The following is a 243,793-nucleotide window of genomic DNA, read 5'->3' as shown; positions in this document are numbered from 1 at the left end:
CCCCCGAGCCTTCTGCGGCTATCGTAACAAAGAACTTAACATGATTTGTATAGGTACCTCACTTCACCACTACAAGCCAGCGTGGGAGATGCGGTTATTTTAGCAGTCAGTTGCATAAAATTTATTATTTCACCTTTATTTCCCGAGCAACAGCCCAGAATCTAAATAGCATAAATGAGAAGTAGATTGAATATTTATTTAACTTGCAAAGTTTCATTTTTATTCAATAATCTTAACGCACTTACAATTACATAAATGTAAATAAAATAGCAGAGCTGTTGGTTCATGCCTACGTCTTGAATAACAATAAATCTCATTAATATACATAAGTGGCAGTTTTCACAAAATAAGTAAATATAAAAAAAACATAAGTTTGCTAAACGAATAAAGGTAAAATTCATTTAGCAAGCAATGCTAAAAAACCAAACAACTCCAGCGCACCGACATCAACAAGCATTCAGCTTTGCCTTCCAGCGCATTATGTCAGAATGGTCCATTAAATCTTCTTAGCGCGACGCCACAGACAGTAATAGCCCAAAATGTGAAATATAAAGTAAATAGCTAAAATCGCAAGCAAATTTCTGTATAAATTGGACTCGTTAAAACTGTATTTGTCCAGCACGTCCTGACCGGTATGGAAGCACGGCAAGTCCTCACTCTCCTCAAAGCAGGCTACAGTGAATAGGTATAAAAGGAAACACGAAGAAAATAATAAATAAATTAAAACAGAAAATTAATTACAATTAAACAATGTAAGAAAGAGTGGCAGAGGGAGGGGAAATTGTATTGCATACTCGGCTAATGGTGGTATGTATGTATGTATGTATGTATGTAAGGTGCATGCAAATAAAGTAGAGTAGTAGCTAACGTAGAATTTAAATTGGTAAAGATACCACAACCTCTGTTCAAGTCAAGTAGGACAGTGAACGACACGGAAATTTAGGGATGATGCAAATATATGAATTTCAGCAAAGAAATAAATCTTAATTAATGAAAAGACGATTTTTTCTATTATCTTTTTAAAGGCATTGCTTTTAGAATAATTAAAAACTACAATTATTCCCAAAGTTTAAAGTCGTATAACAAAAGTTTGGGTGATAGAGCCTTAGGAAGCTCTGCTCATTAGACCAGGTCGGCCTGGCGCATCGTCTCTCTCGCAAAACCCTATTTTTAAAGTGGTCTACTATGATTTCTTAAAAAAATAATGCACCAATTTCGTTTTAATTTGTCATCCTTCTTCAAGATAAGATTGATTAGAATTTGAAAGAAGAATTTTTTTATAACAGTTAATTTTACAAGACAATACTTGGTGTAAATTATACCAAAAATAATAAAAAAAATGTTCATTAATTTCCTTTCGTCCAGGCGACAGATATAAAAGGTGGGGCAATATTAGTCATCTAACTTTTTTACTAAATAGAACAAAAATTATGTTGAGTGATGGAAATCTTTATTTTAACTTTTGCACGCTCCATTGCTTGTCTGTTTGGATATGTACTGCAGCTGTCTAGTTCACAAGTGCCAAATGTGATTGACGTACGATGTCATTTGTAAAAACTATAAATCTTCCGATAGGGTGATTGCTTTTGAGCCACCTTGTACATATATGCATATAGTTTTTAGTAGTTTTTTTATTTGATAAATTTATTCTGAGCGGTCACCGGAAATGAGTTTTCACCATTGGCGGTGTTTTCAAAATTTAGAACAAAAACTTCCGAAGGCATTAGGCAAATATTTAACTTTGATATCTGAGAAAATTTTATCAAAAAATATTAGAAACAATTTAGAAAATATGTATGTTTGCGTTTTTTGCCTTCGAAACCCAAATTTTAAAATATAAAGTCAATAAAGCCAATTTAATATTAAGGTTTTATCTTATTCAGACATTCTTTTTACTTCAAGTCATAATTCCTTAAAGTGGGGTGATAATACTAAAGATTTTTCGGCGAAGGATCTCTAAATTGAAGTTTTTTGCAATCGCCATTTGTGCATATACGAGAAAATAATGAGTGACTCGGCGAAATTGGCGGGACCCTTCTTTGAGACTACACCAAGCACGATCAGTTTATGCTAAAAAAAAGGAGATGTGAGCTTCAACACCATCGAACGATGACTGAAGCGGGCGAACATATCCTACCGTCCCATATCATCAAAACCACTGCTCTCAGAAAAACACATTGAGAAACAACAAAACAAGAAAATGGCGTTACAGTAATGCACTGGCCTTCCCAGTCCCCAGACGGCAACCCCATTGAAAATGTGTGGGGAATTATGAAAATGCATCTGGCCGGAAAGCCTGGTCCTCTTTGTCGATGAGCTACGCAGAAAAGCTGGTTCGAAGCATGCCGAGAAGATGCCAAGCTGGAGACGACGATGGAGAGTACACAGCTTATTGAGTAATTGCGACTTGTAGTTTTGTACATACTTGTATGTAAAAAAAATTTTAAATATATAACTTTTATACTTTATGAATAATCGCGGTTCCTTTTTCTGACACAGACTGATGTATTTCATTACGAAAAAAACCTAAATCAGGTCAATAAAGTTTGGAAAGATATGCACATATAGTTAAAAAGATTATGGAAAGTTATTTCGCAAATCCGCAAATCCGATATAATTATTAGTTTATCTACAAGTCGTTCTTGAAATATTATTCAAATGAGATTGGTGAAACTTTTCAAGACGATTTTTAAAAATAAACTGTTTTTACGAATAATCTTGCAAACTTTTAGATAAAAAGGGTAGCATGTAAAATATATGAAAATACCTGATAAAAATATACTCACTTATATTTTGGACACCAGACCACTGTGCAATCGTCATTGCCTCATTTGCATACAGCATCCACGAAAGAAATTGCGTCCAGTAAAAGGCCATAGGCAAAGTGCTGCAGGTAAATTATGCGAATACATATTTGCGTCCATAATAACGATATATTATGTGTTTGATTTGTGCAGAAACAAGTAGCCAACTCACCTAATTTTAATGAAAATTCCCGATGTTATCATGAAAATATAATCAACAGGTACCAAATATGCCAAAGCTAATGGCACTGAATTGAATGCTGTGGAAAAGAAGCAACCGCAAGCGGTAGCCACATTCATAACCAAAACGATAGATATGGCCGTTATGCTGAAGGCAAAGAATGTTGGCCGTAAACCACTTATCCAATAGCTGATTATAACGAAAAGTAATGGTTCAATAATCATGCCGGGCAACTGGAAAACAGATAATCAGTTCAATCAAAAATGTATTTGAATAGTTAAGCACATATGGATATACATATATGTAGGTACAGGGTGCCCGGTAGCGCAATTAGATTTTCAATTATAAATCTCTGCCCAACCGTTGAACGTATGAGACTATAACGAGCCCTCGTTATTCGAGCGGATTATTTATTCACGAGTCGCTGAGGATGGGTGAACAGCGTGCGTTCGCACTAGAAGCGTATTTCAAGACAAATGATTCATGTACAACTGCTCTCATTGATTTTGTTCAAGTTACAAAAGTCTATGTTTTCGTGATGGTCCAAATGAACATTTGATTTGTTCATGGGACCGAAGATTCCGAGCAACAAACAGCCCACGGTCCGGGCCTAGCCGAACATCGAACATAAATGAAATCATTAAACTCGTCGCTACAATTCCAAAAACTATTGGGCATAAAATATTGATGGACGGTTTTTGATTTCACCTCTTCAACATTCAAATCGTATAAGTGCTTAAGTCTAAAGATTACGATTTGCGTAAATAATTCGGGAAAATAATATTGGAGCGATTTTGTACCGTAAACTCTATCTTTTGGAGGGATGAAGTCTATTCTCATGTATATAGAAGTTTAAATAAGCAAAATTGGCGTTATTGGTCACCTAAAGGACAGAACCTACTATTAGAACATCTACAGCCACCTCACAGTCCCAAAGTGACGGCTTGGTGCGCATTGTCAAGGACCATATTTTTTTTGAAAATCGTCGGGGGTAAGCAATTTCTGTGGACGTTGTTCTTTATCGGCGCATGCTGAACGATTGTTTGTTGCCAATAATGGTAGAAAATTCTTCCTTCTGTCCACACACACGGTTTTAGCAGGAAGCCGCACACGACCAGAGTGACGAAGCGATATTGCGTGATTTCTTCCCGATTTCTTCTCTCTTAATAGTTAGTATTAAGCTGTTTTGTGGCCACCAAGGTCGCTCGACCTAAGCCCTATGGACTTTTTCTATGTCTTCTTCGTAACAGTTATTGAAATAAACTTTTTTATTAGTAACTTTCTTTAAATTTAGATTTTAATTCCTGATTCTGCCACTGGACTCCCTGTGCGTACGAGTATCAGAAAATAACAATTTCTTCGAGAGCAGCAGAAGAAGTCGTGATTCCTCCGAAAACGACAATGTACTTGCACACACATTTCAAAGGGCAAATCTCCTGAGATTATTGAGGCGGTATTTAAAAATTCACAAAAAGAGCCACACTCGGCATATAAAATGTTCTATGAAGACTAGAGGAAGCGTTGGGGTGTGTGTACTGATACTAATGGGGATTACTTCAGAGGGAATAAAATATATTCAATGAATAAGGAAACGCTTTCACTTTATTTGAAAATTCCGAGACTTTTTGAACTTCTATCAGGAGATTTGAATTCAGTGCATGGAAATGCTTTCAGAATAAATATACTCGTACAATGAATATACAAAGATTAGAGAGTTTTGAACAGTTAACAAAATAGCAATCCTAATTATACCCTTTAGCTGTAAAATTGTCCCGAGCTACGTGCGAATTTCGACTAAAGTGTCGTCATTGTTCCAAAGCCTTTCCTCCAAACAGCTGATGACGCTAATTCTAGCCAAATAAGGTCCTTACTGATCTTACAACTCACAATAACAAACTGGCTCCATAAGAATAAGCAGAGAACTTTCTCTGGCTACGGGAGGTTGCGAAGTTATCTCCAGCCTAGTAGCATCTTAGTTTACTTAAAATAATTGGGTATTGATGAGGTATTGTGAAGAGTAGAGGGCAGTTGAAACCTTCGATTGCTCATTTCACGTTTCCTCCTCAAATATATATCTGAGGGCTTCAGCCAAGAAGCAGAGGTATGCCCATAAACTTTAAATTCATCACTTACCATGGCCAATATATAAGCAACATAATACTGTGCCGTTGAATACATCCCAGAGCGTGTTTCACGTAAGAATAGCGGGAATCCTTGTGGAAATACATTCAAAACCGAGTACATCGGGTGATAAGTGTTTTCTGAAATCATTACAAAAAGCGCACCCTGCACCGCCTGCACTCCAAGCTGCGAGACCGTTGTAGTGCCGGCAAAACAAGCGCCAATTATGATAGCCATAGCCATTTTCTGGAAGAAACGCATACGCTGAATAGTCGGATCTCGTAGCATTGAAAGCGAGGCACGATACCAAATGACATGGAATTTCTTGTACCATGCAGCCGATTGAAAGGAATCTACTTCCGTATCGAAGGGATAATCACCCGTCTGCGCCATATGAATCTCCAGATTGACCAACATGTCGCGCTGTTTAGCCGCACCACTAACAGCAAACATGTCACACAAATATTGCGCCGAACGCTGTGAAGCTTGCTCGTAGCCAGGATCTGTGGCTAACACACCAATCAAAAAATCAGCCGGATTATAAGCCTCCGGGCAGTGATAGCCATTCTCAGCGAAAAAGTTAAGCGCATTTTGCGGTGAACCAGTGAAAGCGACGCGTCCATCGGCCAGCAATAAAACATTGTTGAACATATCGAAGAGCTGACTGGAAGGCTGATGTATGGTACACAGTATGGTAGTACCCTTCTTAGCCAAATCGTAAAGAGTCTGTACTAGTTGTTGAGCGCTAAACGAGTCTAGGCCGGTGGTGGGTTCATCGCAAAACAAGATGACCGGATCATTTAGCAACTCGACGGCAAAAGCGAGTCGCTTACGTTCACCACCCGACAACATCTTCTTATCATCACCCGAACCGATGCGGGTATGTGCCGCCGACATTAGACCGGTGCGCTCCAAGAGGTCACTTATGATTGCCTTACGTTCGCTACGACTAACTCGTCGATCCAAGCGGAGATGTGCCTTGGGGGGAGGAGGAGAAATTGATATAAATTTAAAAGCTTTGGAAATCATTTGCTCACCATGAATGTCAAGTGCTCCAGCACTGTTAATGTGTCGATGAATAAATCATCTTGATATACGTATCCGCTAATGCGATGCATAAATGGACCAATGCGACGGCCGTTTATTAAAATATCGCCCTGAACAATGGTACCGGCTAAAGATAATATATGTACATGGATAAGTTTAAGTACGTGCGGAAATACATACATAACTACGAGTACATACATATGTATGTTAAATGTTGCTTGTCTTATCTAAACCTTGATAATCTTAGAAGCGTGAGTATTTAAACATTTGGCAGAGATTGTTAGTCAAGATTAGGGGTGTCCTTATTAATAATATTCGCATTTTAAATTGTGAATCCGAACATTTGTATCTTTATAATTGTAGAAATATTTATGACAATATCTAGATCAACATTAGTCAGCTTTCCAGCTAGTGCACACCTTTATATGTAACTGCACGTCAGAATTTGGGGATTTTGAAAATACAGGGAATCATATACCTTCACTGAAACGCTGTGGAACGAGATTTATGTTGAAATTGAATTGATTGAATTGAATTGAAGATTTTTGAACTGCCGCATAGAAGAAACTCTATCAGTACGAGTTACACTGAAAAATTGGGACAAGGCCTAAAACAAAATTTAACAATGGTCTATTGGGTCACCTCAATGATATATAATGCTATTATATTATATAATACAAGCATTTATAAGCACCATTTCCTTTTCCTTGTTCACCCCCCTTTATTAGAGCTTGCACCCTTTGTTGGGTGCTCGACTGAGCTCCTCCTTCTATTTGTGGTGCGCGTCCGGATTTTTTTCCACGAATGGAGGTACCTATAATTGTATGCCTCCTCCGAGTGGCAGATGAGTTTCATGAAATGCTTTTTCATACTAGTAAATATAGCAATAAAACGAAAATACGTGGTGGAAAACGAAAAACTATATTCTTGGACGGCTTCTCTAAAAAGATCGTTTTTTTTTGTCGGGACAAACTAACAAGTACTGCACTCAGACAACATTAAGTTCATTGTACTGCTCTCGGGTTCCATTTTCTTTTCAACTTTCTTAAAATCTACCCGACCTTCGAAGAAATCTAAGTAGATCTTGTAGTGCGAAGGAGCCGTGGTCGCTTCTTTACACACCAGTGCCAAGTACTTCAAGCCTGATTCAAACGAAGGCCGGGCAGATGAGCAGTTGCCCGCCATCTTATTCTCCTCTCCATATGATGAGCAGAGTGCACTGTCTGAAATGTCTACCTTTTCCATGTACTTCACCCATAGAAAGTGGTCCGTCATCAGCCCAACCAGCTGACTACAGTCCCTTTTGCTTAATGGCAGTGGGTCAGGCATGACAGGTAACATCAGTTTTATCCATTTGCTGCCTCTCTCAACCTACCAAACTCGCTTGTGGGCTGAAGTAACGCGTTAGCTAACCGAGGCTTTCATGTTTGCAGGAGGGAGTGGCAGACCGGATTCTGGGTCAAAGAAGTTGACGTCAGAGCCCATCCTAGCCAAAGAGTCAGAGATCTCGTTACCGACGATACCCACGTATCTCGTGTCCCATGTTACCATCAGGATGTTATGTCTACTGACATATCCATCTATTCCACAACAAAGTTCATTGCTTCATGAATATAAATGTTCAAAAATTACCTAAACTTATCAGTCAGGGCGTAACAGTTCATGGTAGACTAATTGAAAACAACTTTAGATCGAGTATACCCAAGAAGATGTCCCTTTTGACAAAGAGGCACGTCGCTTTTAAGGTAAAATTTGCAAATGATCATTTGAATTGGCTCGCTGAAAAATGGCGCAATATATTGTGAGCCGATAAAAGTAAAAAAAGTGACAATCTGAATCAAACAGTGTACATGAACATAGTGAGAGAAGGTACGCTACTATATGTAAACTCAAGTGGATGTTTCAACAAGGCATCGTTTCAAAATATACTAGCGAAGTAGTTAAGAAGTGGTTATATCTAAAAAGAGCGACAGTCTCCGGACATGATATGCGGAAAATATAGTTAGGTTGACCTTAATCGTCTAGCTGCGAAAGCCGAATAATTACAGAGAGTGTGCTCAACAGTCTTCTCCTCTGAAAGGTCCCCACAGCTTCTGCAATGTGAATTAAATGGTAAACCTAGCTTTCCTGCGTGTGTGCCGATCGTTCAATGACCAGTAAACACAACTACGAGTTTGGAAATTGAATGGCGAGGAGCTCCCGGAACTATCTGCGTCCTGCGCCCTTTGTACTGGGATCAAAGAGTTTTCGAAATAGCACAGGAAGAAATGGATCTCCATGTGTCCTGCGCTTTTCTGAGAAACAAGTTATGCAATTCCCCTTTAACAGTAATCTGGGTAGAAGACCTCTGACACCAATTCAGTCGACTTCTTCCTAGCAAGCCCATCAGCTATTTTATTTCCCTCTATTTCCCTATGTCCTGTAATCCAGATCAGAGAAATGTTATCTGCACACCCAAGAGATTTATTCTCCTCCTTATAGGAGTTTACCAGTTTGGATCTGCACCACGGCATCTTCAATGCCTTGATCGCAGCGCAAACAATTTTAATATATCCGTTTGAAAAACATTTGCAATATTCGGCAGTTTGAAGGAAATAGATTGGCTGATTTAGAGAAAACCACTGCTCCAATACCCGATTCCAACTTGGAACCTTCAGTGAAGGCAGAAGTACAAGCATCAATTCAAAATTTCTCCTCATTCCAGTTCTGCCTACTTGGGAAGTTTCCCCTAAGACGCCCCTCGAACACCAATATAAATAATTATCGAAAATTTAATATAAAACAACTTCAGTCAATTAAGCTTTAGCAAGTGATTAAAGGGGTATAGGCTCAAATTCTTGTAAATCGTTGCAGGCACTTCGCTGACTCTACTTATATTATACTTCAGCCCAAGACTATTTAAAATAATAAAAATATTAGAACAAAGGAGGCATGTAGGATATAGAACATTTACTTAATTTCTTAGTTTTTTTTATAAAAGTAATTACTACTACAAGTAATTTTTTGAGCAACATAATTTTTAAATATTTCTCTAATTACACTGTGTGACAAAAAAAAAAATTAAATATACTTTTATGGAGACCTAGCACAACTTGTGGCTATAGAACAACTAAACAAAATGGTATAGGAGAAATTTCCAATACACCCCCAAAATCTCATTTTATGGCCATAAAACCGTTTTTCAGTAGGTTGATGTGAAGAATCACTCCTAACTTCGCCAATTTCCATCCGATTTCGAATTTGTTTTTTAGTTCGAAAGAACAAAAACAAGCCTTTTTGGCAGTGTGTTGACAATTTTTCTGAAATGACAACTGACGAGACTGTTGGCGGAAGTATTTGGAATTTTTTTATTTTTTCTCTATTTTTTCAACTTTGACATAATTCTTACGATATTATCCGATATTGAGGATTTTTTTTAGTACACTACTGTTATAGCAAATTTAATTTTGCGTCGAATGAGCTATATTTGACTGTAATTGAATTAAAATTAATAGAGTTGTGTGAGTTTTAAGATTTTATTTTTTTTTTTCTTTTACTAATTTGGTATGTAGGTATAACTTACGCTAAATGGGAATAAGGACGTGTTTTGATGCGTTATTATAGATACGTAATATTTTTTGAGTATATAGGTACTGTACTGCATACAACAGAACTGGTTAAAACTTACGAAAATATCTGACATATTATCACACATTTTTTTTTTCAATAGAAATATGAAAAAGCTCCCAAGTGTACCAAAGTTCACACTGTACATTGATTAACAAAAGAAGTTTGTTATTATAATTTAACCTTATTAAAACGTCAAAGTTTTATTGTTTGTTTCATTGAAATTCAACAGATATAAATCAAATCGTTGCCAGAAAAGTCGAATTTCTCCATATTCTCCGATGATGTGGCATCATCAGCCTTATCATAAACCAGATGATTTTTATTTTTATAAAACGGACGTAAACGGTCATCATTATAAAGCTCGAAAGCACATAAAGCATGCTGATGTTGCAACTGTTAAGAACCCCGTAGTCTTGGACGATATGATTGACTCAACTGCAGGAACTGAAGGAAGTTCAACTCATTGCTGATGATGATCAAACTGATAACAATAAACCTGATGATGAAGAGTACTTTCCGTCTGGTTCTAAGTCTTCAGAACGACACATTGTATCAAATTCAGATTTTCAGGATCTTTCTCGAGATTTACTTCTATCGGGAAGACGATCTGAAACGCTCGCTTCTCGATTTAAACAATGGAATTTAGTTGATGACGACTTCAGATGAATGATGATGATCGAATTTCTTTCAGAGAAGTATTCAAAACTGATGAAGAAAATGACAAATTTACCGTACCATACTAAACTCCAAAGGGCCGTTTCCAATGCATTTTTAAGTTTGGAACCAGTTCCGTTATGTACTGCACCGTACCATACCGTACAGTGCTGCACTGCACAATACTCCAATAAATATTATGTGTTTATAATAACACTTGTTATCATTTTCATGCTTCGATGCCTACATACCAAATTTGTAAAAAAAAAAATTAAATCTTAAAACTCACACAACTCTATTAATTTTAATTCAATTACAGTCAAATATAGCTCATTCGACGCAAAATTTAATTTACTACAACAGTAGTGTACTAAAAAAAATCCTCAATATCGGATAATATCGTAAAAATTATGTCAAAGTTGAAAAAATAGATAAAAACTAAAAAAATTCCAAATACTTCCGCCAACAGTCTCGTCAGTTGTCATTTCAGAAAAATTGTCAACACACTGTCAAAAAGGCTTGTTTTTGTGCTTTCGAACTAAAAAAACAAATTCGAAATCGGATGGAAATTGGCGAAGTTAGGAGTGATTGTTCACATCAACCTACTGAAAAACGGTTTTATGGCCATAAAATGAGATTTTGTATTGGAAATTTGGTGTATTGGAAATTTCTCCTATACCATTTTTCTTAGTTTTACTATACCTACAAGTTGTACTAGGTCTCCATAAAAGTAATATATAAAATCACTGTCGCACAGTGTTATGCATTTTTTGTACAAATAAGCAAATTTTTCGAGTTAATCAACCTGCATACCTCAATTCTTAGAAATAATTAATAATTACTACTTTTATACCATTTTATGCGAAAATTTTATTTTTTTCTTTTTTTAGTTTAATAGTCTCTTTTTAGAATTTAATTGTTGCCACTACAATTTTCGTGAACACAGATCTATGTGAATATTTATTTACTACAACATATAATATTTAGTTATAAATTTTAATATGACAAGAGGTACCGGCTTAAAAAGTTACCTAAAGATCTTTTATGTAAAATCGTATGATTTAAGAGTTGTACAAGGTTGCGCAAAATTAATCATCCAATTTTGCGATTGAATAACTTTTTTACTTTATAAAAAAGAACACTATTTTGAGTAATGGAAATCTCTATTTCGGCCCTTTGCTTTTCTGTATGTATATGATAACTGTCTAGTTCACAAGTGTCGAATATGATTGCCGATAGGATGATTAATTTTGTGCCACCTTGAATAATTGACTAATTGCATCATTGCTAAACTTTGAACTCACTGCACTACCATACAATTTTCCCACCTACACAAAGGAGGAATTTTAATGAACCAAATAAATACCTACAAAAACAAGGACACCCCTAATACGCATGAATTCATAAAAACAAGTACATATTTCAAAATTTATTTACTTGCACATATTTGCTTAGTTACTAACCTGGTTGACGGAAAGCGAGTGTAGACATCAGTGTGGTTTTGCCCGAGCCACTGTCAATGTAAAACAAGCATTTTATTTAAATAAATTTTTCAAAAATAGTAACTTAGAACACGTTGGCTTGCTTCGTAAATCTACTAACATACATACAAACATTTACACATGCACGCACTAAAGAACACAAACATTTTAATTCACCAAGCAAGCAACAGCATTTTAGTTGTTTGCGTAAATATCTGCCTCCACTGAGAGCTGCTCGACATAGGAGCGTGCTTGGCACACACTCACACACACGTCTATAGTTTATAGATATCTTGCTTCAGATCACTGCAGTGCACTATAGCGTTGCATATTTAGGCAAATGTTGTGCTTTTATTTTATTGTTCATTTTGTTTTTCTTCTTTTCTCTTGCAACACTCATGTTTTTGAGTAATTAATTTTTATGATGTTTTTAAATGCTTTCAGAGTTTATCTAAAGCTTTTTCATAGACACAACTTCTGTTTGTACAGACATGCACGCTTTGATATACTTACATACATATGTGGATTTTTATTTCGGGGAAAAATAAATTTAATTTTCTCTTTCTTCAGGAAGGTTACTTTAGCGCTGTTTTCTACTCTGGTATAGGATGTCCGTATTGCTCAATGAAATGCTTTGAGCTGCATTGAGAGTTTTATAAAAAGTTTGACTTTTGAATTTAAGATATTTAAAACTGCAGAAGCAGCGTCTGCCTAGTACAGTAAAGTTTCGTCTAGACAGAGCTAGAAGGTTGCCTTCAATTACGTATGAGGTACAAGGTGGCGCAAAATTAAGATTTATAATTTTTACAAATAGCGTCGTACGTCAATCATACTTAACTCTTGTGAACTAGACAGTTGCCGTCTAGTTGACTTAATTTTATTTTTAAGAATTTAAAGAGTAGGTATTAGTTCTTTTATATCATATGATCCCTATCCACCAGTGCAGATATAAAAGCCGTTCGAGAAAGAATTCGCAGAAATCCCCTTAGAAAGCAGGAAATCATGTCTCGACCAGACCCACGTCAAGACTAATTAGATATGATCTCCACATTCCATCCTTCAACTGGTAATCTTTTGACGAAAATTATACTCGACAAATGTTATACAAAAATATTCTTTTCATACATGAAAAAATGTTCATTTTTAAAGAAGTTTTTAACAAGCAAAACGACAAAATCTATTCTAAAACTTCTAAAAAAGCAAAAAAATGTTGGAAAGGTTTAGCGTGGCCACCATCCTACCTCCGTAATGGTTTGGTGAGGAGTGTCTTTTGAAAGCGTTACATTTCTTCAATTTTGCTGAAAAGGGGTTAAGACCGGGGAAAAAGTGTATTAGGATGATGTCTTCGAAAACGTGGTGAAGCAGTTGAGTGGCACTGTCTTCAATGGAGAGCGTTAGATCTTCCAGCAAGATTCCGCTATGGCCCAAAAAAACAAAAACCACCCAGCAGTGGCTAAGAAAAAAAATCTGGGTTCATAGCCGCAGAAGATTGGCCGTCTCGAAGTCCAGATTTGAATACATTAGACTAAAGTTTGTAGTCAAACTTGAAGGTTACGGCCTGTCGAAGACCTCACAGAAATTTGGGGAGTCCCAAACTATTTGTGGTTCGAGCAGCGACGTCAATATCCATGGAAACCGTGCGTGCTGCAATTGCTGAATGGCCTAAGCGTTTGAAGGCTTGTGTATAAACAAATGGTGACAATCGAATGCTAATTTAAAATTACTGACTACATTAAAAAATTTTATAATTTCATATCTATAACGGGCATAACTTGTAACAGAACTAAATGCATATATATGCATGTATGTATGTTCCCGCAAATGGCTTGACGAAAATGGAGGCTAACCTACATTTTTCCCCATTTGTTGTTTTATTTACTATGTACATGAATATAAACATAAATATAAAAATAGGTACAGTAGGCAGCTCTAGAGATGGCTCACATCGTCACTAAATGCGTGCATACTTCTTTCGGAAATATTTACACCCATTGAAAATTAACCAAAGGAATTCCTTCCCGAGGGGGTAGGGATATTGCTACTAGAGTAATATTTTCACTAATTTTGTCGGTGCCTGACTAAACCTTGAAGATGTGCTTCCTTGAAAGGTCTGAGCCTTAAAGCCTGCCGAGGGCTGGTTACACACAAAGCTTGCTTTTTAAAGCTCGCCTTTCCTTTTGAGGCGTAAATAAATGGGTGTGCTACCAAAGTGTAGTGTCCTGCCGGAAGTCGTGCGAAATTTTTCGACTCATATAAAGTATTTTAAGAGCTAGTAGAAAGGTATTAGTTTGATACAATTAGAAGAAGTCTTTGGCTTTAGCATGCTATAAAGAAAAACGAGCGTTCCAGGCAACAAGTTTCTTCCCAAACTTTCTCAACTGTACTGCCTTCACTTAATTTTGTACTATATTTTCATAAGCTTTATTTTATAGTTCGGTTGCCGAGAGTGCATTTGTGTCCATTGTTTCATACTTCTTATTATACTTTTTTTCATGGTATTCTCTTGCAGATAAAGTACAATTTTCTGGTGAGCCTTTATAATGTTTTTCTTTTTTTGGCTTTTAATTTCTTTATACTTTCTAAAGAATGGGAGAATGACTATTTTAATTTCCTATATGAAGTATAGTACATAATTATAATTATTGAATAATTATAACTTCAACAAAAGAATACTATTACAGAAAGTATTTCTAATACACAAACAAATTTAAAAATAAAATATAACCTCTTCTGAGAACACTTTCTATTTTACATAAAAAAAATCAGCATTAACGGTACAATCTTGATTTTCTAATTAATTAAATGTCATTTAACACACATTACCACACATTACTCCTTTTTCATTGGATTATTCCCAAACATATCAATTTGAGGTCACAGCTAATTTCTCCTGAAGCTGTCTAGATTTCGCACTTCTGTGCCACTGTCCTACCCTATCCAGACGAAGATTCACCACTTTAGGGAGTCGATTCTTTTATGACTTGGAAATAGTGGAAATAAGGGATCTTCCCAACTCTCTGAAAAGCTCACATAGATTTTAAGGGCGCTAGGACATAGTCACCATGCGGTATCACAATGCACCATGTGCCTGAGTGGGATTCATGGTGTACAACTGCTAAAACTTAACCTAACTTATGAACACTGCTGGTAATCAATAGAAAACAACAAAACAGCTAAGTATAAGGTTGCGCAAAATTAATCGTCCTATCGGAAGATTTATAATTTTTCCAAATGGCGTCGTACATCAATCATATTTTATACTTGCAAAATAGTTTACTAAAGTATGCCAACAGACAAGCAATGGAGCACGCAAAGGTCAAAATAGAGATTTCCATCAGTTAAAATAATTTTTTTTTTTTTAGTAAAATAATTACTCAAAACCAAATTGGATGATTAATTTTGCTCCACTTTTTATGTACATGCATATAATTTATTTATAATTTGTACGAATGTGAATGTGTTCTTCTGAATGAAATTACTTCGTGTTGCTGAGTGCATGTGTAAATACTACTAATGTGCTCAGGTAAATATTTAGTTGGGTTAGTTAGTTGGTTAAAGTGGCGACTCATCCAGAATCCAACTAGCGCTTCTGCACCATTTTGTTGCCACATCCTGGCTACCAACTTGTTTAACGGTTAATTACAGCATGCTATATCCAGCCTGTGCGGTTTAAGAAGCTTATTAGGTTATTGACATCTAAGCCAGACAGTTGTTCGGGACTCTTGAACTATTGTTTACCCACGGTTAACATTCTCTCCTTCCATAAGGCAGGGTTTGATTTGAGACTTCTAGAAAAAAAGTGGGGAGCTGAGCTCTTCAATATTTGATTACCAATATTGCATGCATTTAACTATTCATAAATCTACCACACAAAAACTATTTATATGTCATAGAGCGTTTTTTTTTAATTTAATACGACTTTCTGTTAATGAAATGAAAAATGATTTTCATTTGGCTATTTCATTGTCTTCTGCTTATAAGTCATTACTTTCTAGCTTTGCTAGCTCAAACCTCTTCCGGTATAGGGGCAATGGCATTCCATTTATTCATTTCATGTTTTGCTCTTTAACCACCAGAAGCCATAAAAGAAACGTAATCTGAAACTTGACCCGGTTTTTGCAACGAATGCAACACATTCACAGAAATCCAGTAACGGGTAATAAAGTATGTAAGTGGGAGTGTAAGCAGATTTACGTAAATACCCGGTCGGAAATGGTCATGTCTAGTCATATACCCGAAAATGTGTCGACTTTGGGCGCTAACCATTCTAGGATGCATCTTTTTCCGCACAGCGATGTTCGTTTACACATGCCAGAGTGAGGTAAGAAATGAAGATTACCCTGCCGTTGGGTGCAATGCCCTATGCAACAAGATTAGGCGCAGTGTGTCAAATTATATAAGTACACATAAATTTAAAGTTAAAGTTAAGTTGAAAAAAAATATAAATATAAATAAATAAAATATTAAATTAAATTGTCATTTTTCATATTATAAAAATCGATGGAATATATTTAAGTACCAAAAAGCGACTCATAGAAAGGTTTGATATAGTACATCATTACAGCAAAAAATCGTCGCTTTTATCAACTAGATCAGCTGCACTTAACGGAAGGTTACACGGGCATTTGCTTCGTTCGCTAATTTGTAATCTCTTCCAGTATCAGTTACCGGTCACGAACTTCTGAATCGCCATCCACTTAGTACAAACTAGTAGTCCGAGGTAAATTTACTCCCAATACTTTCGATACACATTTTTAGCATAAGTATGTATGTACATATATCTCCTTGTCCTATGCAGTTGATCATCGGCACCGCAGCATTACCGTGAAAATAGCAAAACACGCATAGGGGGACAATAACAATTAACAACTAAGAATGCAAAATAAGCGAACTTAAATTATATAAATTACCATTTTATTTTCAAGTATCTGATGATAGTTGCCTTAATTGTGTCACATAGTCATTTATAATTATACTAGGTGTGCTCAATAAGTATCGCGAATTTCGAGTTTTTTTTTTTTTTAATTATTTACTTATTCACTAATATCTATTTTGTCCTCTTCAAAGTAATCCCCGTGAAATATTATGCATTTGTGCCAACGTTTTTTTCAATCTTCGAAGCACTTCAAAACATGATTTTTTATCTTATTCAGCTCCTCCTTCGATACTGTCTTTATCTCGTCAATCGTAGCGTAGTGTCGTCCTTTCATGGGCCTCTTCAGTTTCGGGAAGAAGAAAAAGTCACAGGGGGCCAGATTTGGGGAATACGGTTGCTGTGGCGTCAATAGTGTGTTGTTTTTGGCCAAAAAGTCGCGCGCAAGCAACGATGTGTGAGCAAGGGCGTTATCGTGATGCAAGAGCCAATTTTTGTTCTTCCACAAATTCGGACATTTTTGGCGGATTGCTTCTCGCAAATTGCGCATAACTTGCAGGTAATATACTTTATTGACCCTTTTACCCTGTGGCAAGAACTCATGATGCACAACGCTCCTGCAATCGAAGAAAACTGTAAGCAAAACTTTTACATTCGACCGAACTTGGCGCGCTTTTTTCGGTCTTGGTTCGTGAGGCAGCTTTCATTGAGATGATTGAGCTTTCGTTTCCACGTCATAACCATAAACCCACGATTCGTCACCAGTTATGACCCTCTGGAGCAAATTTGGGTCGTCGCGGACAGGGGCCAACATCTTATTAGCAATGTTCATGCGATGCTGCTTTTGGTCAAAATTGAGCAGTTTTGGTACGAATTTTGCGGCGACCCGTCTCATGCCTAAATCATTGAAAAAAAATTGAATGGCATAATCCAATCAATATGTCTAGGTACTCAGCAGCTTCTCTAACGGTGGTTCGACGATTGGCCAATACCATTTTTTTCATTTCATTAATTTTTTCGTCTGTTGTTGAAGTGCTCGGGGTCCGGCACACTTTTCGTCGTTCACATCTTCTCGGCCTTCTGAGAATATTTTGTACCACCGATAAACGTTGCTGTGGTCCAAAGTAGCTTCTCCGTATGACCCCGCACTGAGTCAACATTCGGAATGCAGGTTCTTTGATCTATCTTTTGAATAGATAAAAATCGAAGACGAACCTAAACACGTGCAAGCAAAGCAGCTGTCAACAATTAACTGAACGTTCAAAATAGCCGAACTCGTCGGCATGAGTGAGAGACTTGCGTACGAACATATCGCCACAAAAAAATTTGAAATTTGAATATACGTAACCTGTGAAAATTCAAAATGTGCGATACTTTGAATACACCTCGTATTTCATGTATCTGAATAAATAAATAAATGAAATAAAATTTAGTTTTCTTCCCTACAATTTATTTTATCGAATTTTTCAGCCATAAAATGTACAATTTCTTTGTTGTTGTAAGAAGGTTTAAAATGAAATTATTTTCAATCAAAATTGATAAAATTGATCTAATTGATGGCGTTGGCCTAAAAATATATGTATGTTAATAAAACGAGAGCTATAAACATCAACATTTCTTCTGCATCTTTCAAAGTTTACGACAAACTAATTGAAAAGGTGGACGAGCTCACATATCAGGATAGCGATAGAGGAGCAAATAACGACATTTGGTATTCGAAACAATTGATCACAAATACCAAATTACGATTGTTCAACTCCAATATCAAAGCTGTGATGCTCTACGGCTGGTTGGCGTCCAAAGAAAAACCGAACAAACTGCAACAAATGCCTGCGTACAATATTGCGAATCTCCTGACCGGAAAATTGGAATTCCAACGAAGAGCTTATGAAGCGGATTAAGCAAAAACCCATCAGTATTGAAATTAAAGAAAGAAAGTACAGATGGCTGGTACACACCTTCCGGAAATCCGAATATTCTCTTAGTAGGATGGCAAAGGTTTTTAGTGCAAATCTGTCAGTTAACTAAGTGGCACAGTATTGTTTACAAGCGCGCGGAAGCATTTTGCCAAGAGTCAACGCGAAAAAAGAAAATCAGTAATGGATTTCAAACGTAATAGTGTAATTGCATTATATTTGGCTGGAAAATCACAACCAGCGATTGTTCGTGAGCTCGGGCACCTTAAAATATATTTACTTTTTATTTATCATACCATTATTCTTTACAATGATACTGGTTACATCGCGAACCGTCATGGAGGTGGTCATCAAAAGACTGCAAAGTCACGTGAAATGGTTAAAAAGGTGGAGATGGGACTTAAGCGAAATTCCCGACGAAGTGCCAATCAAATGGCGAAAGAACTGAAAATATCTGACCATAGCAAGAATTATTATCTTAAAGTCAAGCCTTACGAGGTCCAAAAGGCGCTTTATCTCACACCAAAGCAGCAACATGTCACACTTGAGGGAGCGAAAGAGTTGCTTCGCTTGGCCGAAAGTGGTCAATTTCCGAACATTGTGTTTTCTGACGAGAAAATTTTTCGAATTGAGCAATTCGTAAACTCCCAAAGCGATTGGGTTTACTTGAGCGTCCGTCCATACGAGAATTTGATTCATCGATTGGCCACCAGGAGGCAGCACCCGCAACATGGTTTGGGAAGGGATCCGATCGTTTTCATCGAGCCTGGTGTCAATATAAATGCGAAATATTATCGAGAAAGTCTTCTGGAGGTTGCTTTGAATCCGTGGGCAGACAAATGGTGGCAGATGGTGGCAGACCAACAACAAACCTTGCACATTTCAACAATACTCGGCACAAAACTCGAGCAAAAGTAAATTGGTTCTTAATTTTGTATTATTTTCAAACATTTCCTACTTGGAATTGAATAAAAGTAATTTTCCAAACTAAATTTATGGCCATTTTAATGGGTTACACTTCTAAACGTAACGCGAACATCATCCGTTCACTGCGTTTTGGGTGCATCCCTCCAACTTTTTTTAGCGGATAGCTACAAAACGAAGCGCTCAAGCCACAATATTATATAATTGTTTAAGGATGCATAGCTGCGTACACGTATTTATAAGCTACTTTACATACGTACGTCCAAAAGTCATACCTTACAAAATTTCTAAACGGGTGGCTACATCGCTGTATAATTAGAAATATTTAAATCAGCGACAGGCAAAAAGCGAATTGAAGGGGTAGTTAAGGTGGTATTTAACAGCCGTATGCCGCGACGGTAGTCGAGTGTGATTGCTTTGCGGTATTGGCGATTAGTTGGAATAACATTTGCTCCTCGGCAAAAAATGGAGAGCATTCGGGAGCAGTTATTTGAGTCATTGTGAATTAAAATAGGTATAAACATAGGTATATTTACATACATTAGGGTGGCTCATAAAAACGTCGAAATAATATATCAAATATTTGTTACCATCTCATAGATTTGTTCTTTGAAAATATGCGTTTTTATTTAATATAAATTCGGTTAATATTTAATGTTGTCGCAATGCCCATGAGATTTTTTCCCCCACTTCATATGGGAAATAATAGTTTGATAGCAATTTTATTATTTCACATTGCAATATTTTCAGTACTTCTACCGGTGTACCTAGCACTAGCATAGAATAGCACTAAAATTTAACGACTATACCATCCACCGGTAATCTGGTGAAACGATTATTACGTTGCTTGTTAACAAAATTCACCATAATAAAAAATAATATAAAAATAACGTGGCATATCATAAAAAAATTAGAGTGACTTTGTCTTTGAATACGAACGATTTATGGCCCTATTTGAAAGCCCTATATTTACAGCTTACTCATGTCGAAATGCTGATGCTTCATACCTGTGTGTATGTAAAATGTTTCGTACACATGTTGGCTATAAACAAAGTTTGAAGTGCTGTGTTTAAGGCCTATAATAAGTTGTATCGTAAATACTAACTATTATGTGGGGATTACAAAATAGGTGTAAAATTAAAAATTTTGTCGATAGCAAAATTTACGTTACCACCACAGTATATACCTGGTAGTATACGGTTGGCACAAAATTATAATTATTTTGACAAATCAGCTTTTTCATTGCTTAACGCAGTAAGGAAATTATAATAGCTCGTTTCTGTGACAAGTCGATGCAAATTGCTTTATTAATAGTGAAAAAGTGTTTTTGTAAGCATTAATCGGCAAAATGTGGAGCAGTAAGGGAAATGGTATGTATGGAAATCGGTAAATTCCTTGGGAAATGGAACCAACAATTGTTTGTGGCAAGAATAAGAAAATTAAGCGTGAAACCCGAGCTGTAAATACAGAAATTTTAATATGATAAGTAGATATTTATCTTTCTTTCAGCGAGTCTTTCAAGAGTGTCGCCTAGAAGTCAGTAGTGAATAATTCCTACCCTGTACCCTTTTATGTCATCTATGATATTTATACAATTTTACACGATAGAACAACGCGTTAAGATTATTGAAACTTATTATGAAAAAGACCGATGTTTAGAAACAACATATCGCGAAATTGTTGAAAATATGGAAATAATCGTCCGAATGAGTTGACAACTCAAAGGATGGTGAAAAAACTTCAAGAAACTGATTCCGTTGAGGCTAGAAAAAGAACTGGTAGACCAAAAACTGTACGTTCTACTGAGAATATTGTTACTGTAGTGCACAGTGTTGCTGAGCTACCTTCAACATCGATATCTGCACGTTCTAACCGATGAGGCGCTCATAAATCTACTGTTTGGCGGATTTTACATGTAGACGTGCTCCTATGGTGGGCATTTAAATAATGCTACATTTCACATATACTTATTAAGAGCTGTATTTTGAATAAAAATAGTGAAACCTGAGGGGCTCTAAAATTTAAAATGCTTTATTTTAAAAGAACATTTAGGCGCGACTTTTACTTTCTAAACATATCGCTTGATCATCGTACTGTGTGGGTCCTCTTATTCACATTTTCTGCCAGATCCAACCTTTCGATCAATATTTAGATTCACACTAAAGTTTTTCAAATTCCAGCTCACAGTTTGACGATACACTTGGTGTTGATAACTTTTATGTAACCCCATTTCGCTTTTTGTTGAAAAATTTTCACAATAAAGTCATAAGTTCAAACACTGTAAAATAACTTGTTGATTGTGTGTTTGATAAACAAATAAAATAAATGAAGTCTGAGTTTCCATTTTTAGCAAATACTGTCATGGAATAAAGTAAGATTATTTAGGCTCCATCTGACATTAAAAGCAAAGACTTGTTATATAGATTTTTACTTATCTGATACTTGATACGAAAGTAGGAAACAAAATACAATGTTGTTATATTTCATGCACACTCCTAACCACATATCGCTCAATTGTTGCAAGAGTAGCATAATCAAAAAATTAATTGTTTGTAGTTAAATATGCAGAAATAACCACCAGCTTTTCTTTTATGCTTCGTAAAAAACGGATAGCGACAGTATCTCATTACATAAAAATGTGTATTAATAGAGAGACACAGTAAATAGCAAACTTCGAAGCCGTTATTCTTCACATGTTTTTTTTTATTATGACCCTCACGCGGTCTTACTGTTCATTCTTTAGGTGTAAAGTAGTATTTGTTCATTGCACTATTATTTCTAACGGTATTATGAAATTACAGGTTCTGTACACCACTTAGTCTAACGAAAAAGTTTAAATATCTTATCGAAATTCCACCGGCACTCTCACTAGTTCTCTTACTGCTTCTTATACTTTTCTTTTCTTTCTTTTAAACACAGTTCATCCCATTTATAAAATACAACTTTTAAACCAGCTTCATTTCATTTATTTCAAGTCAGATTTCTTGTGATTTATGCAGCCTTTTATACGTAACCACAGTATCAAATATGACTGAGAGAAGGCACAAAGAAACGCAAATTTGCGAAAATTTTTAAACATGTATGGAATATTAATTTTTTGGCCGTGAATGGGTTAAGTTTACTTTTTTCCATTTTAACTATAAATGAATTTCTGCCTTCATCTGATTAAAAGCCGTGCGGACTTTTCTTTTCGGAAAAATGCACTTACTACAATAATAAAAGAAAAGCGTTTTATAGGGCCGATACTCTGAACGACATTCTGGTCTACGAACACTCGAAAACAATCACCAAAAAAACTCATTCAACATTCATTAAGATCATGCAAAGTGTTGTTTGAGTCAGCAGAAGACTATTTTGAACACAATTAATTCGCTTTGTAGGAGAAATAAAAAAAGACACTTATTGCTCTTATTTTTAAAAATTTCTTATTTTTCGAATCTTATCAGCGTAGTGCTGTCGCTGTTTTAGACTCGAATAGTTTTGTAGATAAAATCTCCTAATCTGGTTTCTTACGTTGATGTCTTAATTTTAATTTTCACTTTCTCCTTTGCACTATACGCATATAAGTATGTATATTTCCGCAAATACATACAAATTGCCCATTTAGGCTCATCCACTTATCTTTTCACTTAAACGATTCGCTAAAATCCAGACGGTGTTGAATTTATTGCAAGACAAACAAGCAGCAAAAACTGCTGACGGCATTATCAATTACATTTTTTTCTGCAATTTTTTTGCAAGAACATAAAGGCGCGCAACGTAAAAAGGTAAGTATTTTTATCTTAAAAGTCATGAGAAGTCAGAATTTTTCCATACAACCACAAATATACCATCTTTTACTTTCCACCGACGTACGTTCAACGCACAAGCAATCAATATTTTACAGAAATGCGCCAGGGCTGTGCAAAAGCCACAAAAAGCAATATTGGCAAAGGTGTTGACGGTGATAAGATAAAAGTCCTGCCATGCGAGATCACGCATACACAGAAACACACATTAACTCCTTTTTAGCACACACTCACACACACACACACACATGCACCCACCTGGAGCCCATTAAAGCCATCAGATTGCCCGGCTGCACCGCACCTGTCGAATTGTTAATGATGCGCTTCATTTTGTGCAAGCCACCACCACCGCTTGCATCATTCGGATCACCCGTCGTATAGACGCACAAATCCCGCCAAACCAATGTAGCACCCTGCTCGGTGGGCGACCATTTGCTATAGCTACGCAGTGGCAAACTACGTTCCGAGCTATTACGCGTCGATGTGGTGTGTGGGGGTGTGCTGGAAATATCGGTGATAGCAAGGCGGCTGTCAGCACCATTTACGCCAGGACTAGAACCAGCCCCACTGCCGCCATTAACGCTGCTGCCTCTATGTCCATTATTATTGTTGTACTTGTTATTGTTATTGTTCGGTGCTCCAACGACATCCTGCATCTCAATTTGCTCACCAGCATCCACGTGCTTTACAGTGTCGGTAAAGTCGGCGTGTGGCGGATTAACACTTCCCGCTTGCTCTATCATGATGAGATTATCCCTTAACATTTTTATAGTTTCCTTAAAGGATTTTTCGCTATTTTATTTCGCCTCCTTCGCTCTTGACAATTCTCACAAAATGTTAGCGTTTCTGTATGCTTGAATCTGAAATGAAAAGCGTTCACGTATTCGCTATTTATCGCGCGCGGCGAGCAACTGATTGTTAGGTTTCTGCGAAATTGACTATGAACCTTGGGCAACAAACATACGGATCTTTTAAATGGATCTACATACAAACTGGTACCACTTACACATATGTACATAAGCAGATCTCAGTGGAGATGTGTGCGCTACTCTATATATTTTATTTCTAAGTTACTTGTGTTTAGTCCAAGGCGGAAACAGTAAACACAAATTGTCTGTCCTCTAATCCCACTGCCGTCGTTGAAAGATATGCATGAGTGGCATTCTAACTGTCACAAACTTATCCCCTGCGCTTGAAAGGGCCTCTACATACTTAGTATATATATTAGGTAGATGCCGGCCGGCTTACAAAGCTGCCCAGATAAAAGTTTAGAGCAAAGCTAATGTTAGGTAAATTATTAAATTTAAATTAAAGGTACAAGTACACCCCGAATTGCAGTGTAAAAGAGGTGAAGTGCTACTTACACAGGGTGTCTCATTAATACTTTCTAATTTGAAATTACAAAAATCCCTACTCAGGGTATATTAGAAAATGTTTGATGATTTACTGTCATAAATAATGAAAATGTAAAGATATTAACTAATTAGTTAGGTCAGGTTGGATGATTGCTTTCAATGATAAGAAAGTTCACTTGTCCGTGAATCCTAAATTCATTCATTGTAAAACTGGAAGGAAAACAAGAAAGAGCGAGATGTAAGGGCAAATAACTGAGCAATGCTTAGTCATTGTAATATCCAAGCCTGATAGCTCCTCACGAATAGCTAAAAAATGAGAAATAAAAAGCATAAATTAAAATTTCAACGTCGCAAAAGCTAAGCGGATCATGAATAGGTACTGAGATGATTCCATTACATCCACCAGACAGCTGTCACAAAAGAGACTTGCAGCAAAGCTAAGTCTCCCCAGTTAAAGCACCTACAATGACGAGAATTGAGGCTTTGTTAGTCCTAGGAGTTCCGTGAAGAGCCTCCGATCCACGCATCAATAAAAACCTCTCATAACTTTACACGTAAGTATTCTTGCCCTTGCGTTAATGCGTAGACTACCTTTCCAGGTGTAGACTACAAGTAGCTAAGATAACTTGAATCATATCTTTCCCCGGTGCAACCACATCTCTGATCCGCTGCCTAGCCAACTCATCTGGTAAGTAATTTCCTGGACCAACGAATTATCATTAGCATTTTAGCAAATTGCCGAATTTGCACAAAGTTATGTGTTTCGCCAAATTGATAAGAGAAAGTTACGCAGCTGAGTACTGATAAGTAAAATATAACTCAGTCATTGCACGAAAATTTGATATACTAAGCGAAAAGATCTTAGCGGATAAGTAATGAGTTATAGGAATTATTGAAATGTGTTAGCATTTCATTTGGCTAGTTTTATTTTTTTTTGCTAAAATATATTTTACAAGTGTTTTCAAGTATCCAGGGTTTCCAGTAATAGCTTCCGTATTGGGGTAAATGTTGCGTATAATTGACATTTGTACACCCCACTACCCCGTCGGAAGATTTATAATTTTTGTAAGTGGCATCGTACGTCAATCATATTTGACACTTGTGAATTAAACAGCTGCGGTATAGAAACCTACAAACAATGGAGCACGTAAGGGCAAAACAAAGATTTCCACCACTCAAAATAATTGTTGGTCTATTTAGTGAAAGAGTTGTTCAAAAACAAAATGGGATGATTAATTGTAACAAGCCGAGACAAGTGAGCCACAAAAACTTAAAGAATGACTTGCAAATTGGGGTATAAAGATAAATGAGCAAAATTTGAAGTATGCTACATTTGCGTTAAGCTCACAAACTTGGCCAGTAAACAATCTAAAAATAATATACTTATTCCCCAAACTAATGAGGGTAAGAAACTTCATGGTATGGATGGTTTGGTCTGGTAAACTGTAGGTATAGTGGTTAAAATATTTGAAATGAAGCTAAGGTCAGGGGCAATGATTAAATAGCTGCATTTAAAGGAGAAAAAGTCATAAAGTTGCTGAATAACTGCACAGCAGCAATTTTCACAAATAGAATACGAACTGTTGTTTACACGATATGATTTCGAGAATTTATCAGTCACAGTCGAAGAAAAAGCAGAAAACGACCACTGAAAGACTGCGGAGTACTTCGACATTCGACAAGCTGGACATACTTTACAAAAATTAAAGCAGTGTCGAATGTCAATCCTTGAAAATGTTGATAAAAACATTGAGATCTTTGGAGACGAAGTGAAGGTTCGTCAAAAAACTATTTGGTACCATTTGCATTTACTGTAACTATGTTCATTTCTTCGTCGAAATAAAGCGGAAAACATATTGAGAACTTTTTGCTTTATCTAATATAAACTATCCGCTTTGGGGAAAAATAAATCCATTATTTTCTCAGTTAATGTCTGTAGTGATCGATACCTCCTAAAGCATCGACAAAACAATTTAAAGTTTATGCTCGCTCACACTAAAAAAATGATTGTGCTGTTTTTTGCTTGTTCCATTCAGTTGGGAGTTACAGGGTGTTAACAACAGAAGTCCACAAAAAGAACATTCCGTACATTTTACAGGTTTTCTTTGATAAAGGCGAAATGGTGTTTGTTGTGCCGAGGTTTTAATAGCTAATTACGTGCAATTTTTGGTCATCGATTCCGTTGAGGCATTTTTGATGTCACAGAAATAATCGAAGTTGATCGGCGTGTTAGTAGTCGTAGCATACCACAGGTACTAAAGATCAACCATAAAACGGTTTTAAACCATTTGCGCAAAAAATTGTATTCAATAATAAAGGATTTCTTTTTCACTAAACTAATTTAACGGCCGAATAGGTTGGTGTGTGCGAATACCAAAATGAAGAAAAAGGTTTTTCTTATTGCGCTCGCCCCTGGGCAGGCAATGGCAAATCTCCTCATAAAACAATATCAGCTGTTCGGAGTCGGCTTAAATCTGTAGGTTCCTCCATTTGTGATACAACATTAAGACGCACGCCATAACTTGGAGGAAGGGCTCGGTCCAGCACCCAAAAAGAGTGTAGGCGTCAATTACGTACACGAAGTGCACAAATTCGAGTCTCCAGTTATGAAACACCAAATTTTGTAATAGCAGTCGCCCCTCGACAAGAATATTATAATATGATGCAAATGAAAATTAAAAAAAATTTACTGGGTTAATTATATTTGTAAAGGGAGATCAATTCAGACTTATCGGAATGAAATACAACAACGAAAATTCAATTTTATTGGGCAATATTTATTATTTTTGTGTAGAACCACTCATATCATTAATTGTTTAAAGATGACCCCTTTCAAGTATTAGCTGCAACTGCGCCGTAATTCGGCCATCCGTAAACAAGAATTTTGAATGACTCGCTGGAGGACTTTGGCCGGTATCTCGTGAATAACTTTAGTAATGCGCCCTTCCAATGTCTCAGTCGTAGCTGGTTTATCTACAGAGCATTTAAACTTTACATATTCTTATAAATAAAAGACCAACAGTTTGATCTCTCCTGGTCTTGGTGGCCAATCCACTGGTCCGAGACGAGAGATAAATTATTCACCGAAACGACGATCCACGGGCTGTATGGAAAGTAGCGCCGTCTTGTTGGAACCACCCATGGAGATCACGGGCTGTTACATTAGATGATTCTTCCAGCCCATTTTGCTTATTGCCAAAAGTAACGTTGTTGAGACGTAAGTCTTTCAATGATGAAATGGGAAAATGTACCTCCAATCCGATCACCCATTACTTTATGTATAAAACCAATGCAAATAAACAAAAATATATCAACTTAACTTATATATATGGTATATATAATTGGCGCATACACCCATTTTGGGTGTTAGGCTGAGCTTCTAATCCTATTTGTGGTATGCGTCTTCTTGTGGTTCCACAAATGGGGGGACCTACAGTTTGAAGCCGACTCCGAACGGCAGATATGTTTTATGAGGAGCTTTTTCATGGCAGAAATACACTCGGAAGTTTGCCATTGCCTGCCGAGGGGCGACCGCTATTAGAATTATTTTTTTCTTATTTTGATCTTCCACCGAGATTCGAACCTACGTTCTCTCTGCATGGTAGTCACGCACCAACCCATTTGTCTACGGCGGCCGCCTTACGCTCTCTAAATTAATAAATATGAAAAGTTAAACAAAAGTTCTTAGTAACTTTTCTTATATACACAATTATATATCTTCACAATAGGTAATATACAGATTAACTCTGCTTAAGATAAATCATTTACTACTTCTAAAATAACCAACACTTGGATTCAGATATCGCGTTACACAAACAATACGAACCGGTTGCATTATTTAATTCATTCCTACGGCTGTTCCCTTCCAAGCAGCTTTACGGAGTGGCAAGCCACCACATTGCAACGCACGGAAGAAAATACATCACTCTCTTATTTAAATTTGCACACAGAGCGTTCACATACATTCATATGCAACATACCGGTACATGTATAAGGTGATTACATAAGAGCGCAGATGTTCCTTTATAAGTAAAACACAAACCATATATGATATTTTCTACTATATTTCATTTATGTATGAAACACAATATAAGTTAAACTCAAACCATGACTCCTAATTTTGGCATAGTTCGGGTTGTATATAATTCATAGCGTGTACGATTTCATTCTTTAGCTCTGGGATCGTATCGGTCTTATTGGTATAGAATCTATCTATACTACAGATGATAATTTGCACGTAGCCTCAGGGAAATAATCCCAATGCTATCAAATCGCAAGATCTTGGCGGCCATTTGGCCACATTCTTTCGTGAGATAATGCGTCCTAAAAACTTCATTCGCACTAGAGCTATCTCATATTTAAAAGGCTAAGTCGTCTGTATCAGACCATACATATTTGTGGTATCAACGTTCAGTGTTTACCAAAACAGCATTATTGGCTTCTTTTTCGAAGAAGTATGGTTCGGAGTGGGTGTAAAACAAAAAAAAAATTAGCAGATCACAATTAATTGCTGTTAAAGATCTGAATCACCCTATAGTTCAGACACAACTTTAATAAATACTTGCAAACTGCTGTTAAAACCGTTATGTTGAGAAGCCATTCATGTAAAACCACATGGGTTTCTTAACAGTGCCTACAGCACGCATACGAGTATATAGCCTGTAGTCTGTGGGAATTATTTTTTTGTTGTATGTTACTCGACTAAATACAGGTTTTTTGCTAAGCTTCAATTACCTACCGACGTAAAACTGCTTAATGTGTCAGTTGAAACGATCAAATATGGAAGTCCCATGTAAACGTCAACTCACCACCACAACTGTACCAAACTTATTGTATTGTATTAAAAGGAATTTACGTCGAAAGACAAATCTTTCACATTTCGCAAAAATTTAATAACACACTGCATATCAATTTCAATACTTTGTGCTTCCATCTTCCTATCGTTTTTGTACGAGTATTGTATGACAAATTTATCTACAAGCATACATACACATATGCTGACAGGAGTGAATAGCTGATCTGAGCGTTTATTCTTGAAGCACGACCTTTACCGAATTTGTATCACAGCGGAAGCCAGCTACAGAAACTATGTGCAGTATGCAAAGGTGTCACCCACATCAACCCGCTAAACGGCTCTCTTCGCATTTGAAGGAATTAACTGATTTGTTGTGGTAATATGTGAAATGACAGAAGTTTGTCTACAACAGAGGTTGACAAAACCCGAGTTTGGATTGGTCATATAAGAAAAAAGTCTATACAGTAACAATTCCTGTGACTGTTTTGCCGTCTGAATAACGACTGATTGGAAGCTAAGTGTAAAATGAGGAGGCACAATTGTTTTATCAACTCTCCTATGACGTAGCAGCCAAAGCTAGTCCCACATATTTTCTTCGGATGGCCAAAATGTAATCTCTCCTTAATACGGTACCCATGGCCGCTATGTGATGAGATAAATCAATTTAGTCATGGCTCTCACTTGGTTCGCCCATCCAAGGGACGGACGCCGGATATCTGAAGTAACTATTTGAATACCTCTAAAAATACCGACAAGAATGCAACCATTAACATAGAGAGGGTATTCATATTAGTACTAAAACTACGTAAAAGTGGTCGACGGTCACATTCCGATCACCAAAAATCCGGATATTTTGAAAAGTATTTTTCCCTAACTTAGTTAATACTTAGTTAATAGAGAGATGGTTGAGAAGTGCGCTCAGATTATTGTGTAATGATAATAAGGTAATGTCATTAGCTTAAGCATATTTTCTCGGCAGGTTAATTCCCCATTAACGCAATTAAACGTTTTAAAAGTGGAATCAATGTGAGATCCATCCGTACCTACTTTTTCAATTCGTTTGTATTTTGACTTAATTATGAAGCGCGACAAAGAACTAATTCCATATGAAGAAGTTGTGGGTCAAATTGCCCAGTAAAAAAATATATATAATAAAAATGTTGAGTTCTTGTCAGAATTTTTTGTATTCGAGGTCCAAAAAGAAATCTTCGTCTCTTTCCGAAAAGCGTTTTAGAATATTTGTTTGTGATGGCCCTTAATTTTTTGTATCACCTGCTGATAGTACAAAAGCATTCTTTTTCTGTGAGGAGTTTCAAACATTTTAAACAAGCTCAGCAAAAAATCTCGAAAAACTGGGTGGTCAAATTGACTCACAAATGGTTTAAGTATTAAATTGGAATAAGTATTGAAAAATTATTTAAAAGACAGACAATTTTGTGCAGAATAGTTAAGGAAATTTAGTTTTATCTCGGGAACACTGCGTCGTTTGTTTACCTATGTCTTGAAAGAAGGGCCCAGAACCTTTTCTAAGCGATCTCTTCGATAGCAACTTTTTAGTGTCATCGTGAAAATGAACAGTACTTACAACGTATTGCGAACAATGCAGAGCTATGGCAAAGATTAGATGAGTCCCTAGAAGGGGTAATCCAATACCAAGACAGGCGAGTAGACCGGCACGTTGCCACAACAGTCGCCTCGACGTTACTGGAAGGACCCACATTTACATCCGGCCAAGGACGGTCACTTCCGCATGTTCCGATACATGTATGTGGATCGTTTATGCTGCTCCAACAAAAACAACAAGAAACCTGGACTTATACCTCGCATAAAATTAGATAATGTGGATGTTGTAATCTAAATCTAAGCGTAATAAAAAATAATTTGAGAAAAATGATGACGAATTATGATGAATAAAACAGGTTTAGGTTGTTAAGTTTCTTGCATTATTCGCGCATTTTAAAAATTGTTGTCTTCTTATGAAACTTTCCCCCTACTAGGGGAGCTCCCAATCTGCCTACGATCTACTTCTTAAGGGCGTCAATAGGCCGTATGGAGTTGCCTGTCTCCCTTCGGTAGCGTCCCGCGGGGACGGATGAAGTAGACAACATTTAAGGAAAAATCGTAAATTCAAAACGTTATCAAGCAGCCATTTTTAATTATTAGGGCTGGGTTCAAGTTTTATTCAGGATTTTCATGAATTAACATACTTGTATGCATATATATGTAAGTACTATATATTGCATATCTAATGTAATTGGAGTCTTGATGTTGTTCCACAAATAGAGTTTAATGCTGCACTCGAATGACAGATATACTATATGTATATTTGTATGGCCAGTTTGTATGTTAACTTGTTGATACCAGGCTGATGTATGTATATGTGAATGCATTTTGTCGGTTGCATGCGTATTGCTTTTTGATGTGTTTATGCAATTGTAATTCTGGGAAGAAATGAGCGGCGAAGAGAAGAAGCAGTGATATCTGCAAATTAATTCCCAAGAATTGGAATATGTTCTGGTACCCAAAGTTTCACGATTTTATAATTTATCAATTGATTTCTAATGGCAGTAACATAATATCTATTGCGGCTTAAATTTTGTATGGCGTTAAGAGCAGAAAGTGAGGCAGTGCAGACCAAATCTTTACCACGCCGATTCTTTAATACTGATACTAATTGTGAAGTTGAAATTATGGTGTCTATAGTTGTTACGCTGTAAGATGTTAATTATAAGATTAGTTTTGGATCCATCTATGTAAGTAAATGACTATTCAGCAAACCTTGTGGTCAAATCTGTAAATAGGTTTCGGATGACAACTGGAGGAGTAAATGGATTGTTAAATTTGTATTTGAGTATCGCGGCTGTTAAGAATTATTTTAGAAGGTTTTTGGAGAGCCATGTCTCGTTGTATCTCTATGGATTTAATATTGGCCCCAAATAGTAAGTTGCTAATAAAGTGGATTGCAAGGCGCCAAAAGATAGGCGCAGAGAAGAATTTGTTATTACTTTTATTTTCTAAAGTTGAGTTTTTGGTGCAAAGCCGTAAAGAATTGTAGCATAATTAATTTTGGATAATATTATTAAAGCGTGTATTATTGACATAAGGGATGAAATAATACAATTGTATTTGATTCAAGAGATAATTAAGACATTTAACTTGGCTATTAATGAATTCCGCAAATAGCACGCATATGTATATGGTAATTCCAGTTATATTTTTGATTGAGTATAACTCCGACTACTCTTATTTGAGTAGCAAAAGTGACTGGTAAGTTTCCTGTAATGATATTGCAAGTGCAGTCACATTTTCGGCACTCATGTATGTAAGTGTTTGCATTTGTCAAAAGAAAGTTGGGCTCCAGAGTATTAACTCCACTCCGACTAAATAAATTTCGAAGGTCGATTGAGACAGCCAACGTAGCCGCTGGTCTTTATTCGCTGCGCTATGTCTATGTCGTCGTAAAGCTCATACAACTCATTGTTCCATCGCGTACGATACAGAATCTTTTTCATCCTCCACGCTTCTGCGCCATACATTGGGACGAGCATGATGACAGCCTTAAAAAGTATTACTTTTGTTCGTCGAGAGAGGACTTTACCACTCAGTTACCTACTTAGTCCAAAGTGGCACTGTTGGCAATACCGCCTTTTTTCATAACAAGTACCAGCTTTTACATGTCGGAAATACACTCGGAGGTTTGCTATTGTCTGAAAAGAAGAAAATCTATAAGAAAAAATTTTTTCTTGAAATACGGATTAGATGTATATAATACAGAAGTTGGCGCTTTCGTTTGTTTATGTGTATACTGATGTTATGGCCCTTAGGAATACGCAATCTTGCATTATATAATTTTTGATGCAAGATATCTGGCATTAATCTCGCCTCGCTTGTATGAAATATGCGCAGTACGAATGAGTACTTTAAGGAAAGGAAAAGAGAACGGAATACCTGGATTTTAAGGAATTGAATGCAACTTAGCAATAAATAATAATAAAATAATAATTTATATACAATTTCCTTCACCTTAGGAAGGAAGTCCTAAACACGTTTTAACAACGTACAGAGTTATTGACGCAACAATGGGTTGTTGTGTGTTTGTTGTTGTTAAGATGGTTGAACATTTCCACTGAAATACTCCTAATTAGTGACCAGCACCGTTTTACTACCACTGTCTCGTGTGATGATGTCTCTTTTTTTTTTTTTTTTTTTTTTTTGCTTCCAAGTCAGATCCATTTAGTGAGGTCCAAGTATAACAGCAAATCCTTTATCTCGATGTTCGAGATCTCCTTAATTTGCTGTAGGAAAGGCTTACAGAAGGAGCGAAGACGTGCCCTGGCTAGTCCCGGACATTCACATAAGTAGTGGAAAAGACTTTCCTTCGCCCCTTCCGATTGACAGCTTCTGCAGATAGGATTGAAGGGTAGATTGAGTCTAGCTGCATGATCCCCTACTTTCCAATGTCCTGTAAGGGTCGCAGTGATACGTGAAATGTTTGGCCGAGAACATCCTAGCAGATCATTCGTCCTTTGGATTTTGTATGACGGCCATGTGTTTTTTGTTGTAATACATGTAGTTATTTGCTTCCATCTTCTTTCGGCTAAAGTAAGATAATGTGAAGCAATGGATGCTTTTAATGTGGTTAGTGGGGTGGAGCCTGCCACCGCCTCTGCTATGTCTAGTGCCGAACCTGTTCTTGCTAGCTCATCCGCTATCTTATTGCCCCGTATGTTCCTATGACCGGGAACCCATATCAGAGAAATTTCAAGCCAATGACTGAGCAATTCCAGCGCCTCTCTGCACTGTAAGACCAGTTTGGATGAAATGGAGTTGGAGTCTAAGGCCTTTATAGCTGCTTGATTGTCTGAGAAGATAGCTACTCTTGCACCAACTTACTTATAGAGCTCTAGGGATTTGCATGCTTCTCTGATCGCTAAAAGTTCTGCCTGCAACACACTGGCATAATCTGGAAGACGAATTGACTGAGATAGGTTGAGTGGCTCCGAATGGAAGCCAGCTCCCATACCACAGTTCATCTTAGAACCATCGGTATAAATTTCGATATCATGTCTTCCAATCACCTTCCCTTTGCTCCATTCGGCTCTCGGTGGAAAAAGTACCGTAAAGCCTTTCTTGAAGTTATGGTCGGGGACTGTGTAGTCTGATCAGTTTTTTAGCAGCGAGGGTCCCTGTAGGAGGATCTTACTGTGACAGTACGACTTTGTTGTCCAGCTTCCTATGTCTCTGAGTCTCACCGCGCTACAAGTAGCTATTATTTTAATGTGTAAATCTAATGGCAATAGATGTGTTAGTACATTGAGCGCTTCAGTAGGACTGGTGCTAAGCGCTCCTGTAGTTAAGATACACGCTGCTCTTTGTATCTTGTTCAGCTCAGTTTTGTTGTATTTCCTTTCTGTTGCAGGCCACCAAACTAGTGCCGCATATGTTGGCCTTACAATGGCTGTATAGGACCAATTGGTTAGTTTTGGTTGTAGACCCCATTTTTTACCCAACATTCTCTTACACGTGTAAAGTGCTATATTCGCTTTCTTTAACCTGTACTCTACGTTGGACTTCCAGCTGAGTTTGGGGTCTAGGATAACACTTGAGTATTTTGCCTGTTTGGTCAGCGTGAGGCTGACGCCGTTTAGTTTTGGGAGACTAAAGCTTGGTACTTTGGTTTTCTTGGTGAATAGCATCAGTTCAGTTTTTCTCGGGTTTACACTTAAACCACAGTCCGTGGTCCATAAGCACTATGTCGTCCGCGTACGCCACTACTTTAATTCCCTTTCGGTTGAATTTGGTAAGGATGTTGTTAGCGACTAGTAACCACAGCAGAGGGGATAAGACTCCTCCCTGAAGGGTTCCCCTATTGACAGAGCGTTTTATCGTGCTGCTGCCTAAATCACCGATGATTATTCTAGTTTTAAGCATGTTCTCTATCCATTCGTTGAGACCTATGTCTCTGTGGATTTTCCTTTGAGATAGGCATGTTGAGATGGTGAAATCGTTGTGTCTGTAATCTTCTCCCTGAGATATACATCCAACAATCGCTCGAGAGTTTTGAGGATAAAGGAGGATAGGCTGATGGGTCGGAAATCTTTCGCTGTATCATGACCGCGTTTACCAACTTTGGGGATAAAGATCACCTTATCATTCCCTCCTCCAGCTTTTTGGAATATGCCCTATCATAAGGCTTTTTTTGAAAAAGACCTCCAGCCAAGGAATCGTCGTTTCTCGAGTGTTCCACAGCATGGCTGGGAATATCCCATCAGGACCGGAACAATGGGTTACTGAAAAATAGATTTCGTTGCATACTTGGTATGCGAATATTGCAGCATTCTTCACACAAAATAGTTGAAGTGCCAGTCTGGCACTCCTCAAGTAGCACTGAAGAGACCTCCAACAGGCAGATATCTACAGCTGTTGATATGTTGGAGAAGATTGATGGGATTTGGATATTCACAGAGAAAGTGCTCAACAGTCTCCTTCTCTGAAAGGTTCCCACAGCTTCTGCAATGGGGGTAAAACGGTAACCCCACATTTCCGCGTGTGTGCCAATCGTCCAGTGACCAGTAAACACAGCTACGAGTTTGGAAATTGAATGGCGAGGAGTCCAAAGGACTTTTTGAGTTTTTCGTATATTATGCAGGGGACAAAGGGATTTCGAAATGGCACATGAAGAAATGGAGCTCCATTTTTTCTGCGGTTTCCTGAGAAATAATTTGTGCTTTTCCCTTTTAACAACTGTCAGGGAGATGCCGATGACCGGGGAGAAGGTCTCAGAAGCCAATTCAGTCCTCTTCTTGGCAAGCTCATCAGCAATCTCATTTCCCTCTATGTTCCTATGTCCTGGAACCCCATTCAGAGAAATGTTACCTGCACACCCAAGAGATTTGATCTCCTCCTTACAGGAGTTTACTAATTTCGTTCTGCACCATGGAGTTGTCAGAGCCTTAATCGCGGCTTGACTATCGGAGAAGATGTTAATATCTCCCTCGCTCCCGCGTTCCCTAAGCATTCTTCATACCTGCAGAATCGCAAAGACTTCTGCCTGAAAAACACTAGCAGTATTCGGCAGTTTAAGGGAGATAGATAAATTGGCTGATTTAGAGAAAACCTCTGCTCCGACTCCCGATTCCATTTTGGAACCGTCAGTGAAGACAGAGGTGCAAGCATCGGTGCAGATTTTCTCCTCGATCCAATCCTGCTCATTTGGAAAGATTGACCTAGCACGACCCTCAAATTCTAGCTTGCGGATAGAGAAATCTGTTCGAGGCTCGGAGAAATACGGTGTTAACTGCCCGAAACTGCTACCATGTCCCTTGAGAGATTGTCTCCAGAGGCCAATCTCCTTTAACCTGATTGCACTTTGAGCTGCGATGGAAATAACATAAAAGTCGATGGGAAGTAACACTTTCAAATTCAGGATATAACTAGGGCGAATTTTTTATGCTCCAGTGTTGCCAATGCATACAGTCCTTTGCACCCTCTCTAGTTCAGTAATATTAAAGCCCTTCCGAAGAGCTTCCCACCAAACCACACATCCATACTTTAAAATTGGCAAAACAACTGCGTTGTACATTCACAGCACGCCCTGTGGCTTGAGTCGCCATTTTTTACCGAACATAGATTTGCAGGATCTAGAAAGCTATAGGCTATATGCCGATTAGCTTCCAATAGAGCTTGGAGTCAAATATCACTCCAAGATACCTAACTTCCGATGAAAGCGAGACAACATGGCTGTTTAATTTTGGGAAGTCGAAGGGTGAAGGTTTATATTTTCTGGTAAATAGCACCAGCTTCGTTTTGTCAGAGTTGACTCGAAAGCCGCAAGTGGTAGCCCAGCGACTGAGTACAGCCAGTAACCTTTCCAAAATCTCAGCCATGACTGAGGGAAACGATCGCGATACCATTAGGACCAAGTCATCGGCATATGCTACTCTTAACCCCACCCTTGTTTAGCATTATCAGAACTTCGTCAATAGTAACTAGCCTAACTAGCCATTCAGCAACGTAGGCCGCCAGCCACAAGCAGCAGTGTATATGAAATCAAGAAAATGTAGTAAGGGAGAAGATAGTTTTCTAAGTAAGAATGCAAAGCAATTCAGCAAACATCTAAATTTTAACTCTTTATATCCACATATTGACTAGTTTTCATAACGTATTTAAATATAATATACCCAAATCATTGGTTAGTTAAGGCCAAATTAAGCATTAATCTCTGCTAAGTTAGCAGTACAAGACAGTGTTCAGTATTTATCAAACTAAGGGAACCTTAGCATTTGCATACATTTGTTATACAAAATAACAAACGTTATCACATGCACAGTTTATAACGCCTCATTTAAGCCGTCTAATCGGCAATCGCCCATTATTTGTAGACAAATATGGTAGATATCAAATTTGTATTTGTATTTGACGCTGATTTTTATTTGTTTGAATAGCAAATACTAATTAGGCATATGCACACATAATTACACGGATTATTATCAGTTCCAGTTGTAATAAAGTTTTTAGTTGTATGTTAAGAGAATATTCCCATTTAAATAATTTTAATGTGATGCGTAATCCGTGATGCGATTGTGGGTATGCTTAAAGACCCGCTAAATGTATGGGACTAAGTGCTTCCGAAAAGATTTTTAGAACTGAGTTCAAAACGCTGCATGACGCTTGAAATAAAACAAACAAAAAAAATGATTTTGAGTGATATACATTTTTATTTTGTCCTATGCGCGCTCCATTGATTGTCTATTTGTATGCTGTAGCTGTCTAGTCCACAAATGTCAAATGTAATATGTTTGACGCACGACGCCGATATGATTATTAATTTTGCGCCGCCTTGTATATCTAACAAAAAGTGAGAAGTGATCCAATTATTTTGGACATTGACCTCAGAAATATTTAACTGACAAATTTTTGAAATTATTCAATGCTGAAAATTTTAGTATAGAATTTTTTAAAGTGAGGTATCATAGGTGAGGTTAACATATTTTAAATTATTGGGAGGTTGAATTAGTTTTAAAGGTGACACACAGATGGCGCTATTTATCACTTTATCGCGTTGGCAATACTGAATATATATTCATGACAAAGCCTCATCCCTAGGCTTTGTTTATCAGTATCTGTCATTTCGCTGAAGTATAAACAACGCAGTGTTTTCGTGCTCCTAGTATGTCAACTTTCGTGCCGTCGAAACGCAATTTGCGAGAAGATTTGCTTTTCTGCTTCAATTTGAAAAAAAATACAGCCCAAGCCCGTGAATTGCTGCAGGAGGGCTACCCAGACCATACTCCGTCGATTTCAACATGTGAGTACTGGTTTCGACGATTCAAAAGTGGTGATTTTCACACCGAAGACAAGGAGCGTCTTGGCCAGCCCAAAAAGTTCGAGGACGCGGAATTGGGGGAATTGGTAAACGAGGACTCGTGCCAAACCCAAGAAGAGCTTGCTGAATCATTGGGCGTTGATAAATCAACCGTTTGCAAGCGTCTAAAAGCGATGGGAATGATCCAAAAGCAAGGACATTGGGTCCCGTACGAGTTGAAGCTGCGCGACGTCGAACGGCGATTTTTTACGTGCGAATTGCTGATCGAGCGACAAAATCGGAAGGGTTTTTTGCATCGGGTGGTGACTGGCGACGAAAAATGGATCCACTACGATAACCCAAAACGCAAAAAATCATGGGGTTTGCCCGGCCACGCATCAACGTCGACGGCCAAGCTGAATATTCACGGCAAGAAAATCATGCTCTGCATTTGGTGGGATCAGGTCGGCGTCGTATATTTTGAGCTGCTCCAACCGTGCGAAACAATCACGGGGGATCGTTACCGACTGCAATTGATGCGTTTAAGCCGGGCATTGAAAGAAAAACGGCGGGAAACGGTAAAAAGGCACGACAAGGTTATTTTGCAACATGACAACGCTCGGCCGCATGTTGCTCAACCTGTCAAAAAATACCTTGGAACGCTTGTCTGGGAAGTGTTACCCCACCCGCCGTATAGTCCAGACATAGCTCCCTCCGATTATCATTTGTTCCGGCATATGAGTCTCGATTTGGCGGACCAGCGGTTCTCCTCGTACGAGGCTACCAAAATATGGGTTGAGTCATGGATAGCCAAGCAGCGGCCAGAATTTTGGAGAAACGGCATCCGGAAATTGCCCGAAAGATGGGCGAAAGTTGTAGCTAGCGATGGCCAATACTTCAAATAAAATATTTTGTACCGTTTTTTCACAATAAAGCCCCAAATCTTCGAAAAAAACCTTTAAAACTAATTCAACCTCCCAATATTTTTTTTTTTATTTTAGAATAAAATATAAAGGTGAATGTCTGTACGTTGTCCGCGCATCACTACGAAACGACAACACCAAACGACGTAAAAATTTTTTACATTCACATTTCCACCCAGTGCAGGTTATAGGCATATTTTTATGAAGGAACTCCCTTCCTACAGACCCCAGGCCGCGCCACCACTCTCATTCGTCACTAATAATCTAATATTTACTTAAATTTAATCAAAAAAATCTTAGTTTTTCTTATTTCCCACTATTTATACCACACTCTAGACTTCATAATCCGCATAAGCTGTTCAACTATGACCCAAATACAAAGTTCAAAAACGGTTTGAGAAAGAAAATTAATAAAAATAATTTTGCTTGATATTTTTCTGATTGGTTGTTTTGATTTTATTCAACGAGGCATACCAACGGATGCCGGGTGTTGTAATACTATATTATGGTTCTTAATAAAAAAATATTTTCTATGAAATTATTGTTTGTAATTCTTTTATATACATATCCTAAATCCCTCAAAACTACTCCCACGCGAGCGGGGCGTTAAAGCTAGTTTTAGAATAAAATAAACTTAAAAACAAATAGTTTGGAGAAAAAGATTACGTATATTTACTTGTTAGAAATTTTTGGGAAATTTTTTCTGTCATTTTTGAAAAAACTCTCCTCAGATTTTACCGTATTTTTTATTATTAGCTGAGACTATTCTCTGTAATCGCTGCAGTTTTCATAAATTAATGCTCATAACTTTTCGAGTTATATTCAAAATATGAATAAAGCCATTGAGGAAAGCCAGAGTTGGATTTATTTGAATGCACCCGAAAAAATGTATCTTTCTTCTTCTTCTTCTTAATTGGCACAGTGAAACTATTGAATAGCGAGCTGGTGCCCATGGCAAGAGAACAATACGAGTCAAATTTATTAACGAATTAGCAACAAACGAAATCAAGTAAATATGCTCTCTTATCAATGCCGTGTAAAACTTGTGTATAAAGGGTGTCCTAAGCATACAAATTTTCTTTTGCCATTCAATCGAGCTATTTAATTAAGTTATAGTTTAATTTCGCCTTCTATTGGCCGATAGTTGTCATGAGAAGAAGCTTTTTAATGCATAAATTGCCAACATTACATAAATAAATTAAAAGATAACTTAAATTGGCAGATTGCGGGGCAGTGGCGGGTACATTTTTTTTTTGTGGGTGGCGTAGGGTTCAAAATGCCTTCTGTGGCCACTAAAACGATCCCTCCTCCCCTTCTGGGGAGACACCCTCCCCGGAACTGTTTTCTATATTACTTCGAGAGGGCCCAGAACGGCATCCATAAAAACCAATTCTATTCACCCACGTATGGGTCCACCATATTTGTAGCCAGTTTTCATGCTATAGGCTCATCTTCTTGTGCCTCTATCTGTGTGGTTTAGCTTTGTTGCACTGTGTCGAGGTCAATCTTTTATTCGTAGTACGTTCTCGATGTATTTCTTTACTGCGTTCCAGCTGGCTGGTACATAAGCTATATATACGGAAGGATTTATTACGACTGTGATTTGCCATCAAGCCTCTCCATATAATTTTCTGTCCCCAGCTAGTTTAGGGAGGTTTTCAGCAGCAAGATTCCTTCCGACTCTGATGCGGCTACGCATTTTTCTTTATCCACAGAAGATACGCTTAAAATTATTATTGCATAGCATTGGCGCTTCGATCGGGAGCCCTAAAACCTTTCGCGGCTATTGAAATTGATTAGAAGCGCACTCTCGACATAACATATTAGAATTATACAAGAATTGATTTCTATAAGCGGTCACCCCTCGCCATCCAATGACAAGCCTCTGAATGACAAAAACCACCATATATTCGGAGGTGTCATAATATAGTAGAGCAGATTCCTTCATTTGTAGGACAGCATGAATGCACTCGATGAAAAGAATACGGGAGGTGGCCGCTCCCAATAAAGAATCCGCTGATTTGCTGACGCAATAATTTTGATTTCTCACTTTTATACCAACACGTAGATATTATTTTACATACAAATTTACCGTCAAACTGGATATTAGTTCAACACGAAATTTACTCGATTTCCAATAGTCGCTATTGCTGAGAAATACAACCGAGAAATACATTACAAAAGCCATAATGAATTCAAAGTTACACTAAACAGTCACCCTTTACATTATTGACTACTCTGCATATGAGAGCACTCCCAAATGTTTGTAGTGAACATGTTTTGAAGTCTTCAATGAAAATTTAGAATTCAGTTCGACTACGATCAATGTAGTGATAGGTGAGCGAGGCGGCTCGACTCAAAATATCGTAGAATGCAGTAGCTGTCAATTAAAGGCAATTTCTAGCAGAGAATAACAAGCTGTGTGTGGTGCTTAGTGGTGTTGTTTTCTATAATTTGTTATGATTTTTACTCGTTTATACCCATCGTTTTACTTGCACACATTTACCAAAGCCTGTATATCAATACATTGTAAAAATTGAAATAAGATACTTGCATACTTACAAAAACTACAAAAAACATGTTTGTCAATTCAATGAGATCGCAGGTGGTTTTTATGAAAATTAAAGTAGAAAATAAATTTTATTGGACTTATCGAATTTGTTGTTTCATAGAGCAATAAAGCTATATCAAGTAACAACTAAGTAATACGTGAGATACGAGTAGTACAAATGTGCGCATGTGAACAACTACTAAATTTTTTTAAATTTTTTTTTCCTACCAATTAAGTGTTTTTATTGCTGTTTGTGCGTAAATGGCTCCATAAGAAGAGATAGAAATAACCGTGATAAGTCAGCGGAATTAAAGAAAAATATATAATGGTTAATTGAAAAAATTCTGCACGGCATTTAATATTTGACATACAATACAATATTTCACATGAAAATATTATAATCGACGCGTTAGTTTGAAGAATCAATCCAGTATTAGTGTTCGAGAATTATAAAGCAAATTAAAAAATAGCAAATATGGAAAAGTGAATTAAAAGAGCCTGTAAAGCTCTCACCAAAATAAATGGTGTTTTCCAAAATCATACGTTTTTATGTCTAGCGTATTTTCGTCACAGATTTACTACCAGGAAGCTTAGATTACTAAAGGCAAACGTGCTGTAAACGTGCTGTTGAAATCCCGCTACTGCCTTTATCTACATCCATATGTATGTAATTTAAATACATATTGGCGAGATCTAATGCTGCTTCTGTGAACATTGCAAAACAATTATTACAAATAACCCTAAGGATGCAATTATAAAACATTTTAAATTTCCTGATCTACCGTAATTACGAGAAAAACTGCTTCCAATGAACAAACCACTCTCTCAACCTCCTGCCGAAGTTAGTGCTACTGTTCTAAAAGCTTAACCAGGAGGGCAACGTTTAACATGCCTAAAGGTAGTACATCACGTTACACCAATTACATAGTTGAGTTGAGTGCTAGTAAGAATGACTTGGCCGAGAAAAAATTACCCTGTTCAGTGCCCTATAATTTATACCAAACGTTTTGCTGATATCTGATCGATCAGCCGTATAAAAGCAGGGAGCTGTCACTGCATACCGATATCGACTATTTCTTGTTGTTTGCTTATTGGGTATAAAGTCCAGAAAATTTCACGGTTTTAGGCGTCTAAATGAGGGAGTTAAATTGCGAAACCTCAAATCGTACGAGTGTTCTTTTGATCTTCTATCACAGATATCGGAAAAGAAAACAGATAGGATTTTAAAATGGTGATTTTCTAGCGCATAAAATCATTATGAAGTGAAACGAAGAAAAGTCTTTTGAATTCGTTCAAAACTATTAATATGGTCTTTATATGAAAACAAGATACTCCACCTTTTCTCATATCTCCATTAACGGTGACTTGTTGCATGCGAAACCATTATCGCAGGGGCATTTTATCGTAAAACTGTTCGTTAAAAAAGCTCCGAACTAAGCCTTCCTTCCATTTTTGAGCTAAACAAAAGCGTCCGTCTTCTTTTTTAAATGTATCTTTTGATTTCAAAATAGGTCTGTTCATATAAAAATTATCCAGTAAAAACTTGCAACTTCCAGTCAAAATGAAATGTCATTTTGCTCTCTCACTTTCCCCTACTTTGCAAGTTTTTGGGTGCATGAACACCAAAACGTGATAGTTTGTAATAATTGTTACAAACTATTTGCTTCATGAACCGATTTATAATATTACCACTTCAAATGAAATTGTAGCTGTCACAACACCAAGGTAACAGTTCGTTGCATGAAGTATGTGATTTATGAAGTATGTGATGAGTGGTTTCCATTTGCATTATATCGTATGAGATAACTTGCGTGCGGAAACAGATCGTATAAGCAAGATAGATAGCTACTTTCGAGTGTGTGAATTAGTAAAGCTTGAACCAAATCGCCATTATACGCCATTTGCATAAAGTACTGCGCCCGGAATTGAGAAGCTACAAGTCAGATATTGCATCACTATAATGCTCCAGCCCCCACGCCATCGTTTGTTCGTTAGTTTTTGCTGGACAACAATATCGCAATCAATTACCAGGCTTGGCCCCCTCGAACTTTTTCTGTTCTTAAAACTGAAAACACCCATAAAAGGATGGTTATTTGCCACGATTGATAAAGAACGCAACATACAAATCAATAAAGTTATAGTCTTTTTTGCATTATACCAGATTAATGACTCTATCGGAAGATTTATAATTTGACACTTGTGAACTAGACAGCGGCATTATACAAACAGACAAGCAATGGAGCGCTTAATGGTCAAAATAAAGATTTCAATCACTCAAAATCATTTTATTTATTTAGTAAAAACGTTAAAAGTCATTCAAAAACAAAATTGGATGATTAATTTTGAGCCACCGTGTAGTCTTTTTTTCTGTTTTTTGCGGAAACACGCTCATTCCACAGTACCTATCAAGAGGTTTGTAGCCCAGGCGCAGCAACGCAGAGTTAAACCATCCGCCTTATTCGATAGATCTCAAATCAAGCGTCTTGTATCTATTCCTTGAGGTGAAATCTGCATCAAACGGCACGCGTACTAAATGAGTTGGCAGAAGATGACTTCCAGTGAATGTCAATGAGTAAATATCTATAAAATCAAAATGAAATTTTAATTTAGTTTAAGGTTCAAGATTCTTAAAATGAAATCGTTAAATCCATTTTATTTTGACAAGTTATTCATTTTTTTTTTCCTAGTTATAAAAATAAAATACAGAGTTACTTCAAGACTTTATTAATTGTTGGCCAGGTTTCTTTCAAACACGAAATTTTTTATCTTAAATTGTCAAAACATTTTTCCTAATTCCCATAGACTCTGTGAATTGAAATTATTAGAGCACAGATTGCAATAGGCCTGTTCATGAAGCACAAAATTTTAAACAATTGTTACAGACTATTATCAAGATTCAAGTTCTGTAAGATTATCAAGTGCATGTTCATGTATCCATAAATCTTGCTAGGGGAAAGAGAGAGAGCAAAGTGACATTTCATTTTGAGGGGAAGTTGCAAGTTTTTACTGGATACATTTTTCCCGCCAACAATTTAATCAGCTGTACGTAAAACTTGCAAATTGCTACTGGTTTTTCTCATATTTCTCTTTTTGAGAGCGAATTCTCGATAATTCAGTTACCAGCAAGTTACTGGATAAGTTTTAAATGAGCAAGCCTATATAACATTAACAGTTTTTAGTATAAGTGGAGAAGTGCTGAGTTAACAGAATGGTTCCAGTCACATGTTACCGCTCTGCATCATTACTCTTTATGTTTGTATGCATGTATTTATGCAATATGCATTCAGTATAAGCATGACGCAAAGAATAATGAGATGGCGCCCATCGTGGTCCCGTTACTTTGCGCTCAGCGAATTTGACAACTAGTTACGTGATTTTAGCTCCAGTATGGCCAGATTACCATTTTCGTAACTTTATTTATGATTTTTTTTTTTGTTATTTTTATTATTTTGTGTCTCGGAGTTTTAGTTCTTTCTTCATGACATTTTTCTAGTTGTTCTAATTAAAATGTCATGTTTATAATTTTGTAAAATATGCATTTTTTAATAATTATTTAAATAATTCACTCAGTTTTATTTAGCTTTACTTTTTTTTAACATCTGGTGGCATTGCCCGCGAGTGCAGGTGTTGTTGGTGTTCTTCTGCTTTCGGCAGTCAAATCTCTCTCTCGCTACTGCAGTGTTGCCTAGCTTTGGATATAAAAACGCATTAAAATGCCCATTCAAAGAAAATAACCCAACAAATTTTTATTGAATCACTTAAAGAACTTTGTATGCGTGACAAATTGTCTTTAAAATGTGCGTTTTTTTAAATAAATATGTCATGCTTATGTACAATTTAATTTATGAGGTTTTTCTTAAACGAGACTCTTTTGTTAAGGGAACGGCTTTTTTGCTATATTTGAAGTTATGTAACTAGATAAGGTACTCTTTTTGTAAAAATGTCAGTATGGTTTCTTTAGTATTTTCTGGTAGTTTGTGGCTTATTTTTACAATGAATACAACTCTTAATGTCCTATGTCTCACTAAAGATTTATGACCGGAAGAAACAATTACACCTCTAAAGTTTTAATTCGCATTCAATAAATTCAAAGGCTTTTTAAAATGTGTAAAAAGGTTTTCAATCTTAAGAAGAGTTGGGAGCGGGGCAAATAATATTTTTGCATAACCTTAAATGGAGCCAAAAATTAAATTTGCACTTTCAAATTATCAAATTTTATAAGAGTAAAAAAATGTTCATTAGCACTAAAGTCTTCTCAGAGATCTGGTCACATTGCCCATGATTGCGGTTATTGTTGATGTTTATGAATATTCGTTTCTTATTTGAAATGTGCGTTAATAAGAACAAACGGTAACAAACGTTTTAGTGAATATTTACGCAAAAATAAGATATTTCGTGAAAGTGTACTCGTATAAGTGAAAAATAAGAAAACATGAAATGTGCAGTGAAAAATTGTGCTAGTAAGAACCTCAATAAAGCGTGTGATATAAGCTTTTTTATATTATATTTCCAAAGGATGAGGCGCTCTGCAAACAGTGGATGCATTTCTGCCGGCGAGGAAATGCCTTCAATCGAAAAACGAGCTTTATATGTATGAAGCATTTTACTAGTGATAGCATTGAAGCATTCGGTAGCTTTAAATTAAACGCAAAAAGAAACAAACACGAAACTTCAAAATTTTCGCATTTTCGGTATAAAAAAGCACTAAATTTATTGCGAAGAGCAAATGGTTGGCAATACTGCACAACTCAGCAAACGTGACGACACGTGCGCTCTGATGGGCGCAATCTTGTTTCTATCATTCTTGAGTATAAGTGGCAGAGCTCTCTAAAAAGTTGTTTGTAAAACATATCAGCAATCCCCTGTTACTACATCGGTAATCGCAAAACAATTCGAATTCAAAAGTAATCTAATCACAAATGTCATCAATGTCAAAAAATACTATTGTTATTGTTGCAGTAATACAAGCCCCGTCAGTGTGGGGTATATCACCAGTCATCTTCCTCTGGCTCATCTAAAGGTAGGCCGGCCCAGGATACAAGCTGTTCCGACAGGTTGGGTCCAGAGGGAGATGGGTGTTAGATGAGCCTGTCCTGCCTAGTGAACAGTCGAAAAATACTCGTGCAGGCTTATCTAATTTAAAATTCTAGAAGTAGTTTAAAAAATGCGCTTTAAATTTTACTATTAATATACTTTAATGAAAACTTTATTCGAAAATATTATTTGGACTACGCCGTTAAGAGTGGAATACAAAGTCTTTCCAAGAGCTCTCTAGTGACATTTTTACAGACCATGATTCTAGACTAGCTATCTTAGATACATTTTCAGCAGGTATGAGATTGCACCTCCACAATGTGTCCACGGACTTTATCTTTCAAATGAATAGATTTCGTACCAAAAAGCGGAGCAGTGCTTTAAATTTTCATCGCAATGTCGCCATTTTTGAACGCTTTTATAGCATTTTGAGTGGTCCGACTGCGCATCCAGTCGCTACAAATGTACACACTTCATTGCCAATTGAATGCTTTGTTGGGCGATTAGAACGATGAGATTCACTACTTAATGTGCGATAGTAAAACGATCTATACATACATATGTATAAAGTATTGTTAAATGTCAAATATTCAACTAATAATTTGGTGCGTTTCATTAAATATGATACAGAGTTAATAGTTTCGGAAACCCGAAAAGGGTAACCCTGTAGTTCCGATAGTGCGACGCTGCAAATGTCATGATCCGGCAGTCGATACTCGTTGATACCAGAGAATCGTCAGAACAAGCGTTTAGGCGCAATGCAGCTTTGCGTTTGTTTATGAAAATAATCTTTTCGAAATTATTATTGATTTAAATATAAATCGCACCAATACAAACCTTACATGTGTGCATTCCACAAGTGAGGAAGAATTGCTGATTGATCGGCAGTTGATTCAACATTAAATATTATAATTTATTTACTAGCTAATTAGCGCTGATTAAATTACTTTTAGTAGAAAAATAATGCATATTCATGTACATATGTACATTTATATATTTGTAATGTTATTTATTTTCTCTTTCGGTATACACAAACAGTCAGGCAAAAAACTGAGTGTTTACCTAAAATAATTATTTCAAAATTACTGTTAGCTATGAAAATTACAATTTATGAGTGCTTCGCAGCTCACTTTTTCACCTTTGCTATTTGTTAAGTTACCATATAATTTTCTATATGTACATATAATTGGCACGTCAATCTTTTGTTAGGTGTCTGGCCAACAATTTTAATTGAAGTTGTCCTAAATTGACATTGAATAAAAAACTTAATCCCTATCAGTAAATTAGAAAAAATTTAAGTGTATAAAAATGTTTATATTCGCTGTCAGGACTCCCGCCATTTAGGTTTGGCTAATTTATTTTTTGTTATTCATGGAAAGCTGAATTTCCTTTCCTGACTGACTATTCGAAGAACATTCGGCCGCTGTAGCCGAATGGGTTGGTGCGTGACTACCATTCGGAATTCAGAGAGAACTTAGGTTCGAATCTTGGTGAAAGTCCAAAAATGAAGAAAAACTTTTCTTAATAGCGGTTGCCGCTCGGCAGGCAACGGCAAGCCTACGAATGTATTTCTGCCATGAAAAAGTTTCTCATAAAAAATATCTGTCGCTCGGAGTCGGCTTGAAACTCTAGGTCCCTCTATTTGTAGAACAACATCAAGACACAGAAATAGGAGGAGGAGCTTGGCCAAACACCCAAAAAAGGTGTACGCCCCTATTATGTATGTATCTATATATATTCTACAAATGCAATTATTGGGGAAATTGTTTAGTATACCAAATTCAAGGTATTTAAAACAAAACTAGCCGATACGCCACTCTGTTTCCAGATTATCTCAAGTTGCCGGTGGTGTGAATTAAAACAAAAATTGGCAAAAGAAAAACTAGGAATTCAACTGAAATGAATTGAAACCTGTAAAGGTTTTCGGAATTAATTTTTGTAATAATATATTTAAAAGCCCAAGTTGACTGAAGTTTTTTATTAACCCCCTGGTCTCCATTTAAATTCGGATACTTTTTTATTATTATGTACTCTATTCCCTTACTATCGAGGACTTAACGAGTTAAAAATTAATAATCTATTACATTCTTGTATAAAACCGTGCTTTATCACCCACTATAGGAAAAGTTCATATATATTTTGGTAAGATTCATTACACAACTAAACATTTGCCATTACTTCATCACGAAAAAAATATGCTGATAAAAGTTTTATTTAAGATATATTTGCGAGGGTGGATTGATAAGTCTTTAGAATTGCGACATCTATCGGTCATTAATTTACTTAATTATTGTGATCGTTAAAAGTGAACTGTCAAAAGCGAGCTGTTAAAATTTCATAACATATGGTCAAACGGTACTTTTTTGAGAATTAGTTTTGCAAAACACTATTGTATTTTTATTAAAAATGGAAAAGAAGTGAACTTCGTGCTGCTTCGTACTTTCATTTGAAAGGTTTAAACCAGAAACAAATTATTGAGGAGTTGCAGACAGTATTAGGGGAACATGCACCCTCAAATGCAACAGTTTACAATTGGGTAAACGAGTTTAAACGTGGTCGGATAAGCACCAAAGATGAGCCACGCTCTGGGAGGCCAAAAGAGGTAACGACTCTAGAAACGGTGGAAAAAGTGTAAAAAAAATTGTCACACAAGATCGAAGAATTAAATTGAGAGGGATTGCTGACATTGTGAACATTAGTTATGAACGTGTACATGATGAATTGGGTATGAAAAAGCCTTCAGCAAGATGGGTGCCGCATTTGCTAACTCCTCTCCAAAAAATGAACCGAATGTCGACTTCAAAAGTTGGTTTACATATGTTTCCCAGAAATCCATCGGAATTTTTGCGTCGTTTCATAAGGATGGATGAAACGTGGATCCACCACTATACACCAGAGTCTAAAGAACAGTCCAAACAATGGGTAGAACGTGGCTCAAGTGCTCCAAAGAAGGCAAAGGTCGTTGCATCAGCTGGTAAGGTTATGGCATTTATTTTTGGGGATGCACAAGGTATAATTTTCATAGATTATCTTGAAAAGGGTAAAACCATCACAGCTGAATATTATTCATCTTTGTTGGATACATTGGGCCAAAATATTAAGCAAAAACTGCCATATTTGAAGAAGAAGAAAATCCTCTTTCATCATGATAACGCTCCTTCACATTCATCTTGGAAATCGCAGGAAAAAATAAATGAGTTAGGCTATGAATTGCTCCCTCATCCGCCATATTCCCCATATTTAGCTCTCAGTGACTTTTTCCTTTTTCCAAATATGAAAAAATGACTCGGCGGAAAAAGATTTGTGTCAAATAGTGAAGTTATAGCTGAAACAAATGCTTATTTTGAAGGTTTTGAAAAAACTTATTTTAGAGAAGGAATAAATATGTTAGAAAAGCATTGGAAAAAATGTGTTGACTTAAAAGGAGATTATGTTGAAAAACAAATAAATTTTTTGTTAAAAAACCAATGTCTAGTTTTTCATTCTAAAGACTTATCAATCCACCCTCGTACGCTTTAAAGCTGTACCAGCGAAGACTTAAGACATAATTTTACCTAATTTAGGTCAATCTACCATACCAGCAGCACTTGTTTTTTTATTAGCCAAAAGTAAACTTAACTTAGAAGGCTTAGATAGCTGTAGGTTTTAAATTCCTAAGTTAAGTTTCTAAGTGTAAAGGGGCTGTGAGGGAATCATGCTGTCATATCAATTGTTCATCTATTTTTTATAAAATTCCTTCAAATGAGCCATAAAAAATTGATTTCTCAAGCAAATGTAGAACTAAATGGAAGCCAAGTTAGGTCTAAGTCTTGGCTAGCATAGCTCTTACTATCCAATAATTTTCTTAACATTGACACACAACTGTTAAGAATGGGAAAAATATTCTGCATATGCTCATAACATCCACAGCTGAGAATTTATTTTATGTTGCCTCGTAAATAACATAAATAAACATCATGTTAGTTTCCACATCCTGCGAAATACATATTTGCGTTTTTAATTTTACATATCCAAACCTCTGTAAAGTTGCAAGTCCAACCAACTGTAAAGTTAGAATTTATAAGGTTAAAGACCTTTCGAAGTGTTTAATCAATTGTAGCGTATTTATTGTACTTAATTGTATCTTAATGCCTTAAGTGACATTTGAAATTAATAAAAGAAATATAATATTAACAAAGTACAAATTCTTCGGAACATAAACAAACTCAGAGAGTCAGAGTAAATGTAAACAACAAATGAAAGAGACCAGTGGAGAACCGCAAAAAGCAAACGCACGTGTAGCTTAATAAACCGGCATTTATTAAAGAGAATCTACATACATATACATAGCAGCGGCAGCTCACCATTCATCCAATGGATTCTAAAATTGAGGTATGTAAAAAAAGAGAAGCAACTATGAACTATGAGAACGTATAAAAGCAAAGAACTGTTTCTGCTAAAATATGTTCTCTGTATGGCAGCTCAGAGCGTTCTCTGGCATACCGTGTATAATTTTCGATATTCGCAAACTCTTTCGAGCATTCTAAATAAATGTAGGGGCAATTGTAGTGTTATTATAGTATTATTGCAAACACTTATTGTTATGAAACTTCCGAGACTATAGGAGATTATTAGAAAGATACGATAAATGATAGTGAAATACGTCAACAAGAAATATGTGCATTGTGCAATTAGCTTGCAAGCTGTTAAAATTCGCAAGAATCGCCAATATGAAATCGCAAGTCAGTTAGTGTGAAAGTGATGATTAATGCTGCAGCATGGTTAAATTTCTATTTTCGAGCATCACTACGAAATAAATCTATAATAAATAAACAAAGCATAAAATCGTTTACTGTGAGTAAAAAATTGTGCGCGATAAAACTCATTACGTTTTACCAAACAACGTGGAGCGCCGGCCTAGTTTTTTGTTTCATTTAGCAGCAGTAGGGTTGCCAAGTATCGGAAACTAATTTCCAATGGCAAACAGGCCACAAGTTAAATATAGCCCCACAAATACAGACTGTGTGAGTTCATAATTATTACAGTGCTTATGCTGCAGTCACCGACGTAAACGCAGTCCTCTTGCAGCTGTTACGATCAAACTAATGAGTACCCCATGTAAATTCCCTTTCATATCGTAGCATCGTAGTTTTGTCGCAGGATTTTTGAAAATTCCTCTCAGGATTTACAAAATAAACTTGCAATTTGCACTAGCAAATTTAAATTCGTGTTAAAATAACTTAAAAACAATGTTGAATAATATTAATTATAGATATATGAACTATTTGCATTTGTTGGTTTTTGGTTTTGGTTTATTAAACAATGAAAAATTGTAACTTAACGCGGCGGTGTGAAAAAATGTGTAAGCAAAAATATCAATGGCAACAATGTGTAGATACAACCAAACACACACGCACACAAACCGATGTATTGTGTAATTATGTAACTAAACGAACGCAGTTGTTCTCTACGGGATGAGTTTTGCTCAGTTTTGTGCTCGTTAGGGGCTGCGGTAAGGGGCTACGATACGTGGGTCACTGTTTGCAGCATTACACTCACTAACGTAACTAATGAGAGCCCATGTAAATGAATTCTCACCACCATTCCGTTCCGTAGTATCCGTATATCGTTGTTTCATCGGGTCAGCTGACACGGGCGTACATTTACGGAGCTGAGTGTGAGCACAATTACCATAGGTCACCTAACGGAAACCCGTGAAATTCTCTTATACACTTGCAAACGTCTTAATCAATTTTTGAAATTTGCGCTGTCCAATACGTGCATGCATGATAGACCTACCAGAAAGAATTTATATATCTCCCTCATTGCGGCAAAGTTTTTGACTGACGAGATGTGTGAAAGCTGCAGGCGTTCCATATCATTTGGAGGTTTACTCTTGTACGTTGAGTGTACTACCTAATTGCAATGTGAAAGGAAATTTAGTATTTTATTGCATTTAATTACAAATTTCTATATAAATATAGTTTAAAAGAAGTTTCACTACATACATACATATATATCTTAGTTAGCGTCCTGTTCGAAGACAGACAACAAATAATTTTTTTTAATAGAATTTCCTTTCGCATCGCATTACAGAATGGATCTCTGTTTTCTGTGATGATACATTCGCTTTCGTTCCTTTACGCATAATTACCGATAATAAAATGTCGGTATTAATTATATATAATATCATAATTTTGCCTCTATATTTGCTTGCTTTATTTCATAAATAGTATCTGTTATTAATTGTTTAACCTAAAAAATCACAGAAAGCACTATTGCAATTGTTGATGGCAATTCTGTACCGATTTATACTGCGCATGTACGGATAGTCTGCTAAAAACACTAACAGCTGTTACCAGAGAGCTGCTTAAAATTGCTCTGCCAGTACTTATTTCTAACGCAACAGTATAAATGATTGTATATTTTTAGGATGAACGAGTGCAAAATGAGTGCACACAGCAGCAACAACAGCACAGCCGTTGGGAGAAATTCAAAAGGAATTGCATGTCCCCATGGTATAAAAATGTAAGCTATGTATATGTGTATACATATGTAATATTTTATTTGCCGTCATAAAATTAACCCTTACAATACCTATTTAACATCATGAAACATATAATATACATATCTCGCCCATTTGCTGCAAGAGTGTCGTAATCAAGAAATATTTTTTTTTATAAAACTATGCAAAAGTACCGGAATGCTATGTAAAAAATTCATAACGAACAGTAGCTCATTATATGAAAATGTGCCTCTACTTTTCTGAGGAAGGCGTTGTAAATTCAAAACTTTGGATCCGTTTTTCTCAACATTTTTATGTTTTGGATTATGACACTCCTGGAGCAAACGAGCGACACATTTTTTTATTTACGCTTTCTTTTTCTGGATTTTTTAACAGATCTCAGTGGAACCCTCTATGTTCCTGTACATGTTTGCTTTCATGATTACCTCAGTGGTGGAACAGGATTTTTTCGTACAGAAAGCATGTCGAGTGAATAATAATTTCACTGATGAAATATGCTCAAATATTCAAGCTGATGAGAATGCTTACTATAAAAAGCAAGTACAGGTGAGTGCATTTACTTATACATACATACATACATACATACATACATACATACATACATACATACATATGTACTTTGTTACTGTATGGTGGGAGTAGGTGAGGCTATACGAACGCAAGTAAACGAGCTTAACCTATTTAGTGAAAACGCAATAAAAAGCGTTAGAGCGGCGTATGCAGGCACGCAAACAGCAGTGATAAGCCTACCAGCACTGGACGCAAGGCGACTGCTTGAGAAGCAAAAATTGAAAATCGGCTGGGCAGTATGCCGAATAAGAGAAAAGCCTGACTTGAGGAGATGCTACAGATGCCTGGAGTATGGACACCTAGCGAGGGCATGCAAAAACGAAGACGACAGAAGCCAGAACTGTCTCAAATGTGGAGAAAAGGGACACCAAGCGAAAGTATGCGAGAAAAAGCCCTTCTGCGGAGCTTGTAAAAGAAATGGACGGGAGGACACAAGCCATCAGATTGGAAGCAGAAAATGCCCCCTGTATCAAGCGGCGTATATTAAAACCAAAAAATGAGGATTGAGCAGATCAATCTAAACCATTGCGAGGCTGCACAAGAGCTCTTAAAACAAAGGGTATATGAAAATAAGGTGGATGTTGTGCTCGTCAGCGACCAGCATAAAAATCTAAACGCCGGAACGTGGGTCTCGGATAGGAAAAGTAAAGCTGCTATTTGGGCCTGTGGAGGAAATACCCTGCAGGACAAACCGCACACCCACAGTGATTACTATACCCGAGCAAAAATACGTGGCATATATTTCTACAGTTGCTACGCGCCACCGAAACTGACGCAAGCAGAGTTCGAAAACTTACTGGATGAACTTGTGCAAAACGCTCGTGGTACCACACCAAACGTGATTGCGGGTGATTTCAATGCGTGGGCCCTGGAATGGGGTAGCAGATATACCAATAAAAGGGGAGATGCCTTGATTAAGGCATTCTCACTGCTTGATGCGGTTCTGCTAAACACTGGGGGAAAAAACACCTTCGAAGTGAATGGTCGTGCATCAATAATCGACATCACCTACGCCAGCAGGGCTCTAATACGATCAGCAAGCTGGAAAGTGAATGATTTTTACACAGGCAGTGACCACCTTGCCATTACGGTGGACTTTTCGCATGGAAAAGAAACCGTACAGAAAAAACAGAATAAGGGTTGGAGGGTGGAGACACTTGATGAAGAAATGTTCCAAATCATGCTAGAAAAGAACCCAACTAGCACCAACGATGTGGAACTACAGGCGGAACTGCTAGTAAAATATGTTAGCAGAGCTTGCGATGCCGCTATGAGCAGGAAAACACAGAGCGCTCCCAGAAAGCCTGTATACTGGTGGAACGAGGAGATCAGCACCCTAAGAAGCGAATGCAAAAAAGCAAGGCGCCTTTCCCAAAGGAGCTATGGGTTGGCAGAACACTTCAGGCTCCGCGAGAACTATAAAAAGAAGCGGAAAGAATTAAAGAAAGCCATTAAAAGCAGCAAGGCAGCTAGCTTTAAAGAACTGTGCCAGAATGTGGACGAAAACCCGTGGGGTGATGGCTACAAACTCGTTATGGCCAAGGTCAAAGGAGGTAGAGGACAGGCGCCGACTTGCCCCATTCTTTTGGAAAAGATTGTACAGACACTCTTTCCAAAGCAAGACATGCAACCAAGCCAGACCCAGTGCCACGCAGCAGAAAATAGTGTCACAATCAGTGAAGCAGAGGTGATTTTGGCAACGGAAAGTTTCGGCAATGCTAAGGCTCCAGGACCTGACGGAATTCCGAACAAGGCGCTGAAGATCGCTATCAGGCGCAACACAAAGCCATTTGCAGAACACTTCACCAAGTGTATAAATGAAGGCACGTTTCCGAAAGTATGGAAGAAACAACAACTGGTCCTACTTCAGAAACCAAATAAGCCAGCGGGTGACCCAAGTTCTTATCGGCCACTCTGCATGATAGATACTATGGGTAAAATCTTGGAGAAACTAATCTGCACACGCCTAGAACAGCACCTGGAGAAAGCGCCGGCTGAGCTATCCGAACATCAGTTTGGTTTCCGAAAAGGTCGTTCAACCATCGATGCCGTCAGGAGGGTGACAAACATTGCAAGTAAGGCTATTGAGGGTGACAGGTGGATGCATGGTGATAAAGAATACTGTGCAGTTATCACTCTGGATGTCAAGAACGCCTTCAACTCGGCATACTGGCCACATATTATAAAGGCTCTTGAAGGGAAAAAAACCCCAGCATACTTAGTACGGGTTATAAACAGTTACCTGTCGGAAAGAGTACTTCTGTACAATACAGATGAAGGCCCTAAGAGATATGCAGTGACGGGCGGAGTACCGCAGGGATCTGTGCTGGGCCCGATCCTATGGAATGTACTATATGATGGGGTACTGCAACTTCCAATGCCGAGGGAAGTGCAAATAATAGGATACGCAGACGACATTGCGTTAACCATAGTCGCCAAAACAATCCCTCAGATTCAGAGTATCTGCAGCGAGGCCACAACGAAGGTCAAACAATGGCTAACGGCGGTTAAACTACAGCTAGCAGGGCAAAAAACAGAAGCAGTTCTCATTACGAGTAGAAAAAAGTTAGAAACGACCACACTAAACATTGATGGGTTTAACGTCACAACACAAGCGGCACTACGATATTTGGGTGTAATGATCGATGATCGACTAAGCTTCAAGGAGCACATTAAAAAAGCATGCGGAAAGGCAGCCATGGTGACGGCGGCACTGTCAAGAATCATGGCCAACATCGGTGGTCCCACTCAGAGTAGAAGAGCGCTCCTGGCTAAAGTTACCCAGTCTACACTCATGTATGCAGCACCCATATGGGGTAAAGCCCTGATACAGAAAACATACGCGAAGAAGGCGGAAATAGTTTTTAGACTTATTTCCCTTAGAGTTGCATGTGCCTTCAGGACAGTGTCGTTTGAAGCAGTATGTGTCATATCGGGTATCATGCCACCAGATATAATGGCCTCTGAACTGGGTAGAGTGTACGACAAAGCCAAAAGCCTAAACAGGAGATTAACGGCGGAAGAGCGTAAAGAAGAAAGACTGGGGAGCATAACTGAGTGGCAAAATCGCTGGGACCTAGCGACAAAAGGAAGATGGACGCATAAGCTTATCAGAAGCGTACAGGCTTGGGTTGAGAGAGGACATGGTGACACAGATTACTACCTCACACAGTTCCTGACGGGGCATGGATGCTATAGAGAGTATCTCCAAAGACTCGGCCACGAGGACGCAGCTGACTGCTCGCTCTGCGGCAACGGTAGTGAGAACGTGGAACATGTGTTCTTCTCCTGCCCGAGATACGCATCTGAAAGAATGTGCATTGAAGAAATAATAAAAGAAAAAATAACCCCAGGCAACATTGTAGATCACATGCTGCGGTCGAAGTTGGTGTGGGCCAAGATGAGAGAATGGTCCGCAAATGCGTTACAGGAACTGCGAAAAAAGGAATGGGAACGCAGTAAAGAAAGAAGACAAAGAAATAATGAAGGGTAGACGGAGAGAGAGATATAAGTGAAGAGCCATAATGGCTAGCTTGGCCCTGCGATGCAATGCTTAAACGGCGGTACCGCAGGGCAAACTAAAGCTACAGAAGTCGGAGTTAGGGTTTAGTACGTAGGTGTACTGTTTCGCAAGTCCAGTTTAGTAGTAATACTGACTGTGCGTGGTCCCGAATGAGGTGCACCCTTAGCGATCAGTATGAATCGTGCATGCCATCTATATTGACGGTATCTATGTAAGATTCCCCCTTCGGATAAAAAAAAAAAAAAAAAAAAAAAAAAAAAAACTGTATGGTGGGAGATTAAAAATTCCTGTCTTGAGCGGCTCCGGCACTCGAAGTGTAACCAATTGAAAAGGCCATACATTTAGTTTGGAAAATTGCTTTCATTCAATTCAAAGTAAAAAATGTGTGGAAATAATACAAAATTAAGAATCAATTTACTTTTGCTCGATATGACCACCGATTGCTTTGACTATGTCCTTGAGACGGTCCAGAAACGAATCGCAAGCTGCCATCGTGTGGAAGCTATGAAGAACGGAGCGTTTTTTTCTAGCCATTCTTGGTTCACTCGAGCTTTGTGAGACTGTGCTGAGTCCTGTTGAATCGTCCATGGTCTGCCACCGAAATATTTGTCTGCCCACGGCTTCAACGTAACCTCCAGAATACATTCCCGATAATATTTCGCATCACCCTTGACGCCAGGCTCGGGTAAAACGATTGGAGAGCACCCATCTGCGGTTACAGCGGCACAACACATTACCCATGGGGGGTACTGCCTCCTGGTGGCCAATCGATGTCTCAAATTCTCGTTTGAACGGTCGGTCAAATAAACCCTATTATTTTGGAAGTTTACGAATTGCTCAATTTAAAAAATTTTCTCGTCAGAAAACACAATGTTGAGAAATTCACCGCTTTCGGTCAAGCGAAGCAACTCCTTCGCTCTCGCTAGTCTGACTTGTTGCTGCTTTGGTTAGAGATCATGCGCCTTTTGGATTTTGTAAGGCTTGACTTTGAAATCATTTTTCAGTATGCAGCGGATATTTTCATATATTATATTTTCAGTTCTTTCGCCTTTTAATTGACACTTCATCGGGGATTTCGCTCAAGTTGCTTCTACACTTTTTGAATTACTCACGTGACGTTGCAGTCTTTTGATGACCACCTCCATAATGTTTCGTGATGCCACCAGTATCATTGTAACGAGTAATGGTGCGATAAACAAAAATCTTATTTACTTTATGGTGCTCGAACTCACGAACAATCGCTAGTTGTGATTTTCCAGCCAAATATAATGCAATCACATTATTACGTTGGAAATCCATTACTTATTTTCATTTTTCGTGTTTACTCTGGGCAAAATACTTCCAAGCGCTTGTAAAAATACTCTGGACTGTCATTTAGCCAACAAACAGACAGCTGATGCCCGTGCATCAGCTGCGCGAGCGGTCTGAAGTTGGTTTCACTTCGAATGCCCGGAATGCAACGGGATGGGACAGTCGGTTCTACGTAACCGGAACCACCCGGATTTATATCCGGCCAAGGACTGCCACTTCAGCAGCGTTCCTCGTAATGCGTGAATAATGTTTATGCTGCTACAACAACAACAACGGGATGGGATCAGAGGGAGTTTTAGATTGAGTAAATTTAAGGGGTAAACGAAGGTGGTAATATGCGAACGGAGATGTTGTTTAAAGCCAAGAATGATGAATATGAGTGGAGGCTGCATTGACTTTTTCGTATATAATCAACAGAATCCCAGTTTTTTCGTAAAACACCGCTCCAGTTAAAACAAACTCCTGTTACGTCAGCAAATCGGCTGATTCGACACGTAGAACAGATTACCGGTGTGATGATGCCCGCACCTCTGCATTCTGCACATCGTGGAAGACATGACTTACGACATGCCTGTGAGCAAACGGAGAGCTACTGAGATGGTTCGAGGAAATAATTTATCTATTAATTACCTACCAAAATTTTAAAAGTCACTCCTTTGTAGAAGTGGTTTATTTAGAGTAGATTTTCTTGCTGGAGTAATACTTAAACTCGGGGTATATCTTGAAAATAGAATTTGAGAATTGATGAGTGATTGAATTAAAGCAAATATATTTTATTGCATAAAAAATTGAAACACAAGGTTGCATAAAAAGTTTGAATGTACGAATTCTTAACCTTTGTTTTGCATATGGAAGAAAAATCCAATACCATCGCAATAAAAAAAAATCAAAACTCAAAGCAATTTTTGAACCACTTGAAACTTAAAGTTCAAAGGGCCATAAAATTGTATACTCGACATTTTTCTAAAAATTTATTAAAAATTTGAAGTTTTGATGAATCTTTAATTTGTATAAAGTTTCAGAATTTGATATATTTATGGCTTCTGTAAGGGATTTAATAAGATTTGCTTACACGATTTTAAAATTTATTAAGAAACAAATAAATCGTCAAAACCTTTCAATAATTTCCTGGCCTATATTTATTTAACACGGAGTTTGTACGAGCATCTAGGCTTAAATGAATGATGGTCAAGCAAGTTGTTGTTTTTATTGTTGTAGCATAAAAATTCCCCATAAATGCAATGGGAATGCTGCTGGAGTGACAGTCCTTGGCCGAATATAAATACGGGTCGTTCCGGTAATGTGGAACCGACTATCGTGGGAACGGGTCAAGCAAGCTCGATGGGCTTGGATGTGGGAATTAGCGGTAAGGGTGAACGCTCAAAGTTTTTAAAAATATTTTTCCACGACTGAAACAGCATTTTATTTCCAAAATATCTTATTTATAGCCTGTAATTTGTTTATCTTCTTACAGGAAATTTCTAACTTACAATTTTATGTATCATAATTTTGTTTATAGATTAAAATTGGGTCTTGAAATTTTATGAAGGCATATTCAATTTCATTTTAATTGCAAATCTATTATTAAGGGGTTATATACCTTGTGAGCCCGCAAAAATGGACGATTGTCATAATTTTTTTTTAATATGTTTAAGAACTTTTATTCAAATGAGACATAATCATACTGAAGGGTAACTCTCGAAGAATACATTTTGGTGTTTTTATTTTAAAAAATGTTATTATTTATTGTTGATATCGCCCCTCCCCCGAAACGACGTTTTTTAGAAGAAGTTTGCGGTGATCACGGTATCGCATGAGCAGCTCAACTGAAATCAAAAAAAATAAATGATTATTGTAGAAAAATGTTTTTTAGTGAATCTGAGCGGTTTATTTACCCAAAAAAAATTTGTCCCGATATGAAAACCGCTTTGCACCAAAAAAACGATTTTTGAAGGGTTGAAGATTAAAAAAAAATTAATTCCAGCGAACTATGCAAATATTTAAAAAAGTGAACCGTTCAGATTCACGAGATTGTAGCTTCGAATAATTAAAAAGAAAGTTTATGCAAATCTGTCAAATAGTTTTTGATAAATAATGATCGCCGCGACGGTAATTTAAAAAAAACACCACTTCGAGATAATCGCGTCTAAAGTTTTGCGTGCACTGCTCGTTCCAAGAAAGGTCGCGCGCTTCCACGGCCTGTAACTTTCGTTCTAGTGCTCCGATCTTTTTGATTTTTTGAATCTATATTTTTAAGATTATGTAATTTTAGAATATGCCATAAAAAATGTTTCGATTTTTTAGTCCAACACCAGGCATATAACCCCTTAGCTATCGTTTACCCAGTAGCGTAAATCAGTGTGCAGTTTATTGACCTGATTGGATTTCTTCACATGAGTGCAACCAATAGAAAAAATTTATTTACGTTTAGTATTTGATTGAGTGGCAAAGGCTATTTGTATGTGATTTGTGCCTGTGACTATTTCTTATAAGAAGGACTAATCTGCATAATCTGCCCTCTTCTCTTTCCAGATCACAACCGCAAAATTCTACCAAATAGAGGCTATCTCAGCGCACATATTTCCCATCATATTAGCTCTCTTCCTCGGTTCTTTCTCTGACCGTCGTGGGCGAAAATTTCCGCTCTTAATGGGCCTGACTGGTAAATTCATCTATTCGGTTATGATCGTTGTGAATGCACGAATGAAAACATGGCCACTGGAGTATGTAATTTACACAGCTACGCTGCCTGCGGCACTAACTGGAGCAGACGTGGCCATAATGGCTTCATGCTTTGCCTACATCTCGGATATTTCAACGGTAAAAAATCGAACGCTACGTGTAACCATCCTTGATGTTTGTTATCTGAGCGCTATGCCCACGGGAGTTGCTTTAGGTGAGGCTTACTTCACGAAGTCATAAATGAAAAGAAGAATACTAAAATGAAATAAAATTTCAGGTTCCTACCTTTTTTACTATGCATTTAATCAGTCGTATGCTGATATGTTTACCGTGAATGCCACACTGTTGGCACTTTCCATAATTTACACAATTTTCGTGCTGAAAGTAAATTGAAATAAATTAATAAATGCGATGGATTAACATACAAGGATTTGGTTTACTCTATTCATTTTAGTGGCAAACGACGCCTAAGCAACGTTCCCTACGCGAACTCGGCGGTTGTGGTTTCTTCCCGGACTTCTTCGATAAGGAGCATGTAAAGGACTCCGTCAACGTTTTGATTAAGCAGCGGCCAGGCCATCGCCGCCCATTTCTCATCATATTACTGATTTCCATGGCTCTGTACACATTTCAGCGCGATGAGAGTCAGTATTTGTTCATTTACACAACATTCAAATTCAATTGGAATGTCGATGTGTACAGCACATTCAAGACATTTAAGTCGTCCGCCTATGTGATAGCAATGCTGTTGGCAGTGCCATTGATGAATAAAGGCTTTCATTGGAAGGATACAGTAAGTACTCTATGAATACAAAATTTTCTTAATTCTTATCTTATTGTTTTTTTTTTTTTTTTTTCTTTTTTTTAATTTTTCTGCCAGACTATCATCTTTATCGGCGCTTGGTCTCACACTATTGCCCGAATTTTTTATTACCTCGCCAATACTGGCAAACTATTTTATGTAGGTGCTTTAGTCTGCAGTTTGGGTCCGATTGTGGGTCCAATTATACGCGCAATGGCCTCGAAGATTGTACCTCTATCAGAGCGTGGCAAAGTGTTTGCTCTGCTGTCGGTTTGTGATAATGCTGTACCGTTTATTAGCGGCGTTTGTTATTCGCAAGTTTATCGTGCAACCTTGAATGATGATGGCAAGGGCGGGCAGGGTGTTTTCCTGCTAACCATCGCTACGCAATTAGCCGTCTTCGTTTTGATACTGTGCGTATACTCAAAATTAATCTTAACTCTTTCTCACATTCAGCCTTTCCTCTCATTTTTAGTGCTGTTCATGTTATTCTCGGCGAAAATTCATTGGCTGTTCCAGAAGTCACCGAGAAGGAGTCTCAACTTATACATGCCAGCAACGAGATTGAAGCTGCTCCTCCCCAAGTTGGTAACAACGATGGTGTTGTTGAGAAAGCTCAAATCGCTGTTATAAGCGGAAATGTTACGGAAAATAACGCCGCGTAGAATTGGAAGTTTTTATTCGTGTGAAGAGAACAATTCAGTTTTTATTTATAAGAATGAACGCAAATAGATCCGGAGTGCCTGCTTGAAAGTAGAAGTTTGAAAAAAGACTGTCGGTGTGTGTTTTGATAGAAGATCTAAATAAACAAAATAAATTTGCCATGTAAATAAAATATACAAGAATTTATAAACCTTGTATCTAACGGGATATACAATTGTTTTATTGCACAGTTACATACATGTTTATTATTGTAAAAAACATTTTTCGGGTATTGACAGTTTATTGTTGTTGATTGTTTGGTTAAAGTGGTGATTCGTCCAGAATCCAAATAGCGCTTCCGCACCCTTTTGTTGCCACATCCTGGCTACCGACTTGTTTAATGGTTATTTACAGCATCACTATATACAGTCTGTGCGGCTGAAAAACCTTATTAGGTTGTTGACGTCTAATGCTGAAAACAGTGACTGACATACGCAGTCCCTTACCGTAGCCCCTAACGAGCACAAAACTGAGCAAAACTCATCCCGTAGAGAACAACTGCGTTCTTTTAGTTACATATTTACGCAATACATCGGTTTGAGTGTGTATGTGTTTGGTTGTATCTACACAATGTTGCCATTAATATTTTTGCCTACACATTTTTTCACACCCCCGCGTTATCAGTTACACATTTTCATTGTTTAATAAACCAAAATCAAAAACCAACAAATGCAAATAGTTCATTTATCTATAATTAACATTAGTCAACATTGTTTTTAAGTTATTTTAATAAAAGTTGTAATTTTTTCAAGTTTATTTTGTAAATGATTTCAAAATATACTGCTTGGCAACACTGTGTGGTAAGAGAGCAATCAGCTGACAGGGTTCTACGGGAATTTTCAAAAATCGTGGAATAAAATTTACGATACTACGATACGGAAGGAAGGAATTTTTCATTTACATGGGGCTCTCATTAGTTTGATCGTAACAGCTGACAGAGGACTGCGTTTACGTCGGTTACTGTTTTCAGCATAAGCCAGACAGTTGTTTGAGACTCCCGAATAGTGGTTTGTCAAGGGTTAACATTCTCTCCATTCTCAGCCTGTCGAAACACCAAGTTTCCTGGGCCTACCGGTAGATGAGCTAGACGAAGACGACCGGTGTTTACACTAGACTGACTGAGCAAAATTACTGCTACAATAGTAACAAAGCCTTAACTCTGAAACGTGCACCAATATGCGTGTAAATATTATATGTATAATTATTTTTAGTACAGATAAGTACAGTCCAGTTAACATTATTAGAGACAATCATTTTTATCGAAGAAAATGGTTATCAAAGCAACCGTATTTCATCTAGTAAGCCAAGGTTTTTTGATAAATCAAGTTAAGACTGTGCTTTGCTCGAAAATAAACATGGATCAAAATATTCAATCTAATGGTATTTTGCAGCAGTAAAACCTCAGCACTGTAATACTTTACTTAATTTATTGGTTCACTTGAATAGAGGCACTAACCAAGTAAGAAAAAATATCAATAAATTAAGGGATTTTTTTCATTTATTATTTAAAGCTTAACAGTTTGTGCTGCCCCTGTTTTTTATAAATTACGTCGTAAATACGTTGATGAATGAATTTGCACAAATTCTCAACCCAGCCTAACAAAATTTCAGACCAGGCAGTTTTAATGATTCGAATTAAAAAATTTTTGTCTTCAAATGGTTACCTATTCTCAAAAACCTTATTACCAGGCCATCCCCACAGATTTTCAACAATGTTCACATTTGACGAATTCGAGGGGTCCCTGTTATATTTCGGGATTGGCAACCCTGGTGTTGCAATCTGGCAACTGACAGCTGTATCGCAAAGTTTGACATTTTTTGGCTTTTACGTACTCAGAACGTTTTGAAATACCAGCGCTATTTAACATTTTCGTGCGATTATTTTTTACAACTTTCGACGTGGATTAACTCAGCTACATTGCACGGATGAACTTAATTCATTTTTTGGCGATGAAGCTCCATCAAGGGCCAGTGTTTGTCGATGGTATGGTGAATTCAATCGTGGTCGTAGTTCACTCCAAGACGAATTTCGTGAACCATTGATGCTGTGCGTGAACTGATATTGCAAGATCGTCATGTGACCTATCGTGAGATTGAGACAATCTTAGGCATTAGTGGGACCAGCATACATTCAATATTGCATAAACATTTGACTGTCAAAAAAGTTTGTTCGTGTTGGATCCCACACAATTTGTCAATCGCTCAAAAAAAGGCTTATGTCGATTGGTCGAAGGAAATGCTCAAAAAATACGATCGCGGGGCTTCGAAACACGTCTATGACATCGTGACAGGTGATGAATCATGGATTTACGCGTATGAGCCCGAATGTAAACAGCAGTCGACTGTATGGGTGTTTCAAGATGAGCCAGATCAAACAAAAGTTGTTCGCGCACGAAGCACTTCCAAGCAAATGGTCGCCTGTTTTCTCGGAAAAACTGGACATGTCGCAACCGTACCACTAGAACAACGCAGAACAGTAAATTCTGAGTGGTACATAACCATTTGTTTGCCAGTTGTCTTCCAAGAAATTAGGAAAACCAATCGCCAAAGACGGATCACTCTTCACCAGGACAATGCGAGCTCTCACACATCGGCTCAAACAACTGCATTTTTGAGCACCCAAAACATCGAATTAATAGGTCATCCGCCGTATAGTCCTGACTTGGCACCGAATGACTTCTTTTTATTCCCGTACGTAAAAAACAAACTGAGAGGTCAACGTTTTTCGACACCTGAAGAAGCGGTTGCGGCATTCAGAATGCATGTTTTGGAGGTACCTCATTCAGAGTGGCAAAAGTGCTTCGACAATTGGTTCAAACGCATGCAAAAGTGTATAGATCTTTATGGAGAATATTTTAAAAAACAATAAAGTGATTTTCTATGATTAAAATTTGTTTTTGTTCGCTAATCCCGACATATAAAAAGCACCCCTCGTACGCTTGGCCATGCTAAAGTTTCAACGCTTTTGCCACCCATACCATAACACCATCTTCACGGCTGAGACGTTGACTCAAGTACTTTTTCTCTTTTCTAACGACATGAAAATAGTGATTGTATCCATCCGGCCGATTCAAATTTAACTTCTTTTCGTCACTAAATACTACTTTTTTCCATTCACCGGGATCGTTACTTGGAACAGAACTCCAAGTCATATGGTGTCTTGCAAAATCGAGGCGAAATTGTGGTGGTTTTTCTTGTAATTATTTACCTTCAAATGTGGCGCTTTTAGAATAGCCATTCGACCGGTGGATTTGTTGGCTGCACCATTTACCATTTCTTTAATTTTTCTGTTGGAAGAGCGGAATTCGATGCAATCATAAGGATTTTGCAGGTTTCCTTCGGTGTCAAAGCCATCAAATCTCTGCCTTTGCAGTTCTTATTAAAGGAGTCACCTGTTTTACGAAACTATCCACTAAACTTGGACCTCAACCAATCTTTTGTGAAATATGGCGATTCGAAAGCTCCTCTGAGGTCAAAATATCGATTTGTTTTTTTCGGCATCTGTCAAACTTTTTTGCTTTCACATTTGTTTAGAATTAAAAAGTTTTCGACCAAACCCAATGAATGCTTAAAAAACGATCCCTTTTCATAGCTTAATGCGCAAATAATGTAGGCAAACTGAGCGCCTCTATTCAAGTGAACCAATAAATCAAGCGCAATATTATAACTGCGGAAGTTTTACTGCTGAGGAATACTGTTAAATGGAATAACATTTTGATGCATGTTACCGGAACGACCCGGATTTACTATACATATGTACCTATATCCGGCCGAGAACTGTCACTCCAGCAGCACTCCCGTACATACATACATATATAGGGAATGTTTTGCTGCGTAGTTTAAGCATTCTTGCTTATTTTTTTTTTTTTTAACTGATGAAACTCGATTGAATGTTAAAGTTGTGACACATTTATATTTTGAATATTTCCTTAAAACTTTAGTGAAGAAAATGAAGTGGTTATGGCTATAACCAAACGAACATTCAGTGCAATTGAAAAAAAAAATAATGATGAACGGATAGAGGGAATACTAACTTCAGCAAGGCATTAACAAAAAGTGTTCATTAAAAGAATCAGCAGAATTTTTCGCAGCAGTCAAGCTCAGAGAGGAACCTCATTATCTCATGTCGTGGAATCTCATTATCGAGGAGGACGTCCTAAAGTTACAACACGACAAGTAGACTCAGAGATACTTATAGAATTATAGAAGCACCCAGATGAATCGGCACCCATCATAGTTAAAGCTCTAAACTTAAGAGTAAGCAGCAGGGCTGCAGCAAAGAGTGGACTAAAATAAAAACAGCATCTAAAAAGCCATTTATTGCATGAAAAATCTAATTAAAACGTTTTCAATTTTCTACAGAACACATCATATGGTCGGTGAAGCGCTGGACAACTGTACTCCTTTCATATGAATCCAAATTTAATTCGAAATATGCAGACGGAATGAGAAAAAACCCGAAATAAGCGCTGAGATCCGCCACATTGTCAAGGCAAACAGTTAAGCATGGCGGAGAAGCAAAAAGATATAGGAATCTTTTTCCTGGATTTATTGAGGCACTGCACCAAATAAAAAGCATAATGGATCGATTTATTTCAAAAATATCTTTGAAGCTGTAATGCTTAAGAGTGGAATATGCCTCTGAAGGTAGATGCTTTAAAATTATTGCACCTTATTATGGAAATGGTTGAACTTTGAAAGAATACTAAAAAGATTGTCATTTTTTTGGTCGAAACAATCGACCGAATGACTCGGCAAGTCAAAGGTTGATGATAAAAGTTCAAGAAACTGGTTTAGTTGAGGACAGCAAAAGGATTGACAGTCCAAAAAACTGTACATTCTGTAGAGAATATCGCTGCTGTAGCGCAAATTGTCGCTGTACAACCTTCAACCTCGATATCTCGACGTTCTCAACAATGGCGTTCGTGAATTGATTGTTTGGGGGATTTCATCTATAGACGTGCTCTTGATGGACATTTAAGCGATATAATTCCTCACATATAATTTTTATGAGCCGTATTTTTATTTAAAAATAGTCAGTCAAATAGTCAATAGCCAGACCTAACCAACTGTACGGGTAGACACTATCGAAGGGCGGGCAGGATTAAACGTTTGCAAAAACAAATAATTAAATGAATAATTGAATAAAATTATTCGTGTAATACATTTTTTTATAATAAATTATTTTATTATATAATAAAATATTTATAAATAAAAGAAATAAGAAAATTCAATTTTCAATTAATGCTTAAAAGAAACATACAAACAATTTTGTTAAGAATAGATACTTACTACAATGGCATTTTACGATATTTGTTATTATGAAATTTTCGGAGAATCATAACGATATTAATTGCACGTGTGCGATGTCTTTCAAAAGCTAAGTAGACGAGATCAGCCATGCGGGCATGGGTCATGGACAGGCGTTGCGGCCTATTAATTGCGGTCAATACCGAAAACGTTGATTCGTAAGTTGCTGTACTGCACACAAATGTCTCAACAGCTGCCATCAGCTCGAACGTATCATTGAAAGCTTCACGAAATCTGGAAAGTACCTCTAACTTTGTTCTATCGTCAGCCTGTTCCTTTCGATTCTTGAAAAAGTTTTTCACGACTGTCAATTCTTCTTCGTTGGGAACTTTTAAACCTGTAAACACGTAAATTTATAAGTGCTAGTAAAATGGAAGGGACAAATTTTGTTTTGATGGTTAATGTTTCGAATTAGCTAGTTCTCTAAAGCTATTCAAATCACCCGTTTTCAATTTGCTAATGTTGAAAATCGCAGTAACTAGCTCTTGATTCTCTGAGAAGCGTCGCTTGATTGCGTTTATTATAAGATCAAGACATTCATTGTAAACTCCTTTCAGCTTCTCATTTGACTCTTGTAGATTCCCATCAGTCTCAGTTATGTAGGTTGGATGCTCAGTTGTTTTAATTTTTCGTTTGGACATTGTTTCGTTCATGGGTTCAGCATGGGTCTGAGCTTATACGCATCTTCCAAAATGAATTCAAATTCCTTCCGGCTTGATCGCATAACTTGAAGTTGTTGAAGAACTGACTCTATGACGTCTAGTCCGTCTTTCAAGCTCGCTGTTCCTGACTGCTTTGCAGCGTCTTTTTTGCTTTGTGTCTTTTATTTGCAATATACTGGCGGAACTTTAGTCTTCCGCGAAAGGGTACAAGTGTTTCATCGATACAGACATATTCAGATAGAATAATATGTTTCTGAAATGATTCCCGAAGTTTTTCTATTAATGGTGAAAGCTTATGTAACCTATTTTCTGTCAGATCCTCATTATTATTGAAATGCAGCATTTTCAGCAATAATTGAAAACGATTTCTTGGCATTATGCTGGGCAAGCAATTCTGATAAATCGACTTTTTCTGCCAATATGATTGCAATGAAAGATATGGGCACAACCCCATCCAGATGATTATACCGATAAGTTTTTCAATTTCATTACGTTTAGTTGGTTTCCATTTTTGAATACGGGAATTCGGCAAAGAGTCTTTCTGGGCGCATTGAGAAGCATAGCGATTTGTTTCCAGAACCTAAACACAAACAATTTTAGATATTGAATATATCTACCGTCTTCCAATGGCGACAACTTACAATTAGGTCCAATATATCGTTATTTACAAACAATTTGAAGAAGTCCACTGGCTCTTTATTGTACATATCGTATAGCTTACTTTGAAAGCCAGAAGACTCTTCGGTGAAAGAAAAAGTTTTAAATTTGTTTCCAGGATACCAGTCAAAGGTACTCCTTTCGTTTGTGTGAGATCTGTTTGCTATATTTTCAGATAAATTTACTTCTTCATTTTCTTCTTCGGAATCGGAAAATTGTAAATTTTCAATAACATTCGAAAACGTTTGGTCAATAGTGTCCATTTCGCGTCTTGAAGTTGATGGTTCATCCTCAGGATTTACTTCTGCTCTTTTTTAACGAAGAGGTGGTTCACTATATTCACTACAGTCGGAATCACTTGAGCTTGGTTGATATTCATCCGATGTATCATTATTAGTAAACGGATCACTCCTCTCATTTTCCTCATCGGACATAAGTTCTTGCCATAGCGCAAGTGTATGCTCTTGTTTTTTTTCATAAGACGACATTTTTTTACTTTTTCACCGACGCACACAGAATCACTAACTAATTATTCAGTCAAACAATTTGAAATCAAAATAAACGCTAAAGCTTGCAAGCTAAAACGTTATCAAAACGGTTTAAAGTCCAAAGAAGAATGTGTGGTGACACGTTGGTCTCATGTGGCACAGAAGTTCTAACGGTCAATCTCCTGGCCCTGTGAGACCAACGTGTCACCATAAACAAAAAGTACCGCTATTTATCGAATATTACATATATTTTAAGAAAAATCGGATATTCAGAATTGTTCAACAATATTCTATTGTATTATGTAAAAAAAAAAATCGTGGCCGGACGGACCCCATTTTTTTTGTTGTATGGTGGCACTCAACGTGTTAATTAAACTATTTTTTTATATATTGATTTGAAGTAAAAATTTTGGAAAACTTGTTCTCGGGTGAATTAATTGACGAAAACAAGACACAGACTATGTCTATCTTCAGTCATGGCTGATCATCCGTAACGTTGAGACGGCGCGTTCATTGGTGGGCAGGCGGGATTTCCATTATCCGAAGAATGTGATGAATGTTTGGTGCATGCTTGTGCAGTTTAGGAACATTTGTCAAAATTGTAATACCAAATTTTCATGTCGATAGAAATAACTCGAACTCAAAGTAGTATCAACAAACACAGGTGTGCCGATTCTCCAATGCTATCCAATCACATCACTAGCACTGAAAACTTCAACCATTTATTATGCAAAATTTTGAGTGATTTTTATACCAAAATTTTTTCAAACATCGGTTTTTTCTTGTACTTACTTTCTGTACGGGCAAGGCCCGTCCACGCCCGTACGTAGGTAAGGGTCTGGAAATAGTGAAACCTTAAAGAATCTAAATTTTTAACTGTTTTATTTTAAGCCAACATCTAGGCGTGTCTTTTGAAAGACCCTTTACGATTGTTTATGTTTTGGGAATTAATTGTTTGTGAAGAAGAAGAGTAGGCGAACGCAATGGAAACAACCAAACACCGTATAAAACGGAAAAAACTGCATTGGGATGCTTTCCAAATTAAAGGCACGGCACTTCGTTTTCTTTAGTTTGATTTCTTTAAATCTCACAAATCACAATATTACCAAGCCATTCACTGAATTTTCGCCAACATGTAATTTTTCCTACTTTTGTTTGTTATGCTCGTTTGTTTTGTATTGCGAACTTAGAGACTTGTAAAAATCGCGAAAAATTAAGTAACTGTTTTTTAATGGCGCCACCGTTATACTCTATTCGCCTTGGGTGGTATCGGTAAATCAGCTGATTTCTTTTTTCTTTTTCATGGTGTCCATGTGCCGTCAGCCCAAAATGAAACAAGGCGAATTCATTCTTTGTTTTCTATAAGTACCTACTTTGCCAATGTTTTGCTTTGACAATCAAACGTCCAATACATTGTTGTTGGTCTAGTGCCACCGCCACGCAATGAATGCGTCTTGCTATTTCTTCTTTATTATTAAATAATTTTATTATATTCAGAATAATACTTGTCAGTGCAAGAAATCATAGTGTAAATAATAGGCAAAACGTTATTTTTCTGGGTGTTCTTTTGTCAAAAAACTGAGACACCTTTTTAATTAATTTAATTTTTTTAATTATTGTTTTTTATTTTTTTGCTTTGTTTTTATTTTTATTTAATATTTACCCTCGCTTCGAAAATTACCACTGATTTCCCATGAAAAAGGCAGTTTTTCGTAAATTTAGTATTGTCTACAGATCGATATTGTTGAATCTCTTCTTTCAGTTCCCCTTCAACAAAGCAAACATAACTTTTTTATAAACTCTAAAACCGTCCAAAATTAAAAAAAAAAGTTAATTAAAAAACGGCATTTAAAAATTTGTAAAAAAAACATTGAAAATTAATTTTAAAAATTAAGAGAATTCCAAGAAATTAAAAAAATTTTATGTTAATAACTTTGAAATTACAAAAAAGAATGTAAATTAAGAAAACTTTAAAAATTGAGAAAATTAAAAAGCAAAAAAAAAAATTAGGAAGGCTTTAAAAATTGCTAAATTATATTAAAACAAAGTTTAGAAAATTAAAAAAAAATAAGAAGATTTTTTAAAAATAAACTGTCTGAAACCACCCCAAATTAAAAAAAAAAAAAAGACTAATTAAAAAAAGTCATTTAAACATTAAAAAAATTTGGAAACTAAGAAAATTTTAAAAATTAAGAAAATTTCCAGAATTTAAACAAATTGTATATTGAGAAAATTTTAAAAATTTTAAATTAAAGTTAATTTATAATTGAAAACTAAAAAAATTTTAAGAATTAAGAAAATTTCAAGAAATTTAAAAATGTTTATGTTTATATTAAGAAAATTAAAAAAAATGTAAAAATTAGGAAACTTTGAAATAAAAAAAAAAACTTGGAAAGCTTTAAAAACTACAAAATTACAAAAAAAATTAAGAAAATAAAAAAAAACAAAAAAGGTTTTTAAAATAAACTGTCTAAAACCCCCTAAAATTAATTTTAAAAAATATATTTAAAAATCAAAAACTAAGTTTGAAAACCAAGAAAATTTGAAAAATTAAGAAAATTTCGACAAATTAAACAAATTGTATATTATATTGAGAAAATTTAAAAAATTAGGAACATTTTAAAATTAAAATAAATTTAAAATTAAAAAAATTTTAACAATTAAGAAAAAATTAAAAACCTTTGAAAAATTAAAAATTCAAAACTTCTTTCTTTCTTTCAAAGTTACGAAAATTTTAAAAATTAGGAAAATTTTAATATTAAAAAAATTTTTAAATTCAGGAAACTTTAACAAAAAAATAAGAAACATTTTGAAAAAATAAGAAAATTTAAAAAAATTAAAAATATTTTTAAAAATTACAAAACAAATCGGTCTTATCTCATCTCGGTTTTTGTCTGTTTTGTTAAAATTTTTTGAACATTTGTGAAGAAAATTAAGAGAAAAGACTAATTATTATCGATCTGTAGATTTTTTTACAAAATTTACGAAAAAGTGCATTAAGTTAATATATTGTCTTTTTACATTGATTTTCGTTTTTTCATATCGAACTGCATGTATTTCGAAAGGAATTTTCAATTTGCAGATTTTGCCTTTATTATAAAATTTTGGAAACTCTTCACATGTAAGAACTCACATATTATCGAAATGACAATACAAAATCAATATTTTTGTTTATTTATTTTTCGAAAGAGTACGCTGCTTCTCCGCATGCTCCACGACTTTCACGTCTACATAGAGCCCTTTGCGTCGGCGCACGCTATCCATATACACCTTGGCACGATTAGCCGAATCGGCCTTCTCGCCAAAATGCGTAATCTCCTCCTCGGTTGTTGGTACCCAAAATGGATCAATATCGATTATCTGCAACGAGAGTTGAATGTAAATTTGTAGATGAGTGTGTAGATTAAATTCTTATAGTAAGATACAATAAGAATAAGTGAAAATCTGCAACGATAATCGTATGACATGGGGCAGAGTAGATGTATGGGGTAACACTTAGGTGATAGAAAATGGTTATGACGTTACCAAAAAAAAAAACAAAAATATATTACAAAGACATTACGAAAACGTAAATGCAACCAGTTGCGCCGTTTGCTTGTTACTAAGCGACTTGTTTTTGCTTTACTTTCCTTTGGCTGCAGCCATTCTATTGAACACTCAAGAATTCTTTTCACATATTCTTTTACCAATTCTTCACGCTTCATTGAAATGCTTTGACCAAGGCTCTCAACGTTCAAGTGTCCTTTTATGAATTTCCTTGTAGCTACTTATAAATGCACAAACACTCATATATTATATATACATACATACGCATGAATGAAGGTTTATGTGTGCGCGCGTGAATTTGCGTGCCACTACTACATCGCTTGTTATGTGCTCAAGTGCCGGTATTCAATTGTTTGTTAAATTTACGTGATTTTCGAAAATTTCCTAGGATACTACACCACCTTGAGCGACACCTTTCCAGCTGTGTTCGCAAATTCAACATGTTCGTTTGTTTTCGGCACATTGCATTGTCGCCCTTTGTTGGTTCTATTACTTTCGGTGCCTGTGTGTGGCGTCATGGTCCTTTGTGTGTTTGAAGTGTTCTGGGCAGGGAAATGCTTTGCAATGACGCCGAAACGAATTTGTTTCTTAAAAAAAAAAAAATTGCAAACGGCAAACAGCCCAATGCATGGTGTGAGTTGATTAAAAGGATATGGGCGGACTAGGATTTTTTTATGGAATTCTAGAATGGACCAACGGTGACCGATTTTTCGCAGTTTTGTGGCCGATAAGCTACGGTAGAAGAGGCAGCATATCACGCGCCTACACACATATCTACATACATATGTGAGTATTTGAAGTGTGAGTAAAATGTAAAAAAAAACTATGAAAGCAGGTGAGCTGGCACTTTTGTGACCCGACAGAACAGGATCTGTTTGAATGGAGCAAAGGTGTGATTTGCCATTGATTGATGAACTCTTCTGAGTTCATTAGAGCCTACATAGGAAATATAAAAGAATGCAAAGATGTTAAGCAGATATTCATAGAAAATAGCGTGTCATTCAGTTAATGGACAAAATGTGAATTTAAATACATTTAAACAACAAGTCGTAAAAAATCATGATTACAAGAATCTTTTTCAACTTCTCGAATGACCCGTCTATCGAAAACAAAATAATTTGCACAAGTTCAATGAATCTATATACTTATATACCCTCTATTAAAAAAATAAAACAAAAAATTGATATTTTTATAAATAAAAAGAACTTGTGACGTTATTTCTTTGACAATTATATAAATCCAGCACTGTCATCCAGTATGACATTTGGCTGTAAATAAAGAATCTTTAGAATGAATTTAAAGAATAATTGTTAGAATCTTGAAAATGAGCTGCAAATAGCTGCGGTTGACTTTTCCGTTCAACTTAGCAAATATTTTACCGGAACGCACCAAATACTAAAAAAAACATATGGAGGTGATTTTGTATGCGCACGAAACAGGTGAACAAAAGACGAGTGCCAATAAAAACACTGAAGCAGGTGATGAAAAGACGAGTGCCAATAAAAAGACTGGGCCATCCACAGAGCGGACTATCCCCAGAATACTTCGACCCGGCACCCTGCGACTATTACCTTACTCCTACAAGTGCTTTTGCGATGAAAGGAAGTCATCATAAATCGATGGAAGCCATTCAGGCTTTTCTAAACAACATTAGAAAAGGACACACAACCGTTTAAAAATATTTCAGAACAATGCGTTGGCAACCCTATATGCGCATATTTTATCGAGTAGGGTGCCGTAACCGTACTTTCAGAACTTAAATATATTTGCTGTGATCTCAGTCATTAAAATGTGTTCATTTATCTATTTTTACTATAACTTTAGTAATAACACTGATATTTTTGTAAGAAATATACTTTGGTCTTCGTCCAAAATTCTGTGAATTGATTTCTGTTTTATATTTTAACTGGTAAGTATGTAAAAAATATAGTTTCTGGCGAATTCCTACAGCACTTTACTTTAGTTGAAACGATTCAATGATACCGAAAGGGAAAAATTGCACCACAACTATTCCAAAAACATTTATAGAGTTGCAAAAAACTCCCACCTATTTAAACACAAATAAACGTTTCAAAAACGACGGCTTTTGATGCTTCGAAATATTTTTCTGAGTATAAAATAGCAGAAAATGTTTCCAGAAAAAATAGAGCGCGGCATTGATAGGATCGATCGTTAGATTCTCAAAACAGCATCCGAGGAAGGGTGCTACTGACATCCATCGAGATATTATTGTTCACTTGGAAAAGCCAATAATGAAAAGAACTGTTGCGCTTCGATTGGCAGGGCTTCACGGTCGACTGGCACCGAAGATGCCATTGGCACCGGCATCGCAACGACAGCGCCGAATTGAGTTTGTTCGAAAGCACGGACTCAAAATCAGTGGCGGTATACTTTATTCAGCGAGGAAACGAAAATAAATAGAGTTCGTTAGATGAAGCATTTGACTTCAAGTCCGTCTCACCAATCATGAGCACGGGATAGGCTCAATAATAGTGTTGGGCTACTTTTCCTGGAACAATATAAGGCCAATTCCTCATATTGAAGGTAATTTGGATGCAGTCACGTACGTTGAGATACTTTAAAAATGTAATGCTACTTTATGTGGAAGAGAATCTATCGGTGATTTTGAAATTTCAACAAGACAATAATAATCCGAAGCACACTTCTCGTGTGGCGAAAAAAGTTTTTCGAAGACAATTCGATCAATTCTTTGAATTGAGCACCTTTGAGTACCCAACATAGAAAATCTTTGGAACGACATAAAAAATGCACGCATCACAAATTTGGATAAGTTGTTTAATAAAAAATAGTTTAAAAAAACTAAAAAACACGCTTTTATTGCTAATCGAACTAAAAAGTAGAAAATAAATTTTAATGAAAAAGGGAGCTATAATGAAGTAATAGCAAATCGAACGATCAGTCATAGTCAACTACCTCAGAACAGAATTATAACAAAAATTAAGATACAAATAGAGTAATTCAAATTAGAGTTAAAAGCGTGGGATGCTTAATATAGTAAATATTACAATCATTCTATTGGCAACTACCTATGTACAGAGGGTTATGAAAGTGAAGCAAAATGCATCCCAAGAAGCGGCCCAAGAAGCTCAACCGGAGAGATGTATTCCTTATTCGCAAAGCAGTGAACCAGAATCCGAAAACACATGCTACTGATTTGGCCCAGGAGGTCGCCGAGAGGTATCAAATTGTTGTCCACCCACGTACAATAAGCAGGACCCTTAATAATGAAGGTAACAACTGCAAAACTCCTCGCAAGAAGCCCCTTATAAGCGAGAAAAACTGAAAGCTTCGTATGGAGTTTGCAAAAAAGCACCTTATAAGGGAATAGAATTTTGGAAACTAGTTTTATTCACTGATGAGTCCAAATACAACATATTTGGATACGACGGCAAAGCCAAAGTTTGGAGAAAACCAAACACTGCCAATGGATCCTAGGAATCTGATTCCGACTGTAAAGCATGGTGGTGGCAGTGTCATGGTTTGGGGAGCAGTTGCAGCCACAGGAGCTGGAAACCTCGTTTTCATTGAAGGAAATATGGATCGCTTATAATACAAGCACATTTTGGAACAAAACCTGATGCCATCCGTGGACAAACGAGGCCTAGGCTCGAGCTGGAGTATTACATTTTATAATAAGTAATAAGAGGACAAAACGTTCATGGACACACGTTTTTTTCTGTAAAATGAATCCCTATTTAATAATATTTGACAAAAATTTTATTAGAATTATGTTTACAGACCTGTTTTCTTTCCCGGCATCCATTTCATTTAGTTTTTATTTTGATGTTTCTCTTTACATTCGTAATAATAATTATCGATAACACAGTAAACACAGGGTAGTATGCCAAAAAATATCGTTATTATCTAGGATTATTTTATAATCTCAGATTTTGGGAGACAAATTTTGTATGTTAAATCGCGCTTTTTAATTACAGATTTTGAGTTAAGCGCGAAAAAGTAGATCATCTACTTACATATATGTGAACGTATTATAAGACAGATTGAGTAAAAACGGTAGATGTTGGGGTTAAATACGCATAAAAGACGGATTTCATTAGAAATAAAGAGTTTTCATTTTACAACCAAATTCACCTTACTTTTTGCCCACAGGTAAAAAAAGAAAATATTAATCCTGGCAATCCTAATAAGGATAATGGAAAACTTTTATCAAATTATTGCATTGTCAACGGTCTTTGATAGGTGTGCAAAATTCCAAGTCGATCAGATTTTTAGAAGCCAGTGAAAATTAAGCTCAAAGATTCCGTTACATACATACATACATACATACAACCCGAGCTAATAAAAGAATGTTAAAAAGGACAAGGCAGCATGGGAATTCATTTCTGTTGAACGTTGTAGAGATTTAATAATGTCAATGCAAAGACACTGAGCAACAGTAATAAAGCAAGAAGGATTTCTGCAAAACGTTAATATATATTTTTCCCTTCCGCATGCAATTTTAAGATTTGATTATAATTTGGCTTCATTCTTAAGTATTTTTTTGAAGAATTTTTGAATTGCATTAACTTTTGTACACGAAGTAAAAAAAATGTTTTACTTAGATAAAAAGACTGATTCAGTTTAAAAACATTTAAAATTTATAAAATAAAACCTGATATGGCCAAGATTGATGTGATTTTATTGAAAAAAGTTTCAATAGACGAGAAGTGGGTATCGTTCTTAAGTATTTTTCAGCGTAACTTGAAACTGCCAACAAAGAATTCGCACAGATCATAGAACTGGCCGCCAGTGTTGTCGATACATATATATATATATGAGACATGTTTAAACTGCTATGACAACACCAAGGGAGGAGAGATATGGAGCGATTCCATGTCGAGTAAACCAAGTATTTTGGACATAGTGATCAATTCTTCTAAAAATTTATTTATATGTAGGCCTGAATATAAACTTCAATAAACTTAAAAAAAATTTATAATTTCGGATTTATTATTTTTTATAAGGTTTTTCAAAATTGTTCTACTTTTTTTCTTATTACACTAAAGCCTACAAAGCACAAAAAAAAATCAATTTTTAGAAGTATTGATGACAATGTCCGAAATACTTGGAATACTTGACATGGAATCGCTCTACAGACCATGTATGGGGGCCTACACATGATGAATGCTTTGCAGTTTACAGAATCCAGGGCAATGACTGAGAGTTGCACTAGTTTCAATTTAACTGCATGTAATTATGTAAGACAGTCTCCTGCAAATACGACGATAGGTCAATAAGTTACTAAAATTAAGGCAAACGGCGCTGCCACCTTAATATTTGGCTCTTTCATAATTTTCTAACTGATTCGTTAATTTTTTTTATAATTAGATGTTTTATAAAAGATGTTTTTTCTTAAACATTTCGTGTACTCACAATAATTTATTTTTTTGTGGGAAACTCCAATTACTCAAACCAAACAAACGCTTGAAAAGTATTATGGAGATTGAAGCTACAGATGGTTTGGATTACCAAATTTCGGTGTGGCAATCTAAAATCAGCGTGTTGCGATTAAATATGGACTTATCATAATACTGTACAGCCAAGGAACCTTCGAGCTTCTTGTACTGGATCGAAATTGAAGAAGACGAAGATAGGACCGTCGGTCAAAAAAGGAGTGGTTTATTTAGCTGTAGGCTGAGGTTGAAAATACTATAGATTGAGGTCTTCTGTATGATTGCTGAAATGCGAACTACGTACAAAAAATTATGTGTCGTGAACCTTTTCCAAACTTCGTATTTTACTTTTACTGAGTAGTTGTTATGTCAACTACCCTCGTCTTTGTAAATAAGTAGATCCAGTAAGTACAGACTCAGTATATAAGTATTATGTAGTGATACTGCGGCAGTGGTGGATAGAAATCACTCATTGGCGTAGATGAAGGGAGAGAAGCCAATTTATTGTGTTAATTTTTTGATAACCACACAATCATAGTATCTACGAAGCGATCGATCAATTGGTGACTAAGAGCTAAATTCGTAAATCCTGTTAGTGCTCTTCTCAGCGATGTCAATTAGCCATAGCTAAAGTACAACTAGACTCTTTTAAACTGAATCTTATTTAAATATTGTATATTGCTATTTGAAATGGAGCTTAAGCGGAGAAAAAACTCAGTCAAAAGACTCTAGGCTTTCAGATATTGAGGACGAGATATTTTATATCAAATAATAGGACTATGAATAAGTTCGTGCGGTTTTTTTTCGAAATTTGAAACTTTATTGACGTAAAATGGTTACAAATTTAATATTCAAAATATTGTCCATCGCTTACTACTACTTTTTCCCATCTTTCTGGCAATTCACGGATTCCCTTTGTGAAAAATTCGGTCGGTTTTGCCGCAATCCACGAATCGATCCATTTTTTGACTTCATCGTAATTACGGAAGTGCTGGTCAGCCAGGCCATGTTGCATCGATCGGAAGAGATAGTAATCGGATGGCGCAAGGTCTGGACTATACGGCGGGTGGGGTAGGACATCCCATTTGAGCGTTTCTAAGTATGTTTTGACCACTTGTGCAACATGTGGCCGAGCATTGTCATGTTGCAAAATAACTTTGTCGTGTCTATCGGCGTATTGCGGCCGTTTTTCTCGCAGTGCTCGGCTCAAACGCATCAATTGTCGTCGGTAGACATCCCCCGTAATCGTTTCATTCGGTTTCAGTAGCTCATAATACACAACACCCAGCTGGTCCCACCAGATACACAGCATAACCTTCAGGCCATGAATATTCTGCGCCGACGTCGATGTTGAAGCATGGCCAGGGTATCCATACGTTGCCCGACGTTTTGGATTGTCGTAATGGACCCACTTTTCATCGCCAGTCACAATTCGATGCAAAAAACCCTTTCTTTTGTGCCGTTGAAGCAGTTGTTCGCATGCCATAAAACGGCGTTCAACGTCTCTTGGCTTCAATTCATACGGCACCCAATGGCCTACCTTTCGGATCATTCCCATGGCTTTTAAACGTTTGGAAATGGTTGATTGATCAACTCCCAAAGTTTTTGCAACCTCTTCTTGCGTTTGAGCCGGATCTTGATCGAGCAATTCCTCCAATTCGGTATCCATGAACTTTGGCGGCGCACCCTCGCGTTCTTCGTCTTCCAAGCCAAAATCACCACTTTTAAAGCGTGCAAACCACTTCTGGCACGTTCGCTCAGATAGAGCATGCTCACCATAAACTTCCACCAAGATACGATGACTTTCGGCTGCTTTTTTCTTCATATTAAAATAATGAAGAAGAATTCCCCGCAAAAACACATTATTTGGCACGAAATTCGACATTTTCAAGTGTGGTAAAAATATTGTTGTTTACGCTTCAAATAAAAAACTTATACTGACGTTTGTGCCTTACGACAGTAGCTCTCCAATGAATGTTTGGAAATGTGGATCGATGGAATAATAATCAAGTTACGCCATCTGTTGTAAAACCGCACGAACTTATTCATAGTCCTATTAGCACCAAATCCAAAATGTAGCCAAGCCACTTTCAAACTGCTTAATTGGTTGAAAACTAAAAACATTCTTAACAGCAATAAAATCAGCTATAAATTCCTTCAATAAATTAATCTAATTCCAGTTCTATGGAATATAAATTATAGATTCTATACCATTAAATAAACCTATCCGATGCGAAGATAAAACAGCCAAGCGGGTTCCGCTCTTGCTACAAAAAGGCTAACCAAAATGCTTTGCTCGAATTGCTTTATATGGGAGATTTTAATGTTTTCTCATTCTAATAAAATTGTTATACAATTATATATTTTTTTCATTTAAACTGTAATTATACTAATAGAACTGGAAGCATGCATTTACTTCTACAGATGACTCAGGGCCGAATCGCGCTAAGAAAAACTTTAAATAGCTCAAAGTAGGGCACAAAATAATGGAGTAAGCCGCCGTAGCCGAATGCTTTGGTTCAAGACCCCAATAGATGGAAAATTTTTTTTAATGGTGGTCGCTCATGGGCAGCCAATGGCAAACTTCCTCATAAAAAACCATCTGCCGTTTGAAGACGGTGTAAAACTGTAAGTCCGTTCATTTATGGCAAACATCAAGACGCACACCGCAAATACGAGCAGGAGCTCTGCCAAACACCCAAAAAGGGTATAAGCGTCAGTTACAAATATTATATATAAAATGGATTTCAATTCTCGCAGATTCTCTTAATGCCTGTTAGATGTCTTGAGAGCGGAAATATCGGACACAGGTCCCCCGATAATTAAATTTTATTTCCATGAAAATATTCTACAATAGGGATTATTCCAGAGAATTTATAATTATAAAACAGGAATCGTATGTTTGTAATAAAAAATTTAAGCCTAATCAAGGGATGTCAAGCACGTCGTTTAATTTTATGCGATTATTTATATGATAATATCACTTGCACCTTCATTTTAATAGTGTGAAACGAAAAAGAAAAATCAATGACATCACCAACGATTTATCCTAATCAGCTACTACATACACGCACGCACACACAAGCACACAAGTACACAAGTGCATGCCTATCAGTAAGAGGTAAAGCAGAACAAACCCTCAAAAAGGAATCCTATTAAATTCAGGTGAAATGGAGTGAACAGTTTTGCTGATGCGCAATTTCTTCGAAGTTCGAACACATCTTCAGAAACAGGGTATTATACAAAAGGCCACTTGGCTGCCTGCAGGCACCAGCTGGCGTAACATACAACGACTGATCATTATCTGCCAACACTTTTGCTTGTTTATCACACCAAAAATCACTTGAAGGTAGAAGATGGCATACGAAAAGAAAGAAGCAACAGCAACAACAACTACAAATAACAGCCAATTGAGTATACAAGCATATGATGAACCGTGACAGCGAACAATGACGTTGGAGTAACGCAATTTAAGCAAAAAAATATATTTTACACACATATTTACATTCCATTCAAGGGTAATTTCCAAACAAAATGCTTATTTGTCGTTTCCCCGTTTAAAATTATGTATTTACGGCGCATGACCTACAAATAAGAACTGCTCGGAGAGCTTATGCGGCTCTGTATCTTTGTTCGCAGACTTTTTCAAATCGAACTTTACTTCTGATCCTGATGGCTCTGGCATGTCTCTCCAAATTGTTCGCCATTGAAAAATGATTTGGACGAGGTTTCCTTTTTTTGCTTAAAAAATGCAGCTAAGGGGGTATTCACCAACCGCTGGAAGCTTGCGTCTGTCACTCCAATCTGTAAGTCAATTAACTGCCGTGCTAGTGAGGTTCAGCACATTAGACAGGGCTAGTTTACTAGAGTTGCAGCTCTTGGTGGGTAAAAACCCGAGTCATTCCGGTACGTAGAACCGGCTGCCATGACGACGTTTTTTTAACACCTGGACGAAGGAGGTTCAACGTCGAGAACAGTAAAATGCTTAAAAAGAGCATTATTAAACTCTCGGCCACTGAATGTCGCCATCGGAGTTCAAGAGAGTCCGGAGAGCTTCAGCGTCTGGATATTGTAGCAGGTTAAACTCCTACCTATCCAGAATCGGTCCCGACATGCCCGAGATATGTCCGCCACGTAGCCACTTATTCATATGCCCTCTTCAAGCCACACAACTAACACCCCTCTCCTTCAGGGCCTAAAAAGGCGGAACAGCATTTTTTCTGGTCCGACCGTCAGATGAGCTACACGATGATAATCGGTGACTATACCGCACTGGAAAGGCTTGATGAACTTTCCAATAGTTCTTCAGTTCAACAGTGTTCTAAACCTTTCGAAATGGTTGTCAATAATATAGTAAACTACTGCCATGAAAAGAATTATAAACCGTGAAAGTTCCACAGTTACAAATCTTGTGGTGTTTTCTCAGAACTTATCTCAGCATTTCAGTTGGCAAGTTGACACTATATTAATTCAATTCTCTAAAAATTGAAAACACTAAACTCCATACCTACATATGTACCCTCCTAGGGATTATACCACAGTATTCTTAATCTTATTTTATTTTCCCTTTTTACTAAATAGATTGGGACCTTCTTTCAGTCACTGCTTATGTTTTATTGTAAGCGGATGATTTAGTTTAGCAACGTAACTTGCAATTGGTGACGAATATTTGATTTATGCATATATCCCGAAATAAAACAACAATCGACAGTATGGGTGTTCTAAGAAGAGCTTAATGCAACAAAATTGTTTGCGGAAAAAGAATTAAGGAAAAACAACCGCCGAAGACGAATCATCATTCACCAAGACAATGCGAGTTCTGCAGTATCGACACACATGAAATAGTTTTTGAATATTCAAAAGATCCAATTGATGGATCCATCTTACAGCCCTGATTTAGCACTTAATGACTTATTTTCTGAACGCCGGAATTAAAAGGCCAATATTTTCCAATGTCTGATAAAGCAATTGACGACTTTAAACAGCTCGAGCTGAGTGACAAAAGTCTATGGTTAAACATGGACTTAAATAAATGAAATGAAATGAAAAACAAAAGACCAATAATTCCAAATAATAAACCATCGCCATTTTTTCACGTTCCGATTATTCGATAATAAACAATAATAGAAAAAAAGTAAACATTTACAAGTAAACAATGCTAAAAGCGATCTGTTTTATTGCTTTATTCTATTTTTGCCGCAAAAAAATTATCAAAATAAGCGTGGCTTTCTGTCATCGCACTTTTCTAATATTGTCGTCATTTTGCATTAGTTTGCTTCAAGGTCATTCCAATTAGGAAGCAAAATAAATCATTGGTCGTATAACATACGAAACAAGTCAATGAAAGCAATTACTTGTTAGTTTTTAGTGAATTTAGGACCGCACAGCTAAATATTTCCACACTGCCACACGGTATTTCACGAAAAAAGCATTAACAACAAAAAGTAAATAAAAATACGCACACTTAGTACCATGAGTCTACGCTCCTTTGTTGGTAGTTGCAACACGGAAATTTTTAATTAAATTTTATTTTTTACCTATAACGACATTAAACTTATTAAATAAATTGCATAATTCATTTTAGATCACATTATTTAACAAATAAATAATAGATTTTATTTGAAACGTAAAAATTACATACTCCAAAAGTCTATGCACATTTATAAAAAATTTAAAATATTCAAAAAACTCTCAAAAATATGTGCGTTTTTCGTAGCTCGTTGTGTGCCCACGATGTTTCAATAATTCCCTAAATCTTTTGGGTTCACTAATTTTGTAGACTCTTCGACAGAAGTCTTCTCCCATTCCTCCCACAAAATATTTTTCAAGACCGCTTTGCTTGCAATGTTTCTTTATATTTCAAGAGCGGTCATAAGTTTTCAATAGGTTTTAAATCTAGCGATTATGGAGGTGTTGCGAATAGCTTGGTTACATTGTAGAAAAATGTTGTATTGTTGAAAGCAGTATTCATTTGATAATCCCAGCATTTCAGCACCTCGCCTTTATTTTTCCAAAAATTTTTCCCATCACTCTGCATCCCTCCTACGCTGTCACCCCACCACTACCATGTTTCACTGTAGGCAATACATTTTTTTTATGCAGCGCTGCACGAAATTTCCTCCACACAATTTTTCTCTCTTTGATACTAAAAATACAAAACTTACTTTCGGTTGAAAATTAACCTTTTTCCAGTGCATGTGATCATTTGTGAAAGTAGTGCGTTTTACCTATTTATTAAGAAAATAAATGGCTTCTTCCTAGCAACTCTTCTATGATACCCTATTTTTCTTAAGATTCATCTGGCAATTGAAGCAGTAAAATGGTATATTTTCGAATCTTACAGCTTATTTTATCATTATTTTTTGAGTAGTTATGTTTCCACCTTTGTTTAAAAGCCCTATAATACAGGGCTTTTCCCTGTACAAGGACGCCCTGCACTTGGACTTGAAGCTAAAATAATTCCGGTATTTTCGCAGTTCGAATTCATGTCCATAAAAAGCAAATCCGTAAATAATGAGTGCACACTTGACATTCGCCTCACTACGAATTACCGATAATAAGTACCGTAAGAATAGGTAACGTGGCACTGCGATAATTTTTTGTAATTGATGTCATTATATTAATAAGCCTCTTAGAAAATAAATACAAAAAATGCGACAAATCTCTTCACTGTCATCTCTAGGAATAAGAACTTTCGAAACTTCACGAAAAGTATGATAGATATGAATACTAATATGATTGTCTTATAAGGGCAATTTTTTATATTACTTTTTTAAAATAATTTTACTTTTTTCCCCCCAATATCAAAGGATGCAATAGCAGAAGCAAATCAAAAGGGAGCTGAAAAAGCAAAAAGCTACCGAGAGAAAGGAAATTTCCCTTGTCTAATTCGAGTCAAGGAATATAAGGCAAATAAATAAGGCATATAAAAAGAAAGATACTAATTATATCTGGAAAACTTGAGATAATTTTTATAAAAAGTGAGTTTAGAAAATATTTGGCAAAAAAAAACAAAAATTAGAAAAAAACAATTTTTTAAGAGAGTAAAAGCAATTTTATGTTTGGCATAGGTTTTCACGTAAATAAAAGATTTTATAGATAAATTTAGTACTTACAAAATAAAATTAAAATTACGAGTCATGCACATTTTGTTTGGGAATTGCCCATATGTATGTGTTTAAGTGTGCTGGCATATAGGATATTCAAAAGGGTAGAATTTAAATGAATCGAGAGGTGATCATCCAGTGGCTCGCAAATATTTATAAATTTCGACAAGTTGTGATTGTTGTAGTTGTTTATGTATGAGATTTCATTATATTATACCTTAACAGCAACAACAATAACAGCAACGAGGCATGTATGTCTAATACATTACACATGCATACATATTTACTTTAGCTGGGCATGTAAAATACTTATACATTTGTATGTAGTATTAGGTTGGATATACCAAACGAAATCTATATGAAATAAAAAATGTTCGCGTAGGTTGCTACATAGGTAAGTTTTCAAATATGACAAAATCTGGCAATATTAGAGTAAACGTTTGAGTTTTTACTGGTAATTGTATTCAGAACGTTTTGCCCTAAGAGTGTCATTTGAGCTGCTTGGAGGTACTTAAAATACTTATCGAGGTCTAAAAATAGAATTAAATAAGTCGTGAACGTTATCATGCTATGGTTTTCTTTGACATTCGACGTGACCGAACTCAATCGTGATTTCCCTACAGGATGAATCTCGTAAAGGTCTATGCTCTTCTAAAAAAATCGGTGCTGTGAATGAACTGATATTGCAAAATCATCATATGACATCCCATGATATTGAGACAAAAGCCAAAAGGCTCACTTCGATTAGTACAAGAAAACGTTGGAAATCGGTTGAAAAGCATGGAGAGGTATATTGAGCTGCAGAGACTAGTTAATAGATTAAATGCCGTTTCTTCATTTTACCAATAGAATAGGCTTTACAAACCCAAACGCTAAATTGCTCTTCACTTTAAAGTGCGCTCTGATTATTTGGCTTTTCTCAACAATTAGTCAAATAAACATTTGCCAATTACGAAACTATGGCAAAGCACAAGTCGTTTATTTGAAAATTCCAATCTGAACTCAAATTCAAAGCTTAAAGGCAATATACATGGGCCTTTAAGGATTTGGGCCCGATAGTTTAATAAGCGTACGAGGGATCAGAAATGTGTTTACTGCAACGAGAAAGCGACCTAATATCTTAGAGCTTTGAGAAATCAGACCTAATACATTTTTTAAATCGTATTTATTTGAGTTTATCCTTTGGAATGTTAGTCAGATGAAAAAATATTCTTTTATTTCTATAAAATTCTCTTTGAGCTGAAAACACTAATACGAGTCTAAAAAATCGTAAATTTCTGGTTACGGCGACCGCCGTAGCCGAATGGGCTTATGCGTGACTACCATTCGGTGCAACCACTGTATACATAAAACATGAGATCAAAGCAAATTATATGTAAAAGTATGCGTTACTGTATATAAATTCCGTTTTTATATATAAATATTGAGAAAAATCGTTCCACACAATTTGACCCACCCTAATAAACGTAACATATGTGGGATTTTGACCAGCTGAGTGAATTTATTTGTTTCTTATTTTTTTTATAATTTACTTTAAGAAACGAAACCAAGTTTCAAACTTTGTGGAAATTAAAAAAAAAACACTCAATCATTTTTCAGAAAACATTTTTTTGAGCAAAATTGTTTGTATGTTGTTTTATACCCGGTCACCGTAGCCGAATGGGTTGGTGCGTGACTACCATTTGCGAGCGGATATGTTCGATTCTCCGTGCATGAACATCAAATAATAGAAACAGTTTTTTCTAATAGCGGTCGCCCGTCTGCAGACAATGGTAAACCTCCGAGTGTATTTCTGCAATGAAAAAGCTTCTCATAAAAGCCATTTGCCATTTGGAGTCGGCTTAAAACTGTGGGTCCCTCCATTTGTGGAACGACAACTCTATTTTTTTATATAAAACTTGCCAATGAGCCCCTGTGCTATGTGTACCTATAGAAAACCCTAATTTGTAGGTAAAAGTCGCATATGTTACCGAATTTGCAGATCAAAACGGTAATATTTTCTAATATTGAAATTTTCTAATATTTCTAAATTTTTCCCCACAATGCCACATGCAAAAATATATACGTATTCCCTGGTTTCATATCAACTAATCTTAGGTCTTGCTATAATTCGCGGTACCGGAACACCGATATCCCGATCGATAATAATAGGATGTGTAGCGGTAAGAAATTTATCTATTCCGTAAGGATGTTGAGTGTGCATCGAGGGAAGATCTTGTAAATAGTTTAACACTAGAACTACGAACCGGTCAAAATGACCGGTTGGAACATTTATTTCCCATTTCCTCTTAAATATTCCAATTACATTTTTTTCGGTAATGTCATGATTTATATTAAATTTGTGTATAGAATAATATTATAGATTATTTTGTTCTTACGCTTCCAATTTTCAGAGTTAACTTTGTGTTAAACCTAAATATACGAACCGGTCATTTTGATCGGTCATAAAAATATCATGAATACTTTTTGTATATTCTTGAAATATTCTTTTTGAATATGGAAAATTCCCGGAATTCAAAGATTTTGCGTTTTCCATATATTATGCGAAAATTTGTATAACTGTAATATGGTATATACAGTTATACTAAATCCGTAATATGAATACAATTTCTACAGTCAGTCTGTAACCCCTATACTGATAAGTTATCATAAATCGTAGCATATAAACATTTCAATTTAGTATTCTTACTTACCGTGTATAGTTGCAAATGACAATAAATTGAATATTTTTTATATTTCTTTATAATCTCACATTATTCTTGCATACATTGCAAGTGGTTTCTGATTGAATATTTTTTTCATTATTAGAAAGGGAAATAAAATTATAGTTTTCAGTTAGAAGTTATTACCCTGAAAATGGCGTCACATTCGAAAAAAACAAAATTTCTTGAAGATATAACAAATATATGCGAAGATATATCCGAAGTTGTCTGCAAATCAACAAATATTTCAGCGGTCCAGTTTGATAAAGAGAAAGTCTATGTATCCAGTGATAGTGAAGAGGAGAACATACTCAAGGTATGTAAAAGAAAAAGTGTAAGATTTCCGTCCTATTCCGATGAGAGTGAAGATCAGCAAACTGAAATTGCTAATGGAACTAATGGAAAATTTAATTATCTTATGAATTTTTAGTTTTATTTCTAAATTTCTACTGTTTTGTGTAGTTAAACAAAAAAACCGGTCAAAATGACCGGTTAGTTGAAATAGGTATATGGTAAATCTTCGTAGTTCTAGTGTTAAAGACTAGAACGAAAAAACGACTGATGAGCATTTTCGAAGTCGGCCAATGAAGCTTTATTATCTCCAGCATAGGTAGTAGACCCGTATTAGGCACCTTGGTATACCGTTTTAAAAGTAATATGTGCATGTACAATTTCAGCCAGAAAACAATTAATGTAGGGTGTAAAAACTTGTATACATTAACAATTTAATTTCACTCAGAAGCATAAATATGCATGAAGGGCACACGCGCTGGACACATGACACAGCAGACGTAGGAAGCAAGCATTCAACATGAATTAGAAGATGCCTGCATACTAAAAAAGTGCCAAGCCAAAAATGTAAAAACACCAACAAACCACTAACAATTGAAGCAACAAATAAACGACGTGACTTAAAGAGATTATATGAAGAGGAGCAACAGGCTGAATTACAAAAAAGAGAAGCAAATAAAACTCATACATTTGTAAGTAGATATGTGTAGATGTGCTGTCTTAAGAGGATGAGGTGAGTGTGTCCTTCACGAGTACAACAACAACAGTATTAACCTAAAGAATAAAATAACATAAGAGGATTGCATACACACATGTATATGTGTAACTACCGCGACCGTAAAAGATATGCATTTGCAATAAGACCAAAATCGCCGGCATCGGGGTGATGGGCTATGACTGCCACCGCCGCCGGCTTTCAGGCTCAATTTACGCGGTCAGCTACCGAACTACGCACGGTCAAGAGCGTGGAGATTATAATCGTTCAGCAGCACTAAATGAACATTTGTATGTATGTATTTGTGTATATATGTATGAACATACAACATAGGACTATGATTTGAAAATGTTGAAGGCAAATGCACGAATTGGAAGGAAATGATCACGCGCGCATCAGAGCAGTGTGAATGCCGTTTTGACAGGCACAACTTTTGACAATCACACACACATGCATAAATGGATTTGTATATATATACATATATACCCTGCAGAGAAAATTTAAAGTAGTGAAATAAATTTATAGTTCAGAAATTATTTAATTATAGTAAATTGATGCCAGTAGAATGATAGTTCCTGTAATTTTGATAAGTGATAAGTGCTCATTTTACAGTGATGCCAAGTTCCCTTCATTTTCGATCTTACTGAATTCGTTTCCTAAGCGTATTAAGAACTCCTTGTAAACATTATGTATATTTGTTACATTCATGGATACATTTGTTGCACCTTTTAGTAGTCTTCCAATATCACCAAATATATCATATATTCTTTTTTTTTCAAGTTGCTAAGGCCCTATTTTGAAAACTCGTAATTCGTTTCGAAAATATTGACAGATCGATAAGTACATTAGGGCGGGTTAAATTTTTTGTCGAAATATTCTACTGACAATGGAGTTCTAGCCTCTTTATTTTTAATCTAAGTCATTAATCCCCAACCACTTTTCTTTTTTTCGATTTTGTATTTGATTTTTGGATGCAAGAATTGAGGTTCGTGTCCCACTTCTTTGGATTTTGTCATATCATATCAAATTATAGGCTCAATAAACTGCGTAAGACACAATAGCACTGTGTTTCGAATCGTCTAATTACATTGTACAATAAAAATAAGAAAGTTTCTGACAAAAGATGGGCCATTTTGCCTCTAACGAAATTATCCCTTAAAAACATTTTCCGTTTTAACTTATCTCTGGCATTTAGATTAATCATTGGTGAAGCAGGGTTTTGTGAAAAACATTTTGCGTTACTCTTCAATCCATTAAATCACAGTTATGATGAATAGTAATAATAATAAATGTCTTCGTCGAGCTTTGTGGATTTTAATACAATGTAAAAAAAAATTCAATTTTTCGGATGTTGTACCTTCATGCTCCAGCATTCCTCAAAATATATTAAGCTAAATATCTTGTCATGCAGTGTAATATTGTAATGAAAAATTTAGTGAATTATAGTGACTAGAAATATTTTTGGAACATTTATTGCTAGAGTCTTTTTTATTACTTTTATGCTTGTTGATATATCCTTTTAGAAATTTGAAATAAAATAATTGAATTAAATAGATTTTTTTGTGCAAAGACTTTAGCAAAATAAACATAAAAAATTTTATTTTTTTATCCAAAAGCAACATACGAACATTTTCTTCTAAAAGTAATAAACAAAAACAATAGTTATTGCAGATTAAAAGCTAACATTAAAAATATAACGGTTCGAAAAACATCTTGGAACCCTACGTCCACGAACTTTTTGTCCAGAATTGCCAGTAGAATACTTCAGTCAGCTATATTTATTAAGCACAAATTCAAACAGTGCATAGAATTTTGAGTATAATACGAACGAGTTAATACTGTATACCCCAAATATTCTCCATCCATTTGTGGGAAAAGCTGAAGCGACAATCCATGGTCGGCTATTAATCCGGACTCTTCCGGTAACTTAGAAAAGGAAAGGGTCGAGAACTGGGGCAGCTCGCTACTAGTATATTTTCTTGCAGGGCATTTATTCGTACTTGCACATGTATATGTGCACACATACACACATAGAGCCATAGAGATATGTGTGATATTTACACATGCAGGTGTTAAGTAGACGTTCAAGTGGCGATCACTCTGCATGTGCTGCTTTTGGACGCAGTGATCTAAATACTTGTCTGTTTCTATGTACATACAAATATGTGTGCATAGATGCATACAAAGATTATGGCGCATTACCTGGACAAAGTGGTGTTCAATATAGCTGTATGCCTAGAAGCTCGGTTCGATGGCAGTCAAATGGACAGGAAAAACGAAAACAAAATCAAATCTCACTTATAATTGTATTGAAAGGTTTTATTACTTTTCATTTAAGTATAGCTACGATAGGTTTTTTTTTGTGCTGCCTTCGCTTTTTGTTACCTAAATAAAAGCCGTTACAACAGCATAATAAATGATTGTAGAACGCGCTTGTGAGCTGCTTACAATGGAAAGCATATCTCTCTGAGATACAAGCAGTCGAACCAAGTGTATTGTGTATGCATACATCTTGTTTTTTTCTTTTTTTAAAGGAATGCTCCAAAGGAGAAAGAACGCTTCTGGGCATAGTCAGCAGGTAGGCATTCACCAGCAGTCGCTTTCATACCTGTCTTGCGTCGAACACATGCTGGTACACAAATAATTTCTTATCAGATTATTTATTCTTTATTCTTCAGTTTTTTCTACTGGTTTGTTGTAGTATTTTTTTATGATTGTCTTATTCGGTTTTTGTTGACTCGAATCGAGATTAAGCCTTAAGCATTTGCAATCCAACCGCCAACTGAAGTGTAGCAGCTACCGAAATTGGAACGTGATGCGGCAAAAAATTAAAAAAGAAACCTCTGCGAGGGCAGCGAGACTTATTGGAGAGCCCAGCAAATTTTACTAATTTTAGGTTTTAAATACTTAGAATAATCGATTATTTTAAGCTTAGAATTGAAGTTTTTGTATTCAATTAAAAACAATCGATTAACTCGCTTCAAAACACTTTGAATTTTATACAAGGGTTGTCTTTTTTATTTTGCACCCAATAACGGAAATACTTTACAGTAAAATAATAATGAAAATGGCGTTACTGTTTTTCAAAATATTCTCCTTCGAAGTCAATACACTTTTGCATTCGCTTGAACCAATTTCGAGGCGTAGAAAAACGTTGACCGTTTGGTACCAAATTAGGACTTTAGGGCAGATGACCCATTAATTCGATCTTTTGAGTGCTGAAAAACTCTTCTGTGTGAGCCGCTACGTGGAAACTCGCATTGTTTTGGTAAAGGATGACTCGTCTTCGGTTATTGTTGTTGTAGCAGTAAAAGAAGCCCCGTCAGTATAGAGTATATCGTCTTCGTCAGGTTCATCTAAAGGTAGGCCCAGGAAACATGCTGTTTCGACAGGTTGGGTTCAGAGGGAGAGGGGTGTTAGATGAGTTGATTTTAAAGATCATGTGAAAAGGTGGTTAGTGTCGTGCGGGGTGCCTTCACATGCCGGATATAAGTTAGGTATGTCGGAGTCAATTCTGGGTAAGTAGGAGTTAAACCTGCTACCATAAACAGAACGTAATTGTGCCAGTATTACGCGGGTCTCACGAGGAAGCTGGAGCTCTTCATCTGCAATGGGTAGTGCTTGGACTCCGATTACGGCATTCACTGGACGGGAGCTTATGAAGGTGGTAACAGTCTCCTGATGAATGTCGTTTAATGTCTAAACACTTGTTGCGATTTTGGACTTTAATGGCAATTGCGGTTGTGTGCGCAGAGAAGGAGAGCAAACTGTGGAGGGTTACACGCAAAATTTTGGGATTGTTTACCGTGGGAATTGGTGTGTCATCGACGTTTACCTTGAGAGGCAGTTTGACATCCTTTGTCCAGGTGGTAAAGAGGGTCGCCGTGAACGTAGTGGGGGAAAGTTGGAGATTCCTCACAGTGAAAAAGCGACAAAGGTCGGTGGGGTAGTTGTTCACTTTGCCATCGATGTCATTGCTCGACGTCATTATCGTGCAGCCGTCAGCGTATGTGACCAGGGAGACTCCCTCTGACACATCTCGAAACTTCCCCAGCCACCAGACGGAATCTCCCTGGTGACATACTCGTCTACCGTTTTCTTTACTTCTCCGAAAACTTCTGGCAAACAAATGGTTGTGTATCACTCATAATTCACTTTTTTAAGCTTCTCTGCTCACAATTGTAACAGGACAAGATTTTTCGAAAAAAAAAACAGTCGGTCACTTGATTTAGGTGCTTCCTTCGCGAACAAATTTTGTTGGATTAAGCTCGTATTGGAACACCCACATTGTCGATTTCGGGTTCTTAAGCATAAATCCAAGATTGGTCGCCTGTTACGATATCATTTCTATACGCAAATCGACACGCGCCTTTTTTGGACAATTGTCAAATTATGCGGTATCCATCGAGAACAAATCTTCTTGACAACCAAATGTTAACGCAATGCTGAATGTATACTAGTCCCGCTAATGCTCAAGGATATGGGTGCCTCTATCTCGCGATAGACGAGATAGCCTCACACGACGATCTTACGTTCAATTGATAACAACCTTTTTTGGACGGTCTTCATGAAATTCATCCTGAAGGATCGGTGGCCACGTTGGGGTCCATATACAACTGATTTTGTTGTCAACTACATTTTTTAAGCTCCACCACTTAGCCGATATTGTTTTTTGATACTCGTTGAGATGAATGTTTTGAGTCAAAGTTATTGAATATTTCCATTGACCAGATAAAGATGTCGTATCCTGTATATTTTGAACAGGAATCAAATGATACCGCAAATATGATTTTCAAAACTTTTCATTAAAGTATTTTTTTTGTGCTCCAACTGGGCCTAATATTTTGGCTGTGAAATAATAATACTCTATGTATATGTTACGAAACCAAGCTTTATTTTTAACTTAAAAGTTTCTTAGATTTTTATGATATCAGCACCTCCCTATTTCACCAAAATCTCTTACTACGGAGCCATTTACTCATATTTGGAAAGAAAAGGTGGTCGAAGAGGGCTAACTCTGCAAAATGCTAGACGAGAGAAGAACTCGTAACTCCATTCATGCAATTTTGTCATTCCGATTAAGCTGCGTAACTAAATGAATTAAATAGATTTGCAGGCTCACCCTTTTCAAGATAATCGACATGAATGACACCGTATTTGAAAGAACGATTGTCATGGCCTAGTAGGGTCACATACCCATTTCGATTTTTTCCGATTTTAATTCACCACGAGGAAGCCATTGTTTCGACGGGTTCTTGATCTCTGATGCGTTGTGATGAATCCATGGCGCAAAACTTATTTCGGATTCCGATTGGGCATCGAAAAATTATTCTCTGAAGTTATCAAATGATTGCGTTTGATGTCAAATCTAGTAGACCAGTGACAGGCGTTTAATTTAAAAGAAGGTCATCAACTTCTATACTTGACTTATTGACCAACTCTCATAGACTGTAAATGCGTATAGTGAAGTACATTTATACCCCATCTTATATTTAGTAAATATGAAAGAAAAGAAAGACTTAAAGCTGGGCTTTGCGAAAATACACCTCACACTAGCCTGCCGTCAATGTCAATGAGATTTGGATAGTTAAAGCACAGAAAAACTTTGATTTCTTTTAAAATAGACGATTTTTGACTTCTAAACCACTACCGCATGTTTTGTTTTACGAAAGATTGCTCAGCAGTTCCGGTATGCGATGTGCAAAATTGTACTTACTGTACGTATGCGTGGTAGAATTATGTTTGATGTGATATAAACAGGCGTATTCATACGTGAACCTCGCACAATTGCCAGAAAGCCAGGCTATATTACACACATACATGCACATGCATGCATGTAGGCATCCCGTGTTGCGCACGAGCCGGCAAGTAACACTGGTAGCTGGTAGTTGGTGCATGGTGAATGTTGGCAGTTAAATCATAACAAAACCGAGAAGTATCATTAGCAACAGAAAATTAAAGAACAGCAACAACAACCAGCATTGTCGAAAAGCAGATGAGGTAGAACTCAAACAGCAATTGGCGAAGCAGAAAATCGCATTGAGCATAAAACAAAACGAACAATCGGACATCGTCGCTAGCAACTTCGTCAAAACCAACGAAATTACACTAACAATAAATGCTTAAATAAGTAATCTCAGTTGCACCAGCAATAAACTTAAGAAATGGACTAAAAGCAGTAACTAAAAAGCAAATAAAGCGCGCGCACACAGGTTTCCTACCCTTCAGTACGCGCCACCACTGAGTCACAGATGAAATCATTGGTTCCTTGTTTAGTATCAGTAGTTATCTTGCTTAATTTACAGTATAATTACGTTTTTGATAGTTATCCAACCTTCTTCCACTCAGCGAAAGTTTTCTTTATTCAATTTCAGTTCCCTCTCGGCATACCACCAGAACGGGGCAACTTCTTCTCTATTTTCTTACGGAAATCGCGTAGTTCAATCATTTGCAGTTTTTGACCAAAAATATATATAGGTATATTTTAAGTGTTTCTATTTCAAAGAAAAATAAAGGGGAAATAGTAAAAGTGCCTGGGAAGTTTCTATTAAGAATCGGGCGGTATATGTTTTTTTTTGCTTAGTGAAAGACCCGCATGCTTTGTTTTTTATGCCTATTTTATTCTGCTAGCAGCATTTTTTTGCTGTAAATATTTAGGGGGCGAGATAAATAAAGAGCGCTCTATTAATACACTTTTCTATTTTACCATATCGTGATCGCCAACCCATCCGCTTACCATTCATGTCTGAATTCATGACCAATTCATATTGGATTTCAGCAATGAAAATATAGTGATCACTACCTACCGTACTGCAGGGTTATGTCAAGCGCTCACTGCAGCAACTCTGTAGGTTCCATATATGTACCTATAGAAATATCAATGCTGGTGTATACACACATATACATGTTTGAATGTAATGAAGTGACTCCAAGAGCAGTCGTACGTGTGTTGCGCATGCGCGTATCCCAGTAGCAGTCAATAGCGGCAAGACCGGCAGCCGTGGCTAAACAACCAAACAACCAAAAAGACATAAATAAAAACAATTCAAAAAAATAATCAACGTGCGCAGCCAGCAACACTACAAGTCATCAAGCATGGCCACAAGTAGTTGGAACAAACCATAATAATAATAGTAACAATAAAGCGCATGCGCAGTAAAAATCTGTTTTGTTTATTTTCTTGGCCGGCTTGTCTACTGCTACGTGGACATTGGTATTTTTATTTTTGTTTTCAATTTGGTCTTTAAGGCCGTGCCTCCTACAAGAAGAGAAGAACAAATTAACAGCACTGCCATGAAACTACAATATTAGACAGCAGGGACAAACAGGACTAAAAGACGTCAACAGATCCAAGTGTTGCATTTTAACGCGCGTACGAAAGGAGATGGGCTTGAAGATACGCTCACGCTTTGAATACGCGTACGTGCATAGCATTTATGTATGTATGCAAATGCGTACAAACTTATTTTAAGGTAAATTTGTATTGAAACAGGGAAATGAAACTGAAAAATATGTGAAATTCATTGAAATTTTTCGAGGTCTTCAATTCCTGCAACATGCAAAATTGTTCATGGTAAATGAAAATTTTGTGCAAAACCGACTAGTAGACTTCATCAAGTAAAATTTTATGGAAAAGCGAAAAAAATTTAAATCCTACATATGTTTTTATTTAGGGAAACACTTTTTTCCAGCCTGAAAATTTGTATTTATTTATATATTTTTCTTTTGAAAAATAACTTCTTTGGGACTTTTTATGAGATACGTACATGCGATTTATGAATGTGTTTCCCGCTGAAATGGGATCTGGTCTGAGGTTCGGATCGTTCTCGTCGGCAAAACTTGTATTGGTCAGATGAAAAACTCAATATCGCAACTGCTCATGCAACTGTGTTGACGTCTGAAGAACGATTTATTGGACGAGTGTGTGAATACGTGTGAAATTAGCGGGTACAATTCTGTTGTCAACTCCTACTCCCACAATTTTGCGTGAATGACAAAATATTATACTATATCATTGTACACTTTTCGTGACGCCATGCAACTCTTGGGTCTTTCAAGGACAATAGCAAGGCATACACTCTGCACCATGTACCACACTTTCTTTTAAAGTTTCAATATACTAAAATCTTGTTCTTTTTAGTATGAATTTAACCTCAGGAAACAGGTACAAATAGAAGTCCTACGGTACCATAATTTTGTTGATAAGGCGGTTTGCCTAACAATGCGATGTTGTTCTCGGTCAGAAGCCTTTTGACAGAAAATGGGAGTCTTTGTGGAAAATGCAAGAAGCGTAATATCGAAATTCTGATAATATTTTCCTTATTTTTATGGTGTCCAGCAAAAACGTGAACGTAGTAATGTTTTCTAATAATTTGAACTTAGGAATTCCGTTGAAAGCGGCTTATCAAACCTACTTCTCTATACTTCTCCGAACAAATCATAATAACGACTGTTTTTCGAAGTTTCGTGTGAAATTTTACAGAAATCGTTGCTCTATTCCTACACTTAAAACTCTTCCGGCGACAAAAAATTAACTCAAACGCGAACAAAGACTAAATACAGTATATCACATACATAAGATTTCACCTAGCAAAATTATGTTCAGAGTAGTAAATTTTTTATAAATGATAGCATTGAATCTGTTTTTCATAAAAAGCATAAACATTATTGAATACAAAAGTGTAATAAAGCGGAATTTATCTCCAAATATATGGGTAAATCTTATACATAAAACCAACGGGCATGTAAAAAAGCGTTGCAAAAGTTAGTTTCCACTAACATTAATAGCCCCAATGGCCCTCGGTCTTGGAAGAAATTGTATCTAAACGATTAGCGAGCGTGTTGAAAAGCTTCCTGCTTTCATCCGAAGTCACTTTACTTCACGTTGCATGAATATATTTATTTAAAGTGTTGATGTTTTGAGGTGTTTATTTATAAAATGTGCAGTTGTAATATTGTCAAAGCGTTTTCAATACGGGGCAGATTTAGTTCTTTCTTTTTAACTTGCTATACACTTGCTTTTATCCCCAAGCTCCTCTCATAGCCATTTTCAACTCCAAAAATCTAAACTAAATTTTAAAATTGCACAGTTCTAACAAAGAATCATACAGGGTGGTCCGTAGAGAAAGTAGTAGATTTTTTCTTAAAACATTATTGATATATTTGAAGGATCAAATATTTCCGTTATTTATGGAAGCTGATTTCCTGCATGTGGCTGCCTTGGCTGGCTTCGCAGTAGCACATCCTGTTAACCCCGTTCTCCAAGACTTTGACTGTTGACGGTTTCCGGCTTTATCTCACAATTGGATTTCTCGTGATTAGCACTGTGGGCCTGAATCCCTACTGTGAGTTGTTTCCAATTGGCAGCTCCGAAACAGCTGATATAACCGAACTTGACGCGCCATCGTGCTGAAATCGAAAATCGTCCAAATCCATATCTTCAATATCCGGCAACAAAACGCGCTCATTATGCCTCTGTAGCGCTTACCGTTGCGGCATATGGCATTTCCATTACATCCATTTTCTTCATCAGTAGCTCGTTTTTTCTCTAATACATATCTTTAATATTGTTTGGGGAAAAATAAATCCATTTTCTCGGTAGATGATTGTAGTGATCGATATCTCGTAATGGCGAAAATGCAAGCGAGACGGCTGAAATTGTGAATGGTGTTTATGGTACCGATACTGTAGCAGCTAATGACGAGCAATTTTGGTTTCTGTTCAGGCATTTTTGATGTTTAAGAATATGTCGAATATGTCATAAGTTCCCAGAAATAATCGAAGTTGACTGACGTGTTAGTAGTCGTAGCAATTCCCAGGAGCTAAAGATAAAACAGTTTTCAACCATTTTCGCAAAAAATGTACGCCGAAATAATGGATTTATTTTCCCCTACCTAATATATATAACTAACTTATATGTATATGTAGAACAAAAAATTATTATTGGTTTTTTTTTTTAATGATTTCGCCGTTACATTTGAAGTTTTTAAATTTTTCTTAAAAAAATATATTTGAAATAATTAATCAATTTATCAGAAATTAATTTATTAAGCTTATCGAAAAGTGATATATATACATATACAGTTTATTGAAATTTCATTATCTTTTATTTACTACAATTTATATTAAAATTGTTTAACTTAAGGCACAAATGACTATGTGAAACGAGAATTTTTTTGGCTGGGTACCGGTAAATTGCAAGTATCTGGAAAATGTGTCCACAAAAAAAAATAATTTACTCGTTTTTCGGAATCAGGGAGCGATTCTACATAGCAATTGGATATTAGCCACTTTTGCTGTCATCTAGAATTATTATTATCAATGGCAATATGGACGCAGGTACCTATTGTGTTAATAGACATAAACGCGGCTTCATCTTGACGAAGTGTTACCACGGTCCCAGGGTGGAATTCAGCCGATAAGGAGAGTTGTTATAGTCTTAGTGGGAGCATGCCTCACATACCACTGGTGCGACGGCACCTTTGATAAAAACAAAAAAAAAAAAACAAAAAAAGCCTAAGCGGTTATTACAAAAGACTATCGCATATTTTCATACATATTCAAGTGAGGTTCTTGATGCTACTTCGTGTAGATATTTTAAAGCTATTCAAATACTATTAGGTATGATTAAATAGTCCATACTGCTTAGGCTACCAACAAAACGTTTAATAAATTATAGAACTAGCTTTTTTAATCTAAACTTTTTTATTTAGTCCTTACTTCCCCTATTTCTTTAGCTTCGAGCTCTAAATGAATATTTTTTCTGGCAACACTGATGTCTATACTGATTTGTTTACAGAATTGAGAGGTACTGCCTTGGAAAGCAAAGGCTTTTCGCTAAACAGTTGACAGTCGCCGGCGAACTCCTTCTCCTGATGACTTTGCAAAAAACAACAGCAAGCAAGGGTTTGAATTAACATTTTTACGTTGTATATTTTGGTCCTAGCAATGTGCCTTCTTTACCGTTAATGTTGTATAAATAGTTATACATGCATATGTATTGCATAAGAGCGTGCTTGGGTTAATGAGCTAAGATATTCACCTGTTTGCTTAAAGAAATTTCAAAACTTTTTATAATTATGCACTTTAGCAGTGACCTCAGCCGGCTATAGAGCTGGCCCACAAGCAGCAGTCGCTGAGGCAGCAGATGTCACTCACACAGCTGGCAGTCCGGGGTAGTGATAGACAGTGATTTGTAAATTTTTTTCAGATTTACCTTCTCGTTGCTGCTCATGATTATGCAATGTGCGCACACCAAACGACAGTTGGCTTACTTAGTGAAAAAGTATGGCCAAAAGTGGTATTTTTTTCGCCTGCACACAGCCAAATGGCAAACGCACTCGGTTTAGTTGCTGGTTTGCAATTTAAGCTTGTTCGTTCGTCTCTGTGTAAGCAAATGCAGACGACGAAGGCATAATGAGGCAACAACAATAGCGTGCTGCAAAGCAATATGGCACGAACTCAGGTCGTTTTCTTGTGCCACATGTGCCAACAGCAACAGCAATAATACAAACAACATAAGCCACAAAAACAAATGCAACTACAAAAAGATTCATTGTCAACATCGGAGCGTCGCTATCGCTTTAACATCGTGGACAATATACTAAATAAATAGATGTATGTATGTATGGTAAAAAATAAACAAGCCGTGTTGGCAAACAATCAACAACATTAATAATAAAAGCATCATGCAACGTCATGTGTCAGCCCCGCCTCAACAACGATGTCTCCTGGCAATTGCGCATGCCCAACGGCTTATTAGCACAGTGCTGCCAGATGTGGGGACGTGCGCCATTTTTGGGATTTTTAAAACCATTTGGCGATTGCACAATGGTCTGAAATTCAAATATTTTGGCATAAATCCAAAATTTTTTTTTTTATTTCAAAAAAATAGGTACGCAGTATTAATTGAGACATTTGAGTGGTCTAAAATATACAAAAAATTATTTGGATATGGCAACTCTGTTCTAAATATGAGCTGTAAAACATGATGCTTCTGAAGCAACAACAAACTTGTAAACAGTTCAGTAAAATATTGTAAGAAAACAGCTGTTCGATAATAGTTAAAAAGGAAAAAAAAAGAAATAAATTTATAATGGAAGAATATAAGAAAGGTATCTATTTTTTAACTTAATGAAAAAAAATATGGTTTATTGTGTCATATCTGTATAGTATGGAGTTTTGTTTAATAGCTTTTTTAACCTGTGTTCTGTGGAGTGAAAGTTGTGTGTATTGTCCCGTATTGTTCCAGATTTTTATGTTCGGTGGAAGTTTGGGGTATGTTCTTTAAAATCATGTATGTAACATTTGCCCATTTTTGCCCCATTTAAATATATTTGTAATTTTCAGCAACCTTTAAATTCCAACACGAAGAAATGCTTGGAGTTTGGATAGAGGGCGATCGCAAAACTAATGTTGTTTTGGACTGGGTTTTTAAAAAAATTAATACTAATGAGTTGAGTTTAAAGAAAAAAGATGAAATAAGAAAAAAAAATACAAAATTTATTAGCATATGTTAGCGAAAAATTATCAAAATGTAATCGTATGGTTAATAGATTTAAAGAGAAATACCCCCAGTGGGTTTCCGCAACAACTATTATTGAAATTTCTGAGAATGATTTTGAAAAACCCTGTTCAAGTAAAGCAGGACGACCAAAGGTTAGCTATACAGATGCAAAAGATCGGCTAAGGAGGAAGCTGGCAAGTGATCTTTCTTGTGAAAACAATGACGATGTTGCTTTTTTGATTCATGCAACTACTGTTCCGGCAAAAAAATCAAAACAAAGTTAATTGCGTAATTCCTGTTGGTTGTTTTGGTGAAAATGCGTCAGAAGCTCGAAATAAATTATACAAGAGAGATCGCATTGCACACAAGAAAAAATAATATGACTGATGTTTTCAATAGAGCAATGGATTCTTCAGACCCCCTTCTTTCCAGCTTGTCTTTATCCGCTAGAGAAAAATAGCGGAAAAGAGAGAAGCTACCAGAAGAAATAATACAATTGCTTGCACCTTCAAGTGAGCTTCAAATTGTCAACCACTTGCCAGGGGGATCTGAATACGATTCGGATAATTCTAATTCCGATATATCGGAAGCAGGCGTTGTGGAGAACGCTTTAGTTTTAGATACGGAAGACTGTGATTTCGAATGATTTGCTTGGTACATATAACTTTTTGTATTATTGTATATTCAAGTGAATTTAATAATTCTGTAACTTCTCTCTCATTTCAGATGTACAGTTAATGTTATTATAAAAATAATTGTTTCAGTAAAAACATATGTATAAATATTTGGATAATAAAATCATTTGACCACTTTTGCCTATCATATACAAATTTTTCATTTTATGAAACCAAATTTTTACTATAGGTCCAAGGGAGGTACTCCTAGGGACTGGCCGATTTCAACTATTTTTGGTATCCTCGATACGTATTACGAGAATAACATATTTACCAATTTTCGTTAAGATATCGCAATTTTAGGAGCTGAAATTAAAAAATTTTTACTATAGGTCCAAGGGAGGTACCCCTGGGGAATGACCGATTTCATCCATTCTTGGAATTTTTCTTAATTAAGTCCTATATAACCTGTATGCGAAATTTCAATCGCCTAGTACCACTCCTTCTAATTTATGCCAAAAAATTTGAATTTCAGTCCATAGTGGATTGTAAGGATTTCCATACTGAAATTGAAATACATATACATATACATAGTATGTTTGTATTTTGCTGGTTACTCTTAAAAATTACTCGCATACAGATTTTGTTTGCACGTACTTATGGAACTTTAAGTTTTTTAAAGTATTTTTTATGGATTTGTTAGAGGCATTAATGCCCATTCATATTCAATGTGAGGCTTTTAAATTTTGTTGCACAGCCTTTCAGTCAACCACTGAAATGGGTATTCTGTTCAATAATACAAATTTCAAAATTGTATTCAACCAAAATGGACGAAAAAGATGAATCGGAACTGCATACATATGTATACGATACATTAATAACAAAATCATATCGTGCATACAGCCATAGCAAAAAGTATTTACACAAAGTTGAAATTGTTGACACTGTTTACGAGAAAGCCTTTATCTGTTGATGTTAAAGGACTGTATTGATAAATGATGTTGTTGTTGAAATATTTTGAGTATGCAAAGATAACTAGTGCAAATTCAAAAAGACAACCGCATATTTCACATTAAAGCAAGCGCTTGAATAAAAGCTCCCGTCGTCACAAGTATTTACACAACATTAAAAAGTTATTAATTTGATCAAATGCCGTAAAATTGTTTTATGGTCGACCTTTAGCCCCGGGGCGATGCACAGTGCGGCCGATTACCGAAAAGCTGGCCAAAACTCAAAAAATTAAGTAATTGATTCAAAATTTCTTACTCGGGGGTTGTCGGGGTCGCTGATTACGAATTTGATCTTAAAATTTTGAAAATCCACCCTCTTCCACCCCTATTGGCCACCCCCTCACGTGAAATAGCGTATATTCTAGAACATAATCAAGATGCATGTTAATTTAGGGGCGTTACTATGAACGGTTTTCACTACTCAAGGCATTACTGTAGCCAACCCAAAGACAAAAAAACTCTATCTAGAAACTTTTTTTTTCGACTTTTGGCCAGCTTTTTGGGAATCGGCCGCACTGTGCGATGCTACGACTATTAACATCCTGGTCAACTTCGATTATTTCTGCGATTTTATCGACATTTTTGACGACGAGCCTGCCTGTGCGAGGTGAATTTTTAGCATCAAAAATGCCTGCTCGGAATCGACGAAACCAAAATTGAAATTAAACACCATTCACAATTTCATAGGCCTGGCTTGCATTTTCGCCTGCATCAAAGAAAAACTGTAAAATGTAAAGAACTTTCTCTTTGTTGACTTCCATTATTAATACCCTGTAACTCACACCGGTATGGAACAAACAAAAAAAAAAAACTTTAAATTGTTTGATTGATACTTTACGAGATAGCCATCTACCGAGAAATTAATGGAATTATTTTTCCTCAAACTAATGCTTGTTTGTGGAATTAAATGCTATTTTAAGATGTTATTATGTATTAATATTTTGTAATAATATTGATTTATATTCCGTTTCATTACCTTTGACATCGATTAAATACTGTTTGCAGCGTGGAGGGAATGGAGTCTATTAATTTGTGTAGAAATGGAATGTTGAGCTTATCCCAAATGTCCTTATTCCGAAAGCTTATCCCAATCCTTTCGTCGATTGTTTTATGCATTTTCAATAATGCTTAGATCTGGACTTTGGGGTGGGTAAGATAGAACAGTTTCATTTACTGCACTCAAATCCAGCCGTTGCTTGTGATTATTAAGTATACCAATATAAGCGACTTTTTTTTAGAGTACCGTCAATGGGTACGAACTCTCCATACACGTAGAAGGGCACGCACCCCAACTACGTAGGTTTTGTGGCAAACGCATGCATTTTCTTTCAACTAAAATTGAAATGAGGACTCATCTGTCTACAACACCCTATGTCAGAACTCAATTGGCTTTTTTATGTACTCCTTAGCAAAGGCGAGGCCCTTGGATTTGTACGCTGGACTTATGTCTATCACTTTTCGTACAACATAAATTGTGATCTTTGTGTTTTTTAACTGCGCCTTACTGTTGCTTCCCTTACTGTTTTTTCAATCTATCCTACGGAGTTTGCTGCAAGGACAACAGGACTTACTGAGGGATTCTCCTCAAGGTAGTATTCTGCATTAGAATTCTGCCCTCTCTATAGTTGGTATTTGGCTTGCACCTAGTCTTTGCTAAATTTCTATATGTTACCTTTTTTTTGTATTAAATTTTAAACCGGTTTTCGTGAAATTCGATAAGAGTCCTAATTGTGGTTACGATTTCCACTCATATTTCTATGCTTAATGTAAAGGACCTAACACAAATGAAAATTTATTTATCCTCCATCTTTCTTCACATTTCTGAGTAACTGAGATTTACATAGGAGATAAGATACAAAATATTCTGGCAACACTATGTTTGCAAGGTAATGCAATTATCGTAGCCGCCGCACGTGACAACTCCACCCACGCGCGAGCAGCAGAACTGCCACATACTCTCGACAACTTAACATGTCAACAAAAACACGAACAATAACAAGCACACGAGATCAGCGGTAATAATGATATGAACTAGCAGCGCATACAAAACGCTCTTGGTTAACGGTTTTAATTGTCAAGCTGATTGTCACACTGTCAAGTGACATTTTTATTGCAAACAATGGATAAGCAAACGAAAAGAAACGAATGCGTTCATACATATGTATGACTTAGTCGTATAATACTTATAGGATGGGACATTTGGCGGATTCAATTTTTCATAAAGAAACACACCTACATACTTGCATGTAATTAATGTACATTTAAAATTATATTCGTACGCAAATATATAATTGGCATGTACAACCTTTCTAGATGCTTTAAATTCAAAATTTTAGTAAAAAATGCAAGGAAAATATTTTTATTTTTATATTTTTCTATTGGGTATTCAAATAGGATTTAAAAAATAGTTTAAATAATTTACGTATCCATTTCTTCCTTGTTTTAAAAAATTTATCATGCAGCGTTCTCATTCTCAATTGATGTCAAAAAAAGTCGAACATCTGGCATTTCTGGAACAGTGCAAAGAAAGAACCAAACGTAATAAATAAAAGTAAAATTTCAGTCATGTTTTGTTGAATAAAAATACAAATTATAAACATGGGTAGACGCCTGGACAAAGCTCAATTGAAGTCAGAAATTTGATTATTAGTCATCATGAAAAGGGTAAAACCATTCGGGAAATCGCAAAAATACTGGACAGACCCCGTTCGACTGTATACGGCGTGCTAAAACTTTTCAAAGAAACAAAAGCCGTGGAAAATGAGAAGAAATCGGGGCGACCAAAACTGTTTTCGGATGAAGATGAACGGTGGGCAGTGCAAGAAATTGAGAAAAATACAAATTTGAGCGCTCCTAAGTTCACAACAGTAGTCGCCCAACACCTTAACATTAACTGCAAACTCGAAAGTATACGTATCTTCTTCTTAATTGGCGCGATAACCGCTTACGCGATTTTGGCCGAGCTTAACAAAGCGCGCCAGTCGTTTCTTTCTCGTGCTAACCGGCGCCAGTTGGACACACCAAGTGAAGCCAAGTCCTTCTCCACCTGATCTTTCCAACGCAGAGGAGGCCTTCCTCTTCCTCTGCTACCACCAGCTGGTACCGCATCGAATACTTTCAAAGCCGGAGCGTTTGTATCCATTCGGACGACATGACCCAGCCAACGAAGCCGCTGGATCTTTATTCGCTGCGCTATGTCTATGTCGCCGTAAAGCTCATACAGCTCATCGTTCCATCGCCTGCGATATTCGCCGTTGCCAACGTGCAAAGGTCCAAAAATCTTACGCAGAATCTTTCTCTCGAACACTCCAAGCGTCGCTTCATCGGATGTTGTCATCGTCCACGCTTCTGCGCCATACGTTAGGACGGGCATGATGAGAGTCTTGTAGAGTGTTAGTTTTGTTCGTCGAGAGAGGACTTTACTGCTCAGTTGCCTACTTAGTCCAAAGTAGCACTTGTTGGCAAGAGAGATTCTACGTTGGATTTCAAGGCTGACATTGTTATCGGTGTTAATGCTGGTTCCTAAATAAACGAAGTCTTTTACAACCTCGAAATTATAACTGTCTACAGTGACGTGAGTGCCGATACGCGAGTGCGCCGACTGTTTGTTTGAAGACAGGAGGTACTTCGTTTTGTCCTCGTTCACCACCAAACCCATTCGCTTTGCCTCTTTATCCAGTTTGGAGAAGGCAGAACTAACAGCGCGGTTGTTAAGGCCGATGATATCAATATCATCGGCATACGCCAACAATTGTACGCTCTTATAAAATATTGTGCCTGAGCGATTAAGTTCTGCGGCTCGTACGATGCTCTCCAACATCAGGTTAAAGAAGTCACTCAACAGCGAGTCACCCTGTCTGAAACCTCGTTTGGTATCAAACGGCTCGGAGAGGTCCTTCCCAATTCTGACGGCGCTGCTGGTGTTGAGCAACGTCATCTTACATAGCCGTATTAGTTTTGCGGGGATACCAAATTCAGACATAGCGGCATACAGGTAACTCCTTTCCGTACTGTCGAATGCAGCTTTGAAGTCGACGAAAAGATGGTGTGTGTCGATTCTCCTTTCATGGGTCTTTTCCAAGATTTGGCGTATTGAGAATATTTGGTCGATGGTGGACTTTCCAGGTCTGAAGCCACACTGATAAGGTCCAATCAGTTGGTTTACGGTGGGCTTCAGCCTTTCACACAATACGCTCGCTAGAACCTTATAGGCGATATTTAGAAGACTAATCCCGCGGTAATTGGCACAAATTGCAGGATCGCCCTTCTTATGGATTGGGCAGAGCACACTTAAATTCCAATCGGCAGGCATGCTTTCATCCGACCATATTTTGCATAGGAGCTGATGCATGCACCTTACCAGCTCCTCGCCGCCATATTTGAATAGCTCAGCCGGCAGTCCGTCGGCGCCCGCGGCTTTGTTGTTCTTTAGCCGTGATATTGCTATTCTCACCTCGTCATGGTCGGGTAACGGAACGATAATTCCGTCGTCAACGATTGGGGTATCGGGATCTTCACTTTCTCTATGACATGCGCAGCTGTCACTGTTTAACAGGTTCGAGAAGTGTTCCCTCCATAATTTAAGATTGCTCTGTACGTCAGTCACCAGTTCGCCGTCTTTGTTCTTACAGGAAAACGCCCCGGTCTTAAAACCTTCTGTAAGCCGCCGAACTTTCTGGTAGAATTTTCGGGCGTTGTTCCTACTGGCCAGCATCTCAAGCTCCTCGCACTCACGTATTTCGGCCTCACGTTTCTTTTGTCGGATAATACGTCTCTCTTCCTTTTTCAGCTCTCTGTAGCGATCCCACATGGCTCGCGTTGCGCCCGATCGCAGCGTGGCTCTATAGGCGGCATCTTTTCTTTCGGCGGCAGCATGACATTCCTCGTCGTACCAATTGTTTTTTCGGGCTCGCCGGAATCCGATTTCTTTTTCGGCGGCGGTACGTAGTGAACGAGAAATGTTGCTCCATTGCTCGCGCATGCCGGTGTGTTGGGCAGTGCTCTCCGAGAGCAGGAGTGAGAGTCGAGTGGCGAATCTTCTGGCTGTCTGTTGTGATTGCAGCTTTTCGATGTCGAAAATTCTTTGCGTAGGTAGATGTACGTTTTTTGCTGCACAGAGGCGTGTGCGCAATTTGGCTGCAACAAGGTAATGATCCGAGTCGATGTTGGGTCCTCGGATCGTACGTACATCTAATACACTAGAAGCGTGTCTTCCATCTATCACAACATGATCGATCTGGTTTCGCGTTTTTCGATCAGGGGACAGCCAGGTAGCTTGGTGTATCTTTTTATGCTGGAATCTGGTGCTGCAGACTACCATGTTTCGGGCCCCGGCGAAGTCGATCAGCCTCTGTCCGTTGCCGGATGTTTCGTTGTGCAGGCTGAATTTTCCGACTGTGGGACCAAAAATTCCCTCCTTGCCCACCCTGGCGTTGAAGTCGCCAAGCACGATTTTTATGTCGTGGCGGGGGCAGCGCTCATAGGAACGTTCCAAGCGCTCATAGAAAGAATCCTTGGTCCCATCGTCCTTCTCTTCCGTCGGGGCGTGGGCGCAAATTAGCGAGATGTTGAAAAATCGCGCTTTGATGCGGATTATTGCGAGACGCTCGTCCACCGGAGTGAACGACAGTACTTGGCGACGAAGTCTCTCTCCCACAACAAATCCGACACCGAATTTGCGCTCCTTTACATGGCAGCTGTAGTAGACGTCGCAAGGTCCTAGGTTTTTCTTACCTTGCCCCGTCCATCGCATCTCTTGGATGGCAGTGATGTCAGCCTTTACTCTCACGAGGACATCAACCAGCCGGGCAGAGGCACCTTCCCCATTAAGGGACCGGACATTCCAGGTGCATGTCCTCAAATACGTATACGTATAGTGTTGCGAAATATAATGGAAGAGTTGCACGAAAAAACCCTTTCCTCAATGAGGTTAACCGACACAAGCGAATAAAATTCGCAAAGCGTCATGGGAAAATAATAAGGATTTCGAATAGGAAATCGATTTTTCGGTTTCGATAAGGATTTCGATTTCCGGAACCACGTTTCATTTGCAGATGAAAGCAATTTTAACATATTTAGGTCGCATGGACAATCATATATGTGAAGAGGACCTACGGGGGAAGAAATGACAACCATCTCAGGCATAAGGCACTTGATATCCGTCAATGGCTTATTTAAAATTGCCCTAAAGTACTTGAAACACCTCTACAATTTCCAGACATCAACTTAATTGAACATCTGTGGGCACATTTGAAAACCCATCTGAAAATCACGTTATTTGAGGCAAGAAAGACCTAGAAAATACTATTAAAGAAGAGCGGGGGAAAATAGATCCTTCAACATGCAAGAAGCTGCTCGAGTCCATGCCAAGAAGACTGAATGCTGTGAGAAAAAATAAAGTCTTGCCCACTAAACATTAGTTATATTGCATTTTCTTAAATATGATTTGCCTAACTCTACTTTATATAAATGTCCGAGTTCGTTTTTGTCATGTATTTTGCTAAGTTTTTATATTTGTATTTTCTATGCATGAATGAGTTGAAGCTTGTTTATGTTCTTTGCAGTTTTAAAAAATACGCTTGAACAACGAAAATAAATGTGCCACATAAACGCATTAGATTTGCATTTTAATATACAATATATTTTAATAATATTTATTTAAAACCGTATTACTTGGGGGTCCGAGTGAGCGCTCTCCAATCGTTTTCATCGAGCTTGGCGTCAAGGTAAATGCGAAATATTATCGGGAAAGTATTCTAGAGGTTGCTTTGAAGGCGTGGGCAGACAAACATTTCGATGGCAGACCATGGACGTTTCAACAGGACCCGGCACCGTCTCACAAAGCTCGAGTGAACCAAGAATGGCTATAAAACAACGTTTCGAAATTCATAACGACTACAAAAAAGCTCCCAAATTCACCAGACACGAATCCGATGGATTATTCTCTTTGGCCCATTTTGGATTGTAAGGTCCGAACTAAAAAATTCGCCAGCCTCGAGGTGCTGAAAAAATCCATTGTCCGCGAGTGGCCCAAAATACGTGCTAGTCACATTCGGACAGCTTGCGATTCTGGACCATCTCAAGCCCACAGTCAAGGCAAAAGGTGGTCATATCGAGCAAAAGTAAATTTATTCTCTTAATTTGGTATTATTTTCACACATTTTTTACTTTGAATTGAATAAAAGTAATTTTCCAAAGTACATGTATGGCCTTTTTAAATACCGGACCCTGTATGTCTGTATAAAAGTGCGTTCATACAGGATATTTCAAATACAGGTATACCTTTAAATTTTACCCTGCTTTAATGAATGAATATGAAAATGAGGTTTGCACTTCGACCTCATGGCGCAAAATTAATCACCACTTTTTTTTAATAACTCATTTACTAAATAAAACAAATGATTTTAAGTGATCGAAATATTTATTTTCTACTTTAATCGCTCAGTGCTTGTTCACAAGTGTATAGATCACAAGTGTCAAATATGATTCACGTACAACGCCTTTTGCCAAAATTGTAAATTTATAGGGTGTTTACTTTTGCGTGACCCTGTACTACTGCTATCATCTTGGTTCGCCTTCAATAAAACGAGACGTTCAAGTGCTGAATACATAATTAAAGTAAAAACAGATGTAACTGTAAGTAAATGTCAAATATAACCAGCAACTAAAGGCTCTTTCCTGCTCGAAATCTTGACTATCGATCATGTGTATGTGAATAAGAATGACCACAAAAAAAAACAATGTGTTCGTCTTGATGCAGCACCCAACATTTGCTCTATGACCAAACAAATGAGACACCTATTTTTTATTAATATATTATTATTAAATATTTTCCCACCGCATACACTTTGATTGTTATCATTGACTTCTCATGGGAAAAAATTATCTTTGGTATTTTATAATTTTATTATTTGTTTACGTATAGATACTTTTTCATTTATTTTTCGAATTTTCTTCACAAATGTCAACAGATTATACCAAAAATAAAAAGAGATAAATATTTTTTTATAAATTTTCGAATATTCATGGTCCCTATAAAAATAGTTAATTTTTTGTTTTTTTAATAAAGAATAGCGTAAAATTTGTCGAAAATAATACTAATTAATTTTCATTTGGGCCATCCTAATGCGTATCATACGTCTGGACGAAATGCATATCCTTGCGCTTAATCAATGTTCACTTCGGATTATTTACTTTTTTTCATACACCACAATAACAGGACACCACATTTAGTTTGGAAAATTAGTTTTATTCAACTCAAATAAAAAAATGTGTGAAAATAATACAAAATTTAGAATCAAGACGGTCCAGAAACGACTCGTAAACTGCCCAAATGTGATTTGCATGTATTTTGGCCCACTCGTGGACAATGGCTTTTTTCAGCGCCTCGAGACTCGGAATCTTATAGGTCGGACCTTACTCTTCCAAATGACCCAAAGAGAATAATCCATCGAATTCGAATCTGGTGAATTTTAGAGCCATTGTGTGGACGTTAGGAAATTCGGAACGTTGTTTTTTAGCCATTCTCGGTTCACTCGAGCTTTGTGAGACGGTGACGAGTCCTGTTGAAACGTCTAAGGTCTATAGTGTCACTGTTTTTGACAGATAATATTCTGATACCCACTATATGCAAATATTTAATATCCATTATTTTTTGTATTTCTATCATGTATGTATACTTACATACTTAAATCTGGCAAGCGTAATAGTCAATAAATTTAAAATTTCACAGCTGTTGCTGGACTTGCATCATACAGCTACGACAAACCATGAAAACAAAATCAAATACGGAGAAAAACCAATACGAAAAAAAGAGGCTAGCAAAAACGTAAAGCGGCAACATTAATTATCCTCATTATTATCGAGCTCTGGGCGAGACAACAAACAAAGAACTTTCCAAGCTGCTTACAGACGTCCAACTGAGAAGTTTATCATAAAAAACCACATAATATTAGCAACGCGCCATTAATTTGCAATACGAATTTGCTTGGCAACAGCGAAAGAACACTGAAAGAATGAAGGCTAAAAGAACAGAAACATTGGTTAATCATTTGGAAGGCAATTAAAACAGCTGCCTTTCGAACACCGGCCAGCCAGCCAGCCAACCAATCAGCCGGTCAGCTAGCAGAATTGAGCCACCGCACTGTGACAAACGGTGATTTAGTAGGTATATTGGTTATGCTTTCAATTTTAGTCCCTTTCATAATTAGTAGGAAATAAGGTAAATGGTATTACGACACGGTATTAATAATTTTTACGGTGTCTTCCAGACTTTGCAAGATAAAAGCGCACTTTTTCATAACTCCAGCGATTGATGGCTCGTAAGACCAACTGAATTCAGCAACTGATTTAATTAGTAGGGAAGGAGTCATTGGCTTTGGATCGATCAACCTTAACCGAATGTGTCAACGACGATAAATAAGAAGCGAAAAATTAATTGAAGGTCTTGCCAAATGGATATTAGATAACAATAATTTAGCTGATCAGCTAAATGGAAGTTAGCTCAGCTTTCAAGCGCAGGAAAACGTTATGACAATCTGTAATAGATGATTAGTTGCGCTACTAAAACAATATTAAATGGAAATTATAGTGGTTCGCAAAAACCACAGAAAATTAGAACGAATTCTAATTTTCACATGCAAATCCATTTGTAGTTGCGCTAAAATTAAGATTGAATATTTTTAAACAACAGTTTATTTAGTGAATTGATATGATGAGAGGTCTACCGATTTAATAAAGATTTATTTTTGGTGTCAAATTTGCAACAAAAAAAAAATTAAATGCAGATTTATTTGCTTAAACCATTTTCATCTTGTCTTACCTCCCAATGACTGAACACCAATTGTGGACTAGCTAAGCCCGAGGTTTGCTTGCGTATCTCTTGTGCGAAATTGAATGACTCAATGACTGGTAATATAGCCATTACTGAGAAATTACCACTGCCCTGAGTCAGATCACCGGATAGAATTTTTCCATGGCGTCGACCAATTACAGCGTACATTTTTCCTGCGAATAGAAAACAAGATTCGATTATAAAACACGCATTAGTACATGCATATGTATTTGAAATAAGCTTACATTAAAACAAATAAAATCAAATGAACAAATTCTGCTATTAATGCTGAAAACTGCAGAGAGAGCGAGTCTATAATTTCTATTAATGATATTGGGGTGAGTCAATTTGTTCTTCACCGACTTTTTTTGGTGAGTGAAGTATTCCAATGGCAACTCTAAACAAAAAATTCATGGAAGCAAAGCTGGATTTCGAGCCCCTATATTTTGAATTTTGACTATTTCTAAGGAAATAAAGAACATCAATATCCATATGACTCTGTAATATATACGAGAATTAGAATTTGCAGTAAAGGTGATGGTTTTTCACAGACTTCATTTTCGTTCTGGGTAGTTTTTTTTCTGAAAATGTAATCAGTAATTAAACTTCGCGATAATGCTCCAAGAAATTTTTGGATGAAATGCAAACCGCACAACTTCAAAATCACATAAAAATAATCCGCATAAAACGAGACCTTACACTACCTATATAACTATGTATTTTTTCTGAGGTTTAGTCAAGTAAAAAAAGCTGCTTATTCTGATTATCAAAATCTGAACTCAAAAACCAAATTTTCTTAGGTTTAAGCATAAGCTTACCCCTAACATCTCTCTTAAGAAGCATGACCGGTAAAATTTAGACTTAGAGTTCCGTTATAAAAAAATGTACATGCTGTTAGAGAGGTTTATCTTTTTCACAATACGCGTTGTGCAATTTGTTCGTCTTGTGAGAAATTTATAATGCGATTTGTAGCAGCGCTCCTCCCATGTACACACCCTAAAGGTCCTAAAATGTCACGTGCATTTGCAGCAAAATATTTTCAAAAGTCAAAGACGTTCGTGAATAAATGGGTGCAATTTATACCGAAGTTAAAAACACTGACGGATTCTCTGGACAAGCCCAAAAAAATATCTCTCCAAAGTAAGATCAGAAGATCAATTATTTTTTGGTGACATAGTCGAAGCTGAAGCAGTTTTATGGAGAGGTGGTGTTAAATGTATTCAAAGCCATGATTCAAGGTCGTTTACGTGTAGAAAACCTAATTCTTCCATTATCGCACATTGAAAAACGGCTTTCATGCGCTAAGACAAATTCAGAAGGAAATGGAGCAATTGAATTGAATCTTTCTTTTAGGCGAATAGTTGCAAACGTCAGCGTTGGGGCATTGCTTACATTCGACAACTTCAACGAACTGTTAAACATCTTGTTAAGGCTCCTGTTTGGGACTGCTTCTCCGAATAGGATAAAAAATAAAATTTATTGAGACATTTGAGCTTAGTGAAATGCTCTGAATTCACAAAAGCGACACAATAGATATTTCTGGTCGCGATGCTCATAATAATAATAACAATCGCCCTACTCTTCTTCTTAATGGGCGCGATAAACGCTTATGCAATTTTGGCCGAGAGGCTTGTTCCATATGTAGAAGTCCACTGCTTGTCATTCTTTTGGGAGTGTCCAGCAGCGCACAACTTCCTGGCTTAGCCCAAGTATCCATTGGGTAGCTTCCGAACACCCGTCTGAGAGCGAACTAATGTGAGAAGGCGAAGCAACCCAGGATAGCTTGGTTTGGGACCCGCCTCATAAAAATCCCTCCCAATGAAAACCCCAACAAAGCCTCGGAATAGCCTTATTGCACTATATATTTTGAAACATTTAGCAAGTGCTCTATGACTTTTCAAGGCGAATTCGTACAAAGTGAATCCACTAAAAATCCGAAAAAAAATAAAGCAATCAAAAAAATTGTTTGTTTAACGCCTTTAGATGCTTTGACTACTTTCATTCCGTTAATAGGCAGCTGAAATGTTGCAGATTTCAACAACAAGAAGAATTCTACACTTCCATGAATTATGTATTGAAATAATGAAATTTTCGGATTATTTATTAAATTCTTCTGTAACAATTAAAATTCTCGCATAAATATTTTGATCAATTTGTGTACACATACAAATTAAAATCAGCTGGACAAGGCTTATCCTCACGTTTTGCAAATGGTAGAACATGACAAATTTGGCAGTCTTGGTGCAGGGCGGAGCTATTGGGATCGCCTACAACTGCTATGCTTCTATAAAAGTGGTTCAACTTAACCACTTCTGAAGATCGAACTTTTTTCTTCAGCATCATAGAAAATATATAAATAACAATAAGGAGTTATTTCGTATAAAATTTATAATACAAAAGACTCTGAGAGTTCCTTTTTCGGTTCTCTTATATTCTATTCGTTTGTGGGTTGGGCGAGGATAGACAAGATGCTCAGAGATGAAGTTCATTCAGCAGCACAGATATTCCTTGTGATGACCAGCCCTATTCTTACATATCTTAAGCTAAATCTCAATCAGCGTTTCCAGGAACACCGAGCAAGAAGAAATTTGGAAAAAAGGGAATCGAATTCTGCATTTTTTTCATTCCTGCTGCTCCGACAGAAATCACTATGTCAATACTAGAGGTGGAGAACTATCGATAGTGGGCGCCATCGATATTCGACGATAGTTAATTTTGAACCATCGATAGTGTCGATAGTGCCATCGATAGTATAGCCCGACAAACAAATTTATTTTAAATGAATACAAGAAAATTATAGTTTATTTAAACCAAAAGTTACGGTTCAAAAATAAAAGAATGTTAACATTTTTTTCTTTGAGTCGGGTTCGCCTCTCTGAAATAATTTGGCCCGCCTTGCTGAAAGTTCTTTCGGATTCTACGGACGTAGCGGGAATGCAAAGATATTTGCAAAACAGCCTTTCAATAGAGGGAAATTCAGTTTGATTCACCTGGAAAAAAGTAATATATTTAATTATATAGAATTTATAATTCGTTTTTTAGGCATACCTTCATCCATAACAGAGGGTCCATATCTTGAGCGGCAATTGCCCTCTCCAGATATTGCCTTTTAGTCAGGATTGCATCCACTCGTGAGTTTCCAACTTTGTTCATCGATCACTCACCCAAAAAATCAAACAAAGAGTCCTGGGAACTTGTATCCGGTGCGACGGGCAGATTAATTAGGGACTCTTTGACGGGATATTTTGCTAGTTCATTTTCAAAAAATGTTGCTGCTAGTTCAGCGTTTGAGCTGTGTTGAAATCCATTTTTTTTAAAGCGTGGATCCAATAGCGTAGCCATCATGCAGACTGTCCTTTGCTCATATATGGAAAGGCGTTTCTTTATTGACTCCATTAATATTTTTGTCATAGTTTTTCCTTGCAAAGTTTGTAGCAGAGGTGAAACACTATCGGTTTTGCGGAAAAGTCCATATACCATGAGTATAATTAGCGATATGGTTACATACTTTCCACCAGAAATTTTCTCACTTGCTTGCTGAAAGAAAGCCAATACCTTTTCAATATCTTTTAGCGCAAGTATTTCCTCAGCAGTAAATGGCTGCGGTGCATTTGTCGTTGATAATAAGACTTTGGCAATGGCATCGTTCGTTTCTAAAATACGCTCAATCATGAAATAGAAACTATTCCATCTAGTGGGTGTTTCTTGCAACAAAGTATACGCCGAGACTTCTTGAGCTAATTTAAATTTTTCATTCGCTATAGTGCTTTTTTTTAAAGAATCGAACAATTGATTTACACTTAGTAAATAAATCTTGAAGTACTACGTCATCAACTTTTAAAGCATCTTGCACCATCAGATTAATAGTGTGCGCAAAGCACGGCAAATTGCTAATTTGCAATATTTCACATGCTTTAAGCATGGAGCTTGCATTATCTGTTACAATGCATACCGTTTTATTGAGGATGTTCCAATCAATAAATATTTCTCGCAATGTATCTGCAATGTTTTGCGAACAGTGATTAGTTGTGCTTAACAGTTTTTTCGTAGCCAATGATGCTGTTTTTAATTCGTGATTATAAACAAAATGGCCCGTCACAGTCAAAAAACTAGCATTGGCACTTGATGTCCACAAGTCACATGTAATAGCTATATCCGAAACATTTTGAAGTATTACTGATAACTTGGCAGAGGTTTCCTTGAAATAATTTAACATAAGCACATCTCGTAAGTGTGCCTTGCTCGGTAGTTTGTATCTAGGATCCAATACCTGAGTGTATTGTACAAATCCTTCATTTTCTACAATATTGTAGGGCTGCACATCTTTGGCAACCATTTCAGTTAAGGCTTTGTCAATGTTCGTCTTTCGCTTAAAATTCGAATCGTACAAGACGGCTCTTTTGAAGTAGGACTCTACAGAGTTCTTGTATTCTTTGCCGCAGTCAAGACATTTTGCAAATTTTTTGTCGTCGGACCTCTTGAAATACTTCCAGACATAGGAAATTTTACTTTTTTTTGTAATAATCTGTCTATCTGGTTCAGAGTCAGTGCTATTGCACTCGCAGTCCTGCTTGTCGATAGTTGAGGGGGACACTCGACGTTTACCTTAAATTCCACACATTGTCGATCAAAATACTTATGTATAATATATTAAACATACCTATTTTTAAAAAGCGCTCCATATCTATCTATTTTTTCTTCTTGGAAATTGCTGATACAAAACAAGCGCGAACAAGTTTTTTTGGCGATGTGAGACGCCTGCTATCGATGGCACCATCGATAGTGGATGGCCCACTATCGCAAGTGTCTGCTGCTATCGATTGTGGCTCGATAGCGCCCAACCATCGATAGTGTCGATAGTGCCGTCGATAGTTTTCCACCTCTAGTCAATACAATTAATTAAGTTAATTTTTATGAGAAGTCATATGTTTATTTTTCATTTCGAGCCTCACTAATCGAGCTTCGTGTTTTTCCTTTAACAAGAGTTGTAAATTTCCAGTCGATGCTAATGTTAATTTCAGTGGCAGATGATTTTCTGTGCCTCACAGAATACACTAGATAAAACTTTGTCTGATATTAAGATAATCAATTCCGCAGTCCCCATATTTAAAGGACGAATTTTCTAGTGGATTGTGCTGAGTGCATACTCAGGATGAAGATCAATAAAAATTCCACAAGGCTCATACCTCCTGAGATATAGTAAGAAGTAGCGAAACTGTGCAGAAGATGATGAGATGATTCCACTTCATCATTATCCAAATAGCAAAAGGGGATCGAAGTTATTTTGAATCTTACCACATAAACGCCCATCCAAAATAGGTCCGGCTAAGACACCCATTATTGGTAGTTGTGGTTTTGTTATCTCTTTTCGTTCGTTTCCCATGTCAGCCCACCTATCTAAGAGCAGACCGCAGATAGTCAAGGAACTCATGCGCACTATAGTATCAGCAAGCAAAAATCACTTCAGAGAGCACTGCCAAGGTAGCTTGTCAGATATATGTATTTGCTTGACCTGTTGTAAGAAATTTGATAGCGGTCAGTAAAACATGTTTTCTCAGTAAAGAGTAACAAATTTCTAGGTATATTTTTGCTTTGCGGCTAAAAACTTAAAGCTTAAACTTCAGATTGAAGAAGTTCAGCTTAAACACCATTCCAGGTCATCTTCTTCCAAGCACCACCCATTGCAGACGAAGAGCTCCAGCGTCCCCGAGAGTCCTGCGTAATCTTGGCACAATTACGTTCTGGATACTGTAGTAGGTTAAACTCCTACCTATCCAGAATTGACCTCGACATACTAAACATATGTCCGGTATGTGAAAGTACCCCGCATTACGCTAACCATCTTTTCACATGCCCCATCAAACTCACTCATCTAACACCCCTCTCCCTCTGGTCCCAACCTGTCGAAACACCAGACAAAATGCATAACAACCTCGCCCCTACAAAAGTGCTGCAGCTCTTCGTATTATAATTAATGTAATCCAACATCCATGACCTCGAGATCAGGTTCTTTATATTGGAGAATTCTCGCTGCATGCTTTCGTCATTAAAAGCTCTGTTTCTTCTCCGTCAGCAATTAAAACGTGTCCTTCTAAATTACCCACGCTTGCACATAAATTTTATAACTAAAACCAATAATAATTTTATAGGGAGCCTTGGAAATGAAGTGAGCTAAAGCTAATGTATACAAAAACTTACAAACCTAAGAATACTGTTACAATACAAAAACAAGGCCGGTATTTTTTTACTTACAAACAAAAATATGTTGCAACCGACAAAAACGTCGGAGACTGTCTAAGCACGCGGACAGGAAGCTCTTGACGACCAAACTATTCCTGTTTTTCATTCATTCATTCATTCATTATACAGCATCCAATGTGTTTATTGTTATTATTGCGACCGGTTTGGCATGCGCACATTTAAAACAAATGCAAACGCAGATACAAACAACCAGCCAACAGTCGCAGCTGGAGAGAATCAATCCACAGCGATGGGCACAGCCGTGGGGTTTGGTTGTTTTGCCAAGCTCCAAATGAGCTAATGGAGCGCGCTGAAAATAACAACAACAATAGATGCTCGTCATGATATCTGTAGACACATGGGCACACACATACTTATGTATGCATGATAAAGCAACAAAAAACAGCGATATACGAAGTCTTCGAGAAAGAGCCAGCGGCCAGAATATTCTTGAAAGTGAGACGAAAGTGTTGAAGCAAGTTGACCGGCGCTGGACCGGACGTTCGTTGGTCGATTGGCAGACGCGCTAACTCCTCTCATCTTGGCCATGGTTGGTGTAGTGACTAAACGAGTAAAGCCGACGATAGCGGCAGTGCGGCGCAGCAGGTAAACAGACCATTCGAATCGACGGTAAATAATTTGAAATGGAGAATACCAAATAACAACACGTCACGGCGTACAGAACGGACAGTGGTGGCAGTGACTGTGGTAATGACGACGCGACGCAGAAGCGGCAAGAGAAGCGAAAAAAAATATGTAAAAAAGTGATAGAAGAAGAAAATCAAAACATCGGCAACAAAAACAAAGCGCGTAAATAACATGACGACGAACGGACCAAACCAGCCAGAGATGAAACTAAATAAACAACAACAAAAGGAACTAGTTTCCGGTCGTAGTAAAAATGACAAACCAAGAATGTGCAAAAACAATAACAACAACTAAAATGAAAGCCACTCCGTAAAGGAAGAAAAATAGCAACAACAGTTGCATCAGCAAAAAAGGCGGGGAAACGCGTAGTAATAAGCGACAAACGCACTCTGGTCGAAGCGAACCGGGTCGGAACGTTGTTGGACGGACGAACACTCGCCGCATGAATGGACAGGCTGATAAATAAACAAGTCACAAAAACTACAAGAACAACATTGAAGTAGAAGTTATAGCAGATTACAGAGAAGACGATTCAATAAAGTGGAAGCTAAAGCCAACAAAAGATCATCAACAACAGCAATAGCAGCAGCAACGGCCACAATGGAAGAAGCATTGGCACCAAATTCGCTGGTTGGACATCCGCTGTAGAAAAGTGGGTGTACAGAAAACAGCACTGCCAAATGTGGCTCGGTAAGTACACGCGATCGAACTGCGGACGCAGAATGACCCAAGTATACTCGAATGATTATCGGAGATCGGTCGATAATGTCGGTTAAAGAATATCCGTTCTAGCGGATAATGAATTAATGACAGAACCTAATAACATAAATGTGTAGGACTCTGTATCCCACTAATGTGTAGCCTATTTTACTCGAAGCATGGACGTTGTCGATGACGTTGATTAAAGCCCAAAGTAGAGGTGTCATAACCAGTACACCATACATTTGCTGATCGAACCAACATATGGGCAACACTGTAATCGATTAGAGTTGCCATGCCATAATTCCGTCATAACCATAGAGATTTGAAGTTATTTTTTCTGTACTTCGAACTGCACAAATGTGATACTATATGTAAATATCAGCTGTTTATGACAATGTCACCGATAATTGATGACATAATATTGTTATGGCTAAGGCTATGGCGGTATGGTAGGAGCTTTGAGCTTAAACAAGTTTGAATGAGTTGGATCAACTCATCAGGCATGGCCTCGTAAAATACACATAATTTGTATGACGGATGTTGTTTCGTAACCAACTTGACTTGAAGATCGGCTAAAACTTTGTATAGCCATGAAATATATATTAGAAAAATCAGTCCGGGGGCAGATCTGGTGTCAACCAACTTTCAGAGGCTTGATAGCGCAATTGTACCCACTCACTTCATATGTATTCTTATGCTCTTCCAATCAGCCGTTGTTCATGCGCAGTGACGTAAAAGGTTTGTCAATAAGAGGTGTTATTTTGATATTCAAAGAAAAATGCTATCTTTTAATGTAAATGATCGGATGTTTATTTCATTATAAAGAGGAAGGTATGCCGTTAATAGTGGAAAATAACATCAGGCACCACGACCACACTTACAGGACAATATCCTTTCCATGAAATTTTCCATAACCGAATAGCAAAGTTGCTGCCCTATGTCCTCGATAGCCTCGCGAATTACATCTTTGAGGTACTGAGCTGTTGGCGTAGACCTCCTCTTTCACGTGGCCCCAAAGAAAAAAGTCACAAGTTGTTAAATCAAAAGTTCTCGGTGGCCAATTGTGATCACCTCCTCGAGAGATAACACGGTTTTGTTGCTTGTGTGGCTCGTAGCGCCGTCTTGTTGAAAATAAATGTTGTCCAGATCAATACCATCCAATTCCGGCCATAAAAAATCGTTAATCATCTCTCGATAGCGATAGATAACCTTTATATTTATTCGGAGTCGGCTTAAATCTGTAGGTCCTTCCATTTGTGAAAGAATATCAAGACGCACGGCACAAATAAGAAGGAGGAGCTCGGCCAAACACCTAAAAAGAGTGTAAGCGCCAAATATATATCTATAATCCCTTTCCTATGTTGACCGCAACTTCGCCGTAGTACGACCATCCGGAAACACCAATTTTGAGTGACTCGCTGGAGGACTTTGGTTAGTATCTCGTGAATAACTTAAGTAAAGTTGGATTTCAATGCCTCAATCGAAGTTGGTTTATTCTCAAAGCATTTTGACTTTACATACACTCACAAATAAAATACCAAAGGTGTGATATCCCACTATCTTGCTGGCCAAACCACTGATCCGAGACGAAAGATAAATATCTCAGCGGAACGATGACGCAGCACGGGTTTCATTTTCCGGCATCAAACATTCTTTATCATAGTGTGATAGCATTTACCGTTACTCTGCTTTCAACGGATGTAGAGGTGTTCTTGAATGGTTTCCGATTACTCTACAGCCCAAATACGTAAATTTGCTTCATGACGTAGTCATTAACCCCCTATCCAGCAAAATATAAATAATCGTCAAAAAATCATGTAAAATTTTTGTAACGCTAATTTTGGTACGCTAAAAACGAATTTTTAGTCTATTTTACATTACCTGTGTTTGTCCACTCGCCAGGTAACAAAAAAGGTAGACCATCTACAAACGGTCTTTCTGGATTAAGCGTAAAAATTAAAGCAAAGAAATTTTAAATTCAATACAATAAGAGGAAGTTTTTATCGTTCATTTCACCGTATAATGCTAGGTAACATCTAAAATTGAATGTGATTTATGTGATTAAATGATTTGGAATGGTTCCGTCATAGCCGTTTCAAGGCCGGCTCACACGAAAAAGAAAATTCCATATAAAACCAAGGAGGGTTTTATGATAACGGTCTTACTCGATAGAGGTGTAAGCCAAAAATTATGATATTTGTTTGAGTTTTTGGTGAGAAAAGTGTTCATAATATGAGCCGTGTGTGGCGGTGCGTTATCATGAGTTTTCTTTCCACAAATTGGGCAGTTTCCTTCGCATCTTCTCTCTCAAACGTCGTATAACTTCCAAATAATATTCTTTATTTACCGTAGAACCATTTGGAACAAATTCCGATTTCACAACACCATGACAATCACAGAAAACGAGTAGCATGACTTTCCCTTTTGACCCACTTTGACGTGGTTTTTAGGGTTTCGGCTCATGTAGATAGCGCCATCGAGCTGCCTGATGACTGGTTTGCATGTCAAACTCATATAGCCACGTCTCATCACCTGTTATGATGCGCTGGATAAACGTTGGGTCTGATTCACTTGCTCAAGCATGTCTTTAGCCACCTTCTTCCGTTGAATTTTTTGAAAGAAATTCAGCTCTCTTGGAACGAGCCAAACTTAAATGAGGGGTTTCCAACCATTTCCTTGACTTTGTCGACGTTTTCATCCGTTGAAGACGTTGATGGGCGACCAGATCTTGAACTACTTCTCGGCCCTCTGCAAAAGCCTTATACAACTCATAGACCCGTGTTTTTGATAAAGCGCACTCACTATAGGCTTTCTGCAATATTTTCAACGATGCGGCACACAAAATCCCATTCAAAACACAAATTTTAAGACAAATTCTTTGTTTGATATTTTTATCCATAGTGAAAATCGCAGAGCACACCTGCGGTTGACTGATATAATTAAATGCCAAAAACAAGCTAATTGACAGATCACGCTCAAACTCTGCGACACTATAGAGGACAGTTGTACCAACATTCCAGCAAAAACAAAAAATTAAGACATATGAACAATTCCCGATATTTTTTGACAGAATGTATATATATAAGTATATATAATTTAAATGTTTAACTATAGTTTAGCGCAAACTTTAAGGCTATATATGAGCAATAATCACGTGGAATAATTTAATGTTTTCCCCAAGCACCTTTCTTATATATTTAGAGGGTACAGTTTACTTGAGGAAAACTAGGAGAACAATAGACCTAGTGGAATCCTAATGTAACAATACCTATAGAAACCAATATTACAACTCACAATAGCCTAATTTTTAGCGACGATTTTAAATCTGTTACCGAATTTTCTGTATTATTCCTAACTAATTTCGAAAATAATGCATCTCGGCCGTTTTACAAAAATCTTTTATGAGATTTTCTGGCAAAAGTTGACGTCAGAGAGCTATTTTAAATGTACAAAAAAAAATAGTAAAATAACCGAACATTTCTTTTTTATTTAAATTAGTTGATATTAAATTAAATTAAATAGGTGAAAGCTACAAATAACTCGGTTCCAAGAGCTGTTGGAAAACAAATGAAGGTATATTTAAAATTAACGTCAAATTTGTAAACACCTTGTGTCATAAGCCATTCATCAGTCAAAAAAAAAAGAAATTTTGTTGGCCAGTGTTACCAATAAGAGTTGTGCTAAATAGTATCAGGATTATTTTCGCTGTACATACATGTGGCCCAGTGCATATGTAGGTATTTTCCTCTTCCATACATAACCTAAACGTATCCTCATATTCACAAGCGTATCGTAGATTCAGATGCTTCTTAACTCTGTAGTGCCCTGATTGAAAAGCTCAAAGCAATGTGAATATTATTTCCATTAAGCCCGAGTACCTATATCCCCGAATCTTTGGTCGACCATATACATATGTATATTAACCATTCTACTACTACTCATACATACGTATATCCTACTAATTTCTGTGGAGGTATTCCAGACAATTAAGGTTGTTCCAAGGCATCCTAGTTTTAGTCTGTTTTATTCATATCTAAAAGTGTGCGTTTACTATAAAGAACTTGATGACCTCGAATGAAAATTTCTTCATACGTTTTTCCAACTGATTTGCATAAACAACTGGCAACCCTACAAACGGACACTTTACGGCTGCGCAAAAGTGAGCTATAACAACCAGCCACTAGCTAGCTAAAAAAAGTAATAAAAATAATTTAACCGCAAGCACTGCGGAGAAAAAAAAGGAATTAAACGCTCTGCCTCTACTTCGTTCAGACGTGAATAAGAATGGTACTGATGTTGTTGTGGATGCTGCGAGCCAACAGCGGCGACAGCAGAAGCAGCAACGACAGACTCTTACACCAATATAATATTCATACATACTATACATACAAACATATATGCAAACATCCAATGGGTGAACAGCCAACGGACAAGCAAGTAGCGCAACTGCTTACAATTCATTCATATCTTCGAGCGCTCATTCATGAAATGTTTTTAAACAAGTGGCAGAGGGGAGCGGAAACGTATGCATGTGTTTGTATGCAATCGTGAACAGACGGCAGACGTGCAGCTGCGGCTACGACTCTGCTCCGAGTGCTGCCCGTTTAGGCATTACGGTGAAGGGTATATGTATATGGCAGACATGAATTGGAATTGCATTGATCAGGTAAACAACAGCAACAGAATGTTTGTGCATGCGAGAGTGCGCTGGTGTGGCTGTGGCCACGTTGTGCGCTTGTATTAGTTTTCATTCAAGTTTTTCATAGTCGTGTATACGTTAACCGCAAGCACGAACAGCACGACCACCATTGCGACGAATGATCGACCATTGACAACGGCTACTACCACGCCGACAGTAAGGCATTCGTTGCTTAAGCGCTAGTTGCGCCGTCGTCGCTGTCAACGTCATCATCGACGTAAGACACTATAAGCATATGCATGTATGTACGTACTTTGCGACGAACGATAAGCAAATGCGAACATTGCTGGTTTTTGTATCTTTCAGTTTGTTTGATCAGTTCGAAAAGTGAAGTCGAAGTGGCAAGCGAAATATTTGTGTTTTAATGAAACGTTACAAATTACAACACTAACGAATACGAAATAAATTAAATATAAATACGATTGGTATTAAGGAACATAAAAAGGAACTAACTGTATATGCACGCATAATTTCTAAGGACTTTGAAAACGAAGACTTCTATTAAAAGAAAATTGGATATTGAGAGTTTTTTTTCACGAAAATCTCATTCAACGACATTCTCAGTGGCGAAGTGAAGTTGATTTTCGCGCCGGCGAGGGAGTCAAAGCTCTACCAGCGTCGTTGTTGGAATGAGTAGTTGTTATTGCTGCTATCGTGTGCGATCAATGAAGTTTTTCATGAATGAATGAAAACAAGTTGTAAATGTGCGCGCGTACCTACTTCATTCAATAAATACTTGGTGACGACTCTACCTATACTACACATGTGTTTGAATGCATGCCTGTGTGTACATATGTATGTGTGTATGTATGTATGTAGTACCTATCTATAGTAGTTATTTTTTCAACGACTAGTTTTTCGAGTTACGCGGCTCGCGACCAAATGCGCCAACGACGACGACAACGGACGTGATTTCGATCTATCGAATTCATGGGTATGTGAATATGAACAAGTGTATGTATGGATGTGTTTATGTATTGTACAATCGAAGCAAAATATTTGAACAAAATTTTGGTTTTTATTTTCGAAGAAAGGACATTTTTATGCGCAAGAAAAATAGATTTTGAACGACTTCGATAGAGTATTTACTCAAATTCTAAAAACCAGCCATACTAAAGAAGCATCGAGACAACAACAATTCACGGGTTGATTGAATGACATAATGTTTAACTAATTTTCGATTGCAATCAGGCGGAAAATAATTTAACTGGCGCGGTAATTAAACGATCAAGCCTCAGAAAACAAAAAAAAAAAACAAAAAACAAAAACACCACAGCAGCCTTTAATCTCTAAAAACACAGAAGAAAGGCAGCAACAACAACAACAAGAAATATCGGAAAAACACGAAACTATTAAAAATAGAATACATAATTAAAACAAATAAAGAACTTTGGGTTCTGCATACTCGTATTTGTTAGTAAGAGACAGTCAATAAATTTTGTTTACAAAAAAAACCCCAAATAAATGCCGAAAGACTAACAACTGTTTACAGAGAATACTTTAGAAGCAAATAAAGAAAAAATTATAAAAATAGTTGCAAATAAATTATCAAAACAAAAAATTTTCATAAAAGTATATATAATAACAGTTGCAAAACGAAAAAACAAAGTAAATTGCGTCTTAAAATCTATAGGTAATTAAAAAAAAGTCAACAGAAATAGGAGTAAACAATTTTTGAACCAAATATTTTTCCTTTTTACGAAATTGTGGAAGAAAACTACCTAATAAAGAAAAGGAAACTCAAATATTATTTTACTTCTTTGGAAATAATTCAATAATCCACGTACAAAACAAAAATGAAGACCAAAGAAAGCAAGTAATAATATAAAAAAGTGTAGTTTAAAATAAGGTAACTCGAAAAATAATAATATCATAAACAAAATTGTTTAACTATAGGAGTTCAAGCCCAAAAACAAAGCTTTTGAGAATAAAAATTCGAAAAACAATAATTACAAAATTGAAAATGCAACAACTATAATTTTAATGGTAAAAACTAATTTAGAAAATAGTTCTAAACGTTTTTTTTTTTCTTAATTGAGAAAAAAATTAATTTTGAGTTTAATAAAACATTGTATAACAAATACTTAAAAACTTTTACATACACATACTCGTATATGTATTTAGATAGTAAAATAATTTTAGAAGTGTCAAAGATTTTACACAAACTTATTTTACGAATATTATAAAAAAAAAAAATCATTTAATAATGGGCAGACCCGTTGCCGAGGAAACTTTCAGGAAATTGTAAACTGTGCAGAAGCAAAATTACAGATTTGCTGAGAAGTTGTTTCACATAAGCACATTTTTACATAACTCATTTATACATACATACCTACATACATACATGCATACATTTGAATGAATGCAATCATAAGCTTGCAATGTAAACATATATTTATGTATGCAGGCAGCAACAACCACACAGTAAACCCAACCGTTTTCAGCTAAACAAAAAATCGTTTAAAAATTGTATTGATGCGAATCGAGTGCAGTTTGCGCTTGCATAGAGGTGCCTATATTTGTATACAAAATTGTGCTGACGAGACGAATAACACTTTAGTTGCAAGCAATCAAAAACACACATACACACAAATTACAAATAAAACAAACAAGCAACAAAAATTGCAAAAGTTGCGCCAAAAAGCTCAAGGTGTGCAAGTAAAGCTCCAAAGTGTCAATTACAAAAAGGTAATATACTGCAACAACAACAACTTCTATAATTATAAAATAAGAAATCAGCAATAAGTCACTAACCAGCGAATGAAATAAGAAAATATAAAAAAACTATATTGGAATAAAATCAATTTTCGTTCCGAAATTTAAAAAATAAAAAAAAATATAATAAATAAATAAAGGAAAAAAAAAACAAAATGTGGCCACACACCATCCTGGCAGTGTTGATGTGTTCCCAACAACTATGTACCGCTTGGTCGACACGTCTACCGCTTGAAGTGTACGAGCTGACGGCAACAGCAACAGCAGCCGCAGCAAACAGCGCGGCCGATGATAGCAGCATAAATAATAATACGCGACTTAGAGGCTTGGAATATTCCACAGCGAATGCAAAAGCGTATGTGCAACAAGCGGCAACAACAAAAACCGCATCAACTATACAACCGATTGCAACAGATTTGCATTATACGGCAGCAGGTGTGCCGCAACAGCATCAACAACATGAACATAATGCGGATCATCGCCGTTCACGCCAGATGTTGCAGATTATCGAACAGCAACAACAACAACGTGAACACCAGCAACACAAATATCATCGGGAATCTCTGCTGCAGCAACAACAACAGTTAAAGCTTTCAAAATTCACAAGCCCTTATGCAGTATATGAGAAGGACGACAACAGCTATAATAGGCAACGACATGGGGGGGCACACATTACAGCTCAGAACGTCCGCATACTCTATCAAGTTGGGGTAAGTTTAAGCAGGATAATAAACAAAAATCTATTCCCGTGGTTTGCTATTGAAAATAAAAAAATCTTAAGCCTTTACTGTCTAGGCTGGAATAAATAGTAAAAAATTGAATTGTCGCTTTGCTCTGTCGCTCATATCTTCAAGGAAATATGCGCGCGTTGAATGTCCTTGGATTGATCTATTGGGTGATGAGTAATTGCGTGACAATTGAAAGGTAAATAAATTCATTTAAAGGTGTGTAGATCATTCGCCACGAAAATTTTTATATATTTACAATTTTCTCCTGCAGCCAACCTGCAAAACGAATTCCCGAAATCGGTTATATTTTACATTTACTCACAGTTGCTTCATTTTGTTTCATTTTATTTGTGTATCCGACAGTTGAAAGTCTCGTTTTACTCAAAGCGAATCCATACAAGGTGATAGCAGTGGTGCAAGAACAAAATTTGCAAGTTTTGTTTTTTTTGTTTGCACGTACTTTGTTCTTGCAATTTGTTGGTTTCTGTACACAAAAACTCAATCAAAATATAAGCAAACAAGCAAAAGAACAACAAAAATTTAGGTAGTATGAATGCGGCGCGGTTTTATGTGTGTATTCCTTAGTTGGACGTTTAGTTGGAGTTTCTCAAGGACTTCCCAGTGGCTCATGCCCAATAGGATCTTTTTTTTAATCAAGTCACATAAAGTTAAGCTCCTTCAACTAAAATCCGTTGTATCAACTCAAGTAAGATATTTTGAGGTGTTGCTTACCAGATAAATTCACAATCTTCTTTTGCAGGTCGCATGCAAAAAGAATACAGGCTATATTGATAAAACATCAGGTTGTGAATTGCTGATCGCAAATCATTTTGCCAGTTATGGATTTTTATTGTTCAACATTCCAGTAGAGATCGATAGCTTTTTTTCGAGGATAAAATATAGTAAATAGATACTAATTTAACCCGTTTTGGTTGGCTTTTATACGCCACTTGTTCAATCCGGTGGTGTGTTGATTTTGTAACAAATATCATATTCATCCAAGTTTTAAACTTTATACAAGATTTATTTAAAATTCTAAAAATTTTCAGTATTCAGTGTAAAAGTGGCTACATAGCTACGCAGTTTTTCCCCATGTAGTGTAATAAATAAGTTTTATATCATAATTTTCCAACGGAATGTACTCGCATAATATAATAAATAATAAATAATAGGTACTAACAGCAGAAAAGCTTCCTGCAGGGTAATGCATTCAGTTTGTTCAGCGATGCGATACACAAAAAAGGGAATTTTCTGGGGTTTAATGTACAATTGAGACGAGGAAGAACTAATGAGGCTGCGCCCTTGGTCAAATGGTCATGAAATTCGAAGCAGCGTATATTGATTTTTTAAGAATAATAGCAAGAGGAACAGAGTGTAGATCCGGTATCCTTATGAACATATAAAAAACTGTGCAAGAATGAGCTTCGACGATTCGAACAGTATATGTATCATTTCATTGGAAAAGTTGACTAGTGCCTTATAGTAGCAACATAAAACTCTTAGATATATGTACATATGTTGTTGCAGTTGTTTTTTTTTTCGTTTTATTTTCTAACAAAAGCAGTTGTAAGTCGATATCAGTGGCATCTGTAATTGCATTCGTTTAATGCATTCGTCAGCGAGCATTTTCGAGAAACCCCACGGCAGCATGCATGTGGATCATAGAATTATTATTAAAGAGTCGTAGACGAATTGTGTAATGCATAGAAATAAATATGTAAAACTTGAACTTTCAACCCCTGCTATAATTGACTAAAGGTGCCTACGATGATAAGTTGTGTTGTTGTTGCCCAAGCTCTATCTACATCGTCATAATATTAATTGACAGCATTTAATTGAACAAGAAGACAAAAAATATACTATACATGCACACGAATGCTTTAGCACATGTAGGTGCTTATGTAGGTATGTATGTATACATTATGTATGTGTAAAAAACTAAAATACATTGATGGAAAAAAATTACTAGCGGTTGAATGTAAGCCTAAATTAGTTAAATAAATGAAAACAAAAAATTTAAAAATTAATACAATAAAAAAATTTAAAAATTAATGAAAAAAATTTAAAATTAATAAAAAAAAAATAGAGCTATTTTTTTTTTTTTTTTTTTTTTCATTTAAAAAATTAAACACCCTATATCGGCAGAGGCTAAAAATAACTAAGTATTCATTTTCTCGCTAAAGCTAAGTGGTGGCGAATGCCCACATTGAATGCGTAGATTATTTGGATGTATAGAGAGTTCAAATGCAACGAGGAACTGTGGCACAGTCACTTCGCTGGGGGTGAAGATCAACAATTGGGAACAAGTTATTAGGCAACAGAAGAAAAGAGATTAAAACAGCAGCATTAACAATAAAATTATAGCAATTAAGCGAGCATAATAACAAACACTTGTTAAGTACTACAGATAAATCTACATACATACATACATATGCACGCAGAAACTCACGAGCACACATAATTTTTTTATTTTTTCTTTTAGAGCCAAGGGACTAAGGCGCCACTAAAACAAGAGTAATAACTGTGTACTGTATTCATGCATATATGTAAGAGAGTGTTAGGAAGTACAAATTTACACATAGATACACATACATATGTACTATACGTTCATAAGAAAATTGAGTGAGGTCAATGAAGGGTCAATATGAGACAGAGTTGGATTAATATTTACGGTAATTCAGTGAGTAATATTACAGATGCATAAGTATGTATTCAACTTTTCGGGCGACATTCTTCCTGATGACGCAGTTGAAATGAACTCAAGGCCAAAGCTTGGCTTGAAGAAAGATAGGAAAATACAGACATACACATATGCACATATGGAGAGGGATATAGAGATCGCAATATTTTAAATCGATTTAGTTTGTAGCTTAACGACCTACATGCACAAAATACACACACATATATACATATATACACATAAATACACATTAAATCGATTTAAAATATTGCACTCTCTATATCCCTGACTATATAAATATGGTATATAGATATATATATATATATTATATATACTGATAAGTATATTCATACATGCATACATGCACACATACATATAGTCAATTACCAATGAATTAAATAGATGCTACTATGGTCCACAAACATTTTGTAGGCCTCCCAAAGAGTTTTTCCCCTCTCGGAGGCATAGGGCTTCGGCAAGACTCTTCCATCCTTACTGCGTGCTTATTATTACATTCACTTAGCGCGCATGCTTGTAATTCTCAACTAAATATGAAATATTTTATATAGTCAATTCGCACGCTGCTTGCTTATTGTAATCAAGCTCGATGAGTGGCAGTCGAAGCGGTTGGAGCAAGCTTTTGCCACTAACAGCCAGATTATTTTCAAAGGGTTTCTATGAATCGATGATGTATTTGTAGGCATTGCGCCATAAATAGGATGCAATGGCAAATCGTTTTTATTAACCACTTTTTCATGTCAGAAATGTACTCAAAAACTTTTCATTCTGTCGAGAGCAATCGCTGTTAAAAAATATATGTTTTGTTTTAAGCTCACAGGTTACCGTCAAATCACTCACTCAATCACGCTAACTACCCAAGGCTAACCTCATTCACATGGCGGTGACGTCTTGGTAAATTTATATTCAATATACCTTTCAGACCCTCCATTTAGTTGCGATAAAAATTCTTTGTTCAGAATTTTGCCGAAGCTGGAGCATTACAGAAATATTCCTCAATGGCTAGTTTAAATGTATCTGTCTAGTTTTAGAAATATACAACTTGAAACTTTTTATTATTATGTTTCACTTCCCACTTCGATAGTTCACAATTGAGGAAACAAACGCAGACACTCGTGTTCAGTACATGCGTGAATATTATGCCATAAACAGCGACCAGAAGAAAATAGCGGTAGCAATTTTCCACCTTTATTTCAAGACAAAAAAAAAAATATCTATAAAGATGTCTTACCATCCAACAGTTTTATGCTGTTTCTGAACGCCAGATGGTATTTTATGAAAAGATTTTTCAAATCAAAAATACACTGGGATTATTCGAAAAACCTCTTCTATCATTTATATGTATAATTGCCGCTTACACCCTTTTTGAGTGATTCGCCGAGCTCCTGTTTCTCTCTGTGGCGTGCGTCTTGATGCTGTTCCTCAAATCACTTCCATTTATCAATAGCCATAATACACTTAAAAAAGTTAGTTAAAATAATATCTTCGGTAGTGAGTAGAACCATGGAGAGAAGCTTTATACAGATGTGACAAAGATTAGACCATTAACCGCCTCGCCGTGTATTCGAAATAATCAGCTGATTGACTGACATCACATGGGTCATGCCAGCGGTGAGATAGTATTTGTGATATACGAAAAAACTCAACACAGTGTCCGCTCATATTGCTTCGTTGCCGTCTGAATAACGACAGTTTGGACGAGTGTGTGAATACGTGTGAAATAGGCGTGCAGAATTCTGCTGCCGAGTCCGATGTGCAGTAAGTGGGTAATATATCATTATTGAGCAAAGCTATCACTAATATTTTCAAAATTCAATTGCCAATTTTCCCTTTTAAAATCGACCGCTATTCCCATCCTCAAACCGCAATTGGTTGATAAAAATGAACATATAAAAAATTAACACAGAGGATACCCTTTCCTGTTCATAGCCGGCTTCCAAATCGGTAATATGACTGGGTTCAGCATGACAACCGAAATTGAAGATGTAAAAATATTGAAAATGCCTTTATATAGGCGAAATGAGTTGCCATCAGTTGATCCAATCAAGAATAATGACCATTAGCCGATTACAATTCGAAAAACCTTAATTGTAAAAAACGGTGGCGCAAAATGAATCATCAAATTTTTGAATGACTTTTCTAATAAATAAAAAATAATAATTTTTACTGATGAAAATCTTTATATTGACCTTCAAGTGCTCCATTACTTGTCTGTTTAAATAATGCAGCTGTCTAGTCAACAAGAGGTACGACGCTTTTAGCAAGAATTATAAATCTTTATTTTGCACAACCTTGTATCTGATAAGTACGAGAAGGTAACCTTCTAAAGAAAAAAAAAATATAAATAATTGGCGCGTACACTTCTGTTAGGTGTTTGGCCGAGCTCCTCCTCCTATCTGTGGTGTGTGTCTTGATGTTGTTCCACAAATGGAGGGACCTACAGTTTCAAGCCGACTCCGAACGGCAGATATTTTTATGAGGATCTTTTTCATGGCAGAAATACACTCGGAGGTTTGCCATTGCCTGCCGAGGGGCGACCGCTATTAGAAAAATATTTTTATTAATTTTGCTTTCACCGAGATTCGAACCAACGACCTCTCTGTGAATTCCGAATGGTAATCACGCACCAACCCATTCGGCTACGGCGGCCGCCGAAGGTAACCTTCTAGCTTTAATTAATTTGCGCCACCTTGTATAATTTTACTAATTTCGTCTCCGGGTCATACACACAAAAATGGTAACGAGCTTACTGACTCCGTAAATTACGTGGTCGAATTTCTAAAAAAACAAAAAAAATGGTACGCGATATAAAAAAGTAACTTGGGAAAAATGTTTTACGTGGTACAACACATTTTGAGTTGACAAAAACCCAGTGTAGGCAGATACTTCACTATCTAGATTGGATGTGGCTAAATTTGCACGAGTCCCTCTAGGTCACTCAGAACGGACGTACACATATGTCCACTTTATGGACTGCAACTCCACTAATCTTTACAAGTCTGTTTCAATCCCCCCTATTCAATGCATTTCCAACCCTAAAACCGATAATATACACAAAATAGTTGGTTACGAGAGGATTTAGCACTGGGACCTGAAAAATCTATTGTACCCCAAATACTAGTTACATCAATATACATACGTATGTAAGTAATTAACTATTTAACTTAAGAACATGCCGAAGGCCGTGGCAGCCATAGCTTTAACTTGGCTTGTAATTTATGCTTGCAAGCTTCAGTTTGTAATAAAAAATAAGCAAATTATGGTAAATGAAGAAAATTCAATTGGTGAGAAAAAAATCAATGAGGGAATGTTAACACATTAGAATTATAAGGATGAAGCGGTGATTTGGTTGTGTTATTAGTTGGCTACTATGTACATACTCGTATATTGCAATAAGCTATCGAAAAAAACTTGAATCGAAGAAACTCGAACAAAATTTACAAAATATTAAAAAAAAATGCAAATACCTACTCATATACGTATGTAGGTATTCATACTTTATAAATATCATATACTTACACACATGTATGTATGTGAATAGCTGGATATGTGCATAGTTTACATGAGTAGATATATGTTGCATTTGAACAAAATATCTACATACAATATAAATATGTGCCCATATCATGTTTTATTTCATGATTTATTTAGACAACATTCCATTGCTAGCTGTTTACGGTATTTAACACTCAGCGAGCGTGGGCTGACACAACGCCGACGACCGACGACCGACAATTACCAGCAACAGGCAGCCAATAATCGACAGCCAATAACAGTAGTAGTAATATCGCAGAAATATGTAGTAAGTTGTCTCTGCCGCTGATGCTGGCTAAAATACAAACAAACAAACACAGGCACATACACATAAATTTCGCCGCCAAGCCCAAAGATACCACGTTTGATTTTTTCAGTCAGTCAGGCAGTCAACCAATCAGCCAGTAAATTAACCAACCAACTTCGTACATATGTATGTAGATACAAAAATTCGTTGCTGGTGCATTGACGACATGACTCCTATACATATATACTGGTGTATGTATATATTTATGCATGTTTATGCGAAAGCAGGTGTATCTTAAGATTCGCACTGTTTTATTTTCCACTATTTTGTTAAAGAATTTTTCGTGTGCTGCCATTAGTAAAAACGCCTTCATTTGATTGATGTTAAGCCTTTTAGTAAGCAGAAAATTGAAACAAAGCTTACCTTCGAGTGTTCAGACTTTTAAACATAGTTCAGCTTAATTGAAGAAGCAGCACTTGAGAATAAATCATCCCCTTTGCTGTGGTCAAGTGCACCTGTGTGACAAGTAATCGGTTGGTGGAAGGTAGTTTTTAAAGGAAACTTAGAACTGATAATAAAATATTATTTTCCAATAGCGGCCACCTCTGGCAGCTAAGAGCAAACCATTTGTAATGCTCTTAGCAAGTGACCTTGAAACTAAAGTATAATGTTTTGCTTCAGCATCGCTTCACACTTTCACGTTCTAGTTATATCATTGGATAAGTTAAAAAAATTGGCGCGTACACTTCTGTTAGGTGTTTGGTCGTGCCCCTCCTCCTATTTGTGGTGTGCGCCTTTGTATTGTTCCACAAATGGAGAGACCTATAGTTTTAAGCGGACTCGGAACGGCAAATAGTTTTTTGAGGCGATTTTTCATGGTAGAAATACACTCGCAGGTCTACCATTGCCAGCCGAGGGGCGACCGCTATTCGAACAATAGCTCATCGGGTTTTTAACCTATCTAAAAACCAAAAAAAAAAAAAATTAGATAAAATAAAAAAAATTTAAGCACGACACGAAAATGGTGTACCAATTATTTATTGCTCACGTAGATATATCATCATGTTGAAAGTTGTCTCTGAGCGTAGAATAGAGTAGAGGCAAAATCCGAGCGACACAGCAATAATCGGAGTTGCTGACACGTAGGTTCGGATTTAAAAATCTATAAACGTCCCTCCCTTTTATCACGATGTAATCAAACAGGCAACGTGTTTCTCCATCCGAAATACTTGAATGTCATATAAGTATGGTTAGAAATCTTTCCTTCATATTTGTAAGTGGCACTGACTGTTGTTTTCTTTTTTTTTTATCACTCTTATACAATTGTTATTTTTAGCGACTATCATCATTATCCTTGTGTTATTTTCTATACTTATACTCCAATGCGTGTGTAGCATGAGTATGCACTTTTCTTCAGTTTTTCTAAGCATTTTTTTCGCAACCAACTAACCGATCAATGAGCGGAAACGAATGCGCCACTTAAGTGGTCAAATGAATGGAAATTATACTAAAGCATTTTTGTTGTTGTTGCCACTATTTCACACAAATACATGGATAGTATGAATGTAATATGAAAAATTGCAAAAGTGCTTTGCGTTGTTGCAACTTCCACTCCGGCAATGGAAAATATTCAACATAGTAAGTGAAGTAAGAAAAAAAGTAAAGGAAGTCAAGTGACGCACGACGACGCCAAACATAAATGTAAAAGCAAAACAAATAGCGTCAATACAATGAAACAATAACAAAAGTTTGCCAGCTTAGCAGTCCAAAACCGTGGTGATGTCCAACAACTGTTGCCGCTGCCGCTGTCGCTGGTGTTTAGTGTTGCCAACACCAATTCCAATCATGCAACAAAACATAGTCTGCGGGCGTCTGACTCAACTGCCTTACTGTATGTGCACGTCCCATAGTATGTATATATGTACACAGTGGCGGTCGGTCGCCAGTTAATTCATGTGGCAATTGGCGACAAAGAAATGGATCATTGATATTTCATTCATAAATGCATTGCCGTGCCTGTTATGTTGTTTGCTTTTTTCCTATTTTCCTTTTATTTCTTTCCTTTTGTCTTCTATCATACATACCATACATATGCTCCAATTATTGGGAGCTTGCAATGGGTTCGCGCACTAAAGTGAGCCGGAAAACTTAAAAAGTTGTTACGGAAGTTGCGAGTTTCTAAAGTGAATTATTGTGACAGTTTTTTTTTTTTAATAATTCTTGTGCAAGACGTAAAACGAATTCATTTAAGATCAGTTATTGTTGTGACTTAAAGCCAACAATAGAATTTTTTTAAATGTGAAAATAATAATAACTTTTAATATTAACAGCGCATTTTAGAAATGCGAAGGATCAAATATTAAAGGGTTATAAATATTATAAAGCACTAACAGCGAAGTACCTCGAATCTCGGACAAAGTCATGGCTACTTGTAACGGGTGATTTTTAAGAGCTTGATAACTTAAAATGCTAATAAAAAACTGAATTTTTTATTTTTTTTTTTTTGATTATGATCTGGTAGATAATTTCAAGGCATTTATTTTTTGAATTTTTTTTGATATCCGGCGTATGTCCGCCGGGGCTACGCGTTAAATGGTCAATTCGATCAGCCCGATTTTTGACTACTATTTGCAATAAATTTGGCCGTATGGCGTCAATCGTTAGATATGGCAATTAATCGATTGTTAAGCGCGCTTTAGGCAAGTTGCGCCGATTTTTTTATTAATATTTGCAAACAAACATTCAGAAGGCATGGATCGATAGCGGACGCCAGTTCCGTAACGGCAGTTCCTTCCTCCTTTCGAAAGAAATAAGTACCGAAGATGCCGCCAGCATGTAAACCGCTTGCAAAATGGACGATAGTGATCTATGAACTTCGCAAACAGATTTATGTATTATTATTATTTTTAAGTAAATTTACACAATTTGGAGGCGTTAAACGATTCATAATGATATGCTAAACCTTACTGAACAGAAATGTCAACACAGTTTGCCATTCTCAATTGTCAAACCATAGTTATGGATATCGATAGTTCCCATCGAGTAAAAAAAAACGATACTTATAGCTCGCGACAAAACGATAACGCCGCCATAACAATTTGTCCGTGAAAGCTGGTCTGTTCTGTTTCTTTTGTATAAAAGTTTACCTCATTGTTGAACATATAACTAAATCCGAATTTCTATCTTTAACCAATTGATTTACTATATTATATTCTTATAATCATAATGCGTCATTGGGATCATTTGAAATGTAGAAATTTAACAGGTGAACTTTTCCTTTCATTTAGTTGTGCTAAGTAATCTTGGAGCTCAAAACTTGTACTATTTCATAAAATTCGTTTATAATTTATTTTCAACAACTCCTGCATTACTGAGCTTTTAAAAAACCGAGATTGATTTAGGTCAAAATTTTGATGTGATTTGGCGTTGACTACGGTAGTAATACAGTGTCGGCTTTGCCATCCTGGAGAATGTTGATGCTGCATGAGAGAGGGTAATGGGAGGTGCTCAAGTATCCGTATCGTTATCAAGAATCCTTATTATCATTGTTAGTGGGAGTTTCCTTTTGTTTCTTCTGTTTATTTTGTGCCAAATTGAAAATAATATTATAGTTTTACTTAATAAAAAAATTTAATTTTTACATTTAGCTGCGCAAAGCACTATCAGCTTCCTCCCACGCAGGTTCGGCAGTTACAACTTAATACCTCAAAAAGAAACAAGAATATATTTAATTACAGCAGCAAAAGAAAGAACTATTTTCCAAAATAAGTGAAATTAAGCAGTTAAAAAATATTCAGTTCACCAACAACTACTACACAAATAAATCTGCTCCTAAAGTGAACATTTATGTGTTCCTCATAGGTTAACAGGGTTAACAATAAAAAAAAGCATCGCCATTAAAGAAACTATTATAAAAATAAGAAAGAATGTGGGTACTTGTCACGGCAAATGGAATCTTCTTCTGTGGTAGATTTGAAATAATTTAATTTGAATGAAATTCTTGACCGCCGTGCTTACTCCTAAGGCTACAAACATATGTATACATACTTATATATAGCCATGTATTTACCTTTTATATAAATACACACATACCAGGTGCCTGACTGCCAGTTCTACGGTTTGCATGTATGTGTGTGTGTGTGTTAAGAAACTCGAGACACTTATGAGCCATTCATGGAATTTAAGTAAACAGAGCCACATGGCTAAAAGCGCTCCCAAGCAAACACACACTCATGCAGTGCTCGTACATGTAAGTATAGTACGCATGTGGATTTTCGTAGAGGAGTAGGTACATGTATTTGCATGAAGGTATATTTAACCAGTTCTATGTATGCACATCCTCTGTACATACAGCCAAAATCAAATATTTACCAATGAATTCGTGGCTAACTGCTCACACACACACATACATGTATACTATTCGAGAGATACTTGAAGTTTCAAAGAAAAACAGCTACCGGTGTTACGGGCTCTCAATTTAATGACGATCATTAACATATGCCGGACAAACGCAGTAAGAGTAACAACAACAACAAACGCTATTCATCAAAAGAAAAAAAAATAAAGAAAAAGGGGTACCAAAAACTGATAAATATGCGAGTCAATGAAAAAATTGAATGAAAAAGTTTACAAAAAACAAAACAAGCCATACGAAAAATCTCTTCCCGTCCACCATACTACTCAGCAGCGTTCGCCACAGCATCATTGTGGCCAAATGAAAAAAATAAATCCAACAAACAGAAGAAAAAATCAAAAGCAAACGAAATTCGCTTCAGTTGGACCGATGGCCAAAATCAACGAACAAATGAACAGCGTCAAATAAACAAACGAGACCCATTCGAATGCAGCAACAGCCGTTTCTGATTTAGTTTTAAGGCCAAGTGTGGTTACATGTGCACATGTGGTTGCTAGAAGCTATTCTGTGACTGTTACTACATGAAGGCCGGCTGGCTTGGCTGCAAACATTAGCCAGTCATTTAGTTTGTTCTTTCATTCATTGTACTGTTAGGCAACGAATGGAGGTTAAGAAAATGCTCGAAATTCTCTCAAAGCTCCTGAACATTTGAGATTTCACCTCTATGAAGATACTATTTTGAGAACTCTGAACGTAGTGTTATTCAATGACTATATGGGACGAAGGAGGTGGGATCTATCCGCATCAGCGAGACACAAACGAGCGTGAGCTCAGTTTAAGTGCACAAAGTCCAGGGTGAATATTTCGTTCGGATTCGGATAATTATTCACCAAGTTCCGCTCAGGGTCACATGAACTCTTATCACACACCATTTTGATTTATTTCTTCTCTTCAATAGCGAAGCGAAATAACATCTTGATATTTAATTATCAAACATTTTCCTTTGCATATTCTTTTCAAGTGAGATATCATTCCGGCTCCATACAATGACATCTACCTTCCTTCGGCTCATGGCCTGGAAATTTAGGTTAGGTTAGCTTATGATTAGGTATTTGGTCGAATATTATAACAAAGCAAATGCTGTTAACTCGTCCGTTATTCGGGTATAAAATTTCACCACGCGAAATACTAAATTGTTATAATTTGGCTTCTGCTAGGTTAATTTGAAAACTGAAACATCGATACCTAAAAATACCGAATAGCAAAGTTTCGAGGAAAAAAATCAAAAACAAAAGTATTAAAAACATATCGAACCTAGCTTAGGCGTGCACATAAGAGTGCCCATTTGGACGAGAAATCAAAATGTGTTCCTTGTGATACCATTGCAGGTATAAAAGGAAGAAGGACAGACAAGATAGTACAGGGTGGGCCATATAGCGTTTGCTTTTTGAACCACCTATTTTTTTAAGAATGGTAACACAAATAGCATTTCAAATGTGTTCATAATTTACTTAAAGGTTTGATATTTACGAAATGGGACGCTATACGCATGAACAAAATTGGGAAATATTGAAAACCTATTTCCAAAGTGGTGAGTCTTCTTTTTCTTTTCTGATGAAGCTCATTTGCACATCGGTGGCTACGTCAATAAGCAAAATTGTCGGATTTGGGGCTCAGAAAATTCGCACGTTACTGTAGAGAAGCCCATGCATCCACAACTAGTCACTGTTTGGTGCGGTTTTTGGTCTGGCGGCATCATCGGACCTTTTTTTTCGAAAATGAGCGAGAAGCCGCGGTTACAGTAAATGGCGAGCGTTACCGTGACATGCTCAACGAGTTTTTTTCCAAAAATTGAAGAGGATGACATGGACGACATTTGGTTTCAACAGGACGGTGCAACTTGTTACACTGCCAAAGTTACACTCGAACTTTTGGCTACCGTTTTTGAATTCCGATATCAATTGGCCGCCTCGGAGCTGTGATTTAGGCCCGTTGGACTATTTTTTGTGGGGAGCCGTTAAGGACAAATGCTATGCGAAACATCCACAGACGATTGATGCTTCAAAACACGAAATCGAAGTTGCCATTCATGAAATTGGAGCCCAAACAATCTAAAATGTGCTTAAAAATTGGGCACACTGTAATGGCCCACTGTAAAGCCAGTCGTGGCAGTCATTATTATTTTTCATTCATAAATTACAATGTTCAATCTTCAAAATAAAAATAAAAGTTTGAAAAAATATTGATTAGTTTTTTTTAATAGCCGATTCAAATAGCAAATGTTTGATGGCCCACCTTATATAAGGGAAGTTGGGGACTATTTTTGATCGACCTCAAGAACACCGAGCGGGGACTACTTACGGTTGCGTTAATGGCTTCATATATACATATGTATCATTGATGAAATCTATCTTATCAAAACCTGCTACATCCGCAGGTGCAGAGAGTGAGGGTGAAGGTGCTGATGTGATTCCTTTTCAATCTCCAAAAAGCTGGTATAGGAAGGAGTCAACGTCTAACCGCGTTGTTGCCTATGGGCAGTCTTAGAAGATCCCTTCGGCAGCTAAATTCCACCCGTGGCCATGGATCTCGCTGCTTTGCATGTTGATGTCCTTGCCCAGTGCTCGCTGAGTTAACGCGAAGCTCACCTTTCCAGGAGCAGGCCAGGGTTTTCTTGTAAGCCCTAATCATCTCATTTCGCAAGGTACCTTGACTAACTATCTCATTCACCTAGTTGTTTTCCGCATTGCCCTTGTGATCAGGTACCCAAATGAGTCTACCATCGAAGTATTTAGATGTTGTCGAAATGGAAACCAAGCATTTTCCTCGACTAGTTTCGAGAGCACCAACATCGGACCCGGTTGCCGATTCGCCCAGGTACCTTATCGGCGCGGGATTACTCCAAATAATGCGTCTGCCTTTTGCGAACTCATAGCAACCTACTACACTTTGACATAATCCTCTCCATGAGTCCCGTTTAGTTTTCCTAATTTCCGACTTATTCCTAAACTTAACTTGTGAAGCTCTCATCCTGGGGCGACTTAACATTCTTTTCTCTATTTATTCAGAGAATTTCCTTATCCATCAAGGCGAGTTTTCCTTCTTAGGGGGCGGTCTTAACGGAAAAGAGCTGTCAAAAGTGTTGTTACACGGAGTGGTGAATAACTCTACCCTCAACTCGTCGATGGATCCCTGAAATTATCTAACCTGTGCATCCAGGAGCAGATCTTACAGATTTCTACAGTATAGATCCCGGTACGTACTTTTAAGGCTTCCGTAGGGGATCTTTTTATTACCGGATTTTATTCAAAGAGATCTGAATATAACAGTAACCCCCAATTGGAGATTCACTTCAACAGTGAGAAAGAGGCAAGAGTGAGGTCAAACGCTTTTTCCCTGACCGCAGTAACAAAGTGGGGTCCTTACGCCTTCTACAGATAATCATGTATTTGGTTAGAATGAAATCAAGAAGTGGCTCTCCTCATGCATTTATGGTTGTACTTCCACAGCAAATGTGATAAGACTTGGTGCAACTTGCGTCTCGCTTCAGTCGCGGCTCCCCTTAGCAACAAAGCAGGTGACGTCGCCTCACCTTCGTGCGCCGACATCAGTAGGCATTTTCCTAAAAAGACCTTCTAGGCTCACAGTAGCAAAATCGTCATAGTTGAAATTAATTAAAATAAATACTTATAGCTTATTCCTAATGAGTATGCAGAATCTTGGTAAGCAGGTAAACACCGCCATACAGCATCAGTTTATGGATTTTCGTCCTGATTACCGAAATGCCATTACTGCTTAGATGTGGCTCTTGAGTCAGGACTGCATACGCTCTACCTTACTTAAGGTGTATAGAAACCTAAGTATGTTGGAAAAAGCCCCTCAAAATATTATTTTAAGTAATGTAAACTCATTTAGTTACGACATAATTACTATTGAGATCAGATAAAATCATGCCCACTTTTTTATACTAAAACTGAATTTCCGTTCGTCCCTCTGTCCGTGTCTCTGATGTTATAAGCTATGTTTAACTGTCATTGTCAATGAGTTTGTTTTATTCCAAAAACTCTGACCGAATTTATCAGTTTTTGTTATGGTTAAAGACATGAAAATACTTACATATGTATACGTGGCATAAAGCAAATGTATTTTCAGATTTCATACAAACTCTCTACAAATTATTTTTGTCGAATTCAATTTAAAATGTGTAAAATCGTTTTGCTTCCTTCACCTGTTTTTAAAAGATTAAAATGCTTTGAATATCGCGTTACCTCCTGCCTCATTTCTAAAGTCATACACTTTCATTGTGACCACTTAAGTTTTATGAGAAAAAGGGCACTTAATAGCAGGTATCCTGCTGTTATAGGTATTTATGTAAAGTGTTATTGTAATCTTATAATAAATATTTAGTAGCAATAAAAACGAATGGGTTTTATGAATTCATAAGTATTTAATGCGACAAAAGGGAAGAGCAGGGAAGAGAGTAAATTGAGTAGAAAATATGTGGGTTGATTACACCTGGGAAATAAGACAAAAGAAAAATAGAATAGAGGATTCTATAACAGGGCTTAAACCAAGAACTGGAACAAATTTAAAACTTCTGGAATGAAAGTACAGTCGTGTAATGGATGCGAAAAAAAATCAAACTTAGAGTTCCGTTATAAAAAAGAATGTAAAGGGTGGTTAAGTTTTAAGGGCCGGTGTTGATTTTTAATAAAATACATTTTTTTTACGAAATTATTGTCGATTCTCTTTATTATTATAATATTGGTACGGCTCAATTGCGCATGGAACAAAATGTCGGCTAAATGGCCACCGCGGCCTCGGCGGCACACCTCCATCCGATGCTCCAAATTTTCGATAACGCTAAGACATAATTAAGGTTCTATGCCGTTAATGTGCCGAATTATCTCATCCTTTAGCTCTTGAATTGTTACTGGCTTATCGACGTAGACCTTTTCTTTCAAATAACCTCAAAGAAAGAAGTCCAACGGTGTCGTTGACGTTGAGATGTGGTTCACATTCAACATCGGCCCTTGAAATTTAATCACCCTTTATGCGCTGCTAAATAGGCGTATCCTTTTCACAATACGCGTTGTGCAATTTGTTAGTCTTGTGAGAAGTTTAGAAAGTGTACGTTGTTTTTAAAAATGAGTTCCGCGTATTAAAAAATAATTTAGAGTAGTATTAACACCATAAAAGTCTAAAAATCTCATGTGCATCTGAGGCAAAATGTTTGTTACTTATTATTGTCTCTCCCGACAGCATTTTTATTTTCACTGCAGCGAGTTATACCTATTTTTGTCATCGTCTTAGTATGGCTTAGAACTAGTATCTATGTATGTACATATGTGTATGTATGTACGTATGCATGTGTGTGCGCGCTTGTCTCTATAAATCTGCAGCCACCTGCCACTTACCGAATTGGCTGTGGCAGACGGCGTCATACTCAGTGCCAGTAATTACATACATATATACATATGTAAGTACAAACGTGCGTGCACATACGCATACGTGCGTACATATGGATGTACTCACACATATCCTTGTTGCCAAAGTGAAAGGTTTTCTGGGTTAAACCGGAAGTCCGGAAGTGATTTAATGCATTCCTCAGTGGAGGGCAAAGCAACAAAACGACACACCAACAACAACAACAACAACTTAGAACACTTGCTTACAACAAAGGCATCCGGAACAACGATGTACAACAACAAGAAACAAATGAAAATAAAACAAATCAACAGTATCCGGAAGGACAACAAGACGGAGTAGGAAGAACATATGAAACAACAACAACAGCAACAACAGAGACGATTAGCAAATGCGTGTATTTTACTGTACCAAACAGGTTTCTTTAAAACAAAAACAAAAAAACAAAACGCGACCAAAAAAGGTGGAACAAATAGAACAAATAAGTATGCCGGGAATGTGTCAGAAAAATAAGAAGACAACAACAACAGCAAACAACTTACAACGGAACGGGAATCCGGAAGTGCGGAAGTGGATTGAACTGCGTGCGTCCGTCCGTCCGTCCGGTTGGTAAACTCTGCTTGTTTATATATAGTTATGTATTTGTTGTTGTTGCTTTTTTGTACATAGGCAAGCATACTTTATCTTCTTTACTGCCATATTCGGGTCTGCTGCTATGAGATTTTTGTTAAATGTGCATCTAAATGTAGGTAGTATACATGTACATATGTGTATACGCTGCTGCCGTAATGCTGCTAGCTGTTCTCTATTGTTGGCTATTGTTGGTCTTTCTCTACTTAGCAGGGTCACACTTGCGGATTGCGTGGCATAAGCGAGCATCATTTACAGCACGAAAGTGCTTAGCTCACATTCTATGGCATTTCAAATGGTTGTACGAGTATGTGAATATGTTCGCATGTAACCTGTAGATTCCGACCTGCTGCTGCTGCTTCTTCTTCTTACTTCCGCTTGCACTGCTCCTTTTTTCCATTTAATTTTGGTTTAACATGCATTAGTTTTTATTCACTTCCGATCTTAATGTCAAATGCTCTTGGCTTCACCTTAAAGATTTTATGACCGTTCATTGTTGTTGGAATTTTCAGAAGCAGCCACAGCCACAACTGTAGTTCCGGTTTTAATTGCTTTTCTTGTGTGCTATTTTCTTCTATGTTTGGTTCTTTGTTTTTGTACTCTTGAATTTAGTATTTGATATTCACCTTTGACGATTACTTCCGGATTTATGCTCTTTAGCTACAGGAATTGCTAAGCAAACAACAGCCGGTAAAAGTACAAGACTTATTTATTTGCATAAAAACATATATACCGGCATACATTAGTACATTTTTATGCACCCTGTGGAAAAATTTGGTTGTGAAAGAAGTTTCGCTTCTATTACTAGTTTTATTACGTTGATTAGTATAAATGTCAATCAATTGATTAATAACTTTGTGAATTATAAACATGTTTTTTAGAAGTTTGGTAAAATGGTTGTGAAATGTTTTCCATAGAATAATTACAATTTTTTTTCAAATTTTAAGCAAACATCGATTGATATTCATGAATCTCCACTTAAGTTGCGCAGTGAGATGCGGGAAAGGTAAATTTTCAGCAGAAAAAAGTAAAAAATAAGTAAAAAAAGTTAACGCTTCAGAAGTAAAGGCAAAGCTTTGAAGCCGAAATGCATATGTGTGTATGCACATATATAGTATAATAAGACGATCCTTTGCAGTTAACAGTGATGTAAAAGTTGCTGCAAAGACGAAAAGATTTCCTTTCGCTTCGTTACTGGCAAAGAAAAATGGGTTAACTACGATAATTTGAAACGCAGATAAGTACGCGGAAAGCCCGGACATATTTCCCCGTCGACGGACAAACTACATGCTCACGGCCCCATATTTGGTGGGACCAACAAGCTGTGATGCATTTTTATGAACTATAACCTTGTGAAATCATTACAGGATACTGGATTCGATCTCAATTAATACGTTTGAGTCCAACTGAAGGAAAAATGTTCACAGTATCAAGAGAAGCACGATAACACTCGGCCTTATGTCGCAAAATTGTCTCATTGTAACCGAAGTCGTTGCTGCTTCCGATTACCATTTGTTTCGCTCGATTGCAAATGATCTGACACTTTCACGCTAATAAAGAAGTCATAAAATTAATCAGATTCATGGATCGCCGCAATAGATGATGATATTTGATGATGCGAGATTCGTGTACTACCCGAAAGCTGGGAAAATATAGCGCCAAATGACATTATTAGAGCAGAGCCTTAAATTTTCAAAAAAATACAAAGTTGTACACCAAATAAAAAGTTCGGTTTATTGGAATACGGCGAAGGCAGTGGAAAACCATTGGAAGGTGCGTGAGGAAAAATGCATATAAAAATGGTGATAAAATTTCACAAAAAGTTTCGGAATAATTAGTTGCCAACATTACTGGCAGCATAATATGCCTGATACTGCGTTATATAGTATTACATGGACGTTTACAATTTTATTCCATATAAAAGACTTCCGAAAACCAACACGATTTTGGAGCGAATTCAAATTTTTACGCTTTTTATACTAAATTTGAATGGACAAATAACAGCATACATACAAGCATACCCCGTTTTCTCAAATTTCGAAAGGTTTTAATTAAAAAGTTGAAAATATTCAAGACATTTTTTTTAATTTGTTAAATTTGTGAATCTTTACAAAGTTGGGAACTTTTATTTAGAAGATTTTGTATAAGACTTTTATAAAACAACTTAAGGCAACAAATTTGGCATGGAAAATATTGCGAATATTGTAAAAAAACTTAAGTGACTTAATTATGTGAGCCCAAGTGTATATCAAAGGTCAATCAAAGCTGATGCTCTGATCTTCTTACGGCTCTAAAGATATGTGGCAAATGACGACAGACAGTGTTAGGCAGCTCTTTCTTGGGTGTTTTGTCGAAACTTAAATCCCTTAGCGCAAAGTGGACTTAGCCTTGTTCACTGAGTTCATCGCTTTATATCTGGTATTATTATTATTATATGATATTTTTATTATCAGGTCAGTCCATAAGTTGGTGCGTTTTTTAAAGGTGGTTTTAAAATTAATAAAAAAGATATTTAAAGTATTTATTAATCAATGATATATTTTCCTTCATTATTTACAATGTCTTCCCAACGTTTAGGCAAATTTTGAATTCACTGCTCCATTGTTGTTTGTCCTTGGAGCCAAAATACGCTTCGATATCCCTTTTTATAGCTTCTTTTGAGGAGTAGTTCTTGTTACTTATATGAGATTGAAGTCCACGGAAAAGGTGATAATCACAAGGTGCAATATACGGAGAGTATGGTGGATGCGGAATGTTTGCCTTGCGGTACGAGGTCTTGCGATATCGTGGGGAAACAAAATTTTGCGTCTATTCACTAAAGACGGTCGATTTTTTTAAGTGCCTCATTCAGGTTTGATAGCTGATGGGAATAATAATAAGTAGTTATCGTCTGGTTTGGTTCCAGAAGTTCATAATAAACAACACCGGTCATATCCCACCAAATAGACTGGAGAATCTTCTTGGGGTGAAGGCCATCTCTAGGGGTCGGTTCTGGTGTTTCATCTTTATCTAACCATTGGCGTTTGCAAACAGGATTATTGTAAAGGACCCATATTTCATCTCCAGTAATGAAACGATTCAAAAAACTTTCATTTTCAAGCCGTTGCAGCAGCTGAGAACACACATTCACTCTCTGCTGAAGGTTGGCGACGGAAAATCTATGCGGAACCCATTTTTCCATCTTTGAAACCTTTCCCAACCGAACCAGGTGCCTGTGAACTGTTCCATGCGATGAATTTAACCTCTGAGCTATCATAATCCATTATCAAACTTGGCTCAGCTTCCACGAGTTCGAGCAAGGCGTCGGAGTTAAAGACTTCAGGACGACCAGCGCGCGGAGCATCTTCCACGTCGCAGTTACCACTTCGGAATTTTGCAAACCACTTTTGCGCAGTCCTTACACTCACGATATCTTCTCCGTGGACAGTGTTTATTTCTGCAGCAGCAGATGTTGCATTTTTACCACTTTTATAAAAAAAATGCGCCTCTTATACGTGTTCGAAGATTCCATTTTATTTTTTAACAACACGTGCTTCTATCCGCCATTAAAATAACTTGTTGAATGCACACTATATCAAAGAAAATATAATATAATATAAATAGTTCCGTTAAATTCCGCAAATAATTTTGTGTATGCAAAAATCGTACAAAAGTGAAATTATGGGTAAAATACGCCCGAACTTATGGACTGACCTGATATTTTATGCTTCTCCAATGGGTTATTATAAAAGAAATTCAGACTGCTAGAAAGTAGCTAGTTTCTTTTTCGAATCATTAAACGAGTCCTTGCTATACTTCTATGAGTTTTGCAATGTCAAAAATAGAAAAGAAAAAAACACATGAACTTTGATAGCGAAACTACAAGTTCAGCATAGGCCAATTTTCCAAGTGGCTTTTTGTATGTATATTGTCTCGCGCATACTTTATGTTCATACATACCTACATACATTTACATACATAAATAATATATGTAGCTCTTTAATTATATTAATGAATAATTTTCTGCTTGGCACGACAGCAAATGCAATTTTTGATTTTAGCTATAGAAAAGTTATGTATCAGAATAAACAAACAGCAGTGTACATAGCTATATACACGCGTACGTACTTATGTATACAAATTTACATTCGTATATTTTATAGTGGGTATCTCTACAGCATCCCTAACCTGCATTGCCAATTAACCCTTGTTGCTTATATTCTCGCATTTTCAATTTTCTGACCTAGATACATACATAAATGGGGTGCACATATGTGTTTGTATGTAGTAGTGAACACCTGCCATCAACCTCTTTTGAATAAGCTATTATATAGTATTCCCTGTACTCTATAGTTGCCACAGATTCGTTGAAGAATACGAGCACATTGAATCATGACAACAGTTTAAGAACTTTTTGCACTCCCTTTTCCGCAAGTATTTGACAAGTTTTCAATGGCGTGGTCTTCTTCCAACTTACGGGGAAGATTCGATTAAACATATGTACATATATGTATATACCTATTTTGATATGTGCTGTACAAGGTGGCGCAAAAGTAATCTCCCTATCGGAAGATTTATATCTATTGCAAATGGCGTCGTACGTCAGTCGTACATCAACTTAATTAGCATACTGGCTACTAGGTCCTTCGGTGCTTATTGTTCTTATTTCAAAATGACTTATTTCTAACTGTACATTTTTAAATATGCTATGATATAATAACATAGCATATAATTGCATACCTTAATCACCTTGCCGTAGGTAACATTATTTAACTGTGTGGATGGTACCGTAGTTTCAAATCCGGTAGTCTGTTTTGTGGTTAGGGTTAGACAGAGGTCTAGGATGTGCTGGGTTGAGAGATCCTCTCCACAAAACTAATAACTCGGGCGAGGAAGTTGAGGAGAAGATGTTCGTGTGTTAGTTTAGAATATCCGAGCCTCAGTCGTATGGAAGTTGAGATTGTGTTTCTGCAAAGCTCGTAGAGGTCAAAGTAAAGATTACCGTGTTTTTTTATTTATTTATATAGTATAAAAGTCTTTCAAAATCAAAATTAAATGATTAACGTTCCATGTATTTTGTACAGGCTTAGTTGTAGGTATAGTAGGCGTTTTCTTTGCATTCGGACTGCGAAAGAATGCTCAAAGCCGCTATATGGTGTTATCTGTTCAAAATAAAACGAAATGAGTAATTCCGGAATGTCTTTGGTCAATATATTTATTATATATTTATATTTATTTATATTAGATCATATTCTATTCGATATTATTATAAAAAAAAAACTTAGCAACGCGATTTTACTTAGTTATGCTTTTTCTTTCGTTTTATTTATGTGTCCTGCAGTTTGACGTTTATTCAAAAATTTAGTACTTTTCAGAGGTCCATTCACAATAGTCCCACTTTCACAGCACTATTAACCTTATCGATTATATCAATTCAAGATTGTTATTTTGTTTTGTGGCTTTCGACGTAATTTTATAAAAACAAAGATCAGAAAGAATAAAACCAGAAAAACTAAAATAAAAATAAGAAAAACCCCATAAATATGTATGAAAATTTATGCAAACGTGATCACCCCTTATGTAGATATAAGTATGTCGATAAAGAATTCCTTGAATAACATAGGTACATACGTATAACAATATATGTAAGTAACTAACAGAAGGAGAGAAAGATTGTGATTTGGATTTTTTTTGCTTTCAACCCAAAAAGCATACGCATGTAAGGGTTATTCGCATGAATTTAAAACTTCACAACGCAGCGAAGTATTAAAGCAAGCACTATTTATCAAAAAACTTAAGGGGTGTCTGTTGTGCACTTAAGAAGCGTGAGAATATATGTCTAGTATTTACTTCGAGAAGAAGAAGAAGAAGAAGATGTGTAAAGTTGTCCGTATTCCCATTTACATACCAAACAAAAACAGAAATACTTGCGCATATGTAGATCTGTTTGTGTGTGATTTTCTAATTGTGCACTGCCATCGAGGGTGCAGGATTCATGTTACTGGGAATTATATTTAATGAGAACTCCTGACAGGAAGTGAGTCCACAAATTAGCTTTAAATTTTCAGAAATACTCAAGTGGGTAAGGCGGTGAGCTGAAGGATGTTTGTAAAATATTCATGCGCACATATACACCTAGAAGATACCTAATAGTATATTTTGTTAAAAAAATCAAAAAATAATAATTTTAAAATAAATAATAATTAATAATAATTAATTAATGCATTATCAAAATTTTCTTTAGCAAACTTTTACTTGAAAAAAAAAAAACAAATCAACGAGTTTATAAATAGGAGAAGAAGAACCGCTTTGTATTTAAATACAAACGCAGTATTCAATTATTTTAGGATTATCAGGATGAAGTTCATGAATGCTAAATTTTTCAGAGTCGGTTGTAACAACTGTAAGTCATTTGGTTGTCCCACTGCTCGAAGTACTAAAAATATAATTTAGTTTTGTTTGAAAATTAGCCAAATTCTTTTATCTCACAGTTCACATTGTGGCGATTTCCGACCTCGTGCGAAGCCTTTAGATCAATTGAAGCGCCGAAGCTTCTCTAATTTGCTTCCACAAAAGTTAAATAATGCTCCTATTGCAACTCCTATACATTATTCGATGTGTTATTGAAATTGCTCGGATTCGCAAGAGTTCAGAATTGCTTTCGCCAAATAATTATTGATCATTCAGACATTTAAAATTTGAGCAAAAGTTACGTTGGCTTGTGCTTTCGCATGGACAAACGTAAAGCTGTAGACCACAGCCGCCTCGCTTTAGAAAAATAATCGAATTTTGATGTGAAAATTTGTGTGTGAGAGTTCGCTTTTAATTGAATGTTTTTTCATGGACGTTGTGATAGTCCACTACCCTCAAGTGGCCGTTTGAAACCAGAACAAGCCTGTTGTTTCATCAAAGTCCTCTGCCCACGGGACTGTCGCCAAGCATAACATCGTGGGCGGAAGGCGAATTAGCTACATTGTAGTCTTTCGAGGGCCCTTAGTTTCTTCATAGTCTCTGCTACGACATCACATGCTGCGATTTTCCCCTGCTTCATAGCATGAATCAGGGTTGTAATTTACGCCAAATATGCTACAAACCTTCAGTCTAGAGCCATTGAATCGCCTACATTCGAATAATAGGTTACCGCGTTTTCTCCACAATATTTACAATTGGGATCCGATTCGTATTGTATCCATGCCCGGTTAAAAGCTAAGTCAGGTAAAAATCCACATCTCCTTGTTCTGTTTCTGACCAGCTTCGTAAATCTGGAATGCAGCGATGTATCCAACGACCCTTCGTTGTATTGTTCCATCTATGTTGCCAAGTTTGGGTACTAGTTTCCCGTGTTATGAAGCGTTGCGTTTCACTCCCAGCTAACATTGTAGCTTCGTTGGCCAGTATGTTCACTGGATGCATCCCAGCGATAACTAGCGCTGCTTCTTCCGACACAGGCGAAATATACTTGAACTGCATGTAAACGATACGCTGCCTTTATACCGCAGAGAACAGACGAATATTGCGTAGCCAGATGCCAGACAGGAGCACCGTATAATATTTGGCGTCGCCACTTCTTTGTTTCACGCGGGTTTAGCATTGGCACTAGACAGGATATTCATCAAACAATTGCTCTCCTGGTTAAGCACTGGTTCATAAGCTTGCATTCTACAGAACAACTTTTTCTATCACCGCCTACACTTTCTAAATAAAGAGCACAAGAACTTGCGGCATTTTTTTAAAAAGCTTGTTGGACGGAGCTGTGTGGAAATTAAGAACTGACGAAATGTATACAGGCTAAAAGTTAATAAAGAATTTGTATATACGCTGTGGTATCAAATGGGGCTAAAATAAAAGTACGTGCTATTTTGGTATGGTTATTTAACTTAACAGTTTACCTTTGACTATAAACTTTTATATCCTTTCTATGTATTACCGTCAACATCAACTTTATTTTGACCCATACGCCCTCCATTGCGTATCTCTTTGAATATTGCAGGACTCTACTTTAGAAGTGTCAAATATGATCGACGTGTGACGTTTTTAGCAAAAATTATAAATAGGGTGATTAATTTTGTGCCGCCTTGTATATCCATAAACCCAATCACTTATTACATTTCAAAAAATAAATATCCTAACAAATACTATAAATATTTTCAACCATAAATTAACTAAATGATGGCATTCCATTAGTCACTTTGATGACATGCGATTTAGGAAAAAAATACAGAAATTGTAGAAATTCCATTTTATTTTTATATATTTATCCTCGCCTGTCGCACTAAAGAAATCACTTTAATCCGCAACAAATATTTACTTATGTGGTATAAAAGTGTCTACAAATGTATGTGTTTATGTGTGTGTGAAAATGAACACAACTTGTGATGCTCATTGCAATTGAAAGCAAAATTCTTGTGGAATTTTAGTTGCATTCTTTTGGTCTGACCGAGACCGTAAAAAGGAATTTGATATGCTAACTAACTGGTTAATTCATTCATACGAAACCACCTATATATGCAAATACTTATGCATGTATGTATGTATATAATATGTAGTAGATACTTGGGGAGTTTTAAATGAATAATTAACTAGCATGTCACTGTGACTTTAAATAAGGAACATAGATATGTACCGTACCTGCAAGGGGAGTTCAAAAAGTGCACATACATTTTTTATGTTGCGCGTTGGGGAGAGAAAGCTACTTACTATTAGCTGAAGTAAAGCAGGGGCCAAGAAAAGAGAGCATTAGGTAGGAGGTGGGAGAACGTAGAGAGAAGGAGAAGAGTAAAGTACTTTCGGATTTTTTTTTTTGTGAGTTAGTCAACTCAATTTGCCTTCAAGAACGTTGCACAGACCTTGGTACCGCTTATTCGATTCTCAGTAAATTTGACAGAATTTGCTGCTAAACTAAAGTGAATTAGAAGTTGTTTGCCCTTTTTGTTTACAAACGTCTCCCTTCTTTTATTTTACATGTTTCTTTTAATTGAATCTATTTACCATTTTCCAATTTTTGCTTACTAAAGTTTACTATTTTGGCATAACTCATCTAAGATAATGTCACGCCTGAAATTCCACTTCGATCTAAGTTATCTTGTATTTCATAAATCTTGGATACGCTCAGTCTTGCGAGGGAGCACCTTCGCAGAAGTACCTAGAAGTACCATCGCAACTTGAGAGCAGCTCTAATAGGTTGTTAGCATTAGTAACTCGATTTATGTTATAGCATTAATATGCCCAAAGGAAGTCACGATTTCAATTGAAGTGTCAAACTCTTATTCGCTAAATTTATCTACAGCAGTCTTTTGTAATCTCGGCGACATTCCAAGAATGCCTTGAACTCCCCACATGTGCACGTACATACATCACACGGAAGAAACAGTGACGTATGTAGAATGGTAGGCAGCACTGCTTCAAGCTAAATCAAGTTTGCGGCTATGCCGGTAGAGAAACACAGTACAATTATGTACTAGAGGGCAGCAAAGTGACACTGAGGCTGATATTGGTTTTGGTTAAGTTGGTTAAACTTCTTCCTATAAGCCAACAAACATGCACAAATATATACGTAAGGGTGTGCATCTATATATGGTATTTTAAGTACAAACCTTTGTTTGTTGGAATGTTTATCCATAATGAAGCTCATATTACAATTTCCCACTAAAACCAGCACTTCCAACAAACTGACAGTGTCTAGAACTAAGTAACCGTATGTCTGTGTGTAAGTGCCTCAAATTAACCAACAGTGGGGTTGAGTAAAATGAATGGAATACATGCCTGCTAGTCAGCCAGTCAGCCACTCAGCTACTGAGTCGATCGCTTTAGCTGCTTGTTAGCCGAGTTCCTGCTGGTAAGTGAATCACTGACATATCTTAGTTAAGTTTGACACTAACGTGTGAGAGAAGAAGTAACAGCAGTAGCAGCAGGAGTAATTTATGATATTATAAATTTTAGACTGTGGTTTTGGCTATGACAGCACTGCATCAACTGCTAATACGAGAAAATTAGAGCGCAGCTAAAGATCTCAGCTGACGGTGTTACGTATCAGACAGAGTGTATCCTGACGTGATTTGTATTCATGTGGGCGCTACGCAATTTTTGTAGAGAAGTCAAATAATAATTTGAAAATTTCCCCAACGTCCATCTCTTCTCTTTGATACACTCGTATCTTGCTTGATAACTCAGCATCTATGCTATATCGTACTCGCTCTACAAAGCTAAGCTTACTATACAGTCTTTTCTCAATAAATGACTGCCTTTAACTCAGGACTCTATTTAACGCTTAAGCTTAATTTTCGCTTCATGACTCAGTGAAAAAAAGCCGCGCATAATGTGGATTGCAGGCTGTGGTCCTCGCTGCCATCCACGGCGTTAGGTGGAACTAGGGTGGCCGTTGGACTTATTTTTGATATCATTATACTCCAGAGGCATATAAAGTGTAAGCTATTTCAGGCGGAATGTAAATAACGACCGCGAAGTTGTGATAGGGGAAATTGAAAAAGTACGAATTTGATTTCTCATAAGATTGGAACGCCGTTTTATGTTTGCCGATTACTGAAGTTGAATAGTGTAGCCACGGAATCCTTAGTATAAATAAGTAAAATAATGAACATAGTAAGTGGATGAGAGCATAATATTTTAACAATTGTGCATTCAGTTAAAAATATCAAAATAATAATGTTTTAATTCTGAAACATGGTTGCCATATATGTTTAATAAGTGTTAATTAAAATGTTCGTAAAACTTTTTAAATCAGGTTGTCAATCATTCAGTAATGTTTATATAAACTATTTATTTTTCTAATGGTTGGCAGCCAATTTCTAAATATAAAATATAATTTAAGAATACTTTTTCATACAAAAAGCTTAAGTAAAACATTCTGAATTCTCTGCTATTACAATATGCTATGGGGTTGAGAGTGCTTAGGAATCTGATCAGTATTCACTACTTCTACAAGCTCGTAACGTGACGCCGACAGGGATCGAGCTATCAATTTCAAACGATATGAACGATAAATAATATGCCATTTCTAGGCAATCTAGATATTGGATATTGCCAAGGACTAGCAGACTATTATTATTATTAGAAGGCCATTACGCAATGCGACCAGAGCTGATCTATTGTGAAAGGCCTATTTTGTAACCCTAGAGTTTTAGGCTTTTTAGAAATTTTAGCACAGTTTTGGGTTTGTTGTTCCAAAGATTGCATGGAGATACTACGATACCACCAAGGTGGTGAAGTCTTTGTCTGCCCAACGCAGGACATTCACAAAGCACATGTTCTGAGCTTTCTATGTCCATTTCGCAAAAGCGGCAGACATTGGTCTCGGATAGACCAATATTGTTTAGATGGTACCTCAGGCTGCAGTGACCTGTAAGGTATCCGGTTAAAAGACGCAGATCTACTCTGTTTAGTGAGAGAAATTTGTCAGATATTCCTTTGTTGGGACTTAGGAATAGTTTCGCTTGACGCTGACCGGCACAGTTTAGCCAGTGTGCGGCAAGTTTTCTTTCCTCCCATTTCCTAAGGAATTCATTAATGTGGCCTTTTGTCAGTCCACAGAAAGGCTCAGGACCAGTAAGTTGCATATTTGCTCCTTGTTTTGCAAGGTCGTCAGCCATTTCATTTCCCTCATGTCCTTCATGTCCCGGAATCCAACATAGTGTTACTGTGTTGAGGTTTCCTAACGTGTTTAGGAGGTTTAGGCAATCGTTTACCAATTTAGAGGTGATGGTTGTTGATAGAAGGGCTTTTAAAGCAGACTAAGCCTAAGACTAATTTTCTGCTCCTAAAAGCAAACCTAAAGCTAACTTTTCTGGCCCCTTTTGGCTTCCTGTGTGACAATTAAGCAACCCGACTAGAGAATACAACTTCCAGCTGGGATGTTCATTCATATACGAGTATGTAAGTATATGTGTAATCTGCATTTGTGACATATTTAGAGTGGTTAAAAGCATTGCTGTTGGCAATACACGTAACTACATATGTGTGTAGCTAGTATGTAAGTAAAGGTATGTGTCTCTGAAAGTGTTTAGTTAAGCGCAAGCTTAGTTAGTTGTGTCACTAAAATTAACCGCAAAATGCGGGCTAAGAGAAGCACACACACAAATGTTGGTATGTAGGTACGTGGTTTTCCTTACACTTTTTAAGATACATATGTATGCATGTACGATGAGCACTTCCGGTGTGTATTGCAAGTAGCAAAAATGGAATTTTATGATGCTTGAATGGAGTGTTTTTGTTGGGTGTTGTTGTAGCTGGCCGTGAATGTGTGCGCATGTATGGTTGGCTGACAAAGAATTCCTTCACTCTTCAAATGCCTGTTATCTCTGCTTTTTTAAGCTACTACAAACATATAAGCCCACATACATATAATCATATATACATTTTTATATATGTACGTAAGTACAAGCACTGTGCATTCTATGACAATAAGAGTCAGCGGCAAAAGGGACTATCCTATCTGTGTAATGTGGTTGTAGGGTTAAATTAGCATAATTATTTTCAGTTCAAAAAATATCCCTCTCAATGGTCATAAAAGCAAAAAGCACACAAGTACATTCAAGAGAGCGGCTTTTCATTGTCAGTATTGCTTTGTTGTTAAGCGTTCACACAGTCAATCAGTTGGAAAATGTAAGTCGGATATATGTACATATCCATAGGTATGTGTATGTGCTGGGAAGCTTTGCAACTTCCGTTCTAGCAACAATCCTTAAAACACACACATACACTCACAAAACACACGCAGTTATGCAATTATGCCACAGCCGCCCCTTTACGTAAAGTAATTTTTTTCACACGTTTCTATGCTTGGCTGGGTAAAAGTTAAAAGTTGAGTTGAAAATCTTTTGTGGTGGCACGTTTCGCTTCTTTTGCATTCACACGCTCGCATTGTTGCCATTACGCTGCGCTTTTTTATAGCGTAAATATTAACAAAGCGAGCTTAGCTTCCGGCTTTGAGAAAGGTGTTGGGTTTTTTTTTCTACCAGCGAAACATTTTTATCTTGCGGAAGCTGCTGATACTTGTTATGGGCAAGTATGCTTCTATTGCGTATGTTTGGTATTGGATACCAAAAAATGTTGTGAGTAAATTGCTACTAATGGGTATAAAGTCTAATATCGGCGTTAAATATTTTTAAATATGTATCAAATATCTTTTATATGAGCTAGACTTTTCTTTGCCTACATAGGTTTTTCTTAAGACTCTTAATTTAATTGGTTGGTTTAATTTTAAATGGCATTATTAATTTCTTTATCTCTTACTTTTTCTAGTCTGTAAGGTACATTGCACTGTAGAGAATTAAGACTTCTTCTTCTGGCAACTTCAGCCAACACTAAGGAAAAGTGTTATTTAGAAGATTTAAATTTAAAAAAACTTAAGTTTTATTAATTTAAATAAATTTAACAAAAAATTGGTTAATCGCTTTATTTAGTAAATAATTATTTGATTTGAAGATGAGTAGATATTTTTTAATAATTTTTAATATTTTATATTTATTTGAATTGAAGATGAGTACATACTTTTTTTATAATTTTTAATTTTTTGTTTAATATATTTAATATTTTAGCTGTTAAAAAACCGAAATTTACTTTTGGCTGAAGTTTATTGCCATAATGCGTACGCTCATAATGGTTCGCTAGTTTGAGTTCTGAAAATTTCGATGCTAATGATAAACCTCGCTCTCGTCACTCGTTTACTAGAACAGTTAAAAAAATAATTGAAAAAAATTTAGGAAAACCGATGACCGATGACACACTCATGCTTTCACTTTAAATGCAATAACTCCCCTTTAAGTCGCACAACGCGATGCAACTTTTACTGCAAATCGGAAAGGGCGCCACATGAAAACGTTCTATTTCTGGCATTGCGTCTTTTTCACTCTTAAAATCATTCGTTTCTTACTTAACACTATCACAAATTTAAAACGTCATATGGTACACCCCGTATACATATCGCCCCCCTAGTATTAAAATAGCCTATACATTTTTTGATGTTTTGAGAAAATGAATTTCAAACTTTTTGTCGAAAGTAGCTCTCACTCAAATCTCGTTATGTCTGTAAATATTTATTATTTTTAGACTGACGTTTTGACCCACTTTGTGGAACTAGAATTTGACAAAATTTTGACCACATATAAAATCGACGATGGAGAATCCAAAAATTCAATAAAAAAATAATAGCCTATGAGCACATAGGCTATTGTTATACTAAGAGGACGGTTAATAAAAGTTATTGACTTAAAGGTAATTTTACAACTTCCTTGAAAAAAAGTTTTCGCTGAAATTTTCATTAAAAAAATGTCTGTCCTAATGAACTGATTGTTTGGTGTAAGTACTTCACTTTCGGGCAGAATAAGTCACTTTATCTTTAAATTTTTATTAGATGCTCGCCACCTGAATTGACTTTATAAACGAACTTTAGGATCTTAGTACGGCAACAGCTCATCGTTCGTTGAAAGATATAGATATATTTTCATGTGACAATTTATTTTTGTTTATTTTTTTCTTTTTGTTAAACAATTGGCCAGATTTCCGGGATGCCATAAATATTCAAAAAAGCCCTGGAAACCTTTTATCAACTTAAAAACCTTTGTATTAACTTTAAACCATCTTCCGATATGCTTATCTGCCGATGCATTAAGATATTCTTGAAAAAGGGGTTGGGGAGGGTCATTAGCTCAGTCAAAACACTAAAAGTGCTCTTCTCGATTCGTAGTAATGCATTACTACGGTTGTAATGATAGATGTTTGGTTTGTAGCGCAACCGGAGGTAGCGATGCCCTTCTTTATTCTTGCTTAAAGCCTTTTTCTACAGAGCCTTAAATACAGCATTTTCGAAACTACAGATAGCTACCACATTTGAATGGCAAATATCAAAGTTTTTAAACTCGCTATTAGAATCGAGTTAATTAAACTTTATGCTATGTTTTCCCGGCACGTAATTTGCTCTCTAAGTAATTCCAACACGCATTCGCAATGCACTTTGACAGCTCTTCTCTTTGCTCCTATTGTTTTTCTTTTATTATTATTATTATTTTTTGCATATATTGGTCCTAAACCAGGGTACAACTCTTCAAACCATATGAAACATATAAAACAAACAAAAAAATAAAATGAAAAATAAAAAGGATTAAAAAAAAAAATTACAAAAAAAAAATTAATTATAATAATAAATAATAGAAAAAAAAAAATTATGAAACCAACCTCAAAATGTTAGGGCCCTCACTTCATGTTCAGTAAGTTATTTCTATCAAGAGCAAGTGGTGAGAAAATTCTTTAGGTCAACTTGAACTTCACCTATTTCGCGCTCTTGAAGACCGCACCATTAGCCTAAGTTATATATGTACATTGATTAATGTTTAAATTTAAAACATATTGCAATAAAAAAAAATTATATATTGGTGATCAAGAAAAGATGTAATTCACAACTAAGTTCGAACTTTATTTTATAGCGAAGATTGTATTATGGCTGACATTTCCCAACCATAAGAAAAAATGCAACTGGTAGCTGGTCGGCAAAAGAGTTCTAATAGAAATATGAGGCGAGAAGATAAATGAATTATGTGGCTGCCATATACTATAGAAATATAATAGCAAATAATTTACAAAAACTAGAAAACAATTTGCCTTCCTCCATAATTCTTTACGTGTTTAGCCACCTTCTCGACATAATATTTATTTATTTATTTATTTTTTTCAAAATATGCTTCTGCTATTTTTCTGTGATCAGCACTCAACATTTGTTGATTTTGTTTGATTTACTCTTACGTTTTCGGTTAACAGCTAATTTCCATAGCTCACCGATAAAAGTTAGGAGAGACCACGTCTTGTTTGTGATTCTCAAAATAAATTAGGCTGAACTACTTGCAAATTATCTAACTTACTTTCAAAACTTTGTGTGGCGAATTATATACGCAAATCGAAGTGTAAATTCAAAGTGAATTACGAATGAGAGAACGAATGACATATCGTGGGAACACAGTATTTCCCACTTTTTGAATAACTGTTTTATTATATAAAAACAAAGATTTTAAGTGATGAAAAAATCTTTACTTTGCCCTTTATGCACTCCATTCTCCTTGACTGTTTATATATGGTAGCTGTATAGTTCACAAGTGTCAAATATGTTTGACGTACGATGTCATTTGCAAAAATTATAAATTTTTTATTATTTTGCACCACCTTGTATTTTTTCTCCTTTAATCGAAGTAATTCCTTCAAATTGTTGTGTATACCAAATGCTTAAATAGCAAAATAAACACACTAAACTTGCTCACGACGCTTTTTACGTAAAAATACAGCAAATCTCAAATGTTACCAAAATTTAACAGTCTGAGCCAATTCTATGTGTAAATTATTGAATTTTTTGAAACTTGTCAGAGGTTTTCAAAATATTCCCATATACATACATACATCTTCAATGGAAAACTAGGAACTTCAACCAAAACGTGAATGCGTCAAAGGAAATTCGGCAAACAGTTAAGAAACAATGTATTTTTTGGTCCCATTCCAACATAACAGGATATCCCGCTGCATACATACATATGTATGTAGATTCTCGGCTGCATATGTAAATAGTATAATTTTTTCGTTGTAGCTACCATTCCAGCTGTTTTAAAATATCATTTTTTTATTATTTTTTGCTAAGTAAATATTTACGAGCTTGAAGCTCTACACACTTCAAATTTTTTGTTTTTCGTTTTTTTTGTGCTTCAGCCACTTTGGGTTGCTTCAACTACGGAATTCCACTGGAATGTGCGTGGTGTGAAGTGACTACGCCGCACATTAGAGCTTCTTTATTGTTCCCATCTTTCATTCATGCATTCACTCATTCATTAAGAGGTAGTTTTTACGAGCCGTGTGGCAATGATATGGAGAAAGATTTGATGCCGCTGCCACTGCGCTGCTGATGTTGCAGTTAAATGCTGCGTCTGCGACTGCTCATGTTGGCATATTCGTATATTTTGTTGAGTTGATGTGTGTATTTACGAGAGGATTGTTTCCTTACAACGTAAATTTACAAACATGCAAGAAGCATAGATGCATAGGCATACAAACTTAAAGATAATTATTTACAAATGTAAATATGTACATACATATATACATATATAAATCTATGAATGCTTTTGCATGCGCTCTTTTAATGACCTATCACGCGCCTTCTATGACGCCTTTTTGTTATTGGTCGGCTCGCGTAGGTACACATGTGTGTGTATGTATGTGTGCACAAAAGCGCTCAGTCTGTATTTAGTACTTCTTCAACTTCTTAGTTCTGCTCCACTTTTTTCAACTTCGCTTGTTTACACACACGCTGCTCTGTCCACGCATACTGAACTTTTATTTACATATGGAAAACGTTGTTGTGATTGAGTTTTTATTTTATTTTTATTTTATCTTCATTTTTGTTAGTTATTTCTATTGTTGTTGGTGTAAGAAAAGAAATGCTAATTGATGAGGAAATACGGAATTTGAATGGAATGTACTGTGCCGGAAGTGAATTTTTTTTTCATTGGCATTTTTACGTCGATATAAACAGAAAGTTTGAAATTTATTTTTTTTTTGTTTTGTACAACGTATCATATAAACACACTGCAACAAATTGAGATTGTTTGATTGGAACAGAAAAACGACTATTCATATAAGCCTGAAATGAGCAAACAATTTTGGAGTGCAAACAAAGTTATAGTCTGGCAGGCCTTTCTTTACAATAGACCATATTTTCCAAATTTTGTTAATTAAAATATTTATACCTTATGTAAAATGTGTTATAATTACATTTTTTTATACAAACTGCAATGTTCTATAGCAGAGATTCACGAGAATAAATTGTGTGGATCCCTTTTTATGGATTACTTTGACACTTTTTTAGGAAAAGCCCCTTTGTCCCATTAAACAGGACATTTGCATAGGTACGTGACTATCGTGATTCGGAAATTGCCGTTCGGAGTGGGTTTAAAACTGTAAGAAAAAGAGCTCCGCCAAACTCCCAAAAAAGATGTAAGCACTATTATATACAAGTTTATAGATATAACAATTCTAGCTTTTATCGTTCTACTACTTATCCTCGTTATTCACATATGTACATATGTATATGTGAGGATAATTCTGGAGACACATCTTTTGTGCATCCCAGTGGGCCTCTGTGGTTATCGAGTGAGCTCAACAGGTGTTATTGGTGAATGCATTGTGCTATCGAGAGATGATTAATGATTTTTTATGGCTGGAATTGGATAGTATTGATCTGAACAACGTTTATTTTCAACAAGACGGCGCTATGTACCACACAAGCAACGAACCCATTGATAATTTACGGGAAAAGTTTCCGCACCGTGTTATCTCTCGAACAGGTGATCACAATTGGCCACCGAGAGCTTGTGATTTAACACCTTATGACTTTTTTCTTTGGAGCCACGTGATAGAGATGGTTTACGCCAACAGCCCAGGGTCGATTCAAGATCTCAGAGATGGAATGCGTGAGACCATCGAGGACATAGGACAGCCACTTTGCTATTCGGTTATGCAAAATTTCATGTAAAGGATATTGTCCGGTAAGCGTGGTTGTGGTGGTCAGTTGCCTGATGTGTATGCCTATTAACGGCATACCTTCCTCTTTATAATGAAATAAACATCCGATCATTTATATTAAAGAATAGCATTTTTCTTTGAATATCAAAATAAAACCTCTTCCTGGAAAACCCTTAACAATGTTATCTGACTTTTAAGACTTTTCCACCAGGACCCCTTAACAGGAAAAAAATATTGAAGATTTGAGGAAAACTTCAAACTATATTTATCTTGGGGGATAAGCGGATCTCATAACATGTACATACATAATGTAACTATTTTTCTTATGAGGAGTAGCACTTGATCATTAAGTAAAGAGTAATTAGAGGAGAAGTTTAATAGTATTGACCTATCAGAATTGTATACCAAATTTAAAGGAAACTGACTTTTTCTCATATAAATTAAATGGTGATTTTCAAAGCGTTGCCGGTATGGGTAAGTAGGTAGGACAAATCGTTGAAGTGTCAATCTGGCGCTCTGGTATTAAACGCACCATTCTGAAACCATTATGACACCTCGAACGGGCAGATATCTATAACCAGCTAGAGCTGTTGATCTAACGGATGAAGGTTGATGGAACCTAGGTTGACTCACTACTCCAGTCTGTCGAAAAAAGGAGCACCCTGAGATCTTAATCGTCCAGCTACTCGGACATTTACAGAGAAAGTGTTCAAGAGTCTTCTTCTCTGAAAGGTCCCCACAGCTTCTGCAATGGGGATTAAATGGTAAACCTAGATTTGTTTGGTGTGTGCGGATCGTCCAATGACCGGAGTTCCCAGGACTTTCTGAATCATTCGTCCATGGTATTGGGGTCAAAGGGTTGCGAAGAAGCACATGAAAAATGCTTCCCTCAGAACTAAGTTATGCAATTTCCCTGTGAGACGAATTCATCCGACCCTTTCCTGGCAAGCTCACCAGCAATTTCATTTCCCTCTATGTTCCTATGTTCTGGAATCCAGATCAGAGATATGCCAGCCGCACACCCAAGAGGTCTGAACTCCTCTTTACAGGAGTTGACCAGTATGGGTCTGCACCATTGCGTCGCCAGAGCCTTGATCGCGCCTTGAATATAGGAACAAATGTTAATATCACCCCCGTTGTCTCGTTCACTTAGCATTTTACACTGAAATACACTAGCATTATTCGGCATGGGTAAATATAAAATAACAAAAAATAGGTGTCCGAGTTTTTTAAACCATAGAACAAATTTAGTGGGTAGCACAAAGGGGGGTAAGAAAAAATTGTTTTTGGGCCAACCTCATGTAAATACTTGAACATATGGCGGAATAAATTCCACCACAGCTTAATTCAGTTTGACTCGATTTTTTTATTCCGTTATTGTAAAGAAAAATTACCCAAAAATCGCACTTAAATTATTTCTCAGGTGTTTTCTAACATCCGTGTATTCGAATTGTGAAGTACCCATGAACATTTGTACATTCCTATAAATATGTGTGTGCTCGAATGTGTAAACATATATAATATGTATACGTATATACATAAGTGGCACGCACACCCTTTTTGGGTATTTGGCCGAGCTCCTCCTTCTATTTGTGGCGTGCGTTTTGATGTTGTTCTACAAATGGAGGAGCCTACAGTTTCAAGCCGACTCCGAACGGCAGATATTTTTTGTGAGGAGCCTTTGAATGGCAGAAACACACTCGGAGGATTGCCATTGACTGCTGAGGGGCGACCGCTATTAGAAAAATGTTTTTCTTAATTTTGGTGTTTCACCGAGATTCGAACCTACGCCCTCTCTGTGAATTCCGAATAGTAGACATGCACCAACCCGTGAATGTGTACCCAAGATATTAATTATGGCATGTGGGCGCAGCAGCAAAGTGCGCCAGGCATGCGCAGTAAATCATCTGCTTTCAATTATCTTATGCCAGTTGGCGAAGAAGCGTGGGAAAGTTTTCATTTTTTTAACAAAAAATCGTATTTCGTATTAAAACATGTTTTTAATTATTTTAAAACAAAGCAGAAATATTATATTTTGTACAAGTATTTTGTCTATTAGTAGCATCCGCCTGGCGTCAATCAGTAAGATTATCATCGCTGTTGGTGCAAGTGCATTCCTATAACTCCTACTCCTCCATCTAGATGCGTACATACCTACATACATATAATATATACAAATCCCAATCGTTTTCGATTTTCTTTGACTATACGTTGTTTTCGATATTGTCTTATTTTTTTATTCTTATTATTATGTTTTTGTATTTGCCTCATTCTGTTTGTTGCCTGGTACACAGCTGTTCTGTTGTGTTATACATCAGTTTGTTTGTTGCTGTTCTGCTCTGCAACATTTGTTTTGCGGGCACTCACACACACATACACATACCCAAGTGCATATGCATCTACAAAATGTATGTGCATTCAGATACGCTGCAATTGTAAGATTTTTATAGTGATGCATTATGTCTGTTGTTGGAAATTTGTATATTGTTATACACGCATACATATGTACGTAGGTATAAACATAAAGGTTCATATTCAGCAGCAGGTCAGCGATTGTTATTGATAGCTTTTGTTAAGAAATGCTTTGACAGCAACAGGTGTTTTTACTTAAATCGTAGTAGCTGCACTGCTCGCAACAGATTTAATGCATTTGAGTCATAGAAGAGTAATGGAGAGAGTGGTGAGGAATGTGTACAGGATAAAACATTTATGGCCCAGGATAAAACTGAAGTACAGCATTTTGCTGAATGAGAGAGAAAAGAGGATGATAGTTACTATCAACGATTATGGCTAGGGACTAAGAACTAAGATAACCTCGTTACTATCGGATATCACCCGAAAGAGGAGATTTAGATTGTGCATGTGAGGCCGTAATGACGCGAGTTTAACACATACACGGTGGCGCAAAGTTAATCACCCTATCCAAAGATTTATAATTTTTGCGAATGGCGTCGTACGTCAGTTATATTTGACACTTGTGAACTAGACAGCTGTTGTATACAAACAGGCAATCCATGGAGCGCTTGAAGATCTAAATAAAAATATCCATAACTCAAAATCATTTTCTTCTTTCTTCTTCTTCTTAATTGGCGCTATAACCGCTTACGCGATTTTGGCCGAGTTTAACAAAGCGCGCCAGTCGTTTCTTTCTCGTGCTAACCGGCGCCAGTTGGACACACCAAGTGAAGCCAAGTCCTTCTCCACCTGATCTTTCCAACGCAGAGGAGGCCGCCCTCTTCCTCTGCTACCACCAGCTGGTACCGCATCGAATACTTTCAAAGCCGGAGCGTTTGTATCCATTCGGACGACATGACCCAGCCAACGTAGCCGCTGGATCTTTATTCGCTGCGCTATGTCTATGTCGTCGTAAAGCTCATACAGCTCATACAGCTCATCGTTCCATCGTCTGCGATATTCGCTGTTGCCAACGTGCAAAGGTCCAAAAATCTTACGCAGAATCTTTCTCTCGAACACTCCAAGCGTCGCTTCATCGGATGTTGTCATCGTCCAAGCTTCTGCGCCATACGTTAGGACGGGCATGATGAGAGTCTTGTAGAGTGTTAGTTTTGTTCGTCGAGAGAGGACTTTACTGCTCAGTTGCCTACTTAGTCCAAAGTAGCACTTGTTGGCAAGAGAGATTCTACGTTGGATTTCAAGGCTGACATTGTTATCGGTGTTAATGCTGGTTCCTAAATAGACGAAGTCTTTTACAACCTCAAAATTATAACTGTCAACAGTGACGTGGGTGCCATACGCGAGTGCGCCGACTGTTTGTTTGAAGACAGGAGGTACTTCGTTTTGTCCTCGTTCACCACCAGACCCATTCGCTTTGCCTCTTTATCCAGTTTGGAGAAGGCAGAACTAACAGCGCGGTTGTTAAGGCCGATGATGTCAATATCATCGGCATACGCCAGCAATTGTACGCTCTTATAAAAAATTGTGCCTGAGCGATTAAGTTCTGCGGCTCGTACGATGCTCTCCAACATCAGGTTAAAGAAGTCACACGACAGGGAGTCACCCTGTCTGAAACCTCGTTTGGTATCAAACGGCTCGGAGAGGTCCTTTCCAATTCTGACGGCGCTGTTGGTGTTGAGCAACGTCATCTTACATAGCCGTATTAGTTTTGCGGGGATACCAAATTCAGACATCGCGGCATACAGGTAACTCCTTTCCGTACTGTCGAATGCAGCTTTGAAGTCGACGAAAAGATGGTGTGTGTCGATTCTCCTTTCATGGGTCTTTTCCAAGATTTGGCGTATTGAGAATATTTGGTCGATGGTAGACTTTCCAGGTCTGAAGCCACACTGATAAGGTCCAATCAGTTGGTTGACGGTGGGCTTCAGCCTTTCACACAATACGCTCGCTAGAACCTTATAGGCGATATTTAGAAGACTAATCCCGCGGTAATTGGCACAAATTGCAGGATCGCCCTTCTTATGGATTGGGCAGAGCACACTTAAATTCCAATCGGCAGGCATGCTTTCATCCGACCATATTTTGCATAGGAGCTGATGCATGCACCTTACCAGCTCCTCGCCGCCATGTTTGAATAGCTCAGCCGGCAGTCCGTCGGCGCCCGCGGCTTTGTTGTTCTTTAGCCGCGTTATCGCTATTCTCACCTCGTCATGATCGGGTAGCGGAACGACAATTCCGTCGTCAACGATTGGGGTATCGGGATCTTCACTTTCTCGGTGACATGCGCAGCTGTCACTGTTTAATAGGTTCGAGAAGTGTTCCCTCCATAATTTAAGATTGCTCTGTACGTCGGTCACCAGTTCGCCGTCTTTGTTCTTACAGGAAAACGCCCCGGTCTTAAAACCTTCTGTAAGCCGCCGAACTTTCTGGTAGAATTTTCGGGCGTTGTTCCTGTTGGCCAGCATCTCAAGCTCTTCGCACTCACGTATTTCGGCCTCTCGTTTCTTCTGTCGGATAATACGTCTCTCTTCCTTTTTCAGCTCTCTGTAGCGATCCCACATGGCTCGCGTTGCGCCCGATCGCAGCGTGGCTCTATAGGCGGCATCCTTTCTTTCTGCGGCAGCATGACATTCCGACACCGAATTTGCGCTCCTTTACATGGCAGCTGTAGTAGACGTTAATTAATAAAAAAGTTATTCAAACACATTTGGATGAATAATTTGGCGCCACCTTGTATTTAGATAACCAATTATATTTTTCTTATTCAGTTCAAGAACTAAACGCTAGCTTAGATTTAGACTAGATCTCTCAATTGCATTGCCAAAACACCGACCGCATTAACTAAAAACTCCACCATCCAATTAGTCACTGCGTTCGCTCTTTTAAAGAAACTCAAAATTTTGTTGTTTTGTTTTTTTTAGAAATAATCTAACGAAAACATATGTGGCTAGTCAGGTGTAACACTTCAAATAAATGAATTGTTTTTTTATAATACATAGTATAATAAATTACAACCTTAAACTGGCTCTCAAATCGTATAATTACAAAAAACAAATTATGCACAAGATAACTAGAAAAAAAATTGTAAACAATTAAATCAATTTTAAACCATTTAACATGGCTCATTTTGACACCAGAATTGGATTGGCTAGAAAACTGCATACTCAGAGTTTCACAAAGTTTAAAACATTGAGTTGTGTGGTTTTTGTTGTAGTACCTATATACTATTATCGTCCTAGTGCGTCATTGACTAGTAAATACCAGTAGCAAAATAATCAAATAGTCTGGTTATTAGTTGATTTCTTAAATATGAAAACTTAAGACTTTTTTATTGATGCACCAATGCATGAATCATCATGATTTTATCTGATATTTAAGCAAGTTCGGAATACTTGAACAATACTCTATCCAAGTCTGTCCAATAAAGGCAGAAATCAATATGTACATTACATTTTTTTGCAATAAATTTTATTTCTTTATTGGTTGGCATGGCTGCCGTAGACGAATGGGTTAGTGCGTGACTACCATTTTGAATTCAGAGAGAATGTATAATACGTTCGTACCTCGGTGAAACACTAAAATAAAGAAAACGTTTTTTCTCTCCGAGTGCATTTCTACACCTCAAAAAAAATCTGCTGTTCGGAGTCGACTTAAAAGTGTAGGTCCGTCAATTTGTGGAACAATCTCAAAGCATACGCCATGAATAGGAGGTGGAGCTCGGCCAAAAGTTAGCAAAAATCGTTGAGAAGACTTCACGTTTCAGCCAATATTTCAGAACATTAGAATCGAATTGAATGGCCGTTTTTTCGAAACTTCTTGGACTAGGATTTTTTTTTTGCCAGTATGAACTTGCATTTTGCTGATGCATGGCCGGACAATTGACATTTCATAGGGCCGCGCCCTGTTATAAATACCACTTAGTAGCATGGAGAAAAGATAGAATAAGAATTGGTAAAATTGAAAAGTGAACTGGTAGTATTCCAGTGCACAACTAGTATTTTCGCTTGCAGCGAAAGCACAGCACATGCACATACACACAAGTATAGTACTTATGTATGTATGCATAGTTGAATCACAAATTCGTATGTAGAAAATGTTGGTCAGCAATCTGTAGCCATAGTCATTACACAATGCCAGATTTCAATCGCTGGTTAACTAACTGCCATGTAAACTAAATTCAATAAATACCTTCCAGATGCGTACCAGTGTACATATATACATATGTATGCATGTATGTGAATGGCCTTATATATGCATACATACAAAAGTGATTGTGGTCGTGCGTGGAACGGAAGTGCGTTCCGGAAGTTATTAAGATTGAGTGAGTTGAAATTATTCTTCGATTTTGTGATGTCAGCAGACATGTGTTGATTTTTTTTTTTTTTTTTTTTTTTTTCAATTACTTTGTAACCCATCTTCACTGTTTTTCTTTTATACGAAATCTGTGGCCGAATTAAGTGATCTGTTAACGGGTTATTTGTCATGTAAAAATGATTTCGTTATAACAACACTCGTGACGTAAATGCCATTCGATTGCAAACCGCCATTCGCATACACAAATTAACGAACGCAAAAAACAATGTTAATAAATATTATTTAAATTGCAATGGACTTTTATGTTCCTAAGTGCATACTCAAATCTTGTTTTATTGAGCTGAAATCTTTTAATGCATTTACCTGGGTAGTTATTTTAATTTGTAATGTGACAAGGCTTATCTTTGAAATCAACTTAGGCATTTTGTGGTAAAGAAAGCGGGTTAAGCAAAGAAAGGGTAACCACTCTTAACCCTTCGCCGTAATATAACAATTCATTGGCTATTTTCATTACTTTCCCGCTCAGAACTTTCTAAACAAAGCAATTGGCGTTTTTTTTTTTTTGGGATATCTAACCCAGTATTAAGATAAATTCCCACAAGTACGATCCAGATCATTTGTATTGGCAGCACAGATATAAAACTTTTGTTTCGGTAGTAATAATGAATATAATTATATGTGAAGTGGTTGACGTAGCCGAATGAGTTTGTACGTGACTATTATTCGGTAGTGACCCGGTTCAAAACCACAGGCATAGAACACCAAATGAGAGGAAAGACTTATACTAGCTAGCGGTCGCCTTCGACAGGCAATGACAAACTTACGATCTGCCAATTCGCATTTTCAAGTAATTGACATTGTGAAAATTATTCTGGCTTAGATTCAGCGTAGCTTGAGGAGCGAGTTGAACGACATAATTTTAAAATTTTTGCCATTCATCTTTTTGTGTTGTTGTTTTTTTATATATTTGGTTTACAGGGCTCAGTGATGACTGACTGACTTAAAGTACAACAAATTTTACTAGTTTCCATATACCAAAATTACATTACAATAAAATACAACAAAATAGTTCTAACAACATTTTATGGTAAAGGAGGCCAAGGAATAGCATCTACCATTCAACATTTTTAAAGTTTACATCTAAATTTATGTAGGGACGATCAAACCACTTTTCGATTGGTATAAAAATTCGAAATTCTGTGATAACATTTATTAATAAGGAGTACTACGAGGAAGCTAATTTTTTTTCTACATACCGTGGATATTTTTTGAAATGGAACAGAGAAAAACGCACACAAAACAGACGTATAACGGCGGAAATGTTAACCCTTAAAATTTAGTATAAAAATGTTTGTCTTAATATTCATCAAAAATTGTCCCCAAATATTCCTGCTTGCCTTCATTCAGACTATTCTGCATTAATGCTGTGAAGCTCTGAAGTTCAATTCCTGAATCTATCAAGGCTGTGATGGGTACGAGTAACTCAATAGGGGTTGTACACGATAACTTGAATTCCGTATAATAAATGTGGTTCTGATTGATGTGTTACCATTCCTCTCCCACTCTTATTTCAACTACACTCTTCCTATTTATTTATGTGTCTGATTATCTACATGTGTTGTTGAATTTTAGTTTAAACTATGCATATATAAAATGGCGCAAAATTAATCATCCAATTTTGTTTTTGAATAATTTATCTATTTTTTAAATTAAAAATTCAAAAATATGCTGAGTGCCGGACTTTAACGTGCTCCATTGCTTGCCTGTTTGTGTACTGCAGCCATCTAGTCCACAAGTGTCAAGTATGATTAACGTACTACACCAAAAATTATAATCTTCCAGCCTGTATGGTATATAGTATGAGTATAAATGGGGAGTTCCACCTTGTAAGAAAATTTACAGTTATTATTTTTTAAACTGTTAGTTTTAAGTTTTCATAATATCAACGATAAATGATTATGAGTTTCGTAACTTGCAACCAGTTGATGTACCTACTACAAAATCTAAAAAGTCTTACAAATACAGCCTCATTTCTTAAACATTTTATCCACTCTTCTTTCAATCAGTTCAAGAGGTCCTCTAAAAGCTATGTAAGTATCCGTAAGTTGATATAAAATATTGAAATCCAGAAATGTTATAATTTCAAAAATTTCATAATGAGGAAACAAACCGCGTCTGGAGATTGGGAAGCCCACACAAAAATAAGCCCCCGGAGAAAATAATGCATTAAAGAGAGCGACAGTTTAATGGGGAGTTAGGAGTGATCGCATCAAGAGGCAAATTTTTTCAAAACAAAACAAAATCTGGTGGAATGAACGAGGATCTCTATCATGCGCATAATCCAGTTAGAATTCACCGCCCGCGCTAATAAAGATATACATAGAGCTGTAAGTTTTGCTTAATAGAGGTCATACGATGTGCTAATTTAAACATAGCAAACATAAAATCCTATTCCATAAAGAAAGGGCATTTTTTTTATTTCTAGTAAAACCATAAAATATAAAAAGAAGTTTAGCTTCGTTCATTTTGTTATATTTTCATGAAGATGCGCGTATTTGGACCGCACCTGTCTATACCAACTATTCGCCCATAATCGATTGACACTCTTAGACGAGACAAACCATTTCCGTTGCAGCAAACTAACAAGCAAAGTAATGACCAAAAACCCTACAATAACAACCGTATAAATTAAGCAAAACCCACAAAACAAGTTAAAACGAAATTATTAAAAAAAAAAACACAGATAACTTTTGAAAGAACGGAAGAAGCGCTGGTGTTTAAGAGCCGCTAAGATTTGGTTCCGGTTTCAGAGAGAGAGAAAAAAAAAACTACAAAATCATTTTCTCGTTTAACAAATGACAATTACGACAACAATATAAAATAAATATCATAAAAAAAGCATCAATGAAAAAGGCTGTAAAACGGAAAAGCAACTCAAAGCATAAAATGGGCAAGCCAACACAAGCTGTAAGAAAATATCAGCAACAACTCACCAACATACAAAATAATAAAGAAACAAATGCCAAGCATCACAGATCATTGCAATGCTGGATAGTGTTGACGAGTAGCGGCAAGTGGAACTAACGTGGACGGACTTAAATGGTTGTGGATGCGCGCTGATTGCTGTATGACTGAATACGGTGCCACAGCGCATGAGAGAGAGAGAAATACAAGAATGTGTTTGCGCCAATTGAATCTATGAATGAATGAACGGATATTTATATGAATGAAATACCAGTGTATGTATGTACTTATGTATGTGGCACATATGTGCACACGACGAGTTGAAAATGAAATCGTTTGAATGATTAAAGATTACAACTCTCTTACAGCGAGTGAGCGATATGTATGATTTGCCTGGCAATGTGCTCAAATTCTAATTTGCAAAGTAGCGGGTATTTTAGTAACTTCAAAGTTGCACTTTATACTACTATTCTACTAAAATTTATATATAAATTACTACTTTATACTAAAATTTGATAAGCCATAAAACTACATAGCAAAAGTCTTTCTAGAAATTATAATAAAAATTGGAATTGCGATAAATTTGGCGGATTTTTCTAAAATTTTGTATACGTTTTGAAACTTGAATTTATGCAGTTTTTGTTAGGCAATAAGCCATATTTTAGTACAAAATAATGAAGGTTCAAAACAAAAAATAAAAGTAGCCAAAACTGCTAAAGGTATTGATAGGGTTTCATTTGCCGCGGGCTGTATGGCTGGCTTCAACATTCGCCGTCTCTGTGCGCAGTGAGGCAATTGCTCAGATCACTAACGTTGTTGTTATGATTCACAAAATGTGTGCTATAAATGTATACATAAACATATTTTCAATGATCTCAGCCATAAAGTAAACAATGTGGGCTCGTCAGCGTTCATAAAAATATCGGCCAACAATTAAATAAAAATAAAAAAATCAAAGAAAATAAATATAAAAAAAACAGACAAGCATAAATAAAATTAAATAAAAACAAAAAAAAACCAATTTGATAAAACAAAGGTTGGCTAAAATATATTATTATTAAAAAAAAAAACAAATTTAATTAAAAACAGACAAGCAAACAAAAATGAAACAAAATTAAACTTATCAATTTTTCTTAGTGTGTTAGTTATTGTTTAGGGTGACCAGATAGGAACAACAGAAAAAGAGTTTCAAATACAACAACAACAGAGTAAAATATTAAATTCACTCTAACTTTACTTTGAAGAAATGTACAGTATGGAATAGCGTAATCTTTCAAATTACCGCCCCTGTTTCTCTGACAGTGCTTCAAGCGGTAAGTCGATTTTTTTCTGTTAGCCTGGCGTTCCTTCAAAAAGGTTTGTTAGCGTAGACTAAGGAATCAAGAGGCAAATCGACGCTCGTCTTTATATAACCCAGTTGTCAAATCTCTCCTTCACAACTTCAACCACAGCACATATTTGTCGATTTGTTTGGGATCTGGCGAAAGAAAGCCGGTTAACCTCACTCTACATCCATGAAAGCTGACAATAGCGGTGTATTTTCTTATTTCAGAAGACATAAGGTCCGATGTTAGTTATACACAACTGGGACGAATTTCTATAATATTTTTGAATGACTTCCACACGTGAAAAGATACATGATAAAATGGCAAACCAGATTGAATGAACTGGACGTAACTTTGACAACTACTCAAACTTAGCAATTGTAGAGTTTTAGGACACATACATATATGTGAGTATAGGAGAGTTATTCTTACTACCTATTCTATTTCGTAACCATGCGCTTGAAGAGGTCTTCTTTGGAGATAACAATTAATAATTGGTTGCTATAGAGCTGTCTGGTAGACGCCTAGTACCGTGTGGAGTTCCCCCTCGGGTGGCGGATAGTGGAATTCTGGGCAGATATGCAGGGTAGGTGGAAAATAAACTGGACCAAAAACTGGAATACCAGAAACGTCTGACCTATAGTGGGTGATTGCAAAACAAATAGCGGCTTAAAAACAAATATCGTGTCCCATCAACTACACCAAAGATGTATAGACATTCTTGGTTAACAACCTACTACTTTTAAATCGAATACTGTAACTGAAACCGCTTTTGGAGATAAAATGATGCTGAAATAGCTGTGAAAGCTGGGGTAATTTGGTAGAGATAAAATTAGAATAATCTTATAGGAAAAAACAAACCATTTGATCACTGCGAACGGAATTTATCGGCTCTAACAAACATTCATTTTGTTGAAACTTTGCACTGATCAAGATATGTTTTTGTTTGTGAGATTCCATTAAGATCGCATGCTTGTAGGTACAACAATTCAAGAAAACCTGGATAGAACTTCACTGTGAAGCTTTATGTGTTCTGTAAGTTTCTACTCTTCTGATCTTCGACTAAATTTGTCACGGGCTTTAATACTACAAACTGTACTTTGGCATATAGTCGGGTAGGGTTAAGGTGTATTTTAGGTACCTTTGCTAATACCTGCGAAACGAAATCGTCTGATTAAAATGGTGTGCGCGCACTAGTACTATTTCCCTTTCTCCTTACATTTTTTCTATTTTTCTTATTGCAAATATGCTGGCCTGACATTCCTTTTTCAACGAAGATTTATCACGCATAGGATACATTTGTAAATAAGTTATAAGTTTCAATTTTTTTTTGTTTCAAATACGAGTACTTTCTTTATACAAATAAAAACTCATTCCATCAATATTTCTGGTTTGAGTTCTGAAGCTCTTAAAAACACCTAATACATATACCTGCAATAGTTTCTACTAACGGCGCTCTATGATAGTCCAAAGAAGGGCGCTGGACTTAAAAATTTCTGAACTGCTTATAATTTCTTGCTAGTGAGAGTGGTTGTTGCTAATGACTTTAGTAAATTAAAATTGGACTAAAAATAATAGTAAAGAGAAGCCATATGGCGCTAGACCAACGCTTCTGCTTATCTAAAAACGAATGCCTCATTTTAAGCCTTACAATGATTTTTGTGTTAGTGGATCGCATTAAAATCGTTTTCCTCTAAGTGTATACATCAGTACGTGTATATGTATATGTAAATCTTGTGTAGTTTATTTTAGAAAAAAAGCTGTGAAATAATTTGCATTTACGTAACCGAATACTTTTTTGTTTAATTCATAATTTTACGTGGGACTTATATGTAGATGCATACTTGGCATTTTTAATGAGTGCAACATTTATTTTGAAATGGGAAATCACTTTAGATAGCCAAAAGAGGCATTTTCTAAGCTATATTTAAAACTTATGACAGCAGTGTGTACAGGAAATTATATAAAATATGAGGGCAAATGGTTAGTGTAGGATTGACTCGTTTAAATATAAATAGCTTTCAACAGCCCTCGTATTATAGCTGCATTCTATTAATAATACACTATTGCACACAAATAAATCTGAAATGCAAATAATATATCCATTTAACCGTCAAGTCTGTACACTTTGAAACCAGCTCTTATTTTATCTTCACTCTTATTTGCTCTTTTCATAACAGAATTCTGAGGACGATTTACCGATTTGTGCACCGAATGCTGTTTGCTCGAAAGTCGATTTGTATGACACACCTTGGATCGAGCGACAGTGTCGCTGTCCGGAATTGAATCGCCAGCCACATGTTATACTACACCATCATCCCCAACACAGCAGCGTCTCCTCGGGTGAAGTCACACACGACAAATACCGTAGCTACTATGAAAGAGAGCGTATGTTGCAACACAAGCGACTGCTAGCAGGCGACTTCAATGATAAGAAATTCGAACAGCTACATTTGAAGAAGTTGATGCAACGTTTGGGAGCTGTCTACGAAGAGGATTTACACTTGCAACCAACTGACTATGCGGCATCCTCATCGCATAGTGAGGCCAATGACGCCTTACCCAATTCGCAGGAAGACGAAGAGCTCAGTGAGCTTAGCGATAATGAATTTCCACATACACCATCGCATCGCAATTATTACTCGGTGGAGCCGACTACGGCTCATATGCGGCACTCCGGTCATAATGGGCATCATGCTAAGGAGTCCATGATCACCTTCATTGGCGGCTGTCCGAGCGGATTGCATGTGGATGATGGTCATACGATTGTCGATAAGACGCGTCACTATAAAATGTGCCAGCCGGTGCACAAGTTGCCTGTGTGCAAGTGAGTATGCGAGTGAAATTCTTCGAGGTTGAATAGTGTTGTTATATTTTTTTCTTTGTTTATTTTGTAGACATTTTCGCGACTATACATGGACGCTTACCACTTCAGCTGAGCTAAATGTGACCGAGCAAATAGTTCATTGCCGTTGCCCCAAGAATTCGGTGACGTATCTGACAAAACGAGAGCCCGCTATAGATGGCGCGAGCGGGTACACCTACCTCTTTGCTTGTTCACCCATAACAGTGAGTATGAATATTTATTCATCAAATTGCATGTCACTTTATTTTATGTAAATTAAATTATATTATATTAATTTCATTTAATTTAGCTCCATTTTAATTGGTTTCACTTTACATCAGAAAATATTTTACCTCCTTCCGTTTAAATTTATTTTTTCTAATTTCAATTTATTTATCATAACTTATACATAACATAAATACATATTGATATATGTATATATATAAGTATAATTGGCCGGGCTCTTCGCCCTCCTATTTTTAATGAATTGAGGAGAAATGGTTTTTTCATAGCAGAAATACACTCGGAGATTTGCCACTGCCTAGCAGCGACCGCTATTAGAAACAACTTTTTCTATGAATTGGTGTTTCGTGCGCGGGGTTTCGAACCTCTATACTTTCGAAGAATAGTCACGCATGAAACCATTCGGCTATGCCGTCCGCTTTTACCTGTTACCATTTCATTTTACCTATGAGGTCCTCGGTACGCAGGTTTTTCTCTAAAGAATTTTTGTTATAACAAATTATTAGAAACTCAAACACAAGTACTTCGGATAGATAAAAGTATTGTAGGTGTAAAGCATTCTCGAAACTATGAAACAATTCGTTTAATTTGCTTATTGTTTGTGTCCGCAGAAAATTATATCGGTGCTTTTTGTTTCGTTTCACTTGATTACGGCTTGTTACATATCATTTAGTTCATTTTCAGTTCATTTCTTATAGTTACCTTCCCTTTGCGGAATTTCATAAAAACAATGTAACGCGGATGTGGGACCTTCCCCTAATGAGTATTGAGCATCATTTCTCTTTTTTCCTCTGTTTTGCGAATACTGTTTGATAATTCAGCAGATGTGATTTACTCAAAAGACCTATAATTTGTCGTTTTGTATGTAGGAAATTTCAAAGTGTTTGCTTGGTATACGGCATTCTTTTCAAATTATCTGAGGAAGAATTCGCTTCAATCCACAATGCTTTCATCAGCGTCGCTTTGCAAAGCCAAAGAGATAGTCTAATTATTCATATACTTCGATTACATAACATCTAATCATGCCATTAAATTTTGAGGTAGCAAAAACCAAAAGGCCTATATAAAATCGCTACGATCGTAACGACTCAGGAGAAAGCTAAACTTGTTTATAAATTTATTTGCATCTTTAATAATAGTTAAATTGTTTAATAACTCAGTAACAGATCTTACTAACGCTATAAAGATTCAACGGAAAATGCTACGGTTTGGTTCCCTCTACTTAACAGTAGCTTTTTTACCAGACCAGAAGCTTTGAAATTCAGATGCAACAGATTCTTGCTCAAGATAGCTAGCAAAATTAATTTTTTTTTTTACCTTATTTTATATGATATTACTTAGTAAACATCAGATTATTTTAAAGTAAATTCATCTCTTTCAGCGCATTCGATGTCAACGCAAACAGCCCTGTAAGCTATTTACTGTACGTAAACGACAAGAATTTCTCGACGAAGTCAACATCAATGCGCTTTGTCAATGCCCGAAAGGACATCTCTGCCCCAGCCATCACACCCAATCGGGTGTCATCCCTGGCGAGAGCTTCTTGGAGGATAATATACAAACCTATTCAGGCTATTGCATGGCCAACGATTGATGGTCTGAGCCGCACATAACGGGACAAAGACGCCATCAAAGAAATAGAAAATTTAAAAAGCACAAAAAGGAAAAGCAAAAACAGGCAAGGCCGCTGCAGCAGGGTAGGCGAAAAACTGGGCAGTTGACCACATTCCAACTACAGCTAAATGTGGATGTTTTGGTGGAAGCAACAGTGGAACGGGTACAAAAGAAACATAGCTGATAAAAAAAAAACTAAAAAATAAATTAAAAAAAAAATTATTAAACGAAGTTAGCGCGTTGACAGCAGCTACAAGAAATTTAGTCAAAAAGGAGACATGTAAAAAAACAAAAAAAAAATACATAGTTGACTGAGCCAATTGAGTCTCGTCTTTTTAATAACTTTATGTAACGGACTAAGTAAATGAAAATTAGACATACGAAAATAATGTTTTTGTTGTTTGCTTAACATGACTAGGATATACTGTAACTAATCTTTACATGCAAATATAAATATGTATTTATATTTTATTAAAATAAGTTATTTTATTGGTAATGTAAGGGCAGCAGTCTGCTGAAATATTAATGGCGGGTCTCTATAGGGTAGATACATACCAGCAACTTAATAGAGTGTACTAAATATTGTCTAGGCCTAGTGCAGTGTGTATGATAATGATAATGACGAAGGTGGACTATTGTAAATTGTAAATATTTCTACTTTTATTAAGCATAAAATTAAAAAAAAAAAATAAAAAAAAGAAAAAACGACAAATAGAAGGCTAAAGAAAACATATTTTTATACAAATAAAACAAAAATATTACACAATATATAAGAATATTTATTCCAGTTGCTCTACTTGTAGCTGGAGCATAATCCAAGAGTGCCAATTATTAGGTGCAGTCTTAATTAAATAAGTTATGAAAATCAGGTACGCAGTAACACATTAAGCAACCAATCTATAAAATCAACATATAAAGACAAACTGAATTGTACCTGAAAGCAGTTATAAAGAAGTCTAAGCGTAGAAAAAAATATTAAGAATTACACTAAACTGATTTAAAGGAGCAGAAATAGTTTTGAGCAAAAAAGGGCAAGCGCCGAGAGATATGTGAAGAATTACACTAAAGTGAAATATTATAGCAGAAGTAATTTCAAGTAGATACTTAATGAGGTTTACACTTCGACCTTATGGTCCTTTGTACCCTAATTTCAATGGCGCCATGAGAAGCGAGAGGAATATTTCGAACTGCACTAAAGTGTAGTAAAAGTAGAGAAATAATTTCGAGCAAAACAGGGCAAGTAGTGAAAGATACCAAGATACCTTTTATGAAGAACTACACTAAAGTGAAATAATACAGCAGAAGTAATTTCAAGTAAAAAAGTCTAGGGAGATGAAAAATTATTACTTTAGTGTAAAGTGAAATAAAAGAGCAGAAATAGTTCTGAGCAAAAAAAATGATACAAATAGCGACAGATACCATATATGAAGAACTATCATATATTAAAGTGAAATAATATAGCAGCAGTAATTTTTAGTAAAAAAGTCCAGAAAGCGAAAGAAATATTGCGAACACCAAAGTGAAGTAAAACAGCAGAAATAGTTTTGGTAATATTTCTAAAGAAAATAAAAAAAATATTAGAACTGCACTAAAGTAAAATCATAAAACAGCAGAAATAGTTTTGTTTACAGTTTTAAAGAAAATAAAAAAAATATTAGAACTACACTGAAGGGAAATAAAAAAACCGGCATAATTTTTAATGAGCAAAAAAACGACTCATAAACCAAATTTTTATTGTTATTAATAAAAAGAATTTAATAAAAATAAGCAAGCAAAATGTTTATATAGTTTTTGGTAATATAACAAACAACCCAGCATATGTTTCTGACTAAACAGATACATACAATAATTTTCCGACAGAACAATTTCAAAGAAGTAAGAAATAGTTTTTTTGCTTCCAAAATTGCGCAAAGTATCAAATACCGTAAAGTAGGACCAACAAATTGAATATTTTTATGAATAAAAAAAAAAATACAATACAAAATTTAATTTTGTTTGGAGAAATTAAAGCTGAAAAAATTTTATTTTGAAATGAAAATCAATATATATTAGAACTATATTACATTAAAGTGAAATAAAAAAGCAGACTTAATTTTTATGGAAAAAAAAACTCAAAAAGCAAAGTTTAGCTGTTATTGATAAAAAGGATTTAATAAAAATAGCAACGAGCAAAAAAACATTTTTATATAGTTTCTGGTAATATAACAAGTAACCCAGCACATGCTTTTGACTAAACAGGTTCAGAATACAACAATATTGGTGGCAAAACAGAAATGAAAACTATTCTGTTTTCCTGTTTTTAGAAAATTGCCCAAAGCACGTAATTTTAGATTTTATTAAAAAAATATTTTTTTTACAAAATTGCCCAAAGCACGTAATTTAAAATTTTATTAAAAAAATATTTTTTTTTTAGATTACAGCTTAATTTATTTACTCTGTGCTTCTCATCTTCAAACTCGTGTGCTAAAAACCATTAAAAACAAAACAAAAAATTTACTAAATTAAATTTAGTTCATAAAATGATAAAACATCAATATAGTTCATTCATTTTCTTTTTTTTGCTTTAATAAAATTGCACCACTCATCAACAACACGCAAATTGGTAATTATTATGAATCAAAAGATGCAGCACAATAAAAAATACATAAACAAATAAATGTTGATTGAAATTTTTTTTTTATATAATATTTGCATTTCACACATCGATAAGCAAAGAAGCAAAATAGATTTTTTATACAAAAATGGTAAAAATTGTTAGTTACTTTTACTGAGAAATCAGCAATAAAATTAAAAATTTCATTACATGATGAAAAACAAGTAAATGCAAAGTTGTTACTGATAAAAAATATACAAAGCAAAAAGACAAAAAGTATTTTTTATTTACGAACAAGAACAAAAAAACCTTAAAAATACCAAAATAGAAACAGAAATAAAGATTGTCAAAGTAAAATTGTAATCTTTTTTTCTAATTTTAGCAAGCAATGTTATTTTACAAAGAGCAAACTCTACATGTGTGCTTTTAAAAACAAAGAACAACATAAAAAAACCAACAACTAAACTATTTTATTCTTATTTGGGCATGAATTGTAAAAAACAAAAATTTAAATTTGAAAAAGAAAAACAACAACAAATTTAATAAAAAAAACACTAATGAGTATAAAAAACAAAATAAATAAAACAGCAAAAGAACTGTGCAATTACGAGATACATTAAATTGTCCACTCCGCTATCAAAAAAAAAACAAAAACAAAAAATCATTATTATTAAATAAATATACCTAACGAGCCTACAAAATTTACTACATAAATTTACTTTAGCACATAATAATTTATTTGATTAGTTTTTATTAAACATACAACTATTTGTAAATGTAAATTATTATCAATCAAAAAACACACACATACACATGTAGGTACATATTTAAAAAAGCAATCGAATGAACTGCGCTGACACAGCCGCAAACTGCTTCCGCAGGGCTTAAATGGCTCAAACTATACAAACATACTCACATGCACACAAATACACCAATTGACACCAAAATTAGTTAGTGATTTGGGGGAAAAAATTATGTTTTTTGTCAAATCGAAAATATTATAATTTGTAAAATTTAAAATATTTAAATATTATATTTTGCATACAGAAATACACATAAAGATAACCTAGTAGCTAAATTTAGCATAATTTTAGGCTTCACTTTAAGTTATGGTGTGATTGAGTTTCCTTTAAAATGCCCTTATATGTACTACAAGTATGTGTACATTCTATTTTTGTTTTTGTATAAAAACCTATTTATATAATTATTTTAAATACTTTTTATAAATATATACCCCATGATGATTAACTTATACATTTTATTATTATATTAAATAAATCTAAATAAAAGAAAAATGCATCGAAGAATAAAAATTATTTAAGAACAATTAGTTCTTATAAGGACAATATTTGGTGTAGCAATTTGCAATGCATTTAAAGTAGAGTATCGCGGAAGGTAAGAAATAACATGAAGAACAGCCATGGGCGCACCTTCGGAGTGTTAGAGAAATATACTGTCCAGGTGGTATCGACCATTCAATAAATCCATTCGTTGAACGGCAGAGGTAGGCAGTGCACAATGGGCATTGCTTGGTTGGTTGTTGTTGTTATTGTTATTGTTGTAACAGCTTACAAAACCCTGTCAGTGGGATATAGTTACCGGTCGTCTTCGGTAAGGTGAAGTCCAAAATAAACAAGATTGGCGACAAAAAAATATTTTTCATGGCGCCATCTTTTTAATGAGTCAGTGCGTTGGAAGTTACATCCATAGCTGACTTCCAGTGAAAGCTTGGTGACGTTCGGTTCAGTAAAAGCGAAATTATTGCGTCTAAAGGGGCAGTATGTTTGTGTCATAGGTACAAAAATGAGTTTCAAACAAAGAGCTAATATCAAATTTTGTTTTAGAATCGGTAAAACGTTTACCGAAACATTTGAATTGATGAAAAAACTTTATGGCGATGATCGCCTAACTCGTGCTAGAGTTCATGAGTGGTTTATACGTTTCAGAGTTGTTTGTGAGGACACAAATGACAATGAACAAAATTAGTAACCACCGAAAACTCCATCGAAATAGTTCGTAAATTTATCAGAAATTAACCGAAATCATCGTGTAAATTCATGAAATCAGAGTTGAATATCTCCAAAACATCGATTTATCGATTTTAATTGATTTTTTGGGCTTACGAAAGGTCTGTGTACCTTTCATCCCGTACAAGTTAACTGAGGACCAAAAATTGATTAGAATTCAACATTTGAAAGACGAGAACTATCTTTACAACGTGGCAAGTGATGATGAAACGTGTTTCCAACATGAACCTGAAACTAAGCGCCAAAGTTCCGAATGGAAGGCCCCAGTCGAGACACCACCCCAAAAATCGCGTTTGGAGAAGTCGAAAATCAAATCGATGCTCATTTGCTCTCCCAAGGGAATTGTCCACAACGAGCTCGTGCTAATGGACCAAAACATCAATGCAATATTCTACCTTGGTATTTTGAAGCGTTTGGTGCATCGCATTGGTCAAATTCGCCCTGAATACCGCGAAGGAGGAAGCTGGCGCTTATTGCATGATAATGCACCATCTCATCTCATTTTTGACTAGAAATCGCATTTCAACCATCAATCACTCACCGTATTTGCCTTATATGGCTCCCTGTGACTTCTGCCTATTTGGAAAATTGCATTTGGCTATGAAAGGAAAACGTTTTGCGTCCGTAGAGGGCATCCATCCATCGACATCCTAAAGGACATTCCAGTCAATGGCCTGAAGCACTCTTTCGAAAAGCTTTTCGATCACTCAAAACAGTGTATCGATGCTAGAGGGGACTATTTGGATGAAATAAACTCGAAGTTATTAGAACAAAGCTCCTGTCGTTTTTATTTTAGCTCAGTCTTGTTTATTTTGGATTTCACCTTGTATATTGGGTGTGTCGGGGTCGATTCTAGATGCCGATGACGCTATCAGAGGTCGGGAGTTTAAGAAGGTGGTAAGTGTCTCCCGATAAATGTCCTTTAGTATTTATCTACATACTACCTGGTCCAGTAGTTGTCAAAAAAAGGGATTGGTTGGCCCTTTCGTTGTTTTATTCATGAAGATGAAGAAAGATTCAGGGTCGTATGGCTAGCTGGTGCCTACGACTTTGGCAAGCATGTGGAATGCTGTTGAAAGGAAGTCAAGGCTAATACGCAAATACGGAGTAAACTCACCCTCTTTCACTTTTCATGTTAACGCTGAAAGTTCTGGCGAGGGCAGTGACACAAACATTGCATTTCACAATCATTCAATGCGCCTACAACCTTAAATAACCGATTTTAAACAGGCTGGGAAGTAAGTGTGTGGAGTCTATTCAGCTCATTTTAAAATGAGAGATGAGAGTTATATATATATATTATATATATAATTGGCGCGTACACCCTTATTGGGTGTTTGGCCAAGCTCCTCCTTCTATTTGTGGTATGCGTTTTGATGTTGTTCCACACATGGAGGGGCCTACAGTTTCAAGCCGACTCCGAACGGCAGATATTTTTATGAGGAGCTTTTTCATTGCAGAAATACACTCGGAGGTTTGCCATTGACTGCCGAGGGGCGACCGCTATTAGAAAAATGTTTTTTTTTTTTTAATTTTTGGTGTTTCACCGAGATTTGAATCGATGTTCTCTCTGTGAATTCCGAATGGTAGTCACGCACCAATCCATTCGGCTACGGCGGCCGCCGAGAGTTTTAGTGAGTTTTACAGTGATACATTTTTCATATCGCTATTTTTTTTTTTAGGTAATCAATCATCCATACACGCTCTGGCTCCAAAACAGGTCCATTGAGCCTTTGGGTATAACAGAAGTTCAAACAAGATGTCAGTACACCGAACTAAGTGATAGTAAAAAACGCACTCATTTGCCCAGAGTGTTTCAGCTCTTGAAATTTGTAAGATGGACTTATTCCATAGCGTTGAACGTTCATTAAGCAATATGTAAAATATATTAAGTATTTACCAAGCTTATTTTCTTTTTTTTATTTAAATTAGTACGAAGAAAGAGCGCTGACGCACACTTTGAATAAGGCATAATTATGATCGAATCGTTTTTTTTCGAATTGCTCGCAGTTTCGAAGTTTTTCTTGCTCAGTTTACCTCAGTTATTTTAGCAAACGTTTCTTCTGCCATTAACGTGCGTACACTGATAAAACAAAAATCTTCAAGCACTTACGAAGTTGGGCATATCCCCTAATTTGTCACCTAAAACTTCGACATTAATTACATTTTTTCAACTATTTAAGTTATTTTTCGAAATCGAATAGTTAAATGCGTCTCTGCCAAACTCGAGTGATTCTTTAAGTGCCTAGCAGTATGCAATAAAAAAATTCGATCGTATCGTTTGCTGCAACGCGATCAACGGTGTATGTCTATGCTATAGCAAAAAACGATACCAGGTCTGTACCAGAAGAAAGTGGTGGCACTTAATTGAGACGGAAAATATATTTGCTATTAATACATATATCCTATTAAAAATTTGTAATAGCTTGTATTCATTAATATTATTTGCTTTTGCGGTAATTTATCTACGCTATAAAAACACGATCAATAGTTTGTCAGAATCTGTATCAACAGGTCCAGATCTCTACGCTAAGGTAAATAAAGTTATGTATTTTTTTAAAGTATCAGTTCGAAAAGTTTTGAGAAAACGTTGAAGATATTTAAGTTTTATTTTGTGGACATCTGATACATACCTGAAAAAATAAAAAGAAAAATCAATAAATTATTTGCACATACCAGACTATCAACAGAAATTTCGAAGCGGGCAAAAACAAATTGTGCACATTTCTTTCCTGATTTGAATTATTATCAAACATGTTTTTTACAAATTTAAACCAAACAAAGAGACAAAACCTATTGGACTCGTCAAAGTTTATCATAGTAAGCGACGAAAATACCGTTGTTTGTAAACGATTTTGTGTCTAATGCTTTCTTCCAGTATTCTTCGAAAGATTTTATTTAATGAAATCGAGTGAGATACTTAAATTTTTTAATATTTTCTTAAAAATCTAGTGAAAAAGTGGATATGGCTATGAACAAACAAATATGCAGTTCAAGTTATTTCAGAAAAACATTATCAAAACATACAGCTGAAGATTTCACAGAAGTCAAGTTCAGGGTAGATGGAACCTCATTATCTAGGAGGACGTCTTAAAGCTACAATTTATCCTTAAGACAGGGCGCACAGGTGTGGTTTACTGATGGGTCCAAAATGGAGGACGGTAGTGCCGGGGCTAGAATTGTCGGAACACATTTCAAAAAAGCAATTGCAATGGGAAAAACCACTTCTATTTTCCAGGCGGAGGTCCACGCCTTAGAGCTGTGTGCCAGATAATGTTTATGGAGACACACGCGCGATGTCAATATTAACATTCTCTCTGACAGTCAAGCAGCTCTAAGATCGCTGGATAGCTTCTCATTCCACTCAAGGTTAGTCTGGGAATGTTTTAAAATCCTCAACATTCTAGCATCAAGAAACTCTGTTACCTTAATGTGGGTTCCGGAACACGAGGGGCACGAAGGGAATGAAATTGCGGACACTTTAGCGACAAAGGGGGGCAAACACTCCCTTCATAGGCCCTAAACCTTTCTGCGGGGTAAATAACAGCTTCAAAAGTGCCTTTCTAAATGTGTAGGAACAATGAGGCCTAATCGGCTATTGGAGAGCCCAATCGGGCATGCGGCAGTCGCAGAGACTTATAGATCCAGAACGGTGCGGTAGAAGAAGATAGGTGAAGAAGATAAGTAGGTGTGATAGAAAACGATTCCTATAGAATCTGCAAAGAGACACAGGAAACAGCAGAACATATTCTATGCGGCTGCCCAGCAGTGGCACGATGCAGACTAAATTACCTGGGAAATGGGGATGTATATCCAAACCTCCTGGTAGAAATTAAGCCTACAACAGTTTTTGGACTTATTAACAGCCTAAAACTGTTTGAGTAGGCTACATGGCTGCACAATAGAACTCTTCAGGTCGCAGTGCACAAACAGCCAATCAATAATAAATAAAAATAAAGCTACAATACGACAAGTAGACTCACAGGTACTTATAGAATTATTGAATCATTTGAAGCAGCAGGACTGTGCAGAGAGGAGCATGCCCAGATGGACCGAAAATAAATAGAGCCGCTAAAAGCTATTTATTTCATGAAAAACTCAGTTTAAATGTTTTTAATTTTTCCAGATCCCATCATTTGATCAGTGAAACGCTGGACAACTGTACCATTTTCATATGAATTCCAATTTAATTCGAAATGTGCAGACGATGTGTTTACATGAAAAGTCGAATAAGCCACGAAAGGTCGTTCCAACATTATAACGACCGAACCAGACCCTAAACTTGTAAGAAATCGGATCGAAACTGAAAAAGTTAATGTCTACAATGCAATAACCAATTTTTGGCAAATAGTAAATAGGTAGGGAGGATAGATAGAGAGGGTGTCAATATCAACAAAACAGTCTTGGTTAAATATTCCCTCATAAATCATTTACAACTTATAGCGCCCATGACTATAAGCTTCTATGGAGATGGAGTTATCTCATTAAAAATATTGGTTATGCAATAAAATATTAAATAATAATAATTAGTAATATAATATCGTGTATTTTGTCGCCCTGAATATTTAATATGTGCCATTTTTTCGTATATAATGTCACGGAGTGAAATAAATTCTACGATTGTTTATGCTTTCTTAAAACATTTATTACTTCCTTGTTTTTAAATAATTTTATTATATTCGGAATAATACAATATTTGTCTGGGCAAGAGATGATAGAGTCAATAATCGGCACGAGATTAATATATTTTGTCTGAAACTGTATGTAATGCAAAAACTTCACACAAAATGCCCCGATTGAGAAGAGGTTTTTTGCATTTTAAAGCTTAGCTATGTGGGAAGGTTAAGGAGTATATAAAAGAGGCGTGTTTGTGTGTATGTTCGCTGTATGCTAAATGTGCCGAACTGGGTTCAAACCAAAGAAAAGAAAATGTGCTCTGGAGTAGCTTCTTATTGCTCTTTTTACGCACCGACAACAAGACACTATCCGAAGCAACTTTCTGTTCTTCATCAAGATCATCAGTGTGATATATTTGACATTTAAATTGTACTCTATCGTTGCAATCTTTGGCAAAATTACACAAAGAATACATCTGCAGATATACCATAGACATTTCTGGGGACGATGTTTTTTATCAGTGCATGCTGAACAATTATTTGATGCCAGTAATGAATCAACATTCTTCCTTTAGTATACCCACATATTTTAAGTAAATGGGCGCCATTGCCATAAATGGCGTGATTTCTTCCCTAACAAACTAATTATCCGCTTCGGTTGCATATCCTGGACACCCAGGGTAGCTCCAAATTTAAACCTAGGAACCAAACCCAGCGACCATCTCAGCACTAAGGGCAAATATCGTTCGCGAAATTAATGGCATCCCGACATCACTTCTCCAGCGAGTGACACGAAATACGTAAGCTTGATTCCAGAAGTGTATCCGACGTAAGGGTCAACATTTAAGGGAAATATTGGGTATGGGAATAAGTTTCCGACGTTTCTTAGCCAAAGTTATGAATTATTTAAACAATTAAATAATATATATTGTAATATTATGTGAAGTATGTGTCACTGGAAGCTAAAACTTTACTCCATCTTTCAGTCAGCATATGGATTCCTCTGACGAAAAATTCCAGTTCTTTTGACTTTATCTATTCATTGAGCCAGTTTGCGATGCCCTCGTAAGAAGTGAACCGCTCTCCAATAAGGGCTGACTGCATTGATTGGAACAGATGGTAATCCGAAGGTGCAATGTCTGGGAATTACAGTGGGTGAGTCAAATTAACGAATTCAATCCCTCTACATATTTCCCGACCAATTTACCAACGTGTCGCTTGACGCTGTCATGCAGCAAAATCAGTTTATCATGTCTACCATCCCATTCCGGTTGGTTTTCTTGAGAGCTCGATATAAACTCATTAGCTGCAGTCGGTAACGATCGCCAAATTTCAGATGATGGTTTAAGGAGTTCATAATTGATGACACCCTTCTGATCCCACCAAATGCACGACACAGCCTTTGAAGTATGAATATTTTTTTTCGCTGTCGATAGACCTGGTTCATTCCATGGGCCTGGCAGGCTCCAACATTTTCGGCGCTTAGTATTATCACAATCGATTGATTTTTCGTCACCAGTGACGATGCAGTGCAGAAAACCTTTTCTTTTCTGCCGCTCAAGAAGCATCTCGCACGTCACCAAACCGTTCTCGATATCCCTCTCCTTCAATTGATATCGCACCCAGTTACCCGCTTTCTTTCTTTCAAGTTGTATTTGATGGAGCGTGATTACCGTAAACATTGATCAATATACGACACGTTTCAGCTGCACTTTTCTTTAAAAGGTAACAATGAACGTAGACATTTTTGCCGTCAGATAAAAAAGGATATTTACGCTTCAAACGAATGCCAACTACTGCGATAATTAAAAAAAAATAAAATTCGCAAATTCTTTCTTTCTTCTAGGAACCAACACAAAACTGTAGATCCTTATTACTCCATATTATATTATACGATTTATATATAAATATAATAAAATATATCTAATACACATGAAAGAAATGCGTCATAAACGTTAAGACGTATGCGCGCCGTGCGCCACCAGAATAATTGGGTGCCGGTTAAATGCTTCGCTAACAGCACCACATAAAAATGGCTAATTTTACTTAAAGGTATACCACACAATATGGAAAGTAAACTCTACGGAAATATAGTAGGCTACTGAATTGTGGACGACGGGTGGCTGGCCAGTGGCTGCCCGACCAATCCACATTTGTTGCTTGCTGATTGCCATTTTGTGGTCTAATCTAGCACTACAGATCTACTAATAACACAATTAAGCCAGCATGACAATTACTAATAGGCCTAACTAAGGCTACAAGGAGGGATAGGTGCAATGAATGCAGTATACACAAACTCGTACATACATACATACATACATAAAATAATGCAAGCAATCATGACTTGATACCTGCAGTCTTAGACATTTTATGCCACTATCTATTCTTAATGCTTAATAAAATAGCATGTATTGTTGTTGTTTTGTTAAGGGGGAATCAAAAGCATTAAGGTCCCAGCTGTGCAGGAAAGGTATGGTGTTGGTATGCCAGTATAGCAGGGCGAATGGTGGGGCAGCAGCGAAACTCATTTGTTAAACCTCACCTCATATTATTATTGCACGCTTGTTGTTTTTGTGTACATTGTTGAATTTCTTTATTGTTATTGCCAGCCAGCTGGTTAATCACTGAAGCTGTTACTAGGCATATGCCAATGGCGTTGGGACGCTCTCGCGACTCTTTGTGGAAAATTTAATCTCGAGAAAAAACAACAAAAATGCAAAAGTGAAACATAAAAAGGGGCAAAAACGGAAACAAAAGAATCGAAATACCAAAGAAAGCTAATCACAATGCGCACAATGACGATAATAAATAAATAAATAAATAATTAAGGCTCTTGTAAGCAATAAAACGAATAAAAAAGAAAACAAAAAAAAAAAACGAAAATAAAATCAGACAAGCAGGGAAAAGTAAATTTTCCTAACCTTCTGCCTTTAGTTATTGCTTTTGCTACTCTTGTTTGTTTTCATTTTCAAGCATTTTTTTCCACCACTTTTTTAGTCCCCCTTTTGACCGGCGAAGCGTGCGCCAAATCTCAGAAGACTCACTTACCGTCACGGTGTTTTGCCAAAAGCGTACGTTAGTTGAGTTGGTCCGGAAAAATTCCAATCAGCTTGAAAGCAGGCGGGTATGAGGCTAAGAATGGCAACAATAATACAAACTATAGCTATGCCGAGACTAAAAATCAACAACTTTGAGTCAAACAAGCCGCGGTCAAAGTAACGACAGATTGGCCGGTCAGTCAGATAGGCATTCAGCCATTCATTCATGTACTTGGTGAAGAGGAGAAAGTTCAAATGTTTACTTACAAGACTACAAATAGAAAAAAAACTGTAAAAAATTAGCAATGGTTTGTATTCAATTCGTGCTGGCACCAAATGGGAAGCTACAAATGGATATTTGAATCGAAAAATTTTAAAACAACATAAGAGAGAGCAACTGCTAAAGCAATTTTTATTCCCTTTATTTTTATGAAGAGTGAAATTAGAACTAAATTTAAAATCAACTTAACTTAAGATTTTTTAAATTACTTAGTTATATTATTGTTTTTATAATAATAATATATAGAACGCAGAAGGTTAATACTAGAAAATCAACATCTGAGCATAGGTATACATATACACGCTAGTGTTCCGCATGGGTCTATCCTTGCTCCACTTCTATTTAGTATTTTTGTCAATGATGTTTTTACCGTTTGTAAGTATGTGAATGTCCATGCGTATGCTGATGATATAAAATTGTATTTGTCCAGTCGTATTGGTCTCGTTGAAGATTTATGTTTCAAAATAAACAGTGATTTGTCTGCTATTTCTGTATGGCCTACGATTTATGTTTGAACGCGTCAAAGTCATATGTCCTACCTATATGTAAAAGCGTGGTGCATGTTGTCCCTAAATTGTGGATAGGTACCAGTTCCCTTACCTTTACGGATAAGGTAAAAAATCTGGGGTTTATTCTTAGCACAAAACTTACCCGTGCTGACCATATAAATAGGGTTGTGGAGAATATTTATGCTACATTGCATAAGCTGAGAGTCTCTGCAACATGCACGCCAGAAAAAACGAGGCGCAAATTAGTTCTCCAGCTACTACTACCTACTCTGAGGTGGTATAAAGCAAACTTTGCTCCACATCTCGCCATAAACTTAATGTGGCATTTAATAACCGTGATATGTATATGATATGATATGATCATGATATGATATGAGATATGATCATATCTCTGCCTGGCGATCAAGGTTACTGGGTTGTTGCCTTAACAGTTATTTGTCTGCCAGAAATTGCAACTGACAGAGAAGTTGATACCAGTAAGGTCGACGCCAATGCAGACGCAACAAATTCATCGTTCCAACATTTAATTACCTATCATCATCTAGATTATTTTTCATTAACGCTGTTAAAGTGTGGAACTCATTACCTGACACTGCGAAGGCTGGACTTAACAGATTTAACTTCAGGGCACAAGTCTATAATTACTTTAAAAGTGTTTGATTGCATTAAATTAGGGCATTCGATTTCTCTCTATATTCTCTAATTACTACTTTTTTTTATTTTCTAAATCCTTCTTTCCTTTTCCTACTACTTATTTTCTTCTTATTATTATAATTAAGTTAAATATATTGGATTGATTTGTTAATGACCTGGTGTAAAAATTTAGATTAAGAAACTTTCATGTCAAAAATATTCCAGTTGTCTATGATATAATATTGTTGAAGTACTATCATATTAAAAGACCTTAGTATTATTATGCAAATAAAATAAATAAAAAGACTCGGGTGAGAACTTCCTTCAAGAAAATATGGATGAAGCACAGAAATATGGGTGTGAAATAAAATAAAATATTTGGGCTGCTGATATAATATATTTATATATACATATACACACATGGTCATTAAAATCGGTACCCCCGCCCCTCGTTCATATGGAAAATACAAGTTTTTTAAATTTTATTTCATAGTTTTATATAAAAAAATATAAATAATAATTTAAGGATGTTTTAAATTTTAAAAAAATTAATTTTTGATAATAAGAACAACAAGGTACTTAAAATAGGTCTGAAATCAATAAGCACTGCATCCACCACGGTTGCCAATGACTGTTTGTATTCGATTTAGCATAGAATTGATAATCCTACGGTAGGTTTCTGTGTGAGTGGTATACCATAATTCCTTGATGTTTTGCCATAAATCCTTCTTATTTTTTACTGTTTTCTTCCCAATTCGCTTCTTTACATGCCCCCAAAGGTGTGAAATGGGGCTTATATCGGGTGACTGGCTTGGCCAACCCATAACTTTAACATCATTTTGTACCATTCATATCCTATTCTTGAGCAGTGTTTTGAGTCATTATCTTGAATAAAAAGCCACCGAAGTGGCATATTCAACTCAGCAAATGGTAGCATTACCAAGAGAAGCATCCTCAAATCACTAGGTTGCCACCACCGCACTTGTTTTTTGTTTTTTTTGTTTGTGAACCGCAGTGAGAACTCTGACAATTCACCCAGCAACATTTCCTAATAAATTTACTTTTTTGTGTGTCCGACAAATACTTTTCGAGTTATTCTACAATTAACAAAGGGTGCTCGGGCGCTTCGGAGCGTTCGCAAAACGTTAAACGTGTTTTTCTCAAAACTATGTTTTTTGTCGGTTTTTTCCCCGAATAATCTGAAAAATATTTGCTAGGGCCGCCATATTGTTAATTTTGAAAAAAAAAAAAGCTTCGACATAAGACACGAGATCAAGGTACAAGGTGTTGTGATGATCACCGCAAGGGACTTCTGGAGAAACGGGTTCCACAGAAACAGCGATAACTTTTACAATTATTAAAATAATTACATATATTGATTCCAATTATTAAAATAAAAATATTGAAAATTATAAATTTTTCGGGAATCCATTCGACTTACTTTTATTTATTAACAATTTTCTTTTATATTGTAATTTGACTACGCTTCTCTATTAATTTATGGTGCACTTTCTGATGTTGTCGTACAAAAGGTTTTGTATTTTTATGCCGCCGTCGATTTCCAAATGATTTCCTATGAGAAGCTTTTACAGCAAACAAAAAACTGGGCGGGGAGCAACTGCTTCCTATCTTTCCTCTTTTATGTCTACAGCGGGCTTTGAAACCGCCCCAACCCAATGGTACTTACGCGCAGACTTACGCGGCCCCGTATAACTATTTGGAAAATTAAATAAACACTTGACTGAACATCCAGTTCTTTGAATGAATTACGAGTTTTACTTCAACAAATGCGTGGTATTTACCTAAATGATGCCATTTGATTCTGCTTTTTTTTCTTTTGAATGATATTTGCCAACGCAGCTGACCATCATAAAGTTCCAGTGGAAGAGTTATTAAAGTTAGCAGTGAAATGTATCGTAGGGTATTTGAAAGAAATATTTGTTTTTATGTTTGATTTATTGCATTGCAACAGTTATCATCAGAGAAAGTCTCCCCAGTTTTCCATTTTCCAACACTTTGGTTCTCTATAGATTTATTAACAAAATGAGCTAAAATATTTACCGGCACATAAAATACAAAACTTAATGAAGCTAAAACTATGAGGAAATTCGAATAAAACTAGCAAAGGCATTACTTATATTAAGCCGTTTTCCCTTCAGATTAAAATAACGCTATTTAATTAATTTAATTATGTGTTTTTTCTAACTGAATTTCACTCGATTTCTTCTGATTTACATCTCTTGTAATTATGCCAACATATTTTTGAGTTTTTGCCTGCATACAGACACATCAGCAGCAATACGCGCACAAGTGCGTATGAATGTTGAGTATACGAGGGAGGGGTAAAAAGTTTCAGACCTGGCAAAGTTAACATTTTTTTGTATTTTTTCCTCAAAAATAACGTTAAGAAACAACTGAAAGCCGCTGATTTAGACCCAAACTAGTGCACGCGTTAGATGAGCCATCGCTACAATTACATGCGGCCGGGTTTTTTGGTAAAATTTTTGATTGTGACACAACCTAAGACATCGTTTCTGTACGTTCAGTTAATATCCTTATGATCTTAGCCTTCTCACTTACTTTCCTTTTTTTGGCCTTTAGCTCGGCTTCTTCCAGTTCTTCCAATATTTCTAATAATCTTGGTCACTGTGATCTTAACGACACATCCAATACGTGCGTGTGCAATCTTCCAGAAATCCACTTTTTGACTATTGAATATGATAGAAAAGACTTTTTCCTTCTTCAATCCATTTCTATTTTGATTTGAAGTGGTGTTTGATCATTCCCTGGTAATTCCAATTTCACTTGTTAGAGGATATGAGCAAAAAAAGCCACAACTGCTTGTGCGACTTATAGATTAGTTTGGAAACTTTTCATCCCTCCCTCGTATATATATTAGATAAATTAAATTTTCAATGATTATGCACTTTTCCATTCTTTGTTCGCATATTTGTTAACAATTTAATTTTAATATTTATTTTCACTTTTCAATTTCGCTTTTATTCAACTTGTGTATGCATTTTTTCTTAACGTCATTGAACAGCCAACACTTCAGCTAAGCGCTAAACACTTCAAAAGCCACTGAAATGCATGGCACTTCAACACACCGCATCAATGCGCCCCACTTTAGTACTGTGGAGTGAGACACAATTTCCACATAAAAATATCGTTTTGGCCCCTTTCACTTATACATAGGTATACCTTTATATTGCATTATTTTATAGTCAAAATTGTGTTTGTTTGGCGAACAGATTTTCCGAAGCTTACTTACATATGGATGTATCTTTGACCAATCTAAATTCATATTCACTGCAAATCAGTTGATCACAGAATCTTCTCTCCCGAGAGCAGTTGTTTGTTATCCCTACTTCAGTTCCCTACAGCCAGTTCAATTTAACCTAATTCAACGTTTCATTATGTTCAAACTTGGTCGCGGTTTTGAATCAGTGGACTTTGAGCGAAAGTGAGGTGCGTTTCGCAAATTTTAGCGGCTGAAAGTAGACTAAAAAGTATGCTGTACACCATACGCACATATGTATTTATAGGTAGATTTGCTAGCCTTAGAGTAAATGCTCGTATGTAATCTCATTGCAGTTCTGCTTTCAATTTCCTTCGAAAGCTCGCATTTCTATGTCAACAATTTTTTTGTTTTTTTTTTTCATTCACGTTTTCATTAACCGCATACGCATATACATATTTACTTGTATGTTCATGTGTGGAGGGCATGTGGAGGTATGTATGCAGGTGCATGTAGAGAAATGTACGGTTATGCACTTGTCACGCGTGCATTGTATTTGCCAGAGCTTTTACATTCAATTTAGTCATAAAATGAATTTGTATATTTTAAAAGTGCGACAGCTCAAACATGCATCAAAGCATTCGATGGGTTTCTTTTGTTTTTATTTATTTGCCTTTTATTTTCCATTTCGATTAACACATCTCTAAATTGCTGTTCCTCTTAAACTGCTGACTCTATATGCTCTTTTAGTAGCTGCGTTTCAGTTTTTATAACTCTTTCTTTTTTAGTTATTTTAGGATTTCTTACTCATATTAATTTTTTTGTTTTGAAGTTTTAATCAATAACTCATAAATTAAAAAAAATATAACAGTACTTTTAAAAAAACTATAATCGGACTATGAATAAGTTCGTGCGGTTTTTTTCGAAATTTGAAACTTTATTGACGTAAAATGGTTACAAATTTAATATTCAAAATATTGTCCATCGCTTACTACTACTTTTTCCCATCTTTCTGGCAATTCACGGATTCCCTTTGTGAAAAATTCGGTCGGTTTTGCCGCAATCCACGAATCGATCCATTTTTTGACTTCATCGTAATTACGGAAGTGCTGGTCAGCCAGGCCATGTTGCATCGATCGGAAGAGATAGTAATCGGATGGCGCAAGGTCTGGACTATACGGCGGGTGGGGTAGGACATCCCATTTGAGCGTTTCTAAGTATGTTTTGACCACTTGTGCAACATGTGGCCGAGCATTGTCATGTTGCAAAATAACTTTGTCGTGTCTATCGGCGTATTGCGGCCGTTTTTCTCGCAGTGCTCGGCTCAAACGCATCAATTGTCGTCGGTAGACATCCCCCGTAATCGTTTCATTCGGTTTCAGTAGCTCATAATACACAACACCCAGCTGGTCCCACCAGATACACAGCATAACCTTCAGGCCATGAATATTCTGCGCCGACGTCGATGTTGAAGCATGGCCAGGGTATCCATACGTTGCCCGACGTTTTGGATTGTCGTAATGGACCCACTTTTCATCGCCAGTCACAATTCGATGCAAAAAACCCTTTCTTTTGTGCCGTTGAAGCAGTTGTTCGCATGCCATAAAACGGCGTTCAACGTCTCTTGGCTTCAATTCATACGGCACCCAATGGCCTACCTTTCGGATCATTCCCATGGCTTTTAAACGTTTGGAAATGGTTGATTGATCAACTCCCAAAGTTTTTGCAACCTCTTCTTGCGTTTGAGCCGGATCTTGATCGAGCAATTCCTCCAATTCGGTATCCATGAACTTTGGCGGCGCACCCTCGCGTTCTTCGTCTTCCAAGCCAAAATCACCACTTTTAAAGCGTGCAAACCACTTCTGGCACGTTCGCTCAGATAGAGCATGCTCACCATAAACTTCCACCAAGATACGATGACTTTCGGCTGCTTTTTTCTTCATATTAAAATAATGAAGAAGAATTCCCCGCAAAAACACATTATTTGGCACGAAATTCGACATTTTCAAGTTTGGTAAAAATATTGTTGTTTACGCTTCAAATAAAAAACTTATACTGACGTTTGTGCCTTACGACAGTAGCTCTCCAATGAATGTTTGGAAATGTGGATCGATGGAATAATAATCAAGTTACGCCATCTGTTGTAAAACCGCACGAACTTATTCATAGTCCTATATATACCCTTTTGGGTGTTTGGCCTTGGGTGTGGTGTGCGTCAGTTTTAAGCTAACTCTTAACGGCAGATATTTTTTATGAGCACCTCTTTCATGGCAGAGATGGCGAGGGGCGACCGCTATTAGAAAAAACGTTTTCTTCATTTTGGTGTTTCACGGAGATTCGAACCTACATTCTCTCCGAATTCCGAATAGTAGTGACGCACCAATCAATTCGGATACGCCGGCCGAATATTTGTTTCTTATTTTATTAATACTTCCGTAAATTTCAGTTGCAGTTCAATTAAACTGGTGTACGTTGCAAGTGTTCACTTAAAAATGATTCCTGGAGATTACACAGCGGACATGTCAGTGACATCGCCCTACTGTCCAACCGCTGAAAATAATAAAACCGCAAATAGTTCCGTTAGTAAACGCCCAAATCGGCTTAGAACAAAGGAGGTGGTAGTAGTTGTAGTAGACAGCAAAATATATTTTATAAAAAGGTAAATAAATAAACAATCATGTCAAAAATATTCGTGTAAGCCGAGGAAACGAAGAAACGGCGTGAAGAATATCTGTAAACGCGTTCACTACAATTTGTGTTAGCTCATCGTTTAGCTTCTGTGCACTTATATTAGTGCGTATACACATATGGAAATGTATGTGTGTATAGCTGGGAGATTACCGTAATGGTCATAACGATGTTACAGCGTAAACCAAAGTTGTGTATATGCATGTAGTTGTGTGTAGTTGAGGTGTAAACATGCGAAGAGACTATTGGATGTAGTCGTGAACGACAGGTTGCTCGCTTATAATTCCCATATGAACTCGTAACATTGCATTTGCTCTGCGCCGCCGTACAACGGTGACAAAGCGTAAACTAGTATAGCAATAAAAATGAAAAACAAAACAAAAAACATTTTTTGAAGTATTTTCTTTCTTTTTCTTCTTTCCTTTTTTAATTAACCATAACTGTGGGGTCATTCATTTTTTTACTGTTATCAATGTTTTCATTACCTCATGCCGCTTTATTTAATCGCCGTGACTATTAATGCTGTTGGTGGTGTCATTTTATGTCATTCTTGTTGTTATAATTGTTGCGCTTTTATTTTTAATATACATTCTAGTTATGTGACTTCAAAATGTGATTGCTTGTGCATGGCTTTTTGTTTTTTGGTTTTTTCTTACTAATATTTCCAGGTTGACAGGGCACGGTGCGATTTTTCTTTCTTGTTTTCACTGGGCAACTTAAAGAGAAAGAAAAAACAATAATATGCAACAGAAAATTTTTATTTTTCAGCATTTCTGTTAGTCATGTATGTGGGAATGGTTGACAACAACCCTGGTTGACAACAACGGCAAACGAGGCACTTGTGTTTCAACTGTGTAGAAGGGCACTTGTGTTTCAACTGGCGTAGAAGGCGGTTCCTCAATAAAATTTATGAATTCCTCAAATCAAATTTATAAACTCACATTGTAAAATTTCAATAAGACGTTCAAACCTATATTGTAAAATTTCTTAAATTTGAATAAAACGTTCAAACCTATATTTTGGGGGCTCGTCCGGGAAAAGGAAAAGGAAAAGGATAAAGAAAAGAATGGCATGTCTTGGCGATTTAATTAGAAGTAGCCTGCGCAGTGGCAGTAAGGCCAAAATCACGACGCTGCATAAGTATATTTTTGGAAGCGAAGGCGACAGAAGTAACCGCCAACGACTTAGAGCGTTCTGTGGCTTCGCCTATAACGAAGGCAGCGCGGAATTTGAAGTTAAATCTCGGTACGTGGATGCGAATTTAAGCGAGCGTGACCTAGTCACCATTTGTAACGTTTTGGGGATCGACTACAATGTGGCTGATGTGAAATTACACATATTTCACAATTTGCAAAAGGGACGCTTACTCGTAGCAAGCGGTGCAGAAAATCACGACGATGACGACGATGACGACGACGGCGTTGGCAGCGAAGACGAGGCAGCCAACAGCTACGACGGCGCAGAACAACGTGCTTGTTCTACATTGCGGAATAGGAGAAACGACGATTGTTTTTTTTCTATCGACGGCAACGAAGGTAGGAAAGAAGCTCACAAAACTGCTGAACGACGGGAAAGAAGGCGTATTTGTGACGAACGAGAAGCAAGTATAAGTGCAAGTGAAGTTAACGAAAACGAAATGCCAATGCAAATGTCGCGGTTTGCAATAAATTTTCGTGATATTGAAGACTCAGTAAGGCCGTTTGATGGTACTGACAAATTGCCAATAGATGTGTGGGTAAATGAATTTGAAGAAACTGCTACCCTCATGCGTTGGGATGAATTTCAAAAATTTGTGTTCGCAAAGAAGTCGCTGAAAGGTTTAGCAAGAATGTTCATTTTAAGTGAAAGGGGAATCACATCGTGGTGTAAACTGAAAAAGGCATTAATAGATGAATTTCAAGCTGTGGTAAATAGCGCTCATTTGCACAAGCAGTTGACAGAAAGAAAGATGAAGAGAGAGGAGAACGTGCAGGAATATTTTTTTTGTATGAAAGAGTTAGCAGCAAGAGGAAACATTGAAGAAAATGCTTTGATTCAATACGTAATTGATGGTATACGCGATATGAGTGTGAGTAAGACAGTTCTATATGGCGCAAAAAATATTCGTGAATTTAAGGAAAAGCTTCGATGTTATGAGGGAATACGTGAAAAAGTGAAAACAGACGATACTAAAGAAATTATAAAAAAGGGGATGGTGAACAAACCCGAAAGAAATGAACTTAAATGCTACAATTGCGGGGCGAAAGGCCACAAAAGCGTTAATTGTGAGAGTAGAGAAAAGGGGACAAAGTGTTTTCAGTGTAATGAGTATGGTCATATTGCTAAAAATTGCACAAACAATAAGAGTTTAAATAAAGGCGCTCAGCGAAACACACGACTTATTACAGGAAAACGAAGCATAATGAACAAAGATGTAATAATGAATGATAAAAAATTAATAGCATTATTTGATACGGGGAGTAAGTTTAGCCTCATTACTGAGAGTGTGTATAATGTGTTGAATAAACCTTATTTAAAGGAATGTAATATTTCACTATATGGCTTCGGTGAGTGTGACACTAAAAATGCAGTAAAGCCAATGGGTGCGTTGAAATATAAAATTGAGATAGACGGCGAAATATATGAACTAGAATTTTTGGTTGTACCTTCGAAATTCCTGGATTGTGAAGTGATAATTGGAGAGAACTTTTGTGCTTACGCTGAAGTGAAGATAGATCGTGAAGGGTTGCATATCAAAAAAGTAGAAAATGACAGTGATGATAATTCAAAGTTTTTTATGATGAAAATTGACATAGCTGCAGACGAAAAAGAAATTGATATCGGTGAAATGGTCCAAATAGGATCAAAACAAAAGGTGCGCGACATGGTAAAAACTTATCAACCAAATAAACAAAAATTTACAAATGTTGAAATGAAAATTATTTTAAAAGATGAGTCGCCAATATTTTCGAGGCCGCGACGTTTACCTATAGCTGAAAAACTCATTGTAGACAGTCAGGTGGAACAGTGGTTAAGTGATGGCATAATAGAAGCCTCGGATTCTGAATTTTGTAGTCCGGTTGTGTTGGTAAAGAAGCGTGATGGTACGCCAAGACTGTGTATCGACTTTCGAAGACTAAATAAAGTGATGATAAAGGATCATTTTCCTTTACCTTTAATTGAAGATCAACTTGACCAATTACAAAATGCTAAAATTTTTTCTACAATTGACTTACGAAATGGGTTTTTCCATGTGTCCATAGCTGAGTCTAGTCGTAAATACACAGCTTTCGTAACACACAACGGTCAGTATCAATTTTTGAAAGTGCCTTTCGGGTTGTCGAATTCTCCGAGTGTTTTCCAGAGGCATATAAATGCAATTTTTAGAGACTTGGTGCGTAGAGGTACCGTGTTACTTTATATGGACGATGTGATTATCCCTGCTCAAAACGAAGAAAGTGCTTTAAAAAATTTAGAAGAAGTAATGCAAGTTTGCAAGGACTATGGACTCGATATAAATTTTAAGAAGTGTCAATTTTTAAAAACAAAAGTAGAATTTTTAGGGCATGTTGTAGAAAATCAAAAGCTATCGCCATCGCCAGAGAAAATTGAAGCTGTAACAAAATACAAAATACCACAAAATTTGAAACAATTACAGGGGTTTTTGGGCCTTGCGGGATATTTTCGAAAATTTGTTAGAAATTTCTCGGTGATAGCAAAACCGCTCAGTGACTTAACGAAGCAAAATGTAAAATTCGAATTGAAAGACAGAGAAATCGAATCGTTTCAAACACTAAAAAAATGTCTAAGCGAAAAACCGGTTCTAAGCATTTTTAATCAAAAGTTTCAAACTGAAGTTCATACTGATGCCTCTATCGACGGTTATGGAGCTGTGTTACTACAAAAATTGCCTGAAGATGGGCATCTGCATCCTATTTACTATATGAGTAAGAAGACAACTGAGGCTGAAAGAAAGTACACGAGCTATGAGTTGGAAGTTTTGGCAGTTATAGAGGCTCTAAAAAAGTTTCGCGTTTATCTACTAGGTCTGCATTTCAAGTTAGTAACCGACTGCAATGCCTTCACTAAGACGTTAGACAAAAAAGATCTATGCACCAGAGTCGCTAGATGGATATTGTTCCTCCAAGAATACGACTATGAAGTAGAGCATCGAGCTGGCACCCAGATGAGACACGTTGATGCCCTTAGCCGTTACGCAGTTTTTTCTATAAACGATGATTCTTTGGTTAGATTGCGATACGCGCAACTTCAAGATGATGAACTCAAAGTTATTTTAGATGTTCTTCGCGAAAAAACCATTTTCAACGACTATTTTACGAAAGGTGGCATTTTGTACAAGCTTGTAGGTGACGACGAATTAATTGTTGTGCCCACCAACATGCAAAGGGAAGTTATCAGAAAAGCACATGATAATGGTCATTTTGCAGTGAAGAAAACTATGGAGCTGATAACCAAAGATTACTATATACCAAAAATCGAAGAAAAGATACAACGTCACATTGCCAACTGCATACCTTGCATTATTTCAAACAGAAAACTAGGTAAACAGGAAGGTGAGCTACATATATTACAGAAAGGTGAAATACCACTCCAAACGTACCACGTCGACTTCCTTGGCCCATTGGAATCGACAAGCAAGCTTTACAAACATATATTTGCAGTGATTGATGGATTCACAAAATTTTGTTGGCTGTATCCAACTAAAACGACATCAGCGAAAGAGGTAATTAAAAGGTTACACATCCAGAACGCGATATTTGGTAACCCAGTCCATATAATCTCTGATCGGGGCGCAGCTTTTACATCTGATGACTTTCAAAACTACTGCGAAGCTGAAGGTATAAAACATCACACAATAACCACAGGGTTACCTCGTGCGAATGGACAGATCGAACGGTTAAATGCGGTAATTAGCTCCGTATTGGCAAAATTGAGTGCAGACGACCCATCCAAATGGTACAAGCACGTCGAAAAAGTACAACAAGCTATAAACTCAACATACACAAGGAGTACAAAAACGACGCCTTTTGAATTGATGATAGGGGTAAAAATGCGAAAGAAAGAAGACATACAATTAAAGCAACTCATCGAAGATGAAATGATTTTACATTTTCAAGACGAGAGAAACGAGCTAAGACAGAATGCGAAAAGGGAGATCCTGAAACTGCAAGCAGAAAACAGAAAATCGTATAACCGTAAACGAAAACCAGCATCGTTATATAACCGCGGGGACCTGGTGGCCATAAAAAGAACTCAGTTCGGGGTAGGTCTTAAGCTGAAACCAAAATATCTCGGACCATACGAAGTAAGAAGCATCAAATCAAATGGCACGTACGATGTATTAAAAATCGGCTTGGGTGACGGGCCAAAAACGACAACTACATGCGCTGAATATATGAAGCCATGGTCAATATCTTCAGATGATGATAGCATCGCATTCGGGCCGAACGCGCAGCAGGATGGCCGAGTTGTGGGAATGGTTGACAACAACCCTGGTTGACAACAACGGCAAACGAGGCACTTGTGTTTCAACTGTGTAGAAGGGCACTTGTGTTTCAACTGGCGTAGAAGGCGGTTCCTCAATAAAATTTATGAATTCCTCAAATCAAATTTATAAACTCACATTGTAAAATTTCAATAAGACGTTCAAACCTATATTGTAAAATTTCTTAAATTTGAATAAAACGTTCAAACCTATATGTATTTGTGCCATAATCAAACAATTTTGAATTGAAGAAGATTATAAATGTTTTTTTGTTGTTCTATTTCAAAATATGTACTCGACTAATGAAGTTCCACACAATTCAGTTAATTATGACCTCATCATTTCCAATCAGAATTCATGCCACTTTAAATACTATTTATTCCTCGAAATACTTCCCATGTTCACCTACACAATCAGATGCTCCCCTAGCAGCTGCTATTTGCTTTCTAGGCTTTGGTATGCCGTAGGCTGAAATTTATACTTTGAGAAAAGTAAACCACAACCACAGCTTGGAAATAATCATCTCCGTATTACTATCATTTGTTTTTGTTTTACTTGTTGCAGCGCATTACCACTTTGGAAATTTTCATTTCTTCTATTGATTGAACCCACTAAACACACATACATGTATACTTTTAGTTTACATTCATCAGTCTTTGGCCAATCATTGATATATTTGCATTTACATGTGTGCGTTTTCAGTGTGGATTTTGCATCTCACCCATTGGTAAGTAGGTCAATGGTAGCTTAATTGGCAGGCTGTGAATGTCTGTACCACGGGCCTTTTTCGCCTCTTCTTTGATCTGGCTGTATTCTTTAACTGTTATTGCCTGTATACGAAATTGAGTTGCTTATATGTATTTTTGTTCTTCTTCTGTTTGACTTTGATGTTAGAAGTCTGCATTAAACTTGACATTTGATCACAGTGGTAATGGCGCCGGTTAACATATTCCTCGCTTATTAATTTTCAGCTATAACTTACAAATATTGTATATGCATATGCGTGTGCACATTTGTGGCGCTTATACTGCGTGAGTTATATACCTACATGGCAGCGCAAAATGAATCATCCAAGTTTTGTTTTGAATAACTTTTTTTACTAAATAAAGAAAACTTGTTTTTGATCGATGGAAATCTTTATTTTGACCTTTCCGCGTTCCACGCTCGTCTGTTTATAAAATGCAGCTGTCTAGTTCAGAAGTTTCAAATATGATTGATGTACAATAAATCCGATAGGGTGATTAATTTTGCGCAACCTTCTATATTTATAATACAGATATGGTAAGGATTCCAATACCAAAGTTAGTAAAGCTAAATCTTCGAAGCCTGCTACTTTCCAGGCAGTGTTAGGAACTGGAAGTCCTACTAAATCCTTAGCGGCATTGAAAAAAATATGATTGCAGAGAATGTTAATAATTTAATGAGCGTTGCAAGTATTTTGTGGGGTTTTAATTTGAAACTACAGCTGCCGTAGCCCAATGACAGGGTGACTGCCATTCGGAAGTGCACAGGTTCGAATTTTCGTGCATGAAACACCAAATGCCAGAAAAAGATGTTTCTACTCCGAGTTTATTTCTGCCATTAAAAAGTTGCTCTTAGAAAACCTTTTCCAGCTCGGAGATGGTCTAAAACTGTAGGCCTAACTATTTGTGGAACAATATCAAGGCACACACTACAAAACGGAGAAGGAGCTCGGCCACAGATTTCACCAATATTATAATGCATTTACTTCCTACTGATCTTGATATATAAGTGCTATAATGCCGGCCGCATCAGCAAATGCTATGAAACGCCGAAAATGGTGTTTATGGGAGGCAAGCATGAAGGGACATCACTTTTACCCACCAGAATCAGACAGAGCACTGATACATACGATAAAATTCACTTTTTTTTCCAGGAAAGATTTCGTATGTCACGTGCAATTATAGATTTCATAAAGTAATGCTGCATACTCAGTTTTTAATTTTCATATAAATTTAATTTTTTAAAGGACCTTAAAATTGAAACAGACTAAATTTTGAAAAAACTTTTGTTTACTTTTCGCTAGGACAAATACAGATTTTTCATACTATCCATGGCGTATACTTTTTCATAAGTAGGACGAAAATTCAACTCTTTACGTTTTTATAAAACTCTAAAACGAACGAAGTTGAAAAGTAAACAAAAAAATTCTTTTATAGCTGGATATATCCCTTTTATTTTGACATCCATACAAGTTTTTAAAACGATTTATTGAAAATGAGTCCCTTTGAAACTTACGTCCTTTAAATTTACGAACTTGCTCGAGATCAGAATGAGGCAGGTAGTTTTACATGTCATCAAAACAACCTTAAAAACGAGGCAATAGCAAGCGTTGCGGCAATAGCAAGCGGTGGTTCCTTGACCCCAAGTTAGAATCTGATCCTAGATTAAGATTTATAAAATATCCCATTTACCTCCATAATCCTTGCCTGTAATTTACCTATCGGACTTCACGTCAGCAAGCTGAGTGTGGCTTACAATGACTACTATAGAAGGGCTTTGAAGAGAACAAGAAAACTAAAAATCGGTTTCGTAAGGTGTTGACTTTGCAGAAGATCTTACATTCACACTAAAACGATTCGAGTTGCACTTCCACTGGTATAAGAAATAAATTCGTAAACATGTATCGGTTTCTTCATGATGATTTCACTAAAATGCATATATGATTTTTTAATTTATATACCTGTCACTCTAACTGTGTTCCGTTTGTTTGCTTGTTAAATTTTTTTAACTTCCTGGGGGATTCTTGAAATTTCTTTCTATGCAAAATGCCTTCGGCCACCAGTTCAAAACTGATTATTTCTTTCTTAGAGTTCTCTAGCGAATCATTTTCTTTACTCCTCGAGGATTTGTGTGTTTGGCTGCATTCAACTTTGATTAATAAAGTACTGATCCTGATATCTCATCTCATCAATACACCAACCGCAAATCCAGCAATCAACCAAACAACCATTCAACCATCAAACCATCAACCATTTACTACTGTATCCATTCATTTTGAATCATTCGCTTTGACTTTATTGAGTCGTTCAATGCGGCGTCAACATAACATCCGGCAGCTCATTTTCTGCCTCATCAGCGTATTAGCAGTGGCGACGATGTCTATTTGTCTGATGTGCTACTTTTCTAAAACCAAAAATGTCAATAATGTCATTATAACCATCAGCATCACCTACCTACCCGCCATGATGTGACTTAGTCGGCTCTGCAGCGTGAAATGCAAGGTATTATTTATGTCATTTGCGGTTTAAAAATTTTCCTACACATCTCGACTGGCACCTATACATTTTATTCTTTACAGTAAATAAATGGAAAATGTAAAACTACCTATGTCTCTTTTACGCACTTCGCTGCTGTAAATTTTAGTATATATTAATTAATGACTATTTGTTACTGGATTTCGGAGAGTAAGTTCCTTCCGGCATGGCTAGCAAATGCAAAACTTCGAAGTAGTGCTGGAAGGTCATCATGTATGCGAAAATAGCTGTGCCGAGTTCTTTGTGAACACAGAATCGTAGAACCAGAAGCCTTGTTTACATCTATGTTTTCTGCGATCACCCATTTTCATTTTTTTCATCCAGCCATCAAGCTAGCCCTTTGTAGCGCATTCAGCTTTGACATCACTGTTTCTAGCAAAAATTCAAAAATTGGTAGTAGAGGTCTTCGTTTACTTGGCAATCAATAGTAACAATGTTAACACGGCTAACCTTAAAATCCAGCCTTGCAAAAATTTAACAGTCAAACCTTCTTCCGAACTATTAGAAGGTGAAGACGATTAGACCATGACAACAACCGGCCATTCAGACCAGCCGTTCTCAAACTCTTTTTTTCTCGGTTACCATCTGTGGGCGATATGGATCGAAGAATGACCGGAGTTTGTAAATACTCATTAATGTTAATTGCTTTCATTTCAATCTTTCTATGGATGTAATAAACAAAAATTGTGCATCATATTTTTCAGTTTTTAGTTGAATAAGATGTATTAAATATATTTTTTTACACCAGTTCGTCCACAGTGATTCCATCACCAGTTATGAACCTTTTAAGCAAATCTGGAACGTCGTTGACGTCATTCGAAAATTCCTGAGCGATGCTCATGCGAGGTTATTTGTAGTCAAAAATCAGCAATTTTGGAACGAACTTCGCTGCCACACGCTTCATGCCCAAAATTTCCGAAAACAGTACATGGCATGAGCCAACTGATATGCCGATATGCCGACATCCTCAGCAACTTCTCTAATTGTGATTCGACGATTCTCCATAACAATTTTCTTCACTTTCTCAACATTTTCAACGGTTTCTGATGTGCTGGGGCATCCAGAGCGAGCGTCGTCATTCACATCTCCTCGATCTTCTGTGAAAAGCCAGTACTACTTGTAAACATTTTTTTGACTCAGAGTACTCTAACCGTATGCCACCGTCGACATTTCAAGTGTTTTTGAGCACTTAATTCCATTTGAGCCATTTTTTTCTTTGATAGCAAAACACTTGCCCATTATGCCTCTCACAAGCAAGCTAAAGATGTTATATTGCTGAAACTGTTACATTTCTTCGAGACGAGTGTAGCAACATTAAAAAATAATAATCAAAAGTCGAATGTACGTAGCCCGCGAAATTTAAAAAAATTACCCTATTTTTTGAACACACCTCGTAAATTAAAATAAAGAAAAGAACTAAATAAAATAAAAGACCTCAAATAAAACCCAAATACATTAACTATGTAAAATATATAATTAATTATATTGACTTCATTAAAATAAAATGTAGTTATTTAAATAAAGTACTAAGTAGAAAGGGATAATCCGCCTCATCAAAGCCCTCTACGAGAACTCCGAACTGGCAGTGCTTCACAAAGGCGATATTAGCGATCCGTTCACTACCAACGCAGGCATAAGGCAAGGTTGTCCCCTGTCGCCCCTTCTTTTCGCCATCGTCCTTGATGACTTCATGACCCAACTGACCGGGCACAAAAACGGCATCGTACGGAGTTTCACCACACATCTTGAGGGCCTGGACTTCGCCGATGACACCTGCTTCCTCTCTCACAAACTCTCTAACATGCAAGCGAAGGCGGACACTGTCGAACTGGAGGTGTCAGCATCGCCAAGCCAAGACTATGAGAGTTAGCCCCATAACGCAAGGCAGATATTGGTTGACGGATGCCCAGTGGAATTTGTCGAAAGCTTCTGCTACCCCGGCTGCATCATCACGGCAGATGGTGGAACAGATGAAGATGTCAACTGCAGGCGAAACAAAGCAAGGGCGGCATTCAGGCGAATGCATACAGTATGGGGGAGCTCGCAAATCTCCAGGCGCACTAAACTACGAATATTCGCTCATGCGTGAAGTCCGTATTGATGTACGGAAACGAAACATGGCTGGTTTCTAACACCATCACACAGAGGCCACAATCATTCGTCAACAAATGCCTCCGCATCATCTGCAGAATATTCTGGCCAAACAACATCAGTAACGACGCACGGTGGAGATTAACGAACGAGGAGCGCATTATAAGGCAAATCAAACGCAGAAAGTGGCAATGGATAGGTCACAGATTGAGAAAACCACCAGATAGCATCACGAGAATGGTACTGACATCTCATGGGGCGGGCAACAGCATAGAACTGTGCACGATTTAAGAGTTTTGCCGAGAGGAGTGAACAAGGAAAAAAAAAATTAAATAAAGTAAATAACAAATCAAATAAAACAAATTGATTCAAAAATTTAAAAAAAATAAATTAAATAAGAAAAAATAAATAAGTTTAAATAAAATGAAATAGATTAAGGACAACTATATTAAATCAAACAGAAAAGAAAAATAAAGTGTAATAAATAAAAAAAAATATTTACTAGAAAAATAAATACAATAAATTAAAATAAACTACAATAAAGTACAATAAAATAAGTGATATAAATTATAAATATTAAATAAAAATACAAAATTAAATAAAAAGAAATTAAATAAAAATGCAAAATTAAATAAAAACATACGTAAAATAAAAATAATAAAATAAAACCAAATAAAATTATTTTAATTAAATAAAAATTATACAAAACAAAATAATATGAAATAAAATACAGTAAAGTATAATAAGATAAATTAATTAGAAAACTAATTAATCCAAATAAAACAAAATAAACTAGAATGAAAAATTAGATAAAAAATTAAATTAAATAAAACTAAATACAATAAAATAAAATAAATAAATTTAAGTGCTCCCAATTCGATCTGCACAAGAATGCAATTGTAGCGGATGATAATTACACTCCACTTCGGATGAATCAATCCTACGAACTCAGGAATGCAACCTCAACAGATGAAAAGATTCAAAGATGGTTGAAATGGCTGTTCATGGCGTGTATGGAAAACTCTTGCTGAGCTCATATGTCGACCAAAAATTGTCGATAGCTACGCTATCACCAATTAATGTAAATCACTCCTTTTTGGGATGCAATAAATATAAAAAATTAAATAAAACTAATTCAAATAAAAATAAATTAAATTGTATTATATTAATTATAAATAATTATATTAAAAAATTTCAATTAAATAAAAGAAAAATTAAACAAAATAAAATCAGAGTAAATTATAGGCCATGTAGTGAATATGTCGCTAAAATGGCTATGTGTACTGCACAATAGACGGTGTCGTAGCTGCAAACTGGGAGGCTGCAATAAAACAGTTTTTTACTGTATCTACGAATGTCGTGCTTGGGCAAGCAATAGACACTAGACACAAGACTGCTTCATAAAGTGAAATCTAAAGACGTTCTACAAATAAGGCATGTCATAAGATTGATAATTCATTAGATAGCAAATTATTTGATGAAGAAATAAAAAGTTCCTAAAGCTGAAAAAATCATAATCAGCACCATATCTCATCAAATAAGATTGTAAAACTCGACTGTACTTAGGCAATCTGTCAAAATTATAAAACAAAGCTAGTAATTATAAAATAAAGTAAGCAAAAACCGCTTAATAAAGTAATGGTCAGGTTAAATGCATTTCTAAAATCACTCAGTTGCCAGCATAAATTACAGTCTTGCTTGAAGTTGAAAAATCGAGGAGGATATGCCTACTCACTCCGCCTCACGACGCTTTAAAGACGCCCTTATTGGTTGATAAAAGCTGACATTTTTATTTGTTGCACTTAAATAGTAATTAGGGAATACACATACATATGCAGACGTGTGTAAAGATGCGTAAGGCCAAATGGCTGTACTCAACACGTGAACAAGTCAAACGCAAATTCAATATAAGTTGAGGCGCATTCATTTGAACAGGTTTTGAAAGTCCAAGGTAGCGGTTAGGAGTAAATGATGAAACCTCGGAGTTCGTGTGCCTTAATGAGTGCTCTTTACTGTAAGCATTTACAAATATCGGAGAAAGTAAGTACAATAATTTTGATCAAAATATTGTTCCTCACTAGCCATTAGTTTGCAAATTTCGAGAAATGGATAATGCTGCAAATACTTTTGTGTATTAGATAAAGAACGCTTCGAGATGTGTCAAGGTGATTCTGTCGTTGTGGCTCGATGATTACCCTCTTCTCAATTAGAGGGAGCTCAATGCAGCCACACGGCAGGACTATAACTCTGTTTACCGGTAAATAACCATAGGCAAGAAATAGAGGCAGAGCCCAAAACTCGCTGGTGGATTTGAGCTCCCGTCATAAATTTATGGAACGATCGTATGGTCACTTTATATCAACTTAGTTTCTAATATACAAAATTTTCTTCATAAGAGGGGCACTTAGAACTACCCCTCCCACACTCCTCGTGGCAGTGGAATAGAGCAGTAGTTACGAAGCACATCCGAAAGCTTACATTTTCCAGTTTTCGATCACTGCAGCATAAAGTGTCAGCCATCATGGAAGCTTTGAAACGGTCAAAACAAAATCTCTAATAAGAAATGTTTCATATCTAGTGAAACTAAGTGGCAACTAAAGTTCTGTGTTCAGTCACATCCAATCCTAAACTTACATATTCTCAAATACAGAAATACAAATACAGATCCTCAAATAATGAATGGCTCAAGGGCGACTAGTTAGACAAATTGGGTAGATTTCACAAGGAGCCTTCATCTTTGTTCTTAAAAAGCGCAGCCCAACATAATCTAAGTTGGGTTCCCAAAAGCATACGAGCAGAGGCCTATACATGCAGTGAACAAATATAAAATATACTGATTTCGCTTGGTAGTTTGCAGGGTGCGTGAAAAATTCAAAAATATGTACTAAGTCGAAAAGGAAAAACAGGCGCACACCAACATTATTTATTGCAGAAAACAACATACACAACAACATAAGCATATGTGTGCATATTAGGTGAAGTAAAAAGTTATGAATGCTTTCCGCTCAATGTCTTCAGTGAGGCACATCGCAGAAAATATATCATCGGGCGATTGAAAGGTGGTATTCGGGCATATTCTATAAATCACTTCCGAGTGCATTTCAATGCAATGGTAAAAAATTTCAATTCAAGAACTGTCCGATTATGCCTCAAACAAAAGTTCTTTGGCAGTTTCGTGTTTAGTGAAGTCAGTTGTATCACAGCGTTTCATAAAAGGTAACAAAAAGTCAGTACATTCTTCAATATTTTAGGGAAAAGTAGGAGCTGGTAGCCAAAACAAGTTTGTGTTATTTATAGACCGAATAAAGTTTTGAATTCAACAGTAAAGCAGAAGTTCTAATGATTTCGATTTGGTAAGCCAATCGTCGAAAATGTTGATAAAATCATGAAAATCATTCGGTCCGACTGGCATTCAATGGCTAAGAAATTGAAGATTAGTCAGAAACCTGTTTGAAACCATTTGCATAAGGATAATTACAACTACATACATGTCATATAAGCTCTGACTTTTGCAAACTGTTTTCCAGGTAAACACGCAAAAGCCAACAAAAATATGGAAATGGCGTACGTACCTATTATACGTACTGTGAAAGTGGCTTGGTTGCACATAAAAACAAAAAAAAAGGCTAGCAAAATAACATAAATTGCAAAGAATTTTGAATGTTAAAAAATACTAGAAATTGAAGAACTGAGGACTCAATTTTAATATATTTGGATTCTTATGTAACGACAGTTCACAGCACTGGCTTCATCTACAGCGATTATATGCCAAGTGATCGAAGTATTTTGGGAATTGAAAGAAACATTTTTCTGAAAATTAGTTTATTAGTAGGGTTGAGTATAATAAGAAGTAAATTTAAAAAATTTTGTATTAAATTAATAAATTTGACATTTATTCAATGTTATAGTTTTTTAAGGTGCAATATCGTAAATTTTTATAAAATTTGTATAAAAAATTAAATAAAAAAATTAAAAATCCTTTTCACATTAAATAATTTTCCAAAATCTTTAAGAAAAATTTTTTATAAAAAAAATTAAAATAATTTTCCAAGAAAGACGTTGTTGTTTCTTAAATTTTATGATAAAATGTAATATAAAAACATTTTTTTTTAAATGTGGAACAAAAAAAAATATTTTTGTTTTTAATTTACCATAAAAAGTAAGAAAAAGTAAAAACCTTTTTGCAAAATTATTTTTATTGTAAAAAAATTTTGTTAATCTAATTAATTAATTAATTTTTTTATTAAATAATAGGACTATGAATAAGTTCGTGCGGTTTTTTTTCGAAATTTGAAACTTTATTGACGTAAAATGGTTACAAATTTAATATTCAAAATATTGTCCATCGCTTACTACTACTTTTTCCCATCTTTCTGGCAATTCACGGATTCCCTTTGTGAAAAATTCGGTCGGTTTTGCCGCAATCCACGAATCGATCCATTTTTTGACTTCATCGTAATTACGGAAGTGCTGGTCAGCCAGGCCATGTTGCATCGATCGGAAGAGATAGTAATCGGATGGCGCAAGGTCTGGACTATACGGCGGGTGGGGTAGGACATCCCATTTGAGCGTTTCTAAGTATGTTTTGACCACTTGTGCAACATGTGGCCGAGCATTGTCATGTTGCAAAATAACTTTGTCGTGTCTATCGGCGTATTGCGGCCGTTTTTCTCGCAGTGCTCGGCTCAAACGCATCAATTGTCGTCGGTAGACATCCCCCGTAATCGTTTCATTCGGTTTCAGTAGCTCATAATACACAACACCCAGCTGGTCCCACCAGATACACAGCATAACCTTCAGGCCATGAATATTCTGCGCCGACGTCGATGTTGAAGCATGGCCAGGGTATCCATACGTTGCCCGACGTTTTGGATTGTCGTAATGGACCCACTTTTCATCGCCAGTCACAATTCGATGCAAAAAACCCTTTCTTTTGTGCCGTTGAAGCAGTTGTTCGCATGCCATAAAACGGCGTTCAACGTCTCTTGGCTTCAATTCATACGGCACCCAATGGCCTACCTTTCGGATCATTCCCATGGCTTTTAAACGTTTGGAAATGGTTGATTGATCAACTCCCAAAGTTTTTGCAACCTCTTCTTGCGTTTGAGCCGGATCTTGATCGAGCAATTCCTCCAATTCGGTATCCATGAACTTTGGCGGCGCACCCTCGCGTTCTTCGTCTTCCAAGCCAAAATCACCACTTTTAAAGCGTGCAAACCACTTCTGGCACGTTCGCTCAGATAGAGCATGCTCACCATAAACTTCCACCAAGATACGATGACTTTCGGCTGCTTTTTTCTTCATATTAAAATAATGAAGAAGAATTCCCCGCAAAAACACATTATTTGGCACGAAATTCGACATTTTCAAGTGTGGTAAAAATATTGTTGTTTACGCTTCAAATAAAAAACTTATACTGACGTTTGTGCCTTACGACAGTAGCTCTCCAATGAATGTTTGGAAATGTGGATCGATGGAATAATAGTCAAGTTACGCCATCTGTTGTAAAACCGCACGAACTTATTCATAGTCCTATTATTTTAGACAAAAATCAAAATTTTGGAAAACTATTGTATTTTAAATAATAATAAAATAAACATTTTGTTTTTGCTCAAACTTTTTATGACAAAATATAATATACACAAAAAATTTCTTAGTTCACAAATTTTAGACCTCAAAATTATTAAATTTTGTCGAAAAATTGTTTAGCTTACTTCTTATTAAACTCAAGCCTTCACATAAGAAAATCTTTGCAAAAATTTGCAACTAAGACCAAAATTAAGGGCCTTTCAAAAAACATGCGTAGATATTGTTTTAATTTAAAACATGCAAAAATTGAGATGCTTTCAGGTTTCTCTACGCCTCTTAACAATCATACGTGAGGAATTACAACATTTCAATCTGCACCATGAGGACGTCTATAGGTAAAATCCATTAAACAGTCGATTCATGAATGGCTAATTGTTGAGAACGTCCACATATCGGTGTTGAAAGTTGTTATTATGCGTAAGATTTTTTATTGTTGTCGTTGTATTTGGTCTATGTGAGTTCTTTTTACAGTTCCCCACACTTGAAGCCCGCACGTCCAGATTGGTTTAATGACCGCGTTGTATAGTAAGTTTGTTGGAAATACTGAGCTTTGAATTTCTACCTACTAGACTAGCCAATGCAATTGTCGAAATTTTTCCTTTATTTGTTTTATTTTATTTTATTTTATTTTTTATTGAGTTAATTTTGAGTCCAGATGGATTCCAAGATATTTTGCCGATGTTTCAATTAATATGTTTTTATTGTTGAGCTTAATCGGCATAGTAGCATTCTCTGTTCTGGTCGTAAAAATTACTTGTATAGATTTGTCCTCACTTACTTTTAAGCTCCATTTGTCAAACCAATTCTTTACATTGTTGGTGTACATCTGTAAATTTATTGTTGCGGTTGAGACGTTTTTGCGAGGTGACAATAAAATTGTGTAATTTTATAATAAGATTCAATAATTTAAGCGCGTTGGTTTATGGTGTTAAACTGTGCATCTGTCTACGTACATACTTGACAAATGCCAAAGATGACATAAAAAAAGTAACGTCTAGGAGTTATTCACTACTGATATCTAGGCGTCACTTTTGAAATACCCTTAACTTGGATTACCTGACATGGAATCGCTCTCTAATGAATTTTTCTATTCACTAATAATTAGAAAATTTGTTGCGTTGTAATGTGCATTTATTATTTTATTTAACACTTAATAGCTTTAAGCTGCTAAGAAATCGAATATCTAAAGCATTTTCTATATTTTTTTTTGAATAAAATAAAGTTTAATGAAGAAAACTAAACTTAATAATATTTATTTTGCATGTGGGAGTTTGAAAGTTTTTGCGCAAATTTGTGGGTAATTTAAATTTTTTTCGGCTGCATATCATTTCCTTGTTGAAATAAAGCGAAAAAACGTTGAGAACTTTTTTCTTAACCTAATATTTTGATATTTTTATACAATTTGTGCGCACATCCTCTGTTAGAGGATCAACCAACAGGAGGCACCTAGAAATGCTACTAACTTTGCAAGCCATCACATCTGAAGCATCGTCTCCTCATACAGCCTCAAACCTACTACATTCCATACCTACATAGGTACTCATATCTACTGCGCATCCGCATGCACATTTGCATAATTAGAGTTGATGTCAGTTAGCCAGCTAGACAGCCTGTTAATCAGCTGGTTAGTACTTTAGTACTTTAGTGCCTTTGTGATGCCAACACACCACCTCAACTTGGTTTAGTGACTGCCACTTACAATCGCACTCGCGCATTGCGGTTGCCAGCCCCCCTTAGTTCGCAGGCATTTCATCAGTTGGTAAATTATAGTGTTGCATGCATGTATTTAAAGCTAAATCGCCACCAATTTTTTTTTTTTAATTAGCTAGAGGTCATTGTCGGTCGTAGTAAAGTTATCTATCAAATTACATATGAAGATCTTAACGAACTCCCTGCTATTGGAGGTAAAGACTTTATTCATTATTTTATAAAGCTTGCATGCTAGTGATTTAGCTGTGTCAGGATAGGTGTAGCTGTAGGAAGAGGCCCACCAAATACGAAATGATAGAAATTTAATGTGAAATTTCGACTTCTGCCAATTTTCACCACTGATATCACTTGGTTGGGCTCGAAAATGCTTGACCTTAGGCGAGCATGAACGGTGTTTGTGTTTATTTACATACTCATAATTGTTGTTGTTATTAATTATTTTGTTTCAAACAGTCTAACCATCTATATGACATGGTATGCAGCGGAAAGTGAAATTTTTTCTACGAATATTTTCAACCCTCATTAATCTTTTGTAGCTTTTACAATGGCGGTAGCTTCTGGGGAAATCAGTAAGTACATACCTAACGAACATAAACACTGATACATTCATTTATACGGTAATCAATTCAATATTTATGCAGATTATGTTGTCAGCCGCAAACTAATTGATTGCTCAGCTGTGTACAGTGGTTGGTTGTATTTATTTTCTATCTGATTATTAATTAATTTTATGTCAAAATTGTTAGTATTTGTTGGCGTATAGCCAAAGATATGACGGCAAATGTGAAGTTAAAACCTAAAGTATTACAGAAAAGTTTTCTATGCATCCCCGCTCAAGTAAATTTGAGAAATATTTGTATAGGAGAAAAGAATTACCTATAGAATAGAATTGGGGAATAAGTTCATAGCGTTTTTATATTTTTTTTATGTAGTGTGTATTTAATTGTAGTTTTCAGTTTTTTTAATTTTTTATTGGTTTTGAGGGTTAGATATGGAATTTTCAGGTGGCAAAAATTAACATTTTCGACGCCGGCTCTTCTTTACTTTTCATCGATGTCAAAAAGCTTCCGAAGCAGCCCGGGACGTGTATAGAGAAGGTGTCGTAGGCTAGTCTACAACACGGAAATGGTTTGAAAAGTTCAAAAATGGCGACTATGACGTCGATGACACGTCCCGCAGTGGAAGGCCTTCTGAATTCGATCAAGGACATCTCAAATCACTTTTGAAGTAGAAGAGAAATCAGTCGTGAATTGGCGGAAAAAATGAACTGGCATCACAAAACGATTCTCAATCACCTTCTCTCAATGGGATTTACCAAAAAATTAGGAGTCTCTGGGTGCCTTACGAGCTCAACGAAAAAACAAAGAAAGTCGCCTTCAAATTGCTTCTAAGCATCGCGCCCGCCAACGAGACACTCACGGTCATAAATGGCGCTTTTTGTACCGAATCGTCACAGGATACCTTTGTCGGGCGTTACCTTCGATAACAAAAAAGTCCTTAAAAGCTAGCTTAAAAACTTCTTGGGCTCCGAATAATGCCAACTTTTGTGGTTACAAAACCCCATTCGTGGGAAGCTTTGCTTTTTTGTTTTCATCTGTAGAAAAGTGCAACGGAAACTTAACGCATTTTCTGTGAGGCTTATGGAGAATATGCTTCTCCACGTTCACCTTGTGAATTTAGCTTTAGACGCCCAAATTTGGTGGGGTCAGAACGTTGTGGTGTATTATTAGCAGATAAAATCGGAAGAAGAAGATAATGGTTAATGCTACCGATAACACTCAACAAATTGAAGCAAATACTGAACCAAAAAAAACAAGAATGGGTGACCAGACACGGATCACACGATGCGCAACCTGTTAAAACCTACTTCGAAAATAGCAGATGGGAAGTCTTACCCATCCGCTTTATAGGCCAGACATTATCCCTTCTGACTGCCACTTGTTTTGCTCTATGCAGAATGCTTTGACCGGACTACGTTTCACTTTAGTTGAAGGCGTCGCAAGTTGGGTCGTTACGTTCTTGACCTCAAAGGATTAGTGGTTCTATTGGGATGGAATTCATGCGCTCGCTGAAAGATAGGGAAAAGTTATACCTCCGTAAGGAAAATACTTTGGATGGAATATGAATTAATATATTTTCCCGATTAGTCTCAGTAGAATTTTAGTGACATGAAAAACATTTAGGACAATTTTCTCAACTAACCACAGATATTACAGTGCAAGTTACTCTTTAAGAGATAACATCACGTTCAAACAGAAAATTCTGGCAATGCTGGCAATACCAAGCGTTCGATGAACAAAATGTTGACAAACTTTTGCTTTGCAAAATAAACGTAGTAGAAAACTATGACCATATTTTTACCTGCATGAGAACTACAGATATTCATACCTATGGTGCGACATCTGAGAATGGCACACTGGGTTGACATTGATGTTTGGCAAGTCATCATGAATAGTTTAATGCCAAAAGAACGCTTCCAAATTGTTGAAATTTACTTCATTGAGCCATGCTGAGTGAATTTTTGTTTCTAAAAATTAATCAACTAAACATCCTCGACATTTGATTCTAACAAGATGGCGGAACTTACCATACAGCGAAAAATTTATTGGAAGAAGTAGTTAACAATTGGACGAATCCAGTATCTTTTTTTTTTGCTTGTTCACACCCCATCGGGAGCATAGGGCCTCGAGAAGACTTGTCTTGCGTTGGTTTCGTCAATCTATTTGGTTTCTGACAGGGTAGGTGATTAGCCTCCGCTACCAGTCTTAAGTGGTGGAAATGCCCATCTGTCGTTGTTCAGGAACAACGCCTTCTTACTGCTTGGAGCGCCATCTGTGTTTGCAAATAATGCGCTGACTATTGTGCGGGAGTTAGGATGGAAAGAAGTTTTTGGGTTTGAAGAATGAGATTTTTTTTTGTTTTTTGGGAAGCAGGGAAAGTAGGTAAATTTGGAAAAGTGCAAGGACCGTGCTTTACGTGGGATTCGAACCCACAATTTCTGGGATGACAGGCTAGCGCACTTACGCTAGACTACCGGGGCCCCTTTAGGAATGTTATTCAACATAAATTATATTTACTTAATAAACAACATAAAAAATTTTATTGTAGTAGTTTTTTTATACATAGAATTATATTTTCCCAGGTGCGGCACACCCAGTTCATTGAAGGTGTGACAAAATATATGTTCAGTTTCGCCGTATGCACAAAGCAAATGAATGGAAAATATTTCAGTCGTGGATTCTGTACTTGAGCAAATCGGCGTTGTAAATACTTTTCTGAACAAAATTAAATGCTACTAGCCAGCATATTTTTTAAACTAATTTGGAAACATTCACATAACTACATGCATCTACATGCATACAATAACACTTTAAAGTATTTTTCCATGGCTCTGAGAAGGGTTAAAGTACATATTTACAATGTCAAGTGTTCAGCGCGTTTTACTATTCAACCTATTTATAGAAACTAACTGCTTTAAAATGCAAATTGAGTGGCACTAAGTGAAGTTCTCACCAACTGTGCGCATCTGACATTACACAGCAATGGTAAAGAAGATATTTTGCAAACAAATTGGCCACAACAGTGACAGCAGTACTTTGATAATTGGGTAATCGCCAGCAACTAAAGTAATGCCGGTAATTTGTATTGCAGTGTGAAAGTTAAGGAGAACATGGCCCGAATAACACAATAAATCACAGGAATGTAGTAGAGATATTAACAAAAACATTGACAAACACATACACATATATAACTTCTAGTGGGGAAAAAATGATTAAATTTATTATTTAATTTTCCAACACTTGATTCAACAAAAAAGCCGCTAATATACGAATATATACCTACATAGTTATATGTCGAAATATTGCTGAAAACAGTCAGATTAGTGCCGGCGAGCGCATAAAATTCAAATGACCAATAAAGCAATAAAGTGCGAACCAAGATCAGGATAGTACAGATTCAATTGTGGTTATTGGAAGCCAAAAGAAAAATATAAAGGGTGGTTCAAGCACAAACGTATTTTTGACAATGAAAACTCCTTTTCGCTGGAACTAACTATCTAACTATCAGTCAATTACAGGTCTCCACCGAAGTATGTAAATCACTTGGCAATGGTTGCTCAAGTATAATAAAGGGTATTTCGAAAGACGCAACTAGATGTTACACTAAAGCATATAAAAATTTAGACTCTTCTAGGTTTCGCTATTATTCTATTTCTCTATTTATTCAAAATTCGTTAACAGCGTGAAAAATTACCAGTTTCTTCAAAAATGTTCACCAAACTTTCATAGGTTTACTCACTCTACCGATTATTTCCATAAAAAAAACACACACCTTTTGCGATGTGGTGTTCGTGACAAATATCAAAGATGGCATAAAAAGCTACCTCTAGGAATTATTCACTACTGACACCCTTATTGAGGCAATTAATTCTTTAATTGAGTTATGGATTTTTGTGCTCACACACACACTCAAAAAGCATTCTTTCTTCTTTCTTGATTGGGGCGATAGCCGCTTTGGCGATTTAAGCAAAGTGCCCCAGTCGTTTCTTTATTGTCCTAGCCGGCGCCAGTTGCAAACACTAAGTGAAGCCAAGTCCTACCCCACTTGATCTCTCCAACGCAGAGGAGGCCTTCCTCTTCCTCTGCTACCACCAGCTGGTACCGCATCGCATACTTTCGGAGCCGGAGCGTTTGTACTTATTCGATCGACATGACCAAACCAAAGTAACCTGGATTTTTACTCGCTGCACTATGTCTATGTCGCCGTAAAACTCATACAACCTTATTGCTCCATCACCTGCGATATTCGCCGTTTTTATAGAGTGTTAGTTTTGTTCATCGAGAGAGGAGTTTACTACTCAGTTGCCTAATTAGTTCAAAGTAGCACTTATTGGCAAGAGGGATTCTCGGTTGGATTTTAAGACTGACATTATTATCGGTGTTAAGGCTGCTTCCTAAATAAACTAAGTCTCTTACAACCTCGATATCATAACTGTCAACAGTGACGTGGTTCCCGATACGCAAGTGCGCCGACTGTTTTTTTGATAACAGGAGGTACTTCGTTTTGTTCTCGTTCACCATCAGACACATTCGCTTTGCTTCTTTATCCCTCCCTTCTGCATATATTCCAAGCAGCTCACAACTTTCGGGCTTAGACCAAGTATTCTTTGGATAGCTTCCGAACACCTGTTCGAGAGCGAGGTAATGTGAGAAGGCGAACCAACCAGGATAACTGGTTGTGCGTTGGGTTTGGGTCCAATCACATAAAAACCCCATCCAATGAAAACGAAAATGAAACCTCGGATAGGAGCTCAATAAGCATTAGATTGTTGAAAATGTTTTCATTTTGCTGGTGAAAATGAAAATATGGAGAAATTTACCTTTCAAAGAGGTCATTTGCATCTCTGTTCATTTTTGCTTGGGATTTCCTTGTTAGTGCCAGCTAAAGTTATTGAATACCCTTTTAGTTGGAATGATGTAAAACGGTTAGGTAGATTAGGTTACAGGTTATTGAAGGTTAACAGGTTATCCAACTGAATAAAAGATTTGGCTGTGTTCGCATGTGTGTCTGTGTATTGCAACAGAATGTCGACTTTATACGTCTAAAGCACAGTGAGACGTCTCCACACATTTTATGTGAATGGCCGCGCTTTAGAAATCCTAGAATTCTAAGGAATACGACTACCATGATTCTCTTGGAGTGTGGGGATACCAAATGCCTTATCTTACTTTATCTCAGAATATTAGCTTGCAAGGTACAGTTGGGCTATATAGAAGCTTGATTTTTGTCGAAAGTTCATATTTTCTAACGCATATCTGGGGACTGAAGAAGGGGCGGACGATTAACAAGTCAATGCATTGACAGGTAGTGAAAATTAATCTTAGGTGTATTTTTTTCCGAAAAAGTAGCTGGACGCGTCATTCGCGTTAACGGCGAATGTTAGAACTGGTAGACTTTTTGCTGCCTAAAATTGAAGCCAGAAGCTTAGATGTTGATTTCAGCAGCTTATCGAAGAGTTCGTTAATCGTATTATCAGCCGGCTTTACGTTGAACTGTTCGTAACCAATCCGCAGACTTCATACGCATAATCCCTTAGCAATTTAGATTTTGAAGGCTGATATCATTCGAGCTACATGTGACACATCGCAAGAACTTTAATCATGGTATTGTAAAATTGGATTAGCCGAAGGCCAGCTGAAGTAATTCTTTGAATAAAATCGTATTCCGTTAATAGTGCAAATATTTACTCTGTCTCATAATTGAAGTCCAAATATACCGAAAAAAAGGTTTTGATACATTTTCCTTTATTTAAAGAAAACACTTTTTGGCCCACCCTGTGCATACATAAAAGCGTAGTACAATGAGCTAAAATAATGTTTCAAATGAGCTGAGAAATTTTGCAACTATGAATTATGGATAAGAGAAAGTTTGGTGAGAAGTTGGCTAACTATGCAAAGCTTTAATATTATGGCATATATTGTAATTGACTTATTGTTAGATGGATGCTTAATACCCGGAAATGAAGGTAAACGAAAAATACGAAGTTATACAAAAATTGACACTCTCACAGGCCACACTAAAGGTGCAAAAAGCTTAATTAAAGGAAAGGAAAGCATACATTTGAAAACATGAATTTTTTTTTTTACTTTAAATAAATCGATTTACGGATGAGTGATGACTTATTTACGGTAATAATTTATGAATAGTATTGAATTCGTTGTGCAGTTGCAGTCGAGTGCTATCGACTTTTCTCAAAAGGGGTGGGTCGATGTTAATAGGCATTGGCGGTCATGCTGTTTTTACGGTATTTATTAACCCTTTTCATTTATTCAGTCCCTGATGGGAAATCACAGATGTAAGTTACATGATTGATTACACAAATAAGAAAACTTTATTATAAACGAATTGAGCGCATCCTTAACTTTCGCAGAGCTAACATTGGTCACCAATTAGCTTTGGCATTGCTTTCTTGTGGAGTTTTTTGAGCCACAAATCAACTAGAGCAGGGGAATTGTGGAAAATTTCAGTTCTCGGTATCCCGTGTCGCCATCACAGACAACGATTTCATGTAAAATAAAAAAAAGCATGCTCTCACTCGGCTTGTTTTATTCAGCATTTTACAGCGTGCGCGCACTAAGCTATTATCTAAACCCTGCTCGGTAAAAGGTATATAGTTCTCTCTCAGAGAGTTAGGTCAATGACTGAAGAAGGGCAAGACATTCCGAAATATTTCAATCGAATGCCCACTGAAACCCACGGGGTGAGAGAATACAAAAGGTGGCCACATTGGCGCACTTCTGTCCTGCTCTTAATGAATTTTCAAAATCAACTGAATTGCTGACGTAATAATTTTTCATTTTTATTTTTATTAACGAGTGAAATTATACAATATAAGTTGTTCAATTGTTACGCCAAAGCCAGACCAGAGGAAGCAATAAGACTCAATAAATAAGGGTAAATACTGTAATTTATTGAGCAATTTGGACTTAGAGAAATAATCTAAACCCATGAAAGGTGAGCCGCCCGTCAACAAACGGGCTTTCAAGCAGGGTGAAATTCCTTAAGCATTTAGAAAAGGGTTCTCAAAACTTCATAACAGATTCGTTCATACATAAGCTATATTCCATGATCAGAAGTTTGAAGATCGTTCGAAAATGTCGACCCTCGGTGTGTCCGAGAAAAATTGTATGGGCCTTTGTGCGTTTATGGCAGCAACTAAAGCAGTCAAAAGCAGACAAAAGACGATAAAAAGCCATTTTCTTTTAGTTTAATGTATTTAAGAAAATATATTCGATATGATATGATGTACTGAACGAAATCACTCTCACCTGCGTGCCTAAATTTTAAAACGCTTGAAGCCATATAGTAACCGACATACCCACATATACTTGTACATAAGTAAATACATATGTACGCTTTATTTATAAATGTGTTTACAGATATTTGCAAATTGTAGAAATGAACAATTCAGCGATAATCGTTAGTGAACAATAGTATTTACTTGTATCTATTTTTAATGAGATTTGCTTACCACTTTTTTGTTTAACTAACAGACTCACTTTCATATGCGCATCGTAGTCACTGATCGCGCTTCAAATCGACAAAGCGAGGAAAGTTAACTTCAGTACATGAAGAAGATGATTATTGAAAATACTCAACCAATCTCCCAGTCAGAGACACAAGGCAACAACTCTACTTCCTGCAGTAAAAGTGTTTACATAAAATAGTCATATTGACTCAATAGGTATCACATACCTTATACATAGGTACATATTTACTATACAAACGTAATCTCGGTCATCTGTTTTGACTGTTACTTTCAACTTTTGATATAAATTTGGACTACTGAAATGTTTTGTTCACTTGCATGTGAACTGGGCGGCTCCAGGCATGCTGCAGAAATTTTCTACACCAAAACAGCAGCAGTAGGAAAGAAAGAAAGTTTAGCATAAATATTTTGGACATTACGTAGCAACAGCAGCATCAGCAGCAGCAGAGTTATATTTGGTAGATATTTTTTTTCTTTTTGGTTTTGGTTAAAAACTTTGTATACTTTTTCATTGTTTGAATTTTTTTTTCATTCTCTGTCTTGTGTGAAAAATTAGAGAATAACAGCAAGTGAAAAGGTGGCCACAGCAATGCGGAAAACATCTGTTGTTATTAGGCGTCAACATGCATACATACATACAAACATGCATACAAACGTACAAGTAGTTGTAAACCTAGTTTGCCAAGTAGTAGCTTACTTTGGAGAACTTTTGTTGGTAGTTGTAAAATTGGCATAAAACTTCGCACTGAACTTTTCCTTAAAATTTTGCAATTTATCAATGATGTGCCAGCGTAGCTAAAATTGCTTGGCCAGCACACAGAAAAAATTTAATGGGCTTTCTTTTAAACGCTAATTATCTCGTCCATATAATGGGTGTTCTGTTTAGAGGTATGATGGAGTGTGTTATATTGCAAACCAACATTTTCGCTTTATTAACGAATTTAATGACATTTAATGGTTAAAAATAGTTTCAAGCAAATGCCTGCCTCGATTGCGTTTTGTGAAATCCAAACCGTCGCACAGTGCGGATTTTTCAACCAATTTTGTTAAAAAATGGCAATAGGACTTAATTTTCGACCGATTTTAATGGTTTTGTTTTTTTGTATGCTCATAAATTATTTTAGAAGAGATTGTCTAGGCCCGAATGAAAAATTCAGAAAAACTATGTATTCAAATTCCGTTTGGAATTTTTGTATTGCAGTTCTAATCAACATACATCAAAGCTAGTACGCACATTTCCAAACCCTCCTAAGGGGTGAAATTATCCCCACTACCTAAAAACTTAAAAACTAATCTTTTTATCATGGAGAAATCTAGAAAATTCACCGGAAAAATAAAACAAAATGAGATATACGTTTTTAGAGATGCTGAATATTTTATTCTGTAACCAGAGGGAATCTCGATCCATATATTATTCAAGCTGTTCTTTGACTGCTTTCTCAAGCAGTTTTTCTAAGGTTCTTAAGCCACTGATTGATCTCAATTCATTGCATTTGTCTGTGACTTTAATTTTATAATGATTTTATATAGACGATTTTCGGAATTTAACTTCGAATGTGATTTTATTATCCTCAGGAATGTAGGACTTAGTGTAACTCAATGATCTGATAACGTTTTTGGGATAACATTATCAATATCATATAGGGCGTCGTTGCATTCGGGACAAAAAGAATTGGTGATGATGAATATTATCAAAACCAAATTTATTCTTTAGAGATTTACACACTGAATATAATTCCTCGACTGATATTTCGCGAACTTTAAAACTGTACATACATTTTCAATGATATTGGTAAATCTGTCATTTTCTTGACACAATTGTCATTCACTTAACACAAAATATTCTGTTCTATTCTTATTACAATTTTTATAGCTATTTTATACTTGTTTCTGATTTGTGTGTACTTATTCCACTTTTCTTTGTTTACTAAAAGTTTGTTCTAACATAGTTCACAACATGGCGCTCTACTGTTTTGGGTAATGAATTTTATTTCCCTATCTATGATTTCATGATCCGATATTTTATTATTCGTATTAATCTTTACTGCCTTTGGCATATTCATTAGTCACATAGTCTATCAAAGTCTTAAATTTATACGAGATATTCTTGTATAATCAGATACTTTTTTGTTTATTCCATTATTATTGTAATCTATACTAATATTATAAAGAGGAAAACTTTGTTTGTTTGTTTGTTTGTTTGTTTGTTTGTTTGTTTGTAACGAATAGGCTCAAAAACTACTGGACCGATTTTACAAATTCTTTCACCACTCGAAAACTACATTATCCAAGAGTAACATGGATTACATTTTATTTTGGAAAAAGATAGGGTTCCGTAAGATATTTGGATTTTTCGGACACAAACTGAAAAAAATCTTATATATAAAATAAAGTCAACTTTCTGTGTGTGTTCGCTAACCGGCCGTGTCTTTGCACCTAATTAAACCAAACTTACACACATTGTTAAGAAGGTATTGAAGATGGTTTCCGTATAGTTTGGATACCTATTGGTGGATAGGGCTCGAGATATAGGTCAAAACGTGGACCCGGGTAACCTTCGGATGTGTAAGTACAATATGGGTATCAAATGGAAGCTGTTGGTGAATGCTTTAGTTCAGAGTATTTTTCATGCCGCTCCGTGACTAGGGTCTCGAGATAGAGACCAAAACGTGGACCCTAGAATGTGTTTGTACAATAGGATATCAAATTGAAGCTGTTGGTGAATGCTTTAGTACAGAGTATTTTTCATGCCGCTCCGTGACTGGGGTCTCGAGATATAGGTCAAAACGTGGACCCGGGTAACCTATGGTTGTGTATGTACAATATGGGTATCAAATGAAAGCTGTTGATAAGTGCTTTAATACCTATTGATGACTAGGGTCTGGAAATATATGCCAAAACGTGGGCCCGCCGTGTCTTTGCACCGAATTAAACCAAACTTACACGCATTGTTAAGGAGGTATTGAAGATGGTTTCCGTATAGTTTGGATACCTATTGGTAGATAGGGTCTCGAGATATAGGTCAAAACGTGGACCCGGGTAACCTTCGGATGTGTATGTACAATATGGGTATCAAATGGAAGCTGTTGGTGAATGCTTTAGTTCAGAGTATTTCCATCCGCTCCGTAACTAGGGTCTCGATATAGAGGCCAAAACGTGGACCCTAGAATGTGTTTGTACAATATGGATATCAAATGAAAGCTGTTGATAAGTGCTTTAATACCCCAAGGTAGTGTCTTAGGTCCTGTCCTTTATACTATGTTTACAGCTGATATGCCCAATTCAGAAAAAGTAGAAGTAGCAACTTTTGCTGATGATATAGCATTTATCGCTTATAACGAGTCCCCTGTAGAAGCTTCATATCTTTTGCAAAATCAACTCCAAATTTTGGAGTCTTGGCTTAAAAAATGGAAAATAAAAGTTAATTCCGAAAAATCTACACATGTCACTTTTACATTAAGAAGAGAGCAATGCCCTGCTGTATTTTTAAATAATAAACAAATTCCCACTAGTGACAGAGTTAAATATTTAGGGATGCATCTTGATCGACGCCTCACGTGGAAAAGTCACATTCAGGCTAAGCAACAACAACTAAAAATTAAAACAACACGTATGCACTGGCTGCTTGGCCGTAACTCTCAACTTAGCCTAGAAAATAAAATACGGATCTACAAAGCTATTCTGAAGCCCATTTGGACCTACGGAATACAGCTATGGGGAACTGCTAGCAACTCCAATGTGGAGATCTTGCAACGTTACCAATCGAAAACATTGCGAAGCCTTGTTAATGCCCCTTGGTTTATTACTAATGAATCTATCCATAAGGACTTAGGTATTCCTTTTGTAAAGAATGAAATTCGAAAATATAGTACTAGATATCTGAAACGATTATCTAATCACATAAATCCAGCTGCTATTTGTTTATTAGACACAACCAATGAAACTATACGGTTAAAACGCAATCATATCTTAGACTTGCCATTCTTCTAGTATGAATCTACTCAACCTATAAACTTTAAGGTAAAATTAAGTAAGTTAATCTTAAGTGATAATATTAACAAACAATGATTTTAAGCAATCTTGAAGTACTAATGAATTTTAATAATTTAAGAACGAACTGTACAAGTTAATAAGCTGTTGTAATTTCTATGTAGATTTGCACAAAAGCAAAACTACCGCTGCCATTATCTTATAAGATCTAATTTGCTGAATGTCTTATAGTAGATAGATTGCAAATAAAGTAAGTTATAAAAAACAAAAAAAAAAAAAAAAAATATTTACTCAAAAACAAATAGAAAAACAAAAAATATTGTTTATGCCAAAGCGCTTGAATAAAGAATAAAGAAATAAATAATATGAAAACCATATATTTTCTGTTCTAAACCATATATATTCTATTTTAGTGTGTCCAGCGAAGGGGGCCGGGTTTGCTAGTATAATATATTTTCAACAACTCGTTTATAGAAATCGTTTTTCTTTCATCCTACACCAGGGTTCCCTAAACATTCGTCTAATTGACTACACAGTAACACTGATTTAAGTTTAGAGGTCTAGGGTTAAAATTCCCCGCGACTATGATATCAGTAGTTGCATCCAATGATACGTTAATATTTTCTTGGAAGAAATCACAAAATTCTCTTATAGAACTGCTTGAGGATCTACAGACTGCCACCAGCAGCACATTTCCTTCTTTATATGGCATTTAAATTTATATCCCAGCAATCATATTTTTGATGGAATTGATTTTCCCATTATTTTCCTAATAGATTAGTTCATATACAGTTTAAGCAGTTGTGAAACTCGTTTTCATCAACATCGGCAGTAATATACGTTTCTGAAAGAACCATAAACTCGGGGCTACACTCAGCACCGTTTCAAGTCTTAGTTTTTAACTAAAGTTTTATTCCACATTGATTTTTACAGTCCCAATTCTCTAGAATTTAGTTCCGCCCTTCTGGGTATGGTGTGCGGATGCTGAATAAACATACGGTGCTATTTGAGACGCAGTCTAGTCCAAGCAAAACACAACATTGAGCAAACATATGTGGATAGTAGTCATAAAATATTTATAAAAAAATTTAATTCACTCAGACACACAGACACTTCCGTTTTCTTACAGGGGAATGCAAATTTATTTTACTTATTTATTTATTTATGCATATAACAACACAAAAAAACACCGTTAGCTACGAGGCTTGCGGCTTAGGAACGCATATTTGGATATTATCCAAAAGAGCTCGGGTAGAAAATTAAAGTAAAGAAGTAGCTAAAAGCTCATCAGAGTTAAGAAAAAATTGCCAGGATAACTTTTAATAGGTATAAAATACTTTTTTATAAGTTCTTTCTAACTGAATCACGCCAGTACACAATTTATATTTGTTAAGCTGAGTTACTCATTAAATATTGTAAAACTTTAATGATTTTCTGGCATACAAATTAAAAACTATTGTTTTTACACTTTTACAATTTATAGGCTTTACAATTGTGAAAAAATTAATAAAATATTTTCTTGCCTATTTTCTTTGTTCAGTGCCCCGCTCTGCACCATCAGATGAAAATAAATTTTGAATATTTATTTCTTCAATTTCACGCAGAATTTACACTTTCATTAAGGAAAGTCGCAAACTTGTATTTTTATTAACTTCATCTATTTTTTTTAATTCATTTACTTGTAATCTTTATATAATCGTATTTATATGGGAATGCTAAATTTTAGGAATCTATAAATGCACACACTTGCACATAATTGTGTATCTCTTTATGAGTTGAAAGTTGCTAATTTTATTCGCAATCTTAATCTTAAGGTGAGCGTGCACATAATTATGGCCCAAACATCCACTTATGTACATACATAAATAAATATAAATCCATATAAAAAGTACTTCATTACTATTTTGACTTCTTATAATTAGAGTGACGCATTTGGCGTGTCCAGATCCATTTCGTTACCGTAAAATTTCTTTATTCGTTAATTTATTGCGTGGGCTAATTAACTAAATAAGATAACTTTTTCATAAAAATATCTTGCTGTAATGATTTGAGATCATTGGTTCCTTATCAAATTTGACGCAAAAGGACGAAAAATTTATTTACACCACCGCACAATGTTCCGAAAATCAAAAAAAAAAAAAAAAAAAAAAAAAAAATGCAAAAAAAAAACAATTAATTTTGTCACTAATGCTGGTTTTTTGTTGTAGTAGTATTCCTAAAGGAGCTTTAGATCACTACTATATTCCAACAGCCAATGACGGCATGCGTTAGTGCAATTGGAAATGTGTTAGTGCTAATGGGAAATACGTAACGCCGCTCAACTGGAAGTAGATTTGAAAACGCACCAAAAAACTTAAATGGAAGACTTGAGTTTCGGAAAAATCGCAAACACAGTATCAGCATTTCACGGAGAGAGAATGGTCGAATGTTACGCTGTCCAATGAATTGCCTTTTTTAATAGCAACAATCATGAATTATTTTCTTAATCAAATTTCGCAAAACACGTGTAATAGAAATCTTTGCTTAACCCGGCGGCAAAAACTTTGGTCACACCGCCAACGATCTGGGTGTGTCGTACTAGAGGAAAAATAATATAAATGCATATATAAAAAACCTACAATAAGATGAATTTTTTGTATGTTGCTTATTAAGTTAACAATATTAATGTTAAAAAAGCGTATTCAGCTACAAAGAGTTTTGCAAAATCATTGTACCAAATAGCCATACAGTAGACACCTACAAGCAGCTCGGATGCCTCACACAGATATTCATTAATGGCGGGTTAATAGAGGCATTTGGCACACCTAAAATGACCAGATTATAAATGCATTTCCTAAACATTGTAAAATAAATGCCCCACCTTTTTAGTATCAGTTTTTAGCTGAATGAGGTTTTTTGTATACATTTAATGAAATAAAATGAAAATTACGTTAGAATCCCCATTTAAAGGGCGATACATTTAGAGGCATTTACAGGATATGGTCGGATGAGAGCATGCCAAGCGAACGGAACCTGAGTGTGCAGTGCCCAATACACAAGAAGGGTGATCCTGCTTAACACGGTCCTGTCGAGCGTATTGTGTGAGATAATGAAGCCCATCGTCAACAAACTGATAGGGTCTTATCAGTGCGGCTTCAGATCTGGTAAGCCCACCATACATCAGATACTCACAATATCCTAAATACAAAATAAAAAAATTCGACACGCACCACCTCTTCACCACCTTTGACAACAAATCACCTCTATGCCCCTATGGCTAAGTTTCGTAGCCCCGCAAAACTAATACGGCTGTGTAAGACGCCGTTCGCGCTATCACAAGCGCCGTCAGAATTGGAAGTAACCGCTCCGAGCCGTTCAATACCAAACGAGGTTTTAAGCAAGGTGAGTCTCTGTTTTGTGACTTTTTCAACCTCTTGCTGGAAAAATTCTTTCGCACTACCGAGAACACAAAATAGATATTACTATACTCAGTGGACCCTATAAACACCAAGAAGGCACTGGAAGTGTGCGACAAATAGCTCCCGGCTAATGCAGTCCGCGGATTTGTACGAGCGCGTATTGAAGATACATACGTCTATAGCTGCTACCTACCGCCCAGCTTACCTGTGTCTGAAGCTACCAGCATTCTAGACAATCTCGCCCAAGATATTAAAGACTAAAGACCTCTAGTCGCAGCTGGTGATTTTAACGCTTGGGCTGTGAACTGATGATGCCCACGTACAAATCAAAGAGGTCAAGCCCTTCTGGAAGCTTTCGCTATGTTAGATATAGCCCTTATGAACACAGGGCACCAGTAGACATTCTAAAAGGCGAGATCGATAATAGACCTTACATTCGTGATTCACGAAGTGGCTCGTTAGCCAGCATTACACCCCGAGTGACCATCTCGCGATAATTTGCGAAACAGAGAAGCACGTCGAACTAAAGCTGCCAAATACATACGACGCGAGATACAGGGTTCACTCAATGGAGGCTCAGGTTATCGAAGTCATGCTGGCAGATGTAACACTCACTGGCGATGCAACTGAGAAGGCTACGCAAGCTATGAAGCATCTAACAAAAGGATGCGATGCAGTCATGTCTAAAACAAAGCCCAACAGGCATAACAACGAACCCATTTACTGGTGGACAGCAGACATTGCGGAATTACGTAACGAGTGCAACAGAGCACGACGAGTTTATGAGCGTTCTAGGGGCACGCACAGCTTCCAAGAGAACCAGATCCAGAAAATCAAAAAAGGAGGGCGCTGAAAAAGGCAATTAAAGCGAGTAAACGACAATGTTTCCTTCAAATACGTGGCGAAGTCGATAGTAACCCTTAGGGACTCGGGTACAGGCTAGTCATGAAAAAACTGAACGTTTTCAAGCCACTCCCAACAACGTGCCCGGCCATACTGCAGCACTATTCCCCCTGCAAGATGGTCTTCGAGCCCACGATTTGGAAAGTTTTTGCGAAGTCGACCAAAATGACAGACAAAGGCGAACTCCTGATGATCACTAAACGGATCAAACACAATAAAGCCCCAAACGAGGCACTACAAGTGGCAATTCGAAGTCATACCGACACATGTGCAACACATGTCTAAAATAAGGCACATTTCCAACTCAGTGGAAGTTGCAGAAACTGGTGCTGATTCGAAAAGGATCTAAGCCTGCGGAAGATCCTACAGGCTCCCCCCCTTTGCATGCTCGACACCGCAGGCAAAATTCTAGAACGGTTGATCATAAATCGTCTTGAGGCTGCAATTGATGATGCAGGCGGTTTATCATCTTCGTCATTCGGATTCCGCAAAGTTCGCTCATCCGCAGATGCTGTAGCTGCGGTTAAAACAATTGCGCAGAAGGCAATCGAAGAACCTCGGTGGTTACACCATAGCGAGAGCGTAGCTTGCATTCATGGCAGGAAAAAATGGAATTCGTCCCTCAATGGACGCTGGACGTACCGCTTGATTCTCATAATATCTGATTGGGTCAACCGTGAGCATATCGAGATGCCCCGAACTGTTCTTATTGTGCACCAACTGCAGAAGTCACAGAACATGTTTTGTTTGCCTGTCCGCGATTTGCGTTCGAAAGGGAGGCGTTAAGCACTAGGGTGGGGAAGCCAATTACGGCTGTTAACCTAGTAGATATTATGATTGAATCAGAAGATCTCGGTCCGCTGTAATAGTAATCTCCAAACTGCGTCGCGCTGAACAACAGAGCAGATCTTCGCTCTCCCGCCCGTGAAGTTATACTTGACGGGCGACGTCACGCTGAATTGTAGCGCAAATCTTTGAAAATTGGCAACAGGCCGCTCCCCTTCCAGTCAAGTGATACTAGACGGTCAACATCGTTGAACAACACAGCGCAAATTTTCAAGAATTGGCAATAGGCCGCCCCCCTCCCGCGAGGTCATACATAACGGTTGTACCGCGGAGGGAAACGGAGCTCTGGTGGGTTTTTGAGCCGAGAAGCAAATTTCACACTCTTCGGCTTTCAATAAAAAAAAAGTTATTTAATCTTTAAACTCACTAGAAAAAGTTGCCAAAAAATCTACGAGAGCAACCCTCACATTGGTCTCTCTATATTTTAATTGCATACATATGTGCATATGGTATATGATTAGCGGTATGCAAGTATATTTCAGGTGGTTCGCATAGGTATGTAGCCCAAAACTACTGTTACTCAATATCTATAGAGGTTTATATGCACAGTGGTTATAACCAAACCCAAATAGAAAACGACTTTGAAACTAATTTCGAGCCTATCTGGCCTCTGAATAAGTAAAATATGGGAATAAATGAGGTTGACAGCTTATTGTCTTCCTTCTTAGCGCATTGTTTTTTCTTAAATATAGCCAGACTTTTATTCAAGTGAAAATAAAAACCGTAAGAGTAAATTTATATCATGGTTTTTATGAGTCTGCGGCTATAAATCTTGATAAGTTCAAGAATTAAGCACCAACTACGTATGCGCTTTATTATACATTTACCCACTTAAGCAGATACATACATACACACATACATGCATGCAAACATACGCACATATACACTATGCATGCTTGTATTAAAAGGGAAATGCTTACTCGTAGTAACTCAAAACAAAACTCTTCAACGCAAAGAGTTAAAAAGACATTTAAGTGATTAATTAACTCAATGCTTATAATTATTTTTTTTATGCTCATTAGCTTTTATGTTGACACCTTTTAGAAACTGGATGTACTCTGTTAAATGGGTCGAAAATTAACACCTTTAAATAGAACAAAAACTATATGTACTTATTTTTGTTATAAAAAATAATAAGAAATATCTTAAAGCCGGATGAGAAAGGCAGACCACCGAAAACAATCGCAACAGATAAGGTAGATATGCACTAAAAGTAGCAGATAAGGCAGATAGGCGAGTGTGCAGTGTGGCAACTAAGTTGGCAATATTTCAAAGCCAGCCATAACTGTGACAGTTAAGTTGTTGCCTCAAGCGTGTTGGCAGAGGTAATTAAGAACGTGAGTAAATACTTTGGACGGAGTGGAGGCCCGAAATACCTCAAAGTAATTTTTATTTGCACACACGCGCGTACTAAGCAAAGGTGTGTAAGCATGCCTTGATTTCGGATTTTGGTGAATGGCGCTTTTTCATAGGCGAAAGTTGCTTCGAGAATAACGGTTGCGAAATGCATTGAATATTTTCAGAGCATTCGACGATTTGTATAAACTTTTTGGCAGAAATTAAAAGCAGTACAAACAATTTTAGGAATACAAATAATAAATAATAATATTAAACAACAAAATAAAGGTTGACCAAAAAGTCTTGCGGTATTTCCGCAAGCTTTTCTTTGCAAGCGCGTAGTTCTAGTTGTATTCGTCGCATCGGTTCACGCTAGAGCTTTTTGGAAAGCTCTTTTCACGTGCTAACACGTGTTTGATTAATTGTTGTTTGCTTTTAGTCGTTCGTGAGTTATAGCGTCGCAAACATGGAGCAAAATAAAGAGGAAATACGGCATATTTTTCAGTACTACTACGATGAAGGCAAAAATGCATCTCATGCTGCCAATAAAATTTGTGCAGTTTATGGACCCGATACAGTTTCCATTTCCACCGCACAACGATGCTTTCAATGTTTTCGTTCTGGTGCAGAGGTGATCGAAGATGCGCCACGGTCCGGAAAGCCTGTCGTCGAAAATTGCGATAAAATCGCTGAATTGATCGAAAGAGACCGGCATAGTAGCAGCCGTAGCATCGGCCAAGAGCTGGGCATGAGTCATCAAACCGTTATAAACCATTTGAAGAAGCTTGGATTCAAAAAGAAGCTCGATGTATGGGTGCCACACGACTTGACGCAAAAAAACATTTTTGCCCGTATGGATGCATGCGAATCGCTTCTGAATCGCAACAAAATCGACCCGTTTTTGAAGCGGATGGTGACTGGCGATGAAAAGTGGGTCACTTACGACAACGTGAAGCGCAAACGGTCGTGGTCGAAAAGCGGTGAAGCTGCCCAGACGGTGGCCAAGCCTGGATTGACGGCCAGGAAGGTTCTTCTGTGTGTTTGGTGGGATTGGCAGGGAATCATCCACTATGAGCTGCTCCCCTATGGCCAAACGCTCAATTCGGACCTGCACTGCCAACAACTGGACCGCTTGAATGCAGCACTCATGCAGAAGAGGCCATCTTTGATGAACAGAGGCAGAATTGTCTTCCATCAGGACAACGCCAGGTCACACACATCTTTGGTGACGCGCCAGAAGCTCCGGGAGCTCGGATGGGAGGTTCTTTTGCATCCACCGTATAGTCCGGATCTCGCACCAAGTGATTACCACCTATTTCTGTCCATGGCGAACGAGCTTGGTAGTCGGAAGTTGTCCACAAGAGAGTCGTGTGAAAATTGGCTCTCCGAGTTTTTTGACAATAGGGAAGCGAGCTTCTATAAGAGGGGCATTATGAAGTTGGCATCTCGTTGGGAACTCGTCATCGAACAAAACGGCGCATATTTGACTTAAAACGCATTATTATAACCAATTTTATGAACAATTGAAAATTCAATAAAAATACCGCAAGACTTTTTGGCCAACCTATAATAATTAAAAGACGATGGATGCTAACTAATGTCCTTTTGAGCGGTTTGTCAGCGGAGAGATAAACCAATTTTTTTTTTACTTTCACTGCTATGAGGTGTGTCTATAAAGCAGTGAGACGTAAGCTCTTATAGAAGAAGTACGCATTGGCACAACGCCGACTTTTTAAGATGAAGTTTTCTCAGTCGAATACAGTACCTTCCCCTTCAGTAAAGAAATCAGTATTGAACAAAATGTTTGCTTGTGCGCATTAGAGTTGTTTCGTTTTTCTGTTTCACAAGGGAAATGTTAAGTATACCAAGTAAAACAATGAATTATTGTGAAATTTAGCATATTATGTTTGAAAAAAGCGCTTGAAACCAGCGAAGGAGTGAATAGCAATGAATGTTTGTCGCATGCATATGAATTTGGTTGGTTGAATCATTACCAGGATGACCGAAAAGACATTTTAAATAATTTAGGGTCAGGTTGCTGGGTTGCTGAGATAAGGTAGTAGCCCGGTGTGACGGGTTCAAAAAATCGAAAATTTTTTTTTTTACATTTTTCGGAAGAAAAACATCTTAAAAATATACTATAAAATTTTCGTACAGAAATTTTAATTATTTTTGAAGTTATAGCTAAAATAAGAGAGCGCTATAAAAAATCTGTTGTCGAAACTTTAAACGCGTTTTTCTCAAAACCATGTTTTCGAAATTTCGGGGAATCACTGACTCAAAACTATTCAACCGATTTGGCTAAAAATTTAACCCGTTATTCCAGACACACATAGCTAGATCCCGAACCTTTAAAACATTTAATTTTTTAATTATAAACTATTTAATTTAAACAATTTATGGAGAAAAAAATTAGATTTTGAGAACTTTTTTCACAAGTCCGCCATTTTGTTTTTGTTTTTTTATTTGTATGTACATTTTAGGTTTGGGACCTAAAATAAAGTCTACAGAATAACAATCTCTTTGAATTTTTATTTCAGATGACTTTGGAAGGCTGTGTGTTTCCCCGAACCAACTCATCGTTTTTTTAAGGACTCCACTTTGACGTCAAAAATTTTAAACAAATTAATATAAAATTAAGTTTAAAAAATTTTTGTATATACTTCAAAACACCAATAAAAGCATATAAAAACTTTAAAACGATTGCATCTTATTTTCTTTTAAAAAAAGATCCATCAAAAAACGTCGAAATTTTGGTCGTTACACCGGACTACTACCTTACAGGTTATTTTTCGAAGATTATTTTTCGACGGTTATTTTTCGTTATTCAGGAAAAATTATGAATGCGTAATGAAGAATGAGACCGCATTGTTCGTCAAGTCGTTTCTACCTTTCCTATTGTTATAATAGTCCCGCTTATATGGTTAAGATTTATTATATTTATTTATTTAATTAATTAATGTCTATTAACGTAATTCTTACAGACTAGCACATGTATCCATAAAAAAGTATAAATAAAATATGTGAAAATTTCTACACAGTTTTATAAAAACGATTCAAAAAAGCCATACGGAAGAGAGAGAGAGATAGAGATAAAAAGAGAGGGTGAGAAACTCCGTTCCCCTGAACCCCTGCTTGGTGGAAGTTTCGGGGTTGTCGGAAATACTGAGGTTTTTTCCATACAAATTAAAATAGTTTTCATACTGAAATCTATTCAAGTTTATTTTTCTTTATTATATTAATTAAATACACTTTAAAGCGGTAAATTTTATTGAAATTAAAGAAATTTTCGATATTGGTTCGTTTTATGTACACTCGCTTGTTCAGTATCACAGAATTTCTGAGCTTCTGCAGCATCATAACATCGTTTGAGCAAGCATTGTATATACAATCCTAGCATATACTGAATGCAGATATTGCCTCCTCCAAAGTAATTTTGTTCGTATTTAGTATTACGTCGATAGTTCCTTCACCGACTGTTTCTTCGTCTTTATTACAGTACTCTTCATTTAAAGCTGTGGGTTCCCAATGTCAACAATATATTGCTCGATTTGAGATTGGGAAACTTGCAATGGTTCTATTTCCCGAGACAAAGTTGAAATTAATTGAATATTGGATGCATCATCCGCTATCTGTAACAGTAACTCCGAAAGAGGAATGATATCGTCACAATCCCAGTCAGACGTTTCTTCAAACAGTTTGTGAAACGATGACTGAATCGAAGTTGCAATAAGAGATTGTAATAAGCGCGAAGTCGCCGATTTCCTAATAACCATTATTTTTACTTTATGATTTCCAGCAGCATTTGTACAAGCAAGGAATTTTATTCTCTCCTTAATGGAGTCGAAGTTTTTTTTGAGCACATAGGAGTTTTCTCGGGTAAAAGCTTCCAAAATAAGTCAGACTCATTGGTGTTGTATATCTGCTCTTTTATCAAACTTAAATCTGTAATTGTTTTGTAAAATTTGTCCAAAAATAGGTTGATAGAGTCAATCTTATTTTAAAATTTTTCTATACAAATTTTTAGCCATCGTATTCCATGGCCCTTTTTAAATTTTGCAACCCAACTATTGCTAGCATGGACGCCTCCAGGCTTTTATTGAATATTGGCTGTAATAACTTGGCTTTCTCTTCTAGCATATCACTTGTAATTGGTAAGTTTTCGGCACTTCCATCCGCAAACCAGTTGAACAACACGTTTTCCATTTTTTAAAACTCAGAAATTTTCAGAATTTACCTTTTACTTGACCGGGACCACATGGCGAAACAAACTCCTTTATGTACTGTTAATTTTTTAATACCAGCACTAATACTCTATGCTCGTGAAAGTTTTTACCTAATGTATTAATAAAAATTCTAACGTTTAATTTGTTCAGAATGTCAGCTTTTTATATTGTAAGCGGCACAAACCTTCTCTTTGCCATTATGAAACCGCGCCGTGCAAAAGTTAACGCAAAATTGTCATTTCGTCAGCAATTAGAATTAGACGGTATTTCCCCTGTACTGTTTGCCTGCCCACGGCTTCAAAGCAACCTCCAGAATACTTTACCGATAATATTTCGCATTTACCTAGCCAACAAGCTCGATACAAACGATTGGAGAGCGCACATCTGCGGTTACAGCGGCCCAAACCATTACCTGTGGCGGGTGCGGCCTCCTGGTGTCCAATCGATGACTCAAATTCTGGTGTAAATGTTCGGTCAAATAAAGCCTATCGTCATTTTATTTATTTTTATTTTCTCGTCAGAAAACACAATGTTTGGAAATGGCGGATGCTACGCTCAGATATTTTCAGTTCTTTCGCCATTTGATTGGCACTTCGTAGGAGATTTCGCTCAAGTCGCTTCTTCACTTTCTGAACCATTTTACGTGACGTTGAATATAATGCAATCACACTATTACGTTTGAAATCCATTACTGATTTTCTTTTTTCGCGTTTATTCTCGGCACTATACTTCCGCGCCCATGTAACCAATACTCTGGACTGTCATTTAGCCAATTAACAGACTGCTGATGTACGGGCATCAACTGCGCGAGCGGTATGAAGTTGGTTACACTTCCGAGTACTGCACCCTGTGGAAATCCTGATTAAAAGATTTTAAGCTTTGATTAAATTTGTAGTTTCTTTATTTCTGTACAAAATTTAGAGTTCATTCACTTATGTTCACAGGATTTCACTTTAGTGTCTCTTTCGGTCAGATTTCGAACACAGCATTAGTCTGTATCCATAGAGCTGCTTCAACATAAACATATCTACGAGAAGCCTATTCATAACATTTTCTAATAAAGCAACTCAATTTTTTTTTTTTTTTTTTGATTTAACATAGGCGCGAATCTCCCCGAAGCCAATTTTTGCGTCTCATGTTCAGTGAATGACTCTCAATATTTGCTTGGGCCCCAAGACGGAAGTGCACTGGCTGTTTGCGCGATGGCTGGATATACTTGAGCTTTTCTCCAATCACCACGTTTTGCCTCTGCTTATAGTTTATAAAATGCAAAAGTATCATATTTGCTCATCTATTTAGGCTATCGTCAGCTCGAACAATATTTTGCAGCATCTTAAAGAAGTCAACTTTTTAATTTGGTAGCAAACGAGTCGAAGAGATTCCCATTGGAGATGATTGTATTTACTAGCTGTTATTTTACATAGCTGTGTTAGTTTTGCGATATCGTAGGCGGATAAGCAACCCATCTTTGTGCTGTCGGAAGCGACTTCAAAACCAACAAACAGATGAAGTGTGCCGATTAATTTTTTTTCGGATCTTTCACTAGATCTGGCTAGTGGTGAATATCTCGGAGATGTTAGATTTGTCAGGACACAAGCCACACAATCTGTTCGTTTTTTTTTTTTTCATATAAAACGCGCGATGGTATTTTAAAAGCAATATTAAAATGGCTGATTCACATTCTTGTGTTTTTGCTAAATTTCCAAGCTAACAGAGCCAAGATATTGGTATTTATATTGAAAGAAGAAGTTGTGTGCTTTCAAAAGTAATTATTATTTACATAAAAGGGAGCTATCAAATTAAAATTATTTTAATTTTTGCTAATATGGCATATTTATTGCAATATGCAAATGTAGACGATAAATAAAAAAAGCTTAATGAAAGCTATTGTCTTAATATTGTTTTTTTTTACCTTTATGTATATATTTATGAGTGTATAAAAGAAGAGATCAATAGACTTAAATGGCCGTAACAGTGAAACTTTCGCTTTTTGCGCGACTACAGTTCATTAGCAAAAGTTACTGGAAATTTTAAAACAAACGTATAAAGAATATGCTTCACTGAGAAAAATCATTAAAAAAAAATTTAGCTATGGTTAAAACTCGTACAAGAAAGACATAAAACAGTAA

The 243,793-nt window shown here is 36.5% G+C and overlaps 4 protein-coding genes across 15 annotated transcripts; 2 read left to right on the top strand and 2 right to left on the bottom strand.

Annotated features, from left to right (window-relative positions):
- Positions 1-210: 210 nt before the first annotated feature.
- LOC128861522 (protein scarlet) lies at positions 211-24,308 on the bottom strand. The gene is made up of 7 exons (XM_054099715.1): positions 23,657-24,308; positions 11,880-11,929; positions 6,144-6,280; positions 5,119-6,084; positions 2,977-3,218; positions 2,787-2,887; positions 211-672 (listed from the first exon to the last, which is right to left on the bottom strand). Exons 1-7 carry the CDS (start codon positions 24,160-24,162, stop codon positions 497-499), a joined length of 2,178 nt encoding a protein of 725 aa, XP_053955690.1. The 5' UTR covers positions 24,163-24,308; the 3' UTR covers positions 211-496.
- Positions 24,309-42,100: 17,792 nt separating this feature from the next.
- Positions 42,101-63,623, top strand: LOC128862516 (proton-coupled folate transporter). 7 transcript variants are annotated; one of them, XM_054101190.1, is made up of 9 exons: positions 42,101-42,195; positions 51,570-51,731; positions 53,772-53,867; positions 54,241-54,411; positions 61,802-62,165; positions 62,229-62,335; positions 62,406-62,744; positions 62,832-63,166; positions 63,229-63,623. In XM_054101190.1, the coding sequence occupies exons 2-9, from the start codon at positions 51,714-51,716 to the stop codon at positions 63,416-63,418; spliced, it is 1,620 nt and encodes a 539-aa protein (XP_053957165.1). In that variant the 5' UTR covers positions 42,101-42,195; positions 51,570-51,713; the 3' UTR covers positions 63,419-63,623. The 7 variants fall into 7 exon arrangements, with proteins under 7 accessions (XP_053957165.1, XP_053957163.1, XP_053957162.1 ...); XM_054101188.1 differs by having other exon boundaries at positions 51,539-51,731; XM_054101187.1 differs by having other exon boundaries at positions 51,498-51,731.
- Positions 63,624-73,628: 10,005 nt separating this feature from the next.
- LOC128862515 (elongation factor-like GTPase 1) lies at positions 73,629-114,480 on the bottom strand. The gene is made up of 2 exons (XM_054101183.1): positions 114,296-114,480; positions 73,629-73,932 (listed from the first exon to the last, which is right to left on the bottom strand). The coding sequence occupies exons 1-2, from the start codon at positions 114,473-114,475 to the stop codon at positions 73,744-73,746; spliced, it is 369 nt and encodes a 122-aa protein (XP_053957158.1). The 5' UTR covers positions 114,476-114,480; the 3' UTR covers positions 73,629-73,743.
- Positions 114,481-126,918: 12,438 nt separating this feature from the next.
- Positions 126,919-184,123, top strand: LOC128862513 (protein giant-lens). Of its 6 annotated transcripts, none has more exons than XM_054101180.1 (5): positions 126,919-127,300; positions 129,004-130,021; positions 178,617-179,263; positions 179,334-179,505; positions 180,906-184,123. In XM_054101180.1, the coding sequence occupies exons 2-5, from the start codon at positions 129,467-129,469 to the stop codon at positions 181,116-181,118; spliced, it is 1,587 nt and encodes a 528-aa protein (XP_053957155.1). In that variant the 5' UTR covers positions 126,919-127,300; positions 129,004-129,466; the 3' UTR covers positions 181,119-184,123. The 6 variants fall into 6 exon arrangements, with proteins under 6 accessions (XP_053957155.1, XP_053957156.1, XP_053957152.1 ...); XM_054101181.1 differs by having other exon boundaries at positions 126,919-127,335; positions 129,041-130,021; XM_054101177.1 differs by having other exon boundaries at positions 126,919-127,335.
- The last annotated feature ends 59,670 nt before the right edge of the window (positions 184,124-243,793 follow it).

The sequence above is a fragment of the Anastrepha ludens genome, chromosome 4 (assembly GCF_028408465.1).
Source record: "Anastrepha ludens isolate Willacy chromosome 4, idAnaLude1.1, whole genome shotgun sequence".
NCBI lineage: Eukaryota > Metazoa > Arthropoda > Insecta > Diptera > Tephritidae > Anastrepha > Anastrepha ludens.
This window is presented reverse-complemented; position numbering and strand designations above follow the sequence as displayed.

Coding starts and splice junctions, on each gene's coding strand:
- LOC128861522 (XM_054099715.1), bottom strand. CDS start 24,162: ATGTTAAGGGATAATCTCATCATGATAGAGCAAGCGGGAAGTGTTAAT. Junction 11,930..23,656: donor ATGGCTTTAATGGGCTCCAG/GTGGGTGCATGT, acceptor TTACATTGACAG/TGGCTCGGGCAAAACCACAC. Junction 6,281..11,879: donor ACTCGCTTTCCGTCAACCAG/GTTAGTAACTAA, acceptor TATTATCTTTAG/CCGGTACCATTGTTCAGGGC.
- LOC128862516 (XM_054101184.1), top strand. CDS start 52,101: ATGATTAATGCTGCAGCATGGTTAAATTTCTATTTTCGAGCATCACTA. Junction 62,745..62,831: donor GCTTTCATTGGAAGGATACA/GTAAGTACTCTA, acceptor TTTTTCTGCCAG/ACTATCATCTTTATCGGCGC. Junction 63,167..63,228: donor GCCGTCTTCGTTTTGATACT/GTGCGTATACTC, acceptor TCTCATTTTTAG/TGCTGTTCATGTTATTCTCG.
- LOC128862515 (XM_054101183.1), bottom strand. CDS start 114,475: ATGTACGCTGTAATTGGTCGACGCCATGGAAAAATTCTATCCGGTGAT. Junction 73,933..114,295: donor TGGTGTTCAGTCATTGGGAG/GTAAGACAAGAT, acceptor CTCTCGTTGCAG/ATAATCGATATTGATCCATT.
- LOC128862513 (XM_054101180.1), top strand. CDS start 129,467: ATGTGGCCACACACCATCCTGGCAGTGTTGATGTGTTCCCAACAACTA. Junction 130,022..178,616: donor GCATACTCTATCAAGTTGGG/GTAAGTTTAAGC, acceptor TTTTCATAACAG/AATTCTGAGGACGATTTACC. Junction 179,506..180,905: donor TTGCTTGTTCACCCATAACA/GTGAGTATGAAT, acceptor CATCTCTTTCAG/CGCATTCGATGTCAACGCAA.